Source organism: Ovis aries, chromosome 18 (assembly GCF_016772045.2).
Source record: "Ovis aries strain OAR_USU_Benz2616 breed Rambouillet chromosome 18, ARS-UI_Ramb_v3.0, whole genome shotgun sequence".
Taxonomy (NCBI): domain Eukaryota; kingdom Metazoa; phylum Chordata; class Mammalia; order Artiodactyla; family Bovidae; genus Ovis; species Ovis aries.
In genome coordinates, this window is record NC_056071.1 from 67,587,494 (window position 1) to 67,851,483 (window position 263,990).

Sequence of the window (263,990 nt, forward strand, 5' to 3'; positions counted from 1 at the left end):
GACATGCGGACCTTGCCCAACCTGTGGGGATCCAGAGCTGCCCGCAGCCCTCTGCCCGTCCTGTCCCGGGGCTGGGCCCCTCCTCTCCCAGCACAGCCTGCACTCTGGGCTCCTTTCAGGGTGTGGGTTGTGCACGTGGTGCTTTCTGTGTGCGTGCGGCGGTGCCTGTGTGCTGTCCACACGGGCACCCACACGCGTGTCTCTGTGACTGTGCCCATGTCTGTGTGCGCTCAGGTGTGTGTCCATGTGCGTCTGTCCGCGTGTCCGTGCGTGTCCATGTGTGTCAGTGTGTGTGTCCGTGTGTGTCCATGTGTGTCAGTGTGCGTGTCCGTGTGTGCTCCCATGTGTCTGTGCATCCAGCTGGTCATCTGTGGGGTGCAACTGACAGAGAAGGGCTGGCCTGGGAGGCTGGGACCACAGCAGGGAACCACGTGGGGCAAGGGAGGGTCCAGGGTCCAGGGTGACAGGGTGTGGCCTGGGTGAGAGGGTGTGGCCTGGGTGAGAGGGTGTGGCCTGAGTGAGAGGGTGTGGCCTGAGTGTGAGGGTGTGGCCTGAGAGGGTGTGGCCTGGGTGAGAGGGTGTGGCCTGGGTGAGAGGGTGTGGCCTGAGTGTGAGGGTGTGGCCTGAGTGAGAGGGTGTGGCCTGAGAGGGTGTGGCCTGGGTGAGAGGGTGTGGCCTGGGTGTGAGGGTGTGGCCTGAGTGAGAGGGTGTGGCCTGGGTGTGAGGGTGTGGCCTGGGTGTGAGGGTGTGGCCTGAGTGAGAGGGTGTGGCCTGGGTGAGAGGGTGTGGCCTGAGTGAGAGGGTGTGGCCTGAGTGAGAGGGTGTGGCCTGGGTGAGAGGGTGTGGCCTGGGTGTGAGGGTGTGGCCTGAGTGAGAGGGTGTGGCCTGAGTGAGAGGGTGTGGCCTGGGTGAGAGGGTGTGGCCTGGGTGAGAGGGTGTGGCCTGGGTGTGAGGGTGTGGCCTGAGTGAGAGGGTGTGGCCTGGGTGAGAGGGTGTGGCCTGGGTGAGAGGGTGTGGCCTGAGTGAGAGGGTGTGGCCTGAGTGAGAGGGTGTGGCCTGGGTGAGAGGGTGTGGCCTGGGTGAGAAGGTGAGAGGGTGTGGCCTGAGTGAGAGGGTGTGGCCTGGGTGAGAAGGTGAGAGGGTGTGGCCTGAGTGAGAGGGTGTGGCCTGGGTGAGAGGGTGTGGCCTGAGTGAGAGGGTGTGGCTTGGGTGAGAGGGTGTGGCCTGGGTGAGAGGGTGTGGCCTGGGTGAGAGGGTGTGGCCTGGGTGAGAGGGTGTGGCCTGGGCGAGAGGGTGTGGCCTGGGTGAGAGGGTGTGGCCTGGGTGAGAGGGTGTGGCCTGGGTGAGAAGGTGTGAGGGTATGTTCTGGGTGAGAGGATGGGCCTCTTGTGAGTGTGTGGCATGCTGCCTGTGGCTGGCAGTAGATGGGTGTGGAGCCTTGGCACCAGTGGATATGGTGGCCTGAGGGTGCTTGGGACCCAGACCGATTCAGAGTGGAGTGAGGCTGAGCAGCAAGATGGGGCACTGGACGCGGAGCCCAGCCCAGCAGGACCGCATGGGTAGGGGGTAGTTCGGGGGGGGCAGAGAAGCAGACCCCACACTAGCCCACGTGCGCAGCTGGCCTGTTTGTGCCCCGGAGGTGACAGTGGAGGGACCCGCATGCTGGCGCCTGTGTGCGGGTCTGACTTGACCTGTTTCTCTATCTGGAGGGCCTCTGTGTGAGCAGCTGGACTTGGGAGCTTGGGGGCTTATCTGTGTCCAGAGGGGCTGGCAGGAGCCTCGGGTGGAGGCCCCCCACCTGGGGGTCTGAGACCCCCAGAAAAGGCTGAGGCCTCTGTGGTCCCTCCCCTAGGACCGCCCTCTGGCTCTTAGAAGTTGCTGAGTGGGCAGAATTCATAGTGGGGTAGAGGGAGGGCCTCGACATGGAGAGTGATGCTGGACAGAGCCCTGCCTCAGCCCTGTCTGCCTGCCGAGCCTTCCCTTTCTCTGTGCTGGGACATCCCCCCCGACCCTGACCCACAGCCCATGAGCCCCAAGAACAGGCATGCCCAGGGCTCTGAGCAGGCACCAGAGTGTTTATTGACGGTGGACAGAAAGTCCCACTGGCCCCTCCCCTGCCCCGGGAGAGGGGCGCGTGGGAGGGCGGGCATTATTTACCGCTGTTAATGAACACCGATTTCTCCAGGGTCCTAGTCTTGGGCAGTGCCTCATGGATCACTTGGCAGGTGAACTCATCGTCCATCTTCCAGCTGGCCTTGGGGACCGCCAGGCGGCTGTAGGCGAAGAAGGCGAGGCTGTTGTTGTCGGCCCTGTCGGGCTGCGTGGTGGTGTGCTGGCCTTCCCGCATCAGTTCCTTGTTACGCAGCCACCGCACAGAGATGTCCTTGGGGAAGAATTTCTGGATCAGGCAGGTGAGGGTGAGCTCCTCCTGATTCTCCAGCTCCTTTCTGTCTGGCCAGAACACGTAGACCTTGGGGGCCACACGCTTGCCTGCGGACAGGTGTGTGGTTAGCCAGGCTTCTCTCAGGAGGCCCACCTACCTCCCCTGAGCCTGCCACTCACCAACATCCTTGGAGATGGATCTCTGGATATCCTTGGGCAGGTCGCCGTGGCTCACTTTGCAGTAGTAGGTCTCGCCTTCAACCCAGTCAATGACGTTCACCGGCAGGGTGGACGTGACGGTGATCGTCCCGTTGAACTGATGCTTGATGTCGAGGGGGTCTGCGTGCACAGGTTTCCCGTTTGCCCTCGACCAGGTCAGGCTCAAGTTATTCGTGCTGGCCAGGTCCACAACCAGGCAGGTGATCTTGGGCGACTTGTTGACGTACAGCTCGAGGGGGGTGGGTGGGATCAGGTAGGTGCTCACGCCGCGGGGCTCGGACTCGGCTGTGTGCAAGAGGGGCCCGTGTGAGGTTGACCACCCTCCTCCCTGAGCCCCTGGTGTCTGAGTGCTGGCGAAGGTGAGGGCCGTACCTGTGCACCTGCGGGCGTGGTTGTCGAAGTTGAAGCCGTAATAGTTGACCCGGCAGGTGTAGGTTTTCTCGGACACCCACTGGCCCTGTGTGATGTTGACTTCGCTGTAGGTGGTGGTCAGATTGCCCTCCTGTATCTCGGGGCCGGGCTGTGCATACAGTTCTTTGGACTCGTGCCCGTCCACCAGCCAGGTGACCTTGATCTTGCCTGGGGTGTAGCCGGAGATCCGGCACAGGAGCTGGATGGTGGTGTGGGTGTCGCCGCTGGGGTCACAGGAGGAGTAGAAGAGCCTCACCGAGGGGTCGCTGAAGTTCTTGGCGCACTCTGGGGGCAGAGGAGGCAGGCGTGGGGCTGGTCTCCCGGAGACCCCCAGCCTCTCCTCCCTGCTCCTCCAGCCTGGCTGGCCCGCCCCCCACTCCCAGCTGCCCCAGCCCTGGCTCACCAGTGCTGACGGTCTTCATGGCAGTGGTGTTAGTCTCAGCGTGGAAAACACTGCAGGTGAACTGCTTGGGCTGCTCGCCCGAGACGGTCAGCTGGCTGGTGGTGACGTAGAGACTGGAGTTCGCCATTTGGATGCTAGGGAAGGTCAGGGTGCTCCCGTCCAGGGGCGCTGTGTCCCAGGTCACAGCCACTGACCCTGGGAAGTAGTCCTTGACCAGGCAGCCCAGGGCCACAGAGGTTTCTTTTATGCAACAGGTCCTCAAGGGGTAGATGGATGGATGCTGGCTGGAGACTGTGGGGACAGGACCAGGTCAGCGCTGGCCTCAGGACTGTCACCCATACGTGCCAGTCTGACTGCTCACCCGGGGTGGGCTGTGGAGCTGAGGTGGGGTGGTCTGGCTCAGGGAACACTGGGACTCTGCTCCAGCCTTGAGGGACAGATGGCTTCTTCTGGGTCCTTTTCTCACCTCCTGACCCCTCCAGGGACCCCCCCAGCGAGCAGCTCTGCTCCACCTCCTGACCCCTCCAGGGACCTTTCCAGTGAGCAGTTGTGCTCCACCTCCTGACCCCTCCAGTGAGCAGCTCTGCTCCACCTCCTGACCCCACCAGGGACCTTTCCAGTGAACAGTTGTGCTCCACCTCCTGACCCCACCAGGGACCCCACTGCCTTTGGCCTGAGTGCCTGGACACAGGACACTTGAGTGGAGGTGCCAACCCACCTCCTGGAGGTGGGTGCTCAGAGCCCATGACCCCTGTCAGTGCCTGGGGACCGGAGAGACCTCCAGGAGATACCAGGCTGTTCCTCTGCCCCTACTCAGACCCCTGTTGGAGATTAGGGACCCTGAGAACCCCTGCAACCACGAGTTTGTCCCCTCTGCCCACCCTTAGCCTTGGCCTGGGTCAGAGATGCCCAGGAATCACCAGGCTGCTTCCCCACCCCCAACCCTAACTCAAATCCCCCTGGGGATCCAAAGGCCCCTCACTTCCCAGAAATCACCCCAGTCCTTGTGGGCATCCTGTGGGTGGATACACCTGCTGCCCTCTGGGCCCTGCTCCCTGAAGCCAGTGGATTAGCCCTTCAGGTCCCTGAGCTGTTCCATCACGGCTGCCCCCTCACCCCATTCTTCCCCTGAACAGCCCAGGCCCCCTGGTTCTCTGCCTGTGGACCCCCAGGGAATTCCAACTACAGTCCCGTTGAGAGAGGATGAAGATCCCTCAAGGCCCTTCTCAGCCCCCTCTGAAGCGCCCCCCACAGGCTCAGCCCAGTTCATTCAGCTCAGCCTATTCAGCCCTGTTCATCCCAGTTCAGCCCAATTCAACCCTGTTCATCCCAGTTCAGCCCAGCTCAACCCATTTCAGCCCAGCTAAGCCCCATTGATTCCTGTTCACCCCAGTTTAGCTCAGCTCAGCTCAGTTCAGCCCAACTCAGCCCAGTTTAGCCCAGCTCAGCTCAACTCAGTCCAGTTCAGCCCTGTTCAGGCCATTTCAGCCCAGCTCGACACTGTTCAGCCCAGCTCAGCTCAGCTCAACTCAACTCAACCAAGCCCAGCTCAGCCATGTTCACCCCAGCTCATCCCTGTTCAGTCTGTTCAGCTTGGCTCAGTCTAGTTCAGCCGTCCTCAGCCTTATTCAGCCCTGTTCAGCCCTGTTCATCCCAGCTCAGCTCTATTCAGCTCAGCTCAACCCTGTTCAACCCAGCTCAGCCCAGTTTAACTCAGCTCAGCCCAGCCCCTTTCAGCCCAGCTTAGCCTGGTTCAGCCCCGTTCAGCTTAGTTCAGTCCTGTTCAAGCCAGTTCAAACAAGTTCAACCCAGTTCAGTTCAGCTCAACCCTTTTCCACCCATCTCAGCCCAGTTCAGCCCCACTCAGACTGGTTCAGCCCTATTCAAGCCAGTTCAATCCAGTTCAGCCCAGCTCACCCTTTTCGGCCCAGCTCAGCCCGGTTCAGCCCTGCTCAGCCTAGTTCAGCCCCGCTCAGCCTAGTTCAGCCCCGCTCAGCCTAGTTCAGCTCTGTTCAAGGCAGTTCAAGCCAGTTCAATCCAGTTCAGCCCAGCTCAGCCCTGTTCAGCCCAGCTCGGCCTGGTTCAGCCTAGTTCAGCCCTGTTCAAGCCAGTTCAACCAAGCTCAACCCAGTTCAGCCCAGTTCAGCCAACCTCAACCCAGTTCAGCCCAGGTAAGCCCAGATCAACCCTATTCAACTCAGCTTAGCCTAGTTCAGCCCAACTCAACCCTTTTCAGCCCAGCTCAGCCCAGTTCATCCCAGCTAAACCCAGGTCAACCCAGTTCAGCCCAAGTAAGCCCAGATCAACCCTATTCAACTCAGCTTAGCCTAGTTCAGCCCAACTCAACCCTTTTCAGCCCAGCTCAGCCCAGTTCATCCCAGCTAAACCCAGGTCAGCCCAGTTCATCCCAGCTAAACCCAGGTCAGCCCAGTTCAGCCCTGTTCAGCCCAGCACAGTGCAGCTCACCCTAGCTTAGCCCAGTTTGATACAGCTCAACCCAGCCAATCTGCACTCAGCCCCACCCCTCCAGGGTAGGCAAACTCACTAGAGGAAATTCTAGCCCAGCCCAGCCCACCAGCCCAGATAGGTCTGGGCTGCCCATCTTACCCACCTAGCCTTTCTAGTTCGGCTGTACTCAGCTGAGCCCAGTTTCTTCTGACTCAGCCCAACTCAGTCCAGCTGAGTCCAGTCAAGTCCAGGTCCACCTAGTTCAGCTTAGCCTGGTTCAGCCCCGTTCAGCTTAGTTCAGCCCTGTTCAAGCCAGTTCAAACAAGCGCAACCCAGTTCAGTTCAGCTCAACCCTTTTCCACCCATCTCAGCCCAGTTCAGCCCCGCTCAACCTGGTTCAGCCCTATTCAAGCCAGTTCAATCCAGTTCAGCCCAGCTCAGCCCTGTTCAGCCCACCAGCCCAGATAGGTCTGGGCTGCCCATCTTACCCACGTAGCCTTTCTAGTTCGGCTGTACTCAGCTGAGCCCAGTTTCTTCTGACTCAGCCTAACTCAGTCCAGCTGAGTCCAGTCAAGTCCAGGTCCACCGAGTTCAGCTTAGCACAGCCCAGTTCAGCCAACCCAGGACAGCTGACTCTGAGCTCTGCTCAGCTGGGCCAGCCTGGCCTAGGACAGCCAAGATAGGCTACCCTGGCTCCTTTAGGACGGCATCTCTCCAAGCCACCTGGCTCAGTCCACCCAGCTTAACCCTGGATCACCTTGACTCCAAGCAGCCCAGCTCCCTTCAGCTCAGTGCACAGTCCCACGTGGCTGAGGACAGCCCATATGGCCAGTGAGGCCCAGCTGAGGCTGGGATGGTTCGTCTCCCTCCTTGTAGCTCCATCCACTAAGCCGCACTTGGCCCAGAGGAGCCCTGCCTGGCCTACCTGGGTCAGGGTGGCTCAGGCCGGACGATGTGGGAGCAGCACTCCTGCTGTGCTGCCTGGCATGTGGACTGACCCCGGCAGCTTTCGATCCTGGGCTGGCCGCCACTGTCCTGGCTGGCTGTGGACAGATTCACGCTCAGCCCACTTTCCACGCCCTGTGTGTGGTCCCTGCCCTGGCCCTGACCTGTCTGAGAATCTCGACCCCTTTGTCTCCTCCAGGTCGGCTTCGAGCATTTTCTCCCTTTCCTGTGTCCCCATGCGGGGAGTGGACAGTGGAGAGACAAGCAGTGACCTGGAGGCTGCATTCCCATGGCAGGCAGTTCAGGTATCTTCCCCCAGCAGGGTCTGGGTGTCTCCAAGAACTGGGGCGCCCGAGGTGCTGGGTCCTCCGTCATGTCTCCATGGCTGATGTGGCCCGTCTGGCCAGTGGTGGACATCTGCAGGATCCCGGGATAGGCTCCTGGGTGAGGTGAATCGTTAAGACTCATTGCTGATATTTTTACATCCAGATGGTAGGGCCTGGGCGGGGATTGGGGGAGCTCTGCCTCACTGCTCTCAGCTAAAAATGGGTTGGGAACCCCCGGAGGCCTCAGCAGCCCTGGAACTTCCCTTCTCTCTCTGTTCTTGGGAAGTCGACTGAGTGATGGCGGGTCCCAGGCCAGGCTCCTCTTTGTGGCCTCACCCCCTGGCCTCTGCTGCTGGCTCGTGGCCTCTCTCCTCAATGCCACCAGCTGCCTTGGTGAGCCCTTGGCATGCACTGTGGTCGTGTGATAGCCAGGAAGGGACAGGGCAGCGGGCACTACCACCGCTGTCCCCGAGGCCACCCTGAGAGCGAGAGGTCGAGGCCTGGTGGCCCCAGAGCCTGCGGTGGATCCTGGGGCTACCCGAGGGCACACTGCCAGGAGGAGCAGGCTGGAGTCTGGCCCACTGGGGTGGCCCTGGCTGAGTGTTGCGGGGCCGTGAGTCCAGCTGGGTGTAGGTAGGGGAGCGACAGCCCGCCTGGCCTGGGGAAGGCTGGACACGAGCTTCCCTGGAGCCTGGGGTGGACCGTGCCCCCTGGGCTGCCATTGTCCGCCCAGGGTGTGAGGACAGCGGTGACCTTTGACCTGTGGGGCAGCTGGTCCCCCGCAGATGCTCACCAATGTGGCTCAGCTGGTGATGGCTGAGTGTCAGCCTTGCCTCCCTGCCATGGACCTGGGCTACAGGACCCTGTCCCCTGGACCCAGGACGTCCTGGGCTGGAGGTCTGCATGCCAGAGGCCTTGTCAGGCCTGGTCCCCTTGGAGGGCAGAAGACCCCAGAGGGGCAGCTGGATGCCTGGGGGTGGACCCAGTGCACAGAGCTGGGGCCCCGAGGACCCCAGAACAGATTGTTCTGGCCTGTGCCACCCCTCCCCCCTTGGCCCCAGGGACAGATGGTGCATGGGAGGTGGACAGGAGGACACTGAGTTCCCTGGAAGGACCCAGGGTTCTCAGAGAAACCACAGGGAGGCCAGAGCGCCACTGGGGAGCCTCCCGCCAGGTGGTGTCAGGCCCTGCAGCCTTCACTGTGTGAGTGGGGCTGGGGCTTGGCCTGTCTGCCTGGGCCTACCCCGGCATCCCTTTGCTCATTCTCTCCTGCTGTGGACACTCAGGGCAGAGGCCTTGGTGCCCAGCCAATATATATGTTTATCTGGCTGTGCTGGGGCTTAGCTGTGGCACGTGAGATCTTTAGTTGTGGCACGTGGAAGCTAGTTCTCTGGCCAGGGATCGAACCCAGGCCCCCTGAATTGGGAGCATGGAGTCTTAACCGGGGGGCCAGCAGCAAAGTTCCCCCTTGCTAGTTTTCAACTTGTGATAAGCTTCTCCTGGTTAATCCCTTGGCTGTTAATGCTGCTTATTGAATCCTTTTCGTTGAACAGAAATTATCGATTTCCACATGACCGCTTCGTCGGCCATTTACCCTGCAGCTTGCACTTTTGGGGCTGCTGTGTGAGCTTCCTGGGCCTGCCGCAACAAAGGCCACATAGCTGGCGGCTTAAAGCCAGAGAAATGGGAGTTCTGGGAGTCTGAACTCTCCAGAAGGCTCCAGGGGAGGAGCCCTCCTGCCTCTCTCAGTGCCTGGTGGCATCCAGTCTTGGCCTCCATCCTCACACGGCCATCTGCCCTTTGTGTCAGCTCCTCCTGCTTTAAGCCGTTGGACTTGATGTGCTTCTGAAATCTAGTGTGAACTAACCTCAAGGTCCTTAAGCAAATGGCATTTGCAGAGACCTCATATCCAGACAAGGTCCCATTGTGGAGTGCTGGGGGCATGCACACGGCACCAGGGAGATGCTGCCTCTACTCTTTGCCAGCCTCGGCCAGTCCTTTCCTTCCAGCTTTCAAGCTGGCCTTTCTGATGTAAGTGTTGGATTCCAGCAGGCTCCCCCCCCACCCACTCACCTCGCAACTGCTGTGGAGTAGAAATGCAGGTTGAATTTCTCCATGGAAGAAGCCAGTTTCCGCGGTCACCTCAGAAGCTTTCCTGCTGCCCGACAGCGCCACACTCACTGTAGTCCAAGCTCCTAGGCACGGCCAGGCTGTTTCCGAGTGTTCTCCTAGTCCTTGGGTCTGCTCATTTGTGTGTGAGACCATCATTTTCAGTGACGGTTAGGGATATGTGCTAACACTGAGGCGGACAGTCTCCCCCAAACCCTCCATTCTTTGCTTTATGTTTCAAAATGGTCTAAGCTGTAAATGGATCCCACCAACCCACCAACCAACCAGCTCAGCTGGGATTTTGATTTGGCATACACTGTATCTCTTAGTCTGGGAGACAAATGATGCTTTAATAAGCCGTCCCTTTCTTGACTGGTGTATTTCTCCAGCCACTCAGATTTCTTTCATGCCCTTGAGTGGAATCTGACTTTTCCCTTAAAAGACCTGGGACTTTCTTTTCTGGTTCTTCCTTGAGCTGCTGTGGCTTGTGCTGCCTTTTCGATCGCAGTTTCTAGTAGGCTTTGCTGACGTGGAAGAGCATGACCACTCTTGGTAAACTGGTCTTGCATAGGAATTGTGCTGGTTTTCCTGTTAGTTCTAACAGTTTGCTGATTGTGTTGGCTTTTCCTTGGAAATGAGCATATCATCTGCAAATAATACCTATTTCACATCTTTCCTTTCAATCGAAACAGCCGTTTCTTTTTTCTTGTCATGTACCATTGGCCAGGACCTCCAATAATCTATTAAATGATGATCTTTCAAGCTGTTTCGACCACAGTCCTTGTTTCACATTTTAATGTAATTCACATGCATACATTATTTATGAAAGAATGGTGAAAGTGTTAGTCGCTCAGTTGTGTCCAACTCTTTGCAACCCTGTTGGCTGTAGCCTGCCAGGTTCCTCTGTCCATGGAATTCTCCAGGCAATAATACTGGAGTGGGTTGCCATTTCCTTCTCCGGGGGGATCTTCCCCCCGACCAGGGATTGAACCAAGGTCCCCTGCACTGCAGCTAGTTCCTTTACTGTTTGAGTCACCAGGGAAGCCCAACATTATTTATATATAACATATGTTATGTATATTTATTTATGTAACTGAAACAAAAGTTTCACGAAAATATTTAGTCTTGTATACAATGCATAGATTTTTCTCATTTTCTTTATTTATTACAAAAGGTTTTTTATTTAAAAACCTTTATTGTGAAACCATATAAAGGTTTTTCACTCTTTCTTTATTAAAAAAGGTAGCTCTCTGATTTGATTTCACTGTCCACAAATAGTCAGGTCACATGTGTGAAAAGCACTGCACAATAGTATGGCAGGAGGGACGGGCATACTTGCTTCATCTCTGTTGCCCTAATGGTCCAGGGGCGAGCGACGAGAATGAAGACAGGATACGAAATCTGGTGCAATGGGTCAGGGGACCTGCAGCCTCTGTTGGACTGGCATGCAGAGTACACTCTGAGTCCAGCTTTTATTCCTAATTGCAGACCTCAAGACTTTCTCAAACCCTATCTTTCTCAAGACACCTGCTGTGTTAATCATGTCCTCCTGAATGTCCTGGGCGACACTGATGTAGTCCAGGTCTCCTTGTTTACACCCCAGGCCGTTCTCCTCCGGTCTAGTCTCGGGAACAATCAGCAAGTTCACAGGCAGCGTTCACACCTGGCACCGACCCAGTGTTCCAAGGTCCATGTTTTCATGATGCCAGTCATACTCCCTCCGGGTCTGGCCTTGGGGTTTGAAAGTTAATCATTCCACAGTTTCTTAATATCTGCTGTTTTTCCAGATCCTATTTCTGTGGGATTTCTCAAGGCTGTGAAAGTACATTATTAGGGATTCCCACTACACATCTCCAGTCTTATGGGAACGCCTCTACAGCCTGTCTGTCAGATGTATTCCTTCTTTCTTACGGTCTTCTGGGTCGATAAGTACTTCTTGGCCTTCCATTCTAGTTCCCTTGTTGACTTTTTAGATGAGTCTCTTTGCATTATGGTTTTCGTGACTATATACTGTGCATTCCAAACTCACCACAGTGAACTTAGATTAAATATTTGCTACCTCACATAAGTCATTAGATCTGTGAAAACTTTGGTTTCATTTATGGACTCATCCTCTGCGCTATCGTCATGTATACTGCGTCCATACATATTAAAACCCCCATAACACACTGTTGGTGATTTTTAAACAATCAATTATCTTTTCAAGAAACGAAGAGAAGAAAGATAATTTTTTGCACTTGCATCTGTGCCATCTCTGAAGCTCCTCTTTCCATCCTGTAGGTCTGAGTTTTCAGTTGGTGCCATTTCCTTTCAGCACAAAGTTTCTCTGTTAGCCTTTCCTTTACTGCAGGCCTCTTGGAAATGCGCTTCCTCAGGCCCTGTGTGTCTTTAAATGTCTATCATATGCTCATCTCATTTCGCAATGGTATTTTCCCTGGATGCAGAATTCTGGCTGAAACTCCCCATTCTACTGTTTTCTGGTCACCGCTTCTCCCTGTGAGAAGCCAGACGTGACTTGCTTCCTGTACATTCGTGTCATTTCCCTGGCTGCTCTCAAGGCACCCTCTTCATCTCTGGTTTTCATCAGCCTGAGCAATATGCCTCCACATGGCACATCATATCGTACTTACTGTTAGGAACTGGCTGAGCTTCTTAAATCTGTGAATTGATACTTTGGCCACATTGGGAACCTTTTCCCGCCCCGTTCTATCGCTTGTCCCTTTCTAGGGCTCCATCCAGTTTTACGTGTTTTCAAGTGTTTCACAGTGTCCTGCAGGACACTGAGTCTCTTTTCTTTATTTTCCCCAATATTTTTCTTTGTGTTCTTTGAATTGGATTAAAAACATTTTATTGATGTATAAAGTACAGATTCAATGTGTATCTATATATTATCTAAAATGTATTTTACGTATGTAACACATTAGAATATCTATAATAAATACAGAATACCTCTATACCGAAATGCAGTTTTCTGACCTTTCTTTTAGCGTCTTCAATCTGCTGTGAAGCTCATCAAGTGACTTAAAAAATTCAGAATTGTACTTCTAGTTCTAGAATTTTGATTTGGTTCTTGTAAATAGTCTGAACATTTTCTGTAGAGATTATCTGCTCCATTGACAACCTTGTGTCTTGACTGTGGGTCGCATTTCCTTGTTTCTTTGCACAAGCAGTGACTTTTGAGTGTGTGCTTGGTGCTGCAGATTGAACGTAACAGAGGCGATGGACTGTGCGCTCTTCCTCAGACAAGGACTGATTTTCTGTTGGGAGGCAGTTAGCTCCAGTCTGTCTGCTCTGGCACCGTTCCTGTGTTTGGCGGCAGCTCAGGTCGCCTCAGTCCTTTTTGAGCTCCTGCTGGTGCCTCCCCCAGGCCCTTTGGAGTTTCCCCACACATGCGCAGGGAAGGGGCCAGCTGAGATCTGGGCAGAGTGCGCTGCAGGGCTGGGGCTCCCTTTCTGTGGCTCCCTCCTTTTCTGGACTCCTCTCCTCAAGCCCCAGCTGCCCTTGCATGCAGCCTTGCGTCCTGTGATGCGACGCTGTGCCGACTGCGGTTCCTGCTCGTATCCTAGCCACACCTGGTGCCTGGCCACAGGTACCCCCTCAGACTAACCTTTCAGAGGGTCTCCAGTGTCTTTTGGGCATTCCCCAGTGCCTTCAGATCCTTTTTCAGATAGTTCTTTTTCCTCCCACGGCTTATAGTTATTAGTTGCAAGGGGTTAGTCTGGGCCAGGCTGCCCCACCTGTGCTGGAATCAGAACAACTTTCTCTGATGTGGGTTCTCACTTTCATTTCCCTGGTAACTGGCATGTTTCCTTTCAAACGTTTGAGGGCTGTTTGGACATCTTTTGTGAAACCTCTGTTTAATTCTCTTGACCACTTCTCTGCCAGAGTGTTTGATTTTCTGATTGGTTTGCAGGAGCTCTCTCTCTATTCTGGATCTCTTTCTGTTGTGCATGTTAGTAGGAGAAACTGTGAAAGACTTGGCAGTGGGCCAAAGGGCTGCTTCTTGTGTTTTCTGTGGAAAGCAAGGTGCTGTCTTGCATACCCTTCAAGGCTGTCTGATCCTAGAGGGCTCTATGATTTTCGCGGTCTCTGAGCTACTTTATAACTCCATAAGCCATGGATAATCGATGGCAATGCAAATTCTGTTTTGGAAGGAGAGTTGTTTCTTCCCTGCCTCCCATCTGTAGACTCCTTTCTTAACGCATTTTTATCTCTTTAATTCTGGCTGTGCTGGGCCTCTGCCGTTGCGGTGAGCGGGTGCTGCTTTCTGGAGGTGGCGCGCAGGCTTCTCACTGTGGCGGCTTCTGCTGTGCAGCGCGGGCACTAAGGTGCGTGGGCTTCAGCAGCTGCGGCCCCTGGGCTCCAGAGCGCAGGGTCCGCAGTTGCGGCTCCCAGGCTTAGTTGGCTGGGGCATGTGGGATCTTCCTGGATCAGGGAGGGAACTCGCGTCTCCTGCAGGGGCAGGCAGATTCTTTACTGCTGAGCTGTGAGGAAAGCCCCTCCAGAAGGCATTCATTTATTCGGCTGTGTTGCTCTTAGTCTTGGCGTGGGGCCTTTCATCGTGGCCTGCGGGCTCAGCAGTTGTGGTGCACGGGCAAAGTTCCCCATGGCGTGTGTGATCTTAGTTCCCCAACCAAGGAGCTCACCTGTGTCCCCTGCATTGCACCACCAAGGAAAAGTGAAAGTGAAAGTGAAGTCACTCAGTCGTGTCCGACTCTTTGCGACCCCATGGACTGTACCCTACCAAGCTCCTCTGTCCATGGGATTCTCTAGGCAATAGTACTGGAGTGGGGTGCCACTGCCTTCTCCGGAGGATCTTCCCTCTCCCACATTGTAGACAGGCGCTTTACCATCTGAGCCACCAGGGAAGCCGCTATCAACTCATTTCTGCACCCCTGATTCAGCTGTATGCACGCGGCACTGTGAACTCTGCTTTGCACTGGGTGTGGCCCACTAGAGAGTGAGTTGCCCTGTGAGGAGTGCCCTTTGTGTGTCCGCTCGTCCTCAGACCGTGTTTCGAAACCTGCTCTTCAGCAGGTCACTGCGATGTCCTCCCAAGTGGCCTCACGCAGCCCGAGTCCAGGAAGTCCTGTGGCCTGGAGGGCGGGAGACCAGGCGTTGACCAGCAGACCCAAGGCAGCCGCGCCGTTGCCCCAGGGCTCTGCTCCAGGGCGTGCCCTGGGAAACTTGCCCTGACCCCGCAGAAGGGGCTGTTTCCTTGGCTCTAGGGCCTCCTGCCCCAGCTTCCCCTTCATAGCACTGGCCGTGGCAGCCCTCACGTCGGTGCTTGTGGGACAGCTCACTCGACACCTGGCTTTGCCCTACTCTGTCTTTCCTGAGGTCAGAGGCCACGCCTGTGTCATCCATCAGGGACACTCGGGGGCTGGCTTGATGGCAGAGTTGCTGTCTGGGGAGGAGCTGTGCAGCAGATAAACAGACGCACCTTCACAGGCCTTCCAGGGCTTCTTTCTCTCTGAAAGCCTCCCGGCTGGATGGATGCCCTCAGGCAGCCTGTCCCGAGGGCAGGAATCTGACCGGGAGGGCCTCCCAGGGTCTCTGTAAGAGGCAGTGTGGACAATGGTGACAACGTGAGCTTTGGGCTCAGAAGACGTAGATGAAGCCCTGGCACCTCCCTCCTGCCAGAGGCAGGGGGTCCCCACGGACAGGGGCCGCAGGTGCTCACTTTCTTCAGTGGTAAGGTAGTGGCAGTGCCCCGGCCTCGTGGGGTGCCGTGGGCACAAACGAGATCAGGCCCTTGTGAGGGTCAGTCTCACACGCCCACTCAGTGAGGCGATTCATTCTGACGCTAGTCCGGGTGTTGCTGTGAAGGGGTTTTGTACACGTGGTTAACGTCTACAACCAAAGGGCTCTGAGTAAGGGAGCTGACCCTCTGCGACATGGGCAAGCCTCATGTGACCAGTGAAGGACCTGAAAACAGAGCCGAGGCTTCCTCGGGGAGGAAGGGCTTCTTCCTCAGGACAGCAGCAGCCGCTCCTGGCTGAGCCTCCAGCCCACTGGCCTGCCCCGCGCGTGTGAGCCCTGCCTGTCAGCCCCGTGCTAGCAGAGAGCCAGGCCTTCGGAAGAGAGCCCGTCGTCCCTGTGCGTCGACACGCGTGCGTCGCCGATGCCCAGGCCGCGCTTTGCTGTGCTCCCAGCTCCGCCTCTCGTTGCGCGTGCGTCTGCGTGTGGCTGTGTCCTACGGATTTGTGCGGCGCACGAGTCATCTTTGTCCTGTTGGCTCTGTTTCTCTTGACAACCCTGACAGTCTCTGAAAACTCTGGAGCAGTCAGGACTCTGCACACGTCAGACGTGTTTATACTCGTTGAGCGTACGTTGCTCAGTGGCGTCTGAGGGCCACTGTGTCGCCAGCTCTCACCAGGAGGCCACCATACCGGCCCCAGGTGAGCAGGCTGCGGTGTCAGAGGCCATATTCCTCTTTTGCAGCCGTGTCTCCTGCACGCTGTCTGGGCTTCTCTGTCCTGGGATCCAGGCTGAAGGAGCAGGTGTTTCTGGAACTTGCCATTGTCAGGGTGGAGGGACGGAGCAGGTGTGGGCTGTGACGGATGCTGCCGTGCACGCTCCTGCAGCCGAGGCAAGGCCGGTGGGAGGGGAGCATCACTGCACCGAGGGACAGAGCTGTAGGGGGTGCGTGGTGAGCCGTGGGGACAGTCACCAGCGTGCCCCCAGGATGAGGACACACTCAAGGAGCCTGAAGCCAGCTGCCTGCGAGCTGGTGTGTCAGCCCTGTCCCGTGACTGTGCCCTGCCGGGTCTGTCTGTGCCCCTGATGCTGTTGGCTCCTCACCGGCTTGATCCCCCCTCGGCCTCTCCTCTGGCTTGGTCCTCTGAAGCCTACGTTTGAAGGGAGCCTGGAGGTAGTGATGGTGGGACTAACCCCCAGCCTGAAGTTACGCTAATGCTGTGACCGACACCTCTACTTACTGGCCCCTAGCCACAGCCCGCAGCTGGGCCATTCGGTGGGTCTGGGCAGGCCTTGGCCCCAGTGACCCCAGCCTGCAGAGCAGTCTAGCGAGCCCACAGGGGCAGTGGGCAGATGGGCGCCCGTTCTGGCTCCCTCGCTTGTTCAGGGGTCCAGACACATCTGGGGATGCCTGTAAGAGCCTCCTGGGGGCGGCTCACCTGCTCTCCCCACCCCTCCCCACCAGGCTGACTGACCCTGCGGCTTTGGGCTGCCTGGTGCCCTGGCAACTGCGGTGCCAGGAGCCTGTGGGCCAGGACAGCCCCCGCCAGGATGCCACAGGAACCTCACTCCCGGGCCTGGCCAGTCCCCGGGCCCCCCCATGCAGGCTGAGCTCACGGTGGGGCTTTGGTAGCAAGTGCATGGGGTCTCACGTGCCCACACCCAGGTTGTGGTGGGTCCCTCCCCCATCTCAGTAGCCCAAGTGTTGCTCTGCCAACCCAGCTGGGTCCTGGGGTGGGGGCATCTGGCCAGGAGTTTCCTGTCTTAGTGGGTCTGGCTGCTCTGACCGGGCACCACAGGCATGTGGATGGCAGACATGCTCTCACTGTTCTTGGGGCAGGAAGTTCAAGGTCTCGGTGCTGGCAGACTCGGTGTCTTGTGGGGGCTGCTTCCTGGTTCATAGGTGGCAGCTCCCTGCTGTGCCCTGAGGCAGGAGGGCTGAGAGCCCTGGGGGTCCCAACAGGGACGGCAATCCATTCCCAAAGGGCTCCACCATCAGGACCACATCCTCTCTCAAAGCCCCACCTCTGAGTGGCATCGCATTTGGGCTGAGGACTTCAACACAGGATCTCGGGGGAAACATTCAGTCCATTGCCCCTCTTCTTTCGCTCTCCCACTCACACTGACCACTCTACAGCCTGGGCTCCCCAGGGACACCACACCACAGACACCACACCACTGAGGCTACATCAGGTTTCAGAGTTCAGATGATTCCCATGGGACAAGGCAGGAGGCTGGGGCACGGGGCCTCACGGTGGAGGGGTGTGTGTGTGTGTGTGTAGATGCATATGGAGGTGTGTGTACGTGAGGTGACATTCTGAGAGGTGCGTGTGTGTGTAGACACAGACGGGGGTGTGTGTAGACGCAGGTGGGGGTGTGTGTGGATGCAGGTGGGGGTGTGTGTACACAGCTGACACACTGGCGGGGGTGCGTGTGTGTGTGTGTGTGCATGTGGTAACACGCTGATGTTGTGTGTATGTCTCTGTGTGCAGACGCAGGTGGGGGTGTGTGTGCGCCAGGCGGCACAGTGGCAGGTGTGACCCGGGGCTCTTACTCTGGAGTCTCTTGGGGTGAGGAGGCAGCTGGAGGCTGACCTCAGGCTCATGTGGGCACAGCTGGAGCGGCTCAAGGGCAGGCACCCCCACTGGGCTTTGAGGGGCATGGGGAATGTGCAGAGGTGGGGGTGAGAAATGGCGTGTTTCCTGCCACATCAGTAAACGAGAATGCCACAGTCACCTGTGGCTGCATCCCTCCAGTGTGAGCCACTGGGGGAGGGCACTCAGGAGCGAGAAGAACACTTGCCTCCTAGAAGCCCGCAGGCTGCAGCCACTCCCGGTGGTGAGTCTTAGGGACCGCAGGGTGTGAAATCACAGGATGCTGGCCCCAGGATAGCTGAGGTGCGTAGGAAAGGAACCATGTCAGCAAACCCAGACTCTTGTATCTTCAGGCATACAGAAAATTGCTAAGTCCCTTAACTTGGGCTTCCGATTTTATTTAATTAACAATAACCTTTTGACATTCAGATCGCCTGCCCTTTGTTGCAACCTTCTACATGCTGACCCCTCCCCTCCTCTCCTCATAGCCGTTCTCTCAGGATGCTTGAGGTGCTGCGCCCGGGCTTGAAGTCCTAAAAATTCCCACCCAATTAAACATAACTCTTAACTTTTAGGTTGTGAATGTTTTTAAATCGACAGAGGGAAACTGTGAGGAGGGGTGCCCTGTGGTGTGGCTTTTGAGAAGGCAGCATGGGAGTCCTGGAAGGTGGTGTGGGGGGTCAGTTCTCCAGGGGATCAGGGGTAGCCTTGCCAGGGGTTGTGTTCAGCCAGGAGGCCAGAGAGCCAGTGCCCGAGTTGGCTACCCTAGCCTTCCTGATGGCTGGACCAGCTAGTGGCTGATTGTTGGTCTGGGAGATGGATGTGAGGGGCAAGGCCCAGGGCTGGGCAGGCTGGACAGCTGATTGGATGGTCAGTGTCTTGGTTAGATGGTTAGTGTGTGGGGAAAGCAGAGTGTGGGGGACCCCCAAGAGCCTGCTGGCAGAGAGGCCTCATGTACATGTGGCCTGGCCAGGTCCCCCAGGGCCAGATGGTTTCCTGGACCATGGTGTCCACCCCGTGGCCATCCTGCTGGCCCCCTCCCAGCACCCGGTCTTACGTCTGGTCCTCAGAGTGATGTGTGAAGTCCTCTGTCTGTCCCTCTACGCACAGGAGCCTGGATCGGCACCTCCGAGGGCCTTGGGGCGATGCGGTCATGCTGACGTGATGGCAGCTCCCTGTCTGGAGCCGGTCTTGCTGGGCCCAGGCCTGGGCTGTCCAGCAGCAGGACCTCCCTCCCTCTCGATAGGCTTGGGCAAACACTAGCATGCCCCCATGATGACTCAGCTCCCTGAAAATGCCCTCCGGAGAGAGCCCAGCACGGCCAGCACCCTCCCAGGCCCTGGCCCCCTTCTTGGAGCTGTCCCTGAGCAGGATCCTCCTCCGCCCTTGGGGAGGGTCCAGTCTCCTCGGTCCCCGGTGTCTGTGAGGATGGAGTCCTGACTGCATCCTGCATCCAGGCCGGTTGGTGGACACAGAGGCCTCATCGCATGCAGGCGGCCACCCTTCCTGGTCCCTCTCTGGAGCCCTGGGCCTCTTCCGCTTTTCCTGTGGCACAGCCATCACCTCCGTGCAGCCCAGGCTGAGCACAGTGTCCCCAGCGCCCTCTGAGGTCCTGCTCACTGACCAGAGTGTCCTGAGCACTGACCCAGGCCCCTCTGGCACCCCTCCCCAAGCTGCCCCTCCTGGCCGGCTTTCACTGATCCCCTTCTGCTCTGGGTTTCCGGCACCAGCCCGCCTGTTTGGGGCAGAACTGTGACCCCAAATTCAAATCTTGCAGCCCTGACCCCCAGACCTCAAGCGTCATTGCTTTTGGAGGTGGCGTCTCTGAAGAGGTGATGAGGGTGAGCTGGGGTCCCAGGGTGGGCCCTCGTCCAGTCTGACTGGAGACCCTCTAAGAGGAGGTGAGGACAGAGACAGGCACAGAGGGGTGCGCCCGTGAGGACACGGCATCTACATCCCATGGAGACAGGCCTCAGCAGGAGCCGGCCCTGCGCTCCTGGATCCGGGGTCCCAGGCTCCAGGGTGTGAGTGGTGACGCCTGTGGTCCAAGCCCCCTGCGGTGTTTGTTACAGCCTCCTGTGCTGACCACCCAACACGGGACACTTGTCTGTGGCTCCCCTGGTGCCAGGCTGGCCTCTGCCTGGGAGGCGGAGTGGAGCCCTAGGGGCGGGTCGTGGGTGGGGGTCAGGCACCCATGAGTCAGGTAGGGATGGGACCAGGGACCCTGGGTGCAGGTGGTGGGGGCAGGAAGCCCGGGGCCAGTGGGGGTGGGGCAGCCAGGCTGTGGACTCCTCAAAGGGAGAAGGCGTGTCAACATACGGAGACTGGCCGGTGAGCTAGGCGAAGTAAAGATGCTTTATTGTCGTTAAAGAGATAAAGAGACAGCAAAGAGCAGGCTACCACATTACGCAGAAGCAGCTTCCCAAGCCCCAGGGCTGTGGTCCTTCCAGTCCTGGGGCAGCGCCTCCCATCCAGAGAAGCCCGTGCACATTTCTGCAACGACAGGAGAGTCTGTCCCGAGAGGCGGGGTGGGCCCGGGGCCCGGGGCTGGGCCTCTGTGGGTCTCTGGTCTCACCTCTCACCCCCGCTCTCGGTGCAGGCCGAGCTCCTGGGGGAGTGTCAGGCTGTTGGCCACCGGATGGACTGGCTGCCCTGCCGTCCTGTGTCCTGGGAGCCCCTCCAGCTCTGTCCACTGGGAACCGGTCACCAGGCCCGTCTCCAGGCGGCCCGTTGGCGGGACGTCACCCCTTCCCCCACCGGGGCTCCTGCGGCCTCTGTGGGTCCAGGCCCTGCTCCCAGCAGCGTCCTTGGTGGAGGTGACCTGAGTGACCGGTAGTGGTCCTCCCAGGAGCTTGGTCAGCAGGGCAGCTGTCGGACAGCTCTTCCCAAGGATCTGACACAGGGGCCTCCCCCAGGGACCTGTGGTCTGGATCCCACCCTGGGCAGGATGGGTACCCTGTGCATACGGTATGGGAACTCAGCTACCTCCCGTAGGGACCTGCGGTCTGGATCCAGGCCTGGGCAAGATGGGCGCCCTGTGCAGACAGCCCTGGACCCATGCACTCTTCGTAGGGCAACTGGTGGCAATGGTGTCTTGCAGACTGCGCAGAGGCCCTCTTCGTCCATCAGCTCAGGTTGGGGCATCACCTGCTGTTCACTTGGGTCTTTGAGGGGGGCTGGGGCAGACAGTGGCGGCTACAGTGCCGGAGTTCTGAGGTGCAGGGAAGGATGGCCGAGAGCTCGGGGGTTAGCGAGCTCACAAGGCAATGGGGCAGCCCTGGCACAGGCTGAGAGTCACGAGTGGAAAGGGGTGGTCCAGCCGGGTCTGGGGTGGTCCGGACGTGGCCCACAGGAGCTCTAGGCGCCCTGTCCAATCATGTTTCTGTAGTTGGGAGTGATTGACTGCTTCAGCTCCACCACAGATGAGAGGATCCACTTCACCTGCCGGGGAGAGTGGGGTGAGTGCAGCCTGGACATCACCGGCTAGCTCCCAGGGACAGAGAGGGACAGGGAGGGACAGGGAGTGGACAGGGAGGGACAGGGAGGAACAGGGAGGTACAGAGAGGGACAGGGAGGGGCAGGGAGGGACAGGGAGGGACAGAGAGTGGACAGTAAGTGGACACTGAGTGGACAGGGAGGGACGGGGAGGGACAGGGAGGGACAGGGAGGGAAAGTGAGTGAACAAGGAGGGACAGGGAGGGACAGGGAGTGAACAGGGAGGGGCAGTGAGGGACAGAGGGGGACAATGAGGGGCAGGGAGGGACAGGGAGGGACAGTGAGTGGCAGTCAATGGATGGTGAGGGACTCAGTGGGGACCCTGGGGACAGAGAGGGGGCCCGAGGGCCCAGCAGGGTGGACCCCCACCTTGAAGAGGGTCACGGTGGCGCTGTAGCAGACGCTGAGCAGGAAGAGCGTGATGAAGATGGAGATAGTCGTCCAGAGCCCGTCCAGCTCCCCGTCCTGGGCGTCCACACAGCTCTCCTCCTCCAGCAGCAGATCTGCACAGGGAGGGGGGTCAGTGCTGTGTCTGCCCATGGGGGGCTGGGCGGGGCCATTGGGGCTTCGGGCAGGGCTCCCTCTGCGGCGGGGGGGATGGCGGTGTGATCCCCCATGGGCCGGGCAGGGGTCACCTGAGGTCAGTCTCTGGGCCCCAGCCCCAGCCCCAGCCCTGGCCACTGTCTGGGCCTGGCCTGTGGGGTCCTGCTCCCATCCTGAGCTGTGCCCTGAGCTGGGGCCCTGACCCCACCTCCCCGCAGGACAGAGGCTCAGTTCCTGGCCTCCTCTGCCCTGTGGGCCAGGCCTGGAGCCGGGAGGCTCAGCAGAGCGCACGTGCCTGGGCCCTGTCCCCGGGAGGGAGGGCAGACAGTGCTGGGCTGTGTCCCTGTGTCCCTGTGCCTGAGGGGTGAGGGTGCCAGGACGAGGGGCTGAGAGGGGATCTCAGCCTGCGAGGGAGGGGCACGGGTGCCCCAGGGGAGGCGAGGAAGGATGTCTGACCTGGTCAGTGTGGTCAGTGTGGGAAAGGGCCGCTGAGCAGCCCAAGGGCGCTGGAGGATGGGGACCAGCTGATGTCCACAGGGAGGGCTTATGAGACCCAGCTCTGGGTCTGGGCCCGTGGGATCACCCCATGGGTCCCGGAGCGTGAGACCTGAGTGTGTGCAGGCATGTGGGTGTGTGACGGGGGTGAAGCGTGCTCGTGTGCGGGTGGACGCCTGAGTGCGTGTGGAGGACGCTGGGTGTGGGCTGTCTCGTGTGCGTGCGGGGCTGGGGCTTGGTGTCTGGGGCTCTGGGCTCAGTGTCCCCAGGGAGCAGCTAGGTCCCTGCCCTGGATGTTCAGGGCTCCCAGCCTGGGCCCTTTTCAGGCACAGGGACGACCTCCCCATGGGCACACAGGCCTGGCCCCGGGCAGAGAGAGCCAGGCAGAGCTACTGGCCGACGAGGACGACGCCTGACCTCGGGAGCCTGAGGGTGAAGCAGGGCCACTCCCCGGGCCAGTCTGGCTCCAGGCAGGCCCAGAGTGGACACACGGACTCTGGGCACCCAGGAACAGGGGCCTGGGGACAAGGCCGCGGCCCTGCCCCTCAGCGTGGGCTGGAGCAGAGGTGGGAAGCGTTGGGCCTCAATCCCTGAGGTGTCGGGGGCTTCCCCCGTTCCTGCCCAGAGTCTGGCCCAGAATGTGGTGGCTGGAGGGGGCCGTGGAGCTGCGCCTCTGGCCAAGCCCCTCCGAGGCCTCGGGCAGCCCCCAGGTGGCCTGCTGGACCCACTCACTGTGTGTCTGGCCCGGAGAGGGGTCAGCGCCCCCACAGATGCTGAACCAAGCGGCCCAGAGTGGGCTCAGCCCACCCCCCGCAGGCCTGGCGGTCACCAGGGCTCTGCCTCGGAAAGAACCAGCACAGCGTTGCAGGGTCCCAGGGCGGCCTGGGTGCTTTATTCATGGCGGCCCAGGAGGCATGCACACAGGGAGGGGCTAGGGCGTCCTGGCTGGACCTGGAGCCCGGGGAGGGCGGGCTGGGTGAGGGCTTGCTGGTGCGGGGGCGTGTGGCTCATTTACCCGGAGGCTTAGAGATCGACTTCTGTGTGTAGTGGTTGTGCAGAGCCTCGTGCATCACCACACACGCGTAGGTGTCTCCTCTTTGCCAGCTGCTCTTGTCCACCCTGAGCCTGCTGTACAGGAAGTAGGAGCCATCGGCGTCCAGCTGGGATGTGGTCGTGCCGTACTTGTCCTCCGACTCAGGCTGCCGCGCTCTCTGCCACTCCACGGCGATGTAGTCTGGGTAGAAGCCGGTGACCAGGCAGGTGACGCTGAGCGTGCTTTTGCTGAGCTCTTCCTGGGGTGGGGCCAGGACGTACACCTGCGGCTCCCGGGCCTGCCCTGTGGGGACAGACAAGCCTGTTAGCACAGGAATCACTCTGATTGGCTCACGGGACCCTCCTGGGCCCGCCCACCTGGCCCACCTTTGGTCCTGGAGATGGTCCTCACGATGGGGGCCGGGAGGCCTTTGCTGTGGACCTTGCACTTGAACTCCTTTCCTCCAGTCCAGTGGTCGTGCTGGATGGGCAGGGCGCTGACCACGCGGAAGGTGCTGTTGAACTGCTCCTCTCTCGGCTTTGTCCTGGCCGTGCGCACCTCCACGTTGTCCACGAACCAGGAGAACTGCACCTCGGGGTCATCCTGGCCCACGTCCACCACCACACACGTGACCTCAGGCGTTCCTGTGATCATGAGGCTGTCCTTGGGTTTCGGGGGGAAGATGAAGACAGACGGTCGGCTCACGCCTGGCGGTGGAGACATGGCGGATTAGCGTCGGGGTCTCACTCATCTAAGGCAGCCGTCCCCCTCCACCCCCACACCCTGAGTCCTCCTGGTGCTGTCCCCATCTGCTGGATGGAGAAAAGGTTTCCCGACTTACAAGGCGGTTTAGAACACTTGGAGTAGTCACTGGAGATCCCTGCAGAGAGAGCAGACTGGGGGTTACCAGGGGCAGGAAGCCATGGGCTGGGCTTAGGGCAGGGATGGGTTTTGGCAGGTCTGAGCCCAGGGCCCGTCTCTGTGGGTCCAGGCGTGTGGACGTCGACCAGCCTGCGGCCACCCTGGACCTGGTGGAAACTCCAGACGACCCCTCCCCAAGCCTGCGAGACCATCAGGAGAGAGACAGGGCCTCCCCTGACACGCTGGGCCTGGTTCACAGCACCCCTGGGGGTGGGGTCCCTGCAGGCAGAGGGGCTGACCCTGGTCTCCTGGAGTGGACACCCTCCCCAGGGGTCGTCTTCTCACCAACACGCTTGTCCACCTTGGTGCTGCTGGCCGGGTGGGCTACATTGCAGATGAAGGTCTGGGCTCCTGAGGTGCTGGCCGGCACGGTCACCACGCTGCTGAGAGAGTAGAGCCCGGAGGACTGCAGGATGGCCGGGAAGGTGTGCACGCCGCTGGTCAGGGCACCAGAGTTCCAGGTCACGGTCACCGGCTCGGGCATATAGCTGGAGACCAGGCAGCCCAGGGTCACGATGGAGCTGGACGTGTCCCCGCAGCAAGAAGTCAGAGGGTAGACTTTCGGGGGTGTGGTGGAGGCTGTGAGAGAGGAGGCTGGTAAATGCAGGGTCCAGCAGGACCTCAGGTGCCCAGGCCTGGGGCACCTCTGAGCCCAGCCACCATCTGCTTCCAGGGTCTGACGACTGCCCGGCATGGTGGCCACCTGGCTCTATGCGCTGCAGCTGGGATGTCTGGAGACAGCTTGGGTTGGTGAGTGTGGCCTCCTGGGTTAGAGCCCAGGGCCCTTTCCCTCCTCTGGGCGCCTGGCCCTTCCCGAGGTCCCTGCTCCCTCAGCCTGGAGGAGCCTGTCCCCCTCATCCTGCTCTGCCCCCAGCCCCCGTCCGGCCTGGCCTCAGCCCTGCAGGCCGGTGACTTTGGGGCCAGCTCTGCACAGCGCTCTGGGCTCACGTCCCAGCCCTGATCCTGGACCCTGTCTCTGAGTTCTCTTCCTTGATTGTCCCCTCCCAACCCTGGTCCCACCAGGCTCCCAAAGGTGTGTCTCTGGCCCCGTCCTTCACCTGGTTCCCCTGATTGGCCCTCAGCCCCTGCTCCAGACTCCTGGCTGCCCGGCTCCTCCTCACCAGACCCTCCAGGCCCTGATCTTCCTGGGTGCACCCCGCGCTCAGCACTGTGGGGGCCTTGCTTGGGCCCTGCCTGCACCTCCAGCACCGAGTGGCTCTACGGGCCCCAGCCCGTCTAACCGGGCTGTCCCTAGAGCCTGGTCAGCTCTGTGGGCCTGCAGCCTCATCTGAGACCTCGAGGAAGAGCCTGGTCAGCTCCCCGGGCCCCTGCCCGTCTGAGACCTCGAGGAAGAGCCTCATGTAGTCCCAGCCTTGTCCCCTGTCTTGGCAGCTGCCCCTTGCCTTGGCCGACCCCCATCCACCCTGAGTCCCCAGAGATGGCTGCAACACAATGGGAACCCTGGGCCTGTGAATGGAGGCCACCTGCTCTCATCGGGAAGCCCTCCCACTTCAGGCCAGAGCATCCTTCATTTTCCTCTGCACTTGGCCTTGCTATCCCCGACCCTGCAGCAAAAGGGCTCCCTTTAACTCAGACCCTCTGCCTCCGACTTCAACACTAGCCGGCCAGCTGCTCGTTCCCAGAGCCTGGTTCACCTGCGCAATCGCCACCTTCTCCCCTCAGACACCCCAGAGAGTCCCCTGCCCTCCCTGCCCCTTTCACCCCTAGAAGCCCTACCTGCTCCCTGAGCGCCAGGCGTCCCCCGTCCTCCCAGGCCCCTGCTCACGCCTACAGCTGTACCCGACCCCCCAAAGCTCTGTGGGGCTCCCCCGTCCTCCCCGGCCCCTGCTCACCCCTACAGCTGTACCCGACCCCCCAAAGCTCTGGGGGGCTCCCCTGTCCTCCCAGGCCCCTGCCCGCCTTCACAAGCCATGCCTGCTCACCCAGAGCTCTGGGGTCACCCCTTGCCCTTTCAGCCCCCTGCTCACCTCAGAAGCGCTACGTGCTCTGCTAAAGCTCTGGGGTGCCCCTGTCCTTTCCAGCCTGCTCACCTCAGAACCTGTACCTGCTCTGCTAAAGCTCTTAGGTGCCCCCTGCCTCAGCCTCCGGCTCACCCTCACAAGCTGTACCTGCTCCCCCAAAACCCAGGGGCTCCCCAGTCCTATTAGCCCTCTGCTCACCCTCACAAGCTGTGCCTGCTCCCCTAAACACCAGGGACACCCCCTGTTCTCCCAGCCCCAGCCCACCCTCACAAGCTGTACCAGCTTCCCCAAACACCAGAGGTCCCCTGCCCTCCTGACCCCAGCTCACCCTCATAACCTGTACCTGCTCCCCCAAAGCCCCAGCGCTCTCCCTGCCCTCCCAGCCCCTGCTCACTCCCCAAAGCTGCACCCACCCCCCCAAATCCTCAGGGCTTCCCCTGTTCTCCCAGCCCCAGCCCACCCTCACAAGCTGTACCTGCTCCCTCAAATCCCCAGGGGCACACCGAGTCCTCCAAGGCTTGCTTACCCATAAGCTGTACCTGCTCCCCCAAACACCAGGGACACCCCTTGTCCTCCCAGCCCCTGAACACCCATAAGCTGTACCTGTTCCCCCAAACACCAGGGAGATGCCCTGCCCTCCCAGCCCCTGCTCACCAACAAGCTGCACCTGTTTGCCCAGATCTCCAGGGGCCCCCCTGCCCTCCCAGCCCCTGCTCACTTGCAGCCTCACTGCCCCCTGTCCCTGGGCTGCCCCCCTCAGCATCTCCTGCCCCTCTGGCCCCTCCAGGAACCCTTACCCTTGCCCAGCTCCACTCCTCACCCCTTTATTTCCTGGGCTCAGCTCTCGTCCCTGGACTTGCCAGGTGCCCACGAGGCCTCCAGGCAGCCCTCCCCTGGAGGAGCTCTGTCCACCGGGCCCCTCCTGGCGGAGGTCCTGCCCCTTGCTCTCCGCTCTTCTCTGTCCCTCCACCCACACCCCCCTCTGGCCCCTTGCTGCCTCCAGTTTTCGGGTCACCTGCCTCTCTCCAGCTCCCGCTGCTGGTCCTCAGGCCCTGGGCTCTGGTCAGCCCCCTGCGTCCTGGGGGGCGGTGGGCTCAGCCTTTTGCTGCCCGCTGTGGACACGGAGTCTGGCCGGCCCTGCAGCCTTGCCCCTTGTTGCTGCCACTGCTTTCGGCCCCAGCCCAGTTGGGACCCACAGTCCCTGCACGTGGCCCTGCCCTGGGACACATGCCAGCTCCACTGGCCTGTCCAGGAGCCGTCACTGCCCTGGGATCCTCTCCCTTCCCTGCTCCTCAGATCAGAGCCTCCTTCCATCCTGGCTAGTCCTCATGCCCACCCAGCCCTGGCCTCCAGAGCCCCTGGTCATGCGCAGCCCTCCCGTCCCGTCTCCAGCCTGTGCTGTTCCTCGACAGCCCACAGCCCCTGCGTGCTCGTCCTGCACCGTGACTAGGGGCAGCTGCCTCCCCCAGGCCCACTCGGCTGCTCCAGCCCCTCCGGGGGTCCCGAGGCCGATCTCCCTCCAGGGCTCTCATTCCTGTCCCTGTGTGCTCACCCTCAGGGTCCGCACTCACCCATGGTGGGGGCAGTGGAGGGGGCTCCCCTGCAGCCCGGGGCTCCGGGCCCCTTCCCTGCTCTGGCCCCAGACACATGTGCTCCTGGGATCTGTGCGCTGTGTCTGCAGCCCTGCTCCCTGGGACTCGGGCACCAGTCCCCCGACGTGTGAACGCCCTGCCCACAAGTCTCCAAACACTAAGAAGCGGATTGAAACCTGGTGGCAAGACTTGCTTCCTGAGGTTCCCTTTTCTTCTGGGCGTTTCTGCCTCAGAGGGCCTGGGGGAGTCCAGATGCGGCGAGTTGCGTCTTGTGGGTGAGTGGGGTGGTTTGAGCAGTGCTCTGGGACCCAGGGGAGGAGTGGGAACCCCAGCCGTCACGGCTTTCCACCTTCCGCTGGGATTATGCCTGGTTGAACCACCACAGCCCAGGGTCTGGGCCCCTCGCTTGTGCCCTCTGGGCCTCCCAGCCCTGGTGGGCTCCTCTGCAGCCCTGTGGGGGGTGTCGTGCCCAGAGTGTGGCCCAGCCTCGGGCCGGGTCTGGGCCCCCAGCCCGCGTGGGCTTCCCTCTAGACCACTGTCCTCGTCTGGGTCCTGACTCTGCCCACCTCCTCCCCCTGCCCTCTTCTATGGCTCTGATATCTGGCAGAGGCCGGAACAGCATCTATGGTCAGAGGGCAGCTGTTCTCCTGGCCATAGCTGTTGCCTGTTGGCAGAGTCATGGTGGTCACCGGGGCCCAAAGTGATGGTCGAACTGAGAGACACGGTGCAGCCCCTCCACTACTGGCTGTGGGCACAGTGGCCTCCCTGCGTGTGGACGACAGGGTCCCTCTGTTCCTAGTGCCGTGAAATGCTGCAGGGCACCCTAGACCCCATGTGCACGCTGGCTGTCCCATCGATAGAGCAGTAGGGATTGGGAGACACCATAGGCCCTACCCTGGAAGTGCTGTGGGTGGAGGTCTTTTCCTTAGAGAGACAGCAGGGAGCGGTCCTGAAGCAGGAGCTTAGTTCCCTGCCCTGGAATTGGACCTGCACAGCCTGGATGAAATCCCGGAGTCCCAGCAGCTAGAGCACCAGGGGCTGCGGACCAGAAGGAAGGGTCTCCTGGCTCTCGCCTCATTAGAAAGCACGAATGTTCCGAGCAGGCAAACACTGTAAATACAGGTGTGGAGTTTATGATTAGAGACAGAGCACAGCGTGTGGAAAGCACGCAGAGAAGAGGCTTATTTATTCAAGGCAGAGCAGGAAGAGACCAGCCTGGAAAGAAAGGGTGTGGGCGTCCTCCCTAACGCGGAGGAGTGCGGGCGTCCTCCCTAACGGGGAGGAGTGCGGGCGTCCTCCCTAACGCGGAGGAGTGCGGGCGTCCTCCCTAACGCGGAGGAGTGCGGGCGTCCTCCCTAACGCGGAGGAGTGTGGGTGTCCTCCCTAACGGGGAGGAGTGCAGTGAAGAGGTTGCTAACTTGTGTGTGTGTTGACCCATGTCTGTGTTGACTGATGACAATGTTGGTTCATGTCTGTGTTGACTCCTGTGTGTGTTGACTCACGTGTGTGTTGACTCATGTCTACGGGGCAGTTCTTCTGGGTTTTGTTCTCCTCTGGCTGATTATCTCACCTCTTTCCTCACACTTGACCTGTCCTTGGGCCCTGCCCTTATGCGTGTGGATCTTTTTACCAAGAAAGATTGCAGTGCATGGGTAGCAGGAGGCTTGATAGCATTTATTATGCGGTGGTGCCTCCCCCCCGCCTCGTGACCCTCAAGGCACCTTCCTGCACAAGTGCAGCTGGGGAGGCTCCCCGTCCCATCGATGGGGCCCTCTTGTCTCTGTCCCAGCCGAGCTCAGCTCCTGCCACTAGCTTTGTCCTTGGAGTGTCAGCAAGTCACCTACTGTGCTTGGCAAACTCCACCTGCTCAGCCTTGGGGCTGTTTTCTCTACTACCTCAAATCCCTCTGAGAGACAAGAACCCCAAGAAATGTTTATTTGGAAGATGAAGGGTGAAGGTCCGTCTTCTGTAGCTTCTTCAGGTTGGCATGCGTTCACAGACACCTAGCTGGGGGTCACAGAGTTTCTGCCTTGTTTTATTAAGGGGCCAAGGGTGACTTCTGCTGTTATTTTGAAAGAATCTGTTCCGATGAGTTGCTGGAATCTCTGCATCACTGTCATCTTGCCTGGAAGACTGTAGTGCTCGAAGAGAACAGACTGAGCATGTGGATTAAATGAGGACGGGATCAGAAGTCAGTAAAAAAATATACTGTGACCAGGGGCTCTGGTAGGAGTAAGAACTTAGCCAGGGGCCTGGCAGGAGTAAGTCAGTCATGTTTGGTAAGAGTTTTGATTGTGATGCCGCAGAGTCAGAGCCTGGATCAATCCTGTTCAAAGGAATGGAGCCATTTGCCAGACACGTTTCTAATGTCCTTGTTTATTAGCCCACTGTGATGCATGTGGGTTTAGCAGGTCCAGTTAGAAGTAGTTGGACAATCTGGAGGTTAGTCGACAAAACCAGTCTCGTTTCTTCTCAAGAGAGTAAGCCTGAGACCCAGTCTGGACCTGGTATTTCAAAGAGACTTGTAGCCAGGTGGCCAGTTGTCTGGTTTTATCTAAGCAGGTTTTAACCTTTAATTTGGTATCAACACATAAATAATAGGCACTGTTTGTTTCTTCTTTATGCTAATATATGGACTAAAGCAATTTCACTGTCTCAAATGAAATAGGTGCTAGATGAGACTTTGAAAATGTGAGGCTCAGCCACCAGCTGCCAGCTGGTGTTGTCTTGAGAACGGCTGGTGGCCTCAAGGCTGATGCAGCTCATAAAACTGAAGCTCTCAGCAGTGCAAGGAGCTGTGTCAAATCACACCCATAGTGTCCTGTAATATTACCTTGGATGTCTGAACCACAGTGCTCCCCTCTCGACTTCTAATTGTGATTTTTTCCTGAATAGCCCAAACAGATGTCACCATTAATGATTTTAGTGTTTTTCTAGGTATGAGAAGTTGAAAGAATCTGGGCTTATAGACATCCTTACCTGAGAAGACCCGACTATCTGAAGGCCTGGTCTGTCAGTCTTCCCGGAGCACAGAGATCCTCTTTGCTGATCTCCACCCTGAACTCCTTTCAGAGGGTATTGAAGGTCAGCAGCTATAGTGGTTCATGAATCAATCCTGTAGAGATAGCTGGCAAGTGCCAGTTTCCAGCTGGCAGGGTCCCTTCATGGTCATGAATTTGACCAAGTTTTGGGGGGCATTTCATGACCATTTCATCCCACTGTGCTAGGAATGCTCATTCCTGGTTCTGGAAAAGATTTCATTGACAGGCCACTCAATGTATTGTTACTGGACTAGACCTTATTATATATAGGTAGTAAATATATAGTAACTATATCTGAACCGTGAAATTCCAGATGTTCAAGCTGGTTTTAGAAAAGGCAGAGGAACCAGAGATCAAATTGCCAAAATCCGCTGGATCATTGGAAAAGCAGGAGAGTTCCAGAAAAACATCTATTTCTGCTTTATTGACTATGCCAAAGCCTTTGACTGTGTGGATCACAATAAACTGTGGAAAATTCTGAAAGAGATGGGAATACCAGACCACCTGACCTGCCTCTTGAGAAACCTATATGCAGGTCAGGAAGCAACAGTTAGAACTGGACATGGAACAACAGACTGGTTCCAAATAGGAAAAGGAGTACGTCAAGGCTGTATATTGTCACTCTGCTTATGTAACTTCTATGCAGAGTACATCATGAGAAATGCTGGACTGGAAGAAACACAAGCTGGAATCAAGATTGCTGGGAGAAATATCAATAACCTCAGATGTGCAGATGACACCACCCTTATGGCAGAAAGTGAAGAGGAACTAAAGAGCCTCTTGATGAAAGTGAAAGTGGAGAGTGAAAAAGTTGGCTTAAAGCTCAACATTCAGAAAACTAAGACCATGGCATCTGGTCCCATCACTTCATGCGGAATAGATGGGGAAACAGTAGAAACAGTGTCAGACTTTATTTTTGGGGGCTCCAGAATCACTGCAGATCATGATTGCAGTCATGAAATTAAAAGACACTTACTCCTTGGAAGGAAAGTTATGACCAACCTAGACAGCATATTAAAAAGCAGAGACATTACTTTGCCAACAAAGGTCCGTCTAGTCAAGGCTATGGTTTTTCCAGTGGTCATGTAGGGATGTGAGAGTTGGACTGTGTAGAAAGCTGAGCACCGAAGAATTGGTGCTTTTGAACTGTGGTGTTGGAGAAGACTCTTGAGAGTCCCTTGGACTGCAAGGAGATCCAACCAGTCCATTCTGAAGGAGATCAGTCCTGGGTGTTCATTGGAAGGACTGATGCTGAAGCTGAAACTCCAATACTTTGGCCACCTCATGTGAAGAGTTGACTCATTGGAAAAGACCTTGATGCTGGAAGGGATTGAGGGCAGGAGGAGAAGGGGACGACAGAGGATGAGATGGCTGGATGGCATCACTGATTCGATGGACATAAGTTTGAGTAAACTCCGGGAGTTGGTGATGGACAGGGAGGCCTGGCGTGCTGCGATTCATGGGGTTGCAAAGAGTCGGACACGATGGAGCAGCTGAACTGGCTGAACGGGAAGTCTCTGGACCGCCTGTCTTACTAGCCTCCTATGGCTTGGGTCTCAAGGTGACAGTCTAGAAGGATGTGTGAGAACTGCAAAATTGCAACTGGCTGCTGGACGGCTGTTGACAGGGGAATGCTGGATCCCACTAAGAAGATACTCCGCATCCAAGGGCAAAGGAAAAGCCCCAAAAAGTCAGTAGGAGGGGCAGAATTGTGTTTAGAATCAAACCCCATACCTGCCAGAGACGCTCAGAGGGCTCATACGAAACCTTGTGCACACCAGGACCCAGAGACCCCATGAGAGAGTGAGCCAGACCTGCCACTGAGTGTTCGAGTGTCTCCTGCAGAGGCACGGACCAGCAGTGGCTGCCGCGGGGACGGTGCTGTGCAGCGGATCTGGCAGGCACTGCATGTGGCCTGAACCCTCTTGGAGGAGGTCACCATTGGCCTCACCATAAAGCTGCCGAGCAGCCGATCCACAAACTGGGGAAGGGTTATATGAAATGAGTCCTTGCACTGCGGCAGAAGTTCTGGGCCCACAGCAGACTCGCCAGCCTTGGGATCAGCAAAGGGACTGAGAACCCCCAGGGAATTTGGCTATGAAAGCCAGTGGAATTTGATTACAGAACTTCCACAGGACTGGGGAAACAAACTCTTGTAGGGCACAGACAAAACTTTGTGCTCACCAGGACCCAGGAGAAAGGAGTGGTGGCCCAACAAGAGACGGAGCCAGACTTTCCTCTGAGTGTCCAGGAGACTCTGGCAGAGGCATGGGCTACAGTGGCCTGCCACAGCGTCAAGGGCGCTGAGTACCAAGGTCCTGGGGGCCGCGGGGGTTGCTGGCAAAAGTCCTTTTGAAGGAGGTCGCCATTACAACCATTACCCCCACCATAGTCTGGCCTCATACCAAAATACAGGGAGAGAACCCAGCCCCAGCCATCAACAGAAAATCGGATTAAAGGTTTGCTGAACGTGGCCCTGCCCATCAGAACAAGACCCAGATTCCCCCACATCCAGTCCCTCCCACCAGGAAGCTTCCACAAGCCTCTTAGCCGCATACATCAGAGGGAAGACAGAATAAAAACCACAGTCACAGAAAATGAGCCAAGCTGATCACATGGATCACTGCCTTGTCTAACTCAATGAAACTATGAGCCATGCTGTGTAGGGCCGCCCAAGATGGATGGGTCATGGTGGAGAGTTCTGACAGAATGTGGTCCACTGGAGAAGGGAATGGCAGACCACTTCAGCATTCCTGCCTTGAGAACCCCATGAGCAATACGAAAAGGCAAAAAGATAGGACACTGGAAGAACGAACTCCCCAGGTTGGAAGGCACTCAACATGCTACAGGAGAAGAGCGGAGAAACAGCTCCAGAAAGAGTGAAGAGGCCGAGCCAGAGCGAAAGCCACACCCAGCTGTGGGTGTGACTGGTGACGGATGTAAAGTCTGATGCTGTGAAGAACAATACTGCGTAGGAATCTGAAATATTAGGTCCATAAATCAGGGTAAATTAGAAGTGGTCAAATAGGAGATGGAAGGAATGAACATCAGCATTTTAGAAACTAGTGAACCAGAATGGACCAGAAAGGGTGAACGTAGTCCGCTACATCACAATTACTACTGTGTGGAAGAGCCCCTTAGAAGAAATGGAGTAGCCCTCATAGTCCAGAAAAGTCTGAAACGCAGTGCTTGGGTGCACGCTGAAAAATGACGGAAGGATCTCTCTTCGTTTCCAAGGGAAACCATTCAGTATCACAGAATCCGAGTCTATGCCCCACCGCTAATGCTGGAGAAGCCGATGTTGTAGGTACTATGAAGACCTACAGGATGCTGGAGAACTAACACCAAAAAAAAGACGCCCTTTTCATCACAGGAGACTGGAGTGCAAAACAGGAAGTCAAGAGACACCTGGAGCAACAGGAAAGTCTGGCCTTGAAGTACCAAATGAAGCAGGGCAAAGGCTAGCAGAGTTTTGCCAAGAGAACGCACTGGGCATAGCAAGCACCCTCTTCCAAACACAGAAGCCACAACTATCCACATGGACATCATCAGATGGTCAATACTGAAATTAGATTAATTATAGTCTTCAGAGGTGAAGACGGAGAAGCTGCATACAGTCAGCTAAAACAAGACTGGGAACTGACTGTGGCTCCGATCATGACCTCTTTATTGCAAAATTCAGGCTTAAACTGAAGAAAGTAGGGAAAACCACCAGACTGTTCAGGTGTGATCTAAAGCAACTTCCTCACAATTGTACAGTGGAAGTGACAGATAGATTCAAGGGCTTAGATCTGATAGACAGAGTGGCTGAAGGACTACGGATGGAGGCTCATGACACTGTACAGGAGGCAAGGATCAAGACCATCCCCAAGAAAAAGTAAAGCAAAAAGGCAAAATGGTTGTCTGAGGAGGCCTTACAAATAGCTGAGAAAAGAAGAGAAGCAAAAGGCAAAGGAGAAAAGGAAAGATATACCCAACTGAATGACAAGTTCCAAAGAATAGCAAGGAGAGATCAGAAAGCCTGCCTCAGTGATCAATGCAAAGAAATAGAGGAAAACAATAGAATGGGAAAGACTAGAGATCTTCTCAAGAAACTTAGAGATACCAAGGGAACATTTCATGCAAAGATGGGCTCGATAAAGGACAGAAATGGTATGGACCTAACAGAAGCAGAAGATATTAAGGAGAGGTGGCAAGAATGCACAGAAGAACTCTACAAAAAGATCTTCATGACCCACATAACCATTATGTTGTGATCACTCACCTAGAGCCAGACATCCTGGAGTGGAAGTCTAGTGGGCCTTAGGAAGCATCACTATGAACAAAGCTAGTGGAGGTGATGGAATTCCAGTTGAGCTATTTCAAATCCTGAAAGATGATGTTGTGAAAGTGCTGCACTCAATATGCCAGCAAATTTGGAAAACTCAGCAGTGGCCACAGGACTGGAAAAGGTCAGTTTTCATTCCAATCCCAAAGAAAGGCAATGCCAAAGAATGCTCAAACTACCGCACAGTTGAACTCATCTCACACGCTAGTAAAGTAATGCTCAGAATTCTCCAAGCCAGGCTTCAACAATACATGAACCGAGAACTTCCAGATGTTCAAGCTGGATTTAGAAAAGGCAGAGAAACCAGAGATCAAATTGCCAACATCCATTGGATCATTGAAAAAGCAAGAGAGTTCCAGAAAACCATCTACTTCTGCTTTATTGACTATGCCAAAGCCTTTGACTCTGTGGATCACAATAAACCGTGGAAAATTCTGAAAGAGATGGGAATACCAGACCACCTGACCTGCCTCTCAGGAAACCCACATCCTGGCCAAGAAGCAACAGTTAGGACTGAACAGGGAACAGCAAACTGCTTCAAAATGGGGAAAAGAGAACACCAAGGCAGTATATTGTCACCCTGCTAACTTAACTTCCACGCAGAGTACATCAGGTAAAACGGCAGGCTGAATGAAGCTCAAGCTGGAATCAAGATTGCCAGGAGAAACATCAGGGGCTTAACCTCAAATATGTAAACACCACCTCTCTAATGGCAGAATGTGAGGAGGAACTAAAGAGCCTCTCGATGAGGATCATAGCGCAGTGAAAAACCTGGCTTAAAAGTCAGCATTAAAAGAAAACAAGATCATGGCATCTGGCCCCATCACTTCATGACAGATATAGGTGTGAAATCAGAAACAGGGAGAGACTTTATTTTCTTGGGCTCCAAAATCACTGTGAATGGTGACCGCAGCCGTGAAAATAAAAGAGGCTTGCTCCTTGGAAGGAAAGCTGTGACAAACCTATACAGCATATTAAAAAACAGAGACACCACCTTGCCAACAAAGATCCATCTAATAAAAGCTGTGGTTTTTCCAGTAGTCATATATGGATGTGAGTGTTGGACCCTGCAGAAGGCTGAGTGAGCCGTGGTGCTGAAGAAGACTCTTGAGAGTCCCTTGGAAGCAAGGAGATCAAACCAGTCAATCCTAAAGGAAACCAACCTTAAATATTCATTGGAAGGATTTATGCTGAAGCTCCAATACTTTGGACAGATGATGTGAAGAGCTAACTCATTGGAAAAGACAGTGATGCTGAGAAAGATTGAGGGCAGGAGGAGATGGGGCCGCAGAGGATGAGATGATTGAACGGCATGCTCGGCTCAGCGGACTTGAGTTGAGAAGCTCCTGGAGACGGTGAAGGACAGGGAAGCCTGGCGTGCTGTGGTCCACGGGGTTAGAGAGTCAGACACGACTGAGCAGCTGAACAGTGAGCGTGTTTGTTATAGCTTTTCTGCCAAGGAGCAAGCGTCTTCTAATTTCACGCCTGTAGTCACTGGCCAAAGTGATCTCAGAGCCCAAGAGAAACGAAGCAAAATCTGCCTTGGTCTCCATTTCTCCCCCACCTGTTTGCCGTGAAGTGATGGGACCGGATACCATGACCTCTGTGTTTTGAATGTTGAATTTGAAGCCAGCTTTTTCACTCTCCTCTGTCACCCTCATCAAGAGGCTCTTTAGTTCCTCTTCATTTTCTGCCATCAGGGTGGTGTCATCTGCATATCTGAGGTAGCTGATATATCTCCTGGCAATCTTTATTCCAGCTTGTGCTTCCTCCGGCCCAGCAATGTGCACGATATACTCTGCATAGAAGTTAAATAAGCAGGGTGAGAACACACAGCTTTGATGTTCTCCTTTCCCAATTTCGAATCAGGCTGTTGTTTCCTGTCTAGGTCTACCTGTTGTCTCTTGACCTGCGTACAGGTTTCTCAGGAGGCAGGTAAGGAGGTCTGGTATTTCCATCTCCTTAAGAATTTTCCAAAGATTGCTGTGATCCACAGAGTCAAAGGCTTTAGCATAGTCAGCGAAGCAGAAGTATATGTTTTTCTGGAATTCCCTTGCTTTTCCTATGGTCCAGCGGATGTTGGCAATTTAATCTCTGGTTCCTCTGCCTTTTCTGAATCCAGACTGCACATCTGGGAGTTCTCTGTTCACTACTATTGAAGCCTGGCTTGAAGGAGTTGTGGTATACCCTAACCAGCTGTGAAATGAGTGCAGCTGTATGATCGAACATTCTTTGGCGTTGCTTTTCTTTGGAACTGGAATGAAAACTGACCTTTTCCAGGCCTGTGACCGCTGTTGAGTTTTCTAAATTTGCTGGCATATTGAGTGCAGCACTAATGGTGCCATCTTTTAGGATTTGAATTAGCTCAGCTGGAACTCCACTAGCTTTGTTCATAGCGACGCTTCCTAAGGCCTGCTTGACTTCATTCTCAGGCTGTCTGGCTCTAGGTGAGTGATCACACCATCATGGTTATCCGGGTCATTAAGACTTTTTTTCCCAGTAGTCATGTACTGATATGAAAGTTGGGCCATAGAGAAGGTTGAGCACTGAAGAATGGATGCTTTTGAATTGTGTTGCTGGAGAAGACTCTTAAGAGTCCCGTGCCCAGCAAGGAGATCAAATCAATCAATCCTAAAGGAAGTCAACCCTGAATATTCATTGGAATGACTGATGTTGAAGTTCCAATACTCTGGTCACCTGATGAGAAGAGCGGACTCAGTGCTGGGAAAGACTGAGGGCAGGAGGAGAAGGGGGCAGCAGAGGGTGAGACGGTTGGGTGGCCTTACTTACTCAGTGGACGTGAGTCTGAGCAAACTCCCAGACAGTGAAGGACAGGGAAGCCTGGCGTGCTGCAGCTTGCGGTGTCACCAAGAGCTGGGCATGGCTTGGCTCCTGAACAACAGCAAAGCCCTTCTTGTGCAGCTCTTCTGTGTATTCCTGCCGCCTCTTCTTAACCTCTCGTGCTTCTGTTAGGCCCACACAACTTCTGTCTCTTATTGAGCCCTTCTTTGCGTGAGATATTCCCTTGATCTCTCCAGTTTTCTTGGAGAGGTCTCTAGCCTGCCGCATCCTATTGTTTCCCCCTATTTCTTTGCACTGTTCACTTGAGAAGCCTTTCCTATCTCCCCTCGGGAACTCTGCATTCAGTTGGGTGTATCTTTCCCTTTCTCCTCTGCCCCTTACTTCTCTTCTTTTCTCAGTTGTGTGTGAGGCCTCTTCAGGCCACCGCTTGGCCTTCTTGCCTTTCTTCTTCTTTGGGGTGGTCTTGGTCACCACCTCCTGTACCGTGTTATGAGCTCCCATCCATAGCTCTTCATGTTCTCAGTCTACCGGATCTAACCCCTTGAATGTGTTTGTCACCTCCACTGTTTAATCATAAGGCTTTTGATTTAGGTCATACCTGAATGGTCCTGTGGTTTTCTTTACTTTTTTCAATTTAAGCCTGAATTTTGAAATAAAGAGTTCATGATCTGAGCCACAGTCATCTCCAGGTCTTGTTTTTTTTTTTTTGACTTTATAGAGCTTTTCTGTCTTCAGCGGCAAAGAGTATAATCAGTTAGGTTTTGGTATGACCGCCTGGTGATGTTCATGTTTGGAGTCATCTCTTGTGTTCTTGGAAGAGGGTGTTTGCTTGACCAGCGTGTTGTTCTCTTGGCAAAATTCTGTTAGCCTTTTCCCTGCTTCTCTTTGTGCTCCAAGGTCAAACTTAACGGTCACTCCAGGTATCTCTTGACTTTCTACTTTTGCACTCCAGTCCCCTATGATGAAAAGGACATCTGTTCTGGGTGTCAGTTCTAGAAGGCCCTGTAGGTCTTCAGCCATTCGACATCAGCCTTTCCAGCACTGATGGTCGAGGCATAGACTTGGGTTACTGTGGTGCTGAATTGTTTGCCCTAGAAATGAACTGAAATCATTCTGCTTTTTTTTTTTTTTTTTTTAGATTGCACCCAAGTACTGCATTTCAGACTCTTTCATTGAGTATGAGGGCTACTCCATTTAGTATAAGGTATTCTTGCCCACAGTAGTAGATATAATAGTCATCTGATTTAAATTTGCCCATTCCCATCCATTTTAGTTCACTGATTCCTAATAAGTTGATGTTCACTCTTGCTGTCTCCTTGCTGACCACTTGATTCTTGAACCTAACATTCCAGGTTCCTATGCAATAGTGTTCTTTACAGCATTGGTAAAAAGAGGGTAAACAGGCCATCTTTGTCTCTTGTAAAGATGTTAAGGAAATAGTCATGGCAACAATCGACAAAGAGGGGCCAAACCGTGTTTGAGTAAAGAATTAAGGGATCTCTGCTCCTTCTGGGGACATGTGAAATTCTACACAGGTGCGGAAAGTTTCCTCGTGGGTCAAAAGCCAGGGAATAACGCCAGGCCGTAATGAGTCTTGCTCCTCCCGGAACTTCACTTTGAGATCCAGCTTGGCTGAGGGCCGGTGAACACCCAGGGGAGGGTCCTGAGACAAATTAGCCTGCGGGCAGCTGTGGGCAAAGCAAGATGACTGGCTTGAAGGCAGACAAAGATCTGGAACACTGCCGCCCCTTGTAGCTCAATTCTTAAAGAATCTGCCTACAATACAGGAGACCTGGGTTTGATTCCTGGGTTGGCAGGATCCTCTGGAGAAGGAAATGGCAACCCATTCTTGCCTGCAATCTTGCCTGGGAAATCCCATGGACAGAGGAGCCTGGCAGGCTACAGTCCATGGGACCCCAAGCGTTGGCCATGACTTAACGACTAAACCGCCAAGCTTCCTGGACGTGGGGCTCTCTCTCGAGTTTGCCCTGGTGTCTTTCCACGTGTACTTTTCTTTTTTAATATACTTTTCAGTTTTACCTTTTGCCACCTCGTCTGAATTCTTTCTTGACAAAGCAGGCAAGGACCAGGGCTGTCCAGTGGAAGGTCCTTTCCGACCCCTGAAAGGTTTGGAAAAACACTAGCATGGTCCCCAGCTGACAAGGCACCTCTCCACTATGACCCAGCTCCCTGAAAATGCCCTCCGGAGAGAGCCCAGCACGGCCAGCACCCTCCCAGGCCCTGGCCCCCTTCTTGGAGCTGTCCCTGAGTAGGATCCTCCTCCGCCCTTGGGGAGGGTCCAGTCTCCTCGGTCCCCGGTGTCTGTGAGGATGGAGTCCTGACTGCATCCTCCATCCAGGCCGGCTGGTGGACACAGAGGCCTCATCGCATGCAGGCGGCCACCCTTCCTGGTCCCTCTCTGGAGCCCTGGGCCCCTTCCGCTTTTCCTGTGGCACAGCCATCACCTCCGTGCAGCCCAGGCTGAGCACAGTGTCCCCAGCGCCCTCTGAGGCCCTGCTCACTGGCCAGTGTGTCCTGAGCACTGAACCAGGCCCCTCTGGCATCCCTCCCCCAGCTGCCCCTCCTGGCCGGCTTTCACTGGTCCCCTTCTGCTCTGGGTTTCCGGCACCAGCCCGCCTGTTTGGGGCAGAACTGTGACCCCAAATTCAAATCTTGCAGCCCTGACCCCCAGACCTCAAGCGTCACTGCTTTTGGAGGTGGCGTCTCTGAAGAGGTGATGAGGGTGAGCTGGGGTCCCAGGGTGGGCCCTCGTCCAGTCTGACTGGAGACCCTCTAAGAGGAGGTGAGGACAGAGACAGGCACAGAGGGGTGCGCCCGTGAGGACACGGCATCTACACCCCATGGAGACAGGCCTCAGCAGGAGCCGGCCCTGCGCTCCTGGATCCGGGGTCCCAGGCTCCAGGGTGTGAGTGGTGACGCCTGTGGTCCAAGCCTCCTGCGGTGTTTGTTACAGCCTCCTGTGCTGACCACCCAACACGGGACACTTGTCTGTGGCTCCCCTGGTGCCAGGCTGGCCTCTGCCTGGGAGGCGGAGTGGAGCCCTAGGGGCGGGTCGTGGGTGGGGGTCAGGCACCCATGAGTCAGGTAGAGATGGGACCAGGGACCCTGGGTGCAGGTGGTGGGGGCAGGAAGCCCGGGGCCAGTGGGGATGGGGCAGCCAGACTGTGGACTCCTCAAAGGGAGAAGGCGTGTCAACATACGGAGACTGGCCGGTGAGCTAGGCGAAGTAAAGATGCTTTATTGTCGTTAAAGAGATACAGAGACAGCAAAGAACAGGCTACCACATTAGCAGAAGCAGCTTCCCAAGTCCCAGGGCTGTGGTCCTTCCAGTCCTGGGGCAGCGCCTCCCATCCAGAGAAGCCCGTGCACATTTCTGCAACGATGGGAGAGTCTGTCCCTAGAGGCGGGGTGGGCCCGGGGCCCGGGGCTGGGCCTCTGTGGGTCTCTGGTCTCACCTCTCACCCCCGCTCTCGGTGCAGGCCGAGCTCCTGGGGGAGTGTCAGGCTGTTGGCCACCGGATGGACTGGCTGCCCTGCCGTCCTGTGTCCTGGGAGCCCCTCCAGCTCTGTCCACTGGGAACCGGTCACCAGGCCCGTCTCCAGGCGGCCCGTCTGGCGGGACGTCACCCCTTCCCCCACCGGGGCTCCTGCGGCCTCTGTGGGCCCAGGCCCTGCTCCCGGCAGCGTCCTCGGTGGAGGTGACCTGAGTGACCGGTAGTGGTCCTCCCAGGAGCTTGCCTGCTGGGAGGCTGGGCCCCTGCAGGACAGCTGTTCCCAGGGATCTGACGCAGGGGCCTCCCCCGGGGACCTGTGGTCTGAATCCAGGCCTGGGCAAGATGCGCGGGCTGGGCCCTGTGCATACGGTGTGGGGACTCAGCTTCCTCCCCCAGGACCTGCGGTCTGGATCCAGGCCTGGGCAAGATGTGGGCGCCCTGTGCAGACAGCCCTGGACCCAGCCTCCTACTCCTCCAGGCAGAGCTGAACTCTGACCTGTGTGTTCCTGGTGAGGGACTCGCAGCCCACTGGTATCTTGCTGGCTTCCCAGAGGGCCTCGGCGTCCATCAGCTCGGGTGGGGTCTATGCCTGCTGTCCACTCGGGTCTCCGGGGATGGGGGCAGGTTTTGGTGACCATGAGGCCTGCGGGTAGAGATGCGGGCAAGGCTGGCCAAGAGGTCAGAGGTCGCTGGGTCAGAGCGTGAAGGAGCAGGCCTGGTGCAGGTTGATGCTCGAAATAATGGACGCTGTCCAGATGGTTCTGTGGCCACCCTGGACTCTGCTCACAGGAGCTCTAGGCGCCCTGCCCGATCATATTTCTGTAGTCGGGGACGATGGTCCTCTTCAGCTCCACCACTGATGAGAAGATCCACTTCACCTGGCGGGGGGGACGGGGTGGGGGACGGGGTGAGCAGAGACACCTCGATGCGGGCCTCCCCCAGGGCAGTGAGGAGCAGTGAGGTGCAGAGAGGAGCAGTGAGGGGCAGAGAGGGACAGAGAGGGGACGGGGAGGGGCAGAGAGGGACAGAGAGGGGCAGAGAGGGGCGGAGAGGGACAGTGAGGTGATAGGGAGGTGACTCTGAGGGGACACTGAGGGACAGTCTGGTCAGTTAAGGGACAGTTTAAGGACAGTGAGGGCAGTGATGGGTTGCTGAGATCGATAGGGAGAAAATGAAGGGGCAGAATAGGTGATTAAAGAGTTATCTGACTAGGGGATTATAAGTTGAAAAATACAGGAAACTCCTGTAAATTAACAATTACTCGAGAAAGCAGGTTGGTCTAACCACGAGACTAAGCGGTCTTGTTAGCAACGAAGCTGTGCGACAGCAGCTGGAGATGTGCTCCCGAACAGGCGGCGCCAGCCCGAGCCCACCCCTGCCCCGCGAGCTCAGTGAGCTGAGGACCCCCGAGCTAAAACAGGCTCTGCACACAAAAAGCAAGCATTTACAGGAAGGTGATCCGGAGTCTATGACAGTCCTGACCTGACCATCGAGAGGGAGAAGTAAACTCCTCTAGCCTCACTGGGGGAGGGACTGATGACCAAAACGCGACATTTACTCAAGAGAGACCAAGAGGGCGTTTTCCCTTGCCCGCTTCTCCTGCGATGGAAAACGGTGTCCGCGCAGGTCTCAGGGAGCAGCAGTGCCCCATCACTGCTCGTGAGCGCCGCAAGCCTCATTTCTCACCCAGCACTCCACCCTTGCTGAATTCTCCCCACTGACATGAAGGGAGGCGTGCGGCACAGAGACTCTTCAGACGCCCTCTGAAATGACCCCAATCTGTCTCAAGCTTACGGTGAAGGGAAAATGAACGGACAGAGAGGGACAGAGAGGGACAGAGAGGGACAGAGAGGGACAGGGAGGGACAGTGAGGGGCAGGGAGGGACTCTGCGGGGACCCTGGGGACAGAGAGGGGGCCCGAGGGCCCAGCAGGGTGGGCCCCCACCTTGAAGAGGGTCACGGTGGCACTGTAGCAGACGCTGAGCAGGAAGAGCGTGATGAAGATGGAGATAGTCGTCCAGAGCCCGTCCAGCTCCCCGTCCTGGGCGTCCGCACAGCTCTCCTCCTCCAGCAGCAGATCTGCACAGGGAGGGGGGTCAGTGCTGTGTCTGCCCACGGGGGGCTGGGCGGGGCCATCGGGGCTTCGGGGCAGGGCTCCCTCTGCGGCGGGGGGGATGGCGGTGTGATCCCCCATGGGCCGGGCAGGGGTCACCTGAGGTCAGTCTCTGGGCCCCAGCCCCAGCCCCAGCCCTGGCCACTGTCTGGGCCTGGCCTGTGGGGTCCTGCTCCCATCCTGAGCTGTGCCCTGAGCTGGGGCCCTGACCCCACCTCCCCGCAGGACAGAGGCTCAATTCCTGGCCTCCTCTGCCCTGGGGGCCAGGCCTGGAGCCGGGAGGCTCAGCAGAGCACACGTGCCTGGGCTCTGTCCCCGAGAGGGAGGGCAGACAGTGCCGGGCTGTGTCCCTGTGCCCGAGGGGTGAGGGTGCCAGGACGAGGGGCTGAGGGGGGGTCTCAGCCTGCGAGGGAGGGGCGTGGGTGCCCCAGGGGAGGCGAGGAAGGATGTCTGACCTGGTCAGTGTGGTCAGTGTGGGAAAGGGCCGCTGAGCAGCCCAAGGGCGCTGGAGGATGGGGACCAGCTGGTGTCCACAGGGAGGGCTCATGAGACCCAGCTCTGGGTCTGGGCCCGTGGGATCACTCCATGGGTCCCGGAGCGTGAGACCTGAGTGTGTGCAGGCATGTGGGTGTGTGACGGGGGTGAAGCATGCTTGTGTGCGGGTGGACGCCTGAGTGGGTGTGGAGGACGCTGGGTGTGGGCTGTCTCGTGTGCGTGCGGGGCTGGGGCTTGGTGTCTGGGGCTCTGGGCTCAGTGTCCCCAGGGAGCAGCTAGGTCCCTGCCCTGGACGTTCAGGGCTCCCAGCCTGGGCCCTTTTCAGGCACAGGGACGACCTCCCCATGGGCACACAGGCTTGGCCCCGGGCAGAGAGAGCCAGGCAGAGCTACTGGCCGACGAGGATGATGCCTGACCTCGGGAGCCTGAGGGTGAAGCAGGGCCTCCCCCTGGGCCAGTCTGGCTCCAGGCAGGCCCAGAGTGGACACACGGACTCTGGGCACCCAGGAACAGGGGCCTGGGGACAAGGCCGCGGCCCTGCCCCTCAGCGTGGGCTGGAGCAGAGGCGGGAAGCGTTGGGCCTCAATCCCTGAGGTGTCGGGGGCTTCCCCCGTTCCTGCCCAGAGTCTGGCCCAGAATGTGGTGGCTGGAGGGGGCCGTGGAGCTGCGCCTCTGGCCAAGCCCCTCCGAGGCCTCGGGCAGCCCCCAGGTGCCCTGCCGGACCCACTCACTGTGTGTCTGGCCCGGAGAGGGGTCAGCGCCCCCACAGATGCTGAACCAAGCGGCCCAGAGTGGGCTCAGCCCACCCCCCGCAGGCCTGGCGGTCACCAGGGCTCTGCCTCGGAAAGAACCAGCACAGCGTTGCAGGGTCCCAGGGCGGCCTGGGTGCTTTATTCATGGCGGCCCAGGAGGCATGCACACAGGGAGGGGCTAGGGCGTCCTGGCTGGACCTGGAGCCCGGGGAGGGCGGGCTGGGTGAGGGCTTGCTGGTGCGGGGGCGTGTGGCTCATTTACCCGGAGGCTTAGAGATCGACTTCTGTGTGTAGTGGTTGTGCAGAGCCTCGTGCATCACCACACACGCGTAGGTGTCTCCTTCTTGCCAGCTGTTCTTGTCCACCCTGAGCCTGCTGTACAGGAAGTAGGAGCCGTCGGCGTCCAGCTGGGATGTGGTCGTGCCGTACTTGTCCTCCGACTCAGGCTGCCCATTTTTCTGCCACTCCACGGCGATGTAGTCTGGGTAGAAGCCGGTGACCAGGCAGGTGACGCTGAGCGTGCTTTTGCTGAGCTCTTCCTGGGGTGGGGCCAGGACGTACACCTGCGGCTCCCGGGCCTGCCCTGTGGGGACAGACAAGCCTGTTAGCACAGGAATCACTCTGATTGGCTCACGGGACCCTCCTGGGCCCGCCCACCTGGCCCACCTTTGGTCCTGGAGATGGTCCTCACGATGGGGGCCGGGAGGCCTTCGTTGTGGACCTTGCACTTGAACTCCTTTCCTCCAGTCCAGTCTTGGTGCTGGATGGGCAGGGCGCTGACCACGCGGAAGGTGCTGTTGAACTGCTCCTCTCTCGGCTTTGTCCTGGCCGTGCGCACCTCCACGTTGTCCACGAACCAGGAGAACTGCACCTCGGGGTCATCCTGGCCCACGTCCACCACCACACACGTGACCTCGGGCGTTCCAGAGATTGTAAGGGTGTCCTTGGGTTTCGGTGGGAAGATGAAGACAGACGGTCCTCCGGGGAGCTCAGGGGCTTTGGGGAAGACATAACAGGTGTCAGCCCCTGGGCAGATTTCCTCTTGGCCCCACAGCCTCGCCTGTGGCCCTCCCAGACCCTGACCACGTCCAGGGTTGATGGTGAGACTGGGTGACTTACGTGGGCATCGGCAATGTTTGCATGGGTCCGGGCATCCGGGCTCTGCAGAGAGAGCAGACTGGGGGTTACCAGGGGCAGGAAGCCATGGGCTGGGCTTAGGGCAGAGGGGCTGACCCTGGTCTCCTGGAGTGGACACCCTCCCCAGGGGTCGTCTTCTCACCAACACGCTTGTCCACCTTGGTGCTGCTGGCCGGGTGGGCTACGTTGCAGATGAAGGTCTGGGCTCCTGAGGTGCTGGCCGGCACGGTCACCACGCTGCTGAGAGAGTAGAGCCCGGAGGACTGCAGGATGGCCGGGAAGGTGTGCACGCCGCTGGTCAGGGCACCAGAGTTCCAGGTCACGGTCACCGGCTCGGGCATATAGCTGGAGACCAGGCAGCCCAGGGTCACGATGGAGCTGGACGTGTCCCCGCAGCAAGAAGTCAGAGGGTAGACTTTCGGGGGTGTGGTGGAGGCTGTGAGAGAGGAGGCTGGTAAATGCAGGGTCCAGCAGGACCTCAGGTGCCCAGGCCTGGGGCACCTCTGAGCCCAGCCACCATCTGCTTCCAGGGTCTGACGACTGCCCGGCATGGTGGCCACCTGGCTCATTGCGCTGCAGCTGGGATGTCTGGACACAGCTTGGGTTGGTGAGTGTGGCCTCCTGGATTAGAGCCCTAGGGCCCCTTCCCTCCTGTTGGAGCCTGGCCTGACCCATGGCCCCTGCTCCCCCAGCCTGGTGAGCTCCCTGGGCCTGCAGCCTGTCTGACTGCTGAGAGGGCGCCCTGTATTTCCTTGCCCCCTCGCACCGCCCTGTCAAGTACACCGTGCCAGGTCCGGCCCTACCTTGGCTCCTGAGCCACACAGGCTGCTGGGACAGGCGGACCCTCGGCCCAGGAAGTGCAGCCCACCCGGTGCCCTCAGGTCGCCCCTTCCCTGCAGCCCCAGAGCCCTTCCTCTCGGGTCTTTGCTCCCCCTTGCTTTGTTCTTCACGCAGACCCTCCACCAAACCGCACCCCCGTCAGCTTGAGGGGCGGCCCACACCCCTGCCTCAGCCCTCCGCCTCACCAGCTGTGGCCGGGGCTCTCCCAGCGCTGTGTCCTTGCTCCCTGACGCCCGCTCCTCGCCCTCGTCCACCACCCACACCCCGTCTCAGCCCTTTGGACTCAGCTCTGGACGGCTGCGCTCTTGCGCCCATCTTCTCTGCAGGGCCTGCACTGCCCAGTGTTCCTGAATCTGGCCCCATAGCACAAACGGCCGCTTGCACCCTAGGACCCTTTCCTACTGGTGTGCTGAGCACACACACGGTCAGCTGAGGTCCTCGGCAGGGGCGTGACATCGCAGCGCCTGCTCAGCTGCACCATCTTTGTCTGCCCCCCTAATACCCTGGGAGAGCTCCCTGAACTCCCAGCCCCCTGCTTATCCCCAGAAGCTGTACCTGCTCCCTCAAATCTCCAAGGGCACTTCCTGTGCTCCCAGCCCCTGCTCACCCACAAGCTGCACCTGTTCCCACAAAGCAACAGGAGCACCTGCTGTCCTCCTAGCCCCTGCTAACCAACACAAGCTGTACCCGTTCACCCAAAGCAACAATGCACCTCCTGTCCTCCCAGCCTCCTGCTTACCCTCAAGCTATAACTGCTCCAAATCTCCAGAGGCACCCCATGTCCTCCCAGCCCCCTGGTTACCCTCACAGGCTGTACCTGCTCTCCCAAAGCACCAGGGCATCCCCCTGCTTTCCCAGCCCCTGCTCACCCTCACAGGCTGTACCTGCTCCCCCAAAGCACCAGGCACACGCCTTGCTTTCCCAGCCCCCTGCTCACCCTCATAATCTGTGCCTGTTTCCCCAAAGCACAAGGGGCTCACCCTGTCCTCCCAGCCCCTGCTCACTCTCATAACCTATACCTGCTGCCTGAAAGCTCTTGAGATACCCCCTGCTTTCTCAGCCCCCTGCTCACCCTCATAACCTGTACCAGCTCCCCCAAAGCAGTAGGGGCGCCCCCTGGCCTCCCAACCTCCTAATCACACTGAAAGGCTGTACATACTCCTGCAAAGAACCAGGGGCCCCCACTGTCCTCCCAGCTCCTTCTCACTGTCACAAGCTGTACCTGCTCCCCTCAAGCACCAGGGGTATCCTCTCACCCTCCCAGGCCCTGCTCACCCTCACAGGCTGTACCTGCTCCCCCAAAGCACCAGGGCATCCCCCTGCCCTCCCAGCCCCTGCTCACCCTCTCAAGCTGTACCTGCTCCCCTAAAGCACCAGGGACATCCCCTGTCCTCCCAGCCCCTTGCTCACCCTCTCAAGCTGTACCTGCTCCCCCAAAGCACCAGGGACACCCGTGTCCTCCCAGCCCCTGCTCACCCTCAGAGGCTGTACCTGCCCCCGCAAAGCACCAGGCCATCTCCCCACCCTCCCAGCCTCTGCTCACCCTCACAGCCGGTACCTGCTCCCCTAAAGCACCAGGGGCACCCCCTGCCCACACAGCCCCTGCTCATCCTCACAAGCTGTACCTGCTCCCCCAAAGCACCAGGGCCCCCCATTGTCCTCCCAGGCCCTGCTCACCCTCACAGGCTGTACCTGCTCCCACGAAGCACCAGGGGCTCCCCCTGCCCTCCCAGCCACTGTTCACCCTCACAGGCTGTACTTGCTCCCCCAAAGCACCAGGGGCTCCCCCTGTCCTCCCAGCCCCTTGCTCACCCTCTCAAGCTGTACCTGCTCCCCCAAAGCACCAGGGGCTCCCCCTGTCCTCCCAGCTCCTTGCTCACCCTCACAGGCTGTACCTGCTCCCCCAGAGCACCAGGGACACCCCCTGTCCTCCCAGGCCCTGCTCATCCTCACAGGCTGTACCTGCTCTCCCAAAGCACCAGGGGCTCCCCCTGTCCTCCCAGCCCCTTGCTCACCCTCTCAGGCTGTACCTGCTCCCCGAAAGCACCAGGGGCTCCCCTGTCCTCCGAGTCCCTGCTCACCGTCACAGGCTGTACCAGCTCCCCCAAAGCACCAGGGGCCCCCACTGTCCTCCCAGCCCCTTGCTCACCCTCCCAAGCTGTACCTGCTCCCCCAAAGCACCAGGGGCTCCCCCTGTCCTCCCAGCCCCTTGCTCACCCTCACAGGCTGTACCTGCTCCCCCAAAGCACCAGGGGCTCCCCTGTCCTCCCAGCTCCTTGCTCATCCTCACAGGCTGTGCCTGCTCCCCCAAAGCACCAGGGACATCCCCTGTCCTCCGAGTCCCTGCTCACCGTCACAGGCTGTACCTGCTCCCCCAAAGCACCAGGGGCCCCCACTGTCCTCCCAGCCCCTTGCTCACCCTCTCAGGCTGTACCTGCTCCCCCAAAGCACCAGGGGCTCCCCCTGTCCTCCCAGCCCCTTGCTCACCCTTTCAAGCTATATCTGCTCCCCCAAAGCACCAGCAGCTCCCCCTGTCCTCCCAGCCCCTTGCTCACCCTCACAGGCTGTACCTGCTCCCCCAAAGCACCAGGGGCCCCGACTGTCCTCCCAGCTCCTTCTCACCATCACAGGCTGTACCTGCTACCCCAAAGCACCAGGGGCACCCCCTGTCCTCCCAGGCCCTGCTCACCCTCACAGGCTGTACCTGCTCCCCCAAAGCACCAGAGGCCCCCACTGTCCTCCCAGCCCCTTGCTCATCCTCATAGGCTGTACCTGCTACCCCAAAGCACCAGGGGCCCCCACTGTCCTCCCAGCCCCTGCTCACCCTTACAGGCTGTACCTGCTCCCACGAAGCACCAGGCCATATCCCCACCCTCCTAGCCCCTGCTCACCCTCACAGGCTGTACCTGCGCCCCCAAAGCACCAGGGCCCCCCCTGCCCTCCGAGCCCCTGCTCACCCTCACAGGCTGTACCTGCTCCCCCAGAGCACCAGGGACACCCCCTGTCCTCCCAGTCCCTTGCTCACCCTCCCAAGCTGTACCTGCTCCCCCAAAGCACCAGGGGCTCCCCCTGTCCTCCCAGCCCCTTGCTCACCCTCACAGGCTGTACCTGCTCCCCCAAAGCACCAGGGGCTCCCCTGTCCTCCCAGCCCCTTGCTCACCCTTTCAAGCTATATCTGCTCCCCCAAAGCACCAGCGGCTCCCCCTGTCCTCCCAGCCCCTTGCTCACCCTTTCAAGCTGTATCTGCTCCCTCAAAGCACCAGGGGCTCCCCTGTCCTCCCAGCCCCTTGCTCACCCTCACAGGCTGTACCTGCTCCCCCAAAGCACCAGGGGCCCTGACTGTCCTCCCAGCTCCTTCTCACCGTCACAGGCTGTACCTGCTACCCCAAAGCACCAGGGGCACCCCCTGTCCTCCCAGGCCCTGCTCACCCTCCCAAGCTGTACCTGCTCCCCCAAAGCACCAGGGGCTCCCCCTGTCCTCCCAGCCCCTTGCTCACCCTCACAGGCTGTACCTGCTCCCCCAAAGCACCAGGGGCTCCCCTGTCCTCCCAGCTCCTTGCTCATCCTCACAGGCTGTGCCTGCTCCCCCAAAGCACCAGGGACATCCCCTGTCCTCCGAGTCCCTGCTCACCGTCACAGGCTGTAGCTGCTCCCCCAAAGCACCAGGGGCTCCCCTGTCCTCCCAGCCCCTTGCTCACCCTCACAGGCTGTACCTGCTCCCCCAAAGCATCAGGGGCTCCCCTGTCCTCCCAGCTCCTTCTCACCCTCCCAAGCTGTACCTGCTCCCCCAAAGCACCAGGGGCTCCCCCTTTCCTCCTAGCCCCTTGCTCACCCTTTCAAGCTGTACCTGCTCCCCCAAAGCACCAGGGGCACCCCCTGTCCTCCCAGCCCCTTGCTCACCCTTTCAAGCTATATCTGCTCCCCCAAAGCACCAGGGGCTCCCCCTGTCCTCCCAGCCCCTTGCTCACCCTTTCAAGCTATATCTGCTCCCCCAAAGCACCAGCGGCTCCCCCTGTCCTCCCAGCCCCTTGCTCACCCTCACAGGCTGTACCTGCTCCCCCAAAGCACCAGGGGCACCCCCTGTCCTCCCAGGCCCTGCTCACCCTCACAGGCTGTACCTGCTACCCCAAAGCACCAGGGGCCCCCACTGTCCTCCCAGCCCCTGCTCACCGTTACAGGCTGTACCTGCTCCCACGAAGCACCAGGCCATATCCCCACCCTCCTAGCCCCTGCTCACCCTCACAGGCTGTACCTGCTCCCCCAAAGCACCAGGGCCCCCCTGCCCTCCGAGCTCCTGCTCACCCTCACAGGCTGTACCTGCTCCCCCAGAGCACCAGGGACACCCCCTGTCCTCCCAGTCCCTTGCTCACCCTCCCAAGCTGTACCTGCTCCCCCAAAGCACCAGGGGCACCCCCTGTCCTCCCAGCCCCTTGCTAACCCTCTCAGGCTGTACCTGCTCCCCCAAAGCACCAGGGGCCCCCACTGTCCTCCCAGCCCCTTGCTCACCCTCACAGGCTGTACCTGCTCCCCCAAAGCACCAGGGGCTACCCCTGTCCTCCCAGCCCCTTGCTCACCCTCACAGGCTGTACCTGCTCCCCCAAAGCACCAGGGGCTCCCCTGTCCTCCCAGCCCCTTCTCACCCTCCCAAGCTGTACCTGCTCCCCCAAAGCACCAGGGGCTCCCCTGTCCTCCCAGCCCCTTGCTCACCCTCACAGCCTGAACCTGCTCCCCTGAAGCACCAGGGGCTACCCCTGTCCTCCCAGCCCCTTGCTCACCCTCACAGGCTGTACCTGCTCCCCCAAAGCACCAGGGGCTACCCCTGTCCTCCCAGCCCCTGCTCACCCTTACAGGCTATACCTGCTCCCACGAAGCACCAGGCCATCTCCCCACCCTCCCAGCCCCTGCTCACCCTCACAGGCTGAACCTGCTCCCCTAAAGCACCAGGGCATCCCTCTGCCCTCCCAGCCCCTGCTCACCCCGACAAGCTGTACCCGCTCCAGCAAAGCACCAGGGGCTCCCCCTCCCCTCCCAGCTGCCTGCTCACCTACAGAAGCTCTACCTGTTCCCCCAAACACCAGGGCCCCCCTGCCCTCCCAGCCCCTGCTCCCTGCAGCCTCGCTGCCCCCTGTCCCTGGGCTGCCCCCTCAGCCTCTCCTGCCCCTCTGGCCCCTCTGGGAGCCCTCACCCCTGCCCAGCTCCACTCCTCACCCCTTTATTTCCTGGGTCCAGCTCTCATCTCTGGACTTGCCAGGTGCCCACGCGGCCTCCAGGCAGCCCTCCCCTGGAGGAGCTCTGTCCGCCCGGGCCCCTCCTGGCGGAGGTCCTGCCCTTACTCTCCGCTCTTCTCTATCCCTCCACCCACACTCTCCTCTGGCCCCTTGCTGCCTCCAGTTTTCGGGTCACCTGCCTCTCTCCAGCTCCCGCTGCTGGTCCTCAGGCCCTGGGCTCTGGTCAGCCCCCTGCGTCCTGGGGGGCGGTGGGCTCAGCCCTGTGTTGCCGGCTGTGGACATGGAACCCAGCTGGCCCTGCAGTCCTGCCCCCAGCTCTGCCGCTGTGCTCAGCCCCAGCCCAGTCGGGACCCACAGTCCCCGCACATGGCCCTATCCTGGGACCCAGGTCGGCTCCACCAGCCTGTCCAGGAGCCGTCACTGCCCTGGGGTCCTCTCCCTTCCCTGCTCCTCAGATCAGACCCTCCTTCCATCCTGGCTGGTCCTCATGCCCACCCAGCCCTGGCCTCCTGAGCCCCTGGTCATGCACAGCCCTCCCCTCCCGTCTCCAGCCCGTCCTGCTCCTCAACAGCCCACAGCCCCCGCGAGCTCCCCAGCCCCAGGCAGCAGCGCTCTTAGTCCGGTGCCCCCTGCCTGGGTTCCGTCCCCGCCCTGGTCCCGCACGGTGACTAGGGGCAGCTGCCTCCCCCAGGCCCACTCGGCTGCTCCAGCCCCTCCGGGGGTCCCGAGGCCGATCTCCCTCCAGGGCTCTCATTCCTGTCCCTGTGTGCTCACCCTCAGGGTCCCCACTCACCCATGGTGGGGGCCGTGCAGGGGGCTCCCCGGCAGCCCGGGGCTCCGGGCCCCTTCCCTGCTCTGGCCCCAGACACGTGTGCTCCTGGGATCTGTGCGCTGCGTCTGCAGCCCTGCTCCCTGGGACTCGGGCACCAGTCCCGGGAGGCGTGAGAGCCCGTCCCCCAGTGCCGCGAAGACTAAGAACAGGAATGAAACCTGGTGACGAGACTTGCTTCCTGAAGTTCCCTTTTCTTCTGAGTGTTTTCTGTCTCAGAGGGCCTGGGGGAGTCCAGACGCGGCTGAGGTACGTCTTGTGTGTTGGTGGGGTGGCTTAAACAGCGCCCTTGCACCCAGGGGAGGAGCGGGAATCCCGGCCGTCACGGTGTTGCTCTCGCTCATGCACTGTGCCTGGCCAACCCACCACATCCCAGGGATAAAGGAGGAGTCTGGTGTTAACATATCCGCACGACTGCACAGACGGTAGGTAGCCAGCAAGGAGCTACAGCACAGCATAGTGAAGCCCTAGGGACAGGGGGAGAGAGAGGAATACAAGGGGCCTAGAATGGCAAGTAAGAAAAATGTCACTGTTTGCAGATGACATAATTTAACACATGCAAAATGCTGAAGAAGGCACCAGAAAGCTCCTAGAGCTCCGTAATGAATTGGATAGAATTTATGGGTACAAAATTAATACATAGAAATCTGTTGCATTCTATATGGCAGCAATGAAATACCATAAAGAGAATTTAAGGAAAAAATCACATTTACCATCCTATCAAAAAGAATAATACCTAGGAATAAACCTTCCCTAGTCAAGGCTGTGGTTTTTCCTGTGATCATGTATGGATGTGAGAGTTGGACTGTGAAGAAGGCTGAGCGCCGAAGAATTGATGCGTTTGAGCTGTGGTGTTGGAGAAGACTCTTGAGAGTCCCTTGGACTGCAAGGAGATTCAACCAGTCCATTCTGAAGGAGATCAGCCCTGGGATTTCTTTGGAAGGAATGATGCTAAAGCTGAAACTCTAGTACTTTGGCCACCTCATGTGAAGAGTTGACTCATTGGAAAAGACTCTGATGCTGGGAGGGATTGAGGGCAGGAGGAGAAGGGGACGACAGAGGACGAGATGGCTGGATGGCATCATGGGCTTGATGGACGTGAGTCTGAGTGAACTCCAGGAGATGGTGATGGACAGGGAGGCCTGGCGTGCTGTGGTTCGTGGGGTCGCCAAGAGTCGGACACGACTGAGCGACTGGACTGAACTGAGCTGAACTGAGGAGAAAATCCCTCTGCTCTGAAAGCTATGGCGCTGATGAAGAAATTGAGGCAACAAGCGGATGGAAAGACGCTCTTGAATCAGAAGAATCGATGGTCGCCAGTGACGTTTCTACCCAAAGCAGCCTACAGGTCCACTGTGACACCTATCAGATGGCCAATGGCAATTTTCACAGACCCAAAACAAACTTTAAAAAATTTGCTGGGTGACATAAAGACCCCAGATAGTCAAAGCAATCTCAAGAAACAAAGATGGAGCTGGAGGCATCGGGCTCCCTGGCTTCAGAGTAAACCACGAAGCTACAGTCATCAAAACATCACGGTGCTTGCACAAAAACGAAGTTATAGATCGGTGATCAAAGAAACAGGGTGGACAGCCCAGAAATGATCCCACCCACCTACGGTCAGTTCATCTGTGGCACAGGGGGCAAGAGTATAACACGGAGAAAAGACAGTCAGTCTCTTGAATAAGTCCTGGAAAAACTGGATTGTTACTTTCTAATGAATGAACTTATAAATTCTCTAGATCCATGGGCAAAAATAAACTCAAAATGGATTAAAGACAAAAGTGTGAGATGGGGGGCTATCAAAGGGAAAGAGGGAAACATGGGCGAAACACTCTCTGACATGAATCAAGGTGGCATCTTTTTGTAACCATCTCCTAGGGTAATAGAAATAAAAAGAAAAATAAACAAATGGGACCTAATTAAGCTAAAAGGCTTTTGTACAGCATGGAAAACCATCAACAAAACAATACTACCTGCAGAATGAGAGAAGATATTTGCAAATCACGTGACCACTAAAGGATAAACTTCCAAAATGTGCAAGCAGCTCATACAGCTCAATAAAAAATAAAAATAAAATAAAGCTAAACCACCCACGAGGAGAGAGAAAACTGGCCGAGGTGGAGTGTTCCGGATCTCTTGCCCCACATTTTGCAAATAGTGACCGTGTAACAGCTGAGACCGTTTACAGCACTGCACGTGCCTGTCGTGAGGTGCTGGCTAGGCCAAGGCTTGTGCGTGAGGTCCACACGTGAGCTCCCCCGGAATGCGGCAGCACTCCACTGCTTCTGCTTTTCTGACTACACTAAAGCCTTTGAATGGGCGCTTCACAACAGACTGGAACATTCTTAAAGAGAGGGGAATACCAGACCACATTAACTGCCTCCTGAGAAACCTGTATGCAGGTCAAGAAGCAACAGTTAGAACCAGATAAGCAACAACAGACTAGTTCAAATTTGGAAAAGGAGAACATCAAGGCTGTACATTGTCACCCTGTTTATTTAACGTCTATGCCGAGCACATCATGGGAAACGCCTGGGTGGAGAAGCACAAGCTGGAATCAAGAGTGCAGGAGAAACAGCAATAACCTCAGACATGCAGGTGACACCACCCTCATGGCAGAAAGTGAGGAGGAGCTAAAGAGGAAGTGAAAGAGGAGAGTGAAAAAGCTGGCTTACAACTCAACATTCAAAACATGAAGATCATGGCGTTCATGGCAAAATAGATGAGGAAACAATGGAAACAGTGACAGGCTATTTTCTTGGGCTCCAAAATCACTGCAGATGGTGACTGCAGCCATGAAATTAAAAGATACCTGTTCCTTGAAGAAAAGCTATGACCAACGTAGACAGCACACTAGAAAGCAGAGATATTACTTTGCTGGCAAAGGTCCATCTAGTCAAAGCTATGGTTTTTCCAGCCGTCATGTATGGATGTGAGAATTGGACCATAAAGAAAGCTGAGTGAAGAATCAATGCTTTTGAACTGTGGTGTTGGAAAAGACTCTTGAGAATCCCTTGGACTACCAGGAGATCCAACCACTCCAATCTAAAAGAGATCAGTCCTGGGTGTTCATTGGAAGAACTGATGTTGAAGCTGAAGCTCCAGTACTTTGGCCACCTCATGCCAAGTGTTGACTCATTGGGAAAGACTCTGATGCTGGGAGGGATTGGGGGCAGGAGGAGAAGGGGACGGCAGAGGATGAGATGGCTGGATGGCATCACTGACTCGATGGACGTGAGTGTGAGCAAGCTCTGGGAGTTGGTGATGGACAGGGAGGCCTGGTGTGCTGCAGCCCATGGGGTCGCAAAGAGTCAGACACGACTGAGCAGCTGGACTGTCTGACAGGGGTCGCTTTCTCGGTCCCGGTCTCCCCACTGCGCCTCTCCCCTCTACGTGCTGCACAGGTACTAGGGTCTGGGGGACGCTTCACACCTGGTACTGGGGCTCTCTCATGCTGGTCTGACGGTGTTTGACCCACATGCCTTTCTGATCGTCCCTGAAGGTCTCACCCCACGTTGGGGAGAGGACTTCTGGGCTTTACTGGGGCCATCGTGTTGTTAGGAGACCCTGGATAACCCCTTATTTGGCCCCAACTGAGGCTAATCAGAAGAGGGAGCCAGACCCATGCCTGCCATTCCCCTGTGGCCTGTGTACAGGGACCCCTGGGATGGCCCTCCACGTGCCAGCTGCTGCCTGGGGTGAATTGCCACCATGTTAAATGAGCGATGCTGGTTTGGGGTAAACGGGACAGGTCAAGTCCATAAAGATACTCAGGGCTTCTCATCTAAGGCATCACCTCACGGAGATGGCTCTCAGCGGGTCCAGGTTCTCCTGGATCCTACTCCTTGCAGGGTCTTTGACCTCTATCTCTCTTCCTCTCCCCTTTGGCCCACATCTACTCATTCTCGTAGAAAGACCTGCCTCCTCCAGATCAGTCATCCATGTCCCGATGATGGTGGTGCAGGGTCCCACCCACTCCCTGCCGCAGATTCCAACCAGGCGGCAGCAGGACTCACCAGGCAGAGTTCATGGCCCGAGGTAGGCAGAGCCCAGGAGTCCAGTGCCAGCCTGAAGGAGCCACAGAAGGACCATTACCCTCATCCCCCTAATTAGATGCCTTGGGGTCCAGGTATCTTAGGGGGCATTTGAGGTAGGAGACAGATGGCCCCACCAGTGGAATCAGTGTGACCTCTCTCTCCTGACTCTTTCTAGTAAAGTTCCCTTAAAATAAAATCCCATGAATGAACTCTGGGCTAGGTGCTTGTGGTCCCTTGGAAGTGAGTGGTGCCCCCACCAGAGGATGTGGACAAAGGACAGAGGGAAGGGGGCAGAGGAGTGAACCTGGCCCCGAGGACCCAAGTGTCCAGCCAGGACACTTGAGTTCAAGCAAGTGGACAAAGCAGGACAGTTTGTCCTGCTTCAAATACTTTGATGCCCACAGAAACCCAAGCTCAGATTCCACCACATCTGCTCTGCTGGCCTCCAGCTCAGACTCACTGCCCCTCCCTACACGAAGGTCAAACAACAAGGTCAAACAACAGTCTCACTCCCAATGGGCATACCCTAAGGGGTCAGTCACTTGGTGCTGAGGCCACAGAAATACAGCTACACAGAATCAAGGTGGGCCTAGTCGCCACCCAACCCATCCACCCGCTGAGCTCAGGCAAAAGCAGCCAGTCTTTAGGCCCTGTCCCACCAGCCAGCCTAGATGGCCTGGAGAGCAAGTGAGGGCATCTGGAGCCCCACGGAAACAGGGCAGAGAGATGGACACACGTGCCCAAGGGCAGGGCTCCTTCAGATACAAAGAGCACTCTGCACCCAATGAGCAGAAACACATGTGACCAGGGGGGCTTCACAGGAAGGAGAATGGGGTGGCCACCAGCAGGAGGAAAATGATCAATAATTAGAAAAGGAACCTAAGGAGGAAACTGGGGGCAGGAGCCTTCTGGGCCTCCTGAGGGTGGTTGAGCGTGTAGACCATACATCAGGGCAGGGTGGCCTCGTGCCCAGTACACAGTGCCCAGACCGTGTTGACAGGAGAGTCCACTTTCAGTGAAGACCCTGCTCACAGCCGCCGTCCATGCTGGGAGAGCACATCCCATGGATGCTGACACAACTCTGCAGCCTGCAGGGATCGAGGGTAAAACACCCAGGGTTGGGCAACTCTGAGGTTGTCCAGAGACACCAAGGGTCTGGTTCACATGGAACACGAGACCAGGAGAGAGCCTCATACCAGGCCAAGGCCACAGCCTGGTCTGCTCCACCCTCACAGGTCAACACTCACTGGAGATCTCTTCCTGGCCAGTGGAAGGGGGGATGCCCAGAGATCTGTGCAGGAGGTGGAGGGGCCAACTTGCCCAGGTTAAATCCCAGGGGGCCTCATGAACATTCCTCTTCGTAAGACGCTGGAGCCAAGGCCAGACCATTAACAGTCTCAGAACAATGACCTATGTAGGCAGCCACCAGCCCAGAACATCCAGCACCACCACCGGAGCCAGACTGGGACGCAGTCCTTTCCTTCCACCGCAGACCTGCACGTTGTCAGACCTCTGTCTCTGTCGACAGCCCAGGAAACCCTGCCACCACTCTGTGCTCCCTCCCACGGCCCAGTCTCCTTAAGACCCCATGGCTTCCTGGATTTTGTCATCACTTCCCACTGAGGACCAACCAGAGAAAGCTGGACAGGACATGGCCCGACCTTCACTCTGCGATCCATACCTTGTCAGCCATCCAGCTTTCCCAGCCTTGCAGACCCCATCACATCCCTAATTTCTCTATAGGAAATCACATCACATTTCCTATAGAGAAGCTTTCTATAGACAGAAAACACGTTAACCTGCTAATACACACATTGTATATTAAGAATGTTATAGGCCTTCAGTTCAGTTCAGTCACTCACTTGTGTCCGACTCTTTGTGATTTCATGGACTGCAGCAAGCCAGGCTTCCCTGTCCATCACCAACTCCCAGAGTTTGTTCAGATTCATGTCCTTTGAGTTGGTGATGCCATCCAGCCGTCTCATCCTCTGTTGTCTCCTTCTCCTGCCTTGAATCAGGGTCTTTACTCCTCCCACCTTTCCAAGCATCAGGGTCTTTTCCAAGGAGTCAGTTCTTCACATCAGGTGGCTAAAGTATTGGAGCTTCAGCATAAGCATCATTCTTTCCAATGAATATTCAGGACTGGTTTCCTTTAGGACTGATTGGTTTGATCTTGCAGTCCAAGGGACTCTCCAGAGTTTTCTCCAACACCACAGTTCAGAAGCATCAATTCTTCAATGCTCAGCTTTCTTTATGGTCCAACTCTCACATCCATACATGACCACTGGAAAACCACAGTTTTTGCTGTGTGGACCTCTGTTGGCAAAGCCATGGCTCTGCTTTCTAATGTGCTGTCTGGGTTTCATGCGGCTTTTCTTCCAAGGACCAACCATCTTCTAATTTCATGGCTGCAGTCACCATCTGCAGTGATCCTGGAGCCCAAGAAAATAAAGCCTGACACTGTTTCCATTGTTTCCTCATCTGTTTGCCATGGAGTGATGGGACTGGATGCCATGATCTTTGTTTTATGAATGTTGAGTTTTAAGCCAGCTTTTTCACTCTCCTCTCTCACTTTCATCAAGAGGCTCTTTCTTTCCTCTTTGCTTTCTGCCATAAGGGTGGTGTCATCTGCATATCTGAGGTTATTGATATTTCTCCCGGCAATCTTGATTCCAGCTCATGCTTCATCCATCCAGGCATTTCGCATGATGTGCTCTGCACAGAAGTTAAATAAGTAGGGTGACAACATGTGCTCTTATTATTCTCCTTTCCCAATACGGAGACAGTCCTTTGTTTCATGTCCAGTTCTAACTGTTGCTTCTTGACCTGCACACAGATTTCTTAGGAGGCAGGTAAAGTGGACTGGTATTCTGATCTTTAAGAATTTTCCACAGTTTGTTGTGATTTATACAGTCAAGGGCTTTGGCATAGTCAATAAAGCAGAAATAAAAGTTTTTCTGGAACTCACTTGCTTTTTTGATGATCCAACAGATGTTGGCAATTTGATCTCTGGTTCTTTTGCCTTTTCTAAATTCAGCTTGAACATCTGGAAGTTCTCGGTTCACATACAGTTGAAGCTTGGATTGGAGAATTTTGAGAATTATTTGCTACTGTGTGAGATGAGTGCAATTGTGTGGTAGTTTGAACATTATTTGGCATTGCTTTTCTTTGGGATTGGAATGAAAACTAACCTTTTCCAGTCCTGTGTCCACTGCTGAGTTTTCCAAATTTGCAGGCATATTGAGGGCAGCACTTTGACAGCATCAACCTTAAGACTTAAATTAGCTCAGCTGGGATTCCGTCACCTCCACCAGCTTTGTACGTGGTGATGCTTCCTAAGGTCCACTTGACTTCAGACTCCAGGATTTCTGGCTCTAGGTGAGCGATCATACCATTGTGGTTATCTGGATCATGAAGGTCTTTTTTGTATAGTTCTGTGTATTCTTGCTACCTCTTCTTAATCTCTTCTGCTTCTGTTAGGTCCATGCCATTTCTGTCTTTCCTTGGGCCCATCTTTGCATGAAATTTTCCCTTGATGTCTCTAAGTTTCTTGAGGAGATTTCTAGTCTTTCCCAATCTATTGTTTTCCTCTATTTCTTTGCATTGATCACTGAGGAAGGCTTTCTTAATCTCTCCTTGGAACTCTGCATTCAGCTGGGTATATCTTTTCTTTTCTCCTCTGCCTTTTGCTTCTCTTCTTTTCTCAGCTATTTGTAAGGCTTCCTCAGACAGCCATTTTGTGTTTTTGCATTTCTTTTTCTTGGGGATGGTCTTGATCATTGTCTCCTATACAATGTCATGAACCTTCATCCATAGTTCTTAAGGCATTCTATCAGATCGAATCCCTTGAATCTATTTGTCACTTCCACTGTATAATCGTAAGGGATTTGCTTTAGGTCATACCTGAACAGTCTAGTGGTTTTCCCTACTTTCTTCAACTTAAGTCTGAATTTTGCAATTAGCACAATCTGAGCCAGAGTCAGCTTCCCGTCTTGTTTTTGTTGACTGTATAGAGCTTCTCCATCTTCAGCTGGAAAGAATATAATCAGTCTGATTTTGGTATTGACCATCTGGTGAGGTCCATGTGTAGAGTTGTCAGTTTTGTTTTTGGAAGAGGGTGCTTGCTCTGACTGGTGCATTCTCTTGGCAAAACTGTTAGCCTTTGCCCTGCTTCTTTCTGTGTTCCAAGGTCAAACTTGCCTGTTACTCCGGGTATCTCTTGACTTCCCACTTTTGCTTCCAATCCCCTATGATGAAAAGACATCGTTTTTTGGTGTTAATTCTAGAAGGTCTTGTAGGCCATCATAGAACCGTTCAACTTCAGCTTCTTTGGCATTAGTGATTGGGGCATAGACTTGGATTACTGTGATACTGAATGGCTTGCCTTGGAAAAGAACAGAGATCATTCTGTCATTTTTGAGATTGCACCCAAGTACTGCATTTCAGACTTTTTTCTTGACTATGATGGCTACTCCATTTCTTCTAAGGGATTCTTGCCCACAGTAGTAGATATAAGGGTCATCTGAGTTAAATTTGCCCATTCTAGTCCATTTTAGGTCATTGATTCCTGAAATGTCGATGTTCACTCTTGCCATCTCCTGTTTGACCGCTTCTAGTTTACCTTGATTCATGGACTTAACATTCCAGGTTCCTGTGCAATATTGCTTTCTACAGCATCGGAATTTACGTCCTTCACCAGTCGCATCCACGACTGGGCCTTGTTTTCACTTTGGTTCCCTCTTTTCATTGTTTCTGGAGTTATTTTCTCCATTCTTCTTCAGGAGGATATTGGGCACCTGCTGACCTGGGGAGTTCATCTTTCAGTGTCCTATCTTTTTGCCTTTTCATACTGTTCACGGGGCTCTCAAGGCAAGAATACTGAAGTGGTTTGCTCTTCCCCTCTCCAGTGGACCATGTTTAGTCAGAACTCTCCACCATGACCCATCCATCTTGGTTGGCCCTGCATGGCATGGCTCATAGTTTCATTGAATCAGACCAGGCTGTTATCCATTGTGGTCAGTTTGGTTAGTGTTTTGTGATTGTGGTTTTCATTCTGTCTGCCCTCTGATAAATAAGGATAAGAGGCTTATGGAAGCTTTCTGTTGGAACATACTGACTGTGAGGGAAATTGGGTCTTGTTCTGATGGGCAGAGCCATGCTCAGTAAATCTTTAATCCAATTTTCTATTGATGAGCTGAGTTCCCTCCCTGTTGTTTGGCTTGAGGCCAAACTATTGACCCATGCCTCCACCTGAGACTTGTGGACACTCACAGGCACATCTAGCTCAGTCTCTTACTGGCTCCAAAGTAGAATTCCCTGGAGGTTCTCAGTGCCTGTGCTGGACCTCCAGGTTGGGGATCTGTGTGGGTCCTAGAACTTTCTTAACAGTGTGAGAATTTCTTTGGTGTATCGACTGGTAAATCAATCTTATTACCTGCCACATCAAGGGACACCTGGGGCTCCTTGATGGAGATGTCTTTTGGGCTTAAACCACAGCACCCCTCAGCCATCCAGCATGGCCATCTCAGCAGAGGGATCCCCCTCCTCCTGGGGTCAAAGAGAGTTCCATGTCCAGTGACCTGTCTGTTTTCAGACTGTGCATGTCCTAGGCAAGAACGCACAGAAGACCTGTACAAAAAAGATCTTCACGACCCAGATAATCACGATGGTGTGATTACTCACCTAGAGCCAGACACCCTGGAATGAGAAGTCAAGTGGGCCTTAGGAAGCATCACGATGAACAAAGCTAGTGGAGGTGATGGAATTCCAGTTGAGCTATTTCAACCCCTAAAAGATGATGCTGTGAAAGTGCTGCACTCAAGATGCCAGCAAATTTGGAAAACTCAGCAGTGGCCACAACACTGGAAAAGGTCAGTTTTCACCCCAATCCCAAAGAAAGGCAATGCCAAAGAATGCTCAAACTACTGCACAATTGCACTCATCTCACACACTAGTAAAGTAATGCTCAAAATTCTCCAATCCAAGCTTCAGTACTACAGTGAACCGTGAACTTCCAGATGTTCAAGCTGGTTTTAGAAAAGGCAGAGGAACCAGAGATCAAATTGCTAACATCTGCTGGATCATGGAAAAAGCAAGAGAGTTCCAGAAAAATATCTATTTCTGCTTTATTGACTATGCCAAAGCCTTTGACTGTGTGGATAACAACAAACTGTGGAAAATTCTAAAAGAGATGAGAATACCAGACTACCTGACCTGCCTTCTGAGAAACCTATATGCAGGTCAGGAAGAAAGAGTTAGAACTGGACATGGAACAACAGACTGGTTCCAAATAGGAAAAGGAGTACATCAAGGCTGTATATTGTCACCCTGCTTATTTACCTTATATGCAGAGTACATCATGAGAAATGCTGGACTGGAAGGAATACAAGCTGGAATCAAGATTGCCAGGAGAAGTATCAATAACCTCAGATATGCAGATGACACCATCCTTATGGCAGAAAGTGAAGAAGAACTAAAGAGCCTCTTGATGAAAGTGAAAGAGGAGAGTGAAAAAGTTGGCTTAAAGCTCAACATTTACAAAACTAAGTTCATGGCATCCGGTCCCATCACTTCATGGCAAATAGATGGGGAAACAGTGGAAACTGTGGCTGACTTTATTTTTTTGGGCTCCAAAATCTCTGCAGATGGTGACTGCAGCCATGAAATTAAAAGATGCTTGCTACTTGGAAGGAAAGTTATGAGCAACTTAGACAGCATATTAAAAAGCAGAGACATTACTTTGTCAACAAAGGTCTGTCTAGTCAAGGCTATGGTTTTTCCTGTGGTCATGTATGGATGTGAGAGTTGGACTGAAGAAGGCTGAGCGCCAAAGAATTGGTGCTTTTGAATTGTGGTGTTGGAGAAGACTCTTGAGAGTCCCTTGGACTGCAAGGAGACCCAACCAGTCCATCCTAAAGGAGATCAGTCCTGGGTGTTCATTGGAAGGACTGATGTTGAAGCTGAAACTCCAATACTTTGGCCACCTGATGCGAAGAGTCGACTCATCTGAAAAGACCCTGATGCTGGGAAAGATTGAGGGCAGAAGGAGAAGGGGACGACAGAGGATGAGATGGTTGGATGGCATCACCGACTCACTGGAGATGAGTTTGACTGAACTCTGGGAGTTGGTGATGGACAGGGAGGCCTGGCGTGCTGTGGTCCATGGGGTTGCGAAGCGTCGGATGACTGAGCAACTGAGCTGAGCTGAACTGATGGCCCAGGTCGCCTCTTCTGGTGCTCATGAGCCCAGTGGCTGGTTGACTTGCACTGGAAGCATTGCTTCCTGTTGCTTTTACCTCTGAATGGGTGGCTGAGACTTCTTCTGTCCTTTGGGTCTTCCTGGGTCGCAGGGCATGGCTGTGGCCAGGCTATCAATTCAGCTTGAGCTCTAGCCTGCCTCTACTCACGACAGTTTTTTCCTCCTCCTCAGTCTGATCTCAATTATTAAATACCCTAAAGGTCGCCTCTAGCTGCTGGGGCATAGGAGTTTGTAGGTTTAAGAGCCATCTTTTTTCTTTCTCTTGGGTCACTTCCTTGACCTTTTCCCAGTTGACTGGCCTTCTAATGCACTTTCTTGTCCCTTTGATTGGCATGGACCAGTGGTTCCTGCTCTTTTTCCTCCCTCCCCCACCCCCAGGAATTATATCTCAAGTGGGCTCCAAATTTGGGATTGTACTCTCACCACTGTTATAAATTTTGGGATCGTCCCTGGTGAGCTGGTCAGTGCGCCATTGGGCTGCTGTCCAAATCCTTTGCTCCTCCTCTTGGGTAGATAAGTAGATAGTACTATTTGGACATCCTTTCTGTTCAATCAGACTTGAAATACTTCAGTGAACCTACTAGAGTCTTCAGACATTTGGCCCAGAGTTTGTCTGTATAGGGCTAAATGGTGAGGGAGAAGAGCTTGTGTCCTCTGTACCTTTGCCATCTGCCACATCCCCAGAGGGCACATTCTCCCCGAGGCTGCGTGATAGGAAGTCCCAGTATGTGTTAGCCTAGTGAGTCCTCCTTTTTCATCCTGGGGAAAGGGCAGGTACAGAGGGTCATGGGGAGGTGGGCTTTGGGATTGTGTTACAGGGAAGAACTGACTCTAGGCTGGATCTGTTTCTTTGACTTTTGCTTCCTGTTGCTTCTGTTCACTAAAATGATACTGTCCACACATAATGGTCTGCATTAGGGAACCCCGGGTTTCCCAGATGGTGCTAGTGGTAAGGAATACCTCTGCCAGTGCAGGAGGTGTAAGAGACTTGGGTTTCATCCCTAGGTCAGGAAGATCCTCTGGAGGAGGACATTGCAATCCACTCCAGTATTCTTGCCTGGAGAATCCCATGGACAAAGGAGGCTAGAGTCCATAGGGTCATGTCAAGGGAGCGTGTAACTTCCTTGGTTTCGTCTCATCACAACAAAAATCTGAAGCGATGGATGTTAAAGCCCTCGGCGTGTCGCAGCTCTCAGACAGACCACGCTGTAGCTCTAAGCTCTCTGACAGATCCGTGTTACTGCTCAGTTTTATTCAGAAAATAAAGGGACAATACATCCTTGAGGCGCGAGGGCTGCTGCTGCTAAGTCGCTTCAGTCGTGTCCTACTCTGTGTGACCCCATAGACGGCAGCCGACCAGGCTCCCTCATCCCTGGGATTCTCCAGGCAAGAACACTGGAGTGGGTTGCCATTTCCTTCTCCAATGTAAGAAAGTGAAAAGGGAAAGTGAAGTCACTCAGTCGTGTCAGACTCTGTGTGACCCCATGGACTGCAGCCTACCAAGCTCCTCTGTCCATGGGATTTGCATGCTGACCCAAAAGATGCAAGTAGGAGAGAGAGAGGGAGGGAGAGGGAGAGAGAGCACGCACGAGCACAGGGGCGAGGCCCCGGCTTTTCCTCCCGCTGGGCCTGCTCTTTGTAAACTGGGCTAGCCGTTTGCTCCACCTGAGGTCCTCACTCCAGTCCTTGGACCTTCCTTTGTTCTGTTTTCATGGGTTTTTTAGCCGCTGCCATTTTGGACCCCTTTTCCCTGTTCTAACTACCTGAACAGTCACAAAGAATTAGTCATGACTGAAGTGACTTAAAACAGCATGGGGAACCCCACCCCACTGCCTGAGTGTTAAACCAAAGTGCCTGTGGTCAGGGGGATGTCCTGACCTGTCCACCTGTGAGTGGTATAGGAAGGAAGGAAATAACGGACCCCCTCCCTGAGGCTGGCCATTCTAGGAGATATTTGTGATCTTTTTACTGTGCAAATAGATGGGGAAACAATGGAAGCAGTGACAGACTTTATTTTCTTGGGCTCCAAAATCACTGCAGATGGTGACTGCAGCCATGAAATTAAAAGACACCTTCTCCTTGGAAAAAAAGCTATGACAAACCTAGACAGTGTATTAAAAAAGCAGAGATATTATTTTGCTAATAGAAGTCCATGTAGTCAAAACTGCTTTTCCAGTAGTCATGTATGGATGTGAGAGTTGGACCATAAAGAAAGCTGAGCACCGAAGAATCGATGTTTTTGAGCTGTGGTGTTGGAGGACTCTTGAGAGTCCCCGGGACTGCAAGGAGATCAAACCAGTCAATCCTAAAGGAAATCAGTCCTGAATATTCATTGGAAAAATTGATGCTGAAGCTGAAGCTCCAATACTTTGAAAGGTTGTTTCTGAACTGCAAAAGACGCTGGGATTCTTGGCCTCCAGAGGAGAAGAATTCAACCCAGGGCCAGAGACGAGACTTGATTACTCAGAGCTTTTGTGTAATAAAGTTTTATTAATGTATAAAAGAGATAGAGACAGCTTCTGACATAGACACCAGAAGGGGGCAGAAAGAGTGCCCCTCCCCCGCTAGTCTTTAGCTGGGTGTTATTTAGCTGCTCCGTTCTGTTCAGTTCAGTTCAGTTCAGTCGCTCAGTCGTGCCCGACTCTTTGCGACCCCATGAATCGCAGCACGCCAGGCCTCCCTGTCCATCACCAACTCCCGGAGTCCACTCAGACTCACGTCCATCGAGTCCGTGATGCAGCAGTCTGCTAATTAAAGAAAGGAAATGTCTCAAACCTCAGAGAGTGGCAGCAGGCCCCTCACCCACAACATGCATTCTGAGATGACCTTGACACCAGGGGAGCCAGCCCAGGCCATAAAACGACCGACGTGAATCTTGAAGATTTCCACACAAACAATTAGTCTCATTGATGTAGATTAGGAGAACAACGTGTGAATATGACGTGCTGGTTTGTCAAGTCAGTTCTGAGCCTTTAGGTGGAGCAGCCTTGGAGACAGAGTCTGGGGTAAATACACCGCACGTTCAAAATAGCTGAAGCAAACGTTTCCATAAGAAAATGCCCTGGTCAGCTCAAGGCTTGAGCAAAGTCAAGTTCAGGTGGAACCAGGCGTCATTAAGGCAACACAGAATTTTAAAAGAAACCTCTATTTAACTTTGTATAGAGAAAGGGAAAAAACATCACACTGGTTTCTTTCTTCCTGCCACTTAAGACAGAGATAAAAATGTCTGACACTTGCAGCCTATTCCCTCCGTTTGGAGACTCCTGGCCTTCCTGCCTGTTACCCTCTCATCTTTGGCCACCTGATGTGAAGAACTGACTCATTGGGAAAGACCCTGATGCTGTGAAAGAGTGAGGGAAGGAGGAGAAGGGGACAATAGAGGATGAGATGGTTGGATGGCATCACTGACTCAATGGACATGAATTTGAGAAAGCTCCAGGAGTTGGTGATGGACAGGGAGGCCTGACATGCTGCAGTCCTTGGGGTCGCAAAGAGCTGGACACGACTGAGGGACTGAACTGACATGTCCTCTGCTTCCTCACCTCCACACCCTTGTTCTGTGAAAGAACCGGGCATCAACACCCCTATGAGACGATTATTTTGAGACATTGGCCTGACATCTTCTCAGTATGCCAGCTTTCCGAACAAAGTCATTCTTGGATTTACTGGCTTGTGCAGTGAGAATATCGAGCTTGGACTTGGTAACGGTTGCTCAGTGAAGGGTGCAGAATTAGGGGTGTAGAGTAGGTGAGACTTGGTCTCCCTTTTTCCCTTTGGAGGGTCCTGTGAGGTTAAATGATGACCATCTAGGATGCTGGGAGGGTTCTCTGACTTCCGAGGCCTCTGATTAAGGGAGCTGCATAGAGCAGGATTCTGGTGAAGAGACCAGATGGCCTGATCCTAGGGAACCTCAGTCCATTTTCCCAACTGTGGCAACATAGATCCAGTAGCAAGACAGTATTATAACTTCAAGACCCACTTTTGGGCCGTTTCTCTCCATCCCCCAACTGACATAAAGGCCAGGTGGTGTTACATATAGCCTGCATGCTTCATTTTGTTGGGCAGTTAGTATAAGAAACAGGAGTCCAAAATGGCTGCGGTTCATGGGGTCGCAGAGTCAGACACGACTGAGCGACTGAACTGAACGGAACTGAAAAGACGAGGAACGGAAAAGCCCGAGAAAAGGGAACAAAGGAAGGCCCAGGACTAGAGTCAGGACCTCCGGAGAGCAAACAGCCCAGTTTGCATAGGGCAGGCCCGGGGGAGGAAAAGACCTATAAAGAGAGGAGCCAAAGGACAGGGCTCTCTCTTCTCTTCGTGTCTTTGGGTTGGCATGCCCTCATCCCTCGTGGATGTATTTTCCTGCTATCTCTAACTGAAACTGAACTGTGGCACGGAGCTGTCTGAGAGCCGTCACGCGGTCTGCCCGAGAGCTGTGACGCGCTGAAGGGTTTACTGTCTGTCGGTTCAAGTTTTTGTTGAGATGAGATGGAACCAAGGAGATGACACGCACCTGACGGTTTCTTACACCATCTAAATCAAGAAGTTTCCAGTCCTCTTTTAAAAACTATGTACTTATTTATTTATTTTTGAGTGCACTGGGTCTTCATTGCTGAGCAAATCTTTTCTAATTGTGGTCTCCAGGCTTCTCACAGTATTGGCTTATGGGCACCTCCAAGAAGTGTTTCTTATAGTGTAGAAGAGGTTCCTCCCATGTTGAATAACTTGTAAGCGAGAACAGACAGGTGCTCTTAGGAACTGAATACGGCCAGGCTGGAACTGTGTTCAGTTAGAAGGCCTGTGGAGAGCCCTCCCTTTGACCACCCTGGCCTTCCTGAGGGCTGGGCCTGAAGGAGGAAACAGAGCAGGCTCCATCTTGAAAGCAGGACTTCATCTTGAGCTGGACTGTGGACTTGGAGCTCTATCCCCAGTATCAATGGAAACGGCATACCAGCTGGAATACTAGGCCCCCAGAAGGAGGAGCCCCAGGGCTCGTACCTAGACTCTCCATGGCCTAAAAGGACACCCTAATTATCTGTGTAACTGAATAGAATCATACATTCTATTATGCTTATTGGGGTATGACCACAGGCCTATTGATAATTGTCCACTGCTAACTACTTAGGCTAAAGGCATAGGAATCACGGGTTAACTTTGATGGTAGCTTTCTTTTCCCTTTGTTCAGACGAGCTTCAGGGAATTTGGGGAGGCGGGTTTGTGTCCTTCTGAGTGAGTTTGCTTCCCAGAATGCATGGCTACAACAGGCCAGTTAGAGGTCGTTTGTTGGTCTGGGAGATGGACGTGAGGGGCAGGGCCCAGGGCTGGGCAGGCTGGATGGCCGATTGGATGGTCAGCACCTTGCTTAGATGACTAGTGTGTGGGAGAAGCAGAGTGTGGGGGAGACCCAAGAGCCAGCAGACAGAGGGAACCCCAGGCTCACACTGCCTGGCTGGGTCCCCCAGGGCCAGATGGTTTCCTGGACCATGGTGTCCACCCCGTGGCCATCCTGCTGGCCCCTCCCAGCACCCGGTCTTACGTCTGGTCCTCAGAGTGATGGGTGAAGTCCTCTGTCTGTCCCTCTACGCACAGGAGCCTGGATCGGCACCTCCGAGGGCCTTGGGGCGATGCGGTCATGCTGACGTGATGGCAGCTCCCTGTCTGGAGCCGGTCTTGCTGGGCCCAGGCCTGGGCTGTCCAGTGGCAGGACCTCCCTGTTAGGACCAAACTGGAGCCAGGACAGGCTCTAAGGGGCAGGCGAGGCCTGAGGCTTAGTCTCTAGGAAAGCTGAGGCACCGGGAACTCCCGCAGGCAGTGTAGCTCGACCAATCAGAAAAAAATCCCCGTAGACCCCGCCCGCGCCAGACCTGAGCCAATCCGGATAGGGATTCGAGGTTAAAAGTCCTGTGCACGCGTGCGGTTTAACCAATCAGCTAGGCGGTTACAAGAACAAAGAACCGTCTGTATAAAGGTAGATGTGATTCAGAGCTTGGGGCTCTTGTCAAGACTCCACTATGCTGGATGAGACTTGAGCCCTAGCTAGCAATAAACCCCTTCATGCTTTTGCATTGCTGTGGACGTCTTATTCTCTCAGTTTTGGGGACTCGGACTCTGGGCACAACATTTGGGGTCTCGTCTGGGATCCCTTTAACTGGGAAGAATAATTTCTCACTAGGAGGAGAGATATCTGAGCACCGGTATTAGTTCTGGTTAAGACCAGTGTAAGGCCGAGGCCCGGCATCGTGCTGGGGAGGCGGCTGGCTCTGTTCTCTGGTTAAGACCAGCATAAGGCCGAGGCCCAGCATCATGCTGGGGAGGCGGCTGGCTCTGTGGACGCCTTGTTGGTAAGATTACCTCGAGGGAAAGGAAGTTTCAGGGGGGCCCAGGAAGACCTAGTGCTGTGTTCTCGGCCGACGTGCATTTGTTATCTGTCTGTCGTGTCTGTGTGAGTGCCGGCACTGTCTCTGCTCTTTGTGTGTTCATTTTGTCTCCTGTGTTCTTCTCTGTAATCATGGGGCAAGCGACTTCTGCTCCTTTGTCCCTTATGACTGACCATTTCTCTGATTTCAGATCTAGGGCGCAAAATCTATCGTTATTGGTGAAAAAGCCGAGACTGACATCCTGACCACTCGGGGCACTCAGGGGCCAGCTTGCCTGCCAATGGACCAGACCCAGTGGCCGCAACCAGGACCCTTTTGTCCCTGGTCTCCTCCTGACCTGGACAACTGGCCAGAGTGCCCCGATTGGTAAGGAACAAGAGACTTTATTGACCTCTCTCCCCTTCCCTCTCTATCTCCTCTCCTTAACCCTTCCTATCCTTCCCTGTTTTTCTAGTCCCTCCCCCGGTCCTGGGTGCAGGAATCTGGTCGAAGGGCCCTCAGCCTGAGCTGAGGATTGGAGACTGATCACCTCCTCTTGGCATAGAACTCGAATTCTGGTCTGATTTCTGGTAGGGCCGAGTTCCGGTCCTCCCTTCTCTGGAGGCCCCGGGAAAAGTCCCATAACGCCTGGGCATCAGTAGGTGGCAGGAGACGTCTGTAAGGCCACCCCCTTTGCCCCCCTCTCCTGCCTCCTCCCCCTTCTTCTTTCCACCTGGCTTCCTTTCCTCCCTTGAAATCTTTGATGTTAGTGCTTAGATCTGAAGTTCTGTGTCTCTACAGGAGGTTTCCTGAGAGACTCTATTTTTGTATTTAAGAGCTTCTGTGGTGGAGCCGAGGTTAAAGCATCTGCCTGCAATATGGGAGACCTGGGCTCGATCCCTGAGTCGAGAAGGTCCCCCGGAGAAGGAGATTCTGCTTTGTCTGGCCACCATGTGGTTTAGACTGCCGCCAGTTTGTTAGAACTTGACTTTCTTTGCCTGTGCCTTGAGACCAGGGCTCTCAGGAACACTTACCTAGACCATCTCTAACTCCTGACACTGAGGAAAAAGAGAAAAATAAAAGACTTAAAGCCAGATCTTGCACTGTGTCTGTCTAAATATGTCTTGGTAATATTTTTGTGGTTAATATGTACATGAGCTCTATTTATTTGGCTTAAAAAAAGGAGGTAAGCACTTACAAATCAAGTAATTCTAAATTAAACAATAAATTCCAGGTTCATGTGAACTGGGAAATATTCAGTGTTAAATACCTGATATTAATGTTTGTTTGTTGACCTATCTAATACAGACATGTCTTAAAATAATTAACGTTCAGTAGAATATTTTCATTGTACCTAGGATTAATATAAGTTAAATATTATATCTGTTACAAGTTTGTCAACGAGGAAATTACCTCAAGTGAAGAAACTTCTAAAAATGTAAATGAGATATGAGCTTTTATATCTCTAGCTAACTTTGGGGTGCTTCAGAGGGCCCCTGGAACATCCCAAGGAGAGATATTAAACTGTGTTTATTTGGTTGGTTAAATTACATGGAAAAGATTATCAAATGAGTAATAAATCCACTCATGTTATAATGTATGGTAAATTAACTAATACAGATATCCTAGAAATTATACGGAGTTTTTAACATTCTGATATGTCCTGGTATTTTAATGAAAAACCTGATGACGTCACAAAAGTTAGCAAGAGGACTGAATGAACCAGTAAATATGCTTATAACTTTTATGGTTTCTATCTGAAAAATTATGGGTTTAAATCTTATGTTTTCAGGAAGTAGGGAAAATCTTCCTCTCAAACTAATTATGACAATACTTTGGTAAAATTAAACATTATAAACAAAACAATTATATTTTCTGACTCCTCTAAAAATTGGAAGTTCTTAGGTTTCCAGTAAGTTCATCAAATGAGTTAGGAAGGTTATCTCATGGATACAAAAATCTCAAGAAATTTTTGAGACCTTAAAAAGGGAAAAATTCACCTAGATTTGTTAGGCAGAATCTATGATAAGCCTTTGGTGTGAGTTTCCCAGCCCTGTTTTATTTTTAAAAGTTCAGTCTGAGACTCTATAAATGTTTCAGCAAAATAAAAAGCCTATAATCGATTATGGTTATAAAAATCATCAGACCAAAATCAGTGAGAACAGACCTATTTTGCAAATAAACTAGCCTTAATTTGGTTATATTTAATAAAAATAAGGGTAACTATAAGGAGAAAAAGATATTTCAAAACGTTAAATCCCAGTTTGTTAATGGAGGTCTGCATCTAGTAAGACTCATCTCTTAGATAGTTCTTTGCTGTTGTGTGATGTTGATGTAAAATTTAATTGAATTCTTGAAGAACACCCTAAGTTTGTTTCTGAAGCTTATCTCAGTAATCTATCTTTGGATGAAGATCAGATGCCTCATGACCTGCAACCAGGACTGGGAAAAGACATAATTTAAGGGACTGTCTCCAACCTGGATGGAAGGACTTTTTTACCAGGAGAAACTACACGACACCAGGATGAGAAGACGACGACGTCAGAGGGAGACAGTTTCCCCGAGATTCGGGACTGATTCGTATGATCATTTATGTTTCCTTGACTGCTTAGACCTTTGCATATAAGTCAGATGCTTTTCTATCATAGGCCTGATCCTATACTACTTTTAAAAACCAATCCAGTTGTTGGGTTTGTGGCCAATTACCTCTGTCTAGTTCTGGGTTCCCTCGGTAAATTTCTCTACTACCAGACTCTAACTGGTTGGCCCTGAGAAAATTTACCTAAAAATTATAGTCATATTCAGGTCACTATGGTATTACTAGATGAGATCCCCTCACCGGGCCAATTAATAATGCCTGCTCTGACTCTGGCTATAAATTTGAGCTTTTTGCTACTACCCAAGCTCAATCAGAACAAGAAAAGTTTCCACAAAGAAGAAAAAAATCTCCCATAATTATGGGATGGATTTATATAGATAATACCAGGCTACAACAATTTAGGTTTAAAGTCTCCTCTGTTAAAAAAGATACATAAATAAGTAAATCATACTAAAGATAATCAGTCTAGTAACACTAAAAAACTGGACTATGTACCTTATAGATGGTGCCAATATATAATTTCCCTGGAAGATAAAGATTCTACAGGGCAGACTAAGTCAGATGACCTGAAGATATACTGGGCTACATCTAATGGAAGTTCTGAACATAAGTCTTACTTGTGACTTTACTAATACTGCTGGCTATGTTATTTGTATTTCCCCTGTCTTACAAAATTGCTGTTTCTTACACTGTCAAATGTGTGCATGAGGCCTCTAATAAAATAATATATAGTCCCATAAGAGATTGATGATGGTAACAGTGTAACTCTACATATGGCAAGAAGCAACAAGAGGGAATATTTTCCTGGACCAAAAAGCTAATAAGACAGGTGGTCCAGAGAATTTTAGATACTGTTTTATGGCCTAATCCAGTAACAGCACATTGAGTGGCCTGTCAACAGAATCTTTGCCAAACCTGAGAATGGACATTCTCAGCACCATGGGATAAAATGGTCATGAAGTGCCCCCTCATAATCATGGTCAAGTTTATGAGCAAAAGGGGCTCTGCCAACTGAAGACTGACACTCGCCATCTGCATCAACAAAGATTAAATCACGGCCGCTGCAACTGCTGACTTTCACGCCCCTGAAAGGAGTTCAGGGTGAAAATCAGGAATGAGGCCCTCTGTGCTCTGGGAAAACTGGCAGAACAGGCCTTCAGATAGTTAGATCTTTTCAGGAGAAGATTTTATGAGTCCCAATTCTTGCATCTTCTCATATCTAGAGAAACACTGACGTCATTAACTTTGAAATCTGCTTTGGCTATTAAAAAATAGTTTACAATTAAAAGTCAAAATAGAGTAGCTATGGTTTAGATATCCTGGGAAATAACTAGGTGATGCTATGGGTGTACTTCCAGATTAGAGCTTGTATTGCTCCAAGCTGGGGCAGTCCTGTGCCCCATTGTGACAGGAAGTTATCATAGTCATTGTTGCCTAGTTCCCTAAAATTAAAACTGAGCGGGACTCTGTGGGGCTCTGGATTACAGATCTGCTCTGCGTTCTCCATTTCTTATCTGTAGGATATAGACTTTGTTCAGCCTCCTTGGCCTTCCCTGAATTCCAAAGCATGGATTCAAACAAGTGCTAATCAGGGAAGGGAGGGGATACAAAACAGAAACAATCAAAGGTTGGTACAGCCTCCAGACAGAGTCCTGGTTCCTACTCAGAGAAACATGCATAGCAATATCTGAGCCCCCACCCAGGTGGAAGATGGTAACTTCAGACTGAACACAAGATTCTTGGAGCACTGCTCTGTTACCTCACCACCAACCAATCAGAAGGGGTCACAAAGCCTGCAACCCTCACCCCAAATGCTGCCTTCTGTTTCCGGGGACCAGAGATGACCATCCTGTTAGGTCTCCTGTTTGGCCCTTGTCTACTTCATCTCTGAGAGGGGCCAACTAAATTGCTGCCACTACAAGGGTAGAAGCTGGTTTCAGATGTGGAAAACCCCAACTTAGATCAGGTAGAGAGACTTCTGCTCTGCTAGGCAGGCCTGCGCCCATGCGCAGCAGGAAGAAGTTACAGAAGAAAGAGACCTCCGCCCCAATTCCCAGAAAGTATCTTGAGTATGAGGTCTCTCAGGGGCCTATGTGCTGTGTTAGGGGAAGAACGTTGTTTTTATGTGAATCACTCAGGGGTAATCAGGGAGTCCTGGCCAAGATAAGAGAAGGGCTAAATCAAAAGAGAAAAAAAAAAAAAAAAAAGGAAAAATGTCTCAAAATTGATTTGAGTCCTGGTTCCAACAGTCCCTGTGGTAACAACACTAATTTCCACCCTGGTGGGCCCTCTAATAGTGCTACTATTAATACTTACTTTTGGTCCATGCATAATAAATAAGCTTGTTGCCTTTGTAAAAGACTGCGTCAATACCGTCCAACTGATGGTACTGAGGCAACAGTATCAGGCCCTGCCCCAAAATAAAGAGGAAGATTCCTCTATGTAGCTGAAGACGGGGGGAATGTCAGGACCAAACTGGAGCCAGGACAGGCTCTAAGGGGCAGGCAAGGCCTGAGGCTTAGTCTCTAGGAAAGCTGAGGCACTGGGAACTCCCGCAGGCAGTGTAGCTCGACCAATCAGAAAAAATCCCCATAGACCCCGCCCGCGCCAGACCTGAGCCAATCCGGATAGGGATGCGAGGTTAAAAGGCCCGCACACGCGTGCGGTTTAACCAATCAGCTATGCGGTTACAAGAACAAAGAACCGTCTGTATTAAAGTAGATGTGATTCAGAGCTCGGGGCTCTCGTCAAGACTCCACTATGCTGGATGAGACTTGAGCCCTAGCCAGCAATAAACCCCTTCATGCTTTTGCATTGCTGTGGACGTCTTATTCTCTCAGTTTTGGGGACTCGGACTCTGGGCACAACACTCCCTTCCCCCCGAAAGTCTTGGGCAAACACTAGCATGCCCCCATGATGACTCAGCTCCCTGAAAATGCCCTCCGGAGAGAGCCCAGCACGGCCAGCACCCTCCCAGGCCCTGGCCCCCTTCTTGGAGCTGTCCCTGAGCAGGATCCTCCTCCGCCCTTGGGGAGGGTCCAGTCTCCTCGGTCCCCGGTGTCTGTGAGGATGGAGTCCTGACTGCATCCTGCATCCAGGCCGGCTGGTGGACACAGAGGCCTCATCGCATGCAGGCGGCCACCCTTCCTGGTCCCTCTCTGGAGCCCTGGGCCCCTTCCGCTTTTCCTGTGGCACAGCCATCACCTCCGTGCAGCCCAGGCTGAGCACAGTGTCCCCAGCGCCCTCTGAGGCCCTGCTCACTGGCCAGTGTGTCCTGAGCACTGAACCAGGCCCCTCTGGCACCCCTCCCCCAGCTGCCCCTCCTGGCCGGCTTTCACTGATCCCCTTCTGCTCTGGGTTTCCGGCACCAGCCAGCCTGTTTGGGGCAGAACTGTGACCCCAAATTCAAATCTTGCAGCCCTGACCCCCAGACCTCAAGCGTCACTGCTTTTGGAGGTGGCGTCTCTGAAGAGGTGATGAGGGTGAGCTGGGGTCCCAGGGTGGGCCCTCGTCCAGTCTGACTGGAGACCCTCTAAGAGGAGGTGAGGACAGAGACAGGCACAGAGGGGTGTGCCCGTGAGGACACGGCATCTACACCCCATGGAGACAGGCCTCAGCAGGAGCTGGCCCTGCACTCCTGGATCCGGGGTCCCAGGCTCCAAGGTGTGAGTGGTGACGCCTGTGGTCCAAGCCCCCTGCGGTGTTTGTTACAGCCTCTTGTGCTGACCACCCAACACGGGACACTTGTCTGTGGCTCCCCTGGTGCCAGGCTGGCCTCTGCCTGGGAGGCGGAGTGGAGCCCTAGGGGCAGGTAGTGGGTGGGGGTCAGGCACCCATGAGTCAGGTAGGGATGGGACCAGGGACCCTGGGTGCAGGTGGTGGGGGCAGGAAGCCCGGGGCCAGTGGGGATGGGGCAGCCAGGCTGTGGACTCCTCAAAGGGAGAAGGCGTGTCAACATACGGAGACTGGCTGGTGAGCTAGGCGAAGTAAAGATGCTTTATTGTCGTTAAAGAGATACAGAGACAGCAAAGAACAGGCTACCACATTACGCAGAAGCAGCTTCCCAAGCCCCAGGGCTGTGGTCCTTCCAGTCCTGGGGCAGCGCCTCCCATCCAGAGAAGCCCGTGCACATTTCTGCAACGATGGGAGAGTCTGTCCCGAGAGGCGGGGTGGGCCCGGGGCCCGGGGCTGGGCCTCTGTGGGTCTCTGGTCTCACCTCTCACCCCCGCTCTCGGTGCAGGCCGAGCTCCTGGGGGAGTGTCAGGCTGTTGGCCACCGGATGGACTGGCTGCCCTGCCGTCCTGTGTCCTGGGAGCCCCTCCAGCTCTGTCCACTGGGAACCGGTCACCAGGCCCGTCTCCAGGCGGCCCGTCTGGCGGGACGTCACCCCTTCCCCCACCGGGGCTCCTGCGGCCTCTGTGGGCCCAGGCCCTGCTCCCGGCAGCGTCCTCGGTGGAGGTGACCTGAGTGACCGGTAGTGGTCCTCCCAGGAGCTTGCCTGCTGGGAGGCTGGGCCCCTGCAGGACAGCTGTTCCCAGGGATCTGACGCAGGGGCCTCCCCCGGGGACCTGTGGTCTGAATCCAGGCCTGGGCAAGATGCGGGAGCTGGGCCCTGTGCATACGGTGTGGGGACTCAGCTTCGTCCCCCAGGGACCTGCGGTCTGGATCCAGGCCTGGGCAAGATGCGGGCGCCCTGTGTAGACAGCCCTGGACCCAGCCTCCTACTCCTCCAGGCAGAGCTGAACTCCGACCTGTGTGTTCCTGGTGGGGGACTCGTAGCCCACTGGTGTCTTGCAGGCTTCCCAGAGGCCCTCGGCGTCCACCAGCTCGGTGGGGTCACCACCTGTTTTCCACTCGGGTCTCAGGGGGGCGGGGCAGGTTGCCATGGCTGCAATGTCAGAGTGGAGATGTGGGTGAGTCTGGGTGAGAGGTCAGAGGTTGGCTGGGTCAGAGCGCAAAGGAGCAGGCCTGGCTGAAACTGAGCAGCACCGGGCGCTGGACGTGGCCCCTCCACCCACCGGAGCTCTAGGCGCCCTGCCCAATCGTGTTCCTGTAGTCGGGGACCATCGTCCTCTTCAGCTCCACTGCTGAGGAGAAGATCCATTTCACCTGTGGGGGGACAGGGTGAGCAAGGACTGGATCCCACGTGGGCCTCCCCCAGGGGTATGAGTAGACAGTGAGTGGGCAGTGAGGGGCAGGGAGGGACTCTGCGGGGACCCTGGGGACAGAGAGGGGGCCCGAGGGCCCAGCAGGGTGGGCCCCCACCTTGAAGAGGGTCACGGTGGCGCTGTAGCAGACGCTGAGCAGGAAGAGCGTGATGAAGATGGAGATAGTCGTCCAGAGCCCGTCCAGCTCCCCGTCCAGGTCGTCCGCACAGCTCTCCTCCTCCAGCAGCAGATCTGCACAGGGAGGGGGGTCAGTGCTGTGTCTGCCCACGGGGGGCTGGGCAGGGCCATCGGGGCTTCGGGGCAGGACTCCCTCTGCGGCGGGGGGGATGGCGGTGTGATCCCCCATGGGCCGGGCAGGGGTCACCTGAGGTCAGTCTCTGGGCCCCAGCCCCAGCCCTCCAGCCCTGGCCACTGTCTGGGCCTGGCCTGTGGGGTCCTGCTCCCATCCTGAGCTGTGCCCTGAGCTGGGGCCCTGACCCCACCTCCCCGCAGGACAGAGGCTCAGTTCCTGGCCTCCTCTGCCCTGGGGGCCAGGCCTGGAGCCGGGAGGCTCAGCAGAGCACACGTGCCTGGGCTCTGTCCCCGAGAGGGAGGGCAGACAGTGCCAGGCTGTGTCCCTGTGCCCGAGGGGTGAGGGTGCCAGGACGCGGGGCTGAGGGGGGGTCTCAGCCTGCGAGGGAGGGGCGTGGGTGCCCCAGGGGAGGCGAGGAAGGATGTCTGACCTGGTCAGTGTGGTCAGTGTGGGAAAGGGCCGCTGAGCAGCCCAAGGGTGCTGGAGGATGGGGACCAGCTGATGTCCACAGGGAGGGCTCATGAGACCCAGCTCTGGGTCTGGGCCCGTGGGATCACCCCATGGGTCCCGGAGCGTGAGACCTGAGTGTGTGCAGGCATGTGGGTGTGTGACGGGGGTGAAGCATGCTTGTGTGCAGGTGGACGCCTGAGTGCGTGTGGAGGACGCTGGGTGTGGGCTGTCTCGTGTGCGTGCGGGGCTGGGGCTTGGTGTCTGGGGCTCTGGGCTCAGTGTCCCCAGGGAGCAGCTAGGTCCCTGCCCTGGACGTTCAGGGCTCCCAGCCTGGGCCCTTTTCAGGCACAGGGACGACCTCCCCATGGGCACACAGGCTTGGCCCCGGGCAGAGAGAGCCAGGCAGAGCTACTGGCCGACGAGGACGACGCCTGACCTCGGGAGCCTGAGGGTGAAGCAGGGCCACTCCCCGGGCCAGTCTGGCTCCAGGCAGGCCCAGAGTGGACACACGGACTCTGGGCACCCAGGAACAGGGGCCTGGGGACAAGGCCGCGGCCCTGCCCCTCAGCGTGGGCTGGAGCAGAGGCGGGAAGCGTTGGGCCTCAATCCCTGAGGTGTCGCGGGCTTCCCCCGTTCCTGCCCAGAGTCTGGCCCAGAATGTGGTGGCTGGAGGGGGCCGTGGAGCTGCGCCTCTGGCCAAGCCCCTCCGAGGCCTCGGGCAGCCCCCAGGTGCCCTGCCGGACCCACTCACTGTGTGTCTGGCCCGGAGAGGGGTCAGCGCCCCCACAGATGCTGAACCAAGCGGCCCAGAGTGGGCTCAGCCCACCCCCCGCAGGCCTGGCGGTCACCAGGGCTCTGCCTCGGAAAGAACCAGCACAGCGTTGCAGGGTCCCAGGGCGGCCTGGGTGCTTTATTCATGGCGGCCCAGGAGGCATGCACACAGGGAGGGGCTAGGGCGTCCTGGCTGGACCTGGAGCCCGGGGTTGGAGGGGAGGGGCGGGTGGATGAGGGAACATTCACTAGATCAGCGGCGTGTGGCTCATTTACCCGGAGACTTAGAGATGGACTTCTCTTTGTAGTGATTCCGTAGAGCTTCATGCATCACCGCACACGTGTAGGTGTCTCCTTCCTGCCAGCTGCTCTTATTCACCCTGAGCCTGCTGTACAGGAAGTAGGAGCCGTCGGCGTCCAGCTGGGGCGGGGTTGTGTGGTACTTGTCCTCCGACTCAGGCTGCCCATCTCTCTGCCACTCCACGTCTACCTCTTCTGGGTAGAAACCGATGATGAGGCAGGTGACGCTGAGCGTGCTTTTGCTGAGCTCTTCCCGGGGTGGGGCCAGGACGTACACCTGCGGCTCCCGAGCCTGCCCTGTGGGGACAGGCAAGCCTGTTAGCACAGCAGTCACTCTGACTGGCCCACGGGACCCTCCTGGGCCCGCCCACCTGGCCCACCTTTGGTCCTGGAGATGGTCCTCACGATGGGGGCCGGGAGGGCTTTGTTGTGGACCTTGCACTTGATCTCCTTGCCCCGCAGCCAGTCTTGGTGCTGGATGGGCAGGGCGCTGACCACGCGGAAGGTGCTGTTGAACTGCTCCTCTCTCGGCGTTGTCCTGGCCGTGCGCACCTCCACGTTGTCCACGAACCAGGAGAACTGCACCTCGGGGTCATCCTGGCCCACGTCCACCACCACACACGTGACCTCGGGCGTTCCAGAGATTGTAAGGGTGTCCTTGGGTTTCGGTGGGAAGATGAAGACAGACAGTCCTCCCAGAGGTTCTGTGGCTGGTGAGAAAGCACGGTGGGGGTTCTGCACTTGGGAAACCTCCTTGGGTGTGCGTTCTCCACCCGGCTGCCCGTGAGCGCTGTCTGCCACTGTCAGACAGCGGGTGACGCCAGCTGACTTACCTGGGCATTTGGGACACTGGCAGGGTTTCTGTTCACCTTTGGGCTCTGCAGAGAGAGCAGACTGGGATTACCAGGGCAGGAAGCCAAGGGCTGGGCTTAGGGGAGGGACACGTTTTAGTAGCCGAGCCCAGGGCCTGCCTCTGTGGGGCCAGGAGCCGAGGTGTCATCCAGCCTGCAGCAGCCTGGATGTTGTGGAAACTCCAGACGACCCCTCCCCAAGCCTGCGAGACCTTCAGGAGAGAGACAGACAGGGCCTCCCCTGACATGCTGGGCCTGGTTCCCAGCACCCCTGGGGTGAGGCCCCTGCAGGCGGGAGTGTGGGGCTCACATACCCTGGGTCGTGGGTCTTACAGTACGGATAGGTGACCCTGGCGTTGTCTGCAGGACCCGAGGCCTTGCAGTGACAGGCTTGTCCACCTTGGTGCTGCTGGCCGGGTGGGCTACGTTGCAGGTGAAGGTCTGGGCTCCTGAGGTGCTGGCCGGCACGGTCACCACGCTGCTGAGAGAGTAGAGCCCGGAGGACTGCAGGATGGCCGGGAAGGTGCGCACGCCGCTGGTCAGGGCACCCGAGTTCCAGGTCACGGTCACTGGCTCGGGCATATAGCTGGAGACCAGGCAGCCCAGGGTCACGGTGGAGCTGGACGTGTCCCCGCAGCTGGATGCCAGAGGGTAGACTTTCGGGGGTGTGGTGGAGGCTGTGAGAGAGGAGGCTGGGTGAATGCAGGGTCCAGCAGGACCTCAGGTGCCCAGGCCTGGGGCACCTCTGAGCCCAGCCACCATCTGCTTCCAGGGTCTGACGACTGCCCGGCATAGTGGCCACCCAGCTCTGTGCGCTGCAGCTGGGATGTCTGGACACAGCTTGGGTCGGTGAGTGTGGCCTCCTGGATTAGAGCCCAGGGCTGCTTCCCTCCTCTGGGTGCCTGGCCCTTCCCGTGGCCCCTGCTCCCTCAGCCTGGAGGAGCCTGTCCCCCTCATCCTGCTCTGCCCCCAGCCCCCGTCTGGCCTGGCCTCAGCCCTGCAGGCCGGGGACTTTGGGGCCAGCTCTGCACAGGCGCTCTGGGCTCACGTCCCAGCCCTGATCCTGGACCCTGTCTCTGAGTTCTCTTCCTTGATTGTCCCCTCCCAACCCTGGTCCCACCAGGCTCCCAAAGATGTGTCTCTGGCCCCGTCCCTCACCTGGTTCCCCTGATTGGCCCTCGGCCCCTGCTCCAGACTCCTGGCTGCCCGGCTCCTCCTCACCAGACCCTCCAGGCCCTGATCTTCCTGGGTGCACCCCGCACTCAGCACTGTGGGGGCCTTGCTTGGGCCCTGCCTGCACCTCCAGCACCAGGTGGCTCCACGGGCCCCAGCCCGTCTAACCGGGCTGTCCCTAGAGCCTGGTCAGCTCCGTGGGCCTGCAGCCTCATCTGAGACCTCGAGGAAGAGCCTGGTCAGCTCCCCGGGCCCCTGCCCGTCTGAGACCTCGAGGAAGAGCCTCATGTAGTCCCAGCCTTGTCCCCTGTCTTGGCAGCTGCCCCTTGCCTTGGCCGACCCCCATCCACCCTGAGTCCCCAGAGATGGCTGCAACACAATGGGAACCCTGGGCCTGTGAATGGAGGCCACCTGCTCTCCCACTTGTGGAGAGCCCTCCCACTTCAGGCCAGAGCATCCTTCATTTTCCTCTGCACTTGGCCTTGCTATCCCCGACCCTCCAGCAAAAGGGCTCCCTTTAGCTCAGACCCTCTGCCTCCGACTTCAACACTAGCCGGCCAGCTGCTCGTTCCCAGAGCCCGGTTCACCTGTGCAATCGCCACCTTCTCCCCTCAGACACCCCAGAGAGTCCCCTGCCCTCCCTGCCCCTTTCACCCCTAGAAGCCCTACCTGCTCCCTGAGCGCCAGGCGTCCCCCGTCCTCCCAGGCCCCTGCTCACGCCTACAGCTGTACCCGACCCCCCAAAGCTCTGGAGGGCTCCCCCGTCCCCCCCGGCCCCTGCTCACCCCTACAGCTGTACCCGACCCCCCAAAGCTCTGTGGGGCTCCCCCGTCCTCCCCGGCCCCTGCTCACCCCTACAGCTGTACCCGATCCCCCAAAGCTCTCGGGGGCTCCCCCGTCCTCCCAGGCCCCTGCCCACCTTCACAAGCCATGCCTGCTCACCCAAAGCTCTGGGGTCGCCCCTGTCCTTTCAGGCCCCTGCTCACCTCAGAAGCGCTACGTGCTCTGCTAAAGCTCTTAGGTGCCCCCTGCCCTCCCAGCCTCCGGCTCACCCTCATAACCTGTACCTGCTCCCCCAAAACCCAGGGGCTCCCCCAGTCCTATTAGCCCTCTGCTCACCCTCACAAGCTGTGCCTGCTCCCCTAAACACCAGGGACACCCCCTGTTCTCCCAGCCCCAGCCTACCCTCACAAGCTGTACCTGTTCCCCCAAACACCAGGGACACCCCCTGTCCTACTAGCCCCCTGCTCATCCTCATAACCTGTACCTGCTCCCCTAAAGCACCAGGGGCCCCCTGCCTCCTAACCCCTGCTCACACACAAGCTGTACCTGGCCCCCCCCACCAAAGCACCAGGGCTCCCCCTGCCCTCCCAGCCCCTGCTCACCCTCACAAGCTGTACCTGCTCCCCAAACACCAGAGGTCCCCTGCCCTCCTGACCCCTGCTCGCCCACAAGCTGTACCTGCTCCCCCAAAGCCCCAGCGCTCTCCCTGCCCTCCCAGCCCCTGCTCACTCCCAAAAGCTGTACCCACCCCCCCAAATCCTCAGGGCTTCCCCTGTCCTCCCAGGCCCTGCTCACCTTCTCAAGCTGTACCTGCTCCCCCAAAGCACCAGGGGCCCCCTGCCCTCCTAACCCCTGCTCACCCACAAGCTGTACCTGGCTCCCCCCACCAAAGCACCAGGGCTCCCCCTGTCCTCCCAGGCCCTGCTCACCCTCACAAGCTGTACCTGCTCCCCAAACACCAGAGGTCCCCTGCCCTCCTGACCCCTGCTCGCCCACAAGCTGTACCTGCTCCCCCAAAGCCCCAGCGCTCTCCCTGCCCTCCCAGCCCCTGCTCACTCCCAAAAGCTGTACCCACCCCCCCAAATCCTCAGGGCTTCCCCTGTCCTCCCAGGCCCTGCTCACCTTCTCAAGCTGTACCTGCTCCCCCAAAGCACCAGGGGCCCCTGCCCTCCTAACCCCTGCTCACCCACAAGCTGTACCTGGCCCCCCACCAAAGCACCAGGGCTCCCCCTGTCCTCCCAGGCCCTGCTCACCCTCACAAGCTGTACCTGCTCCCCCAAACACCAGAGGTCCCCTGCCCTCCTGACCCCTGCTCGCCCACAAGCTGTACCTGCTCCCCCAAAGCCCCAGCGCTCTCCCTGCCCTCCCAGCCCCTGCTCACTCCCAAAAGCTGTACCCACCCCCCCAAATCCTCAGGGCTTCCGCTGTCCTCCCAGGCCCTGCTCACCTTCTCAAGCTGTACCTGCTCCCCCAAAGCACCAGGGGCCCCCTGCCCTCCTAACCCCTGCTCACCCACAAGCTGTACCTGGCCCCCCACCAAAGCACCAGGGCTCCCCTGTCCTCCCAGGCCCTGCTCACCCTCACAAGCTGTACCTGCTCCCCAAACACCAGAGGTCCCCTGCCCTCCTGACCCCTGCTCGCCCACAAGCTGTACCTGCTCCCCCAAAGCCCCAGCGCTCTCCCTGCCCTCCCAGCCCCTGCTCACTCCCAAAAGCTGTACCCACCCCCCCAAATCCTCAGGGCTTCCGCTGTCCTCCCAGGCCCTGCTCACCTTCTCAAGCTGTACCTGCTCCCCCAAAGCACCAGGGGCCCCCTGCCCTCCTAACCCCTGCTCACCCACAAGCTGTACCTGGCCCCCCCACCAAAGCACCAGGGCTCCCCCTGTCCTCCCAGGCCCTGCTCACCCTCACAAGCTGTACCTGCTCCCCAAACACCAGAGGTCCCCTGCCCTCCTGACCCCTGCTCGCCCACAAGCTGTACCTGCTCCCCCAAAGCCCCAGCGCTCTCCCTGCCCTCCCAGCCCCTGCTCACTCCCAAAAGCTGTACCCAACCCCCCCAAATCCTCAGGGCTTCCCCTGTCCTCCCAGGCCCTGCTCACCCTCTCAAGCTGTACCTGCTCCCCCAAAGCACCAGGGGCCCCCTGCCCTCCTAACCCCTGCTCACCCACAAGCTGTACCTGGCCCCCCACCAAAGCACCAGGGCTCCCCCTGTCCTCCCAGGCCCTGCTCACCCTCACAAGCTGTACCTGCTCCCCAAACACCAGAGGTCCCCTGCCCTCCTAACCCCTGCTCACCCACAAGCTGTACCTGGCTCCCCCCACCAAAGCACCAGGGCTCCCCCTGTCCTCCCAGGCCCTGCTCACCCTCACAAGCTGTACCTGCTCCCCAAACACCAGAGGTCCCCTGCCCTCCTGACCCCTGCTCGCCCACAAGCTGTACCTGCTCCCCCAAAGCCCCAGCGCTCTCCCTGCCCTCCCAGCCCCTGCTCACTCCCAAAAGCTGTACCCACCCCCCAAATCCTCAGGGCTTCCCCTGTCCTCCCAGGCCCTGCTCACCTTCTCAAGCTGTACCTGCTCCCCCAAAGCACCAGGGGCCCCTGCCCTCCTAACCCCTGCTCACCCACAAGCTGTACCTGGCTCCCCCCACCAAAGCACCAGGGCTCCCCCTGTCCTCCCAGGCCCTGCTCACCCTCACAAGCTGTACCTGCTCCCCAAACACCAGAGGTCCCCTGCCCTCCTGACCCCTGCTCGCCCACAAGCTGTACCTGCTCCCCCAAAGCCCCAGCGCTCTCCCTGCCCTCCCAGCCCCTGCTCACTCCCAAAAGCTGTACCCACCCCCCCAAATCCTCAGGGCTTCCCCTGTCCTCCCAGGCCCTGCTCACCTTCTCAAGCTGTACCTGCTCCCCCAAAGCACCAGGGGCCCCCTGCCCTCCTAACCCCTGCTCACCCACAAGCTGTACCTGGCCCCCCACCAAAGCACCAGGGCTCCCCCTGTCCTCCCAGGCCCTGCTCACCCTCACAAGCTGTACCTGCTCCCCAAACACCAGAGGTCCCCTGCCCTCCTAACCCCAGCTCACCCTCATAACCTGTACCTGCTCCCCCAAAGCCCCAGCGCTCTCCCTGCTCTCCCAGCCCCTGCTCACTGGTGGCCTTGCTGCCCCCTGTCCCTGGGCTGCCCCCTCAGCCTCTCCTGCCCCTCTGGCCCCTCTGGGAGCCCTCACCCCTGCCCAGCTCCACTCGTCACCCCTTTATTTCCTGGGTCCAGCTCTCATCTCTGGACTTGCCAGGTGCCCACGCGGCCTCCAGGCAGCCCTCCCCTGGAGGAGCTCTGTCCGCCCGGGCCCCTCCTGGCGGAGGTCCTGCCCTTACTCTCCGCTCTTCTTTATCCCTCCACCCACACTCTCCTCTGGCCCCTTGCTGCCTCCAGTTTTCGGGTCACCTGCCTCTCTCCAGCTCCCGCTGCTGGTCCTCAGGCCCTGGGCTCTGGTCAGCCCCCTGCATCCTGGGGGGCGGTGGGCTCAGCCTTTTGCTGCCCGCTGTGGACAGGGAGTCTGGCCGGCCCTGCAGCCCTGCCCCTTGTTGCTGCCACTGCTTTCGGCCCCAGCCCAGTTGGGACCCACAGTCCCCGCACATGGCCCTATCCTGGGACCCAGGTCGGCTCCACCAGCCTGTCCAGGAGCCATCACTGCCCTGGGGTCCTCTCCCTTCCCTGCTCCTCAGATCAGACCCTCCTTCCATCCTGGCTGGTCCTCATGCCCACCCAGCCCTGGCCTCCAGAGCCCCTGGTCATGCGCAGCCCTCACCTCCGTCTCCAGTCCGTCCTGCTCCTCGACGGCCCACAGCCCCCCTGAGCTCCTCAGCCCCGGGCAGCAGCGCTCTTAGTCCGGTGCCCCCTGCCCGGGTTCCGTCCCTGCGCTCATCCCGCATGGTGACTAGGGGCAGCTGCCTCCCCCAGGCCCACTCGGCTGCTCCAGCCCCTCCGGGGGTCCCGAGGCCGATCTCCCTCCAGGGCTCTCATTCCTGTCCCTGTGTGCTCACCCTCAGGGTCCCCACTCACTCATGGTGGGGGCCGTGCAGGGGGCTCCCCTGCAGCCCGGGGCTCCGGGCCCCTTCCCTGCTCTGGCCCCAGACACGTGTGCTCCTGGGATCTGTGCGCTGTGTCTGCAGCCCTGCTCCCTAGCACCTGTGACGTGGCCCCCAGAGGTGTGAACGCCCTGCCCCCAGTCCTGCAAACGTGCGAAGGGGATTGAAACCTGGTGGCAAGACTTGCTCCCTGAGGTTCCCTTTTCTTCTGGGTGTTTCTGCCTCAGAGGGCCTGGGGGAGTCCAGATGCAGCTGAGGTGCCTGGTGTGGGTATCTGTGTGGAGGTGGGTGAGAGAGGCCCTGGGACCCAGGGGAGCGGTGGGAACCCCAGGGTCACGGGCCTTCACCGTCTGCAGGGCCTATTGCTGCTCTGTAGCCTGGGGCCCGGGCCCCGCACCTGAGCCCTCTGGGCCTCCCAGCCCACTGGGCTCCTGGGCCGCCCTGGACAGTGTGGCTGTGCCGTCTGATGGCTTCAGCGTTAGGCCCGGGGTCCGGAATTCCAGGAGCCCTCATAGCCCCCACCCCAGACGTGCCGTGTGCGGGGGGCAGGGTGCCACCCCTCCATGCTTGGTGGGCAGCCTGCCTGCTGTGCTGCTTCAGGCCCGCCCCCACCTGGCCAGCACTGTGGGGAGGGGCTGCGGAAGGTGGGTCTGATCCGTGTTAGTGTCCTGGCCTCCGGTCACTGGGCCTGCAAGCTGTAGTCACAGGCGTCTGCATTGCTCACGAACCACATATATCATAACCTGCTCAGCTCACCACAAGTGATGAGTCTGGAAAAAGGCCTGACAATGTCTGGGCTTAGAGGGTCAGGCCCGTGGGGTCCACCCACCTGTCGCCCAGGTTTCTGGGGAGAAAAACTGCCACGTGGCCCAGGGCACGGAGGGTGCTGGTTTCCTCCTCCTGGTCCCCTGCTGCTGTGCGTTTGGTGAGGAGGGTCAGTCCCTCTTGGGAATCCCTGCAGGACATTTCTGTGCCCACGCAGCTGGGGCAAGCTGCTGTGGCTGGTGGCGGCTGACAATGGGATGCGGGTGCTCGAGGCCTGGACTTTATCAAATGCACAGTGTGCGCAGCAGGTCTTGAGGCCGCATTCTTTCTAGACAAACCCTTTTACTGGAGAGGGCTGGTGAGGCCGGCCGTTCGCTGAGTGCTGCGACACCGTGAGCCTCGTGGCGAAGTCCGGGTCTTCACCATGAGAGAAGAAGCCGCCTCACGGTGAGAGCAGAGAGAGGCTTTGAGGTGTTCCTGGCGGCTGAGTCCTGGTTGGGATGTCACAGCAGAGGAGTCAGCCTTTCAGGTGTCCCTCAGCCCAGCTGTGAGTCCCCACCGTGTCTGGGACCTGGCTCATCCTTGACTCAACCTGCTGTAAAGGCACCTGCGTGACCCGACCCCTCTGAACCCTCTTTTCTGTACCTCCTTCCTGTCTGCCCTGTGGCTGCCGGGTACCGGGCCTCACACCCGCCTCCCCAGATCCCGACGGCTGCTGCTCCCAGGACAGAGCGCGGTGCCTGTCCCTCCCTCAGGTTCTGTTTCTGGAAGGACTTTTCATTCTTGTGCACATTGAGGTTTAACCCAGGAAACAGAAGCCCCTTGAGGCCCTTCAGCGAGGACTGCGGCCTCTCAGGAAATCAAAGGCTGACGGAATCGTAATAAGAGGAGGTGGGGCGCCGGCAGGTGAGCTGGCCCCACGGAGGCTGAGGATCATCTGTGCAGAAGCTGCTTGGCCCTGGGGCTGGGAGCACCCACTCAGAGTCTCCAAGGGAAGCCTGGCTTTCTTCGTGTGTGGTGTGGATGCCCTCCAGGGCTGCCTGCATCCTCAGCTGTGTGACCAATCACGCGAGGTCCTCCTCGAGTGTCCGGGCTGCAGTCAAGCAGGACCCTGCCTGCCCACGAGGCTGCTCGGCAGCTGCCCCCTCACCCCATCTCCCTTCGTGTCTGCTGGCAACTGCCTCCCCTGCCCAGGCTGCTCCGCCAGCTTCATCTCTGTCCCTGTTTGCATCAGGCCTCAGGATACGCTGGGGCTGTTCGTCACTGCGACCCTGAGCTGCTGTGATGAGATCTGTGTCTCCTGAAGCACTGGGGACGTTTTAAGGGGAAAAGCAGAGGCTGCTTCTTCCGAGCTGCTGCGGCCAGGGCTTGGGCTTCACGGGAGTGGTGGTTCGGTGGCTCGCCTCTGTGTATTTGGGCGACTTGCTAACTGCGTGGGAGCGAGATCACGTGCGTGTGAGAGCCTGTAGCATTCTCGGTGGACAATGTGTGCACTGGCAGGTTGGGGCTTCTCGGGTGGCACTAGAGCTAAACAACCCGCCTGCTGGTGCAGGAGGCGTGAGAGACACAGGCTCGAGGCCTGGATCAGGAAGATCCCCTGGAGGAGGGCACGGAAGCCATGCCAGTATTCTTGCCTGGAGAATCCCACGGACAGATGAAATTGGAGGGCTACAGTCCACAGTGTTGCAAAGAGTTTGACACAACTGAAGAGTTTTAGCATGCAATCACGTATGTTAAATCATGTATGTTAAACTATTTTCTGTGCGTGGAAAGCTTCTCTCTAGGAAAAAGAGGCCCTCAGGGGTCCTGATGGGGGATGCAGGGCTGGGGAAGCTGGACGGCTGACAAGATATGGACCCCAGTGTGAAGGCTGGGCCGCGTCCTGTCCATCTCTCTCTGCTTGGTCCTCAGTGGGAAGCGAGGACAAAGCCCAGGAAGCCGTGCGGTGTTGATGGAGCCTGGGCCGTGGGGGGATGTCACTGCGGGGTAGGGCTTCCGGGGCTGTTGCTAGAGACGGCGGTCCTGCAGGCCTGGCCCACAGGGAGGGGGCTGCGTCCTGGGCTGCTTCCTGTGGGGGTGCTGGGTGTCCCCGGCTGGCGGCCGCATCCCCGGACAGAGTGCATGCTTGCGTCAGGCCGGGACTCCGGTCAGTTCCTGTCTCTGCACATCCTGGTCCAGAGTGCAGTGAGTGAGAATGTTCGTGAGGCCCCTGTGGAAGGCCCCCAGCGGTTCCTCCAGCCGCACTCCCCGCCCCTTGAGCACAGACTCTCCCATGCATCTGGCCCTCCGCCTCTGGGAGTGACCCCTGTAGACCACTGTATGACTTGTTGGAGTCCGGGGTGCTCAGCGGGATCCATACACGTAAAGTGACCGCCGGGCGACCTGCCCATCTGTGGCCCCCATGGTACCCCGGCCGGCCCTGGGTCCTCATCACATGGAAGCTGAAACTGTGCCCTGCAGCTGATGAGACCCTGCCCTGCAGCGGGTGGGGGTGGGGGAGCCGCTCGATGAAGAATGGAGACCCATCGGAAGGCTGTCTGCTGATCAGGCAAGCACAGCAGGCCCTCTGCATTCTCTCATACAACTGTGGATTAAACACATATTCGAAATCCAGAAAGTTCCAAGAAGGAGGCCTGAACTGGCCGTGTGCTGGCACCTTAGCAGCTGAGGCACTGCACTAGGCATCACAAGTGGCCTGGGGGGGACGTGCGGGGCCGCACGGGGGTGCCACCCCATGCCGTGCGAGGGGACTGAGCGTCCGTGGACTTTGGTATGTGAGCGCAGCCAGAAGCCAAACTCCCAGGCACCCCACGAAGGCAGCCCTCCTCTTTAACAGATATTTATCTGAACCACCGCAGCTGTCTGCTGTGACCCTGGTGTGACCCTGGACGTGACCCTCCAGATGTGACCTCTAGGTGTACGAAAATGTGTTTCCCTCTCTGAGTGACCCCCGTGTGTCCCTGGATGTGACTCCCCCCCCCCAGGTGTGACCTCCAGGTGTACAGAACATGTATTTTCCCTTCTGAACCCCCATCTCCCTGGCAACTATACCAGTGACGTGGTCCCTCTTGACTCGATTTCCAGGCCGCCCTCTCCACCCTTGGACACCAGAGCAGCCTCAGCCTCGGCCTGTCCCGGCCTTATGGACGGCCTGCAGGTCCCCTCACATGCCACCCTTAGGGTCACCTGGGAGCAACACGTGGAATCCTGTCCATCTGACTCCACAAAACAGAAGGCTCTAAAAGCCCTCAAGGGGCTCAGGGAGGGGTGGCCGCCCCCTTCAGCGTCGGCCCCTGAGGCTGGAGTGGGCCGTCTTCCTGAGCTGACGCCTGCCGTGGTCTGCTCAGGAGATCCCACCAGGCCGCCCGTGGTTCCCTCTGGGGTCAGCTCCTGGCCAGACCCCAGCATCTCCCCGGGGCAGGGGCAGCCGGTTCTGGACTCCTCCCTGCCTCCCCCACCTGCCCACTGCCCTCCTCAGGCGGTCTCTGACCCCCTCCTCCTGGACTACGGGTGGGTCAGCTTGTTGGAGGCACCAGCTGTAGGGAACTGTGGGGGAGGCTGAAGCCGCCTCCTTCCACAGACTGCTAGTGGCCTTCAGGTCTGGGGAGGGGCTTGCTCTTGTTGGGTGGGAATAGCCCCACCTACATGGGGTTCCCTGGTTGGGCCCTGTGACTCGGCAGGACAGATCGACTGGGAGAGCAGCCAGCAGGTCAGGAACATGCTCGCGCGCGTGCATGCACACGCACTGGCACAGATGTGCGCACGTGAGCACACACATGAGACACGCACACACACGGCACTCAGGTTGAATCCCACAGCGTGGTGGCACTGGGCTTCCACAGACCTCGACTAAGGGCCTGGGCTCTAGGCAAGTGACAAGACAGAGCGGGGGGACTGCGATCTCCTGGAGCAGGGCACTCAGGAAGGCAGGTGGGGGGCGGGGCGCGGGGGACACGCAAGTCAGGCTGGCCCTGCACACCGTCCAGCGGTCTCTGGTTGCCAAAGCCCTGCTGTGCTCTGAGGAGTCGCCCTGCCCTTCCTGGTGGGAGATGGTCAGTGGGGAGTTCTCCTATGCTTGCTTCTCTAATTGCTTGCAGCTCAGAAATGACCTTTGCCTCGCAGTGGCATGAGCACGAGCACCAGGCAAGCCTGATGATCACGACGGTCACGAGCGCAGAGTTGCAAGCCTCCTGGGGCCCAGGCCGGCAGCGTCCACCCCTGTGACACCTCCATATTGCCACTCACCCATGGATCAGAGGACCGTGCGCAACTGATCTGTCCCCTGCATCACCTCCCCTCTGCTGCCGAAACGGGGAGTTCAGGGCTGCTTAGGACATGAGCCACCTCCTCCACCCGCATGGCCCTGCAATGAGCCTCTCTCTGTTCCAAACACCGACCCTTTAGTTTGCTTGGCCTCTCAGTGCATCGGGCATTGTGTGTGGACGCCTGGACTGCAGACCCCAGGGAGCCTGTGAGGAGGGTTCTGCTCTGAGGGCTGCCTGCTTTAGCTTCCTGAGAGAGGGTGTCTGGGGTAAGTTTTGGAGATCTTGCATGTCCAGAGTGACTTAGTTCTGCTCCTTTGTGTGGATGTCAGCGCCTCCTGTGCTTACTGTGCTGTGCGTGTGTTCTTTGCTGCTGAGCCACTGGGAAGCCGGATGCTCAAGGGTGGTCTTTCCAAACAAACAGCGCTGAAGCAGCGCCACCCACCCGCACAGAATGTGGCCCTGACCCCGCCACAGAGTCAACTCGCTGACCCGCGTGCAAATCACAAAGCCACCTGTCGTTTTATACGCTAGAGATCCCACAGCGAACAGCAGAATACCAGGGGACTGTGGTTTGGCAGCGAGTTTTAGACCCAATACCAAATACCCACTTAGTGAAAAACAGAAATTCATTAGCTGAACTTGATTGAATTGAAATGTGTCTGGGGAGAATGGCATTGAAACATGTATATGATCATGTGTGAAACGAATCGCCAGTCCAGGTTTGATGCATGAGACAGGGTGGGGGCACTGGGACGACTCAAAGGGATGGGATGGGGAGGGAGGTGGGAGGGGATTCAGGATGGGGAACACGTGTACACCCGTGGGGGATTCATGTCAATGTATGACAAAACCAAAACAATATTGTAAAGTAATTAGCCTCCAATTAAAATAAATACATTTATATTAAAAAAAGAAACATGTCTGCCTGTGAAAGACATGGTCAGGAGAATGAAAAGATGGGCCACGAAGGGGTAGACATGCAAAACTCATGGTTTACAAAGGGCTTAATTCCCAAACGGGCAGAGCATGGTTAAAGCCCAACAGCAGAGACACAAACACCCCGACTTACAAATGAGCAGAAGATCTGTGCAGACCTCTCCCCAAAGAAGACTTACAGTCACTCCTGAGTGACAGGATGCTCCACCTCAGCTGCCATCAGAGATGCGGGTTAGGCCACAATGGCTAAACACAGGGCTGAACGCAGTGAGTAGACGCAGATTCAGCCGCCGCTGCACAACTTCCGACGGTGAGAGTCTGGGAACAAAGAACGGGAACCTGACGTTTCCAAGTGCTGGTGAGGGTGCAGAGCAACAGGAGCTCTCACCCACTCTCGGATGCAAAGCAAAGCAGCCAGCTTGGAAGATAGTCTGGCAATTTCTTAACAATCTAAATATGACCTCACCATACTGCTCAGCAGCTGCACTCCTAGATATTTATCCAAATGAGCTGAAACTCATGTCCTCCTTAGAACCTGCACACAGATACTTAGAGGTGCTAAGTGTTTATGGATACCTTATTCATATTTTCCCAGACTTGAAAGCAACCAGGATATTCCTCAGTTCAGCTCAGTTTAGTTCAGTCGCTCAGTCGTGTCCGACTCTTTGTGACCCCATGAATGGCAGCCACAGCCTTGACTACACAGACCTTTGTTGGCAAAGTAATGTCTCTGCTTTTCAATATGCTGTCTAGGTTGGTCATAACTTTCCTTCCAAGGAGTAAGCGTCTTTTAATTTCATGGCTGCAGTCGCCATCTGCAGTGATTTTAGAGCCCCAAAACATAAAGTCTGACACTGTTTCCCCATCTATTTCCCATGAAGTGATGGGACCGGATGCCATGGTCTCAGTTTTCTGAATGTTGAGCTTTAAGCCAGCTTTTTCACTCTCCTCTTTCACTCTCCTCAAGAGGCTCTTTAGCCCCTCTTCCCTGTCCTCCGTAGGTGAGTGGGCTGATTACTTGCAGTGCATCAGGACACTGCAGTAGGGCTGTGCAATGGAAGAGACAAGCTGCTTTTGGCGAATCGACCCTTCGCCATTGCGCACACTACTGGTAGCTTCCCTTCTGTCTAGTAGTTACTCTGTTCCTCTTTTTCCTATCTTTTTATCTTAGTCTCGCTGGTTTTGTTGGCCTCATGGAGCAGCATATAGAATTAGTTTCCTTGCAAGGAAGTGAATCCGCACCCCTATACTGGAAACGCAGGGTCTCAGCCGCTTGCCCCCCGGGGAGCCCCCATGTCGCACAGATTCCTGTCGTGACACCCTTTGATTCCTTTGTTTCAATGGGTGTAGCTCCAGTTACGCAGAATGAGTTGAATTCCAGGATCCTCCATATGACTCAGTGCCTGCAGTTAATAACTGCACTGTGTGCCTCAACGTTTGTCAGAGAGACAATCTCATGTTAAGTCTACTTCAAACACACATGCCTCCTAAACAGTGAGCCCAAGGGCGGACTTTCAGAGGTGATGGGTGAGTCCATACCTTGATTGCACTGATGGTTTCACAGGTGTGTGCACGTGTCCAAAGTCATGTGTGCATCAAACACAGGCAGGCATTTTATAGGTCAGTTATATACAGACGACACTGTCACAAAAGAAGTCAATGAAAAATAAATAAGCTGTCAAGCCACAAAAACACATGGAGGAATCTTACATGCCTATTGCTAGAGAAGGCTACATGCTCTGTGATTCAAACTCAAAGACACATCTATAGGGACAGACTACGGATCAGCAGTTGCCAGGGTCTTGCAAGGGAGGGGTGAGAAATGCGTGGGTGAAGTAGGGGTCGTGAGGGCAGTAAGGTTATATTGTGTGATGCTGAAGTGGTGGCCACATGAGCAGCAGGTTAGACAGCATATCTGACCCAGGCCGCTCCATGGACAGCAGCCTGCAGACTTCTGGGTGCAAATGGCATCGTGCATTTGTCAAAACTCAAAGAATTCTACCCGTAAGGTAACAATTGTAGCACCGTAACATTGACTATGGATTTAGTTAAGTGACATATTGATTTTGGTTTAATCGCTGTAAGAAACTGTTGTTGCTGTTCAGTAGCTCAGTCGTGTCTGACTCTTTGTGACCCCGTGGATGCAGCAAACCAGGCCTCCCTGTCCGTCACCAGCTCCCGGAGTTTGCACAAACCATGTCCATTGATTCATCTCATCCTCTCATCCCTTTCTCCTCCTGCTCTCAATCTTTCCCAGCATCAGCGTATTTTCCATTAAGTCAACTCTTTGCATCAGGTGGCCAAAGTATTGGAGCTTCAGCATCAGTCCTTTTAATGAATATTTGGATTGATTTCCTTTAGGATTGACTGGTTTGATCTTGCAGTCCAAGGAATGCTCAAGAATCTTCTCCAGCACCACAGTTTGAAAGCATTTATTTAGTTATAACAAATGAAGAACACTGATTCAAGATATTAATAATAGCTGAAACTGTGCGTACCTGCAGGTGGAATTGGAGTATACCTCTTGTTCAATGTATCTGTTTACCTAAAACTATTAAAAAAAAAAACAACAAAGTCTGTTTGTTTAAAAATAGCATTATGTTGTGCAGAAAAACAAAAGCAGAACCATGGACAGCAGCTGGAGCAGTTGGCTGGACCGAGGGAGCGCCGTGGACAGCAGCTTCGATGGCCTTGGGCCCAAACATGGAACAGCCTCTGCCTGATGAGCAGAAGGAAGCATCGTGGGCGGCAAAGCCGCTTCAGGTGAGCAGTTTGCAGACTGCAAGAGCATTCTGGGCTACCATCCCATGACCTCATGTTTTAGGGCATAAATCATGTTCATTGTTGTAGCCTGATGGCCCAAGGTCTTGGAGTCATGTGTGCACAGACCACGAGTGCCCCACAAAGAATGGATCGATCCCAAGAACGTAGGTGGACTGATAAGATGGTCTCTTATTTTGATATTAAATTTGCATATATATATTAAATATACATGTGAAATGAAAGTGAAAGTCGCTCTGTTGTGTCCGACTCTTTAAGACCCCATGGACCATACAGTCCATGGAATTCTCCAGGCCAGAATACTGGAGTGGGTAGCTGTTCCCTTCTCCAGGGGATCTTCCCAACCTAGGGATCAAACCCAGGTCTCCTGCATTGCAGGAGGATTCTTTACCAGCTGAGCCACCAGGGAAGCCCAAGAATACATGTATTTAAATTAAACTCTAGCTAGCTTACAGTACTGTATTAGTGTAGGTATAAACAGAGCAGCTCACTGTTCTTACAGACCATACTCCGTTGACAGTTACTGCAAAATGCCGGCCCTGTGTTCTGTGCTGTGCGATAGACCCTTGTAGCTTGCTTGCTTTGCACATGGTGGTTTGTGCCTCCTCGCCCCATGCTCCTAGCGTGCCTCCCCTCTACTTCTCTCCTCGCTGCTTTCTGTATCTGTGAGTCTGTTTCTGTTTTGTTATATTCATTCATCTGCTCTAACTTTTAGACTACACATGTGAACTGATAACATACAGTATTTCTTTTTCTCCATGACTTATTTCACTTAGCATGACCCGTGCGTGTTGCTCCCTGTGGCAAAATCACCCTCTTCTTTTACGACTGAGTGATGTTCCGTTGTGTGCACCTCAGCTTCCTTACCCATCCCTCTGCTGATAGACACTTAGGTTGCTTCCACACCTTGCCTGCTGTGAACAGTGCTGCTATGAACACTGGGCTCCATGTGTCTTTTCACGTTATTCTTTTCATTTTCTTGGATTGCTTGTGGCAAGAGTGATCTTTTACTTGCAGCGTGTGAACTTCTGAGTTGTGGCATTGGGGATCTTGTTCCCTGACCTAGGGTCTAACCTGGGCCCTCTGCATCTGGGGGGGGGGGCGCTCCCCACACCGGGGACGTCCCTGGCAATCTAGTTATGATGCATCTTGGTGTGAAATCTCTTTGGGCCCATCTTGCTTGGGACTCTCTGTGCTTCCTGTATCTCACTGGAGAAGACCCTGATGCTGGGAAAGATTGAGGGCAGGAGGAGAAGTGGATGACAGAGAATGGGATAGCATCACTGGCTCGATGGACATGAGCTTGAGCAAGCTCCAGGAGATGGTGAAGGACAGGGGAGCCTGGCGTGCTGCCGTCCATGAAAGAGCCGGACGCGACTGAGCAAGAGAGAAGCATTACACTGACCAATCTCTGTTTGTTAAAAATGTCCTTGGGCTCTGAGGATTAAGCCCCACTTGGTCAGGGTGTACAACTGTTTTGATATGCTAAAGAATTTTGTTTGTTTGTATTTAGTTGCGGATTTTTGCATCGATGTTCATAAAGGATATTTGTCTATAGGTTTCTCGTATGCGCTTGTCTGGATTTAGTATCAGGGTTATGCTGCCTCATAGAATGACTGAGGAAGGCTCCCTCCGCTTCAATACTTTGGAAAAGTTTGAGGGTTGGTATTAGTTCCTCTTTGAATGTTTGGTGGAGTTCACCAGGGAGCCATCATGTCTATTGGGATCTCACGGGATTCCACTGACTCAGGTTCTTACTGCTCATGGGGCTACTCTGTTTCTCCATAACGTAGTTCTGATAGGTTTTGTGTTTCTAGGAATTTCCCCATTTCATCTAGGTTATCCCATTTGTTGGTGTATTTAAGAGACAGATCTGATAGACAGAGTGCTTGATGAACTATGGACGGAGGTTTGTGACATTGTATAGGAGACAGGGATCAAGACCAACCCCAAGAAAAAGAAATGTAGAAAAGCAAAATGGCTGTCTGGGGAGGCCTTACAAATAGCTGTGAAAAGAAGAGAGGTGAAAAGCAAAGGAGAAAAGGAAAGATATACCCATTTGAATGTAGAGTTCCAAAGAATAGCAAGGAAAGATAAGAAAGCCTTCCTCAGTGATCAATGCAAAGAAATAGAGGAAAACAATAGGATGGGAAAGACTAGAGCTCTCTTCAAGAAAATTAGAGATACCAAGGGAACATTTCATGCAAAGATGGGCTCAATAAAGGACAGAAATGGTATGGACCTAATAGAAGCAGAAGATATTAAGAAGAGGTGGCAAGAATGCACAGAAGAACTCTACAAAAAAGATCTTCATGACCGAGATAATCACGATGGTGTGATCACTCATCTAGAGCCAGACACCCTGGAATGTGAAGTCAAGTGGGCCTTAGGAAGCATCACTACGAACAAAGCTAGTGGGGGTGATGGAATTCCAGTTGAGCTGTTTCAAATCCTGAAAGATGATGCTGTGAAAGTGCTGCACTCAATACACCAGCAAATTGGGAAAACTCAGCAGTGGCCACGGGACTGGAAAAGGTCAGTTTTCATTCCAATTCCAAAGAAAGGCAATGCCAAAGAATGCTCAAACTACCACACAGTTGCACTCATCTCACATGCTAGTAAAGTAATGCTCAAAATTCTCCAAGCCAGGCTTCAGCAATACGTGAACTGCGAACTTCCAGATGTGCAAGCTGGATTTAGAAAAGGCAGAGAAACCAGATAAAATTGCCAACATCCGCTAGATCATCGAAAAAGCAAGAGAGTTCCAGAAAACATCTATTTCTGCTTTATTGACTATGCCAAAGCCTTTGACTGTGTGGATAACAACAAACTGTGGAAAATTCTGAAAGAGATGGGAATACCAGACCACCTGACCTGCCTCTTGAGAAACCTATATGCAGGTCAGGAAGCAACAGTTAAAACTGGACGTGGGACAACAGACTGGTTCCAAATAGGAAAAAGAGTACATCAAGGCTGTATATTGTCACCCTGCTTATTTAACTTCTATGCAGAGTACATCATGAGAAACGCTGGGCTGGAAGAAGCACAAGCTGGAATCAAGATTGCCGGGAGAAATATCAATAACCTCAGATATGCAGATGACACCGCCCTTATGGCAGAAAGTGAAGAAGAAGTAGAGTCTCTTGATGAAAATGAAAGAAGAAAGTAAAAAATTGGCTTAAAACTCAACATTCAGAAAACTAAGACCATGGCATCCAGTCCCATCACTTCATGGCAAATAGATGGGGAAACAGTGGAAACAGTGGCTGACTGCGTTTTTGGGAGCTTCAAAATCACTGCAGATGGTGATTGTAGCCATGAAATTAAAAGACACTTGGTCCTTGGAAGGAAAGTTATGAGCAACTTAGACAGCATATTAAAAAGCAGAGACATTACTTTGTCAACAAAGGTCTGTCTAGTCAAGGCTATGGTTTTTCCAGTAGTCATGGATGGATGTGAGAGTTGGACTATAAAGAAAGCTGAGCACCAAAGAATTGATGCTTTTGAACTGTGGTGTTGGAGAAGACTCTTGAGAGTCCCTTGGACTGCAAGGAGACCCCACCAGTCCATCCTAAAGGAGATCAGTCCTGAATATTCATCGGAAAGGCTGATGCTGAAGCTGAAGCTCTCATACTTTGGCCACCTGATGCGGAGAACTGACTCATTTTAAAAGACCCTGATTCTGGGAAAGATTAAAGGTGGGAGGAGAAGGGCACAGCAGAGGATGAGATGGTTGGGTGGCATCACCGACTCAATGGACGTGAGCTTTAGTAAGCTCTGGGAGTTGGTGATGGACAGGGAAGCCTGGTGAGCTGCAGTCTACGGGGTCACAAAGAGTTGGACACGACTGAGTGACTGACCTGAACCGGCATGTGTTCCTCTTATCCTGAACGCACTTCCCTCTCCCTACCCACCTTGCCCTCTGGGCTGTCCCAGAGCCTGGCTTTGTGTGCCCTGATTTATGCATTGGGCTTGCACTGGTCATTCACATGGCGATGCGCACGCTCCAGTGCTGCCCTCTCAGACCATCTCACCCTCACCTTCTCCTGCTGAGTCCAAACGGCTGTTCTTCGCATCTGTGTTTCCTTTGCTGCTCTTCAGGCAGGGTCGTCAGTACTATCTTTCTAAATTCCATATAAATGAGTTAATATACAGTATTTGTCTTTCTCTTCCTGACTTATTTCACTCTGTATAACTCCAGGTTCATCCACCTCATTAGAACTGACTCAGCTGTGTTCCTTTTTATAGCTGAGTAATATTCCGTTGTGTATATGTACCACAACTTCTTATCCGTTCATCTGCTGATGGACATCTAAGCTGTTTCCATGTCCTGGCTATTGTAAACAGTGCTGTAATGAACATTGGGGTACGTGTGTCTCTTTCAATTCTGGTTTCCTTGAGGTGTATGCCAAGCAGTGGGATTGCTGGGTCATATGGAAGTTCTATTTCCAGTTTTTAAGGAATCTCCACACTGTTCTCCAGCTTTAGCCTTGTTATTGATGTCTAACTTCACCCATTTGAGATCAAAGAAGATATTTTGTATGAAATCTATTTAAAAAAATCGATTGAGCTTTAATTTGTAGCCTAACATATGGTCTATCTTGGAAAAGGTCCCTCACGTGCTAGAGAAGAATGTGTGTGCTCTCGTTGGGTGGAGTGTTTTGAGGATCTGTTAAATCAAGTTAGTTGAGTTGATAAAATCCTGTTTCTTTACTTATCTCCTGGCAATATTGTCCATTATCCCTGTCCATCCCTGTCCGCCACCAACTCCCAGAGCTTACTAGAGCGCATGTCCACGTCCAGTGGGGAGTGTCGGAGTCTCTAGCTGTAGGCGCGGCCGTCCTCCTTCCAGTTCTGTCAGGTTCCCTTTTGGTGTTTTGCTTCTGTCACAAAGCGAGTCGGAGTTTATATTGTTCCGTATTCTTCCTGCGTTGAGTCTTGTATTATCATACAATGTTCTTCGTCTTTTGTAAACTTTCCAAATTTAAAGTTTATTTTATCTGATATAAGTTCAGCTACCTCTGCTCTCTTTTGCATAGAGTATCTTTTCCCATCTTTACACTTTTAATATATTTGTGTCTTTTACTCTAAAGTAGTCTCTTATTAAAAAAAATAGCACATAATTGGAATGTGTCTTTTATCTTTTCTGCAATTTGGCGTCTTTTGTTGGAGAGTTTAATCGTTTACATGTAAAGAAATTGCCGATAAGGAGAGACTTACTTGTGTCAATTTGCTATTTGTTTTCTGTGTGCCTTACAGCTTTTCCTTTGGCTTCATTTCTTTCATCACCATGCTCTTTTGTGTTTAGATTTTTTGTAGTAGAGCATTCAAGTCTCTTTCTCATTTACTTTTGCTAATGTCCTAGAGTTATTTTCTTTGTGGCTATCAAGGAGACTGCAGTTAGCATTTTAAGTAAGAACACTAACGATTTATATCAGCTGGGATTTCTTTGGAAGGAATGATGCTGAAGCTGAAGCTCCAGTACTTTGGCCACCTCATGCGAACAGTTGACTCATTGGAAAAGACTCTGATGCTGGGAGGGATTGGGGGCAGGAGGAGAAGGGGACGACAGAGGATGAGATGGCTGGATGGCATCTCTGACTCGATGGACGTGAGTCTGAGTGAACTCTGGGAGTTGGTGATGGACAGGGAGGCCTGGCGTGCTGCGATTCAGGGGGTCACAAAGAGTTGGACACGACTGAGTGACTGAACTGGACTGAACCTAAATCAAATCCTTTATGGTTATACAATGGAAGTAACAAACAGATTCAAGGGATTAGATCAGATAGACAGGAAGCCTAAAGAACTATGAACGGAGGTTCATAACATTGTACAAGAGGCAGTGATCAAAACCATCCCCAAGAAAAAGAAATGCAAAAAGGCAAAATGGTTGTTGAGGAAGTCTTACATATAGCTTAAAAAAGAAGAGAAGTGAAAGGCAAGGAGAAAAGGAAATATATACTCTTCTGAATGCAATCAAGTTCAGCTGCTCAGTCATGTCTGACTCTTTGCAACCCCGTGGACTGCAACACCCCAAGCATCCCTGTCCATCACCAACTCCCAGAGTTTGTTCAGACTCATGCCCATCGAACTGGTGATGCCATCCAACCATCTCATCTTCTGTCATCCCCTTCTCCTGCTGCCTTCAATCTTTCCCAGCATCAGGGTCTTTTCCAGTGAGTCAGTTCTTCACATCAGGTGGCTAAAGTATTGGAGCTTCAGCTTCAGCTTCAGCCCTTCCAGTGAATATTCAGGACTGATTTCCTTTAGGATGGACTGGTTGGATTTCCCTGCAGTCCAAGGGACTCTCAAGAGTCTTCTCCAACACGACAGTTCAAAAGCATAAATTCTTTCATGCTCAGCTTTCCTTATTGTCCAACTCTCACATCCATCTATGACTACTGGAAAAACCATAGCTTTGACTCTATGGACTTTTGTTGGTAAAATAATATCTCTGCTTTTTATTATGTTGTCTAGGTTGGTCATAGATTTTCTTCCGAGTAGCAAGCGTCTTTTAATTTCATGGCTGCAATCACCATCTGCAGTGATTTTGGAGCCCAAGAAAATATAATCTGCCACGGTTTCAGTATATCCCTGTCTATTTGCCATGAATGATGCTACGGTCTTCATTTTCTGAATGTTGAGGTTTAAGCCAGCTTTTTCACTCTCCTTTTCACTTTCTTCAAGAGGCTGTTTAGTTCCTTTTCTCTTTCTGCCATAAGGGTGGTGTCATCTGCATATTTGAGGTTATTGATATTTCTCCTGGCAATCTTCATTCCAGCTTGTGCTTCATCCAATCTGGCATTTTGAGTACATTTTATGTACTCTGCATAAAAATTAAATATTCAAGGTGATAATATACAGCTTTGATGTAATCTTTTCCCAGTTTGGAACCAGTCTGTTGTTCCATGTCTGATTATAACTGTTGCTTCTTGACCTGTATACAGACTTCTCAGAAGGCAGGTGGTCTGGTATTTCCATCTCTTGAAGAATTTCCCAGTTTGTTGTGATCCACACAAAGGCTTTAGCATAGTCAGTGAGCAGAAGTAGATGTTTCTCTGGAATTCCCTTGCTTTTTCCGTGATCCAAAGGATGTTAGCAACTTGATCTCTGGTGCCTCTGCCTTTTCTAAATCCAGCTTAAATATCTGGAATTTCTTGGTCCACATACTGTTGAAGCCTAGCATGGAGAATTTTGAACATTACTTAGCTAGCGTGTGAGATGATTGAAATTGTGCGGTAGTTTGACTATTCTTTGGCATTGCCTTTCTTTGGGATTGGAATGAAAACTGACATTTTCCAGTCCTGTGGCCACTGCTGAGTTTTCCAAATTTGCTGGCATATTGAGCACAGCACTTTTACAGCATCATATTTTAGGATTTGAACTAGTTAAGCTGGGATTCTATCACCTCCAATAGCTTTGTTTGTGTGATCCTTCCTAAGGCCCACTTGACTTCACACTCTAGGATGTCTGGTTTAGGAGAGTGATACCACCATTGTGGTTATCTGGGTCATGAAGATCTTTTTTGTACAGTTCTTCTGTGTATTCTTGCCACCTCTTCTTAATATCTTCTGCTTCTGTTAGGTCTATACCATTTCTGTCCTTTATTGAGCCCATCTTTGCATGAAATGCTCCCTTGGTATCTCTAATTTTCTTGAAGAGATCTCTAGTCTTTCCCATTTTATTGTTTTCTTTGCATTGATCTCTTAGGAAAGCTTTCTTATCTCTCCTTGCTGTTCTTTGCATATTCTTTGTTTTCTTTGCATTGATCATTAGGAATATTTTCTTATTCCACATTGCTATTCTTTGGAACTCGGCTTTCAGATGGATATATCTTTCCTCTTTCCCTTTGCCTTTCACTTCTCTTGTTTTCCCAGCTGTTTGTAAGGCCTCCTCAGACAACCGTTTTGCCTTTTTGCGTTTCTTCTTGGGGATGGTTTTGATCACTACCTCCTATACAATGTTATGAACCTCCGTCCATAGCTCTTCACACACTCTATCAGATCTAATCCTTTGAATGTATTTGTCACTCCACTGTATAATCATAAGGGATTTGATTTAGGTCATATCTGAATGGTCTAGTGGTTTTCCCTACTTTCTTTCATTTAAGCCCAAATTTGGCAATAAGGAGTTCGTGATCTGAGCCACAGTCAGCTCCCAATCTTGTTTCTGCTGACTGTGTAGAGTTTCTCCATCTTTGGCTGCAAAGATTATAATCAATCTGATTTTGGTGTTGACCATCCGGCAGTGTCCATGTGTAGAGTCGCTTTGACCAGTGTGTTCTCTTGGCAAAACTCTGTCAGCCTTTTCCCTGCTTCCTTTTACTCCAAGGCCAAATGTGCCGTCACTCCAGGCACCTCTTGACTATCCACTCTTGCATTCCAGTTTCCTGTGATGAAAAGGACGTCTGTTTTGGTGTTAGTTCCAGCAGGTCTTGTGTGTGTTCATGGAACCATTCAACTTCAGCTTCTTCAGCATTAGTCGTTGGGGCATAGACTTGGATTACCGTGATATTGAATGGTTTGCCTTGGAAACAAACAGAGATCATTCTGTCGTTTTTGAGCTCGCACCCAAGTACTGCATTTCAGACTCTTTGTTGACTATGAGGGCTACTTCATTTCTTCTAGGTGATTCTTGCCCACAGTAGTAAATGTAATGATCATCTGAATTAAATCAACCCATTCTGGTCTATTTTAGTTCACTAATTCCTAAAATGTTGATGTTCAGTCTTGCCATCTCCTGTTTGACCACTTCCAATTTACCTTGATTCATGGACCTAACATTCCAGTTTCCTATGTGATATTGTTTTTTTACAGCATCAGGCTTTACTTCCATCACAGTCACATCCACTACTGGGTGTTGTTTTTGCTTTGGCTCAATCTCTTCATTCTTTCTGGAGTTGTTTACCTACTTTTCTCCAGTAGCATATTGGGCACCTACTGTCCTGGAGAGTTCATCTTTCATTATCATATCTTTTTGCCTTTTCATACTGGTCGTGGGGTTCTCAAGGCAAGAATGCCTAAGTGGCTTGCCATTCCCTTCTCCAGTGGACTGCATTCTGTCAGAGCTCTCCACCATGACCCCTGACCCCTCCGTCCTGGGTGGCTCCACATGGCATGACTCATAGTTTCATTGAGTCAGACAAGGCTGTGATCCAAGGGATCAGTCTGTTTAGTTTTCTGTATCTGTGGTTTCCATTCTGCCTGTCCTTTGGTGGATAAGGCTGAGAGGCTTGTGAAAGCTTCCTTATGGGAAGGACTGGTTGTGGGGATCTGGGTCTTGCTCTGATGGGTGGGGCCATGCTCAGTAATTTGCTCTTCTTCCAACTGAGAAAGGACTATGTCAAGGCTATATATTGTCACTCTACTTATTTAACCTACATGCAGAGTACATCATGTGAAATGCAGGGCTGGATGAAGGACAAGGTGGAATCAAGATTGCCGGGAGAAACATCAATAATCTCAGATATGTAGATGACACCACCCTTATGGCAGAAAGAGAAAAGGAACTAAAGAGCCTTTTGATGAAAGTGAAAGTGGAGAGTGAAAAAGCTGGCTTAAAGCTCAACATCCAAAAAACTAAGTTCCTGGCATCCAGTCACATCACTTCATGGCAAATAGATGGGGAAACAGTGGAAACAGTGACAGACTTAATTTTCTTGGGTTCCAAAATCACTGCAGATGGTGACTGCAGCCACAAAATTAAAAGACACTTGCTCCTTGGAAGAAAAGCTATGACCAACCTCCACAGCATATTAAAAAGCAGACATGACTTTGCCCACAAAAGTCCTGCTAGTCAAAGCCATGGTTTCTCCAGTAGTCATGTATGGAGATGAGTTGGACTATAAGGAAAGCTGAGCATTGAAGAATTGATGCTTTTGAACTGTGGTGTTGGAGAAGCCTCTTGAGAGTCCCTTGGACTGCAAGGAGATTCAACCAGTCCATCCTAAAGGAAATCAGTCCTGAATATTCATTGGAAGGACTGATGCTAAAGTTGAAGCTCCATTACTTTGGCTACCTGATGTGAAGAACTGACTCATCAGAAAAGACCCTGATTCTGGGAAAGATTGAAGGCCATAGGAGAAGGGCATGGCAGAGGATGAGATGCTTGGATGGCATCACCAACTCAATGGACATGAGTCTGAGCAAGCTCTGGGGATTGGTGATGGACAGGAAAGTCTGGAGTGCTGCAGTCCCTGGGGTCGCAAAGAGTCAGACATGCCTGAGTTGTCAACCTGACTGAATGGTGCTCAGTAAATCTTTAATCCAATTTTCCGTTGGTGGGTGAGGCTGTTTTCCCTTCCTGTAGTGTGGCGTGAGCCCCAGCTATGGTAGCGGCAATGGTGATAATGGCTACCTCCTTCAAAAGGTTTTTTTGTCAGCACACCCTGTGGCTCCCTGGATTGTTGTATTCGGTGTCCTTGACCTTGTGAGAGGCCACTGTCGACCCACACCTCCGCTGGAGACTCCTGGACACTTATAGACAAGTCTGACTCAGGTTCTTGTGGGGTCACTGCTTCTTTCTGCTGGGTCCTGGTGCTCACAAGCCTCTGTTTCTGCCCTCCAAGAGTCTGTTTCTCCAGTCCTGCGGATGTTCTATAATCAAATCCATTGGCCTTCAAATTCTCTTGGGGTTCTCAGTTCCTTTGCCAGACCCTCAGTTTGGGAAATCCGTTGTTGTTCCTGGAACTTTTACAATAGTTCAAGAACGTCTTTGGTATAATTGTTCTCTTGTTTGTGGGTTGTCTGCTCATTGGCTTTATGGTGGCTGTGCCTCCCAGGTCTGCTGCAACCAGAGCTCCTGTCCCAGTGGCAGGCTACTGCTGATCCATGCCTTCTCAGGAGACACTCAAAAACTCAAAGGAACTCTGAAACACTGAATGCAGAGTTCCAAAGAATAGCAAGGAGAGATAAGAAATCCTTCTTAAGTGAACAATGCAAATAAATAGAGGAAAACAATAGAATGGGAAAGACTAGAAATCTATTCAAGAAAACCAGAAATACCAAGGGAACATTTCATGCAAAGATGGTTACAATAAAGAACAGAAATAGTATGGACCTAACAGAAGCAGAAGATATTAAGGAGAAGTGACAAGAATACACAGAAGAACTGTACAAAAGAGGTCCTTATGACCTGGATAATCACAATGGTGTGATCACTCTCCTACAGCCAGACATCCTGGAGTGTGAAGGCAAGTGGGCCTTAGGAAGCATCACTAGGAACAAAACTAGTGGAGGTGATGGCAGTCCAGCTGAGCTATTTCAAATCCCAAAAGATGATACTGTGAAAGTGCTGCACTCAATATGCCAGCAAATTTGGAAAACTCAAGAGTGGCCACAAGATTGGAAAAGTTTGATTTTCATTCCAATCATAAAGAAGGGAAATGTTAAAGAATGTTCAAACTACTTCACAACTGCACTCATTTCACATCCTAGCAAGGTAATGCTCAAATACTTTCTAGCTAGTCTTCAACAGTATATGAACTGAGAATGTACAAGTTGGATTTATTTTATTTTTTAAATATAAATTTATTTATTTTAATTGGAGGCTAATTACTTTACCATATTGTATTGGTTTTGCCATACATCAACATGAATCCACCACGGGTGTACACGTGTTCCCCATCCTGAACCCCCCTCCCACCTCCCTCCCCATACCACCCCTCTGGGTCATCCCAGTGCACCAGCCCCAAGCATCCTGTATCCTGCATCGAACCTGGACTGGCGATTCATTTCATACATGATATTATACACGTTTTAATGCCATTCTCCCAAATCATCCCATCCCTTCCCTCTCCCACAGAGTCCAAAAGACTGTTCTACATCTGTGTCTCTTTTGCTGTCTCGCATACAGGGTTATCGTTACCATCTTTCTAAATTCCATATATATGCATTAGTATACTATCTTGTTGTTTCTCTTTCTAGCTTACTTCACTATGTATAATCGGCTCCAGTTTCATCCACCTCATTAGAACTGATTCAAATGTATTCTTTTTAATGGCTGAGTAACACTCCATTGTGTATAGGTACTACAGCTTTCTTATCCATTCGTCTGCCGATGGACATCTAGGTTGCTTCCATGTCCTGGCTATTATAAACAGTGCTGTGATGAACATTGGGGTACACGTGTCTCTTTCAATTCTGGTTTCCTCACTGTGCATGCCCAGCAGTGGGATTGATGGGTCATATTGCAGTTCTATTTCCAGTTTTTAAAGAAATCTCCACACTGTTCTCCATAGTGGCTGTACTAGTTTGCATTCCCACCAACTGTGTATGAGGGTTCCCTTTTCTCCACACTCTCTCTAGCATTTATTGCTTGTAGACTTTTGGATCGCAGCCATTCTGACTGGTGTGAAATGGTACCTCATTGAGGTTTTGATTTGAATTTCTTTGATAATGAGTGATGTTGAGCATCTTTTCATATGTTTGTTAGCCATCCATATGTCTTCTTTGGAGAAATGTCTGTTTAGTTCTTTGGCCCATTTTTTGATTGGGTCGTATATTTTTCTGGAATTGAGCTGCAGAAGTTGCTTGTGTATTTTTGAGATTAATTCTTTGTCAGTTGCTTCATTTACTATTATTTTCTCCCATTCAGAAGGCTGTCTTTTCACTTTGCTTATAGTTTCCTTCGTTATACAGAAGCTTTTAATTTTAATTAGGTCCCATTTGTTTATTTTTGCTTTTATTTCCAATATTCTGGGAGGTGGGTCATGGATGATCTTGCTGTGGTTTATGTCAGAGAGTGTTTTGCCTATGTCCTCCTCTAGGAGTTTTATAGTTTCTGGTCTTATGTTTAGATCTTTAATCCATTTTGAGTTTATTTGTGTGTGCGGTGTTAGAAAGTGATCTAGTTTTGTTCTTTTACAAGTGGTCGACCTGTTTTTCCAGCACTAATTGTTAAAGAGATTGTCTTTTCTCCATTGTATATTCTTGCCTCCTTTGTCAAATATAAGATATCCATAGGTGCGTGGATTTATCTCTGGGCTTTCTATTTTGTTCCATTGATCTATATTTCTGTCTTTGTGCCAGTACCATACTGTCCTGATGACTGTGGCTTTGTAGTAGAGCCTGAAGTCAGGCAGGTTGATTCCTCCAGTTCCATTCTTCTTTCTCAAGATTGCTTTGGCTATTCGAGGTTTTTTGTATTTCCATACAAATTGTGAAATTATTTGTTCTAGGTCTGTGAAAAATACCGTTGGTAGTTTGATAGGGTTGCATTGAATCTATAGATTACTTTGGGTAGTATACTCATTTTCACTATATTGATTCTTTTGATCCATGAACACAGTATATTTCTCCATCTATTAGTGTCCTCTTTGATTTCTTTCACAAGTGTTTTATAGTTTTATATATATAGGTCTTTTGTTTCTTTAGGTAGATATATTCCTAAGTATTTTATTCTTTTCGTTGCAATGGTGAATGGAATTGTTTGCTTAATTTCTTTTTCTACTTTCTAATTATTAGTGTATAGGAAGGCAAGGGATTTCTGTGTGTTGATTTTATATCCTGCAACTTTACTATATTCATTGACCAGCTCTAGTAATTTTCTGGTGGAGTCTTTAGGGTTTTCTATGTAGAGGATCATGTCATCTGCAAACAGTGAAAGTTTTACTTCTTCATGTCTCATCTGAATTCCTTTTATTTCTTTTTCTGCTCTGATTGCTGTGGCCAAAACTTCCAGAACTGTGCTGAATAATAGTGGTGAATGTGGGCACCCTTGTCTTGTTCCTGACTTTAGGGGAAATTCTTTCAATTTTTCACTATTGAGGATAATGTTTGCTGTGGGTTTGTCATATATAGCTTTTATTATGTTGAGGTATGTTCCTTCTATTCCTGCTTTCTGGAGAGTTTTAATCATAAATGGATGTTGAATTTTGTCAAAGGCTTTCTCTGAATCTATTGAGATAATCATATGGTTTTTATTTTTCAATTTATTAATGTGGTGTATTACATTGATTGATTTGCAGATATTGAAGAATCCTTGCATCCCTGGGATAAAGCCCACTTGGTCATGGTGTATGATCTTTTTAATGTATTATTGGATTCTGATTGCTAGAATTTTGCTTCTATGTTCATCAGTGATATTGGCCTGTAGTTTTCTTTTTTTGTGGCATCTTTGCCAGGTTTTGGTATTAGGGTGATGGTGGCCTCATAGAATGAGTTTGGAACTTTACCTTCCTCTGCAATTTTCTGAAAGAGTTTGAGTAGGATAGGTGTTAGCTCTTCTCTAAATTTTCGGTAGAATTCAGCTGTGAAGCCATCTGGACCTTGGTGTTTGTTTGCTGGAAGAGTTCTGATTACAGTTTCCATTTCCGTGCTTGTGATGGGTCTGTTAAGATTTTCTATTTCTTCCTGGTTCAGTTGTGGAAAGTTGTACTTTTCTAAGAATTTGTCCATTTCTTCCACGTTGTCCATTGTATGGGCATATAATTGCTGATAGTAGTCTCTTATGATCCTTTGTATTTCTGTGTTGTCTGTTGTGATCTCTCCGTTTTCTTTTTTAATTTTATTGATTTGGTTTTTCTCCCTTTGTTTCTTGATGAGTCTGGCTAATGGTTTGTCAATTTTATTTATCCTTTCAAAGAACCAGCTTTTGGCTTTGTTGATTTTTGCTATGGTCTCTTTTGTTTCTTTTGCATTTATTTCTGCCCTAATTTTTAAGATTCCTTTCCTTCTACTAACTCTGGGGTTCTCCATTTCTTCCTTTTCTAGTTGCTTTAGGTGTAGAGTTAGGTTATTTATTTGACTTTTTTCTTGTTTCTTGAGGTACGCCTGTATTGCTATGAACCTTCCCCTTAGCACTGCTTTTATGGTGTCCCACAGGTTTTGGGTTGTTGTGTTTTCATTTTCTTTATGCATAATTTGATTTCTTTTTTGATTTCTTCTGTGATTTATTATTCAGCAGCGTGTTGTTCAGCTTCCATATATCAGAATTTTAAATAGTTTTTCTCTTGTAATTGAGATTTAATCTTACTGCATTGTAGCCAGAAAAGATGCTTGGGATGATTTCAATGTTTTTTGAATTTACCAAGGCTAGATTTATGGCCCAGGATGTGATCTATCCTGGAGAAGGTTCTGTGTGCACTTGAGAAAAAGGGGAAATTCATTGTTTTGGGGTGAAATGTCCTATAGCAATTAGGTCTAACTGGTCTATTGTATCATTTAAAGCTTGTGTTTCCTTGTTAATTTTCTGTTTAGTTGATCTATCCATAGGTGTGAGTGGGGGTATTAAAGTCTCCCAGTATTACTGTGTTACTGTTAATTTCCCCGTTCATACTTGTTATCATTTGCCTTACATATTTCGGTGCACCTATATATTTATAATTGTTGGGTGCATATATATTTATAATTGTTATATCTTCTTCTTGGATTGATCCTTTGATCATTATGTCATGTCTTTCTTTGTCTCTTTTCACAGCCTTTGTTTTAAAGTCTATTTTATTGGATATGAGTATTGCTACTCCTGCTTTCTTTTGGTCTCCTTTTGTGTGAAATATCTGTTTCTAGCCCTTCACTTTCAGTCTGTATGTGTCCCTTGTTTCAAGGTGGGTCTCTTGTAGACAGCATATATAGGGGTCTTGTTTTTGTATCCATTCAGCCAGTCTTTGTCTTTTGGTTGGGGTATTCAACCCATTTACGTTTAAGGTAATTATTGATAAGCATGATCCCGTTGCCATTTACTTTATTGTTTTGGGTTTGGCTTTATACAGCCTTTTTGTTTCCTGTCTAGAGAAGATCCTTTAGCATTTGTTGGAGAGCTGTTTTGGTGGTGCTGAATTCTCTCAGCTTTTGCTTGTCTGTAAAGCTTTGATTTCTCCTTCATATTTGAATGAGATCCTTGCTGGGTACAGTAATCTGGGCTGTAGGTTATTTTCTTTCATCACTTTAAGTATGTCTTGCCATTCACTCCTGGTCTGAAGACTTTCTATTGAAAGATCAGCTGTTACCCTTATGGGAATCCCCTTGTGTGTTATTTGTTGTCTTTCTCTTGCTGCTTTTAATATTTGTTCTTTGTGTTTGATCTTTGTTAATTTGATTAATATGTGTCTTGGGGTGTTTCGCCTTGGGTTTATCCTGTTTGGGACTCTCTGGGTTTCTTGGACTTGGGTGATTATTTCCTTCCCCATTTTAGGGAAGCTTGCAACTATTATCTCCTCAAGTATTCTCTGACGGTCTTTCTTTTTGTCTTCTTCTTCTGGGACTCCATATATATTTGGAATATATATTTGTATATTCAAAGCTATGGTTTTTCCATAATATTCATGTACAGATGTGAGACCATAAAGAAGGCTAAGCATTGAAGAATCGATGCTTTTGAACAATGGTGCTGGAGAAGACTCTTAATAGTCCCTTGGACAGCAAGGAGATCAAATCAGTCAATCCTCAAGGAAATCAGTCCTGAATATTCATTGGAAGGACTGATGCTGAAGCTGAATCTCCAATACTTTGGCCACCTAATGTGCAGAGCTGACTCATTGGAAAAGTCCTTGATGCTGGGAAAGATTGAGGGCAGGAGGAGAAGGGGGTGACAGAGGATGAGATGGTTGGATGGCATCAGCGACTCAATGGACAGGAGTTTGAGCAGTCTTTGGGAGATAGTGCAACACAGGGAAGAGTGGTGTGCTGCAGCCCATGGGGTCTGAAGGAATCGGATACACCGAGGGACTGAACAACAATGGTAAACAACAGCAATGAACAACCACCTCGATAACATGCAAACTCTTCTTCCCCTCAGTTGATTGTCCATGTCACAAAATCACATCTTTGCACATTGTATATTTCAACACACAATGTAAGAATTCTTTTAAATGTATTAGTCTCTCTTTTCCCTGCTTTATTGAGATCTAATTGATATATGATATTGTATTAGTTTAGGAGCCATGACTCTTTTAAATTATATGATAAAGAGCACGTGGAATTATAAGTCAAAGTCTCAGTAATATTAGTTTCTAGACTAATTAAAATTTACTAGTCCTAAATCATGTATTAAATAGAAAACAGTATGTGGAGTTACATTCTTCCCTGTAGCCTAAACAGTAAAGAATCTGCCTGCAGTGCAGGAGACCGGGGTTTGATCCCTGAGTCAGGAAGATCCTCTGGAGAGGGAAATGTAATCCACTCCAGTATTCCTGCCTGGAGAATCCCATGGGCAGAGGAGCCTGGTGGGCTACAGTCTGTGGGATTGTGAAGAGTCAGACATGGCTGAACACTAACACTGCTACTACTATGTGGAGTTACAAACTCCGGTTATAAAAATACAAATTTTTGTACTCGCCCATGTATTTACCTTTTCCAGGATGTTTACTTCTTCCTACAGCTTCTAGTACTGTGTAGTGTTCTTTCACTGCACTCTGCAGGACTCCCTTGGACACTTTTGCAGACAGGTTAAATGGTGATCAACTCACTCAGTTTTTATCAGAGAATGTCTTAACTTATTACTCACTATTGAGGGACAGTTTTGCTAGATACAGAATTCTTGGCTGCCTGGCTTTTTCTTTGAGCACTTCACATATATTAGCTGACTGCCTTTTGGCCTCCAATGTTTTTGATGAGAAATATGTTTACAACCTTATGAGAAGCCCTTATATGTGATAAGTTTCTTTCTGTCTTACTGCCTTCAAGATTCTCTGTTTACCTTTGATTTTTGAAATTTGATTATAATGTGTCTTGGTATGAGTCTCTGAGGTCATTTAACTTGGAGCTTATTGAGCTGCCTGGATATTTATATTCATGTCTTCCATCAAGTTTCAGAAGTTTTCAGTCCTTTTGTTCAAATACTCTCTCTGTCTTCTTCTGGGACTACCATGGTGTGTGGTGGTCCACTCGGCGTCTCCGCCTGGCGTCTCCTGTCTCTTAGCCTCTGTTTGCTTTTCTTCAATCTTGTTCTTTCTGTTCCTCATACAGAAATTGGTAATTCCATTATCCTATCATCTAGCTCAACGATTCTTTTTTCTCAAAGAATCATTGCTCAAATCTGTCTTGAATCTTTCATTTCAGTTATTCTCCATATTTCTTCTTCAGAGTTTCTTTTTGTTTTTTTTTTTTTAATTTTTTCTAGCTCCTTGTTGACATTTTCATTTTGTTTAGACATCATTTTCTTGACTTTCTTCACGTATTCATTTAGGTCTTTGAGAATCTTTAAGATGGCCATTTTAAAGACTTTATCTAATAGACTTGCCATCAAATCTTTTTCGGAAACATTTTCTGCTGATTAATTTTTTCCTTTGAGCTGCCATACTTTCCCGTTTATTGTATGCTTTGTGATTTTTTGGTTGAAAGGTTGGCAATTGAAAATAATGATGTGGTGACTCTGGAAATCAGATCCCTTTATTACCACTCCAGGGTTTGAAATTTGTTTGTTAGTGTTTTGGTTTATTGTTTTGGGTTTTTTTTCTTTTTTATTATTGTAGGCTGCCTCTGTGCCAATGACTATCCTGAAGTGTGAGTTACCATCTTCTCAGGTGTTTTCTGAGCCTGTGCCATTCCTGGACATGCATGTCCACTTTGTAATTTTCCCTAAATACATTGTTGCCTTTGAATGTCTTAGTCTTTGATGGTTCCCGAAAGGGAAACAGGAAGAATAAAGGTAAGGGTTGGGGAAAAGAGGGCTCCAGCCCCTCACGCCACCTCAGCCGGGGGTGAGGGACTTACAGAACTGGGGGAAGGTAAAACAACAGAGGCCACCGTCCTCTTTATAAGCACCTCTACGCTTCCCCAGTGGCTCAGCAGTAAAGAACCCGCCTGCAGGGCAGGAGACACAGGCTTGATCCCTGGGTTGGAAGACCCCCTGGAGGAGGAAATGGCAACCCGCTCCAGTATTCTTGCCTGGGAAATTCCATGCACAGAGATGCCTGATGGGCTACAGCCCATGGGGTTGCAAAGAGTTGGCCAGGACTGAGTACACACACACACTGCGATCAGAAGTAGCAACTGCAGCATAGATCTCTGATATTTGGAAGACTGCATCCTTTTTGCCCAGTTCCTGGCCCCTGTAAGCTATGTGCAAGTTATTCCAGGAACCCATGTCCAGCTGCCCGCCATGTGGCTGCAGCTGGGGACTGGTTAGCTTCTGCACCTGACCAAAATTCATCAGTGTGCCACCAAGTCTTCATCTGGAAGTTGAAGCCTTCAGTAGACTCCAGAGTTCCAAATGGTTACGTTAGACAGATTTCCTTTCCAACTGCCTGCCCTGATGAAGTGTGGCACCTTCAGACCCTCTGCCCGTTTCAGAGGCAAGAGCCCTCCTCAGACCTTGTCATCAACTGCCTTCAGGGCCTTTGGTTGGTGAGCTCCATGACTCTACAGTGGGCGTGCAGATCTTTTATCTCCTAGCTTCTCCCGCAGTTGTGCAGAGTCTAGCTCTTCACACTCTCTACTCCGTGTTGCTCACAGTGGTCCAGGACTCCTAAAAGAGCCCTATCTGGCCCAACTATACATTGCATGTCTTTCCTGGAGTGAAACAAGGGTTCGCTCAAAACATGCAACATTTGAAGTCAATGGTAAGCTTTCTTCCAAACTGACTTTCCTAATTTGACTTCCCAGAAGCAATGCTTGAAAGATTCTCTGGATCTACATCCTAAAACTCGGTGTGGCCAGACTTCTTAGTTTTTACCAATGTCAATTTACTAAGTAATTTATTTTGCTCTTGACTTAACCCTTGAGTCATATACGGGTATTTTTTTTACCCCCTTGTCTGAGATGTCTTCCTCATTTGCAGTGCTATCAGAAGACTTGGCACCATGGCCTTGGTATTCAGCAGTTTATCTGTGCCCAGCAGATGTTGAGCTTTACAGGCCAGCTCTGTGTTTGGTGAGAGTGGGATGGCTAGGCTGTGTCGGCGGACCTTGCTCTCAGGTCTTGAGCCCACCTAGTCCAGCCACATCCTGGCCACCTCACTATAGAGACTGCACTTGGGAGCCCACTACACTCCCCTGGCCTCTGACCAGACCCATCAGGAGCAGGGACAGGGTGGGGCTCTGCCTTGTTACCCTCCCTCTCAGGCTGCTGCCTCACCCTGCAGCCTCCCCTCCATCCCTGCCCCTGCTCCCCGTGACCTCCAGGCAGCTCTTTGTGTTGACTCTGTTGTGAACTAAGGGCCCCAGCCCAGCTCCTCCACCTCTGACTTCATCTTGAGCCCCAAAGTCCTGGCTCCCACAACCTCCCACCCAGCATCCCTTCCTGGACCTCTGATAGGCAGCTCACAGCCACATTGCTGAAAGGAGAATTTTTGACCCTCAGTTCAGTTCAGTTCAGTCATTCAGTCATGTCCGACTATTTGTGACCCCATGAATCGCAGCACTCCAGGCCTCCCTGTCCATCACCAACTCCCAGAGTTTACCCAAACTCATGTCCATCGAGTTGGTGATGCCATCCAGCCATCTCATCTTCTGTCGTCCCTTTCTCCTCCTGCCCCCGATCTCTCCCAGCATCAGGATCTTTTCCAATGAGTCAGCTCTTTGCATGAGGTGGCCAAAGTACTGGAGCTTCAGCTTCAGCATCAACCCCTCCAAAGAAATCCCAGGGCTGACCTTCAGAATGGACTGGTTGGATCTCCTTGCAGTCCAAGGGACTCTCAAGAGTCTTCTCCAACACCACAGTTCAAAAGCATCAATTCTTCAGCGCTCAGCTTTCTTCGCAGTCCAACTCTCACATCCATACATGACTGCTGGGAAAACCATAGCCTTGACTAGATGAAAATTTGTTGGCAAAGTAATGTCTCTGCTTTTCAACATGCTATCTAGGTTGGTCATAACTTTTCTTCCAAGGAGTAAGTGTCTTTTAATTTCATGGCTGCAGTCACCATCTACAGTGATTTTGGAGCCCCCAAAAATAGTCTGACACTGTTTCCACTGTTTCCCCATTTATTTCCTGGCACTCAGCAAATGGCACTGCATTCATGCTGTGAGGCAGGAGGCCCAATGGGAGCAGTCCTCTCTCTGCAGACCCGTGGCTCAACCTCTAGGCTCACTCCTGATCTGAGGGCTTCTTTTCCCTCCGCATCCCCCACCTCCTCCTACATTTCTGTCAGGACCTCTGCACAGATCCTGAGGACTCCTGAACTTCCCCTGTCCCTCTTGCACAGCCTGCTTTCCAGTGATAGTTTGGAAAACCCCACCCCACCCAGATGCCTCCAGGGGCTTCCCGTCACCCCAGAACAAAGTCTAACGCTTGAAAGTTTCCCCATGTGGCCTGGCTGCTCTGGCCCCTCCTCCGCAGGCTCCTATCTCTTCAGCTGGCCCCGCTGGCCTTCCCACCGCCCCTTGTACTTGAAAGATGTGTCTTCCTCAGTCCTTTTCTCCTTCTGCTCCTTGTGCCCGGATGTGCCACCCAGACCTGCACACAGCCTGCCTCTGCTAAGACCGTGCCAGGCACTGGGGTGCCCGTCCTTGCCTGGCCCCATGCCCTTCGTAGGTGCTGGCTGATTCCTAACTGTGTCATTTGTAGCCTGTCAGGCAGTGGCACCACATGTGGTCACACCGCGTGTGTTTCCATCTCAACACCTGTGTGGCACGCAGTAGGTCTACATGAATAGCTGCCATTCGCATGGGTGGTTCATTGTTGAAAGCCAGTTTTCTTTGGTTATTTGTGAATTTTGACAGTTTCCTGTGTTTTACTGGTTATTTGCTGTTTACAACCCGCTGGAAATGGCCTCCCACTCTACCTTCCATTGAAAACTTTTACTTGAAGTTTCTCCCGTTCGTTTTATTTCAATGTTTATTTAGTTGGACTGTGTGATGGCTAATTTTGTGGATTAACTTGACTAGTTCACAGGACCCACATATTTGATCAAACACTAATTGAAAGGATGAAGGTGTTTGAAAAATGTGCTTAACATTTAAATCAGTAGATGTTGAATAAAACAGATTGTTCCACATGGGTGGGCCTCATCTAATCAGTTGGTTCCCCAAGGAAGAAGGGATTATAGCTTTGGACTCAAGCTGTAGCACCACCTCTTCCCTCGGTCTCTGGGCAGCTAGTTGCTTAAAATCTCTCTCCCCTGTATGTTCATAGCGATGCCCATGTGTGCGCTCACCTGTTTGTCTCAGACATTTATTCTCTGAAGAACCCTGACTGATACAGACTTTTTTAGGTCGCACACTTCAGCCACTCTGTCTCTCATAGCATTTAACTTTGCTTACTGTGAGTTTCTCTTTATAGATTAAATTTTTCTCTCTCTGTCAGCAGATTTATCAATGTTATTTTTAAAGTTCCTGGCCGTGGTGTCATTCTGAGAAAACGCCTGTTTACCCCAGCAGAACGTAAATAGTCTCCCATCGTTTCCTTTGGTCTGAGTTTTGATTTGCATTGATGCTGCTGGTCCTGACCTTGCTTTTGTCCTGATGGTGAGAGCAGGGGTCCCGATTCTTTGCTCTTCCATCTCCAGGCTCTCTTTTGAGGTCTTGTCCCACCACAAGTCATCCAGAATAAACTCAGCAACATGGGCCTGGCCGTGGGCCAGGAACGGACGTGGGCCCTGGCTGGAGTGTGCAGGTGGGCTCACACCCAGGTCTGGGGAGGCCTCGGTCCACAAGCCTTGGGGAGCAGGACTGGCTGAGACTGTTCCCCTCAAACACCAAGGGATGGGCGGGCAGTTGAACCCTGTGCAGGTGGCTGAGAAGTGGCTCCCACACCCTGGCACCAGGCTTGTCAGGCCTTGATTTAGGTGAGGGAGGGCGGATGGCTGCTGTTTGCTGCCTCGGCTGGGAACAGACGTTCGTGGCCCTGGAGGAGGGTGTGCAGGCAGGCGGGCTGCAGAGTGAGAGGGTAATGGCCCCATTGCTCACGGCAGAGTGGAGCCTGGGGCCGTGGTAGTGCCGGAAAGGGAAATGCTGGCCAAGCGGAGGCCTGGGGCACCTGCCTCGTTCAGATAGGCCTCCGGGCAGATGAAAGGGGAAGTCTGCTGGCAAGCGGCTGGTGCGCTTTCCTGTGGTTAGGGGAGCTTGGTGCTAGGAGGGATGTGGGGAGCTTGTGGGTGAAAGCTCACTTCACGCTGTGCTTTGAGGCATTCTGTGAAAGTGTTTGTTGGACAAAAAAGAGCTCAAGTCCAGACCTCTTGGCTCAGACTGGCGCCCGCAGGCTCAGGGGTCACATCTGTGGGCCTTGGGGCCCCACAGCCCTCCCGGCCTCCCAGGGCCTGCAGGTGGGGTTCCAGGGCTTGAGCCCCTGGGAGGGTGGGGCCAGGAGCGTAGGCCTGGGGACCGTGGGGGGTGGCATGAGGCTGCACAGGGGCTCCTGGGGAGCGGCCACTTGGGGCCCACGAGCGAGCCTTCCTTGGAGGCTCTGAGACCCTCAGCCCTCTGGCCAGACGTTGCTTCCTCCCTTCACACAGGCCTCAGTGGCTGCAGGTGCTAGAACTGCCAGTCCCACTGTCCAGGCTGGGGCAGGCAGCCCCTAGGGCCCCCAGAGGGGGGGACACAAGCGGAAAGTCGGCACCAGGCGTGGACGGCTGTGAGCAGCGTGCGTGGCCAGCGTGGGCTCCAGATGCGAAATTGTAGATTTCATTCTCTCGCATTATTATGTTTTATTTTGCTGCCTCGGGTCTTCGCTGAAGCCCGTGGACTTTCTGTTTGTGCTGTGGGATCAGTTGCTGCCTGGCGTATTGGTTCCCCAACTAGGGGTTGAGCCCATGTTCCCTTTGAAGCAAGGCCGATTCTTAACTGCAGGGCCACCAGGGAAGCCCTATCCCATTTCTGATGTAACAGGAACCCACGGTGGGGTTTGAGCAGGGGTTGCCCGATGAATGTAGGGTTGGAAAGACCCTGCTGGCTGTGGGCTGGGGAGCAGCTTCAGCCCAGCTTTGGAGACAACTTCGAGGTGTCCTTTGGGGCCCACTTGGCAGGTGGTCACTCACTGAGATGGGAAGAGTGGGCGAGGGGGCGGTCTGAGGAGGGCCGTCACTATGGGGACACTCTGGTCAGGCAGGGACATGGTGGCCCTTGGTCTCCGTCTCTCCATGCGTACCTGCTGGCATCTGCCACACATGGTCTCTGCTCACACGGAGTATCAGGAGACCCTGTGCTCTTGGGGTTCGCTTTCTGGGATAGAAAGATGACCTACTGGTGTGATGAGTGTGTGACCCGTAGAATGTGCAGGAAGGGGGGGAGCAAAGACCTCAGCATGGAAGGGAGCAGGCAGGGGCAGCAGGACAGGAGGCCGGGCAGGGAGGGGGTACCACAAGGAGCCCAGGACCTGCAGATGAGCTTCTGATAATTGCGAGGCACTTTCTGGCTGTGGACCAGCTGAGGCCTCATCTGAGATCTTGAGACAGGGCTGCTCACTGCCGGAAGGAGAGGGCTGCAGAGGGCACAGGGCAGTGGGTGGGTGGCTGACCGGAGGAATCCCCCGAGGACCCACAGGCATGGCGACTGCCCCCATCAGGGCAGCAGGTCTGCCACGGCGGCAAGTGTGGCTTCCTGGTGGAGGTTACAGGCAGAGGGCAAGGTCTGTGGCTCCCCTGGAATGGGCTGCCACGAGGAAGGGAATCAGTTCCCAGGGTTTGCACCTGAGCCCTGGGAGGACAGGGGCCTTGGCCGGGAGGACACACAGCCTTGCCTGGAGCAATTAATGGCCTTGGGTGGGAAGGGCTGATCTGGAGAGACAGTTGGTGTCTTTATTTTTGTGGCTGCAGCAAATCACTGCAAACATTTGCTCCCTACACGGTGAGGGGACTAGTCTGAAACAGCCTCGCTGGGCCTTGGTGAGCATGGTAATGGCTGCCTGCCCTCCAGAGACCCCAGGGAGGCTCTGCATCAGCCCTTTCGCCCTCAGAGGTGCAACCCAGCTCACGGCCCCTCCTGCACCCTCAGAGTCGGCAGACTTGTGTCCTGCGTCCGCCTCTCAGGCCTCCTGCTCAGCCAGCCCCCGCCTCCTCCTGTGAGGGCCTGGGGATGGCTCCAGGCCAAGGTCCCAGGCCCCTGTCCTGTCTCAGAGGCCAAGCTCGGCCCTGACTTGGAGGCTGCAGGATCAGGACTGGTGTCCTTAGGGCGGGTCGGCCTGCTCTCTAGAACTGTGGTGCTGGGAGTATTGGGAGTGAGATGTGTTGCTGACCTCCAGGCCTGACACACGGAGTAAGGTCCGTGACTAGGATGAGAGACGAGCAGGAGCTGCGGACAGGTGCTGCTGGCCATATGCCAGGTGTGGGGGCCGGATGGGGGCCAAGGGGGAAGACCAGTACCAGGGGGAGCCAAGCAGTGAGCAGGGGAACTGACCTGTGAGCAGGGAGAATCAGAACCAAGCAGTGAGCAGGGGAACCAGCCCGTGAGCAGGGGAATGAATGGTGTAGAGTCTGGAGCCGGCAAGAGGAGCGACACCGTGTCCAGCACTGGGGCTGGCCAGAGACAGGACGCCCTCCTCCTGGTTTGAGAGGGGAGGCCAGACAGGACCCGCCCGAGGCCAGCACCGAGGAAGGGTGTTTGCCACACTGGCCTCCCTGCCTGGGCCCAGGGTCACACCTGCCTGCCGTGGGAACTCTGGACAGTGGCAGGAGGGCCAGGAGTGACCAGGAGCTGGCCAGTGCCAGCGTCTTCTCCAAGTCCTTTCAGGCAGCGCTTTCCTCCACACTCTGCCCTCCGTGAGGGGCGTGAGGGGTGCCTCCTCCCCGTGTGATGGGGACTCTGTGTGCCCAGCCTCTCCCACTCCCACCACTTAGGGCCATCTCCTGTGTGTGGGCGTGCACACACACACCTGAGTGGTGTGTGGGCACATGTGCTTTCGTGTCTCTGAGTGTGAACCCATGTGTGTGCAGACCTTAGCATGTGTGCCCACAGGCATGTGCCTCGCATTTGTCTGTGTCTGCACACCTGTAGGCGTGCTTGTGTGCAGGGTGCGGCCCCACCTGTAGGTGCACACGTGTGAGGGCTGCGTGTGTGCGCACCCGTGTGCGCAGGTGTGGACACACGCAGCTGGAGTGCCCAGTCCCTTCAGTGCAGCAGGCTCGGCATCCTCCTCCCGAGGCAGCCTCCTGCTGTGTGCCCGACCCTGCCCGCCTCTCCTGTGTGCGTGGACCTGCCCAGGTGTTTGCCCTTGGCCTCCTGGGTGCTCGCCCCTGGAAGGTCTGAGGGCTGGGCCACAGAAATGGGAGGCAGGAGGGAGGACCAGGCTCTTTATGTGGCAGATGGTGGGCGGGGAGGTGGAGGGGCTGCAGCCGAGACCACTGGCTCTGGGGCTGCAGGGCCAGCCGGGGGCCTCCGCTCTGCCCCATGATGCCCTCCTCTTGGGCTGGGGGCTGGGCTTTGTGGTGGACTGAGTGTGGGGCCGCAAGGCCTCTGTGCACAGGGTGGGGTCCAGCGTGGGCTCCTCTGCCCTCCGGGAGCAGCAGGCAGCGTGGAGGCCAGGTCCTTCCATGTGGAGCCAGCGTCTGCTCTCCGGAGCTACTTCACCTGCAGCAAGAGCCTGCGGGTCAGGAAGGGGCTGGGGCCCCCAGGCCCAGGGCCCCTGGCCAGCCGAGCTGGGGGCCCCACCTCCCCATGGCCCTGGGAAGTGGGTCCTAGCACCTGTCCTACTCCAGGGCTGAGGGAGCGGCTCCCTCAGAAACCCTGGCCCACCCTAGGGGCCCTGGCCCTGGATGTAGGGCCCCGCCTGCCTGGGCCACCTGCCTTGATGAAGGTGACGAAGCCGCTGTAGACCACAGTGGCGAGGAAGAGGGCCAGGAAGGTGAGCCAGAGGGGGCTGGCGTCCTCTGCATCTGCGCTGTCGTCGCTGCTCTCGTCCTGGCTCCAGGGCGGCCAGGTGGCCAGGCCTGCGGGGGAGCGGGCGCTGCTGAGGCCTCGCCCACACCCACCCCAGCACACGGCAGGCTGCTGACCACGAGGGGTCTGCCCGAGGGGCACGGCCACAGGCCCCCACACGGCACCACTGGCACTGGGGCCCCATGTGAACAACCTTCTCCCTGCAGGGCACGGACGGGGCACAGAGGGGCCACAGGGCCTGACTAGGCACAGAGCTGGATGGGGCACACAGCACGGTGGGGTAGACGGCCTGAAGCCGGCCTTCCTGCCAGCATGAGTGCGGGCGGCGGGTAGGCGGCCCCAATGCCGACGTGGATCCTCAGGTCCCACCCTGCAGGCTGCAGCGACAGCCGCTCGCAGAAGCAGCTGCTGTGTGAGGGTGAAAGGTGAGGCCGGGCTGGTGTTCCAGCAGGAGGAACGGTGTCATGAGGGCTCTGAGTCGGGAGAGTGGACGGGAGCCTTGCGTCCTGCAGTGGGGAGCTGTCGAGGGGCCGCACAGGAGGCCAGGACAGGCCGAGGCTGGGAGCTAGAGGCTTTAAGCCAGGGCCGAGTCTGTGCATCAGAAGTCAGTCTTGCTGGACCTAGGGCCGGGGCAGGATGGGCCGGCCAGCTCAGAACCCTCGTGTGGAGCCGTGCTTCAGTCCGGTGGGAGGGCCCGGGGCAGGGAGGAAGTGCTAAGTCCCGGGACCCATCACCCGGCCCGCACTTCCTAGTCCCTCTTTCCCTGAGCACTCATTCCCTGGAGGTCCTCCTTGAGCCTGACCAGAGCTGCGGGGGGTGGGGTCTGCAGGGCTGCCGTCCAGGAGCCACTGGCCACGGCACAGAAGTGGGCGTGGAAGCTTGCTCGCCCTCTGTGGAATCTAGTGGTGGGAGAGCGGTGCGTCTTGGTCTCTGTCTGCCTCAGTTTTCCGCTAATGAGGTCATATTGTGTTCTACAAAGTTATGGATCCATGATTCATTGGAAAATTTTTCAAAGGCAGCAGCCCTTTGCCATGGAGAACCTGAAGGAACCTGTTCTAGACACACGGGATGCAGGGGTGAGTGGTCTGGGGGTCGGTGAGGTGGCTAAATGCGATGACAGGACCCCCTGGATGCTCCATGGCCCAGCTATGGAGGTCAGGGAGGTCTTCTCAGACACATGGGATGAGAAGGCGGGAAAGAGTTCGGGTTGGAGAAGCCACATTGAGAAGAGCTGCAGGAGAGCAAGGTCACGCCCCTTCACCCGTCTCTGCTGGGGCAGGACGTGCCAGCGGGCAACCCTTTGGGAAGAGCCCATGAAACCGCGGGGCAGGTTGCTTTTCTCAAGGCAACAGGAGCCACTCACAGAGCTTAAGCCGAGAGCACAATGGCAATCGTTTTCAGCTCCGAGGTCGGGGTCACCCATGGCCTAGCTCTATTTGGTGTTTCCATTCTGACTGCAGGTGAAGGTTTTCTGCTTCCTTGCACGCCGAGGGTGTCTTGACTGCGCGCCGGACATGGTGCACAGACATAAAGTGAGCGTGAAGTCGATGGCGCGTGTATACTCCCGAGGAGTGAGCGCACACTCTCCCCTGTTGGGCAGGGAGGTTGAGGAGCTGTGTTTTCACCAGGAGTTGAGTTGGGCTGGGTGGTGGGTTCCTTGGCTACTGGCTCCCGGCATGGGAGTGGGGTGAGGCTCCTCCTCCTGGTGGGAATGGCTCTGAGCCTGGGCCTCTCCGGCTGTGGCCCCACCTGCTCTCAGGGGCTGCTTGCAGCAGAATCCCTGGGTGAAGGGTCAGTGGGCCCAGGGGATTTTTCAGGGGCTTGCCTGTACCCACATCCTGGGCCAGCCTGTGTGGAAACTAAACCCTGGCTGGTTCCTTCACGTCCCTCTCGTCTCACGGATGTCCAGGCCTCTGTCCACCTGTGTTGAGGATGAGGATAACTGCCAGCAGCCTCTTCTGACCTAGGAATTTGGGCCAGTTGGACACTGAGTCCTCGGCTCATTTGAGACTTTAAATAAACATGATTTTTATGGTTTATTTGGCATTGACCTTTTGCTACCACATGAGTGGCTGACCTGCAAGCTTCTACATCCTAAGTGGGAGCAGAGCTGTGATGGGTGTTGGAAGGCCGCCTTGGCAGCTGAGAGGAGAGTGGGCTGAAGGGGACAGCCCTGGGCAGGAGGACTGGGGTGGGGTCTTTGGACAGAAGGTGCCGATTCGAGGGGCACAGGACTTGGGCGGGTAGCTTGGCTTCTGTGATGACAGAAGGCAGAGGGCCCCGGCCTCAGTTTGGGGGGCCGGGGTGATGCAGGCTTTCGGGAGACGGGGCCAGTGGTTGAGGAGCCTGGGGCCCCAGAGCAGGAGCAGGAAGCAGAGGCCAGGGGCCCCAGGGGGAGCCTTCCAGCTGCTACTTTGTGAAAATGACCACCGCAGCTGCAGGCCTGGGCCAAGCTGCTAGTGGCCTCCTTTGAGAAGAGGGCAGTGGTGGTGGGCTGGGCCTGGAACCGAGACAGAGGGGTAGCCTTCAGATGCAGGTGGACGGGGCGGGATGGGAAGGGCATGGGAGTCCTTCAAGGAAAGCAGCAGGCCCCTCAGGCAGCATTGCTAGAGCTGGAGGGTAGCTGGCCCAGCGAGGAGCTGCCGTCCCGGCTGTGGAGACCCGGCTGCCTTACAGGGAGTGGCTCTGGCCATCCTCCTCTGGTCTGGAGGAGGGCCCACCAAGGAAGGCCCGGCGGCTGGTCAGCTCTGGGGCCGGGGCTGGTGCCGGCTGTGGCCCCCTGGAGTGGGGCTTTCCCTCCACCCCTCCAGGGGCCCTGGGGTCTGGCCAGGCCTCCCACAGCCTCTGCCACTCGCCCTGGTATAGGGCATGGCTCTGGCTGCTGGGCATAGCTTTGGTCCCCGCAGGAAAGTGGGAGGTTTGGGTCAAGCCTCTGGGGGAGGCCGGTGCAGAGTGTCCTGTGACTCGAGGCTGTGCAGTGCCCGGGCTCTGTCAGGCGGCCGGTCCGGGGTGGGGGTGGGTTGGGTCTACAGGAGGAGGCCCTACGGGGTGTGTGGGGTGGGGGAGTGGGTGGGGGGCCTGCTGTGGGGTGCGTGGTGGGGGTGGGTATGGGCATGCTCTGGTGGCCCCCCGGGCACCCTGCGTGGCCTTCAGGGTGCAGCCTGCCAAGCCCATCTCTCTCGAGGTGTCAGGGCCTGGCTGTGGTCTGCATGTCTGCCCCACTCGGCGTGGGGCCCACAGCAGCTCAGGCCTGCAGGCTAGGTCCCGGACCCTGGGTAAGCCTAGCCTTTCTCTCCCAGTGCCCACTGCCTCTGGGCCCCATCAGACACCTTCCCTGCCAGCCCCTGCACTGGGCGGCCTGGACGCCTGCCGGCCCGTGAGTTCTGCCGCCTCCCTGACTGGTGTGTCCACCGCAGTCTTGCGGGGCTGGGCTGCATGCTGCGGTGTTGGGGGAGGACACCTCAGAGGGGAGGGAGAGCTCTGGGCCCCCAGACCCCCTCCTCTGTGGCACCTGGCCCTGTGTTCCTCCAGGAGGCCTACGGTCAGGGGCTGCTGTGGGTGTGTGCGAACCAGACCCCTCTGGGAGCCCAAGTCCAGCCCCCAGGCCTGGGCATACCTGGCCTCTCGGGTGCTGACTGGGCTCCTCGAAGGCTGGGGGGCTTGGGAGCTGGGGAGACTTGGACGCCCCCAGAGGGCAGCTGTTGAGGATGGCCGCTCTCACCCCCAGCCCAGGGCAGGCCCCTGCTTTGTGCCCTGTGGCGGGCACATCTTGGTGGGAAATGGCTGCTTGGGTTGTGGGGGGTGGGCAACATCTCTCGCCCTTCCTGGACCGGCATGCAGCGTGTGGACATGTGTCCGGGGCCAGCAGGGCAGCTGTTAGGCTTCCAGAGCCCTGGGGCCCCCGACACGGAGCGGCCGAGTCCTTGCTGCCCGGCACCTCTGGGGCTGCCCCTCCACTTCCTGCCCTGTGTTCTGGCCGCTCAGATGGAGCCCTGGGCCCATGTGACTCACCACCAGTGTCCAGGCTGCAGCTGCCATTGAGGAGCGTCCGGGAGGCCTCGTGGCTGACCACACAGGTGTAGGTGGACCCCACATGGTCCAGGGGGCTGGAGACATGTAGGACACTCCAGGTGTGGAATGAGGCATGCCCAGACTGGGCTGTGGTGTGCGCTGTGGCAAACTGGGAAGGCTCCACTTCTTGCTGGCCCTCCAGCCATGTGAGGAGGATGTCCACGGGTGAGAAGCCGGACACCTCGCACAGGAGCCAGGCAGGGGAGAAGGGGCCAGGCGTGGTCAGAGTGCGGAGGGTCAGATTGCCGGGCACTGAGGCAGCTGTGGGGAGAAGCCATGGTATGCTCGTGAGCTGGAGCTCCAGGGGGTGGGTCCCCGGGGGAAGGAGGTGGTCCGGGTGCTGCGGGGCCCGCGGCTGCCCTCACCATGCTCTCTCTGTGCCGTCAGGGACACTGGTGACCGCAGGCCAGGGCCGCTCAGTGTGCAGGTGACGTTGGAGCCCGAGGCCCACAGGGACCTGGGCAGGGCCAGGCGGCTGCTGTGGCTCCAGGAGCCGTTCATGTGCGAGGTGGGTCTCTCCTCCACGGCCCCGCCATGGGGCTGCCCGTTCACCTCCCAGGAGAAGTGGGCATCCAGCAGGGCCTCCCCTGTGGCCAGGCAGGTGAACTCTGCCTTGTCCAAAAGCCAGAGGCCCTGCGGGGGCGGGGGCAGCAGGCGGACGCTGGGGGCCTGGGTGTGGTTCTGACACTCTGTGGGGAGGCGAGGAGAGGTGTTGTCTTGGCTGGGGGGCAGGGGGGTTGAGGGCTGGCCAGTGGCACCCACCCAGCCCCAGGCCCGCCCTCTCCCGATAGACCCCTGGACTCTGTTGCTTCCAGCAGTGCAGAGGGCAGGGGTCCGCCCACCACTGGCCTGGGGTCTCTCTCGCAAGCAGGCTGTTTCCGGTGCCCCTGAAAGCACTCTGCCCTTCTCCCCCTCTGTCCCAAGGGACTGACCTCTGCAGGGGTCCTTTGGACACGCTAGTGTCGGGGCTTCTGTCTGGCTGTGGCTGGTGGCCGGCACTGTGAAGAGCGGGGGGAGTCAGGGTCTCCTCCAGGTGCCACAGACAGCCGGGGCTGAGGCCTCCCAACATCCTCAGCCCTAGGGGTGGCCGTCGCCTGGGGGTCGCCTCTGTCAGCGTCTGCGGCTCTGCTCTGGTCATGGTGGGACCCTGGCTGCCTGCTTGCTGGTTGCGAGTCTCTACGCTAAGTGCCTGGGGGCCGCCCTCGTGACCATCGGCAGCACAGCTTATGGCGAGAAGGACTCGTGAGCCACTGGCCATGGGTCTCTGACAGCCAGGGGTCAGCAACTTTTTCTATAAAGGCCCAGAGAGCAGATGTTTGAAGCTGTGCTGCCACCACACAGGGCTTCTGTCTGTCCCTCCTCCCGGTTCATCCCTCTAAGCTGGACAGGCCAGCCCCGGCTGTAGAGCTGGACAGGCAGCCCCGGCTGCAGAGCTGGACAGGCAGCCCCGGCTGCAGAGCTGGACAGGCAGCCCCGGCTGCAGGGATCTGGCTTCACGATGCATCTGGCCTCCAGGCTGTGCTCAAGCTGCACTGTGTCTGGGTCAGGAGCCACGCCCTGAGGGGAGGGCTGGGCTCATGTGGTCAGCAGGCCCTGGGCCCCAGAGCAGGAGGGCTCAGCCTGTGCTCATGGAGCTCGGCCGCCTTCCTCAAGGCTGCTGGGCGGGTGGCGTGGCTGCAGCAGTCTGGTCAGGGCTGAAGGCTGATGCTCGGGGAGGGCTGGGCTGTGCACAGTACCCCCGACCCCGAGGTGACCCTCTGATCTGCAGGGCCCACCTCTCTCCTGACTTGCCCCGCCCTGTGTGCCTGACCAGGTCAGCCCACACCCAGGGGTCGTGCACATCGGTGGCAGATTCTGCCCTAGACTGTGGGCATCATGGCCCACAGGCTGGGTTGGGGGCCGCCCAGGGAGACATCACAGCCATGGTAGCCTCTTGGAGGGTCGCCAGCAGCCCAGGGGCTGGTGAGGGAACGGCCCAGCTCCCTCCAGCGGCTCCTGCTCTGGGCCAGGGGTGCACCAGGGTGAGGGGTGACTCTGGGCCCCAGCTGGGCACCCGGCACTCAGAGAAGCTGGTGCCAGGTGCAGGTGGGGGCAGGGCAGCCTGGTAGGCGGCACTGCTTCTGTGAGGGTCTCAGCTTCACACTCAGTTCCACACATGGGCTGGACCAGGGGAGTCCAGAGCTGGCCTGTGGGCCTCCCTCTCACCATGCTCCTCCCAGTGTGATCTGGGCACCTCACCCATCCATGAGGGGCTGAGGGCCACACAGAGGCCTGAGGTGGCATCTGCCAGTGCCTAGCCCAGGCCTGGCCCACAGTCGGTGCCCCTGAGCTCACTGCCCCACCTTCCTGGCTCAAGGCGTGACTTAAGGACTCGACGGAGAAGTCATGGAGGGCTGCCTGAAGATGGCAGTGGAGGGGCGGGCAGACAGGTATGCATGGATGTGCGTGGGCTGTGCACGGATGGGGCTGCTCACCTGGGCTGCTCTGAGTGGTGACGGCTTTACTGGAGCCCTCTGACCTGGATTTCAGAGACGGTGCTAGCGTGGTCGGGGTCAGAGTTGATGCAGAAACTAGGGGAGCAGGGGGCAGGTGAAGTCAGAGTGCACTGTGCCCTGGGGGGGGTGCTGCAAGCAGGAGGGGTGGGCTGGGCTCCCCTGGCCCCGCCCAGCCTCGGCCATGGGCGGAGCCTAGCTCACCTCTGGGGACCACCCTTGTGGTCCCGACGGTCTTTCCTCCCTTGGGGTGCTGGACTTCACACAGGTAGCCATCCGTCCCTTGAAAGGCGCTTGAGGAGTGCAGGGCCACCTGAGAGGAGGCCGACCACAAGCCGTCCCTCAGCACTTCGGGGAAGGTCCAGAACCTCTCGCTGCTGACCGTGCTGTTGTTGAGCTTCCAGGAGAAGCTGACAGAATTGGGCATGAAGTCCCGGGCCAGGCAGCCCAGGGCCACCGTGTTCTCATCAGACGGGGAGCTCACACAGGACACCAGGGGGAAGACTTTCGGGTGAGATTCACTTTCTGGGGACCCGAGAGAGGACACAAGAGAAGCGGGGGTGAGAGGCGTCTTGCTGGTCGGGGGTGTGGGCAGCTCCACCTTCTCTCTGGGACAGGGGAGCGGAGGGCACACTCGGCCCTGCCAGCCCACCCTCACCACCTGTGGCTCAGCCACTTGGGACCTGGCCCGGGGTCTGGGGTCATCAAGAAGACTGATACACTCAGGCCCCCAGTCCTCAGCACAACCAGATCACTGAGGTCAGCCCAGTGTTGGCCAGGACAGTCCAGCATGGCCAGCTCAGTCCAGCTAGACCCACCATGCTCAGCAGAGGTTAAGCAAGCCCAAAGCACCTCATCAGCTTGCCCAAGTCAAGCCCAGGCAGTGCCTTTCTGCCGGACCTGTCTCAGCCCACCATGGACAATCCAATTCAGCCAAGCACAGCCCAGCTCAAACCACCTCAGCCCAGTTCAGCTCAGCCCTGATCAACCCAACTCAGCTTAGCTTAACCTAGTTCAGACCAGCTCAGCTCAGCTCAACCCAGCTCAGCCCAGCCTGGCTCAACCTGGCTCAGCCCAGTTCAACTCGGCCCCGATCAACCCAACTCAGCTCAGCTTAACCCAGCTCAGCCTAGCTCAGCTCAGCTCAGTCCAGCTCACCCGGCTGGCCCAGCCCAGCTCAGCCCAGCTCAAGCCTGATGTGGGCAGCCCAGGGCTGCCCTCACAGACCTGAAAGCCCAGTGGTTCTGACGCAAAAGGGTAGGATCCCGGACCCGTGGCTTCGGCTAAAGCCCCTGGTCTGCGGACGATGACCAGCTGGACTCGCCCCTCCCAGCCTCTTCCCGCTTCTCCTCCTGGGAGCCTTCTTGCCCCTTCCCCTGGGTGCCCGGTGCCTCCGTCTCCACATCAGGCCCAGTCGGCCCTTCTCCCAGCCGTCAGTCACCGCCACCCTCCACTCTGGGTGAAAAGCTTGCTGGCGACTTTAGCTTCCCTAGAGCATCTCACAGGCTGAGGCATGCTTGCTTCCCTCAGACAGAGGCCCTGTCTCTGCTGAGCAGGCAGCGCGGCTTCTCTGGGAGGGGAGAGCCTGGGCACACGTCCCTGGGGCCTGGCTGTCTGGGTACGTGCTGTGGGCCTGAGTTCCTGCCCTGAGTCTAAAAGAGTCCTGGTGACTAACTGCTCTCTGGCAAATGTCCTCATTAAAAACCACGGGAAATGCCTCTTATCTGAGCCTGCTCCCAATTCTGTCTTTATTACAAAGTTCTGCTGAGAAAGAGGATACTCTCTAGCACACAGCGACCATCTGAACCCCAAACTTCACTGAACACCTAAGTGTGGACGCGGGAAGCGGTCCCTGTGGATGTGAAGCACCTGAGTCATTGGACAGCAGGGAAACAGTCTCCTAGAAACAGTCTTTAGGGAAAGTCAACCTGAGCAGGCTGGGCAGTGGTCACTTGAGGAACTCAGACAAATAGACCTCATGTGTCACAGAGTAGGGGTTGAAGACTGATTCCCCTTGATGTAAAAACAAACCCGTCTCATACAGAAGGTCCCTGACTCATGGCTCAGTGTTTACTCTGACTTTATGATGCTGTGAAAGCAATGCACGCTCAGGAGAAACCGCACTTCGAATTTCGGACTTCGATCTTTCCCACCTGGCGATATGCAGTCTGTCCTCTGCTGTGGAAGCTGGGCAGTGCGGTGGCTGCAGCCAAGACCTCCAGTGCTCAGGAGGGTGAGAAACTCACACTCACAGCCACCCTGGACCCTGACAACCGCTCTGTTTTTTTTTTTTTCTTTGCATTCAGTATTCAGTAAATTACACCAGACGATCTGCACTTTCCACTAATAACATAGGCTTGAGAACTTCCAGATATACAAGCTGGATTTAGAAAAGGCAGAGGAACCAGAGATCAAATTGCCAACATCCACTGGATCATAGAAAAAAAAAAAGCAAAAGAAGTCCAGAAAAACATCGACTTCTGCTTCACTGACTATGTAAAAACCATTGTGTGAATCACAACAAACTGTGGAAAACTCTTAAAGAGATGGGAATGGCAGCCCACCTCACCTGCCCCCTGAGAAACCTGGATGCGGGTCAACAAGCAGCTGTTAGAACTGGCCATGGAGCAGTGAACTGGTGCAAAGCCAGGACAGGAGTGTGTCTAGGCTGTATATTGTCACCCTGCGCATTTAACTTATGTGCCGAGTGCATCATATGAAATTCGCAGCTGGATGAGTCACAAACTGGAATCTAGATTGCCAGGAGAAATATTGACAACTCAGATATGCAGATGATACCACTCTAAAGGCAGAATGCAAAGAGGAACTAAAGAGACTCTTGATGAAGGTGAAAGAAGAGAGTGAAAAAGCTGGCTTAAAACTCATCAGTCAAAAATCTAAGACCATGGCATCCGGTCCCATCACTTCAGGGTAAATAGATGGGGAAAAAATGGAAACAGTGTCAGACTTTATTTTCTTGTTCTCCAAAATCACTGCTGACTGTGACTGCAGCCATGAAATTAAAAGGCGCTTGCTCCTTGGAAGGAAAGCTATGACCAACCTAGACAGCATATTAAAAAGCAGAAACATTACTTTGATGACAAATTCTGTCTAGTCAAAGCTACGGTTTTTCCAGTGGTCATGCATGGTTGTGACAGACCATAAAGAAGGCTGAGTGCTGAGAAATCAATGCTTTGGAACTGTGGTGTTGGAGAAGACTCTTGAGAGTCCCTTGGACTGCAAGGAGACCCAACCAGTCAATACCTAAAGGAAATCAGTCCTGAATATTCATTGGAAGGACTGATGCTGAAGCTCCAATATTTTGGCTGCCTGATGTGAAGAGCTGACTCATTTGAAAGAATCGGATGCTGAGAAAGTTTGAGGTCAGGAGGCAAAGGGGATGACAGAGGATGAGATGGCTGGATGGCATCACCGGCTCAATGGACATGAGTTTGAACGTGCTCTGGGAGTTGGTGATGGACAGGAAAACCTGGTGTGCTATAGTCCATGGGGTCATAAAAATCTGGACATGACTGAGCAATGGAGCAATGACAAGGCTTGAGTTAGATGATTTTACCCAAGTGTCAGTTAATGTAAGTGTTCTGAGCCTTTTAAGGCAGGCAAAGATAAGCCCTGGTGGTTGGCCTGTGAAGCACATTAAATGGAATTTCAAACTACTTTCAATTTATGTTGGGCTTATCAAGAAGTAACCAGATGTTAAGTTGAGGGGGTTTGTGCAGACGTCCCGGGCAGCAAGTCTGCCTGCACCAGCTCCTGCCTCTCACAGCTCGGCGCCTGGTCCCTGGCATGTCCCGTGGGCTCTCTGACCTGGGCGGATTCCTCCGAATGCCTTCGCTGCGCTAACTTGTGACCTGCCCACTGGCCTGGCGGTAGAAGCCAGGCCTGCGCATCCCCAGGTGCGGGCAGTCCCAGGAGACCCCCCAGCCTCGGCGAGCCTGGGGACTCAGAGCAGAGACTGTCCCTCCAGACGGTCCCGGGCCCTGCTGACTCCCACCCCACTGGGCACCCTCTCAGTCCCCCGGCTAGTAGTGTGACCAGAGTAACTCACGGCGAATGCCCGCGCTTCACCCCAAGGCTGTCCTGGGATGGGTGCCCGAAAGGCAGCCCTGAACATCCTGCAGCGAAGGCGCCGCACTGAGAAAGCTGCTTCATCGCCAGGAGGGGGCCGGCCAGCTGCGACTGTGAGCACACCCACAGTGCGCGTGGCGTGGGCACGGCCTCAGCTCAACCACCTTGAAGGAGCGGCTCATCAGAGAGTGCAGCAATGCACCGAGACAGTGCACCCGAGACAGGTGGCTTTCTTAAACATCGACTTTGAAAATGAAGATAAGTGAGCAGTTGATAGGCTCTGAGTGAAATACATTCAAACAGGCGCTGCGAACTGCGAGGAGCAGGAGCGCGCTCCCCGTGGAGCCCCAGGAGCCAGCCCCGCTGACGCCTGGTCCATGGGTCCTGCATCTCACTGGGAGACAGCCAGCTCCTGTGGTTCACACCTGCCTGTGCGTCTTGGTGGTCACGGCCCTCAGACAATCCTACGGGTCCTGGCCTGAGCCCCTCGGCCTGCGTGAGAGCCGCCCCCGCCCCCCCGCTGGAGGCGCCCTGCGTGCCGTGGAGCCCCTCACCCAATGTTCCCCTGTCTGATGGGTTGGGCCACAAAATGCCAGGAGCCAGCATGAGGAATCCCACCCGTGACAAGGTCATGTGGCAGAGGCCTTGATGGGCAAGGTGAATCAGGCCTCAGGGTTTCCCCCTGGTATTTCCTGAGCATGTACCCCGCAAAATAAGAATCTGCCTGCCTTATTGTACTTTTCTACTTTTCTGACGCTCTCTGGAAAAAGTTAATTCAGGGCTTCAGTCTCCTGCAAAAGAATGTCTCGGCTTAAAACCCCCTCTGATAACTCTCTAGCTTGCCTAACAGGTTCCCCCGGACCTCTTATAGCTTGCTTGCGAATTGCTTACAGCCCCCAACTGTGAGAGGCACAAAGCTTAAAGTATCTTAAAGACACAGAGCCTTTTTTAAAGAGCTAAAGATCATATTGGTGACGGATTTCACTGTTGACTCAATGATTGCTGCCAGGCCTCTATAATCTTTATCTTTTAGGCACCTGGGAGGATGTTAATCAATGTAATCAGGATATGGAAAAAGGTATATAGTAGTTTTGATGTTAGCAACACTAGACTTTAGAGTCGATTACTCTTCTTTTGTTGTGAATCACTGTTCTCCTTTCACTTGTTATAAACTGCTGTACCTTTGCTATGTAAGAATGTAACTCTATTTAGTGCTTTCTGAGAGTGGCACCAAACTCTGGGAAGATCAACACAAATAAGTCTTCTAGTTGACAAACCTTTATCAGAAAAAAGGCTGTAAAATGTTAATTGGCCCTTTTGACCGGAAGATGATGTAAATCACCTAAGGCTTGTGTATACAACTAGGTATGCAGAGAGAAAAGCCTGGTTTTGATAAGAGTCTGGGCTGCTAACGCTGCATAACTTTGTGTTACCCATTGATCTCTATGTACAATCAAAAAGGTATAAAAGGCCTTCCTAGACAATAGAGGCCGGGCCAGTCGCTGGACTGGTTTCCCCCGTGTCTCCTCTTTACTCTAATTTCAGGCTGAATTCCCATCTGGGGCGTGGAGGCTCGCCATCTCTACTCACTGGCCCCGGCTTCTAAGATCCGCGCGAGGGGGAGCCCAAGGCGGGGCACCCCCCGCTATTCAGGAGGACGCCGGAGGCCTAACGTAGACGGTGTGAGCTCCTTGTCTGGAACTTTATTGGCCTTCCCTGTAAGCCAAGTTATTCAGCCTTCTTTCTCCACTAAATTTTCCTACTACACTATTTCTTCCTAATCTAATCGTATATTTATACATAAATAAGTTTTTTCCTCACCTACTCTGTCCCCGCTTCGAATTACCTTGGATCCACCAGGGCTGGACCCCGGCAGCGAAGGCCACCATTTAACCAGAAACGCCTTCCAGGAGCCTACTGCTGGGAGGCGGCCTTCTCTGGGGACCAGGTCCACTCCCACTCCCTTGGACAGTCACTGCCAGGTGCCTGGCAGCCCCGCGAGAGGCGTCCTGGGAAGCCCCAGGCCCCCTGAAGCTGCCTCCCTGGAGAGCCAGGTCACCCTCACCTGGCTCCCTCCTCTGGCCCCCGGGGCCTCGTCTCTAGTCCCACTGCCCACCCTACCCTGGATGCTGCTGCCACAGCTAGCCTGGACCTCCCCAGGGCCTGAGCGTGCCGCCGCCCCTGTCAGCCTCTACCTGGACCCCCGCAGCTTATCTCCGAGGGCTAATTCCTTGGTCCCCTGCCCTGCTGCCAGCTGCCCCCTCTTTCCAGGCCTTTCCTCCATGCCTCTCCAGTCCTGCGCCCTCCCTGTAGCTTCATCTGAGACTTCCTTTCACCCTCCAGTTACCGTCTTCTGGCCGGCAGGCGAAGCCTCACGCTCCCGCAGGGTGCAGCGTGGCTGCACACACACTGGCCCTCCTCCTGAGTCCCTCCTGCACACACCACGTGCACCTGAGGTTGGACAAGCCCTCCCATGGTTGGAATTCCAGGAATGGTGGCAGAGAGGGACAGGGTGTCCTTGGGGCTCGTGGCAGGGTCCCCATGGATGCACACAGCGGCCCCAGCTCAGGCCACCTTGGGAAACCAGTCCTGGGATCCTCTGCAGCTCGGCCATCTTCCTCCATCTGGATCAGCCCCAAGACATGGCCCCTGCGTAGCACCACGGGCCTGGGAGGAGACACACGTCCCTTTCCCGCCAGTAATGGGTTCAGCACTCAGGATATGTGGCACATAGGAGTGTGGCTTGGGGGGAAAAAATCCATCACGAGGAAGCAGTTTCATAAGATAAAGTATCCTTGTTTATTTTAAGGCCACAAATGCGACATTGCAAAGCAGGGCCAGGTGGGGCCTATAACTGCGGGCTCCATGCTTGGCCATGGCACTCAGCCGCTCTGAGAAAAGCCAGTTTCTTACAGCTTGAAGCTGGAGAGGATGCGGGGAAGATTTCAGTACAAGCGAACAAGCCACATCGGCCAGGGGCCCGGCCCCAAGGCAGCCCCCCTTGTTCCGTCTCTGGTGCCCCGTGTCCTTGGCCGGCCGTCACTTCACCTGCGGGTGGCAGAGACAGCGTGAGTGGGTACGGGGGCACTGGGGGCCTGTGGCCTCACCCCCTCCCAGGGGCCAGGTGGCCTACCTTGAACAGGGTGACCGTGGTGCTGTAGAAGAGGCTCAGGAGGAAGAGCACAATGAAGGTGGAGGCCATGGTGTTGAGGTTCTCGAAGCCTTCCTCCTCGGCGCTCACCTCCCCCTCTGCGGGAGACAGGGCACAGGGTCAGCATGGCTGAGCTGCCCGCAGAGCCCGCCCTGCCCCCCCTCGGCCGCGCTGACTCGCCAGAAGGGCTGTGGGACTGCAGAAGCAAGCGAGCAGGTGAGCGGGCGTGTGCCTGCCTCCCCGGCACCCCCGGGGCAGCTGGGAGCTCCGGGCCTTGTCAGGCAGCATCTTGGCCAGGCATGGTAGGCCCCTGGCCACCTGATTCTACAGCCAGCAGGGGCAGAGCGTGGCTGAGGCTGAGCCAAGCAGTGACCCCGAGTGCCTGGCCCAAGGAGCGCCGGGGTGGTAGAGAGCGAGACAGCGCACACACGCACACACCAGGGTGGGGTCTCACTGAGCTGGAGGCAGGGGGTGGCTCCAGGGTCCTGACTCCTCTGGAGGACATGGGGCCACGGGGGGCTGACAGTGGTGGTGGGGCATCCTGTCTCTGGTGGTTTGGGGTGGGCTCCCCAGCCAGTGAGGACAAGCCCTGGGGGCAGATGGCCGCCTGTGCCAAGGGGCCCATCCCTCTGGCCTCCATCTCTCTTTGTCTTGGAGCCATGGCATGTATGAGAGAGACCATGTGGGGCCCTGGCTGGGGCCTGGACTGCAGGACTCACAGCTGTGGGATCAGGAGGTCAGATAGACATCTGAGGCCCAGGAAGAGTGATGCTGGGACAAAGGCTTAGGACAGTCACCTAGGTCTGCAGCCACTACGCTGACGGGCCCTTGGTCCCTAGAGAGCCAGGGGTGTAGGGGAGGTCGGGAGTCAGCCTGAAGGGGCACTGGTGTGGTCGGCAGAGGAGACCCCCTCGCCCATCGGCTCAGTGCCCACCACTCCAGGTTCACGTGCGGCCCTGCAGCTGCCTGCTCCAAGGGGGGCCTCCCAGGCATGGCTCGCTCTGTCAGGACGTGCCTGAGTCTGTCTCTTCACAGGGAAAGAGGAGAACTGGGGCCCTGCCACCTTCACAAGGGCCTGGACTGGGAGAAGCATCCCTCCTGGACATGGGCCCTGAGTTTCCTGAGGAGCTGCCTCTGGCCAGGCCCAGAGTGGCCCTCTGTGCACCCTGCTCTGGGGCTGGGGCTGGGGGCTGTGGAGGAGTCCAGGCTGGGCCGGCTCCCAGGGGTGCCTCCAAGCTGAGACAGAGGGGCAAGCAGAGTGTGGGTGTGGTGCGGAGGGACCCTGCCAGACAGGGCAGTGAGTGGCCACGGGTGTGCAAGGGCTGGGGTCCGAGTGTGCAAGCCTGGGTGTGCACAGTGTGTGCGTGTGTGTGCGTGAGCATGTGCACCTCTGTGCATATATGTCTACATGTCCGTGGCTTGTCCTCACACACACGTGTGAGCACCCACGTGCATGTGCCTGTGAGTGGCTGTGACTGTGTGTGCTCGGTGTGAGTGTGCGAGTGCATGTGTGTCTGTGTGTCCACATGTTCATGCGTCCATGTCTGTGTGTGTGCCTGCTCACCCAGGTCCATCACATACATGTCTGTGTCACGCGTGCCCATGTCTGTCCATGTGCGTGCACATGTGTCTCTCTGCACGTATGTGTGTGACTGTGTGCATGTGTGTGTGTTGCACACCCGTGTGCCCCCAGTGTGGGCATGGAAGTGACTAGAGGCGCAGCGAGCATGGGCTCGGCCTGCTGTGAGCATCCTGCAAGGAGCACCGGGGCTCTTGGGCGTGGGTTGGAAGCGAGTGGGGAGGCGGGGGTGCGGATGATGGAGGGTGGCCTGCAAGGTGCGGGCAGACAGCCGCAGACCTAGCAGGGAGCGCTTTGCTCACTCACAGCCAGCATCTTTTGAATGGATCTTTTTATTTCTAATTTTTATAAAAGGCGACATCTCACGCATCAGCATGGTTAGAGTCATGCATGCACACAGCGACGGTCACCTGGGGGCTCTGACCAGGCATCAGTAGCAGGTGCTGGCCGTGTCAGACATGACCAGGGACACGTTGTACAGGGTGGGTTTACCGGTGGACTTGTCCACGGTCCGCTCGGTGACCATGTGGGGCAGGGCCTCGTGGCCCACGACGCAGGTGTAGGTCTCCCCTTTGCTCCAGTCCTCCTCGGTCACTGTCAGGATGCTGTGCACGAAGTACGCGCTGGGGTCCTGGGGCTCGGGCGCCGGGCTGCTTGTCACGTACTTGCTCTTGGCCACAGGCTCCCCCTTCTGCAGCCACTGCACGAACACGTCCGCGGGCGCGAAGCCCTTCACCAGGCAGGTGACGGAGGCTGACTCCCGCAGGCTCAGCTGTTCCCGCGTTGGAGGCAGCACGTACACGGACGGCGGTTTCATGGCGACGTCTGAGGTGGGGGAGTGGGGCACAGTGGTGAGATTGGGGAGCGTGGGTCCTCTCCTGGCCCTGCCTGCTGTCCTCAGAGCCCGGAAGCTGTGGGAGAGTCTGGGGTGGAGGGCGGGGTGGGGCGGGGTGGCGCCTACCTTTGGGCTTGGAGATAGCGCTCTTTTCTGGGAAGGGCAGGTCCAAGTGGGCCACTGTGCAGGTGTACTCCTCTCCGGACTCCCAGTCCTCCGAGCAGACTGAGGCCTCGCCCCTGGCGCTGAAGGTGTCGTTGAGGTGTCTCTCAAAATAAGTGTGGGTCTCCAGGGCCTTGCCATTCTGATGGGACCAGCTGATGTTCAGGCCATCATAGGAAGCCAGGTTTGTGACCAGACAGGAAAGCTTGGCTGACTTCGTGAGGAAGATGTCGGCAAAGGATGGGGGGATGGTGAAGACCCCGATGGGAGACGGTGGTGCTGGAGGTGGGAGAGAGTTGTTTGGAGTGAAATCAGGTGAAGGGAGAGGTATGCCCAAAGAGCAGGGCCTATTTGGCCAAGTCCCTTGTGAGCCTGGGGCCCTGTTGGAGGGGCGCCGGCCCCCAGCCACCCTGCACAGCCCCTCCTGCCCTCGGCCGCTCTGGGAAGCCGAGGCTCAGGGAGCAGCTGGCGCGTCTGGGGTGGTGTCTGCAGACCTGAGGGTGAGCACCCCCCAACCAGGGCCGCACTCACTAGCATCACACGAAGAGGACGCGTTCTTCTGGAAGGTTTCCTTGTTGTGCTCCACCTGGCAGGTGTATGCGCTCTGGCTGAGCCATTCTCGCTCCGTGATGGTCAGCACGCTGTAGGCCCTGTATGTTGTGGGTGAGGACTGCACAGTCTCCACCTGGCCTTCAGAAATATCAGACACTATCCGCTTTCCATCACGAAACCAGGACAAGGAGATCTGTTTGGGGCTGAAGTCAGTGGCCTGGCAGATGAGGCTGGACTTGCTATTGCCGTTACCAGAGAGGCTGTTGCAAGGCGGGACAAAGACACTCACGACGGGGGACAACACTTCCACCTCTGCAGAGAAGGACAAGGGGTCAGTGGGGCCTGGACCCTCCCCCCCGCACCCAACCACAGGACAGGCCCGACTCACTTGGAGCGACCACCATCACGGTCCCGACGGTCTTTCCTCCCTTGGGGTGCTGGACTTCACACACCAGGTAGCCATCCGTCCCTTGAAAGGTGCTTGAGGAGTGCAGGGCCACCTGAGAGGAGGCCGACCACAAGCCGTCCCTCAGCACTTCGGGGAAGGTCCAGAACCTCTCGCTGCTGACCGTGCTGTTGTTGAACTTCCAGGAGAAGCTGACAGAATTGGGCACGAAGTCCCGGGCCAGGCAGCCCAGGGCCACCGTGTTCTCATCAGACGGGGAGCTCACACAGGACACCAGGGGGAAGACTTTCGGGTGAGATTCACTTTCTGGGGACCCGAGAGAGGACACAAGAGAAGCGGGGGTGAGAGGCGTCTTGCTGGTCGGGGGTGTGGGCAGCTCCACCTTCTCTCTGGGACAGGGGAGCGGAGGGCACACTCGGCCCTGCCAGCCCACCCTCACCACCTGTGGCTCAGCCACTTGGGACCTGGCCCGGGGTCTGGGGTCATCAAGAAGACTGATACACTCAGGCCCCCAGTCCTCAGCACAACCAGATCACTGAGGTCAGCCCACTGTTGACCAGGACAGTCCAGTGGGGTCAGCTCAGTCCATCTAGACCCACCAGCCTCAGTGGAGGTTAAATGGACCCAAAGCATCTCAACAATTTGCCCAAGTCAAGCCAGCTCAGTGGGTTCACTTCTGCTGGCCCAGTCTCAGCCCACCGTGGTTAACCCAGCATACCCCTGTTAAGCCGAGGCTAGCCCAGCCCAGCTCAGCCCAGCTCAGCTCAGCCCAGCCCAGCTCAGCCCAGCTCAGCCCAGCCCAGCTCAGCCCAGCCCAGCTCAGCTCAGTTCAGCCCAGCTCACCCACTCCGTCCAGCTCAGGCCGGCTCAACCCAGCTCAGGCCAGCTTAACCCAGCCCAGCCCAGCTCACCCACTCTGCCCAGCTCAGCCCAGCTCAGCCCAGCTCAGCTCAGCTCAGTTCAGCCCAGCTCACCCACTCTGCCCAGCTCAGGCCAGCTCAACCTAGCTCAACCCAGCCCAGCCTAGCTCACCCACTCTGCCCAGCTCAGCCCAGCAAAGCTCAGCTCAGCTCAGCCCAGGTCAAACCAACTCAGCCCAGTTCAGCCCAGCTCAGCTCAGCTCAGCTCAGCTCAGCCCAGCCCATCCCAGCCCAGCCCAGCCCAGCTCAGTCCAGCCCAGCCCAGCCCAGCCCAGCCCAGCCCAGCCCAGCCCAGTCCAGCCCAGCCCAGCCCAGCCCAGCCCAGCCCAGCCCAGCTCAGCCCAGGTCACCCATTCTGCCCAGCCTAGCCCAGCTCAGCCCAGCTCAGCTCAGCTCATCCACTCTGCCCAGCTCAGCCCAGCTCAACCCAGCTCAACCCAGCTCAGCCCAGCTCAGCCGAGCCCAGCCCAGCCCAGCTCACCCACTCTGCCCAGCTCAACCCAGCCCAGTTCAGCTTAGCTCAGTCCAGCTCACCCATTCCACCGTGCTTAGGCCAGCTCAACCCAGCTCAGGCCAGCCCAGCCCAGCTCACCCACTCTGCCCAGCTCAGCCCAGTTCAGCCCAGCAAAGCTCAGCCCAGCTCAGCCCAGCTCAATCAAGCCCAGCCCAGCTCATCCCAGCTCACCCCAGCTCACCCACTCCACCCTGCTCAACCCAGCCCAGTTCAGCTTAGCTCAGCCCAGCTCAGCCCAGCTCACCCACTCCACCCTGCTCAGCCCAGCTCAACCCAGCTCAGGACAGCTCAACCCAGCCCAGGCCAGCTCAACCCAGCCCAGCCCAGCTTACCCACTCTGCCCAGCTCAGCCCAGCAAAGCTCAGCCTAGCTCAGCCCAACAAAGCTCAGCCCAGCTCAGCCCAGCAAAGCTCAGCCCAGCTCAGCCCAGCTCAACCAAGCCCAGCTCAGCTCAGCCCAGGTCAACTCAACTCAGCCCAGCTCAGCTCAGCTCAACACAGCCCAGCTCACCCACTCCGCCCAGCCCAGCCCAGCTCAGCCCAGCTCACCGACTCTGCCCAGCTCAGTCCAGCCCAGTTCAGCTTAGCTCAGCTCAGCTCACCCACTCCGCCCAGCTCAACCCAGCCCAGTTCAGCTCAGCTCAGCCCAGCTCACTCACTCCACCCAGCCCAGCCCAGCTCAGCCTAGCCCAGCTCAGCTCAGCTCAGCCCAGCTCAGCCCAGCTTACCCACTCTGCCCAGCTCAACCCAGCCCAGTTCAGCTTAGCTCAGCCCAGCTCAGCCCAGCTCAGCCCAGCTCACCCACTCCACCCTGTTCAGGCCAGCTCAGGCCAGCCCAGCCCAGCTCAGCCCAGCTCAGCCTAGCAAAGCTCAGCCAAGCTCAGCCCAGCTCAACCAAGCCCAGCTCAGCTCAGCCCAGGTCAACTCAACTCAGCCCAGCTCAGCTCAGCTCAACACAGCCCAGCTCACCCACTCCGCCCAGCCCAGCCCAGCTCAGCCCAGCTCACCCACTCTGCTCAGCTCAGCCCAGCTCAGCTCAGTTTAACCCAACTCAGCCCAGTTCAACCCAGCCCCTCCTCAGCCCAGCTCACCCACTCTGCCCAGCTCAGTCCAGCTCAACCCAGCTCAGCCAGCTCACCCACTCCTCCCAGCTCAACCCAGCCCAGTTCAGCTTAGCTCAGTTCAGCTCACCCACTCTGCCCAGCTCAACCCAGCCCAGTTCAGCTCAGCTCAGCCCAGCTCACCCACTCCACCCAGCCCAGCCCAGCTCAGCCTAGCCCAGCTCAGCTCAGCTCAGCCCAGCTCAGCCCAGCTCACCCATACCGCCCAGCTCAACCCAGCCCAGTTCAGCTTAGCTCAGCCCAGCTCAGCCCAGCTCAGCCCAGCTCACCCACTCCACCCTGCTCAGCCCAGCTCAACCAAGCCCAGCCCAGCTCAGCCCAGCTCACCCACTCCACCCTGTTCAGGCCAGCTCAGGCCAGCCCAGCCCAGCTCAGCCCAGCAAAGCTCAGCCCAGCTCAGCCTAGCAAAGCTCAGCCAAGCTCAGCCCAGCTCAGCCTAGCAAAGCTCAGCCAAGCTCAGCCCAGCTCAACCAAGCCCAGCTCAGCTCAGCCCAGGTCAACTCAACTCAGCCCAGCTCAGCTCAGCTCAACACAGCCCAGCTCACCCACTCCGCCCAGCCCAGCCCAGCTCAGCCCAGCTCACCCACTCTGCTCAGCTCAGCCCAGCTCAGCTCAGTTTAACCCAACTCAGCCCAGTTCAACCCAGCCCCTCCTCAGCCCAGCTCAGCCACTCCATTCAGCTCAGCCCAGCTCACCCACTCTGCCCAGCTCAGTCCAGCTCAACCCAGCTCAGCCAGCTCACCCACTCCTCCCAGCTCAACCCAGCCCAGTTCAGCTTAGCTCAGTTCAGCTCACCCACTCTGCCCAGCTCAACCCAGCCCAGTTCAGCTCAGCTCAGCCCAGCTCACCCACTCCACCCAGCCCAGCCCAGCTCAGCCTAGCCCAGCTCAGCTCAGCTCAGCCCAGCTCAGCCCAGCTCACCCACTCTGCCCATCTCAGCCCAGCTGAGCCCAGCTCAACTCAGCCTAACCCAGCTCAGCCCAGCTCACCTACTCCGCCCAGCTCTGCTCAACCCAGCTCAGCCCAGCTCAGCTCACCTACTCTGTCCAGCTCAGGGTAGCACAGCTCATCCCAGCTCACCTGCTCAGCTCAGCCCAGCTCAGCTCAGCCGAGCCCAGCTTAGTCCAGCTCAGTGCAGCCCAGCTCAGTGCAGCCCAGCTCAGCCCAGCTCACCCACTCCGCCCAGCTCCACTCAACCCAGCTCAGCCCAGCTCAGCTCACTTACTCCGTCCAGCTCAGCTTAGCACAGCTCATCCCAGCTCACCTGCTCAGCTCAGCCCAGCTCAGCTCAGCCCAGCCCAGCTTAGCCCAGCTCAGTGCAGCCCAGCGCAGCCCAGCTCAGCTCAGCCCAGCTCAGCCCAGCTCAGCCCAGCCCAGCGCAGCCCAGCGCAGCCCAGCTCAGCTCAGCCCAGCTCAGCTCAGCTCAGCCCAGCTCAGCCCAGCTCACCTACTCCGCCCAGCTCTGCTCAACCCAGCTCAGCCCAGCTCAGCTCACCTACTCTGTCCAGCTCAGGGTAGCACAGCTCATCCCAGCTCACCTGCTCAGCTCAGCCCAGCTCAGCTCAGCCGAGCCCAGCTTAGTCCAGCTCAGTGCAGCCCAGCTCAGTGCAGCCCAGCTCAGCCCAGCTCACCCACTCCGCCCAGCTCCACTCAACCCAGCTCAGCCCAGCTCAGCTCACTTACTCCGTCCAGCTCAGCTTAGCACAGCTCATCCCAGCTCACCTGCTCAGCTCAGCCCAGCTCAGCTCAGCCCAGCCCAGCTTAGCCCAGCTCAGTGCAGCCCAGCGCAGCCCAGCTCAGCTCAGCCCAGCTCAGCCCAGCTCAGCCCAGCTCAGCCCAGCCCAGCGCAGCCCAGCGCAGCCCAGCGCAGCTCAGCCCAGCTCAGCCCAGCTCAGCTCAGCTCAGCTCAACTCGGCTCAGCCCAGCTCAACCCGATTCAACCTGGCTCAGACTGGCTCAGCCCAGCTCAGCTCACCCACTCGGTCCAGCTCAGCTCAGCACAGCTCATCCCAGCTCACCTGCTCAGCTCAGCACAGCTCAGCCCAGCGCAGCCCAGCTCAGCTCAGCTCAGCTCAGCACAGCTCAGCCTAGCTCACCTGCTGTCGGTGGCCCAGGGCTGCCCTCACAGACATGAAAGCCCAGTAGTTCTGATGAGAAAGGGTCAGATTCTGGGCCTCGGCCTTGGCTAAAGCCCCTGGTCTGCGGACGCTGCCCAGCTGGGCTCACCCCTCCCAGCCTCTTCCCGCTTCTCCTCCTGGGAGCCCTCTCACCCCTTCCCTTGGGCGGCCAATGCCTCCGTTCCCACACCAGGCCCAGCTGGTCCTTCTCCCAGCCGTCAGTCACCGCCACCCTCCACTCTGGGTGAAAAGCTTGCTGGCGACTTTAGCTTCCCTAGAGCATCTCACAGGCTGAGGCACGCTTGCCTCCCTCAGACAGAGGCCCTGTCTCTGCTGAGCAGGCAGCGCGGCTTCTCTGGGAGGGGAGAGCCTAGGCACACGACCCTGGGGCCTGGCTGTCTGGGTACGTGCTGTGGGCCTGAGTTCCTGCCCTGAGTCTAAAAGAGTCCTGGTGACTAACTGCTCTCTGGCAAATGTCCTCATTAAAAACCACGGGAAATGCCTCTTATCTGAACCTGCTCCCAATTCTGTCTTTATTACAAAGTTCTGCTGAGAAAGAGGATACTCTCTACACACAGCGACCGTCTGAACCCCAAAGGTGCGTTGAACACCTAAGTGCGGACGCGGGAAGCGGTCCCTGTGGGTGTGAAGCACCCCAGCGTCGCAGGCAGTAGGTATAGATTCCTTTCAAGTAGAAACAAAAACACTTCATGCAGACGTCCCGGGGCAGCAAGTCTGCCTGCACCAGCTCCTGCCTCTCACAGCTCGGCGCCTGGTCCCTGGCATGTCCCGTGGGCTCTCTGACCTGGGCGGATTCCTCCGAATCCCTTCCCTGCACTAACTCATGACCTGACCCGCGCATCCCCAGGTGCGGGCAGTCCCAGGAGACCCCCCAGCCTCGGCGAGCCTGGGGACTCAGAGCAGAGACTGTCCCTCCAGACGGTCCCGGGCCCTGCTGACTCCCACCCCACTGGGCACCCTCTCAGACCCCCGGCTAGTAGTGTGACCAGAGTAACTCACGGCGAATGCCCACGCTTCACCCCAAGGCTGTCCTGGGATGGGTGCCCGAAAGGCAGCCCTGAACATCCTGCAGCGAAGGCGCCGCACTGAGAAAGCTGCTTCATCGCCAGGAGGGAGCCGGCCAGCTGCGACTGTGAGCACACCCACAGTGCGCGCGGCGTGGGCACGGCCTCAGCTCAACCACCTTGAAGGAGCGGCTCATCAGAGAGTGCAGCAATGCACCGAGACAGTGCACCCGAGACAGGTGGGTTTCTTAAACATCGACTTTGAAAATGAAGATAAGTGAGCAGTTGATAAGCTAAAGCTGAAGTTAACTCAAATAGTTAGAAGAGGAACCTTCCAGTTTCGGTCAGCATCTGCGCCTTATTTTAGAAATGCAAATTAGCCAGGTGCTGTTGTGCTCAGTGGAACACTTTCGGTTCTGTGGGGCTGGGCAAAACCAGCCGCAAACCACCTTTTGGAAACCAGAAGCGATAAATTTACCAACTGTTTTTTCTTGCTTCCAAAAACAGACTCTCAGCTTCCTGCCACCTGCTGCAGGTGGTCAGTCTGGCCCGTGGCCATCTTGACTAACTCGGCACCACCAATTACATTAAAAAAATAAGCTGAATTTATTATTCTCAAAACAGCCCTGAATTGGGGCCAAGGGCCGATGGAACCTAGTTAGTACTTTTCAGCCAAACTCTTACTCAACTCTCCAAAGCCATGATTCGCAGTTGTTAATTAAATGATAAAAATTTAAAATACTTTAAACATCTCTCTTTTTAAAGTTTCAATTTTCCAGACTATCAGGAGTCGCTTTGAAGATGCCCTGTCTTGGTATTCGCAAGCACACCTCCTCTGGCGAACAGCTTTTCTTTCTCTTACAGTGGCCTCACAAAGCCCAGCGCCCGTCACCTCCCCAGCCTCCCCTCTCTTGCCGCGGTCGGGACACTGCGTGTCCGTCCTCACCTAGACAATTCTCTTCCTGCCCAATAAAGAATTTTAAACACAGTCTAGTGCAGAGCACACCTCACCCGAGGAGGGCCTTCTCTGCCCCCGCTGCGGGCGGCGCTCCTGAGGCCCTAAGTTATCCAGACACGCTCCTCCGCAGATGCTAGGACCACAGCAAGTTGCCCTGCTGCCAAGGGAGGCCTGGGACTCCCCCACTGGTGGCCCTTCCTGCCCAAGCCCCCTCTGAATGCCAGCAAGATTCTGGTTTTTTAAAGCTATCAGAAGATAGAGACTCTGAAATGCATAGGGCAGCTGGTCCCTCCTGGCCAGTCTGCCCAGTCCCCCCGGGGAGGAGGGGACAAGGACACATCAGAGGACCAGTGATGCTCAGAAAAATCCCACGAATAGGAGAGAAAGCAAAGGCTCTGTATGGCCGCTCTTACCTGAGGAGACGGTGACCAGGAGTCCTCGGCCCCAGACATCTACACCGTAGTAATCACAGTGGCGATTATCTCCAGCCTCGCCCAACAAAAACCTCGGGAGCCTGGCAAGGCTCGAGGCACCTGGGCCCCCACCCCATCTCCAGGCACCACAGGGAAGCCGCTGGTCAAAGTCGCTTGCCTGTGGCCCTCTGCCGGCCCCGCCCCCACCTGACTGTGCCAGAGACACTATGTCCCATTTTGGCCCCCAGAGGCCAGACCAGTGCCTGCCTGGACCAGCTGACCGTGACCCACAGACACCTAAGTCCAGCCTTGAGCAGCCACCTGCCCCAGACAGCGACGGAAGCCCCCGGTCCTGCTCAAGTCAGACAGCCAGACCCGCCAAAGGAGCCGCCTCATACCCACATTGCAGTGTCCTTGGGGCGGGGACCCTCTCCCCAGCTCCCTTTCTTGACCTCCAGAATGCCCCTGGATCTCTGACACCCCAGGCCTCCCCAGGTGCAGTGAAGTGGGGTGGGGAGGGCTCAGCTGAGCAGACAGCGTCGGGGTCCCTGGCCCCAGTGCTTGAGCCAGTCGTTACACTGTGACAGTGATGCTGGGACCCCAAGCACGAGCTCGTGGCCGGCTGAGGCCTCCGGACTACCTCACATGTGGCCTCACGAGGCCAGCACAGCTGGGACCTTGGGAGTCCAGAGCCCAAGGGTGGCTGAGGCCCTCAGAGAAAGCCCTGGCTACAGAGCCCAGGAGGAGAGGGTGCCTGGAGCCTCTGCTCCTTGCTGCTGTAAGCCTGGGCCCCTGGGCCTTCCCCGTCTCAGACCCCTGGCCGTCCCAGGCCCTCTAGACCCGACACCCTCGATTTCCCCCAAAGTGCACCAAAACTCAGAGAGAGTGAGGAGAGAAGGCTGGTGAGGGCTCACCTGAGGAGACGGTGACCAGGAGTCCTGGGCCCCAGTAGTCGATATAGTCACAGTGCCATGGGCCCCGTTAGGGGCTGTGCAAAAACCCAAGGCTTGGCGGCCTCTGCTCCCATGCAAAGCCAGGCCCCCAGGTCCACAGAGCCCACTCTGCCTGGCCACATTCCACAGGCAGAGGCACCACCTCAACAGGGCAGAGAGGCAAACGGCCTCAGAGGCAGATCCCCCAGGGGCCACAGAGGGTCTGCCACAGACCGAGGGGCCTCTGGAGACTTCTTTCCCAGCCCAGGACCGAGCGGGCAGAGGGCCGTCTCACCTGAGGAGACTGTGACCGGGGCGCGCTGGCCCCAGGAGTCAAAAGCAATGATGAAGGACGCCGTCCCGGCTGTCCCCAAGACATGAACCCTTGGGAGGTCAGGCCCAGGGGCCTCCCCTGCCCTCACCACACAGACCCTGACCCCGTCGGGCTCTGCCCACGTTTCCTCCCACCCAGCCAGCTCCTGTCCTCCTCTCAGGCCTCAGCTGCCTCACCTCCAGGGGCTCTGGCAGATCCAAGGGCAGGACCCCACTAGACCAGGACCCTGCCTTGCTCCGGGCATGGTGGGGCTGCACAGACCCAGGGAACTGCCCGAGGCCCAGGCAGCACTGCAAGGGAGACACTGCCCAAGGACACGGTGACCGGGGTGCGCTGGCCCCAGAGACCCGAGTCCCAGCAGCGTAGCTTCTATTCTGCTGCTTCTTTTCTACAAAAACACACACTGCCTCCTTGCTGGCCCTGACTCCCATCCCCAGTCCACCCAAGTCCCATTGTCCCCTGATTTGGTCACTGGACACGAGATTCTCCTGAGGAGACGGTGACCAGGGCACCCTGGTCCCAGAGATGGAAGTCAGCATAGTCACAGTGGGCTGGCCCTGTGCTGGGGGGCATGGAAACCCACTCAGGGTCCCCAGGAAGCCCCCAGGAAGCCCCCGGGAGCTGTAAGTCTGTCTTCCTGAAGACGCTTGCCCCCCACCCTCGAAGCACCTGCCTGCCTCAGGCCCCTGGTCTGGGATTGGAGCATCTGCTGACTCCTGACCTGCTTTGTTCCCGTGAGGTCACATGCTCCCTGCTCCTCCTGAGGCTCGCTGCCCCAACCCCTGATTCCCTAGGCTCCGTACAACCCGGGCCTTGGGGACCTGGCCCCTCGCCTGGGCTGGGCCCTGTTCCGTGCCCACCTGGGAGGCTCCTCCACCTTCAGCCCAGGTGGCTCTTCTCCAGAGCCTTCAGGCTCCTGGCTGACCTGACCCCACGTGCCCTGACAGGGAACCCTCAGAGTGAGATCCCCCATTTCCCTGGGGCCGCTCTGCTCAGGGGCTTTTGTAAAGCTGTCAGTTTTTGTGGCCCCACCCAGTTCCTGGCTTGGCCAAAACCCTGAGGGCTGGCCACGGGCGAGCTGGGGCCGGGGGGTCGGCCACCGAGCCCCTTGGAGAGCCCTGCCCACTGATCCCCAGGGCCATTCCTGGGCTGGACACACAGAGTCTGTCACTGTTAATGATCCTCACGGTGCCGAAGGTGGCCTGCGCTGGGTCCCTTCTCTTCTGGAAATGAGGGGAGATTCGAGCTGTCTTGCATCAACCCACACTGGAGCTGTGTTCTCAGCTGGAGAAAGGCCCATGGGGGCAGTCGGTGGGGGGGTGGGCCGGGGCTGTTGCTGGCCCTCTGGGTTGCTGGCACCGGGGGTCTGTCAGGGGCTCTTTCTGGCCGTGGCTGTGAAGCTGGCAGAAGCCCCTTATTAACTTCACCTCTCACTGGCCTCCATGGGAGCAGCGTCAAGGGGCTGAGGTTGCACTGCATGCTGGACCACGGGGTGCCCCCAGGGCTGGGGCCTGCCCTCTCCGCCGGCTGCTGTCCTCGGGGAGGAGTTTCAGCTCTAAATGCCCCTGGCAGGCAGGCAGGTGCGAGGGGAGGGGCATGATGGTTTCAAGGAGAGGATTGCTGCTCTTCCAGACCTGCATGCACCCTAGGGGCTGGAGGGGAGGGGGTCTGCCCTCAACAGCATCAGAGCTGGGGCATGGGTGTCAGGAGCCATGGGTGGGCCCTCGGGGGGCCAGGTGTGAGCGTGGTGGGCATGCTCGCCCTTGGACCACTGTTGGGGGTGGGAGAGAAGGGCACAGATATGGCTTGGACTAGGGGGAATGACCGTGCCCTGGAGGCTTGCTGAGGGAGGGGGTGAGTGGACAGCATGTTGGGAAGTCTCTCTGTGTCTAAGTCCAGCTGAGGCCATGGCTAGAGGCTGGGCCTTGTGCCCAGAGGAGAATGGCTGGCAGTTTTTGCAGTTGGATTTAAGGTGGCCTGTGATAGCTTGAAGTGTTTGGGGAGTGGTGCCGCTGGTCCCCTTTGTGGTCTCTGAAGGGGAAGGTTTAACTTTGGAACCAAAGACAGTCTCAGTCACCTGAGCTTTGTGTAGAATTTTACTTGAAGTGAAAGGGACAGAAAAGCTTCTGACAGACATCAGAAGAGAGTAGGAGAATACCGGCCTGGTTAAGTCTTATTTCTCAACTGGCTGCTGAGAACAGGTAAGAAGCAAGCCTCAAGGTTGTAAGAGTTCCACCAGACCCTTCCCCAAGGCATATGTCCTGAGCTAACTTCAGTACAAGATTAGCCAGGGAGTTCTGGGCAACATCTCTGGGTGAGATATATACTGTTGCTGTGTAATCAGGGACACAAGTCTTGAGAAATAGGTTCCCAGGCAAGACTCAATAAGCATTAACACAGAGCCTCAGAGAAGCATTTCTATGAGTAAGACATTGTGCTGCGTGATCATCAGCTCCTGAAGAAAGGCCAGTTCTCAGGCAAGATGCCCTGCTGCACAGGCTTAAGGAAAGCGTGAGCGAGAAAGTGCACCCACTCCTTAAAGGGACTTGGACTGCCAGCTAAGCTTCAATTCATCCGCCTGGGTGCCCATCGCTCAGTCAGTAAAGAATCTGCCTGCAAGCAGAAGATCCAGGTTTGATTCTTGGGTCGGGAAGATCCCCTGGAGAAAGGAATGGCAACCCACTCCAGTATTTTTGCCTAGAGAATCCCGTGGACAGAGGAGCCTGGTAGGCTAGAGTCCATGGGGTCACAAAGAGTCAGACGGGGCTTAGCGACTAAACCACCACCACCACCTGCGTGCCCAGCAAAGAGGCTGAAGGATGGGGGGCCTTGTTGAGAGACCTGGTTTTGGCTCTGGGGCCTCGTGTCTCCCTTTCAGGAAATGGGGGATGTGGCTGCCCCAGGCCCTCCAGGAAACAACTGCTGTGGCCCTCCTGCGTCTCTGGTTCCTGCTTGGGGGAGGGGAGGTGCCCATGGTGCCCTGCCAGCCCCTCTCACTGGGCTTGCATCTCCAGCCCCGGGCAGCCAGGGCCCTGCTGGCACAGGATCAGCTAGGTCACAGCATCGTGGGCCCTGTGTGGGCGGCAGCCCTGCCCTTGTCTGGCCCCAACAAGTGACAGGATATGGCTTTGACTTTTTGAGCCCTTCAAAGTCTGACCTGCCTCCCCCCTCCACCTCATAACTGCCTCTTCCCAGCAATGGTGTGCAGAGCTTGGGTAAGTGCAGGGGTGGCAGGTCCAGAGCTTGCAGACCATGCAGCTGGCCATGTTCATGCCCAGGCTGGGCTCCTTCTACGGCATCCCATGGCTGAGTTCCGGGACCCCGTCCTGCCCCCACCCTCCTCAAACCAGAGAAAGGACATGATGCTACCGGCAGCAAGTTGCCAGATGACGCGTCTGGATCTCCGTGGTGGAGCAGCTGGACCCGGGCCCACTGGCCATGCTGAGTCAGCCTCCTGTCTTCTGCCCACACCGCTCTGGAGGGTGGGTGACCTACCCCACTCTGGAGCATGAGGCTGCGAAGGTGTCTCTTGACTGGGCTGCCCTAAGCAGGGTGTGGAGTCCAGTTGAGACTGAGGCAGGAGGAAAGGTTGCCCTGGTCACACAGCTGCTTCATTAGAGTCAGGGCACATCCATGCCATTGCTTCTGAAAAGAGCCAGTGAGCTACAAGGGCTCTTGGGCCCTTCCCGTGGGACTGCATGGGAAGGACACCTCCAGCTGCAGGTGGCGGAGGCCGACCTTCACTGGGACGACCAAGGCTGGTGGCCTCCTCACCAGTGAGGGGCGGGGTGGGAGCTTGCTCAGGGCTGAGGGTGCGGGGGCAGGCTGAGTCTCTGAGGACGTCTTGGCCACTCCCTCAGGACTATGGGGCAGCTGCCATGGCTGGAAGCGTGCAGGCCCTCTCTCCTGCCCTGTGGCAGGTGGGAAGAGCGGCAGCAAGTCGCCCCTATGCAGCCGGGCTGTTCATGCAGGAAGGGGAGCCCCGCTGCTTCCACCCCTCCGTGTTCAGAGCGATGCTTCACCCACAGGACCCGGGACCCGGGAATGCTCTCCTCTGGGTGATTCCGGGGAGGCAGAGTTGCTTCTGAGTGCCTTCTCTTAGCCTCTTCTTTCTGCCTGGAGACTGGCTGCCGTGGGAGCTGCCGGGGAAAGGATGTGAGCAATGTGGATGGGTTTTCAGTGACAGGGCAGGAGCCCCCTGGGCTCAGACCCCAGGGGAGAATCCCCCGAGAGTGGGACATGCTCATCCCTTCAGTACAGTGACTACACATTTGGCAGGGTCTCAGCGACCATGATGCCCCCTTCACGAACCCTCCTTTGCCCTAAGGTTACATGCATCAGGCCAAGGCCAATGCTTGGGCAACAGTCCCCAGGGGGACCCAAAGCCCTAGGTGGGGCCCAGGCTGTGGACACTCACCCTCCCCTATAGGTCAGGGAGGGGCACCAAGCAGGTGGCCTGGTCACTGCTGTGTGCACTCGCTTGCCTGGATGTGCTCACACTCATTAGTTTGCAGGAATTTGCATGAATTTCTCTGCATGCATTAGCTTGCCTTGCCTAGTCTTATGCGTGTTTGAGGTAGTTTGCCAGCTTTTCCCATGAGGGTGGTCATGACTTGGATTTTGAGGTTCTTTCCTGCTGTGAACTTCATCATTCCCACAGACTCTTGCCACCATAAATTTCCAGCCAATGGTAAAGGGAGGGGCCAGGAGAAGAGTCCAGCACCCTTGGAATTCTTGGAAGGCTCCCAGTGACCATGGGGTCCTGACTGACCACCCACACCATGCTGGGAAAAGTGGCTGTCCTGTGGATGAGGTCTCAGGACGGACAGAACCAGAAAACATGGCACACTTGGCTCACACAACAGGAAGGTCCCCCTTGAAGGCATGGTGATGAATTGGCTTTCACATCCAAAGGCGCCCCCGCACTGTCCTCCACCATAACTGACCCACCACAATCAGCCTACATATGGCCAGCTGCCTTTATGCTGGTGGTGCTGCTTCTGCTTGGAGCCATACCAGCTCCCTGTGGCAGGAGGTGTGTGGCAGGAACTGCGGGATGAAACTTGGGGTTTAGAGGACTCAGGAAGAGAAAGTGGTGTTGGCTGCACAGAGACAGCCTGAAGGGGCAGGAGTGTGGTATGGCTGCAATCAGGGGAGTACATGGAGGGAGTCTGGGCCTGCCTTAGAAGCAAAGCACCATTGGTGAGAGGCATGTGAATGATTGGGCAAGACATGCCTCAGCAACCTTGTTCCCCTTGTGCTGCACAGGACATCAGCTTGGCGGGCTCCGGGGTGTGCCCGACAGGACACCACCTTGGCAGGCTCTGGGGTGTGCCCCACAGGACACCACCTTGGCGGGCTCTGGGGTGTGCCCCACAGGACACCACCTTGGTGGGCTCCAGGGTGTGCCCCACAGGACACCACCTTGGTGGGCTCTAGGGTGTGCCTGACAGGACACCACCTTGGCGGGCTCCGGAGTGTGCCCCACAGGACACCACCTTGGTGGGCTCCAGGGTGTGCCCCACAGGACACCATCTTGGTGGGCTCTAGGGTGTGGACATCAGCTTGGAGGGCTCTAGTATATGCCCCACAGGACACCACCTTGGGGGGTTCTAGGGTGTGCCTGATTGGACACCACCATGGTGGGCTCCAGCGTGTGCCTGATCAGACACCACCGTGGTGGGCTCCAGGGTTCGCCTGACAGGACACCACCTTGGTAAGCTCTGGGATGCGATCAATAGGATAGCACCTTGGCAGTTTTTGGGGTGCACTCAACAGGACCACAGTGGCATGTTCAGGAGTGTACATCTCAGCTGCTGCTGCCTCGGCAGGCTCCAGGAGCAGACACAGTGGGTTGCCTGCTCATGGAGGTGGGCAACCATAGCTGAGCCCCAGGGTCTGTTTGACTTAGGAAGCAGGGCGGAGATCTCCTCCCGCAGCTGTGAATTTATCACCATGGCCGTCTTTGTGAACTCAGCAGCTGTAGGTCATCCGGATGGGCAGCAGGTTCTCCAGAAGCTGGAAAGGTCTGTTCTTGGTAGCTGTGGGCTGTGTAGATGTGTGCGTGCCAATACTGGGCTGGGTCTGGCTCTGAGCTGCCTCCACGGTAGGTCCAGGCACACAACCACTGTGTTCCTGGAGCCTGCCTTCAGTGGATCTGAGCTGGTGGCCTTGTGAAAATGATGACTGGGGGACACCAGGGCAGGCTGCCAGCATCCCCAGCAGTGAGGCGGGGCCAGGGGCAGTGCCAGCAGCAGTGTGCTTTGTGAGCTGTCACATCGGGTGACAGGCAATGCAGCACGACTCACTGCCGGACAGGCAGCTCCAGAAGAGGGATGCTCAGTGGGTTCTCTCCAGCGGCGGTGCTCCAGCCACACCTACCTCCCACCACAGACCATAACTGCAGCTCAGAAACAGACCTGAGGGCCTCTACTCCAACAGCGAGGGCACAGACTTTCCCCCAACAGGGCTGTGACACCCACAGAGCAGAGTGGAAACCGTGCCCAATGCCCAGTGTACACCTCCTGCCAAGGGGATGCCTGATGGCCTGCACACGCTGTGGAGAGGGACAGCAGGCATTCGCACGAGAAACAGCCTTGGCACCAAAGTATGTTAGACCTACGCAGGCTGCTCCTTATAAAGTAGCCAACAGAGACCACAGTAGACAACTGTTTTTCCTAAATTCACAGACTGGGAGAAATATGAGTAACATGAGAATCAGAGAAACCACTCCCACCTAAAAAACCAAGGGAATTCCCCAGAAGGAGCAGATAATGAGACAGACCTCTTGAGCCTAAGGACACCAAGTTCAAAAAGGAAGTAATGAAAATACTGAAGGAATTATGAAAGGCTATCAACAGAAAGGCAGATTACTGTTAAAAGGAATTAAAAACTCAAGGAGGAGCAAGAAAAATTAGAAAATTCCTTTGCTGAGACGAATGCTGAGCTCAAGGCAATGAATAGCAGGATGAATCTAGTAGAAGAAAGAATAAGTGACCTGGAAGATGGACTAGTGAAAGGCATCCAATATAAAGAGCACACAGAAAGCCAACCCCCCCTCCCCCCCAAAAACAGAAAAACCCTATGAAAGCAGTAAGAGGAAAGGCCACCCCAAACACAGCAACCTAAGCAAGATGAAAAGGCAGAGAAATATTCAGCAGGCAAAGGAGTATGATAAAAGCCCACCAAAACAAACAAAAGAGGAGGAGATAGGGAGTCTAGCTGAGAAAGAATTCAGAGTAATGATAGTAAAAATGATACAAAATCTTGAAAACAAAATGGAGTTACAGATAAATAGTCTGGAGACAAGGATTGAGAAGATGCAAGAAAAGTTTAACAAGGACCTAGGAGAAATAAAAAAAGAGTCAATCAATAATGAATATTTATGCAACAACTGAGATCAAAAGCACTCTGGAGGGAACCAACAGTAGAATAACCGAGGCAGAATACAGGGTAAGTGAGGTGGAAGATAGACTGGTGGGAATACGTGAAGCAGAGAGGGAAAAAGAAAAAAGCATCAAAAGAAGTGAGGACAACCTCAGAGACCTCTGGGACAATGTTAAACACCCCAACATTTGAATCATAGGAGTCCCAGAAGAAGACAACAAAAAGAAAGGGCATGAGAAAATACTTGAGGAGATAATAGTTGAAAACTTCCGTAAAATGGGGAAGGAAATAGGCACCAAAGTTCAAGAAACCCAGAGAGTCCGAAACAGGATAAATCCAAGGCGAAACACCCCAAGACACATATTAATCAAATTAATGAAGGTCAAACACAAAGAACAAATATTAAAAGCAGCAAGGTAAAAACAACAAATATGGGGATGACAAGGGAATCCCATAAGGATAACAGCTGATCTTTCAATAGAAACTCTTCAAGCCAGAAGAGAATGGCAGGACATACTTAAAGTGATGAGAGAAAATAACTTACAACCCAGCAAGGATCTCATTTAAATATGGAAAAATCAAAAGCTTTACAGACAAGCAAAAGCTGAGAGAATTCAGCACCACCAAAACAGCTCTCCAACAAATGCTAAAGGATCTTCTCTAGACAGCAAACACAGAAAAGGGTTATAAATTTGAACCCAAAACAACAAAGTAAATGGCAATGGGATCATACTTATCAATAATTACTTTGAATGTAAATGGGTTGAATTCCCCAACCAAAAGACAAAGACTGTCTGAATGGATACAAAAACAAGACCCCTATATATGCTGTCTACAAGAGACCCACTTCAAAACAAGGGACACATACAGGCTGAAAGTGAAGGGCTGGAAAAAGATATTTCACACAAAAGGAGACCAAAAGAAAGCAGGAGTAGCAGTACTCATATCCAATAAAATAGACTTTGAAATAAAGGCTGTGAAAAGAGACAAAGAAAGACACTACATAATGATCAAAGGATTAATCCAAGAAGATATAACAATTATAAATATATATGCATCCAACATAGGAGCACCACAATATGTAAGACAAATGCTAACAAGTATGAAAGGGAAATTAACAATAACACAATAATAGTGGGAGACTTTAATACCCCACTCACACCTATGGACAGATCAACTAAACAGAAAATTAACAAGGAAACGCAAACTTTAAATGATACACTAGACCAGTTAGACCTAATTGATATCTACAGGACATTTCACCCCAAAACAATGAATTTCACCTTTTCTCAAGTGCACACGGAACCTTCTCCAGGATAGATCACATCCTGGGCCATAAATCTAGCCTTGGTAAATTCAAAAAACTTGAAATAATCTCAAGCATCTTTTCTGATCGCAATGCAGTAAGATTAGATGTCAACTACAGGAAAAAAACTATTAAAAATACAAACACATGGAGGCTGAACAACACACTCCTGAATAACCAACAAATCACAGAAGAAATGAAAAAAGAAGTAAAAATGTGCATAAAAAGAATGAAAATGAAAACACAACAACCCAAAACCTATGGGATTCAGTAAAAGCAGTGCTAAAGGGAATGTTCATAGCAATACAAGCCTGCCTCAAGAAACAGGAGAGAAATCAAATAAATAACATAACTTTATAGCTAAAGCAACTAGAAAAAGAAGAAATGAAGCACCCCAGGGTTAGTAGAAGGAAAGAAATCATAAAAACTAGGGCAGAAATAAGTGAAAAAGAAACAAAGGAGAACATAGCCAAAATCAGCAAAGCCAAAAGCTGGATCTTTGAGAAGATAAATAAAATAGACAAACCGTTAGCCAGACTCATTAAAAAAAAAGGGGGAGAAGAATCAAACCAACAAAATTAGAAATGAAAATGGAGAAATCACAACAGACAACACAGAAATACAAAGGATCATAAGAGACTACTATCAGCAATTCTATGCCAATAAAATGGACAACATGGAAGAAATGGACGAATTCTTAGAAAAGTATAACTTTCCAAAACTGAACCAGGAAGGAATAGAAAATCTTAGCAGATCCATCACAAGCACAAAAATTGAAACTGTAATCACAAATCTTCCAGCAAACAAAAGCCCAGGACCAGATGGCCTCACAGCTGAATTCTACTGAAAATTTAGAGAAGAGCTAATACCTATCCTACTCAAACTCTTCCCGAAAATTGAAGAGGAAGGTAAAGTTCCAAACTCATTCTATGAGGCCACCATCACCCTAATACCAAAACCTGACAAAGACGCCACAAAATTACAGGCCAATGTCACGGATGAACACAGATGCAAAAATCCTCAACAAATCCTAGCAAGCAGAATCCAACAACACATTAAAAAGTTCATACACCATGACCAAGTGGGCTTTATCTCAGGGATGCAAGGATTCCTCAATATTCACAAATCCATCAATGTGATACATCACGTTAACAAATTCAAGGATAAAAACCATATGATTATCTCAATAGATGCAGAGAAAGCCCTTGAGAAAATTCAACATTCATATATGATAAAAAACCCTCCAAAAAGCAGGCATAGTAGGAACATCCCTCAACATAATAAAAGCCATATATGATAAACTCACAGCAGTCATTATCCTCAATGGTGAATTTTGAAAGCATTTCCTCTAAAGTCAGGAACAAGACAAGAATGCCCACTCTCACCACTTCAATTCAACATAGTTTTGGAAATTTTAACCACAGCTATCAGAGAAGAAACAGAAATGAAAGGAATCCAGATTGGACAAGAAGAAGTAAAACTTTCACTGTTTGCAGATGGCATGAGCCTCTACATAGAAAACCCCAAAGACTCCACCTGAAAATTACCAGAGCTAGTCAATGAATGTAGTAAAGTTGCAGGATATAAATGTAACACACAGAAATCCCTTATGTTCTTATACACTAGCAATAAGAAAACAGAAAGAGAAATTAGGGAAACAATTCCATTCACCATTGCAATGAAAAGAATAAAATACTCAGGAATCAGTTAAGTTCACTTCAGTCGCTCAGTTGTGTCCAACTCTTTGTGACCCCATGAATTGCAGCACGCCAGGCCTCCCTGTCCATCACCAACTGATGGAGTCTACCCAGCTTGAACATCTGGAAGTTCTCGGTTCATGTATTGTTGAAGCCTGGCTTGGAGAATTCTGAGCATTACCTTACTAGCGTGTGAGATGAGTTCAACTGTGCGGTAGTTTGAGCGTTCTTTGGCATTGCCTTTCTTTGGGATTGGAATGAAAACTGACCTTTTCCAGTCCTGTGGCCACTGCTGAGTTTTCCAAATTTGCTGGCATATTGAGTGTAGCACTTTCACAGCACCATCTTTCAGGATTTGAAATAGCTCAACTGGAATTCCATCACCTCCACTACCTTTGTTCATAGTGATGCTTTCTAAGGCCCACTTGACTTCACATTCCAGGATGTCTGGCTCTAGGTGAGTGATCACACCACCGTGATTATCTTGGTTGTGAAGATCTTTTTGTACAGTTCTTCTGTGTATCCCTGCCACCTCTTCTTAATATCTTCTGCTTCTGTTAGGTCCACCCCATTTCTGTCCTTTTTGTTTCTTTAGGTAGATATATACTCAAATTTGGAAAACTCAGCAGTGGCCACAGGACTGGAAAAGATCAGTTTTCATTCCAATCCCCAAGAAAGGCAATGCCAAAGAATGCTCAAACTACCACACAATTGCAATCATCTCACACACTAGTGGAGAAGGCAGTGGCAGGCCACTCCAGTACTCTTGCCTGGAAAATCCCATGGACGGGGGAACCTGCTAGGCTGTAGTCCACTGGGTCGAGAAGAGTCAGACACGACTGAGTGACCCCACTTTCACTTTTCACTTTCATGCATTGGAGAAGGAAAGGGCAACCCACTCCAGTGTTCTTGCCTGGAGAATCCCAGGGACGGGGGAACCTGGTGGGCTGCCGTCTATGGGGTCTCACAGAGTCGGACACGACTGAAGCAACTTAGCAGCAGCAGCAGCACACACTAGTAATGCTCAACATTCTCCAAGCCATGCTTCAGCAATACATGAACCGTGAACTTTCAGATGTTCAAGCTGGTTTTAGATAAGGCAGAGGAACAAGAGATCAAATTGCCAACACCCACTGGATCACGGAAAAAGCAAGAGAGTTCCAGAAAAACAACTATTTCTGCTTTATTGACTATGCCAAAGCCTTTGACTCTGTGGATCACAATAAACTGTGGAAAATTCTGAAAGAGATGGGAATACCAGACCATCTGACCTGCCTCTTGAGAAACCTGTATGCAGGTCAGGAAGCAACAGTTAGAACTGGACATGGAAAAACAGACTTGTTCCAAATAGGAAAAGGAGTACATCAAGGCTGTATATTGTCACCCTGCTTATTTAACTTCTATGCAGAGTACATCATGAGAAACACTGGGCTGGAAGAAGCACCAGCTGGAATCACGATTGCTGGGAGAAATAGCAATAACCTCAGATATGAAGATGACACCACCCTTATGGCAGAAAGTGAAGAGGAACTAAAAAGCATCTTGATGAAAGTGAAAGTGGAGAGTAAAAAAGTTGGCTTAAAGCTCAACATTCAGAAACCGAAGATCATGGCATCTGGTCCCATCACTTCATGGGAAATAGACAGGGAAACAGTGGAAACAGTGTCAGACTTTATTTTTTGGGCTCCAAAATCCCTGCAGATGGTGATTGCAGCCATGAAATTAAAAGGCAAATACTCCTTGGAAGAAAAGGTATGACCAACAAAGATAGCATACTGAAAAGTAGAGACATTACTTTGCCAACAAAGGTCCGTCGAGTCAAGGCTATGGTTTTTCCAGTGGTTATGTATGGATGTGAGAGTTGGACTGTGAAGAAAGCTGAGTACTGAAGAATTGCTGCTTTTGAACTGTGGTGTGTTAGAAGACTCTTGAGAGTCCCCTGGACTGCAAGGAGATCCAACCAGTCCATCCTAAAGGAGATCAGTCTTGGGTGTTCTTTGGAAGGAATGATGCTGAAGCTGAAACTCCAGTACTTTGGCCTCCTCATGTGAAGAGTTGACTCATTTGAAAAGACTCTGATGCTGGGAGGGATTGGGGGCAGGAGGAGAAGGGGATGGCTGATGATGAGATGGCTGGATGGCATCGCCGACCCGATGGACGTGAGTCTGAGTGAACTCCAGGAGTTGGTGATGGACAGGGAGGCCTGGCGTGCTGCGATTCATGGGGTCTCAAAGAGTTGGACACGACAGAGCAACTGAACTGAACTGAAAGAAACAAAAGACCTATATATAGAAACTATAAAACTCTGAATAAAGAGATCAAAGATGACACAGATAGATGGGGAGATATGCCATGTTCATGGATTGGAAGAATCAATATAGTGAAAATGAGTAAACTACCAAAAGCAATCTATAGATTCAGTGCAATCCCTATCAAACTACCAATGGTATTTTTCAAAGAACTAGAAGAAATAATCTCACAATTTGTATGGAAATACAAAAAACCGCAAAGAGCCAAAGCAATCTTGAGAAACAAGAGTGGAACTGGAGGAATCAACCTGCCTGACTTCAGGCTCTACTACAAAACAACAGTCAGCAAGACAGTATGGTACAGGCACAAAGATAGAAACATAGATCAATGGAACAAAATAGAAAGCCCAGAGATAAATCCATGCACCTATGGACACCTTATCTTTGATAAAGGAGGCAAGAATATACAATAGAGAAAAGACAATCTCTTTAACAAGTGATGCCGGGAAAACTGGTCAACCATTTGTAAAAGAATGAAACTAGATCACTTTCTAACACCACACACAAAAATAGACTCAAAATGGATTAAAGATCTAAATGAAGACCAGAATCTATAAAACTCTTATAGGAAAACATAGGCAAAACACTCTCTGATATAAATCACAGTAGAATCCTCTATGACCCACCTCCCAGAGTAATGGAAATAAAAGCAAGAATAAACAAATGGGACCTAATTAAAATTAAAACTTTTGCAGAATGAAGGAAACTATAAGCAAGGTAAAAAGACAGCCTTCAGAATGGGAGAAAATAATAGCAAATGAAGCAACCAACAAAGAATTAATCTCAAAAATGTACAAGCAACTCCTGCAGCTCAATTCCAGAAAAATAAGTGACCCAATCAAAAAACGGGCCAAAGAACAATACAGACATTTCTCCAAAGAAGACATATGGATGGCTAACAAACACATGAAAAGATGCTCAACATCACTCATTATCAGAGAAATGCAAATCAAAACCACAATGAGGTACCATTTCATGCCAGTCAGAATGGCTGCGATCCAAAAGTCTACAAGCAGTAAATGCTAGAGAGGGTGTGGAGAAAAGGGAAACCTCTTACACTGTTGGTGGGAATGCAAACTAGTAGAGCCACTATGGGGAAGAGTGTGGGGATTCCTTAAAAACTGGAAATAGAACTGCCATATGACTCAGCAATCCCACTGCTGGGCATACACACCGAGGAAACCAGAACTGAAAGAGACACGTGTACCCCAATGTTCATCGCAGCACTGTTTACAATAGCCAGGACATGGAAGCAACCTAGATGTCCATCAGCAGATGAATGGATAAGAAAGCTGTGGTACATATTCTACTCAGCTATTAAAAAGAATGCATTTGAATCTGTTCTAATGAGGTGGATGAAACTGGAGCCTATTATACAGAGTGAAATAAGTCAGAAAGAAAAACACCAATACAGTATATTAACTCATATATATGGAATTTAGAAAGATGGTAACGATGACCCTATATGCGAGACAGGAAGAGACACAGATGTAAATAACAGACTTTTGGACTCTGTGGGAGAAAGTGAGGGTGGGATGATTTGGGAGAATAGCATTGAAACATGTATATTATCATATGTGAAACAGATCACCAGTCCAGGTTTGATGCATGAGTTAGGGTGCTCAGGGCTGGTGCATTGAGATGATCCAGAGGGAGGGGATGGGGAGGGAGGTGGAGGGAGGGTCAGGATGGGGAACACATGTACAACCTTGGCTGATTCATGTGAATGTATGGCAAAAACCACCACAATACTGTAAAGCAATTAGCCTCCAATTAAAATAAATTAAAAAGAAAAGAGTAAGGGACCTGTGGGATAATATAAAGTGTGCAAATCTATGCATAATAGAGAATCCACAAGGAGAAGAAAGAGAAAAAGGGATTGAAAAGTATTTGAAGAAAGTATGGCTGAAAATTTCTCAAACCTAAAGAAGGAAGCAGCTATCCAGATACAGGAGCACAGAGGGTTCCAAACAAGATGAACTTGAACAGACCTACACCAAGACATATTATAATAAAAGGGGCAATATTTAAAGATTCAGGGAGGATTCTAAGGCAGCAAGAGGAAAACAAAGGACCTCTGCAATGCCATCAGCCCATGTCTCTACAGAAACTCTGTAGGCCAGAAGGCAAGATATATTCACAGTCCTGAAATGAAAAAACCTGCAGCCTAGGGTACTTTACCCAGCAAGATTATCATTCAGAAAGGAGAGGTAAAGAATCTCTCATACAAGCAAAGACTGAAAGAACACAGCGATACTAAACCTATCCTTAAGGAAATATTAAAGGTCTTCTCTAAATAGAAAATAAGAAAGAAGCTATAAGAATGTGAAAATCACAACTGAAAGTAAATCACTTAAATAAACCAGTATACATATTTAAAAAAATAAAAAAAGATTATGAAAAGTAATAATAACCACAATGATCAAAAAGGATAAAAATGAAGATGTAAAAAAGGACATGAAAGTCATCAAATATGGAAAAGGAGAGTAAGAAAATATAAATACTTTTTGGGATGTGATTGAGGCTAAATAACTATCAGTCTAAAGCGAGTAGGTATAGGAAGGGTTAATATACTCAATATAGGAAGGGCTTCCGGGTGGCTCAGAAGTTAAAGCATCTGCCTACAATGCAGGAGACCTGGGTTTGATCCCTGGGTCGGGAAGATCCCCTGGAGAAAGAAATGGCAACCCATTCCAGTACTCTCACCTGGAAAACTCCATGAGTGGAGGAGCCTGGAAGGCTGCAGTCCATGGAGTCACAAAGAGCTAAACATGACTGAGTGACTGCACTTCACTCACTAACTAATACTTAAAAATGGGGCAACCACAAATAAAAAAATACAATAGATTAACAAAACCCCAAAAGATAATGCAACAATAGCATAAAATAAAAGGAAAATTTCAAACCACAGTTCAGTTCAGTTCAGTCGCTCAGTCATGTCCGACTCTGTGACCCCATGAATCGCAGCACGCCAGGCCTCCCTGTCCATCAGCAACTCCTGGAGTTCACCGAAACCCACATCCATCGAGTCGGTGATGCCATCCAGCCATCTCATCCTCTGTTGTCCCCTTCTCCTCCTGCCCCCAATCCCTCCCAGCATCAGAGTCTTTTCCAAGGAGTCAACTCTTCGCATGAGGTGGCCAAAGTCCTGGAGTTTCAGCTTTAGCATCATCCCTTCCAAAGAATAGCCAGGACTGATCTCCTTTAGAGTGGACTGGTTGGGTCTCCTTGCAGTCCATGGGACTCTCAAGAGTCTTTTCCAACACCACAGTTCAAAAGCATCACTTCTTCAGTACTCAGCTTTCTTTATGGTCCAACTCTCACATCCATACGTGACTACTGGAAAAACCATAGCCTTGACTAGATGGACCTCCACAAGAGGAAAAGAAAAAAAAAAGGACCAAAGGAAATATATAAAACCAATTAGAAAATGAGGTTTAAAATGGCCATAAATACATATATTTCATAATTATCTTAAATATCAGTGGTCTAAATGCTCCTACCAGATGTATTAGAATGCATACTGGATAAAAAAGAAGAGCTGGCGACGTGCTGCCTATAAGAGACTGGCCTTAGGACAAAGGGCATACACAGATTCAAACCGAGGGAGTGGAAAAGATGTTCCACCCAAATGTGAATGACCGGAAAGCAGGAATCACAGTATTCATATCAGACAAAATAGACTTTAGAACTTAGACCTAAAGAAAGACAAAGAAGGACACTATATTCTGATGAAAGAATCACCATAAGAGGATTTTACACTCATCAACATATGCACACCCAATTCAGGAGCACCCCAATACATGGAACAGATACTAACAGACATAAGGGAGAAATTGATGGGAACACAACAATAGGAGACTTTAACACTTCACTGACACCAGTGGACAGATCTTCCAGAGAACCAGTAAGACGACAGAGATTCTAAATGGTACAAAATAGAACAGTAAGACTTGACTGATACGTTCATGATATCGCATCCAAAAAACCAGAATATACATTCTTTTCAAATACACAAGGAACATTCTCTAGAACACAAACTAGGGCAGAAAACAAGCCTCAGAATATTTAAGAGTGTAGACATTATCTCGAGTACTTTTTCTGATCACACAGCATGAGCCTATTAACCAACCACAGAAAAGGAAATGAGAAAACACCAACTACATGGAGACTGAATAACATACTACTATCAAACCAATGAGTCAACGAGGAAACCAAAGAGGAAATTGAAACTATCTTGAGACAAAAGACAATGAAAACACATACAAAGTCTATGGGATACAGCAAAAGCAGTTTCTAGAGGGAAGTTCAGAGTGATATAGGCCTTCATAGAAAAACAAGAAAAATCTCAAATAACACCTACCAGCAGCAGAAGACATTAAGCAGAAGTGGTTAAAATACACAGAACTATATTAAAATGCCTTAGTGACCTGGACAACCAAGATGGTGTGGTCACTCACCTAGAGCCAGATATCCTGGCGTGTGAAATCAAATGGGCCTTCAGAAGAATTACGAGGAACAAATCTAGTAGAGGGGACAGAATTCCAGCCCAGCTATTTGAGATATTAAAAATTGATGCTGTTAAGGTACTGTACTCAATATGTCAGCCAATTTGGAAAACTCAGCAGTGATCACAGGACTGGAAATCGTGTTTCCACTCCAATCCCTAAGGAGGGCAATGCCAAAGAATGCTCCAGCCACTGTACAGGTGCTCTCGTTTCACCTGATAGCAAGGTAATGCTCCAAGTCCTTCAAGCTAGACTTCAGTTCAGTGCAGTTCAGCTGCTCAGTGGTGTCTGACTCTTGGCGACCCCATGAATCGCAGCACTCCAGGCCTCCCTGTCCATCAGCAACTCCCGGAGTTCAATCAGACTCATGTCCATCGAGTCTGTGATGCCATCCAGCCATCTCATCCTCTGTCGTCCCCTTCTCCTCCTGCCCCCAATCCCTCCCAGCATCACAGTCTTTTCCAATGAGTTAGCTCTTCACATGAGGTGGCCAAAGTACTGGAGCTTCAGCTTTAGCATCATTCCGTCCAAAGAACACCCAGGGCTGATCTCCTTCAGAATGGACTGGTTGGATCTCCTTGCAGTCCAAGGGACTCTCAAGAGTCTTCTCCAACACCACAGTTCAAAAGCATCAATTCTTCGGCACTCAGCTTTCTTCACAGTCCAACTCTCACATCCATACATGACCACAGGGAAAACCATAGCCTTGACTAGACGGACCTTAGTCGGCAAAGTAATGTCTCTGGTTTTGAATATGCTATCTAGGTTGGTCATAACTTTCCTTCCAAGGAGTAAGCGTCTTTTCACTTCATGGCTGCAGTCACCATCTGCAGTGATTTTGGAGCCCCCCAAAATAAAGTCTGACACTGTTTCCACTGTTTCTCCATCTATTTCCCATGAAGTGATGGGACAGGATGCCATGATCTTCATTTTCTGAATGTTGAGCTTTAAGCCAACTTTTTCACTCCTCTTTTACTTTCATCAAGAGGCTTTTTAGTTCCTCTTCACTTTCTGCCATAAGGGTGGTGTCATCTGCATATCTGAGGTTATTGATATTTCTCCTGGCAATCTTGATTCCAGCTTGTGTTTCTTCCAGCCCAGCATTTCTCATGATGGACTCTGCATATAAGGTAAATAAGCAGGGTGACAATATGCAGCCTTGACGTACTCCTTTTCCTATTTGGAACCAGTCTGTTCCATGTCCAGTTCTAACTGTTGCTTCCTGGCCTGCATACAGATTTCTCAAGAGGCAGGTCAGGTGGTCTGGTATTCCCATCTCTTTCAGAATTTTCCACAGTTTATTGTGATCTTCAGAGTCAAAGGCTTTGGCATAGTCAATAAAGCAGAAATAGATGTTTTTCTGGAACTCTCTTGCTTTTTCCATGATTCAGCAGATGTTGGCAATTTGATCTCTGGTTCCCCTGACTTTTCTAAAACCAGCTTGAACATCAGGAAGTTCACAGTTCATGTATTGCTGAAGCCTGGCTTGGAGAATTTTGAGCATTAATTTACTAGCATGTGAGATGAGTACAATTGTGTGGTAGTTTGAGCATTCTTTGGCATTGCCTTTCTTTGGGATTGGAATGAAAACTGACCTTTTCCAGTCCTGTGGCCACTGCTGAGTTTTCCAAATTCGCTGGCATATTGAGTGCAGCACTTTCACAGCATCATCTTTCAGGATTTGAAATAGCTCAACTGGAATTCCATCACCTCCACTAGCTTTGTTTGTAGTGATGCTTTCTAAGGCCCACTTGACTTCACATTCCAAGATGTCTGGCCCTAGATGAGTGATCACACCATTGTGATTATCTGGGTTGAAGATCATTTTTGTACAGTTCTTCCGTGTATTTTTGCCACCTCTTCTTAATATCTTCTGCTTCTGTTAGGTCCATACCATTTCTGTCCTTTATCGAGCCCATCTTTGCATGAACTGTTCCCTTGGTATCTCTAATTTTCTTGAAGAGATCTCTAGTCGTTCCCATTCTGTTGTTTTCCTCTATTTCTTTGCACTGATCGCTGAAGAAGGCTTTCTTATCTCTTCTTGCTATTCTTTGGAACTCTGCATTCAGATGCTTATATCTTTCCATTTCTCCTTGGCTTTTCGCTTCTCTTCTTTTCACAGCTATTTGTAAGGCTTCCCCAGACAGCCATTTTGCTTTCTTGAATTTCTTTTCCATGGGGATGGTCTTGATCCCTGTCTCCTGTACAATGTCACAAACCTCCGTGCATAGTTCATCAGGCACTCTATCTATCAGATCTAGTCCCTTAAATCTATTTCTCACTTCCAGTGTATAATCATAAAGGATTTGATTACACAAACCACTTCAGTATTCTTGCCTTGAGAACCCCATGAACAGTATGAAAAGGCAAAATGATAAGATACTGAAAGAGGTACTCCCTAGGTCAGTAGGTGCCCAATATGCTACTGGAGGTCAGTGGAGAAATAACTCCAGAAAGAATGAAGGGATGGAGCCAAAGCAAAAACAATACCCAGCTTGGATGTGACTGGTGATAGAAGTAAGGTCTGATGCTGTCAAGAGCAATATTGCATAGGAACCTGGAATGTCAGGTCCATGAATCAAGGCAAATTGGAAGTGGTCAAACAGGAGATGGCAAGAGTGAACGTCGACATTCTAGGGATCAGCAAACTAAAATGGACTGGAATGGGTGAATTTAACTCAGATGACCATTATATCCACTACTGTGGGCAGGAATCCCTCAGAAGAAATGGAGTAGCCATCATGGTCAGCAGAAGAGTCCGAAATGCAGTACTTGGATGCAATCTCAAAAATGACAGAATGATCTCTGTTCATTTCCAAGGCAAACCATTCAGTATCACAGTAATCCAAGTCTATGCCCCAACCAGTAACGCTGAAGAAACTGAAGTTGAACGGTTCTGTGAAGACCTACAAGACCTTTTAGAGCTAACACCCCCAAAAGATGTCCTTTTCATTATAGGGGACTGGAATGCAAAAGTAGGAAGTCAAGAAACGCCTGGAGTAACATGCAAATTTGGCCTTGGAATGTGGAATGAAGCAGGGCAAAGACTAATAGAGTTTTGCCAAGATAATGCACTGGTCATAGCAAACACCCTCTTCCAACAACACAAGAGAAGACTCTACACATGGACATCACCAGATGGTCAACACCGAAATCAGATTGATTGTATTCTCTGCAGCCAAAGATGGAGAAGCTCTAAACAGTCAACAAAAACAAGACCAGGAGCTGATTGTGGCTCAGATAATGAACTCCTTATTACCAAATTCAGACTAAAATGGAAGAAAACAGGGAAAACCGCTAGACCATTCAGCTAGACTTCAACAGAATGTGAACCAAGAACTTCCAGATGTAAAAGCTGGATTTAGAAAAGGCAGAGTAACCGCAGATTAAATTGCCAACATTTGATTGGTTATGGAGGAAGCAAGAGAATTCCAGAAAAACATCTACTTCTGCTTTATTGATGATGCTAAAACTTTTGACTGTGTGGATCACAACAAACATGGAAAATTCACCTTACCTATCTTCTGAGAAATGTGTATGCATGTAAGGTAGCCACAATTAGAACATGACTTGGAAAAACAGACTGATTCCAAACTGGGAAAGGAGTACAACAGGGCTGTATATTGTCACCCTGCTTATTTAAATTCTATGCAGAGTACGTCCTGTGAAATGCTGAACTGGATGAATCAAGCTGGAATCAAGATTTCTGGGGAAATATTAACCTCAGATATGAAGACGATACCACTTTAATGGCAAAACTCGGGGCAGAACTAGTCTCTTCATGATGGTGAAAAAGGAGAATGAAAAAGCTGCTTGAAACTCAGCATTCAAAAAACCAACATCATGGCATTTGGTAGGATCAATTCATGGCAAATAGAAGGGAAAAAGTGGAATCAGTGACAGATTTTATTTTCCTGGGCTCCAAAATCACTGCAGATGGTGACTGCAGCCATGAAATTAAAAGACACTTGTTCCTTGGAAGGAAAGCTATGACAAACCTAGCATATTAGAAAGAAGACACCACTTTGCCAAAAGTTCCATGTAGTCAAAGCTATGACTTTTTGAGTAGTCATGTACAGAAGTGAGAGTTGGACCACAAAAAAGGCTGGGTTTTGAAGAACTGATGCTTTTGAACTGCGGTGTTGGAGAAGACTCTTGAGAGTCCCTTGGACTGCAAGGAGATCAAACCAGTCTTCCTAAAGGAAATCAACCCAGATTATTCATTGAAAGGACTGATGCTTAAGCTCCCAGGGTTACTACTTTGTAACCCTGATGCCAAGAGTTGGTGTATACAAAAAGACTCAGGTGCTGGGAAAGATAGAAGGCAAAAAGACAGGGGCATAAGAGGATGAGATGGTTAGAGAGCATCACTGACTCAATGGACATGAATTTGAGTTAGGTCTGGGAGATAGTGAAGGGCAGGGGAGCTTGTGGGGCTACAGTCCATGGGGTCACAAAGAGTCAGACACAACTTAGCAACTGAACAATATTATACATATTGAATATGAAATATGTGTATATGCATGCACATTGCATATATATGTTCAATAGGAACAATATAGACTATTGAAGATAATATTATATTTTCTTATAACTCTCTCTCTCTACATATATATATACATAAACATAAAATTCATTCAATCGTGAAGGACCTCAAGGAGACACTCTCCCAAGTTGATGCCTGTGGAAAATATATTTCAGCACTAGTTGCTTCTTTGGAGGGCATAAAATTCTTGGATCCCATTTTTCTCTCCAACAGGGCTTTATGGGCAGCGACAGATCCCTCGCCTCTTGTGTTTGGTCTGATTGCGTGTAGGTGCTGCTTTGCTTATTTTGAAGTCATGTTCAGTTTCTTCAGTCGCTCAGTCGTGTCTGACTCTTTGTGACCCCATGGATCGCAGCACGCCAGGCCTCCCTGTTCATCACCGTCTCCTGGAGCTTGCTCAAACTCATGTCCATTGAGTCGGTGATGCCATTCAACCATCTCATCCTCTGTTGTCCCTTCTCCTCCTGCCTTCAATCTTTCCCAGCTTCAGGGTCTTTTCCAATGAGTCAGCTCTTCGCATTAGGTGGCCAAAGTATTGGAGCTTCAGCTTCAGCATCAGTCCTTTCAATGAATACTCAAGACTGATCTCCTTTAGGATGGGCTGGTTGGATCTCCTTGCAGTCCAAGGGACTCTCTCAAGAGTCTTCTCCAGCACTTAGAGGGTAACAGGCAGGAAGGCCAGGGGTCTCCAAATGGAGGAAATAGCCTGCAAGTGTCAGACATTTTTATCTCTCTTAATCGGCAGGAGGAAACAAAGTAGCGATATTCTTTCCTTCTCTATACAAATTTAAAAGGAGGTTTCTCTTAAAATTCTGTGTTGTCATAATGATACCTGGTTTCACCTCAAGTTAACCAATGCCTTTTTCTTATGGAAATGTTTACCTTAGGCCATGCTAACGTACTATGCCTTTACCCCAAACTGTCTTCAAGTCTGTCCGCCTCTTGGCTCAGAACCTACTTGATAAACCAGTATGTTATACTCCGATATTGTTCCTCTAATCTATGTAAATAACACTATTTGTATGGTGCTCTGCCCTTCTTCAAGATTCAAGTTAATCCTTTTATGGCCCAAGATGAACCATTTGGAGCCAAGATTATCCCAGAATACATCCTATGGGGGAGGGGCCTGGTGCCATTCTAAGTTTTGAGACATTCCTTTCTTTCAGACTGCTGGTGACTATATAACACCCAGCTGAAGACTAGCAGGGGAGAGGAGCACTCTTTCTGCCCCCTTCTGATGCCTATGTCAGAAGCTTTCTCTATCTCCTTTATACTTTAATAAAACTTTGTTACACAAAAGCTCTGAGCAATCAAGCCTCGTCTCTGGCCCTGGATTGAATTCTTCTCCTCCGGGGGCCAAGAATCCCGGCGTCGTAATTCAACAACAACCTTTCAACACCACAGCTCAAAAGCATCAATTCTTCACCACTGGGACCAAGGATGTGTCTGAATTCTGCTCTGCTGTCCTTAGTTGGTGGGCAAAGGGGCTGCTCATCCCAGACACTGCCTCTGCGTCCCAGGATGGGCGGAGAGTGAGCTGCACTCTGGAAGCCCTGCCCTTGGACCTCAGTGCATTTCACGGCGAATACCAGGGTCATGTGGATGCCTCTAGGGGCAGAGGGGTCTGGGCTGCACTGGGAAGGACGAGAGGAGGATGGGTGTTTGGTGGGTGTGAGGAAGATCGGCCCCAGAGACGAAGGACGGGAGCTGTGGGTGGAGGGGTCTGGCGTGGGCCATGCTGGGCGGAAGGGAGCTCAGGGCTCGGGTGTGGTTTCAGGTTGACCTAGTTGGGTGAGGAGACCCCAGGGCCAGGGCAGAGGGGGGGAGTAGCAGTGTAGGGGGTTCAGGGAGGGAAAAGTGAGGGGGTGGGGTGGGGAGGGTACAGGTGCAGGGTTGGGGGCAGGGGGACTGTAGGGACGGAACTGGAGAGGGGAGTGAGCAGGCAAAGTGTGATCCGGAGCTGGGGCCGTGGGTGTGGCAATGTCCGGTGCTTGGCCTGGGCCAAGGTGGATGGAGAGGAGGCCGGGGCCTGTGACCGGCCAGGACCTGAGGGTGCGCACCCTGGTGACTGACAGCGAGGGGAACAGCGGCTCTCAGGATCCAAGGAGGGCGTTCCCAGTGGTCCTTGTCGAGCTCCAGGTGGATGGCAGTGTGACCAGGGAGGGAGCTGTGAGGGCTCTCCGGGGTCCCCGGCATCGCGGGCCAGCAGCCCGGGGCCTCCTGGGTGCGCCCTGCCTGGACTGCTGCACCGCTTTCTGCGTCTTAGTGAGACTCTGGGTGACCCTGGGGATTGGAGTTTTGCGCGTGGATCTTAGGGACCTGGAGCAGGTGTCGGGGGCCTCTGTGTGACCCTCAGGCCTTCCCCACTGCACAGGGTCAGGAGCATTGAGAGCTTTGGGGCCAAGGAGCCCCTGCCTGCTGGAGCCCTTCCTGGCTGAGCGCAGGGTGTCAGAGCCCTGAACCGCCAGCCCCTGAGCTGTTTCCCTGCCCTCCCTGGGCTGGTGCAGGCAGAGCCCTGGGCCCTTGTGCACCCCTGTGTCCTGTTACCGAGTCCTAGATGCTCCTTCCCTCCAACTGTAGCTGAAAGTGCTGCCTCCTCCAGGAAGTCACTCTGACTGAGTCCAGACCAGCCTGAGCAGGGAGACCCGGCCTCCCTGTCATGCTCGGCGTCTTCGCTCACGGACTGCAGTGAGGCCTGCACCTGACTGCAGCCCCCGCCCAGGCCCCGTGCAGGGACCTGGGATGGTGAGCGAGGGGAGAAGTGGAGGGCACCCTGCCTCTGGGCAGGGCAGTCTGGCTCTCTGCTAGAATTCTCTGCGGACCTCCAGGCCTGTGTGGGGGGTGGGGCAGGGCAGGAAGCCAGGCAGGAAGGGGCTTTGCAGTCAGACTCAGCGAGCAGCTGTCACTGGAGCTTGCCTGGGGCTTAAGGGCTTTCCTGTCTGGGGGCGGAGGCAGGGGGAGGCGTTGCCACACAGAGAAGAGGCTGCCGGGGTGCCCGGCTGTGTCAAGCCACCTCCCTGGAGAGACCATGCTGGTGCTGAGGTCTGGCATGTGGCCCGCACCCAGGAAAGGAGCTTGGTGAGTGCCGCCCTGAACCTCTGCCCTGAGCGGGGTCCAGACCCTCTTGCAGACAGGCTCAGGGTGATGGTGGGTAGGCTCAGGCTGTGGACACACCTGAACGTAGAGCCCACAGGGGCCTCAGGCTCCTGGGGGTCCTGCTGTGGGCCGGGCCCTAGGGCTGCCTGGGGTGGCTGAGACCCCAGAGCTGGGGTAAAGGTGGAAACACCAGGAGGGGCCACGCTGTGGGGCTCCTGAGGAGGACCTGCATGAGAGACTGTCCCCCAGCATGAGATGGCCCTGGGGCTCCCCCGTGGCTGGGAGGAGGGCCTGAGGGCCTCTTTCAGGGTGGTCTTCCCGGGGCCCCCTCCTGAAATGGGGCCTGAGTGCTGCCTCGATCCTGCCCCCCATGGGGTCCTCCAGGTCCGCTCCCTGTGAGTCAGCATTGTGGTCAGCCCTGGGCAGCAGGCAGGGCATGGGGGGCTGTGGTCCTGGCAGACACTTGTGGACAGTGTGGCTCTGAGCCTCCTGGGTGTCTATGCGGGGTCCGCAGGGGCTGGACACGACCCTGGGCAGCTCAGGACACTGGAGGCAGCTCTGGCCGGTGACTGTGGAGACATGGAGGAGGGTGGGGACACAGTCTCCCACTTGCCCAGCTCCAGGACCTGGAGATGAGGCACCGCTGGGCTCTGCTGTCTCACCCCAGGTCTGAGGCAGTGTGGGCCGGGCTGCACTCTGCTCTCTGACCTCTGGCCCGGGGTCGGGTACCTGGGGGCCGGTTTGGTTATATCTCCTCTCACAGTGTCGCTCCCCTCAGCTCCGTGGTGACCCAGGGCTGCCTGGAATCCCCATTGGCCTCCAGGCCCGGGGCCTCTGTGACAAGGTTGGGCTGCCGGGCAGGACAGGACCCAGGAGTGTGGGCCTTTGAGTCTGATCCTGGCCCGCTGCTCACCCATGACAGGTGCTATGAGTGGCTGAGGCCATGGTGTCCCAGCAGAGGCCCAGCTGGCCTCAGGCCTGCACAAACTCCTCCAGGGTCAGGGGCGGGAAGTTGCTGGGGGCTTCCTGTCTGGGTCTCTGCAGCCCAGCGCCTGGCCCAGGACCCTTCCTCAGGCTGTTGCTTTCCTGAGTCAGCAGGGTGAGAGCCTGCAGGGTGCAGTCCAATGGTCAGGAGGGCAGGCGGTGCCCCAAACACAGCCTTCAGCTTCCCTGTTTGTGGACCCTCAGGGGCCGGGGTTTTTGTTCCAGAGAGTGTCACTGTGGCATAACCATAATCGCTATAATAACTACCACCATAACACAGCCAGCGTCAGAAACCCCAGCTGCTGGCCTTCAGCGCCCCCTTGGTCCCGTCTGATGGGCATGGATCCTTCGGGAGCTGTCAGCTGGTCCAGGTCTGGACAGGCCCCGTGGTGGGGAAAATTCTGAGAACTGAGTCTTGACCCAGGTCTGGACGGGCCCCATGGCAGGGAGGGTTCTGAGGATCCGGTCCCCAGCCGGCCTCTGGCCTGCACAAGCTCCTTCGGGGTCAGGGGGCGGGAACCTTCTGGGGGCCTCCTGTCTGGGTCTCCGCAGCCCAGTGCCTGGCCCAGGACCCTTCCTCAGGCTGTTGCTTTCCTGAGTCAGCAGGGTGAGAGCCTGCAGGGTGCAGTCCGATGGTCAGGAGGGCAGGCGGTGCCCTGGACCTGGAGGACAGGCTTCCTGGTCTGGGACCTCGGGGCAGGGGTTTCTGATACTGAGAGTGTCACTGTGGTAGCGACACTACAGTAACTACAGCCATACCTATCATATCACCACCGTGACGCAGCCGGCATCAGAAACCCCAGCCGCTGGCCTTCAGTGCCCCCTTGGTCCCGTCTGATGGGCATGGATCCCTCGGGAGCTGTCATGGACGGGGCCCACGGGGTCGGTCCCCAGCCTGTCACAGGCCTGCAGAAGCTCCTCCAGGGTCAGGGGCGGGAAGCTGCTGGGGGTCTCATTGTCTGGGTCTCAGCAGCCCAGCGCCTGGCCCAGGACCCTTCCTCAGGCTGTTGCTGCCCTGAGTCAGCAGGGGTGGGGCTTGCAGGGTGCAGTCCAATGGTCAGGAGGGCAGGCGGTGCCCCAAACACAGCCTACAGCATTCCTGTTCGTGGACCCTCAGGGGCGGGGGTTTTTGTCCCAGAGAGTGTCACTGTGGCATAACCATAAGCATAACCATAACCACTATAATAACTACCACCATGATGCAGCCGGCATCAGAAACCCCAGCTGCTGGCCTTCAGCACCCCCTTGGTCTTGTCTGGTGGGAGTGGAGTCTTCGGGAGCTGTCAGCTGGTCCAGGTCTGGACAGGCCCCATGGTGGGGAGAATTCTGAGAACCGAGTCTTGACCCAGGTCTGGACAGGCCCCGTGGTGGGGAGAATTCTGAGAACCGAGTCTTGACCCAGGTCTGGACAGGCCCCGTGGTGGGGAGAATTCTGAGAGTCGAGTCTTGACTCAGGTCTGGACGGCCCAATAGCAGGGTGGCCTGTGATGTCTCCTTGCCCAGCCCACCCTGTGGCCATGGAGGACCCTCCTCCAGGTGCAGGGCTGAGTGTGCCCTGGACCAAGTGGCTCTCTGAGCCCAGGTCTGATGTCCTGCTGAGCCTGCACCCTGATCCTCTTCAGGCCAGTGGTGGCACGCCGGGGAAACTCAGAAGCTGCGCAGAGGCCAGAGCAGGGTGGCCGTGGACAGCGTCCTGCGCAGGAACCTGGCAGGTAGGGACGCCAGTCCATCTTGAGCTCCCCAGGCTGACCTGGAGGGCGGGTGGCCACACCGCAGGGCTGGGGGGGAGACTTAGGTGTAGCGGCTCCCACGGGCACTCCCCGCAGAGGCTGGCCACTGGCTCGGCTTCTGCTGCAGTGCCTGCCCTGGCCAAAATCTCTGGACACTGCACAAGCGCCTGCACGCCCTTTCTACATGTGAGAGGCCCCGCGAGCCCCTGCAGGCCAGGGCCGGATCCGGACTCCCCTACCTTGGATCTGGCAGCATGCTGGGAGATGCTGCCTCTGCATGAATCCCTCACAGCCTGCTCCCTGGCGAGCTCCTATGCAGTTGAGTACAGCCCCAGCTCCAGCATCCACTGCTGTCAGCTTCCCTGAGCTCCCAGCAGGGTTGGAGGTGTCTAGGGTCTTGCCCCTGGGAAACCTGACCTGACGGTTTGCCCAGTGTGGGCTCTGTTCTTCCTGACCCCGTCTGGGGGCGCACTGAGTGCCCAGCGGTCAGGGCCAGCTTGGGCTAGGACATGTGGCTGCGGGGTCAGTGCAGTCGTCTCAGAGTCTGGACATGGGCCCATGGGCCGCATCCGCCCAGAGAGGCCCAGGAGGCTGAAGTTCTGGTCTCTGAAGCTCAGGTCGTGAGGCCTGGCCGTGTGGGGCTGGGCGGCCATACGGTTAGCAGGTGTTTGCTGCCCCATGTCTCACTGTGGTAGTCGCTATAGTAACACCGCAGTAGAGCCCTTGGCAAAAGGGCAAAAAGCCTTGTTTGTGCTGTAGGCCATCCGCGTGGGGACCCTGGATGTGGGGCATTCAGAGGGCTGAGCGGTTGTAGGGGCTGGGCCGCCTGGCTGGCTGTGGGTGGATTGGTGCCGGGCTCAGCACTTGTGGAAGGCATGGCGCCACAGGCGTCCTGCTGGAGCATGTGGGAGGTGTCTCCCACCAGGTGGACGATGACCACACCGGCTCTGTCCTGAGGCTCTGAGCTGGGCTCGGCCAAGTGATAGCCTCCTGGGTTGACAGATTGAACCCAAACTGCCTGCAACCTGTGTGTCGGTCACCTTGAGGCTGGGTATGCTCTCGGGCCAGCAGGTGCCTCCCACCAGGAAACCCAGGAGCAGAGCAGGGTCATTCCTGCTGCTGCCTGTCCTGGGAGTCTGGACCCAGTTGTGCTGGCCCAGCCCTGAGGGCGGCACTGAGCTGCTCCATCCTCGTGGCTCCAGCGGGACTGGGAGCAGGTGCAGGGAGCTGCGTCCCCTAACCCTGCACCTGTCCCCGCCCTGACGCTGGGGGCCCAGACGCCCAGGACGAGGCATTCGCTGAGGGCCAGGGCTCTCCTCCCCAGGTGGTTCATGCCCTCTGCGCCCTCACGGCTCCAGGCCTTGGAGCATGGTTGAGAACCACCCTCTTGAGGCCCTCAGTGGCCCCTGGGCACCCACTCCACGCTGATTTTGGGTGGTGGGTTGAGATCAGGCCTGGAAGCTCTGGCTTGTCCAGCAGAGTCCCTGCTAGAATGTAGACAGTCCTCTGGATCTGGTCTCCCCCTAGCACCCCGGGGCATCGAGAGGGGCCCCCTCCGCCTGCAGGGGGTGCACATGGCTGGGGCTGGAGGGCTGGCCCTTTGCCAGGACCCCTGCCCTGCTGGCAAGTCTTGGTCCTGGGGAGTCTCGGTCCTGGGGAAGGGTCAGGGGCTCCCTGGGATGGCTGCCTCATCAAGACCTCAGCCACCTTTGCTCAATGCTCTTGGTAGGTGGCCTGGAACCCCGGGCCCTTCCTTGTCCCCTGGCCATGGGCCAAGCCCAGGGCCCATGCCCATACATCCCTTCTGGCTCACTGTCCTGAGTTGGTGGGGGAGGCACCCTGGTTGGGAGCCCAGTGCCCCTGGGGACGCACTGCCCAGCTCCATACCTGCGTGTAGGTTGGGCTTTATGTCAGGGCCTGAGCCACTGTGGCTATAGCAGTAGCTATCATCATGGTATTCTCACGGCGACATGCGCACCTGCTGGGACCCAGCGTGAGGAACTCCGTCCGTGGCAAAGGTCATGAGGAAGGAGGCTCCGCATTAAGCAAAGGCGAGATAGAGCCTCAGGAGACCCCCTGTTCCCGAGCATCTACCCCCAAAACCAGGGTCTGCCTACTTTACTGTTTTATGCTCTCACCTATACCCACATTACCTCTTTCTGAGAAGGAGTTAACTTACAGCTCCAAGTCAATAAAAATTCCTGGGCATGACAAGAGTGTTTCAACTTATGAACTCCTCTGAACGTTATCTAGCCTGCCTGTACAGGTTCGTCTGGCCACATGTGATTGTTTAGACTTACTAAAGGCAGATTCTTTTGGGAAGTTAGAAATTATTAGTATAGTGGGTTGGGTAGGAATTATATTGATGAAGGGTTTTTCATTTGTTGTGCCAATAATGGCTGCTAATTCCCTGCCCTGGGTGTGACAAGGGTGTCTCAGGTCAGACCTCTCTGCTGACAGACTAGCTTGTGTGACAACCTGTCAACCATAAACAGCACAGAGAGTTTGGAGTATTTTGAGAGTCTTAATTAGCATAGGGCTTTTCTCATTGTTGAGTCAATGATTGCTGCGAGGCCTCCGTATCCTTAGGCACCTGGGAATATATTAATGTATTTGGAATATAGAAAAGGAAATATAGTAGTTTTTGATGTTAGCAATACTAGACTTTTTGAGTTAATGAATTTTCTCTTTTGTTATAGATCACTGTACTTTGTTATAAATCACTGTGTCCTTGCTATGCAAAAATGTAACTTTATCACTATCTTAAGATTAAATAGATCTTAAGGGGAACATTGGTGAAGGGTTTTCATTTGTTGGGCTGATGTTTGCTGCTAAATATCCATATTTCCTGCCCTTATAATGAATATAACTAGCATATAGGAGAAATAAGTAGTAACCTTTAAGCATATAGGAGAAATAAGTATTAACCTTTAAGACTAATCATGTTAACCTTAGGTTGAATAAATTCCTGTCTTAGTTGTAACCCACTACACCCTCACCCTATAGGAATGCAACTTTATCTGCTACCTTCAGATGGTGGTGCCTGGTTTAATAAAAAACACCCTTGGAAAAATAAGTTTTTTGGTTATCAGAAAGAAAGGCTCTTAAAATGTCAGCAGGTCTCATGGCCAGAAGATGATGTAAAACCCCTAAGACCTTTTTGTATACATTTATGTGAAGCACCTGATTTTGATAAAGGTCAGGATTGCTGACTCCCGCGCGACTCTGTATTCATCCCTATGTATAACAAAAGGTATATAAGCAAACCTAAAAAATAAAATAATCGGATCAGTTTCTGGAAAGACTGGTTCCCCTGTGTCGTTTCTTTCTTGCTCCCCGTTTTTCTGGCTGAATTCCAATCTGGAATGTGGGTACTCACCAAGCCTGCTAATTTTGCCTGGGCTTCTAAGATCGGACCGGGGAGGCCTCAGTGCCTCCTCTCCTTCGGGAGAACGGAAAGACGCCTGTGGCCTACATAGGTGGTGATTGGTATTCCACGTAAACCAAATTATTCAGCCTCTTTTTCTCCACTAATTTTCCTACTACAGTATCCGTTTCTAATCTCTCTCTATATCTGTAATTAGGTAAGTTTTTTCCTAGGACGCTGATTCCGTCCCCACCTTTGAATTACCCTGGATCCATCGGGGCTGGACCCCGGCACACACCCTCAAAATCTTCCCTACCCGGCTTTGTGTGTGGCTGCCCTCGTGGGCTCCAGCTGTCTCTGAGGTGGGGATGCTGTGTTTCCAGTGGGTTTTTGCTTTGAACCCCAGGGTGAGCAAGGTGCAGGTGAGTCTGACCCAAATCTCCATGGGTGAAGAGGCAGCCCCACTCTGGGCCTGGGGCCCACTGAGATCTGCCCATGAGTCCCACGGGCAATCTGCGTGGCTCGAGGGTTGGCACCCCCTCTCTGGGCTTGGGGCTCGCTGAGATCTGTCCATGGGTCCCATGGGCAGTCTGCCTGGCTCAGGGGTTCTGGTTGTGTCCTTGCTGCCCTCTGGGCCCCTCTCAGGGTTTCCCTGTCCCAGGCCTGACCAGTGAGGGCGAGCACCCCTGGCCCTCGGCTCACATCCGCTGGAAGTTGCTGATGGTGCTGGGCTCACGCCTGGCTCATGTGCCAGCCACCTGGAGCCCGGGGACGGCCGCCCAGATGTGAGACCGGCTCCCGTCTATGGCTGTGGGGGGCCCTATTCCTCCCAGCATTGGGTGCAGATGGCCCGTGATGTGGGTGTTTCCATGGTTGGTTGGGAAGTCTCTGGTGACCAACCTGCCCTACCCTGTTCCCTGGCTGTAGTGCATGTCCTTCTGAGGACCCTCACAGAGCCTGCTGGGGGCACCTGCTGCCCAAGGAGGCTGGACAGCCAAGTGAGTCAGGGCCTGGCCTGCCGCCTTGCAGCCCCAGCTGGACTTGGCCTGAGGGCCAGCCTGTGAGGGGCTGTTGGCCCTTGGCTCCGCATCCACTGTCCAGGTTAGCTGCTCACACAGTTACTGTCCAGGGGCCTTTCCCACGGAAGTGGTGGAAACAGCTTTTCTCAGTCACTGTAACAGCAGGGGAGACCTGACTGCACCCCCGCACAGAGGTGACAGCTGTGTCATGGGAGAAGCTGGAGTGGGGTGCCCGGGACTCTGGTTTAAGAGGGACCAGGAAGTGTGGCCACGTGTGTGTGATGTGGCCGCTGTGTCCACTGGCCACAAGGGAGCGGGGACTGGGTCGAGACTCTGTCCTCACTGAGGACTCCGTGTCTCTGGAGTCTGGCAGCTGAGGGGCCTGGGGGGCTGCGGGCTGCTGAGGCTGGCCCTCTAGCACTTCAGCCAAAACTGTCACCAGTGTGGCAGAAACCAGCACTCGAGAAGCCAGGCCCGGCACTCAGAGGGCTGGAGAGCTCAGGTTTGTTATGCTGGTGAGCCCAGAGCAGTTAACACTCCAAGCTCTGAGCTCTGAACAAAGGGGTGACAGGGTTTTTATAGACAGGCTGCTGTGGGCAACACCAGCTGCTGATACGCTGGATTAAACTACGGGGTTTTCCGTGCGTGGGAGCAGCAGTCAAGATGGGGAGGGGAAGCCTGACCTGGACAGACATAATTAAGCAGGTTTGCAGCGGCTGAGCAGTTGCAAAGAGCAGGACAAGGCTGCGTAAGATAAGCTCCAGTTCCTGGTATTGCAAATCCCCACTGTCTGAGACTACGTGACCTGTGTGATCCAGACTTTGCAAGGAGCAAGCTGAGTTACAGAGGCAGAAGGAGCAGGAGGCGATGTAAAATTCTAACTTTTCCTCTTCACCAGGACAGCCGACATTCCTCTGGGTGTGCAGAGCAGTGGAAGTTCAGTGGAGGCCTCTGACACCAGGATCTCTGGCACTGTTGCGGGGGCCACGCCTACCTACATCCTTGGGGGTGGGGACGCCCTGTTAGGAGCCAGGCCCTCCCAGCACCTGTGCTTATGGAGTGGCCACCAGGATGGGGAGGAGCGAGGCCTCTGCCCTCCTGCGGGGCAGCCTGGGAGCTCCGCGCTGGAAAGCAGCCAGGCATCCATGGGCAGGGACACAGTGAGCCAGGGTGTCAGAGGACAAGACGCAGCCCCATACACAAAAGCCCGGGGAATGAGAGCAGACGGGCAGGCCTGGGAGGTGGTTGCTGGGGGTGCGTTAGGCATGCTGTGAGACTGCCAGGGAGCCGGGGCCTCATGTCTGGGATAGAGGGCGGTGGGAGAGCCAGGTGATATAGTTTTGCAACAAAGGGAAGGTAGTTTGAATGTCCAAAGGGTATTGCTAACTAAAGAAAGCCGGATAACCCAAGCTCAGGAGCTAGTGCTTTGCTGTGAGTGGGAAGGTGCGAGAGTCTGGGCTCCCTGAAAGCATTCATTTCACAAGCACCTCCGCTGTCTGGGCCAGTGTCCCGCGTTTTCACATCCTGAGTTTCCTCAGGGCTCACTGAGGGGAGTGGCTGCAGCCCCGGGCTGCTGGACGGCAGGTATGGTTCACGTCCTTGGGGGGCCTCAGGGCTCAGAAATTCACCTTTGGAGGGCTGGCATCTCGGATGACTGTGGCATCCTTGTTTACTGATATGGCAGGAAGTACTCGATTTCTCAAAGGAAAGAAGAAAAAGGGAGATTTTATTCAAGCCAAACTGAGGATTCTAGCCCCAGAAGGGCAGTGGATTCTCAGAAGTCACTCTGCCTACCAGGAGTCGAAGGCACAGTCATGCACATTTTTGAGACAAAGGATCATCTCTTGGAAAGACGTGAGGGTATTTCACAGAAAGGTCACCAAGGGTGCCCAGCCAGGTAAGTCATTTAAAGTGGGCAGAGGTTTGCTGAGACCCCTCCAGTGCTGGGAAAGAGTGCTGATCTTTAGGAAGTTGGGCGGCCGGTGTCGAAAGAGAGGAAAACGTGCCCCTTCCCTTGGGGCAGGCCCTCCGACATCTGAGGAGCACCGGCTGAGCTGTGCCACAGAAGCACAGGTGCCAGGAAGGCCCAGCACGGGGCAGGGGCACCCTACATGGAGGGCCTGTCCTGCCTGAAATAGAAAAGCCGTCTCACCACCTTTCAGGGTGACTGCAGGTGTGGAGGGGGCAGGGGCGCCCCCTTGGCGTCCACCTGGGCTTGCGGTGCCTTAGTAGAGTGAGTCTTTGCTTCCCATGGGGGAGATCCCTGGGTGAGCTGTACAGAGTTCTGAGGTTCTGGTTCGAGTCTGTGCAGTGAACTGGACAGAGTTTGGCTTCCTAGCATTTCATCTGGACCTCCCTGGTGGCTCACTGGTAAAGAAGTCTCCTGCCCGTGCAGGAGATGCTGGTTTGATCCTGGGTCAGGAAGCTCCCCTGGAGAAGGAAATGGCAACAGACGCCATTATTCTTGCCTGGGAAATCCCATGGCCAGAGGAACCTGGCGGGCTATACAGTCATGGGGTTGTGAAGAGTTGGACACGACTTAGCGTCTAAACCACAACAAGCAAGCATAAGAGTTTCACTCATGACGTCTGGCTGTTTGCTGCCACGTCATCCAGCCTGAGCTTCTCCTTTTGGCCCACACACGGCCACGGGGCGTCAGGGCAGGATCCCTACACTCGGGCATGACCAGTTTTGCAGATGTCTGAAAGCTTGCCCAAATCCACCAAGGCCCGGACTCGCCTGTGCAGACGGTTACAGACTCGGTAACCTCAGTGCTTTCTTGAGGATTAGCCTTCTAATTCGATTCCTACTTCTTCCTCAGTTCTGTGGCTGGAAAAGGAGCGTCCTGGGTGACGGCTTGGACTTTGTTGCCATGCTGTGCTAACCCTTGTGCTCTGGACCTGCTCGACCTCCCAGCCTGCACTGTGTCCAGGGCAGAGGAGCAGAGCCTTTAGGGGGAGCAGGTGGTGCGGGGCAGGGAGAGCCCCTGGAGTGGGGCAGGGACAGAGAGCACTGCCCGCTGGGGTGGTGGCCTGCAGCTTGAGGGTGTGTCGTGCTCTGCTCGGGGCCCAGGGCCACTGGAGTGAATCCCACGGCTGGGCTTTGGCTCCACAGACTCGGCCATGCTGGGGGTGGGCGCACACTTTCTGGAGCTGCGGGTGGGGCAGGTGTGTCAGCTGCCGCAGGTGGAGGGGGGCGCTCAGGCTGCAGGAACAGAGTGGCAGGAGCTGGTGAAGATCCTGGAGGACTGAGTGCTTGGTGTGGCCTGGGCAGTGCGCCCGGTGCCCGCATGTCACTTCCTGGGTCCTCACCATGAACCCCCAGGGGACCTGTGGCGACTGTGATGATTAATTACTCCACAGGCTGTGCACAAGCTGCAAGGGGCCCAGGCACCGTCGCCTGCCAGCTGCTGGTGGAGCCAGATCTCCACACAAGAACAGAGGCTGTGATGAGAAGATGAGGGTGGGTGGACAGGGTTGGTTCTGGGGTGGGGAAGGGCTCTGGCTTCTGGGGAGGATGGCGCAGAGGCACGGAGTCCAGGGCAGGTCCGCAGTGAGCTCAGGCTGAGTGGACAACGCGCACTCTGCTGGGTCTGGACAGAGGACTCGCCAAGCCCTGCATTCTGAGGCTGATATCTCACCTCTGTGGACAACAGGAGCACCTGGCCACTGCCCTAGGCTTCCCGTGGGCACCCGCACACGGCTCCAGGCAGAGGACATGTCTCCCCTCGTCCCCTCCAGGTCACCCCTGGAGCCCCAGGTGGCCAGCAGGGACCGTGGAGCCGAGCGCCCCCTGTGTGTGCTCTTGTGGGGCTGCAGCTGTGCTGGGCAGCTGTGGCTGCTTGCTGAGGCCCTCACCAGTGTCCACGCCTACCCACTTAGCCTGGGTTGGTGTTGTGGCCAGTCCTGGGGGCTCCATGCATGGGGGCTTTCCTTCTGAGGCTGCTAGCAACCCCCGGCCCACAGGGTCTGCAGTGCTGTCCCCTGTGGGGGGCCAGCGGGCGTCCATGAGCAAGGACAGCTGAGAGCAGGAGGCGGTGCTGAGGCGGGAAGGCGCGGCTCTGGGGGGTGGTGGGAGGCCTCAGGTCAGTCAGTTCACTCGCTCAGTCGTGTCCGACTCTGCCACCCCATGGACGGCTGCTCACCAGGCCTCCCTGTCCATCACCGTCCCCTGGAGCTTGCTCAAACTCATGTCCATCGAGTTGGTGATGCCTTCCAACCATCTCATCCTCTGTCATCCTTGTCTCCTCTCGCCTTCAATCTTTCCCAGCATCAGGGTCTTCTCCAAGGAGTCAGTTCTTCACATCAGGTGGTCAAAATATTGTAGCTTCAGCTTCGGCCTCACTCCTTCCAATGAATATTCAGGACTGATTTCTTTTAGCATGGACTGGTAGGATATCCTTGCAGTCCAAGAAACTCTCCAGAGTCTTCTCCACCAGGGAGGCACTGAGGCCGGCTGGTCAGGAAGGTGCGGCTCTGGGGGGTGGGAGGCCTAGGGGGCACCTCCTCCCGGGTGGGCCCAACCTTCAGCCTACGAGCCCCTCCCAGCCGGTCCAGGGTTCCAGGGCTCACTCACCAGTCACTGTCCCCAAAGCGCAGGCTGTAGGAGAGCCAGCCCAGCCCCTGGGCGCCTTTGCCTTGGTGCAGCTCCTTCCTGGGAATCACCACCTCCGTGGAGATGTAGCGCCATGAGGGACGGTCCCGAGAGCACTGGGCAGGGGCCAGCACTGCCCAGAGCCCGAGCAGCCAGAGGGCTGCCCTCAGGGTGACCCGGCCCTCCGCCAGCATGGGGGCGCTGCTCAGGGATGTCTGCCAGTGAGGACAGAGAAGGCGAGGCCCCGCAGGGAAGCCAGGTCTGAGCCGCGTGCTGAGGCCGCTGCCATCCGAGGAGACACTGGCAGAGAACAGAGGGTGCCTGGGTGGCCGTGCCCAGCCCTGCGCGGGTCATCTGCAGAGACTGAGTCACAGTCACAGGGCGAGGCCCTGGGCTAGCCTGGCCATCAGTTCAGCGGGGCTGGCGAGGGGCGGGGGGAGGGCCGAGTCCACGAGGGTGGCATGGGAGGGGCAGGGGAGGGGAGCAGAGGCCTGTCTCCACTCCACACGTCCAGCCCTTCTTCCTGCGGTCTGCATGGCCAACGTTCACCTGCAACACGGCTCACGGCCCCCTGCTCTGCCCGTGGGGGCTGCCAGGCCCCCTCCTGCACAGGCCTCTTTCCTCCCTGCGAGCTCCACTTCCTTCTACTTTGGCGACTGGAAGCAGACTTGCTCATGTCACTTAACATCCCGGGAGTTGAAAATGTTTTAAAAGTTCATGATTGCGTGTGTCTCATTCTGGTTAGCAGGTAGGTCACCTGCAAACCGCGTGTTCCTCTTGGTTTTCGCTTGGAAGCTTCGTTTAGGCCCCCTGAGGAGCAAGCTCCCCACTCTTCTCTGGGACGCTCTCTGTCATTCTTGCTGACCCTGGCTGGTGAGACCAGAAACCAGGCCTGACTACAAGCCCCCGGGTTCCCTTCTTGTCCTTCTGTGTGGCTCTCTCGGCAGGAGATGGTTCTCGCCTGTGCCTCTGTGGGCCCAGGGGGCCTGCTGGTACCCAAGGGGAGCGAGGAAGTTTTCAGGCATTTTTACACAACTTTGTAGCCATCCACAGAGGACAGAGATTCACTCACAGGGCAGAATCAAAAGCAAGATTCCGCTTCCATCCGTAACATGAGAATCTGCATCACAGAGGGTGCCCTCTGCAGCATTTTGCTCGTTGTCCGTTTTGCTTTCTGCCTTCTTGTCTCGGGAGAGCACACGTCTGACTCACGCCGATCTGGCTCCTTCCGTTTCACGTCTGTGTTCTGTTGCCTTGTCTGCAAGCCGCTCGCTACAGGGAGGAGGCCCACGGTGTACGGAGTGGCTGGCTCCTGAGCCCTGCCCCCTTGCCCGAGTGCCAGCTCTCAGGAGACCCGTGGCCAAGCCCGCGGGGCATGGCTGCAGGGGATGAGCCCCTGAGCCGTCCATGCAGAGTCCGGCTGGAAGCAGGAAGCGTCTGCAGCAGCCTGTGGCCTTTAGCACTTTAGAAGTCGGCCCCTCACCTCCCAGTCTCTGCACCGTAAGAGACACAGGAGTCAAACCCCAGGCCTGAGGGTTCAGGAGGACTCTCGTCGGCCCTCTGCTCGTCTGCTGGCTCTGCCAGTGAGGCCGCTGCTTGTTCCCGACTCCTGGCCCTCGGCGGATCGGCCTGCTGTGAGGCGAGCTGATGGGAGGAGCCTGGGCTCCGGGAAGTCTCTGGGCCCTGCTGCTCGGCAGCCCTGCCCCTTCCTCTTGGCTCTGTATTCAGTGCCTGCTGTCATCCTGGGGGAGTTACAGACTCCTTCAGGTCCTCTTCACCGTTTGCAGAAACGGTCAGAGGGAGTACTTCCTGCGGGCGGGAAAGGTGTTTCCTGCTACCTGCTGGACCCTGTAGAGGACGGAGCACTGCATCTGCCTTCAGGCCTGTGCAGCAGCGGCTGTTGCCGGGGAGGCGCGTGCCAGGGACCATGTCCCGGGAAGGTGCGTCTCTGATTTCCGGGCCTGGGGGTTTTGGCTGCAGGAACACAGGGTGTATGTTGTTCTGGCTCTGGCAGGCAGTGTGCCCCTGGAAGTTATGTGGTGATATCTGGGGCAACGTTGCTTTGGCAGCCCTGCGGTATTCTGAGTCCCTGAGACGTGCCATTGTGATCAGCTGGCAATGGGAAAGAGGCTGCCGATGCCATGGGGCCTGGCTCCTACTGTCCACAGTGTCTCCATCTTCCCATCTGGATGGTCCTCCGTGCGGAGCATGAGCCCCAGAGACAACACGAGACAGGAGTCTCAGGAGGTTCACTCGGCTCAGATGTGACGTACCCGGCCACTATTTCCACCCTTCTGTGTACACCCTGTCTTCTTCAGAGTGAGGGAGGACACCTGCTGACCAATTCTCTCCTCCAGGGACAAGGGCAGCTCTCGTTTTAGTGGGAAAAGGATCGGTATCCATTCTGGCTGTATTTAGCCGCCCAGTTGGCTGCATGGGTCTCCTGAGGCCATGTCAGCCTCCTGAGTGTGGGCTGGGGAGGAAACAGGCATAAATTTAGAAGGAGGCAAACGTCACATGCCCACAGGTGGCGGGAGAGCCAGCAAAGCCAGGGAGCCCTGGGATTTGTGAAGGGGCCCACAGCAGGGCAGCTGCTAAGCCAGGCCTGCAGTTGCCATACACAGGGTCCCCGTCCCCCTGGCAGTGTGGGCCCCGCAGGAAGAGTGGGGACCTCAGGGCGTGGTGTGGAGAGCATGTGGAGCGCACACTTGTGGCCACTGGGGGCATCACCAGCTCCTTTGTTCCCTGCACACGTGGTTTACAGAAGCTGTCATTATGCAGAAGCTGGGGTTGCTGGGGTGAGGTCGGGTGGGGGAATAGTCCTGCAGATCCTTTCGTTGGCCGGAGGGAATGCTGTACAAGGGAGCTGGTCCCCTCCCCGCGGGGGGTGATCGAGAGGGTGCTGCTGACCTACAAGACCAAAGTGCTGGCCCGGAGGGCTTGCCCCCGGTCACCTGCCCCCTGAGCAGAGACGCTGTGTGTGAGGCGTCGGCAGGGAGCAGAGGCAGTGTGGCCTGTCTGGTCCACGGGGCCGCAAAGAGGTGGATACAACTGCGCAGCTTTCACTTTCTCATCGTTTACTCTGTTCACTTATCTTTGTGTGATTTCTGCTGAATGAGACTCACATAATTATTGGAAGGTGGCGCTAGTGATAAAGATCCCGCCTACCAATACAGCAGATGTAAGAGACACAGGATCCATCCCTGGGTCAGGGAGATGCCCTGGAGGAGCGCATGGCAACCCGCTCCAGTACTCTTGCCTGGAAAACTTCATGGACAGAGGCGCCTAATGGGCTACAGTCCATGGGTGGTATAGAGTCGGACATAACTGGTGGCTGGCATGCATGCCTTAGGACAGAAGTGATTTCAAATCACTAAGTTCCAGGAGCTAAAGGTAGTGTTTGTTCCCTGAGACAGTCAGGAGGCATGGCTGAACACCAAGACGGTGCTCACGATGGCTTCTTTATTCTTCAGGAATATTCTGCATATTCCGTAGATGTATTGTGCTCTCTAGTTGAAAGACTTGTTCTCATATATATTTCTTGTGGCTCATACCTTGACAAGAGAGCTGAGGATGTCAAGTAGGAATTGCTTATAGAGTAGAAGCCTTCCTTTAGTATGTGTCCTCTGTCTGACGCAAAACCACCCAAATGACAGAAGCTACTGCACCTACGAGAGCCTGTGAGTTATGAGGGGAGGAATGCCCCTCGCTGTGCTCAGAGCGCTGACTCCACACTCGGCGTTATTCACAGATTTCTCCATGGAAATTCAGTGGGACCCCCGCCCCAGGTTGATGTCGAAGCTGAGTCTGAGGACACCACAGACATAGATGCAGGAACACAGACGACACAACCTTTCCATCTTCCTGCGTCTCTGCGTGGTGTCAGCAGACTCAGCTTCTATCTCAGGCTGATGTGGAGGTCCCGCTGAGTCTCCATGGAGAGGACTATGGCTGATGCTGTGAGACAGGTGTCAGTTCAGTTATCACCACCGAGGGGGCTTCTTCCCTGGCTCTGGGTTTATACACCTCTGTGGTCTGAGTCCAGCGTGCACTTACGCTGCTGACCGCTGGCTAGCTCGTTCACTGGGCCTGCTGTGCTGAGCCCCACAGCTGAGTCACACAGAGCCTCTCCTGTGGACTTAGCGAGCTTACACCAAATGTCCCGAGAACGGGCCTAAGTGACAAGAGGAAGCAACCCTAAGAGACTGTGCCTCTCGTGCAGTGAGGATATGGTCCCCTATCCCAGCACACCATTCTGCCTCAGGGACTGAGGGGGTACTCCAGAGTCAGGAATGCAGAGAAGTTCCCAGATAACCTGCTACAAGGAGAGGAAGCCTCCTGCCCGGAGACCAGCTGTCAATCACCATCTGCACCGGCTCCCGCAACACGCAACTGTGTGCCCGCAGCACCAGCCGGTGGCCATGGAGCCCCCGGAGGGTGGCTGGTGTCTGGGCTCACACTGCCTTCGCCTCACTGTGTCTCTTGCCCAGCAACACACGGCCGTGTCCTCAGTGGTCACAGAGCTCAGCTGCAGGGAGAACTGGTTCTTGGGTGTCTCTGCAGATGGAGGCGTGGCTCTTGATGGAGGGGTGTAGTAAGTGTCACCATCATCGGTGATGCATGCCGTCTGCTCTAGCCCCGTCCCTGGGGCCTGGCGAATCCAGTTCCCACTATAAGCACGTGATGGAGTAAGCAGAGACAGCGCACGTGAGGAGAGGGTCAGTGAGGGCTTCACCAGCTCTGGGCCCGACTGCTGCAGTGCCAGGGTTCAGCCCCAGTGGATCCAGGGAATTTGAAGGTGGGGATGGCGTCGGCGTCCTTGGAAAAATACATATTTAATTACAGATATATAGAGAGATTAGAAACGGATAGTGTAGTAGGAAGATTAGCGGAGAAAAGAGGCTGAATCACTTGGATTACGTGGAATAGCATCCATGCTCCAGATGGGAATTCAGCCAGAAAACAGGGAGCAAGAAAAGAAACGACAGGGGGGAATCAGTCTTTCTGGAAACTGATCCTATTTCTTTATTTTTGGGTTTGCTTATATACCTTTTGTTACGCATGGGGATCAATACAGAGTCGTGGGGGTCAGCGGTCCTGACCTTTATCAAAATCAGGTGCTTCACATAAAAAGGTCTTAGGGATTTTATGATCCTTTCTTTCTGATAACCGAAAACTTATTTTTTCCAAGGGTGTTTTTTCTTAAACCAGGCACCACCCTCCAAATAAAGTTACATTCCTATAGGGTGAGGGTGTAGTGAGTTACAATCAAGAAAGGAATTTATTTAACCTAAGATTAACATGATTAATCTTAAAGGTAAATACTTATTTCTCCTATATGCTTAAAGGTTAATACTTATTTCTCCTATATGTTAGTTATATTCATTATAAGGGCAGGGAATATGGAGATTTAGCAGCAAACATCAGCCCAACAAATAAAAATCCTTTCACCAATGTTCCCCTTAAGATCTATTTAGCCTTAAGATATGATACAGTTACATTCTTACATAGCAAGGACACAGTAATTTATAACAAAGTACAGTGATCTATTACAAAAGAGAAAATTCATTCACTCAAAAAGCCTAGTATTGCTAACCTTAAAAACTACTATATTTCCTTTGTTATATTCCAGATACATTGATTAATATATTCCCAGGTGCCTAAGGATATGGAGGCCTGGCGACAATCATTGACTCAACAAGAAGAAAAAGTCCTATGCTAATTAAGACTCTCAAAATACTCCAAAACTCTCTGTGCTGTTTATGGTTGAGAGGTAGTAAACAATCATGTGGCAGGAGTATGGATAATCCTGTCACACAAGCTAGTCTGTCAGCAGAGAGGTTTGACCTGAGACATCCTTGTCCCACCCAGAGCAGGGAATTAGCAGCAATTATTGACACAACAAATGAAAAACCCTTCACCAATATAATTCTTAACCAACCCACTATACTAATAGTTTCTAACTCCCCCAAAGAATTTGCCTTTAGTAAGTCTAAAACATCTCGTGCCTCTCAGGTTGGGAGGCTGTAAACAATCACATGTGGCCGGAGGAACCTATACAGGCGGGCTAGATAACCTTCAGAGGAGTCCTAAGCTGAAACACTCTTGTCACGCCCAGGAATTTTTATTGCCTTGGAGCTGCAGGTTTACTCCTCCGAGAGAAACGGTTATGGGGAGAGCATAAAACAGACTCTGGTTTGGGGGTAGATGCTCAGGAACAGGGGGTTTCCTGAGGCTTGATCATGCCTTTGCGTATGCCCAGCCTCCTTCCTCATGACCTTTGCCATGGGCGGAGTTCCTCATGCTGGCCCCCTGCCCTGCAGTGCATCTGGGACTGGACACCTGGGAAGGAGGGTCAGTCCCTGTCAGTGACCCGCAGTCACAGCCATCCCCACAGACCCAGGTCTGCACTGAGCCCCTCCCCCTGGGGAGCTGTCCCCAGGCAGAAGAGAAGACCCACAGCCCCATCTTCTGCACCACAACCCTGCCTTCCTGACACCTCAGCCCTGTGGGAGGAGGGATGTGAGCTCCCTCAACCCAGGGGTGGACTGTACCCTGGAGCAGGAGGAGGAATTTCCATGTGGACTAGCCCTGTCCTTGTAAGTGGGGGGATGGAGTGTGGCCACCATCCCTGTGGTCTCTCTGGGTCCCTGTGAAGTCTCTTCCCTTCAGCTCACTCAGTGTTAGAATTTGGTTCAGGGAGCACTTGGTTTATGAGCTCCACTGACATCACTTCATCTAGGGAGAGGACTGAAGACACATTACAGGAAGGCCCTGTCTTTTCATACAGATATTATTTTATCATGTGAATATTTCAGTTCAGTTCTGTCACTCAGTCGTGTCGGACTCTTTGCAACCCCATGGACCACAGCACGCCAGGCCTCCCTGGCGTCACCAACGTCACATCAGCAACTCCTGGGGTGTACCCAAACTCAAGCGCATGGAGTCACTGATGCCATCCAACCATCTCATCCTCGGTCGTCGCTTTCTCCTCTCACCTTCAATCTTTCCCAGCCTCAGGGTCTCTTGAAATGAGTCAGCTCTTAGCATCAGGTGGCCAAAGTATTGGAGTTTCAGCTTCAACTTCAGTCCTTCCAATGAATATTCAGGATTGATTTCCTTTAGGATGGACTAGGTGGATCCCCTTGCAGTTCAAGAGACTCTCAAGAGTCTTCTCCAACACCACAGTTCAAAAGTATCATTTCTTTGGGGCTCGGATTTCTCTGCAGTCCAACGCTCACATCCATACATGGCTACTGGAAACACCATAGCCTTGACTAGATGGACCTTTGTTGGCAAGTAATGTCTCTGCTTTTTAATATGCTGTCTAGATTGGTCATAACTTTTCATTTTACAATTTTTATTTTTACTTTATTTTACTTTACAATACTGTATTGGTTTTGCCATACATTGACATGAATCTGCTACGGGTGTACATGAGTTCCCAATCCTGAACCCCCGTCCCACCTCCCACCCCATATCATCTCTCTGGATCATCCCCGTGCACCAGCCCCAAGCATCCTGTATCCTGTATCAAACATAGACTGGTGATTCGTTTTTCACATGATAGTATACATGTTTCAATGCCATTCTCCCAAATCATCCCACCCTCTCCGTCTCCCTCAGAGTCCAAAAGTCCATTCTATACATATGTGTCTCTTTTGCTGTCTCGCATACAGGGTTACCATTACCATCTTTCTAAATTCCATATATATGTGTTAGTATACTGTATTGGTGTTTTTCTTTCTGGCTTACTTCACTCTGTATAATCGACTCCAGTTTCATCCACCTCATTAGAACTGATTCAAACGTATCCTTTCTAATGTCTGAGTAATACTCCGTTGTGTATACGTACCACAGCTTTCTTCTCCATTCATCTGCTGATGGACATCTAGGTTGTTTCCATGTCCTGGCTATTATAAGCAATGCTGCAATGAACATTGGGGTACACGTGTCTCTTTTAGTTCTGGTTTCCTCGGTATGTATGCCCAGCAGTGGGATTGCTGGGTCATGCTGCTGCTGCTGCTGCTGCTGCTGCTGCTGCTGCGTCGCTTCAGTCGTGTCCCACTCTGTGCGACCCTGCCGGGGGCCAGCGTGAGGAATTCCGCCCAGGGCAAAGGTCATGGGGAAGGAGGCTTGGCATACGCAAAGGCGTGATCAAGCCTCAGGAAACCCCCTGTTCCCGAGCATCTACCCCCAAACCAGAGTCTGTTTTATGCTCTCACCTACACCTCTGACTTTGCGGGGGGCTCTCCCCCATAACCGTTTCTCTCGGAGAAGGAGTAAACCTGCAGCTCCAAGGCAATAAAAATTCCTGGGCGTGACAGGAGTGTTTCAGCTTACGGACTCCTCTGAAGGTTATCTAGCCCGCCTGTATAGGTTCGTCCGGCCACATGTGATTGTTTACAGCCTCCCAACCTGAGAGGCATGAGATGTTTTAGACTTACTAAAGGCAAATTCTTTTGGGGAGTTAGAAATTATTAGTATAATGGGTTGGTTAGGAATTATATTGGTGAAGGATTTTTCATTTGTTGTGTCAATAATTGCTGCTAATTCCCTGCTCTGGGTGGGACAAGGATGTCTCAGGTCAAACCTCTCTGCTGACAGACTAGCTTGTGTGACAGGATTATCCATACTGCTGCCACTAGGCACATGATTGTTTACTACCTCTCAACCATAAACAGCACAGAGAGTTTTGGAGTATTTTGAGAGTCTTAATTAGCATAGGACTTTTTCTTCTTGTTGAGTCAATGATTGCTGCCAGGCCTCTATATCCTTAGGCACCTGGGAATATATTCATCAATGTATCTGGAATATAGCAAAGGAAATATAGTAGTTTTTAAGGTTAGCAATACTAGACTTTTTGAGTTAATGGATTTTCTCTTTTGTAATAGATCACTGTACTTTGTTATAAATCACTGTGTCCTTGCTATGTAAGAATGTAACTGTATCATATCTTAAGGCTAAATAGATCTTAAGGGGAGCATTGGTGAAAGGATTTTCATTTGTTGGGCTGATGTTTGCTGCTAAATCTCCATGTTCCCTGCCCTTATAATGAATATAACTAACATATAGGAGAAATAAGTATTAACCTTTAAGCATATAGGAGAAATAAGTATTAACCTTTAAGACTAATCATGTTAACCTTGGGTTAAATAAATTCCTTTCTTGATTGTAACTCACTACACCCTCACCCTATAGGAATGTAACTTTATTTGGAGGGTGGTGCCTGGTTTAAGAAAAAACACCCTTGGAAGAAATAAGTTTTTGGTTATCAGAAAGAAAGGATCATAAAATGTCAGCAGGTCTCACTCATGGCCAGAAGATGATGTAATATTCCTAAGACCTTTTTTTATACATTTATGTGAAGCACCTGATTTTGACAAAGGTCAGGACTGCTGACTCCCACTTGACTCTGTATTCATCCGTATGTGTAACGAAAGGTATATAAGCAAACCCCAAAATAAAGAAATCGGATCAGTTTCCGGAAAGACTGATTCCCCCATGTCGCTTCTTTCTTGCTCCCGTTTTTCTGGCTGAATTCCCATCTGGAGCATGGATGCTATTCCACGTAATCCAAGTGATTCAGCCTCCTTTTCTCCACTAATCTTCCTACTACACTATCCAGTTCTAATCTCTCTATATCTGTGATTAAATATGTATTTTTCCAAAGACGCCGACTCCTTCCCCACCTTCGAATCACCCTGGATCCACCGGGGCTGGACCCCGGCATGACCCCATAGATGGCAGCCCACCAGGCAGCCCCGTCCCTGGGATTCTCCAGGCAAGAACAGTGGAGTGGGTTGCCATTTCCTTCTCCAATGCATGGAAGTGAAAAGTGAAAGTGATGTTGCTCAGTCGAGTCCGACTCTTAGTGACCCCGTGGACTGCAGCCTACCAGGCTCCTCCATCCATGGGATTTTCCAGGCAAGAGTACTGGAGTGGGGTGCCATTGCCTTCTCCATGCTGGGTCATAAGGCAGTTCTATTTCCAATTTTCTAAGGAATCTCCACACTGTTCTCCATAGTGGCTGTACTAGTTTGCATTCCCACCAACAGTGTAAGAGGGTTCCCTTTTCTCCACACCCTCTCCAGCATTTATCGCTTGTAGACTTTTGGATCACAGCCATTCTGACTGGTGTGAAATGGTACCTCATTGTGGTCTTGATTTGCATTTCGCTGATAATGAGTGATGGTGAGCATCTTTTCATGTGTTTGTTAGCTATCCGTATGTCTTCTTTGGAGAAATGTCTATTTAGTTCTTTGGCCCATTTTTTGATTGGGTCATTTATTTTTCTGGAGTTGAGCTGCATAAGTTGCTTATATATTTTTGAGATTAGTTGTTTGTCAGTTGCTTTATTTGCTATCATTTTCTCCCACTCAGAAGGCTGTCTATTCACCTTGCTTATAGTTTCCTTTGTTGTGCAGAAGCTTTTAATTTTAATTAGATCCCATTTGTTTACTTTTGCTTTTATTTCCAGTATTCTGGGAGGTGGATCATAGAGGATCCTGCTGTGATTTATGTCAGAGAGTGTTTTGCCTATGTTCTCCTCTAGGAGTTTTATAGTTTCTGGTCTTACATTTAGATCTTTAATCCATTTTGAGTTTATTTTTGTGTATGGTATTAGAAAGTGATCTAGTTTCATTCTTTTACAAGTAGTTAACCAGTTTTCCCAGCACCACTTGTTAAAGAGATTGTCTTTACTCCATTTTATATTCTTTCCTCCTTTATCGAATATAAGGTGTCCATAGTTGTGTGGATTTATCTCTGGGTTTTCTGTTTTGTTCCATTGATCTATATTTCTGTCTTTGTGCCAGTACCATACTGTCCTGATGACTGTGGCTTTGTAGTAGAGCCTGAAGTCAGGCAGGTAGATTCCTCCAGTTCCATTCTTCTTTCTCAAGATTGCTTTGACTATTCAAGGTTTTTCGTATTTCCATACAATTTGTGAAATCATTTGTTCTAGCTCTGAAGAATACGGCTGGTAGCTTGATAGGGACTGCATTGAATCTGTAGATTGCTTTGGGTAGCATACTCATTTTCACTATATTGATTCTTCTGATCCACGAACATGGTATGTTTCTCCATCTATTAGTGTCCTCTATGATTTTTTTCATCAAGTTTTATAGTTTTCTATATATAGGTCTTTTGTTTCTTTAGGTAGATATATTCCTAAGTATTTTATTCTTTTCATTGCAATGGTGAATGGAATTGTTCCTTAATTTCTTTTCTACTTTCACATTATTAGTGTATAGGAAGGCAAGGGATTTCTGTGTGTTGATTTTATATCCTGCAACTTTACTATATTCATTGATTAGCTCTAGTAATTTTCTGGTGGAGTCTTTAGGGTTTTCTATGTAGAGGATCATGTCATCTGCAAACAGTGAGAGTTTTACTTCTTCTTTTCCAATCTGGATTCCTTTCATTTCTTTTTCTGCTCTGATTGCTGTGGCCAAAACTTCCAGAACTATGTTGAATAGTAGCGGTGGAAGTGGGCACCCTCGTCTTGTTCCTGACTTTAGGGGAAATGCTTTCAATTTTTCACCATTGAGGATAATGTTTGCTGTGGGTTTGTCATATATAGCTTTTATTATGTTGAGGTATGTTCCTTCTCTTCCTGCCTTCTGGAGAGTTTTAATCATAAATGGATGTTGAATTTTGTCAAAGGCCTTCTCTGCATCTGTTGAGATAATCATATGGCTTATATTATTCAATTTGTTACTGTGGTGAATTACATTGACTGATTTGCGGATATTGAAGAATCCTTGCATCCCTGGGATAAAGCCCACTTGGTCATGGTGTATGATCTTTTTAATGTGTTGTTGGATTCTGATTGCTAGGATTTTGTTAAGGATTTTTGCATCTATGTTCATCAGTGATATTGGCCTGTAGTTTTCTTTTTTTGTGGCATCTATGTCAGGTTTTGGTATTTTGGTGATGGTGGCCTCATAGAATGAGTTTGGAAGTTTACCTTCCTCTGCAATTTTCTGGAAGAGTTTGAGTAGGATACGTGTTAGCTCTTCTCTAAATTTTCGGTAGAATTCAGCTGTGAGGCCGTCTGGACCTGGGCCTTTGTTTGCTGGAAGAGTTCTGATTACAGTTTCCATTTCCGTGCTTGTGATGGGTCTGTTAAGATTTTCTATTTCTTCCTGGTTCAGTTGTGGAAAGTTGTACTTTTCTAAGAATTTGTCCATTTCTTCCACATTGTCCATTTTATTGGCATAGAATTGCTGATAGTAGTCTCTTATGATCCTTTGTATTTCTGTGTTGTCTGTTGTGATCTCTCCATTTTCATTTCTAATTTTATTGATTTGATTTTTCTCTGTTTGTTTCTTGATGAGTCTGGCTAATGGTTTGTCAATTTTATTTATCCTTTCAAAGAACCAGCTTTTGGCTTTGTTGATTTTTGCTATGGTCTCTTTTGTTTCTTTTGCATTTATTTCTGCCCTAATTTTTAAGATTTCTTTCCTTCTACTAACTCTGGGGTGAAGGGTTAATAGAGTAGCAGAGATGTGCCTGCAAACGGGTCTCTCTGCTCAGGCTGAGCGTCCTTGCATACGAGGCGTTCTGCCAAAGAGTCTGGATACAGCCTTGAGTTTAATGGTCCCTTGCAAACGAGGGAGCATTCACTTCTTGGGATAAGAGGGAGATGAGGGCTTTGTGCAGACTCTGCAGTAGACAGAGATTTCATTCCCCTTTGCTGTACGATAACATGTATGCACCTGCACTGTACTGAAAAGGCTTATTCTTACAGTCTGGAATTCTGCCTAAGGAGGGCTTTATAATAATAAACGGCAATTAGTTTGCCCAGTTCTGTTCCTCTGGCCAGAGTGGTGTCCTGTCTGTCTCTTGTGTGTCTTGTATGTTCTGTGTCATTTCACTCGTAGTAACCAACATGGGGTTCTCCATTTCTTCCTTTTCTAGTTGCTTTAGGTGTAGAGTTAGGTTATTTATTTGACTTTTTTCTTGTTTCTTGAGGTACGCCTGTATTGCTATGAACTTTCCTCTTAGCACTGCTTTTATAGTGTCGCACAGGTTTTGGGTTGTTGTGTTTTCATTTTCATTCGTTTCTATGCATATTTTGATTTCTTTTTGATTTCTTCTGTGATTTGTTGGTTATTCAGAAGCGTGTTGTTCAGCCTCCATATGTTGGAATGTTTGATAGTTTTTCTCCTGTAATTGAGATCTAATCTTAATGCATTATGGTCAGAAAAGATGCTTGGATTGATTTCTTTTTTTTTTTTGAATATATCAAGGTTAGATTTATGGCCCAGGATGTGATCTATCCTGGCGAAGTTTCTGTGAGCACTTGAGAAAAGGTGAAATTCATTGTTTGGGGTGAAATGTCCTATAGATATCAATTAGGTCTAACTGGTCTACTGTATCATTTAAAGTTTGCATTTCCTTGTTAATTTTCGGTTTAGTTGATCTGTCCACAGATGTGAGTTGGGTATTAAAGTCTCCCACTATTGTTGTGTTATTGTTAATTTCCCTTTCTTACTTGTTAGCATTTGTCTTACATATTGCGGTGCTCCTATGTTGGGTGCATATATATTTGTAATTGTTATATCTTCTTCTTGGATTGATCCTTTGATCATTATGTAGTGGCCTACAGTATTGCTACTCCTGCTTTCTTTTGGTCTCTATTTGCGTGGAATATCTTTTCCAGCCCTTCACTTTCAGTCTGTATGTGTCCCTTGTTTTGACGTGGGTCTCTTTTAGGCAGCATATATAGGGATCTTGTTTTTGTATCCATTCAGCTAGTCTTTGCCTTTTGGTTGGGGCATTCAACCCCTTTACATTTAAGGTAATTATTGATAAATATGATCCCATTTCCATTTACTTTATTGTTTTGGGTTCGGGTTTATACACCCTTTTGTGTTTCCTGTCTAGAGAAGATCCTTTAGCATTTGTTGGAGAGCTGGTTTGGTGGTGCTGAATTCTCTCAGCTTTTGCTTGTCTGTAAAGCTTTTGATTTCTCCTTCATATTTGAGTGAGATCCTTGCTGGGTACAGTAATCTGGCTGTAGGTTATTTTCTTTCATCACTTTAAGTATGTCTTGCCATTCCCTCCTGGCCTGAAGAGTTTCTATTGAAAGATCAGCTGTTATCCTTATGGGAATCCCCTTGTGTGTTATTTGTTGTTTTTCCCTTGCTGCTTTTGATATTTGTTCTTTGTGTTTGATCTTAGTTAATTTGATTAATATGTGTCTTGTGGTGTTTCGCCCTGGTTTATCCTGTTTGGAACTCTCTGGGTTTCTTAGCCTTGGGTGATTATTTCCTTCCCCATTCTAGGGAAGTTTTCAACTATGATCCCCTCGAGCATTTTCTGATTGTCTTTCTTGTCGTCTTCTTCTGGGACTCCTGTGATTTGAATGTCGGGGCGTTTCACATTGCCCTGGAGGTCTCTGAGATCGTCCTCATTGCTAGTAGTGGATGCAGGCGTCTGCGCTGCTTCTCCGCTGGGGGAGTTACCGTTGGGCTCGTAATCTGTGGGTTTTAATTATTTATTTATTTTTCTTCCCTGTTATGTTGCCCTCTGTGCTTCCAAGGCTCATCACAGACTCGGCAGCAGGAGAGTTTCCTGGTGTTTGGAAACTTCTCTCTTCTTAAGACTCCCTTCCTGGGTGGAGCTTCCTCCCTACCTCCTTTGTCTGTTTTTTTTTTTTTTTTGTCTTTTATATTTTTTCCTACCTGTTTTTGAAGACAATCATCTGCTTTTCTGGGTGCCTGATGTCCTCTGCCATCATTCAGAAGTTGTTTTCTGGAATTTACTCAGCGTTGAAATGTTCTTTTGATGAATTTGTGAGGGAGAAAGCGGGCTCCCTGTCCTATTCCTCCACCGTCTTAGGACCGCCCCCTAGTCATAACTTTTCTTCCAAGGGGGAAGCGTCTTTTTATTTCATGGATGCAGTCACCATCTGCAGTGGGTTTGGAGCCCCCAGAATAAAGTCTCACTGCTTCTACTGTTTCCCCATCTATTTGCCATGAAGTGATGGGACCAGATGCCATGACCTTAGTTTTCTGATTGTTGAGTTTTATGCCAACTTTGTTGCTCTCCTCTTTCACTTTCTTCAAGAGGCTTTTTAGTTCTTCTTCACTTTCTGCCATAAGGGTTGTGTCATCTGCATATCTGTGGTTATCAATATTTCTTTCGGCAATCTTGATTCCAGCTTGTGCTTCATCCAGCCCAGCGTTTCTCATGATGTCCTCTGTATAAGTTAAATAACCAGGGTGACAACATATAGCCTTGACGTACTCCTTTCCCTATTTGGAAGCAGTATGTTCCATGCCCAGTTCTAACTGTTGCTTTCTGACCTTCATACAGATTTCTCAAACGACAGGTCAGGTGGTCTGGTATTGCCATCTCTTTCAGAATTTTCCACAGTTTATTGTGATCCACACAATTAAAGGCTTTGGCATAGCCAATAAAGAAGAAATAGATGTTATTTTTCTGGAACTCTCTTGCTATTTTGATGATCCAGCAGATGTTGGCAATTTGATCTCTGGTTCTTCTGCCCTTTCTAAAACCAAGTTAAAGATCTGAAAATTCTCAGTTCATGTATTGTTCCAGCCTACTTGGAGAATTTTGAGCATTACTTTGCTAGCGTTTGAGATGAATGCATTCTTTGGCATTCTTTGACATACTTTGCCATTCTTGGGGACTGGAATGAAAACTGAGTTTTCCAGTCCTGTGGCCCCTGCTGAACTTTCCAAATTTGCTGTCATCTTGAGTGCAAACTTTCACAGCACCATCTTTTAGGATTTGAAATAGCTCAGCTGGAATTCCATCACCTCCAGTAGCTTTGTTCCTAGTGATGCTTCCTAAGGCCCACTTGACTTCACATTCCAGAATGTCTGGCTCTAGATGAGTGATCACACCATCGTGATTATCTGGGTCGTGAAGACCTTTTTTGTACAGTTCTTTGTATTCTTGCCACCTCTTCTTAATATCTTTTGCTTCTTAATATCATTGCTGTCCTTTCTTGAGCCCATTTTTGCATGAAATGTTTCCTTTGTATCACTAATTTTCTTGAACAGATGTCTAGTCTTTCCCATTCTACTGTTTTCCTCTAATTCTTTGCATTGATCGCTGAGGGAAGCTTTCTTCTCTCTCCTTGCTATTCTTTGAAACTCTGCCTTCAAATGGGAATATCTTTCCTTTTGTCCTTTGCTTTGGCATCTCGTCTTTTCACAGCTATTTGTAAGGCCTCCTCAGACAGCCATTTTTCTTTTTTGCATTTATTTTTCTTGGGGATGGTGTTGCGTCCTGTCCCCTGTACAATGTCACAAATCTCAGTCCATAGTTTATCAGGCACTTTGTCTGTCAGATCTAATCCCTTAAATCTATTTCTCACTTCCATGTATATTCATAAGGGATTTGATTAAGTCATGCCTGAATGGCATCTGGTCCCATCACTTCAAGGGAAATAAATGGGGAAACAGTGGAAGCAGTGTCAGACTTTATTTTTGGGGGCTCCAAAATCGCTGCAGATGGTGACTGCAGCCATGAAACTAAAAGACGCTTACTCCTTGGAAGAAAAGTTATGACCAACCTAGATAGCATATTCAAACGCAGAGATATTACTTTGCTGACTAAGGTCTGTCTAGTCAAGGCTATGGTTTTTCCTGTGGTCATGTATGGATGTAAGATTTGGACTGTGAAGAAGGCTGAGTGCCGAAGAATTGATGTTTTTGAACTGTGGTGTTGGAGAAGACTCTTGAGAGTCCCTTGGACTGCAAGGAGATCCAACCAGTCCATTCTGAAGGAGACCAGCCCTGGGATGTCTTTGGAAGGAATGATGCTGAAGCTGAAACTCCAGTACTTGGCCACCTCATGTGAAGAGTTGACTCATTGGAAAATACTCTGACGCTGGGAGCGGTTGGGGGCAGGAGGAGAAGGGCACGACAGAGGATGAGATGGCTGGATGGCATCACTGACTCGATGGACCTGAATCTGAGTGAACTCCGGGAGTTGGTGATGGACAGGGAGGCCTGGCATGCTGAGATTCATGGGGTGACAAAGAGTCGGACACGACCGAGCAACTGAACTGAACTCAATGGTCTAGTGGTTTTCCCTAGGTTCTTCAATTTAAGTCTGAATTTGTCAAGAAGGAGTTCATGATCTGAGCCATAGTCTGCTCCTGGTCTTGTTTTGTTGACTGTATAGAGCTTCTCCATCTTTGGCTGCAAAAAATGCAATCAATGTGAATTCGGTGTTGGCCATCTGGTGACGTCCATGTGTAGAGTCTTCTGTGTTGTTGCGAGAGGGTGTTTGCCATGACCAGTGCGTTCTCTTGACAAAACTCTATTAGCCTTTGCCCTGCTTCATCCTGTATCCAAGGCCATATTTGCCTGTTACTCCAGGCATTTCTTGACTTCCTACTTTTGCATTCTAGTCCCCTATAATGAAAAGGACATCTTTTTTGGATGTTAGTTCTAGAAAGTCCTGTAGGTCTTCATAGAACCGTTCAACTTTAGCATCTTCAGCATTACTGGTCAGGGCATACTCTTGGATTACCATGATATTGACTGGTTTGCCTTGGAAACGAACAGAGATCATTCTGTCGTTTTGGACAGCGCATCCAAGTACTGCATTTCAGACTCTTTCGTTGACTATGATGTCCATTCCATGTCTTCTAAGGGAATCTTGCCCGTAGTAGTAGATACAATGGTCATCTGAGTTAAATTCACCCATTCTAGTCCATCTTAGGTCGCTGATTCTTAGAATATTGGTGTTCCCTTTTGTCATCTCCTGTTTGACCACTTAGGAAACATGAAATAACAGGAGGATGAGATACTGTTACACACCTTTAGAGAAGCTAAAGTACAAAATACTAAAGCGATCAAATGCTGGGGATGAAGTAATATAAATGTCGCTCATCCACTAGCTGGAAGGAGTGGAAATGGCAGCCAACTGGTAATGTATTTGATGATTTCATAGAGAGAAAACAGAGAACCACCACGTGACTGAGGAGTGGGCTGGAAAAGTATTTACCAATTATTTGGATATTTATGTTTTTACAAACATCTTCATATACATGCCCGTATCACTTTGCAATTCTGAACTTTTGCTACTTGCTGAATTTATAGACTAAATGTGTATGGTTATTTACCATGTTGTTAGGATACAATTGTTTGTGTTGATTCCTTTTATCTTCATTTCTATTTCATCTCTCATTTATCTGTCTACCAATTGCATAACTAACCACCTACAATAACCCCTTAGGATACAGCCTCACTGGTGTCCAGACATTTTCAAGTGTCCTCTGGGGAAAAAGTGACTCCAGTGATCTATGACATCAATTGCCAACTTCAAACACCACTCACTATTCAGATGAAAGACACAGAATCTAATAGAGCTGGGGAGAGTTTCAGCCTGAGAGGATTTGGAAATCCATCTGATGGGGTGTTAAGCAGAAGAATTAATGCTGAGAAAGCTGACAGCAGGGACAGAAGGCAGTGACCTAAGATGCCCCCTGAGGAAACATTTCTGGGCTGCCTGTCCGAAGAGAGATGGGGAAAGACAGACCAGCCTGACCCCATGAAATCACGTCCCAGGTTCAGAAACAAGAAAGCTCTCTGGAGTGACAGTGGAAGGAGCCTGCAGGGGAGGGAATATTCCAGTGGAGAGACCCCAGCTTCTGAGATAAAGCCCCATCATGACCTTTTCTCTCCTGCCTTGAAAAGTGTCCTCTTGTTTCCTGGTGAACCTGGGTGCCCCCTGGTGCTTGGAGTAGCCCCTGAAGGCAGGGTTATGTGTGTTGGGTCTGACTTCTCCCTGGACCTCCTGGGACAGCATCACAGGGTTGTGTCCTAGGTCCTCATGGAGCTAGATGGACGTGTCTCTGTGGATGGAGAGTGGTTTCTGGAGAGACATGCTCTATGCTGCGCTGTTCCTGGGACCAAAGCACCCCGTCACTGCAGCTCTGACTCTTCAGACTGATTGGATCCAGCCCCAGCAGGCAGCACTCTGTGTGATGCAGAATCCACAGACAGACCAGGTGGGGAGAGGGCCTCCAATAGTCCTGCTCTGACTCCCGCACCAGCACCTGGGACAGGACACCTGGGCAGGAGAAACCATGAGACGCCCTCTTCACAGAGGTCACTACATCACTCCACCTTCCTCAGACCCGCGGGATGCTCACAGCTCAGAGATGCCAGCAGGAGGGGGAAGGACCAGACAGATTTCATCTTCCTTTGGATTAAAGCTGACTTTCAGAGAATGAGGTTGATGAAGATAGGAACGCTGACTCCCAATGTGACAAGGATGCCTTGACCCATTTCCCTCTGGCCTCCTGATATTTGTTTCTCAACGAGGTCTTGGCCTGTGGGTTTCTCTGTCCATCCTTTCCTAGTTTTATCAAGACACCTAAGTCAGATTACTGAGCACGCTTAACCTTGACCTCTGATCCCTGTCAATGTTGGAGTCATTTCACTAACCCTGCTGTCTCCCAGGTGCTTCTGATTACCCTGATGTCTATGGATCAAGAATCCTTGGGAGACAGTCTAGCCAGGACCCCTGAACTTGTAGCCTCCTCATGGTCATTTTCCGGCCAGTCAATCTCCTTCTTGTCCATTGCTGGGAGCCATCATGGGCAATCCCGCCCGTGGCATAGGTCATGAGGAAAGGGGTCTGACAAAATGCAAAGTTGGGATCAGGCCTCACGGGTCCCTTGTATTTTCTCGAGCATCTACCCCCCAAACCAGAGTCTGCCTGCTTTCTGTGTTATGCTTTCCACCTACTCTTCTTCATTAACAGGGGCTGTCCCCAGCCCCTTTTCTGGGAAAAGCTAATTCAGAGCTTTTAGGTCATAAGTCTCCTGGCGTAATAAGAAACCCCTCTGATGGCTTTCCAGCCTGCCTGACAGGTTTGTCTGGACTCTTACAGCTGGGCGTGTGATTGTTTGGGGCCTCCCCGACCCGAGAGGCATAGGAAGTTTAAACATCCTAGGAATGTAGGGGCTTCCGAGGAGTCAAAATCATTGGAATAGGACTGATTAAGGGTTCCATTGTTGAGCCAATACTTGCTGCCAAGTTTTCATCTCTTTTGTTTGTTGATATAGTTGGTATGTAGAAAAAACAGGCAGTAGCCCTGGCATTAGCAACATTAGACCTTTGAGTTAAGTACTCTCTTTGTTATAACCCACTGCACCTTTGTTCTACAGGGATGTAACTTTATTTAGTGCTTTGAGGGTGATGGAGATTAAAGAAAAACACTTCAGGGAAAATGAGATTAACATTCATTAAGGAAGAGAGCCATAAAGTGTCAACAGGCCTCTTGGCCAGAAGATAATGTAAATCACCTGAAACCTTTTGTATACGGAAAGATATGCAAAAAGAAAGCCTGGTCTCAGTAAGGGTCAGGACTGCTGCCCCTGCATAACTCTGCATATTCCATTATTTTTTATGTACCACTTGGGGTACATAAGCTGCTTTTGAAAATAAAGTTGTGGGTCTGACACCAATGCTTGGCTCCCCCGTGTCATTCTTTTCTCCCTTTTCAGGCTGAATTTCCATCTGGAGCATGGAGGCTCGCCAAGCCTACTAATTTTGCCTGGGCTTCTAAGATCTGAACGAGGGGGCACTTTGTGTCTCCACTCCTTCGGGAGACCGGGAAGATGCCTGCAGCCTACGTAGGTGGTGTAAACTCCTTCTCTCGGAGTTTTATTGGTTCTCTGCGTAAACCAAGTTATTCAGCATCTTTTCTCCACTAGTTTTCCTAGTACACTGTTCTTTCCTAATATCTCTTTATATCTCTAATAAATAAGTCTCTCCTTGCCGACTCCATTCCCACTTTGAATTCCCTGGATCCACCAGGGCTGGACCCCAACAGTCCATAAATCTCCATTTCACCATGTGTATTTGGAACTGAACCAAGTTTCCAAGGCTACCTCAAATAAGAAAAACTGAGATCCGAATCCCATTTCAAAAAATAATATTTATATTTGAGACATCAATGTCAAGGTCACATGCCCAGAAGTACCAATCTTGCCTGAATGAAACATTGTGAAAAAGAAAATTTCTATTTAAAGTTAGCTTGCAGCAATGGGTGCTTAGAGACACTAGCCTGTGCTTGAGGACCATGCACGGGGTCATTTTAAAGAGGCAAATTGTCAACTAGGGAGCACTAAAATGTGGAACTATGTCAGTAAAGTGAACGTGAAGGAGACTGATTTACATGATTGGATGAAACATGAGGGAATGGACTTGACTGCCCTCAAGTAGAAATATGCGTGTGTTGGATGATTTAAAGAGTCCACATTGCAAATGTCCATAATGACTGTGAAATGATGGTGTATGTCTCATGATGCTAATAATAGCTAAAAAGTAGGTGATCTTGCAAATGTGGAATCTGGATACCGAGGATGTTTGAATACGCAGTATTGGGTCTCTCTGCACCAGCACCTACAACACTGGACACTGCAGAATCCTACCTGTGTGTGCAGTTTCACTGAAAGAAGGAGAGGGAGTCTCTTCCTTCCACATGTACAAAAACAACAAAAACTGCAGCAACTGAAAATCTCCTGTGTCTTCTCAGAACATTCATACATTTCAAGATTCAGACTCACCAGGCAAATGGGGATGGGCCTCAGGTGTATGCTGAGATCCTTTGAGGAGAAGAAAAGTAAACCCAGAAATTATCCATAATTCCTGAGTATTATGTGCACGTAAAAAATTAATCTTACTTCAACAGAAAATTAAAACTGCAAAAACATATGCATATTCCCACAGTGTGCCGAGTGTGACATAAAGGCCAGCAGTGAGACGTTAGGACACAGAGGTCGGTCTCTGGTGGGCTCCTGGGCAGGGAGAGGGAAGCACAGGCTCTCCCAGGAATCCCCTCCAGCCCCGGGGCACCTGCTCCTGGGCTCAGCCCTGTGCTCGTGTGTCCCACAAGCCCCTGGTGGTCGTGGGGCCCCCCGGAGGGTGGCTAGTGTCTGGGCTCACACGGACACCCCTCACTGTGTCTCTTGCACAGTAATACACAGCTGTGTCCACAGAGGTCACAGAGCTCGGCTGCAGGGAGAACTGGATCTTGGACGTGTCCCTGGAGATGGAGGTGTGGCTCTTGATGGAGGGGCGGTCGTGAGTGTCACCATTATAATATATGCTTCCCATCCACTCTAGCCCCTTCCCTGGGGCCTGGTGGATCCAGCTCCCTCCATAACCACGTGATGGAGTAACCAGAGGCAGCAGATGTGAGGGAGACGGTCTGTGAGGGCTTCAGCAGGTCAGGGCCCGACTCCTGCACCTTCACCTGGGACAGGACACCCGGGGACAGGAAGACTCAAACCCAGTCAGTCACCTACTGGCACAATAATCCCCACAGATGCGTGTCTGATGCCCGAGGCCTCCCCCATGGGGAACTGCCACCAGGCAGAGGAGAAGACCCCAAAGCCTCAGCTTCTACACAGCAGCTCTGCCTTCACTGAGGCCTCCATCCTGTGTGAGCAGAGAGGGCTGAGCTCCCACAGCCCGGGGGTGGGTTTTACCCTGGAGCTTGAAGAGACATGTGCACTGAGGAGCTCTTTCCCTGTGAGTCCAGAGAGGCTGTGGTCACACTCACCCTGGTCACCCCAGGATCCCCATGGGCGCCTTCTGAATGTTCATGGTTGGTGAGCAAGGGAGGGAAAGCAGTGTGTCTACCAGAGGCTCGGATCCAGATCCCAGGGCAGGTCCCCCTTTCTGAGCCCAGGGTCCCCGTCCTGATGGCCCCTCCCCTGCCCCATGCCCATGTCAGCTCAGCCCCTCGCCCTCTCAGTCCTTGGGTCTTTCCTCAGGGCTGAGCCCAGCACAGCTCCTGCTTCCTGTCCCTGTGCCAGTGACGGTCACTGTGATGGGAGAGAGGACACGTGGTTGTGGGCTCCATGTTGACCCCACTGACAAATCCACCTGAGGACCTCTGTATCTCCCCTTATGAATGATCCAGACATAAGCTCAGAATGGGTGTGGACTTCAGAGAGGTTGAGGCGAGATGGCGTCACCCTGATTGCCCTCACCGGGAATGTGTGTGTGTTGAGTGACTCAGTAAACCGGCCATACTGTCAATGTCTATACAAGGACACAAGGTAACAGTGTTAATGCTAAGACACTAATGAAAGCGAGCGTGTAGGTGACTATAGTACAGAATCTGTGAATGACGAGAATCATCGCATGTGCAGCACTGGGACCTCTGACGCCAGAGCCTTTCACACTGCTCGCTCCAGATTCTAAGCGTGCAGTTTCACAGGCAGAAGGAGGTCGGGTCTCTTCCTTCCTCATGTACAAAAACGAAACAAAGATTAAAATGTTTGAATATCTTATGTTGCCTTTCAGGATAGTTAACAGTTTTGAAATTAACGAGAGTCAAGTGTTTTACTGAGTTCCTTTGAAAAAGAAAATGAAGGAGTAAAACTTTTAGCTGCTGAGTATTGTGTGTGTGTGTGTGAGTGTTTGGCTAAAGCTACCCTTGCTTCAAGGATAAATTAAATATATATATACACACAGTTGTCTCAGAGTGACATAAACCATAACACTGAAACACCAGGACACAGAAGATGGTCTATGGTGCAGCTCCTGGGCAGGAGTAGGAAAGAGAATCTCTAGGAGAATCCGCCCCACCCCAGGCCTCCCAAGCTCAGCGCTGCTTCTGCACCTGCTCCTGGGCGCTGCTCTGTACTGAGTCCTGAGCGCCCCCTGGTGGGCACGGGCCTCTATGCAGGGAGGTTTTTGTCTGGGCTCACACTGACTTCCCCTCGCTGTGTCTCTTGCACAGTAGTACACGGCCGTGTCCTCAGTTGTCACGCTGCTCAGTGACAGGGAGACTTGGCTCTTGGAGGTGTCCCTGGTGATGCTGAGCCGGGATTTCAGGGCCGGGTTATAGTATGTACTTCCACCACTATATATGTTACCAACCCACTCCAGTGCCTTTCCTGGAGCCTGGCGGACCCAGCCTACACCATAGCTGGTTAATGAGAATCCAGAGACCGTGCAGGTGAGGGAGAGGGTCTGTGAGGGCTTCACCAGGCTGGGTCCCGACTCCTGCAGCTGCACCTGGGACAGGACCCCTGTGGACAGAGAGAAGCACGGTGACCCATGGGCTCAGAGGCAGCTTCCCCACGTGCCCATGTCTGATCCAGAGACACTCACCTCTGGGGGCTGAGAGCACAAAGAGGAGGGTCCACAGTGGGTTCATCTTGGAGCAGATGAGAGTCACCACTCCTGGAGATCTCTTCAAGCCTGAGGAGGAACCTGAATTTAAGTGAGCTGGTGCTTTGTTTCTATGCTGTGACCTGAGTGGATATTTGCATACGGGAGGGACCTCTGTATAAAATGCAGAAAGCAGTGAATAGCGGTCTTGTCTATGGGGCTCCCCCTGTGAGGGGGTGCTGACTGTGCCCTCAGAGAACTCAGGCCCCTCTTGGGGTCCCCCTCCCCAGACCAGGCAGACTGTCATTTGAGGAATGAAATGATGACAAGGGCTGGCAGGGAAAAAGATGCTGTCAGGGAACAATGGCAGATTTTGGGAAGAGACTTTAATCCCATGGAGCTGCTTACCTTTACTCTTCAAATGCCCACCACCCATCAGGGACCACGTAGATGTCAGACACAAAGTCGTATTTGTTTTCTTTTCTGATTAGCTAATGTTTACTCACTCCATATTCTAAAATTTGAGGAAAATATACATGTAATAATCACTGAATTTTTTAAAGTCTTTTTAAATTTTGTTATTTATTCTTCTTTTTTACTTTACAATATCGTATTGGTTTTTAAAAATGTTTTATTTTTAGTTTATTTGGGTTTACAATACTGTATTGGTTTTGCCATACTTTGACATGAATCAGCCACGGGTGTACATGAGTTCCCAATCCTGAACCCCTCTCCCACCTCCCACCCCATATCGTCTCTCTGGATCATCCTCGTGCACCAGCGCCAAGCATCCTGTATCCTGTATCAAGCATAGACTGGCGATTCGTTTCTTACCTGATAGTATACATTTTTCAATGTCTTTCTCCCGAATCATCCCACCCTCTCCATCTCCCTCAGAGCCCAAAAGTCCGTTCTAAACATCTGTGTCTCTTTTGCTGTCTCACATACAGGGTTATCATTACCATCTTCCTAAATTCCATATATATGTGTTAGTACACTGTATTGGTGTTTTTCTTTTTGGCTTATTTCACTCTGTATAATCAGCTCCAGTTTCATCCACCTCATTAGAACTGATTCAAATGTATTCTTTCTAATGGCTGAGTAATACTGCACTGTGTATATGTACCACAGCTTTCTTATCCATTCATGTGCTGATGGACATCTAGGTTGCTTCCACGTCCTGGCTATTATAAAGAGTGCTGCGATGACATTGGGGTACGCATGTCTCTTTCAGTTCTGGTTTCCTCGGTATGTATGCCCAGCAGTGGGATGCAGGGTCATAAGGCAGTTCTATTTGCAATTTTTAAGGAATCTCCACACTGTTCTCCATAGTGGCTGTACTAGTTTCCATTCCCACCAACAGTGTAAGAGGGTTCCCTTTTCTCCACACCCTCTCCAGCACTTATTGCTTGTAGACTTTTGGATCGCAGCCATTCTGACTGGTGTGAAACGCTACCTCATTGTGGTCTTGATTTGCATTTCTCTGATAATGAGTGATGGTGAGCATCTTTTCATGTGTTTGTTAGCCATCCATATGTCTTCTTTGTAGAAACGTCTATTTAGTTCTTTGGCCCTTTGTTTGATTGGGTCGTTTATTTTTCTGGAATTGAGCTGCATAAGTTGCTTGTATATTTTTGAGATTAGTTGTTTGTCAGTTGCTTTATTTGTTATTATTTTCTCCCATTCAGAAGGCTGTCTTTTCACCTTGCTTATAGTTTCCTTTGTTGTGCAGAAGCTTTTAATGTTCCTTAGATGCCATTTGTTCATTTTAGCTTTTATTTCCAGTTTTCTGAGAGGTGGATCATAGATTTATGTCGGAGAGTGCAATTTATGTCGGAGAGTGTTTTGCCTATGTTCTCCTGTAGGAGTTTTATAGTTTCTGGTCTTATGTTTAGATCTTTAATCCATTTTGAGTTTATTTTTGTGTATGGTATTAGAAAGTGTTCTAGTTTCATTCTTTTACAAGTGGTTGACCAGTTTTCCCAGCACCACCTGTTAAAGAGATTGTCTTTAATCCATTGTATATTCTTGCCTCCTTTGTCGAAGATAAGGTGTCCATAGTTGTGTGGGTTTATCTCTGGGCTTTCTACTTTGTTCCATTGATCTGTATTTCTGTCTTTGAGCCAGAACCATACTGTCTTGATGACTGTGGCTTTGTAGTAGAGCCTGAAGTCAGGCAGGTTGATTCCTCCAGTTCCATTCTTCTTTCCCAAGATTGCTTTGGCTATTAGAGGTTTTTTGTATTTCCATACAAATCTTGAAATTATTTGTTCTAGCTCTGTGAAAAATACCGCTGGTAGCTTGATAGGGATAGCATTGAATCCGTAGATTGCTTTGGGTAGTATATTCATTTTCACTATACAGATTCTTCTGATCCATGAACATGGTATATTTCTCCATCTCTTAGTGTCCTCTTTGATTTCTTTCATCAGTGTTTTATAGTTTTCTATATGGAGGTCTTTAGTTTCTTTAGGTAGATATATTCCTAAGTATTTTATTCTTTTCGTGGCAATGGTGAATGGAATTGTTCCCTTAATTTCTTTTTCTACTTTCACATTATTAGTGTATAGGAATGCAAGGGATTTCTGTGTGTTGATTTTATATCCTGCAACTTTACTATATTCATTGATTAGCTCTAGTAATTTTCTGGTGGAGTCTTTAGGGTTTTCTATGTAGAGGATCATGTCATCTGCAAACAGTGAGAGTTTTACTTCTTCTTTTCCAATCTGGATTCCTTTCATTTCTTTTTCTGCTCTGATTGCTGTGGCCAAAACTTCCAGAACTATGTTGAATAGTAGCGGTGGAAGTGGGCACCCTCGTCTTGTTCCTGACTTTAGGGGAAATGCTTTCAATTTTTCACCATTGAGGATAATGTTTGCTGTGGGTTTGTCATATATAGCTTTTATTATGTTGAGGTATGTTCCTTCTCTTCCTGCCTTCTGGAGAGTTTTAATCATAAATGGATGTTGAATTTTGTCAAAGGCCTTCTCTGCATCTGTTGAGATAATCATATGGCTTTTATTTTTCAATTTGTTAATGTGGTGAATTACATTGACTGATTTGTGGATACTGAAGAATCCTTGCATCCCTGGGATAAAGCCCACTTGGTCATGGTGTATGATCTTTTTAATGTGTTGTTGGATTCTGATTGCTAGGATTTTGTTAAGGATTTTTGCATCTATGTTCATCAGTGATATTGGCCTGTAGTTTTCTTTTTTTGTGGCATCTTTGTCAGGTTTTGGTATTAGGGTGATGGTGGCCTCATAGAATGGGTTTGAAAGTTTACCTTCCTCTGCAATTTTCTGGAAGAGTTTGAGTAGGATACGTGTTAGCTCTTCTCTAAATTTTTGGTAGCATTCAGCTGTGAAGCCGTCTGGACCTGGGCCTTTGTTTGCTGGAAGAGTTTTGATTACACTTTCAACTTCTGTGCTTGTGATGGGTCTGTTAAGTATTTCTATTTCTTCCTGGTTCAGTTGTGGAAAGTTGTACTTTTCTAAGAATTTGTCCTTTTCTTCCACGTTGTCCATTTTATTGGCATAGAATTGCTGATAGTAGTCTCTTATGATCCTTTGTATTTCTGTGTTATCTGTTGTGATCTCTCCATTTTCATTTCTAATTTTATTGATCTGATTTTTCTCTCTTTGTTTCTTGATGAGTCTGGCTAATGGTTTGTCAATTTTATTTATCCTTTCAAAGAACCAGCTTTTGGCTTTGTTGATTTTTGCTATGGTCTCTTTTGTTTCTTTTGCATTTATTTCTGCCCTAATTTTTAAGATTTCTTTCCTTCTACTAACTCTGGGGTTCTCCATTTCTTCCTTTTCTAGCTGCTTTAGGTGTAGAGTTAGGTTATTTATTTGACTTTTTTCTTGTTTCTTGAGGTATGCCTGTATTGCTATGAACTTTCCTCTTAGCACTGCTTACATAGTGTCCCACAGGTTTTGGGTTGTTGTGTTTTCATTTTCCTTCATTTCTATGCATATTTTGATTTCTTCTGTGATTTGTTGGTTATTCAGAAGCGTGTTGTTCAGCCCCCATATGTTGGAATGTTTGATAGTTTTTCTCCTGTAATTGAGATCTAATCTTAATGCATTATGGTCTGAAAAGATGCTTGGAATGATTTCGATTCTTTTGAATTTATCAAGGTTAGATTTATGGCCCAGGATGTGATCTATCCTGGAAAAGGTTCTGTGAGCACTTGAGAAAAGGTGAAATTCATTGTTTTGGGGCGAAATGTCCTATAGATATCAATTAGGCCTAACTGGTCTATTGTATCATTTAAAGTTTGTGTTTCCTTGTTAATTTTCTGTTTAGTTGATCTGTCCATGTGTGTGAGTGGGGTATTAAGGTCTCCCACTATTGTTGTGTTATTGTTAATTTCCCCTTTCATACTTGTTAGCATTGGTCTCACATATTGTGGTGCTCCTATGTTGGGTGCATATATATTTATAATTGTTATATCTTCTTCTTGGATTGATCCTTTGATCATTATGTAGTGGCCTTCTTTGTCTCATCTCACAGCTTTTGTCTTAAAGTCTATTTTAATAGGATATGAGTATTGCTACTCCTGCTTTCTTTTGGTCTCTATTTGCGTGGAATATCTTTTCCAGCCCTTCACTTTCAGTCTGTGTGTCCCTTGTTTTGAGGTGGGTCTCTTGTAGGCAGCATATATAGGGATCTTGTTTTTGTATCCATTCAGCCAGTCTTTGCCTTTTGGTTGGGGCACTCAACCCACTTACATTTGAGGTAATTATTGATAAGTATGATCCCGTTGCCATTTACTTTATTGTTTTGGGTTAGAGTTTATACACCCTTTCTGTGTTTCCTGTCCAGAGAAGATCCGTTAGCATTCGTTGGAGAGCTGGTTTGGTGGTGCTGAATTCTCTCAGCTTTTGCTTGTCTGTAAAGCTCTTGATCTCTCCTTCATATTTGAATGAGATCCTTGCTGGGTACAGTCATCTGGGCTGTAGGTTAATTTTTTTCATCACTTGAATATGCCTTGCCATTCCCTCCTGGCCTGAAGCGTCTCTATGGAAAGATCGGCTGTTACCCTTATGGGGTCCCCTTGTGCGCTATTAGTGGTTTTCCCTTGCTGCTCTTAATGTTGGTTCTTTGTGTTTGCTCTTTGTTAATTTGAATAATATGTGTCTTGGGGTGTTTCGCCTTGGGTTTATCCTGTTTGGGACTCTCTGGGTTTCCTGGATTTGGGTGATTATTTCCTTCCCCATTTTAGGGAAGTTTTCAACTATTATCTCCTCAAGTATTTTCTCATGGCCTTTCTTTCTGTCTTCTTCTGGAACTCCTATGATTCGAAAGTTGCAGGGTTTCATATTGTCCTGGAGGTCTCTGAGATTGTCCTCATTTCTTTTAATTCATTTTTCGTTTTTCCTCTCTGATTCATTTATTTCTACCATTCTATCTTCTATTTCACTAATCCTATCTTCTGCCTCCATTATTCTACTGTTTGTTGCCCCCAGAGTGTTTCTGATCTCATTTTTTGCATTATTCATTATATATTGATTCTCTTTTAAATTTCTTCTAGGACCTTGTTAAACCTTTCTTGCATCTTCTCAATCCTTGTCTCCAGGCTATTTATCTGTTATTCCGTTTTTTTTTTAAGTTTAATGTATTTTAATAGCAAACTTACAGGAATAGCACAGAAGACTGACAACATTTAAAACATGTGCTTGCATGTAGGACAACTCAGTTAGAAAAGTATAGTGAATGGATGGAATCTACCGCATGATAAAAATGCTACAAACACCATTTAGTTGCAGTCAATAAGAAATTTACTTGTTTTAAAAAAATCCAAATGCTGGCATTGTCCAGAAAAATTTAGCAGGTTTATTTATAATTTTTTAAAGTTAAACTGCTGAAACTTGTTCACTGAAACATTTTGACTTTCACTAATGCTTCATGTCCCCGCATTTATATTAAAAATTCACACACAAATGAAAATGGAAAAACTGCCAATACCTGATTTCTGTCCCCTATTTTCCACTTGCAATCATATACTTAGGTACCTTTTGACCCCATGGGAAAAAAACATCTAGCGTTCAGAACTACCAATAACAGGAAGAAGAGATTTTTTTTTTTTAAAGAATGAAATGTTTCCCATCATAGTGGATTCTTAAGCACGTTCTCCACGTATGCAGCGTGCTAGCTGGATGTCTTTTGGCATAATTGTTACACGTTTGGCATGGATAGCACACAGGCTGGTGTCTTCAAAAAGGCCAACCAGATAGGCCTCACTTGCCTCCTGCAAAGCACCAATAGCTGCACTCTGGAAGCGCAGATCTGTTTTGAAGTCCTGAGCAATTTCCCGCACCAGACGCTGGAAGGGAAGTTTGCGAATCAGAAGTTCAGTGGACTTCTGATAAAGTCTAATTTCACGGAGTGCCACAGTACCAGGCCTGTAATGATGAGGTTTCTTCACCCCTCCAGTAGAGGGCGCACTCTTGCGAGCGGCTTTTGTAGCGAGTTGCTTCCTCGGTGCTTTACCACCGGTCGATTTGCGGGCAGTCTGCTTTGTACGAGCCATGGTATAGAGACCTCCTTACTTACCCCCGTTCTCCTTCGGCTGGAGCTCGGCGAGCTAGAGGCGGCGCTGGCGTTGGAGAGCGACGGCAGCGCGGCGGCGGCTGCGAACACTGTTATTCCGTTTTGATTTCAAGGTTTTGGATCATTTTCACTATCATTACTTGGAATTCTTTCTCAGCTAGATTCCCTATCTCCTCCTCTTTTGTTTGGTTTGGTGGGCATTTCTCCTGTTCCTTTTCCTCCTGGGTATTCCTCTGTCTCTTCGTCTTGGTTATATTGCTGCGTTTGGGGTGGCCTTTCTGGATTCTGGGAATTTGTGGAGTTCTCTTTATTATGGAGTTTCCTCACTGAGGGTGGGGTTGTATCTGTGGTTTTTCAAGGTTTTTTGGTTAGGGAAGCTTGTGTCATAGTTCTGGTGGGTGGAGCTGGATTCTTCTCTCTGGAGTGCAATGAAGTGTCCAGTAATGAGTTATGAGACATCAATGGTTTTGGAGTAACTTAGAGCTGCCTGTAATTGAAGCTCAGGGGTGTGTTCCTGTGTTGCTGGAGAATTTGCGTGGTATGTCTTGCTCTGGAACTTGTTGGCCCTTGGGTGGTGCTTGGTTTCAGTGTAGGTATGAAGGTGTTTGATGAGCTCCTATCGATTAATGTTCCCTGGAGTCAGGAGTTCTCTGATGTTCTCAGGATTTGGACTTAAGCCTCCTGCTTCTGGCTTTCAGTTTTATTTTTACAGTAGCCTCAAGACTTCTCCATCTATACAGCACTGATGATAAAACATCTAGGTTAAAGATGAAAAGTTTCTCCACATTGAGGGACACCCAGAGAGGTTTACTGAGTTACATGGAGAAGAGAAGAGGGAGGAGATAGTTAGAGGTGACTGGAATGAGATGAGGTGGGATCAAAAGAGGAGAGAGCAAGCTAGCCAGTAATCACGTCCGTATGGGTGCTCCACAGTCTGGACCGCTCAGAGATGTTCACGGAGTTATACAGGGAAGAGGAGAGGGAGGAAGTAGACAGAGGTGGCCAGGAGGGTAAAAGAGGGAAATGAAAAGGAGAGAGAGAGATCCGGCCAGTAACCAGTTCCTTAAGTGTTCTCTACCATCTGGAACACACAGAGATTCACAGAGTTGGGTAGAGAAGAGAAGGGGGAGGGAGGAGACAGAGGCCTCCTGGTGGAGAAAAAGGAGAGTCCAAAGGAGGAGAGATGGTCAAGCCAGTAATCTCACTCTCAGGTAAAATTGGGTACTGAAGATTGGGTTTTTAAATGTACAAAATTGACAACAAATACCAAAAAGCAAAGATGAAAAATCTAGAGTAGAGGTTGGTTTTTCAAAAATACAATATTAAAGAAAAGAAGAAGAAGAAGAAGACAAAAAAAGAAAGTCATGAGAATTATTAAAACACAACACCAACCACAAAAAAATATATAAACAGTGTTTGCCTTAGAAGTAAGGTCTTTTTTCTGAAAAGTAATAGTAGGTTATAAAAATTAAAATTAAAGGAGAAACAGAGGACCTAAAAATTTAAAAAGTTAAAAAAAAGAAGAAAAAGAAAAGAAAAAACAATCAAACAACATCAATGAAAAAGAAAAAAGAGAATGGTCGTAAAAATGGTAAAGATCTATCTGGGAGTTTCTCTGGTGTTGTGGGCAGTGTGGGGTCCCGTCCAAGGCGGTTCCCTCTGTTTAGCTTCTTCTGTTTGCTGGTCTCTTCAGTGTCTGATTTCTGCCCTGACACAAGGGGGTGGTGGTGGACACTTTTTTGTTGTTGTTGTAGGGCTCACTTGTTGAGTCGGGCTGTGGGGAGGGAGGGATGCTGCACACAAATAAGACTGGCATGTGATCGCAGTATCTCAGCCCCGCTGGGCCTGCCCCTGCACACGGCGCACACCGCTCAGGCTCTGCGTTGCTCTGCCGGGAACCGTCTGAGGCTGGCCCAAGGCTGCATGCACCTCCCTGGTCTAAGCCGCTCAGGCTCGGCTCTCAGGTAGCCCTCAGAGGCGCAGATTTGGTTGGGCCTGCGTTTTGTGCTCTTCCCAGGATCGAGTAGCTCAGGTGTTTGGTGAGCACGGTCCCTGCGACTTATCACCTTTCCCGGCCCTGCTGCTCAGTTTTCTGGGTGTACCGCTGGTGTCCCTTCTCAGGCAGATGGTGACTGTCCAGAACCCCAAGAAGTCTTAGTTAGCAGAAAAGCCTGCTTGCAGTTTGGTAGATGATGTCTCTCTAGGGTTGTGATTGTCCCCTTCCAGCCTTACGGCTCTGGCTGCCTGTCACCAGAGGGGGATGGTCTGCAGCCGGCTGTTTCTGTTCCGTCCTTTGTTCTGTGCGCGGTCCTGGTGGTGTCTTATCTTAGAGCTTTTCGTGTGGTAGCTATCCCACAGTCTGGTTTGCTAGCCCAAGTTAGTTCGCTCTGGTTATGCTCGCGGCATTCCGGCCCGATTCTTAGAAAGCACTTCAGCCCGAGCTTCCCTGCCCAGCCCCCGCTTGCTAGTGGTGGATGCAGGCGTCTGCGCGGCTTCTCCGCTGGGGGAGTTACCATTGGGCTCATAATCTGTTGGTTTTAATTATTTATTGATTTTTCTTCCCAGTTATGTGACCCTCTGTGCTTCCATGGCTCGTCACAGACTCGGCAGCGGGCTCCCTGTCCTATTCCTCCGCCATCTTAGGACCGCCCTGCGGTCATAACTTTTCTTCCAAGGGGGAAGCGTCTTTTTATTTCATGGATGCAGTCACCATCTGCAGTGGGTTTGGAGCCCCCAGAATAAAGTCTCTCACTGCTTCCCCTGTTTCCCCATCTATTTGCCATGAAGTGATGGGTCCAGATGCCATGACCTTAGTTTTCTGATTATTGAGTTTTATGCCAACTTTTCACTCTCCTCTTTCACTGTCATCAAGAGGCTTTTTAGTTCTTCTTCACTTTCTGCCGTAAGGGTTGTGTCATCTGCATATCTGTGGTTATCAATATTTCTTTCGGCAATCTTGATTCCAGCTTGTGCTTCATCCAGCCCAGCGTTTCTCATGATGTCCTCTGTATAAGTTAAATAAGCAGGGTGACAATATACAGCCTTGACGGCCTCCTTTCCCTATTTGGAACCAGTATGTTCCATGTCCAGTTCTAACTGTTGCTTTCTGACCTTCATACAGATTTCTCAAGAGACAGGACAGGTGGTCTGGTATTCCCATCTCTTTCAGAATTTTCCACAGTTTATTGTGACCCACACAGTTAAAGGCTTTGGCATAGTCAATAAAGCAGAAATAGATTTTTTTCTGGATCTCTCTTGCTTTTTTGATGATCCAGCAGATGTTGGCAATTTGATCTCTGGTCCTCTGCCTTTTCTAAAACCAACTTGAAGATCTGGAAAATCTCGGTTCACGTATTATTCAAGCCTACTTGGAGAATTTTGAGCATTACTTTGCCAACATTTGAGATGAATGCAATTGTGTGGTAGTTTGAGCGTTCTTTGACATTCTTTGCCTTTCTTGGGGACTGGAATGAAAACTGAGTTTTCCAGTCCTGTGGCCCCTGCTGAATTTTCCAAATTTGCTGTCTTCTTGAGTGCAAACTTTCACAGCACCATCTTTTAGGATTTGAAATAGCTCAGCTGGAATTCCATCACCTCCACTAGCTTTGTTCCTAGTGATGCTTCCTAAGGCCCGCTTGACTTCCCTTTCCAGGATGTCTGGCTCTAGATGAGTGATTATACCATCGTGATTATCTGGGTCGTGAAGACCTTTTTTGTACAGTTCTTTGTATTCTTGCCACCTCTTCTTAATATCTTTTGCTTCTTAATATCATTTCTGTCCTTCTTGAGCCCATCTTTGCGTGGAATGTTCCCTTGGTATCGCTAGTTTTCTTGAACAGATCTCTAGTCTTTCCCATTCTACTGTTTTCCTCTAATTCTTTGCATTGATCGCTGAGGAAAGCTTTCTTCTCTCTCCTTGCTATTCCTTGAAACTCTGCATTCAAATGGGAATATCTTTCCTTTTGTCCTTTGCTTTGGCATCTCTTCTTTTCACAGCTATTTGTAAGGCCTCAGACAACCATTTGCTTTCTTGCATTTATTTTTTCTTGGGGATGGTGTTGCTCCCTGTCCCCTTACAATGTCACAAATCTCAGTCCATAGTTCATCAGGCACTCTGCCAGTCGGATCTAGTCCCTTAAATCTATTTCTCACTTCCACTGTATAATTGTAAGGGATTTAAGTCATGCCTGAATGGTATCCGGTCCCATCACTTCATGGGAAATAGATGGGGAAACAGTGGAAACAGTGCCAGACTTTATAAATCTCCATAAATCTCCATTTTACCATCTGTATTTGGAACTGAACCAAGTTTCCAAGGCTACCTCTAGTAACAAAAATTGAGATCTGAATCCCACTTTGAAAAATAGTATTTATATTTGAGACATCAATGTCAAGGTGACATGCCCAGAAGTACCAATCTTGCCTGAATGAAACTTTGTGAGAAAGATATTTCCTATTTAAAGTTAGCTTGCAGCAATGGGTGCTTAGAGACACTAGCCTGTGCTTGAGGACCACACACGGGGTCGTTTTAAAGGGGAAATTGTCAACTAGGGAGCACTAAAATGTGAAACTATGTCAGTAAAGTGAACGTGAAGGAGACTGATTTACATGATTGGATGAAACATGAGGGAATGGACTTGACTGCCCTCAAGTAGAAATATGCGTGTGTTGGATGATTTAAAGACAGTCCACATTGCAAATGTCCATAATGACTGTGAAATGATGGTGTATGTCTCATGATGCTAATAATAGCTAAAAAGAAGTTGAACTAGCAAATGAGGAATCTGGATACCGAGGATGTTTGAATACGCAGTATTGGGTCTCTCTGCACCAGCACCTACAACACTGGACACTGCAGAATCCTACCTGTGTGTGCAGTTTCACTGAAAGAAGGAGAGGGAGTCTCTTCCTTCCACATGTACAAAAACAACAGAAATTATAGCAACTGAAAATCTCCTGTGTCTTCTCAGAACATTCATACATTTCAAGATTCAGACTCACCAGGAAAATGGGGATGGGCCTCAGGTGTATGCTGAGATCCATTGAGGAGAAGAAACATGAACCCAGAAATTATCCTTAAATCTTGAGTATTAAATGTGCATGTAAATATCCATCCTACTTCAACAGATTATCAAAACTGCAAAACACATGTAGGTTCCCTCAGCATGTCGAGTGCGACATAAAGGCCAGCAGTGAGACGTTAGGACACAGAGGAGGGTCTCTGGTGGGCTCCTGGGCAGTAAGAGGGAAGCACAGGCTCTTCCAGGAATCCCCTCCAGCCCCGGGGCACCTGCTCCTGGGCTCAGCCCTGTGCTCGTGTGTCCAAAGCCCCCTGGTTGTTGCCGGGCCCCCAGGGGTGTGGCTTGTGTCTGAGCTCACACTGACACCCCTCACTGTCTCTTGCACAGTAATACACAGCTGTGTCCACAGAGGTCACAGAGCTCAGCTGCAGAGAGAACTGGTTCTTGGACGAGTCCCTGGAGATGGAGGTGTGGCTCTTGATGGAGGGGCTGTCGTGAGTGTCACCATTATAATATATGCTTCCCATCCACTCTAGCCCCTTCCCTGGGGCCTGGTGGATCCAGCTCCCTCCATAACCACGTGATGGAGTAACCAGAGGCAGCAGATGTGAGGGAGACGGTCTGTGAGGGCTTCAGCAGGTCAGGGCCCGACTCCTGCACCTTCACCTGGGACAGGACACCCGGGGACAGGAAGACTCAAACCCAGTCAGTCACCTGCTGGCACAATAATCCCCACAGATGCGTGTCTGATGCCCGAGGCCTCCCCCATGGGGAACTGCCACCAGGCAGAGGAGAAGACCCCACAGCCCCAGCTTCTACACAGCAGCTCTGCCTTCACTGAGGCCTCCATCCTGTGTGAGCAGAGAGGGCTGAGCTCCCACAGCCCGGGGGTGGGTTTTACCCTGGAGCTTGAAGAGGCATGTGCACTGAGGAGCTCTTTCCCTGTGAGTCCAGAGAGGCTGTGGTCACACTCACCCTGGTCACCCCAGGATCCCCATGGGCGCCTTCTGAATTTTCATGGTTGGCGAGCAAGGGAGGGAAAGCAGTGTGTCTACCAGAGGCTCGGAACCAGATCCCAGGGCAGGTCCCCCTTTCTGAGCCCAGGGTCCCCGTCCTGATGGCCCCTCCCCTGCCCCATGCCCATGTCAGCTCAGCCCCTTGCCCTCTCAGTCCTTGGGTCTTTCCTCAGGGCTGAGCCCAGCACTGCTCCTGCTTCCTGTCCCTGTGCCAGTGACGGTCACTGTGATGGGAGAGAGGACACGTGGTTGTGGGCTCCACGTTGACCCCATGGACAAATCCACCTGAGGACCTCTGTATTTCCCCTTATGAATGATCCAGACATAAGCTCAGAATGAGTGTGGACTTCAGAGAGGTTGAGGCGAGATGGCGTCACCCTGATTGCCCTCACCGGGAATGTGTGTGTTGAGTGACTCAGTGAACCGGCCATACTGTCAATGTCTATACAAGGACACAAAGTAACAGTGTTAATGTTAAGACACTAATGAAAGCGAGCGTGTAGGTGACTATAGTACAGAATCTGTGAATGACGAGAATCATCGCATGTGCAGCACTGGGACCTCTGACGCCAGAGCCTTTCACACTGCTCGCTCCAGATTCTAAGCGTGCAGTTTCACAGGCAGAAGGAGGTTGGGTCTCTTCCTTCCTCATGTACAAAAACGAAACAAAGATTAAAATGTTTGAATATCTTATGTTGCCTTTCAGGATAGTTAACAGTTTTGAAATTAACGAGAGTCAAGTGTTTTACTGAGTTCCTTTGAAAAAGAAAATGAAGGAGTAAAACTTTTAGCTGCTGAGTGTTGTGTGTGTATGTGTGTGTGAGTGTTTGGCTAAAGCTACCCTTGCTTCAAGGATAAATTAAATATATATATACACACAGTTGTCTGAGAGTGACATAAACCATAACACTGAAACACCAGGACACAGAAGAGGGTCTATGGTGCAGCTCCTGGGCAGGAGTAGGAAAGAGAATCTCTAGGAGAATCCGCCCCACCCCAGGCCTCCCAAGCTCAGCGCTGCTTCTGCACCTGCTCCTGGGCGCTGCTCTGTACTGAGTCCTGAGCGCCCCCTGGTGGGCACGGGCCCCTATGCAGGGAGGTTTTTGTCTGGGCTCACACTGACTTCCCCTCGCTGTGTCTCTTGCACAGTAGTACACGGCCGTGTCCTCAGTTGTCACGCTGCTCAGTGACAGGGAGACTTGACTCTTGGAGGTGTCCCTGGTGATGCTGAGCCGGGACTTAAGGGCTGGGTTATAGCCTGTGTCTCCATCATTATCTATACCACCAACCCACTCCGGCGCCTTTCCTGGAGCCTGGCGGACCCAGCCTACACCATAGCTGGTTAATGAGAATCCAGAGACCGTGCAGGTGAGGGAGAGGGTCTGTGAGGGCTTCACCAGGCTGGGTCCCGACTCCTGCAGCCGCACCTGGGACAGGACCCCTGTGGACAGAGAGAAGCACGGTGACCCATGGGCTCAGAGGCAGCTTCCCCACGTGCCCATGTCTGATCCAGAGACACTCACCTCTGGGGGCTGAGAGCACAAAGAGGAGGGTCCACAGTGGGTTCATCTTGGAGCAGATGAGAGTCACCACTCCTGGAGATCTCTTCAAGCCTGAGGAGGAACCTGAATTTAAGTGAGCTGGTGCTTTGTTTCTATGCTGTGACCTGAGTGGATATTTGCATACGGGAGGGACCTCTGTATAAAATGCAGAAAGCAGTGACTAGCAGTCTTGTCTATGGGGCTCCCCCTGTGAGGGGGTGCTGACTGTGCCCTCAGAGAACTCAGGCCCCTCTTGGGGTCCCCCTCCCCAGACCAGGCAGACTGTCATTTGAGGAATGAAATGATGACAAGGGCTGGCAGGGAAAAAGATGCTGTCAGGGAACAATGGCAGATTTTGGGAAGAGACTTTAATCCCATGGAGCTGCTTACCTTTACTCTTCAAATGCCCACCACGCATTCAGGGACCACGTAGATGTCAGACACAAACTCTTATTTGTTTTCTTTTCTGCTTAGCTTATGTTTACTTACTCCATATTCAAAAGTTAGGGAAAAAATATACATGTAATAATCACTGAATTCAAATGGACTTGGATACAATAAATGTTCATCAGAATTCCCCAAGCCTTTGCACTTCCTTTAGCTTGTGTGACTATTTATTCACCTGAAACAGCTTAAATGTCCTCAAGCACTCTAGAGAGGGTTAGTTCTAATTAAACACAGGGTTATAATTAACACAGCATTAACAATGCTTATTATTTAATTATTAATAATAACAATGAAACACAGCATTACTTTTGTGGACAAAGCAGACATTTCTGCTGAGATGTCTTCCCAGCATGGTGACTTTCCCAGTGGCCTGTCCTGCATTGCCCTGTGCACGGCTGAGTGTCTGCAGGAACTCGTGAAGCTCAGCATCCCCTCCCTGAGGGTGGACACTGCGGGCCCAAGGCTGCTGAGGACTGAGGACAGGCAGCTCCTGGGAGCTCCTTGGTGCTCCGACATGCTGCAGCTGTCCTGGCACTGTGCGCAGGCTCCCTCGTCCTCCAGGGGCTTATTTCTTCCTCTCTGCTTCCCTGCCAGTGAGATGGGAGCTCAGGGGGCACAGTCCCCAGCACAGTGGTGAGAGGACATGCATGGTTCTTGGGGGTAAATGTTCACAGTGAACAGCGTGCAGAGTGTGAGGGCGGCACGGTCAGAGGAAAGGCCCTCCTCAGGAAACAGAAAGTGAAAGAGTCCTGTCCGACCCTTTGCGACCCCATGGACTGTAGCCCACCAAGCTCCTCTGTCCATGGGATTCTCCAGGCGAGAGTACTGGAGTGGGTTGCCATTTCCTTATCAGCAAGCAGGTTCCCCTGAAAACCCCCCTGAGAGCAGCTTTCTCAGGTCCTGGGTCTCCGTGCCCTGGACTGAGCCTGAGGTCCTCTGAGTGAGCAGAGCGGAGGAGCAGAGCACAGCTCCCCCCTCTCCCTGTGGCCCTGAGGCTGTGGCCTCACACCTGCATTTCCGTCTGTGAGGATGTAGATTGGGGATGAGGACCATCACAGTGTGTGTGCACTTTACAGCGGGTTTCCTGGGGAGGTGAGTGCTGTCATCAGTGGTGTCATCTCTCCCGGAGCCTGAAAAGACCAGTGTGTGTCCCCATCTCTGACTGACATCCTGTCCATGTGACCCTGGTCCGCTCCGTCCTGAGATATCAACACTGCAGCTTCAGGAAAGGTCAGCTCTCCCTCAGCCCAGGGATCTCACCTGTGTATCAACTGATGTGGAACGTGCTGTCTATGAAAAGCCCTTTCCTCCATTCTGTTTCATGGAAAGAGTCCTCTTATAGATGGAGATATAATTACAAATTTATAGAAGGAAATGTATGGAAGGAAAATTAGAGGAGGAAATAGAATTTACCGCTTGCTTCTACATTTTCAATAATAGTTCAGTTCAGTTCAGTCGCTTAGTCGTGTCCGACTCTTTGCGACCCCATGAATCCCAGCACACCAGGCCTCCCTGTCCATCACCATCTCCCGGAGTTCACTCAGACTCACGTCCATCGAGTCCGTGATGCCATCCAGCCATCTCATCCTCGTCATCCCCTTCTCCTCCTGCCCCCAAATCCTCTGAGCATCAGAGTCTTTTCCAATGAGTCAAATCTTCACATGAGGTGGCCAAAGTACCGGAGTTTCAGCTTTAGCATCATTCCTTCCAAAGAAATCCCAGGACTGATCTCCTTCAGAATGGACTGGTTGGGTCTCCTTGCAGTCCAAGGGACTCTCAAGAGTCTTCTCCAAGGCCACAGTTCAAAAGCATCCATTCTTCGGTGCTCAGCCTTCTTCACAGTCCAACTCTCACATCCATACATGACCACAGGGAAAACCATAGCCTTGACTAGACGGACCTTAGTCAGCAAAGTAATGTCTCTGCTTTTGAATATGCTATCTAGGTTGGTCATAACTTTTCTTCCAAGGAGTAAGCGTCTTTTAATTTCATGGCTGCAATCACCATCTGCAGTGATTTTGAAGCCCCCCAAAATAAAGCCTGACACTGTTTCCACTGTTTCCCATCTATTTCCCATGAAGTGATGGGACCAGATGCCATGATCTTCGTTCTCTGAATGTTGAGCTTTAAGCCAACTTTTTCGCTTTCCTCTTTCACTTTCATCAAGAGGCTTTTTAGTTCCTCTTCACTCTCTGCCATAAGGGTGGTGTCATCTGCATATCTGAGGTTACTGATATTTCTCCTGGCAATCTTGATTCCAGCTTGTGCTTCTTCCAGTCCAGCGTTTCTCATGATGTACTCTGCATATAAGCTAAATAAGCAGGGTGACAATATACAGCCTTGATGTACTCCTTTTCCTATTTGAACCAGTCTGTTGTTCCATGTCCAGTTCTAACTGTTGCTTCCTGACCTGCATACAGATTTCTCAAGAGGCAGGTTAGGTGGTCTGGTATCTCCATCTCTTTCAGAATTTTCCACAGTTTCTTGTGATCCACACAGTCAAAGGCTTTGGCATAGTCAATAAAGCAGAAATAGATGTTTTTCTGGAACTCTCTTGCTTTTTCCATGGTCCAGTAGATGTTGGCAATGTGATCTCTGGTTCCTCTGCCTTTTCTGAAACCAGCTTGAACATCAGGGAGTTCATGGTTCACGTATTGCTGAAGTCTGGCTTGGAGAATTTTGAGCATTACTTTACTAGCATGTGAGATCAGTGCAATTGTGCAGTAGTTTGAGCATTCTTTTGCATTTCCTTCTTTGGAATTGGAATGAAAACTGACCTTTTCCAGTCCTGTGGCCACTGCTGAGTTTTCCAAACTTGCTGGCATATTGAGTGCAGCACTTTCACAGCATCATCTTTCAGGATTTGAAACAGCTCCACTGGAATTCCATCACCTCCACTAGCTTGGTTCGTAGTGATGCTTTCTAAGGCCCACTTGACTTCACTTTCCAAGATGTCTGGCTCTAGATTAGTGATCACATCATCATGATATCTGGGTCGTGAAGAACTTTTTTGTACAGTTCTTCTGCGTATTCTTGCCACCTCTTCTTAATATCTTCTGCTTCTGTTAGGTCCATACCATTCCTGTCCTTTATTGAGCCAATCATTGCATGAAATGTTCCTTTGGTATCTCTAATTTTCTTGAAGAGATCTCTAGTCTTTCCCATTCTGTTGTTTTCCTGTATTTCTTTGCATTGATCGCTGAAGAAGGCTTTCTTATCTCTTCTTGCTATTCTTCGGAACTCTGCATTCAGATGCTTATATCTTTCCTTTTCTCCTTTGCTTTTCACCTCTCTTCTTTTCACAGCTATGTGTAAGGCCTCCCCAGACAGCCATTTTGCTTTTTTGCATTTCTTTTCCATGGGGATGGTCTTGATCCCTGTCTCCTGTACAATGTCACGAACCTCATTCCATAGTTCATCAGGCACTCTGTCTATCAGATCTAGGCCCTTAAATCTATTTCTCACTCCCACTGTATAATCATGAGGGGTTTGATTTAGGTCATAGCTGAATGGTCTAGCGGTTTATCCTATTTTCTTCAATTTGAGTCTGAATTTGGTAATAAGGAGTTCATGATCTGAGCCACCAGCTCTTGGTAGAGTAAATTAAATAAGGAAAGACCTCCCTGTGTGTAGATAATAAGACACTCGGCTAAAGCGGGATGAGTAAGAATCAGAGCACACATCTGCACCCTCTGGTCTGGACCTGAAAAGTGAGCAGGCGCTGTGGGGCCGGGAAGGGGAGGAGTGCCATCCAACACCTGGAACCAGGTGAGCCTGATATTTACCAGGTGCAATCAGTGACAGCCTTCAAGCACATGCCCAGCATCTGGCCTGGGTTTGCCTTGATGACCTGGAGGTCTGGAGGAGACCATACCGATTCCCGTTCGTGTGGAAGGAAATATAACTGGTCTTCAGGTTTCAGGGCCTCACGGGGCCGGGAAAGGCCCCTCTGTGCACAGGCGTGCTGTGTCAGAACAAGCGTCTGTGGGCTCAGTGAGTCACAGGAAGACGGGACCTCACTCCTCAGTTATTTAAATGTGAGACATTTTAAAATGATCTTATTTCATTGAATAGAATTCAGTTTGGGAAGTTGTTTGTAATCAAAATTAAATATGTCAAAATACTCTTACACATTTTTGCACAAGAGCTCAGACAAAGAATCAATACGAAATAGATAAAGGTGCTCAGACATGTCTGCCTCGCTCAGGCCCTGTGGACTGCAGCACGCCAAGCTCCTCTGTCCTCCAGGATCTCTGGAGTTTGCTCAAATTCCTGTCCTTTGAGTCAGTGGTGCCATCCAACCATCTCATCGTCTGTCACCCCCTTTGCCTCCAATCTTTCCCAGCATCAGGGTCATTTCCAATGAATCAGCTCTTCGTATCAGGCGGCCAAAGTATTGGAGCTTCAGCAGATGGAGGGCCCTATTTGCATGACCTGCTAGTATATAAGAAGTTATGTCATCGAAAGAGATCAGAAAGGACAGAGTTCAGGAGAACAAGCCAGTGTCTTGGATTTTGTGGTGTTGAAGGTATTTAGAAAATACAGTTTTCTTCCAGAGCAATAACACTCACAGGTCATTTTTCTCATGCACACAGCCCTGTGAGGCAGGTGGCCTTGTAACCCTCGTATTGGAGAGATACACTGCACCTGGGACTGCAGAGGGCTTTTGGAGCATCCAAGGATAAACACTGGGTGACTCTAGACCCAGTGTCCACATCTGTGCCCTGGGCCTGGCTGCCCCCTGAACTACTTCAGGACAGAGATGCTGTGGGAGGTTGGAGAGCCCCTTCTGTTACCTGAGAATGAGAACTTTGTTCTCTTCCTGTTGTAAATAAAATACTTGGAGACAGCAGGGCCCTTTACAAGCAATTTCAAAAGTCTAACATTTCATTATCTTTCTTTCACCCCTTAAATGCCAAGTCATCCATCTTTGCATTTCTAACAGCTTTAATGTGGTACTTGATACAATAACCCACGTGCACTCTGATAAATACTGATGTAGGCATGACCATCATCAAGAGAGAACAAATCAATTCCTTTCATTATTTTCAGGAGCTTCTGGTTTTCCTCTTTCCTGTCCCTTCTCTTCTTCATCCCTGTCCCCATGTAATCTTGATCTTTTCTCCAGGATTACTTGAGGATTACTTCAGATTACTCTTCATTTTCTAGAATTTACAAAATAGAATCATGTGGTCTGCATTTTTCCTGGAACATCCTGTTTCACTGAGCATGACTACTTGTGAATGCCAGCTTCCTCTGTGTATACCAGAATCATGGGCGTCAGTGACAGGTGAGGTTTCCAAGGATGATCATGGCAGTGCTGCTGCATTCATTAAGCCGATCTTTGAAATGGGAGTTGTTTCCAGTTTCTGGGCGTTACAAGAAGAGGCTATCCTCTTGGAGATATAGAGAGTGAGGAGCTGAAAATTGTTTCTCTTTTTTTTTTTCTTTTTAACCAAAAACCCTGAAAATAGGCAATTTACACATGATCAGAATCTCATCAAGTTTTGTTTCTGTTCACTCAGTTATGGGCGACTCTCTGAGACCCCATGGCTGGCAGCACGCCAGGCTTCTCTGTCTTCACCATCTCCCAGAGCTTGCTCAGACACATGTCCATTCAGTTGCTGATGCCAGCCAAGCTTCTCATCCTCTATCATCCCCTTCTCCTCCTGCCCTCAAGCTTTCCCAGCATCAGAGATTTTTTCTAATGAGTCAGCTCTTTGCATCAGGTGGCCAAAGCGCTGGAGCTTCAGATTCAGCATTAGTACTTCCAATGAATATTCAGGATTGATTTCCTTTGAGATTGATTTGTTTAATCTCCTTGCAGTCCTCGGGACTCTACGAGTCTCCCCAACACCATGGTTCAAAAGCACACGAGTCTCCCCAACACCATGGTTCAAAAGCACCAATTCCTCAGTGCTCAGCCTTCTTTATGATCCAACTCCCACATCCATACATGGCTACTGGCAAACCATAGCTTTGACTATATGGACGCATGTTGGCAAAGTAATGTCTCTGCTTTTTAATATGCTGTCTAGGTTGGTCATAGGTCTTCTTCCAAGGAGCAAGCATCTTTTCATTTCACGGCCGGAATCACCATCTGCAGTGATTTTGGAGCCTGAGAGGCGGTTGCTGGGAGTGCATTAGGCGTGCTGTGAGACTGCCAGGGAGCCGGGACCTCATGTCTGGGTGAGAGGGCGGTGGGGGAGCCAGTGATATAGAAGCTTTGCAACAAAGGGAAGGTAGCTGGAACGTGCAAAGGGTATTGCTAACTAAAGAAAGCCGGATAACCCAAGCTCAGGAGCTAGTGCTTTGCTGTGAGTGGGAAGGTGCGAGAGTCTGGGCTCCCTGAAAGCATTCATTTCACAAGCACCTCCGCTGTCTGGGCCAGTGTCCCGCGTTTTCACATCCTGAGTTTCCTCAGGGCTCACTGAGGGGAGTGGCTGCAGCCCCGGGGCTGCTGGACGGTAGGTATGGTTCACGTCCTTGGGGGCCCTCAGGGCTCAGAAATTCACCTTTGGAGGGCTGGCATCTGGGATGACTGTGGCATCCTTGTTTACTGATATGGCAGGAAGTACTCGATTTCTCAAAGGAAAGAAGAAGAAGGGAGATTTTATTCAAGCCAAACAGGATTCTAGCCCCAGAAGGGCAGTGGATTCTCAGAAGTCACTCTACTTACCGGGAGTCGAAGGCACAGTCATGCACATTTTTGAGACAAAGGATCATCCATCGGAAGGATGTGAGGGTATTTCACAGAAAGGTCACCAAGGGTGCCCAGCCATGCAAGTCATTTAAAGTGGGCAGAGGTTTTGCTGAGAATCCTCCAGAGCTGGGAAAGCGTGCTGATCTTTAGGAAGTTGGGCGGCCGGTGTCGGAAGAGAGGAAAACGTGCCCCTTCCCTTGGGGCAGGCCCTCCGATGACTGAGGAGCACCGGCTGAGCTGTGCCACACTTCCCTGTGCTGGACTGCCCTGGTGGCTCACTGGTAAAGAAGTCTCCTGCCCGTGCAGGAGATGCTGGTTTGATCCTGGGTCAGGAAGCTCCCCTGGAGAAGGAAATGGCAACAGATGCCATTATTCTTGCCTGGGAAATCCCATGGCCAGAGGAACCTGGCGGGCTATACAGTCATGGGGTTGTGAAGAGTTGGACACGACTTAGCGTCTAAGCCACAACAAGCAAGCATAAGAGTTTCACTCATGACGTCTGGCTGTTTGCTGCCACGTCATCCAGCCTGAGCTTCTCCTTTTGGCCCACACACGGCCACGGGGCGTCAGGGCAGGATCCCTACACTCGGGCATGACCAGTTTTGCAGATGTCTGAAAGCTTGCCCAAATCCACCAGGGCCCGGACTCGCCTGTGCAGACGGTTACAGACTCGGTAACCTCAGCGTTTTCTTGAGGATTGGCCTCCTAATTCGATTCCTACTTCTTCCTCAGTCAGTTCTGTGGCTAGAAAAGGAACGTCCTGGGTGACGGCATGGACTTTGTTGGCATGCTGTGCTAACCCTTGTGCTCTGGACCTGCTCGACCTCCCAGCCTGCACTGTGTCCAGGGCAGAGGAGCAGAGCCTTTAGGGGGAGCGGGTGGTGCGGGGCAGGGAGAGCCCCTGGAGTGGGGCAGGGACAGAGAGCACTGCTGCAAACACGGCTGGACGGCCGGGCTGCCTGCGAGCACTGCCCGCTTGGACAGTGGCCTCCAGGTTGAGGGTGTGTCGTGCTCTGCCCGAGGGCCAGGGCCACTGGAGTGAATCCCACGGCTGGGCTTTGGCTCCACAGACACGGCCACGCTGGGGGCGGGCGCACACTTTCCGGAGCTGCGGGCGGGGCAGGTGTGTCAGCTGCCACAGGTTCGGGGTGGGGGGGGGCACTCAGGCTGCAGGAACAGAGTGGCAGGAGCTGGTGAAGATCCTGGAGGACTGAGTGCTTGGTGTGGCCCGGGCAGCCCGCCCAGTGCCCACATGTCACTCGCTGGGTCCTCACCATGAAGCCCAGGGAGCCCGTGGCGACTGTGATGATTAATTACTCCACAGGCTGCACTCGGGCCTCAAGGGGCTCAGGCACCGTTGCCTGCCAGCTGCTGGTGGAGCCAGATCTCCACACAAGAACAGAGGCTCTGATGAGAAGACGGCGCTGGGGGTGGGTGGGTAGGGTTGGTTCTGGGGTGGGTGTTGGGAGCCAGCGTGAGGAATTCCTCCCGTGACAAGGTCATGCGGCAGAGCTCTGATGGCAAGGCTAATCAGACCTCAGGTTTTCCCCCTGGAATTTCCTGAGCATCCACCCTCCAAAAATAAGCATCGGCCTGCTTTTCCACTCTTCTGACATTCTCTGGAAAAAGTCAATTCAGGGCTTTAGTCTTCTGCATTTGAAAGAGTGTTTCAATCCAAAAACCCCTCTGATGGCTTTCTAGCCTGCCTGCAGGACTGGTACAGCTGCGCGTGTGATTGTTTGAGGCCTCCTGACCACAGGAGGCACAGGAAGCTTAAAACATCCTAGGAATGTAGGGGCTTCCGAGGAGTCAAAATCACTAGAATAGGACTGATTAAAGGTTTCATTTGTTGAGCCAATACTTGCTGCCAAATTGTCATATCCTTTATTTTTAGATATAGTTGGTATATAGAAAAACAAGTAGTAGACCTGGTATTAGCAACATTAGATCTTTGAGTTAAGTACCTTCTTTGTTATAACCCACTGCGCCTTTGTTCTATAGAGATGTAACTTTAGCGCTTTAAGCAGATGCAGATTAAAGCAAAACACTTAGGGGAAATGAAATTAACATTCATTAAGGAGGAGAGCCAAAAAGTGTTAACAAGCCTCTTGGCCAGAGGACAATGTAAATCACCTGAGACCTTTTGTATACAAAAAGATATACAGAAAGACTCTGGGCTGCGAACGCTACATAATTTTGTATTACCCATCGATCTCTATGTATAATCAAAAGTATAAAAGGCCTTGAAGGACAATAGGAGGAGAGCCAGTCGCTGGACTGGTTTCCCCCGTGTCTCCTCTTTACTCTGATTTCAGGCTGAATTCCCATCTGGGACGTGGAGGCTCACTATGTCTACTTACTTGTCCCGGCCTTTAAGATCCATAAGAGAGAGCCCAAGGCGGGGCACTCTCCGTCCGATATTCAAACGGGCGCCAGCGGCCTAACGTAGACGGTGCAAGCTCCTTGTCTGGAGCTTGATTGGTTTTCTACGTAACCCAAGTTAATCAGCCTCTTCTCTCCACTTAATCTTCCTACTACACTATTGTTTCTTAATCTAATCTTATATCAATAAACAAATAAAAAGTTTTTCTCACGCCAATGCCGTCCCCGATTCAAATTCCCTGGATCCACCGGGGCTGGACCCCAAAGGTGGGGAAGGGCTCTGGCTTCTTGGGAGGATGGCACAGAGGCACGGAGTCCAGGGCAGATCCGCAGTGAGCTCAGGCTGAGTGGACAACGCGCACTCTGCTGGGTCGGGACAGAGGACTCGCCAAGCCCTGCATTCTGAGGCTGATATCTCGCCTCTGTGGACAACAGGAGCACCTGGCCACTGCCCTAGGCTTCCCGTGGGCACCCGCACACGGCTCCAGGCAGAGGACATGTCTCCCCTCGTCCCCTCCAGGTCACCCCTGGAGCCCCAGGTGGCCAGCATGGCCCCTGGAGCCGAGCGCCCCCAACGTGTGCTCTCGTGGGGCTGCAGCTGTGCTGGGCAGCTGTGGCTGCTTGCTGAGGCCCTTACCAGTGTCCACGCCTACCTGCTTAGCCTGGACTGGTGTTGTGGCCAGTCCTGGGGGCTCCATGCATGGGGGCTTTCCTTCTGAGGCTGCTAGCAACCCCCGGCCCACAGGGACTGCAGTGCTGTCCCCTGCAGGGGGGCCAGCGGGCGTCCATGAGCAAGGACAGCTGAGAGCAGGAGGCGGCGCTGAGGCGGGAAGGCGCGGCTCTGGGGGGTGGTGGGAGGCCTCAGGTCAGTCAGTTCACTCGCTCAGTCGTGTCCGACTCTGCCACCCCATGGACGGCTGCTCACCAGGCCTCCCTGTCCATCACCATCCCCTGGAGCTTGCTCAAACTCATGTCCATCGAGTCGGTGATGCCATCCAACCATCTCATCCTCTGTCATCCTTGTCTCCTCTCGCCTTCATTTTTCCCAGCATCAGGGTCTTTTCCAAGGAGTTAGTTCTTCACATCAGGTGGTCAAAGTATTGGGGCTTCAGCTTCAGCATCAGCCCTTCCAGTGAAAATTCAGGACTGATTTCTTTTAGGATGGACTGGTTGGATATCCTTGCAGTCCAAGAGACTCTCCAGAGTCTTCTCCACCAGGGAGGCACTGAGGCCTGGCTGGTCAGGAAGGCGCGGCTCTGGGGGGGAGGGGGGTTGGGAGGCCTAGGGGGCACCTCCTCCCGGGTGGGCCCAACCTTCACCTACGAGCCCCCCCTAGCCGGTCCAGGGTTCCAGGGGCTCACTCACCATCACCGTCATCCGTCACCCTCTTTGATACGTGCTGCTTGGTCAGGTTTCTTTGGTTCTTCCCCAGAGACAGGGGAAGGTATCTTCTATTTTGGACTCTATTTCTGCTTTCCGTTTCAGAATCAACTAATAGCAAATACGTGTCTTTCCCCTGGGCTGCTTCAGGTCAGGAAACATGACAAGACTGCCTCTGCGTCCTCTCCCTCCTTCCAAAGCCCTGGGTGGACCCGAAGCCGCTGACTGTGCTCAGTGGGACTTTGCAATGCCTCACCCACCGCAGCCCGCCTTCTCCAGCTTCTCCTCCCACATGGGGGAAGAACCACTGGAAGGAGAAGAACCTTGTCTTCCACGGGCTTGGTGGAAGAGTGGCCTTTCACCTTAGGGAGCTGTCTCTGGCCCTCTCGCTTCCTCAGGTACGGGAGGGAGCAGGTGGGCCAAAGGAGGCTTTGTCAACGTTCTGAGCAGGTGCCCCAGTGTTGAAAGCACCTAAACCAGGCTCTCTGCCAGCCCCGACCAGGAGAAGGGGGAACAGTCCTGCCCCTGGACAGGGTGGGGGGCACCTCTTCCGCCTGCACCAGGCTCTGCAGGCAGGGGTCAGTGGGAGCGGGGAGGACCCTGGGGCGGTCGGGAGGGTCTTCTCACATGAGTGCTGGCAGTGCGTCTCCCCAGCAGACCCAGTGGCCCCTGGGCTCCTGCTTCCGGAGCCATTGTGAGGCCCGGGAGAGGGTTTCCAGAACCTGCCACCTCTGAGTATTAGAACCCAGTTTGAGTTTGAGGAGTTTAAAGCCTTTACCCAAGAATGGTGGGGAAAGAGGAGAGCCCACCTAGATTCTAGCGCTGAGTCTGCAGAGCCTGGGGGCCATGGGCACCAGGCTGGGCACCCGGGGCACGTCCTCCCAGGGCCAGACACACCCAGCACTTGAGCACACTCACTCTTGCACACACACGCATGACGTTCACCTCAGAAAAAGCCAGAGGTCACCCAAAGGTGAGAAATGACTGTCTGGGTCTCTGCTCTGTCCTGAGGTGGGGCGTGGGAGGTGCCCACCCTGCCCAGCTGCCAGAGGACAGTGGGGCTGCCACACGTGGCAGACCACCCCATTAACCCACAGCCCGCGTGAGCAGGCCTCGACTGGGAGTAGTCCTTCAAACGAGAAGGTACCTAGGAGATGAGGAAAACCTCAGTGCTCAAGAGCACTGATTTGGAGAAACCCCCGGTAAAGTGGCCCCTACAGGGGTTGTTAACCCCGGGGCCAGCACCTCTGGGTCAAGACCCAGCCGCTGACTCAGGTCTCTCCTGACCAGTCTCAGGCTCAGTTTGGGCTCTTAGGAATACAAAATGCTAGAGGACACCTATGTATGGTTTTCAAGCTTTATTTCAGAGTGCTGGTCAGCGGCCTATCGAAGAGACCCGGTGTGAGAATGCTGACCCTCCTGATACCTGCCCCCACCCCTGACTGCCGCAGACTTCAGCTTTGCTGTCTATCACTGATTCCTTCTCAGAACTTCCTCCTCCCTCCCCTGCAGTTGTGCAGGGGTCAGGAGGCTGGTTTACACAGGATTCACTGTCTGTTCCTTAATTTTACTGGTACGGATAGTTTTTACATTTGTGGCCACACCAAATAGGACTGCAGCTGTAAGGGCATACAGGCGACCGAACACCAGCCTCACATAGACTAAAATTGTTTCATCATGCTGTACCGATCGAAATACTTTTGGAGGGGGTCCACTGTCTTCACTCCCCCCGTCACCCGTGGTTTCGCAAAGCGGAGGTGCCCAGCCCAAGTGGCAATGGCAGTTGCCTTCACTGTTGCAAACGCCTCTGGAGCTGCATTTCTGAGGGAGACACGTGTAGTTTATTCTACTAAGAGAACCGTTGCAGTAGTTGTCAAAACAGTACGTTCCAGGAGCACAGAGGGTACCATCTCTCACATGGCCATAATCAACTGTTCCTTGCCCACGGTGTTGGTCCAGCCCAAAACACAAGCCCAGTGTCGTATGTTCTTGATGAAATCCAACGTGTTCCTGCAGCGGAGGGAGAAAACTGACATTGGCACACTGCAGCCTTCCGCAAAGCATATCCTCCCGTGTACAAGCTATAAAGCCAGCAGACCAAGTTATTCTTTTACAGAATCCATATCAGAAGCCTTTTCTGTTTACATTATAGCAATGAGACGGACCACTCAAAGCCCCTCTGCCGAAGATTTCTTTGCAATGCACAGTGCGGTCTGTGCAACTTCCGTTAAAGCAGTACCCCTCTTCACCACAAGGGGTCCCCTGCTGCATAAACACATCTCTAGGGCAGGTCTTGCTTATCCCGCGGCAGTACTCAGGAAGGTCGCACATACTCCGGATGGGTCTGCAGAGCGTCCCGGGCTTGGAGAACGTGCAGTTTGTGCAGCATGTCTCTGTGTCACAAGTGCTTGCAGCAGTGAAGGAACAGAGGTGGTCGCAGCACGGGTTGCCATAGCACTCCTTGAAGGAGCCGCAGTCGCATTGCTCCCCAGTTTCCACTTCTCTGTTTCCACAGCGATCGCGTGTCAGCGATCTGTTGTAATATGCCATGTCAGTCTGAAACATACAAGTGTTTAATCCATTCCTAAGGTCATTTTGTAAATTCTCGTAAGAGCAGTTGCTGAAAGCGTCTGTCAGCGACTGGTAGCCATTCATAATGCAGGTGGTCCTTCTCTGGCAAACACAGTCTTCACTGTCGTAATACAGTCCAATGCTTCTGCCCAGTAGAAAGCACGCATAGAGAGCCGTTGTTAGGGTATTTTTCCCCGATGTAGCAATTGGTAACAAATTACCTTCATGGCAGAAAGTATGTAAGTTTGGAACATAGGCACCATCAGGGGGTTCAACTGTACTAAAGATTACGGCTGTATGTGGTCTAAAAACAGAATATATGGTTCTTGAATAGAACTGGAAATATGCACTCCCTGGTCTGAGGGACGCAGTGCTGACTGGGTCTCTAACATCATAAACGTGTATGACGCTAATATAAAACCTTGTCTGAAGACCACGATAAACAGCATCAATGATACTGCTCATCTCCAGCATGGACTGAACAGTTTTTGACACGTTGTTTGTAGTTCGGTAAAATGCATTAGTAGACTGCAATGCTCCTTTCATATGTGCTTCATGGAAGGTGTACAGCTTACTAGACATCCTGGGGGCTTCAGTGGTGTTTGCTGGAGGGAGCAGAGGGCCCCTTTCCTCCTCATAGCCCGGTCTGCGCATCAGTCCCATTGCGCTGGCGTCTGCCACCATCTGAGAAACAGTGTGCTCGAACTCTGGAGAATGCTTGAGGGGGCTGACTTCGTAGGTAAGGTCATCCAACTTCATGTAGCCCTGGAGACCCCCATAGCACATGCTTATGGTGACCGTGGAGAAAGGGACCTCCTCCAGGTAGCCAAAGTAGTAACAGTCTTCAGGGACGAAGGGGTGGTCGGCCCGCAGGACCCCTTGGTCATCCTGAGTCACCATCAGGTGTCCGGGCCAAAAGAGCCTCTTGCGGCGCATGTGGATGACGTGCCTCTGCCCCCCGAAGTGCAGGCTGTAGGAGAGCCAGCCCAGCCCCTGGGCGCCCTTGCCTTGGTGCAGCTCCTTCCTGGGAATCACCACCTCCGTGGAGATGTAGCGCCATGAGGGACGGTCCCGAGAGCACTGGGCAGGGGCCAGCACTGCCCAGAGCCCGAGCAGCCAGAGGGCTGCCCTCAGGGTGACCCGGCCCTCTGCCAGCATGGGGGCGCTGTTCAGGGATGTCTGCCAGTGAGGACAGAGAAGGCGAGGCCCCGCAGGGAAGCCAGGTCTGAGCCGCGTGCTGAGGCCGCTGCCATCTGAGGAGACACTGGCAGAGAACAGAGGGTGCCTGGGTGGCCGTGCCCAGCCCTGCGCGGGTCATCTGCAGAGACTGAGTCACAGTCACAGGGCGAGGCCCTGGGCTAGCCTGGCCATCAGTTCAGCGGGGCTGGCGAGGGGCGGGGGGAGGGCCGAGTCCACGAGGGTGGCATGGGAGGGGCAGGGGAGGGGAGCAGAGGCCTGTCTCCACTCCACACGTCCAGCCCTTCTTCCTGCGGTCTGCATGGCCAACGTTCACCTGCAACACGGCTCACGGCCCCCTGCTCTGCCCGTGGGGGCTGCCAGGCCCCCTCCTGCACAGGCCTCTTTCCTCCCTGCGAGCTCCACTTCCTTCTACTTTGGCGACTGGAAGCAGACTTGCTCATGTCACTTAACATCCCGGGAGTTGAAAATGTTTTAAAAGTTCATGATTGCGTGTGTCTCATTCTGGTTAGCAGGTAGGTCACCTGCAAACCGCGTGTTCCTCTTGGTTTTCGCTTGGAAGCTTCGTTTAGGCCCCCTGAGGAGCAAGCTCCCCACTCTTCTCTGGGACGCTCTCTGTCATTCTTGCTGACCCTGGCTGGTGAGACCAGAAACCAGGCCTGACTACAAGCCCCCGGGTTCCCTTCTTGTCCTTCTGTGTGGCTCTCTCGGCAGGAGATGGTTCTCGCCTGTGCCTCTGTGGGCCCAGGGGGCCTGCTGGTACCCAAGGGGAGCGAGGAAGTTTTCAGGCATTTTTACACAACTTTGTAGCCATCCACAGAGGACAGAGACTCACTCACAGGGCAGAATTAAAAGCAAGATTCTGCTTCCATCCATAACATGAGAATCTGCACCAACAGAGGGTGCCCTCTGCAGCATTTTGCTCGTTGTCCGCTTTGCTTTCTGCCTTCTTGTCTCGGGAGAGCACACGTCTGACTCAGGCCGATCTGGCTCCTTCCGTTTCACGTCTGTGTTCTGTTGCCTTGTCTGCAAGCCGCTCGCTACAGGGAAGAGGCCCACGGTGTATGGAGTGGCTGGCTCCTGAGCCCTGCCCCCTTGCCCGAGTGCCAGCTCTCAGGAGACTGGTGGCCAAGCCCGCGGGGCATGGCTGCAGGGGATGAGCCCCTGAGCCGTCCATGCAGAGTCCGGCTGGAAGCAGGAAGCGTCTGCAGCAGCCTGTGGCCTTTAGCACTTTAGAAGTCGGCCCCTCACCTCCCAGTCTCTGCACCGTAAGAGACACAGGAGTCAAACCCCAGGCCTGAGGGTTCAGGAGGACTCTCGTCGGCCCTCTGCTCGTCTGCTGGCTCTGCCAGTGAGGCTGCTACTCGTTCCCGACTCCTGGCCCTCGGCAGATCGGCCTGCTGTGAGGCGAGCTGATGGGAGGAGCCTGGGCTCTGGGAAGTCTCTGGGCCCTGCTGCTCGGCAGCCCTGCCCCTTCCTCTTGGCTCTGTATTCAGTGCCTGCTGTCATCCTGGGGGAGTTACAGACTCCTTCAGGTCCTCTTCACCGTTTGCAGAAACGGTCAGAGGGAGTACTTCCTGCGGGCGGGAAAGGTGTTTCCTGCTACCTGCTGGACCCTGTAGAGGACGGAGCACTGCATCTGCCTTCAGGCCTGTGCAGCAGCGGCTGTTGCCAGGGAGGCGCGTGCCAGGGACCATGTCCCGGGAAGGTGCGTCTCTGATTTCCGGGCCTGGGGGTTTTGGCTGCAGGAACACAGGGTGTATGTTGTTCCGGCTCTGGCAGGCAGTGTGCCCCTGGAAGTTATGTGGTGATATCTGGGGCAACGTTACTTTGGCAGCCCTGCGGTATTCTGAGTCCCTGAGACGTGCCATTGTGATCAGCTGGCAATGGGAAAGAGGCTGCCGATGCCGTGGAGCCTGGCTCCTACTGTCCACAGTGTCTCCATCTTCCCATCTGGATGGTCCTCCGTGCGGAGCATGAGCCCCAGAGACAACACGAGACAGGAGTCTCAGGAGGTTCACTCGGCTCAGATGTGACGTACCCGGCCACTATTTCCACCCTTCTGTGTACACCCTGTCTTCTTCAGAGTGAGGGAGGACACCTGCTGACCAATTCTCTCCTCCAGGGACAAGGGCAGCTCTCGTTTTAGTGGGAAAAGGATCGGTATCCATTCTGGCTGTATTTAGCCGCCCAGTTGGCTGCATGGGTCTCCTGAGGCCATGTCAGCCTCCTGAGTGTGGGCTGGGGAGGAAACAGGCATAAATTTAGAAGGAGGCAAACGTCACATGCCCACAGGTGGCGGGAGAGCCAGCAAAGCCAGGGAGCCCTGGGATTTGTGAAGGGGCCCACAGCAGGGCAGCTGCTAAGCCAGGCCTGCAGTTGCCATACACAGGGTCCCCGTCCCCCTGGCAGTGTGGGCCCCGCAGGAAGAGTGGGGACCTCAGGGCGTGGTGTGGAGAGCATGTGGAGCGCACACTTGTGGCCACTGGGGGCATCACCAGCTCCTTTGTTCCCTGCACACGTGGTTTACAGAAGCTGTCATTATGCAGAAGCTGGGGTTGCTGGGGTGAGGTCGGGTGGGGGGAATAGTCCTGCAGATCCTTTCGTTGGCCGGAGGGAATGCTGTACAAGGGAGCTGGTCCCCTCCCCCGCGGGGGTGATCGAGAGGGTGCTGCTGACCTACAAGACCAAAGTGCTGGCCCGGAGGGCTTGCCCCCGGTCACCTGCCCCCTGAGCAGAGACGCTGTGTGTGAGGCGTCGGCAGGGAGCAGAGGCAGTGTGGCCTGTCTGGTCCACGGGGCCGCAAAGAGGTGGATACAACTGCGCAGCTTTCACTTTCTCATCGTTTACTCTGTTCACTTATCTTTGTGTGATTTCTGCTGAATGAGACTCACATAATTATTGGAAGGTGGCGCTAGTGATAAAGATCCCGCCTACCAATACAGCAGATGTAAGAGACACAGGATCCATCCCTGGGTCAGGGAGATGCCCTGGAGGAGCGCATGGCAACCCGCTCCAGTACTCTTGCCTGGAAAACTTCATGGACAGAGGCGCCTAATGGGCTACAGTCCATGGGTGGTATAGAGTCGGACATAACTGGTGGCTGGCATGCATGCCTTAGGACAGAAGTGATTTCAAATCACTAAGTTCCAGGAGCTAAAGGTAGTGTTTGTTCCCTGAGACAGTCAGGAGGCATGGCTGAACACCAAGACGGTGCTCACAATGGCTTCTTTATTCATCAGGAATATTCTGCATATTCCGTAGATGTATTGTGCTCTCTAGTTGAAAGACTTGTTCTCATATATATTTCTTGTGGCTCATACCTTGACAAGAGAGCTGAGGATGTCAAGTAGGAATTGCTTATAGAGTAGAAGCCTTCCTTTAGTATGTGTCCTCTATCTGACGCAAAACCACCCAAATGACAGAAGCTACTGCACCTACGAGAGCCTGTGAGTTATGAGGGGAGGAATGCCCCTCGCGGTGCTCAGAGCGCTGACTCCACACTCGGCGTTATTCACAGATTTCTCCATGGAAATTCAGTGGGACCCCCGCCCCAGGTTGATGTCGAAGCTGAGTCTGAGGACACCACAGACATAGATGCAGGAACACAGACGACACAACCTTTCCATCTTCCTGCGTCTCTGCGTGGTGTCAGCAGACTCAGCTTCTATCAGGCTGGCGTGGAGGTCCCGCTGCGTCTCCATGGAGAGGACTATGGCTGATGCTGTGAGACAGGTGTCAGTTCAGTTATCACCACCGAGGGGGCTTCTTCCCTGGCTCTGGGTTTATACACCTCTGTGGTCTGAGTCCAGCGTGCACTTACGCTGCTGACCGCTGGCTAGCTCGTTCACTGGGCCTGCTGTGCTGAGCCCCACAGCTGAGTCACACAGAGCCTCTCCTGTGGACTTAGCGAGCTTACACCAAATGTCCCGAGAACGGGCCTAAGTGACAAGAGGAAGCAACCCTAAGAGACTGTGCCTCTCGTGCAGTGAGGATATGGTCCCCTATCCCAGCACACCATTCTGCCTCAGGGACTGAGGGGGTACTCCAGAGTCAGGAATGCAGAGAAGTTCCCAGATAACCTGCTACAAGGAGAGGAAGCCTCCTGCCCGGAGACCAGCTGTCAATCACCATCTGCACCGGCTCCCGCAACACGCAACTGTGTGCCCGCAGCACCAGCCGGTGGCCATGGAGCCCCCGGAGGGTGGCTGGTGTCTGGGCTCACACTGCCTTCGCCTCACTGTGTCTCTTGCCCAGCAACACACGGCCGTGTCCTCAGTGGTCACAGAGCTCAGCTGCAGGGAGAACTGGTTCTTGGGTGTCTCTGCAGATGGAGGCGTGGCTCTTGATGGAGGGGGTGTAGTAAGTGTCACCATCATCGGTGATGCATGCCGTCTGCTCTAGCCCCGTCCCTGGGGCCTGGCGAATCCAGTTCCCACTATAAGCACGTGATGGAGTAAGCAGAGACAGCGCACGTGAGGAGAGGGTCAGTGAGGGCTTCACCAGCTCTGGGCCCGACTGCTGCAGTGCCAGGGTTCAGCCCCAGTGGATCCAGGGAATTTGAAGGTGGGGATGGCGTCGGCGTCCTTGGAAAAATACATATTTAATTACAGATATATAGAGAGATTAGAAACGGATAGTGTAGTAGGAAGATTAGCGGAGAAAAAGAGGCTGAATCACTTGGATTACGTGGAATAGCATCCATGCTCCAGATGGGAATTCAGCCAGAAAAACAGGGAGCAAGAAAGAAACGACAGGGGGGAATCAGTCTTTCTGGAAACTGATCCTATTTCTTTATTTTTGGGTTTGCTTATATACCTTTTGTTACGCATGGGGATCAATACAGAGTCGTGGGGGTCAGCGGTCCTGACCTTTATCAAAATCAGGTGCTTCACATAAAAAGGTCTTAGGGATTTTATGATCCTTTCTTTCTGATAACCGAAAACTTATTTTTTCCAAGGGTGTTTTTTCTTAAACCAGGCACCACCCTCCAAATAAAGTTACATTCCTATAGGGTGAGGGTGTAGTGAGTTACAATCAAGAAAGGAATTTATTTAACCTAAGATTAACATGATTAATCTTAAAGGTAAATACTTATTTCTCCTATATGCTTAAAGGTTAATACTTATTTCTCCTATATGTTAGTTATATTCATTATAAGGGCAGGGAATATGGAGATTTAGCAGCAAACATCAGCCCAACAAATAAAAATCCTTTCACCAATGTTCCCCTTAAGATCTATTTAGTCTTATGATAGTGATAAAGTTACATTTTCACATAGCAAGGACACAGTAATTTATAACAAAGTACAGTGATCTATTACAAAAGAGAAAATTCATTCACTCAAAAAGCCTAGTATTGCTAACCTTAAAAACTACTATATTTCCTTTGCTATATTCCAAATACATTGATTAATATATTCCCAGGTGCCTAAGGACATGGAGGCCTGGCGACAATCATTGACTCAACAAGAAGAAAAAGTCCTATGCTAATTAAGACTCTCAAAATACTCCAAAACTCTCTGTGCTGTTTACGGTTGAGAGGTAGTAAACAATCATGTGCCTAGTGGCAGCAGTATGGATAATCCTGTCACACAAGCTAGTCTGTCAGCAGAGAGGTTTGACCTGAGACATCCTTGTCCCACCCAGAGCAGGGAATTAGCAGCAATTATTGACACAACAAATGAAAAACCCTTCACCAATATAATTCTTAACCAACCCACTATACTAATAGTTTCTAACTCCCCCAAAGAATTTGCCTTTAGTAAGTCTAAAACATCTCGTGCCTCTCAGGTTGGGAGGCTGTAAACAATCACATGTGGCCGGACGAACCTATACAGGCGGGCTAGATAACCTTCAGAGGAGTCCTAAGCTGAAACACTCTTGTCACGCCCAGGAATTTTTATTGCCTTGGAGCTGCAGGTTTACTCCTCCGAGAGAAACGGTTATGGGGGAGAGCATAAAACAGACTCTGGTTTGGGGGTAGATGCTCAGGAACAGGGGGTTTCCTGAGGCTTGATCATGCCTTTGCGTATGCCCAGCCTCCTTCCTCATGACCTTTGCCATGGGCGGAGTTCCTCATGCTGGCCCCCTGCCCTGCAGTGCATCTGGGACTGGACACCTGGGAAGGAGGGTCAGTCCCTGTCAGTGACCCGCAGTCACAGCCATCCCCACAGACCCAGGTCTGCACTGAGCCCCTCCCCCTGGGGAGCTGTCCCCAGGCAGAAGAGAAGACCCACAGCCCCATCTTCTGCACCACAACCCTGCCTTCCCTGACACCTCAGCCCTGTGGGAGGAGGGATGTGAGCTCCCTCAACCCAGGGGTGGACTGTACCCTGGAGCAGGAGGAGGAATTTCCATGTGGACTAGCCCTGTCCTTGTAAGTGGGGGATGGAGTGTGGCCACCATCCCTGTGGTCTCTCTGGGTCCCTGCGAAGTCTCTTCCCTTCAGCTCACTCAGTGTTAGAATTTGGTTCAGGGAGCACTTGGTTTATGAGCTCCACTGACATCACTTCATCTAGGGAGAGGACTGAAGACACATTACAGGAAGGCCCTGTCTTTTCATACAGATATTATTTTATCATGTGAATATTTCAGTTCAGTTCTGTCACTCAGTCGTGTCGGACTCTTTGCAACCCCATGGACCACAGCACGCCAGGCCTCCCTGGCGTCACCAACGTCACATCAGCAACTCCTGGGGTGTACCCAAACTCAAGCGCATGGAGTCACTGATGCCATCCAACCATCTCATCCTCGGTCGTCGCTTTCTCCTCTCACCTTCAATCTTTCCCAGCCTCAGGGTCTCTTGAAATGAGTCAGCTCTTAGCATCAGGTGGCCAAAGTATTGGAGTTTCAGCTTCAACTTCAGTCCTTCCAATGAATATTCAGGATTGATTTCCTTTAGGATGGACTAGGTGGATCCCCTTGCAGTTCAAGAGACTCTCAAGAGTCTTCTCCAACACCACAGTTCAAAAGTATCATTTCTTTGGGGCTCGGATTTCTCTGCAGTCCAACGCTCACATCCATACATGGCTACTGGAAACACCATAGCCTTGACTAGATGGACCTTTGTTGGCAAGTAATGTCTCTGCTTTTTAATATGCTGTCTAGATTGGTCATAACTTTTCATTTTACAATTTTTATTTTTACTTTATTTTACTTTACAATACTGTATTGGTTTTGCCATACATTGACATGAATCTGCTACGGGTGTACATGAGTTCCCAATCCTGAACCCCCGTCCCACCTCCCACCCCATATCATCTCTCTGGATCATCCCCGTGCACCAGCCCCAAGCATCCTGTATCCTGTATCAAACATAGACTGGTGATTCGTTTTTCACATGATAGTATACATGTTTCAATGCCATTCTCCCAAATCATCCCACCCTCTCCGTCTCCCTCAGAGTCCAAAAGTCCATTCTATACATATGTGTCTCTTTTGCTGTCTCGCATACAGGGTTACCATTACCATCTTTCTAAATTCCATATATATGTGTTAGTATACTGTATTGGTGTTTTTCTTTCTGGCTTACTTCACTCTGTATAATCGACTCCAGTTTCATCCACCTCATTAGAACTGATTCAAACGTATCCTTTCTAATGTCTGAGTAATACTCCGTTGTGTATACGTACCACAGCTTTCTTCTCCATTCATCTGCTGATGGACATCTAGGTTGTTTCCATGTCCTGGCTATTATAAACAATGCTTCAATGAACATTGGGGTACACGTGTCTCTTTTAGTTCTGGCTTCCTCGGTATGTATGCCCAGCAGTGGGATTGCTGGGTCATGCTGCTGCTGCTGCTGCTGCTGCTGCTGCTGCTGCGTCACTTCAGTCGTGTCCCACTCTGTGCGACCCTGCCGGGGGCCAGTGTGAGGAACTCCGCCCATGGCAAAGGTCATGGGGAAGGAGGCTTGGCATACGCAAAGGCGTGATCAAGCCTCAGGAAACCCCCTGTTCCCGAGCATCTACCCCCAAACCAGAGTCTGTTTTATGCTCTCACCTACACCTCTGACTTTTCGGGGGGCTCTCCCCCATAACCGTTTCTCTCGGAGAAGGAGTAAACCTGCAGCTCCAAGGCAATAAAAATTCCTGGGCGTGACAGGAGTGTTTCAGCTTACGGACTCCTCTGAAGGTTATCTAGCCCGCCTGTATAGGTTCCTCCGGCCACATGTGATTGTTTACAGCCTACCAACCTGAGAGGCATGAGATGTTTTAGACTTACTAAAGGCAAATTCTTTTGGGGAGTTAGAAATTATTAGTATAATGGGTTGGTTAGGAATTATATTGGTGAAGGATTTTTCATTTGTTGTGTCAATAATTGCTGCTAATTCCCTGCTCTGGGTGGGACAAGGATGTCTCAGGTCAAACCTCTCTGCTGACAGACTAGCTTGTGTGACAGGATTATCCATACTGCTGCCACTAGGCACATGATTGTTTACTACCTCTCAACCATAAACAGCACAGAGAGTTTTGGAGTATTTTGAGAGTCTTAATTAGCATAGGACTTTTTCTTCTTGTTGAGTCAATGATTGTCGCCAGGCCTCTATATCCTTAGGCACCTGGGAATATATTAATCAATGTATTTGGAATATAGCAAAGGAAATATAGTAGTTTTTAAGGTTAGCAATACTAGACTTTTTGAGTGAATGGATTTTCTCTTTTGTAATAGATCACTGTACTTTGTTATAAATCACTGTGTCCTTGCTATGTAAGAATGTAACTGTATCATATCTTAAGGCTAAATAGATCTTAAGGGGAGCATTGGTGAAAGGATTTTCATTTGTTGGGCTGATGTTTGCTGCTAAATCTCCATGTTCCCTGCCCTTATAATGAATATAACTAACATATAGGAGAAATAAGTATTAACCTTTAAGCATATAGGAGAAATAAGTATTAACCTTTAAGACTAATCATGTTAACCTTGGGTTAAATAAATTCCTTTCTTGATTGTAACTCACTACACCCTCACCCTATAGGAATGTAACTTTATTTGGAGGGTGGTGCCTGGTTTAAGAAAAAACACCCTTGGAAGAAATAAGTTTTTTGGTTATCAGAAAGAAAGGATCATAAAATGTCAGCAGGTCTCACTCATGGCCAGAAGATGATGTAATATTCCTAAGACCTTTTTTTTATACATTTATGTGAAGCACCTGATTTTGACAAAGGTCAGGACTGCTGACTCCCACTTGACTCTGTATTCATCCGTATGTGTAACGAAAGGTATATAAGCAAACCCCAAAATAAAGAAATCGGATCAGTTTCCGGAAAGACTGATTCCCCCATGTCGCTTCTTTCTTGCTCCCGTTTTTCTGGCTGAATTCCCATCTGGAGCATGGATGCTATTCCACGTAATCCAAGTGATTCAGCCTCCTTTTCTCCACTAATCTTCCTACTACACTATCCAGTTCTAATCTCTCTATATCTGTGATTAAATATGTATTTTTCCAAAGACGCCGACTCCGTCCCCACCTTCGAATCACCCTGGATCCACCGGGGCTGGACCCCGGCATGACCCCATAGATGGCAGCCCACCAGGCAGCCCCGTCCCTGGGATTCTCCAGGCAAGAACAGTGGAGTGGGTTGCCATTTCCTTCTCCAATGCATGGAAGTGAAAAGTGAAAGTGATGTTGCTCAGTCGAGTCCAACTCTTAGTGACCCCGTGGACTGCAGCCTACCAGGCTCCTCCATCCATGGGATTTTCCAGGCAAGAGTACTGGAGTGGGGTGCCATTGCCTTCTCCATGCTGGGTCATAAGGCAGTTCTATTTCTAATTTTCTAAGGAATCTCCACACTGTTCTCCATAGTGGCTGTACTAGTTTGCATTCCCACCAACAGTGTAAGAGGGTTCCCTTTTCTCCACGCCCTCTCCAGCATTTATCGCTTGTAGACTTTTGGATCACAGCCATTCTGACTGGTGTGAAATGGTACCTCATTGTGGTCTTGATTTGCATTTCTCTGATAATGAGTGATGGTGAGCATCTTTTCATGTGTTTGTTAGCTATCCGTATGTCTTCTTTGGAGAAATGTCTATTTAGTTCTTTGGCCCATTTTTTGATTGGGTCATTTATTTTTCTGGAGTTGAGCTGCATAAGTTGCTTATATATTTTTGAGATTAGTTGTTTGTCAGTTGCTTTATTTGCTATCATTTTCTCCCACTCAGAAGGCTGTCTATTCACCTTGCTTATAGTTTCCTTTGTTGTGCAGAAGCTTTTAATTTTAATTAGATCCCATTTGTTTACTTTTGCTTTTATTTCCAGTATTCTGGGAGGTGGATCATAGAGGATCCTGCTGTGATTTATGTCAGAGAGTGTTTTGCCTATGTTCTCCTCTAGGAGTTTTATAGTTTCTGGTCTTACATTTAGATCTTTAATCCATTTTGAGTTTATTTTTGTGTATGGTGTTAGAAAGTGATCTAGTTTCATTCTTTTACAAGTAGTTAACCAGTTTTCCCAGCACCACTTGTTAAAGAGATTGTCTTTACTCCATTTTATATTCTTTCCTCCTTTATCGAATATAAGGTGTCCATAGTTGTGTGGATTTATCTCTGGGTTTTCTGTTTTGTTCCATTGATCTATATTTCTGTCTTTGTGCCAGTACCATACTGTCCTGATGACTGTGGCTTTGTAGTAGAGCCTGAAGTCAGGCAGGTAGATTCCTCCAGTTCCATTCTTCTTTCTCAAGATTGCTTTGACTATTCAAGGTTTTTCGTATTTCCATACAATTTGTGAAATCATTTGTTCTAGCTCTGAAGAATACGGCTGGTAGCTTGATAGGGACTGCATTGAATCTGTAGATTGCTTTGGGTAGCATACTCATTTTCACTATATTGATTCTTCTGATCCACGAACATGGTATGTTTCTCCATCTATTAGTGTCCTCTATGATTTTTTTCATCAAGTTTTATAGTTTTCTATATATAGGTCTTTTGTTTCTTTAGGTAGATATATTCCTAAGTATTTTATTCTTTTCATTGCAATGGTGAATGGAATTGTTCCCTTAATTTCTTTTTCTACTTTCACATTATTAGTGTATAGGAAGGCAAGGGATTTCTGTGTGTTGATTTTATATCCTGCAACTTTACTATATTCATTGATTAGCTCTAGTAATTTTCTGGTGGAGTCTTTAGGGTTTTCTATGTAGAGGATCATGTCATCTGCAAACAGTGAGAGTTTTACTTCTTCTTTTCCAATCTGGATTCCTTTCATTTCTTTTTCTGCTCTGATTGCTGTGGCCAAAACTTCCAGAACTATGTTGAATAGTAGCGGTGGAAGTGGGCACCCTCGTCTTGTTCCTGACTTTAGGGAAATGCTTTCAATTTTTCACCATTGAGGATAATGTTTGCTGTGGGTTTGTCATATATAGCTTTTATTATGTTGAGGTATGTTCCTTCTCTTCCTGCCTTCTGGAGAGTTTTAATCATAAATGGATGTTGAATTTTGTCAAAGGCCTTCTCTGCATCTGTTGAGATAATCATATGGCTTATATTATTCAATTTGTTACTGTGGTGAATTACATTGACTGATTTGCGGATATTGAAGAATCCTTGCATCCCTGGGATAAAGCCCACTTGGTCATGGTGTATGATCTTTTTAATGTGTTGTTGGATTCTGATTGCTAGGATTTTGTTAAGGATTTTGCATCTATGTTCATCAGTGATATTGGCCTGTAGTTTTCTTTTTTTGTGGCATCTTTGTCAGGTTTTGGTATTTTGGTGATGGTGGCCTCATAGAATGAGTTTGGAAGTTTACCTTCCTCTGCAATTTTCTGGAAGAGTTTGAGTAGGATACGTGTTAGCTCTTCTCTAAATTTTTGGTAGAATTCAGCTGTGAGGCCGTCTGGACCTGGGCCTTTGTTTGCTGGAAGAGTTCTGATTACAGTTTCCATTTCCGTGCTTGTGATGGGTCTGTTAAGATTTTCTATTTCTTCCTGGTTCAGTTGTGGAAAGTTGTACTTTTCTAAGAATTTGTCCATTTCTTCCACATTGTCCATTTATTGGCATAGAATTGCTGATAGTAGTCTCTTATGATCCTTTGTATTTCTGTGTTGTCTGTTGTGATCTCTCCATTTTCATTTCTAATTTTATTGATTTGATTTTTCTCTGTTTGTTTCTTGATGAGTCTGGCTAATGGTTTGTCAATTTTATTTATCCTTTCAAAGAACCAGCTTTTGGCTTTGTTGATTTTTGCTATGGTCTCTTTTGTTTCTTTTGCATTTATTTCTGCCCTAATTTTTAAGATTTCTTTCCTTCTACTAACTCTGGGGTGAAGGGTTAATAGGGTAGCAGAGATGTGCCTGCAAACGGGTCTCTCTGCTCAGGCTGAGCGTCCTTGCATACGAGGCGTTCTGCCAAAGAGTCTGGATACAGCCTTGAGTTTAATGGTCCCTTGCAAACGAGGGAGCATTCACTTCTTGGGATAAGAGGGAGATGAGGGCTTTGTGCAGACTCTGCAGTAGACAGAGATTTCATTCCCCTTTGCTGTACGATAACATGTATGCACCTGCACTGTACTGAAAAGGCTTATTCTTACAGTCTGGAATTCTGCCTAAGGAGGGCTTTATAATAATAAACGGCAATTAGTTTGCCCAGTTCTGTTCCTCTGGCCAGAGTGGTGTCCTGTCTGTCTCTTGTGTGTCTTGTATGTTCTGTGTCATTTCACTCGTAGTAACCAACATGGGGTTCTCCATTTCTTCCTTTTCTAGTTGCTTTAGGTGTAGAGTTAGGTTATTTATTTGACTTTTTTCTTGTTTCTTGAGGTACGCCTGTATTGCTATGAACTTTCCTCTTAGCACTGCTTTTATAGTGTCGCACAGGTTTTGGGTTGTTGTGTTTTCATTTTCATTCGTTTCTATGCATATTTTGATTTCTTTTTTGATTTCTTCTGTGATTTGTTGGTTATTCAGAAGCGTGTTGTTCAGCCTCCATATGTTGGAATGTTTGATAGTTTTTCTCCTGTAATTGAGATCTAATCTTAATGCATTATGGTCAGAAAAGATGCTTGGATTGATTTCTTTTTTTTTTTTTTTTTGAATATATCAAGGTTAGATTTATGGCCCAGGATGTGATCTATCCTGGCGAAGTTTCTGTGAGCACTTGAGAAAAAGGTGAAATTCATTGTTTGGGGTGAAATGTCCTATAGATATCAATTAGGTCTAACTGGTCTACTGTATCATTTAAAGTTTGCATTTCCTTGTTAATTTTCGGTTTAGTTGATCTGTCCACAGATGTGAGTTGGGTATTAAAGTCTCCCACTATTGTTGTGTTATTGTTAATTTCCCCTTTCTTACTTGTTAGCATTTGTCTTACATATTGCGGTGCTCCTATGTTGGGTGCATATATATTTGTAATTGTTATATCTTCTTCTTGGATTGATCCTTTGATCATTATGTAGTGGCCTACAGTATTGCTACTCCTGCTTTCTTTTGGTCTCTATTTGCGTGGAATATCTTTTTCCAGCCCTTCACTTTCAGTCTGTATGTGTCCCTTGTTTTGACGTGGGTCTCTTTTAGGCAGCATATATAGGGATCTTGTTTTGTATCCATTCAGCTAGTCTTTGCCTTTTGGTTGGGGCATTCAACCCCTTTACATTTAAGGTAATTATTGATAAATATGATCCCATTTCCATTTACTTTATTGTTTTGGGTTCGGGTTTATACACCCTTTTGTGTTTCCTGTCTAGAGAAGATCCTTTAGCATTTGTTGGAGAGCTGGTTTGGTGGTGCTGAATTCTCTCAGCTTTTGCTTGTCTGTAAAGCTTTTGATTTCTCCTTCATATTTGAGTGAGATCCTTGCTGGGTACAGTAATCTGGCTGTAGGTTATTTTCTTTCATCACTTTAAGTATGTCTTGCCATTCCCTCCTGGCCTGAAGAGTTTCTATTGAAAGATCAGCTGTTATCCTTATGGGAATCCCCTTGTGTGTTATTTGTTGTTTTTCCCTTGCTGCTTTTGATATTTGTTCTTTGTGTTTGATCTTAGTTAATTTGATTAATATGTGTCTTGTGGTGTTTCGCCCTGGTTTATCCTGTTTGGAACTCTCTGGGTTTCTTAGCCTTGGGTGATTATTTCCTTCCCCATTCTAGGGAAGTTTTCAACTATGATCCCCTCGAGCATTTTCTGATTGTCTTTCTTGTCGTCTTCTTCTGGGACTCCTGTGATTTGAATGTCGGGCGTTTCACATTGCCCTGGAGGTCTCTGAGATCGTCCTCATTGCTAGTAGTGGATGCAGGCGTCTGCGCTGCTTCTCCGCTGGGGGAGTTACCGTTGGGCTCGTAATCTGTGGGTTTTAATTATTTATTTATTTTTCTTCCCTGTTATGTTGCCCTCTGTGCTTCCAAGGCTCATCACAGACTCGGCAGCAGGAGAGTTTCCTGGTGTTTGGAAACTTCTCTCTTCTTAAGACTCCCTTCCTGGGTGGAGCTTCCTCCCTACCTCCTTTGTCTGTTTTTTTTTTTTTGTCTTTTATATTTTTCCTACCTGTTTTTGAAGACAATCATCTGCTTTTCTGGGTGCCTGATGTCCTCTGCCATCATTCAGAAGTTGTTTTCTGGAATTTACTCAGCGTTGAAATGTTCTTTTGATGAATTTGTGAGGGAGAAAGCGGGCTCCCTGTCCTATTCCTCCACCGTCTTAGGACCGCCCCCTAGTCATAACTTTTCTTCCAAGGGGGAAGCGTCTTTTATTTCATGGATGCAGTCACCATCTGCAGTGGGTTTGGAGCCCCCAGAATAAAGTCTCACTGCTTCTACTGTTTCCCCATCTATTTGCCATGAAGTGATGGGACCAGATGCCATGACCTTAGTTTTCTGATTGTTGAGTTTTATGCCAACTTTGTTGCTCTCCTCTTTCACTTTCTTCAAGAGGCTTTTAGTTCTTCTTCACTTTCTGCCATAAGGGTTGTGTCATCTGCATATCTGTGGTTATCAATATTTCTTTCGGCAATCTTGATTCCAGCTTGTGCTTCATCCAGCCCAGCGTTTCTCATGATGTCCTCTGTATAAGTTAAATAACCAGGGTGACAACATATAGCCTTGACGTACTCCTTTCCCTATTTGGAAGCAGTATGTTCCATGCCCAGTTCTAACTGTTGCTTTCTGACCTTCATACAGATTTCTCAAACGACAGGTCAGGTGGTCTGGTATTGCCATCTCTTTCAGAATTTTCCACAGTTTATTGTGATCCACACAATTAAAGGCTTTGGCATAGCCAATAAAGAAGAAATAGATGTTATTTTTCTGGAACTCTCTTGCTATTTTGATGATCCAGCAGATGTTGGCAATTTGATCTCTGGTTCTTCTGCCCTTTCTAAAACCAAGTTAAAGATCTGAAAATTCTCAGTTCATGTATTGTTCCAGCCTACTTGGAGAATTTTGAGCATTACTTTGCTAGCGTTTGAGATGAATGCATTCTTTGGCATTCTTTGACATACTTTGCCATTCTTGGGGACTGGAATGAAACTGAGTTTTCCAGTCCTGTGGCCCCTGCTGAACTTTCCAAATTTGCTGTCATCTTGAGTGCAAACTTTCACAGCACCATCTTTTAGGATTTGAAATAGCTCAGCTGGAATTCCATCACCTCCAGTAGCTTTGTTCCTAGTGATGCTTCCTAAGGCCCACTTGACTTCACATTCCAGAATGTCTGGCTCTAGATGAGTGATCACACCATCGTGATTATCTGGGTCGTGAAGACCTTTTTTGTACAGTTCTTTGTATTCTTGCCACCTCTTCTTAATATCTTTTGCTTCTTAATATCATTGCTGTCCTTTCTTGAGCCCATTTTTGCATGAAATGTTTCCTTTGTATCACTAATTTTCTTGAACAGATGTCTAGTCTTTCCCATTCTACTGTTTTCCTCTAATTCTTTGCATTGATCGCTGAGGGAAGCTTTCTTCTCTCTCCTTGCTATTCTTTGAAACTCTGCCTTCAAATGGGAATATCTTTCCTTTTGTCCTTTGCTTTGGCATCTCGTCTTTTCACAGCTATTTGTAAGGCCTCCTCAGACAGCCATTTTTCTTTTTTGCATTTATTTTTCTTGGGGATGGTGTTGCGTCCTGTCCCCTGTACAATGTCACAAATCTCAGTCCATAGTTCATCAGGCACTTTGTCTGTCAGATCTAGTCCCTTAAATCTATTTCTCACTTCCATGTATATTCATAAGGGATTTGATTAAGTCATGCCTGAATGGCATCTGGTCCCGTCACTTCAAGGGAAATAAATGGGGAAACAGTGGAAGCAGTGTCAGACTTTATTTTTGGGGGCTCCAAAATCGCTGCAGATGGTGACTGCAGCCATGAAACTAAAAGACGCTTACTCCTTGGAAGAAAAGTTATGACCAACCTAGATAGCATATTCAAACGCAGAGATATTACTTTGCTGACTAAGGTCTGTCTAGTCAAGGCTATGGTTTTTCCTGTGGTCATGTATGGATGTAAGATTTGGACTGTGAAGAAGGCTGAGTGCCGAAGAATTGATGTTTTTGAACTGTGGTGTTGGAGAAGACTCTTGAGAGTCCCTTGGACTGCAAGGAGATCCAACCAGTCCATTCTGAAGGAGACTAGCCCTGGGATGTCTTTGGAAGGAATGATGCTGAAGCTGAAACTCCAGTACTTGGCCACCTCATGTGAAGAGTTGACTCATTGGAAAATACTCTGATGCTGGGAGCGGTTGGGGGCAGGAGGAGAAGGGCACGACAGAGGATGAGATGGCTGGATGGCATCACTGACTCGATGGACCTGAATCTGAGTGAACTCCGGGAGTTGGTGATGGACAGGGAGGCCTGGCATGCTGAGATTCATGGGGTGACAAAGAGTCGGACACGACCGAGCAACTGAACTGAACTCAATGGTCTAGTGGTTTTCCCTAGGTTCTTCAATTTAAGTCTGAATTTGGCAAGAAGGAGTTCATGATCTGAGCCATAGTCTGCTCCTGGTCTTGTTTTGTTGACTGTATAGAGCTTCTCCATCTTTGGCTGCAAAAAATGCAATCAATGTGAATTCGGTGTTGGCCATCTGGTGACGTCCATGTGTAGAGTCTTCTGTGTTGTTGCGAGAGGGTGTTTGCCATGACCAGTGCGTTCTCTTGACAAAACTCTATTAGCCTTTGCCCTGCTTCATCCTGTATCCAAGGCCATATTTGCCTGTTACTCCAGGCATTTCTTGACTTCCTACTTTTGCATTCTAGTCCCCTATAATGAAAAGGACATCTTTTTTGGATGTTAGTTCTAGAAAGTCCTGTAGGTCTTCATAGAACCGTTCAACTTTAGCATCTTCAGCATTACTGGTCAGGGCATACTCTTGGATTACCATGATATTGACTGGTTTGCCTTGGAAACGAACAGAGATCATTCTGTCGTTTTGGACAGCGCATCCAAGTACTGCATTTCAGACTCTTTTGTTGACTATGATGTCCATTCCATGTCTTCTAAGGGAATCTTGCCCGTAGTAGTAGATACAATGGTCATCTGAGTTAAATTCACCCATTCTAGTCCATCTTAGGTCGCTGATTCTTAGAATATTGGTGTTCCCTTTTGTCATCTCCTGTTTGACCACTTAGGAAACATGAAATAACAGGAGGATGAGATACTGTTACACACCTTTAGAGAAGCTAAAGTACAAAATACTAAAGCGATCAAATGCTGGGGATGAAGTAATATAAATGTCGCTCATCCACTAGCTGGAAGGAGTGGAAATGGCAGCCAACTGGTAATGTATTTGATGATTTCATAGAGAGAAAACAGAGAACCACCACGTGACTGAGGAGTGGGCTGGAAAAGTATTTACCAATTATTTGGATATTTATGTTTTTACAAACATCTTCATATACATGCCCGTATCACTTTGCAATTCTGAACTTTTGCTACTTGCTGAATTTATAGACTAAATGTGTATGGTTATTTACCATGTTGTTAGGATACAATTGTTTGTGTTGATTCCTTTTATCTTCATTTCTATTTCATCTCTCATTTATCTGTCTACCAATTGCATAACTAACCACCTACAATAACCCCTTAGGATACAGCCTCATTGGTGTCCAGACATTTTCAAGTGTCCTCTGGGGAAAAAGTGACTCCAGTGATCTATGACATCAATTGCCAACTTCAAACACCACTCACTATTCAGATGAAAGACACAGAATCTAATAGAGCTGGGGAGAGTTTCAGCCTGAGAGGATTTGGAAATCCATCTGACGGGGTGTTAAGCAGAAGAATTATTGCTGAAAAAGCTGACAGCAGGGACAGAAGGCAGTGACCTAAGATGCCCCCTGAGGAAACATTTCTGGGCGGCCTGTCCGAAGACAGATGGGGAAAGACAGACCAGCCTGACCCCATGAAATCACGTCCCAGGTTCAGAAACAAGAAAGCTCTCTGGAGTGACAGTGGAAGGAGCCTGCAGGGGAGGGAATATTCCAGTGGAGAGACCCCAGCTTCTGAGATAAAGCCCCATCATGACCTTTTCTCTCCTGCCTTGAAAAGTGTCCTCTTGTTTCCTGGTGAACCTGGGTGCCCCCTGGTGCTTGGAGTAGCCCCTGAAGGCAGGCTTATGTGTGTTGGGTCTGACTTCTCCCTGGACCTCCTGGGACAGCATCACAGGGTTGTGTCCTAGGTCCTCATGGAGGTAGACGGACATGTCTCTGTGGATGGAGAGTGGTTTCTGGAGAGACATGCTCTATGCTGCGCTGTTCCTGGGACCAAAGCACCCCGTCACTGCAGCTCTGACTCTTCAGACTGATTGGATCCAGCCCCAGCAGGCAGCACTCTGTGTGATGCAGAATCCACAGACAGACCAGGTGGGGAGAGGGCCTCCAATAGTCCTGCTCCGACTCCCGCACCAGCACCTGGGACAGGACACCTGGGCAGGAGAAACCATGAGACGCCCTCTTCACAGAGGTCACTACATCACTCCACCTTCCTCAGACCCGCGGGATGCTCACAGCTCAGAGATGCCAGCAGGAGGGGGAAGGACCAGACAGATTTCATCTTCCTTTGGATTAAAACTGACTTTCAGAGAATGAGGTTGATGAAGATAGGAACGCTGACTCCCAATGTGACAAGGATGCCTTGACCCATTTCCCTCTGGCCTCCTGATATTTGTTTCTCAACGAGGTCTTGGCCTGTGGGTTTCTCTGTCCATCCTTTCCTAGTTTTATCAAGACACCTAAGTCAGATTACTGAGCACGCTTAACCTTGACCTCTGATCCCTGTCAATGTTGGAGTCATTTCACTAACCCTGCTGTCTCCCAGGTGCTTCTGATTACCCTGATGTCTATGGATCAAGAATCCTTGGGAGACAGTCTAGCCAGGACCCCTGAACTTGTAGCCTCCTCATGGTCATTTTCCGGCCAGTCAATCTCCTTCTTGTCCATTGCTGGGAGCCATCATGGGCAATCCCGCCCGTGGCATAGGTCATGAGGAAAGGGGTCTGACAAAATGCAAAGTTGGGATCAGGCCTCACGGGTCCCTTGTATTTTCTCGAGCATCTACCCCCCAAACCAGAGTCTGCCTGCTTTCTGTGTTATGCTTTCCACCTACTCTTCTTCATTAACAGGGGGCTGTCCCCCAGCCCCTTTTTCTGGGAAAAGCTAATTCAGAGCTTTTAGGTCATAAGTCTCCTGGCGTAATAAGAAACCCCTCTGATGGCTTTCCAGCCTGCCTGACAGGTTTGTCTGGACTCTTACAGCTGGGCGTGTGATTGTTTGGGGCCTCCCCGACCCGAGAGGCACAGGAAGTTTAAACATCCTAGGAATGTAGGGGCTTCCGAGGAGTCAAAATCATTGGAATAGGACTGATTAAGGGTTCCATTGTTGAGCCAATACTTGCTGCCAAGTTTTCATCTCTTTTGTTTGTTGATATAGTTGGTATGTAGAAAAAACAGGCAGTAGCCCTGGCATTAGCAACATTAGACCTTTGAGTTAAGTACTCTCTTTGTTATAACCCACTGCACCTTTGTTCTACAGGGATGTAACTTTATTTAGTGCTTTGAGGGTGATGGAGATTAAAGAAAAACACTTCAGGGAAAATGAGATTAACATTCATTAAGGAAGAGAGCCATAAAGTGTCAACAGGCCTCTTGGCCAGAAGATAATGTAAATCACCTGAAACCTTTTGTATACGGAAAGATATGCAAAAAGAAAGCCTGGTCTCAGTAAGGGTCAGGACTGCTGCCCCTGCATAACTCTGCATATTCCATTATTTTTTATGTACCGCTTGGGGTACATAAGCTGCTTTTGAAAATAAAGTTGTGGGTCTGACACCAATGCTTGGCTCCCCCGTGTCATTCTTTTCTCCCTTTTCAGGCTGAATTTCCATCTGGAGCATGGAGGCTCGCCAAGCCTACTAATTTTGCCTGGGCTTCTAAGATCTGAACGAGGGGGCACTTTGTGTCTCCACTCCTTCGGGAGACCGGGAAGATGCCTGCAGCCTACGTAGGTGGTGTAAACTCCTTCTCTCGGAGTTTTATTGGTTCTCTGCGTAAACCAAGTTATTCAGCATCTTTTCTCCACTAGTTTTCCTAGTACACTGTTCTTTCCTAATATCTCTTTATATCTCTAATAAATAAGTCTCTCCTTGCCGACTCCATTCCCACTTTGAATTCCCTGGATCCACCAGGGCTGGACCCCAACAGTCCATAAATCTCCATTTCACCATGTGTATTTGGAACTGAACCAAGTTTCCAAGGCTACCTCAAATAAGAAAAACTGAGATCCGAATCCCATTTCAAAAAATAATATTTATATTTGAGACATCAATGTCAAGGTCACATGCCCAGAAGTACCAATCTTGCCTGAATGAAACATTGTGAAAAAGAAAATTTCTATTTAAAGTTAGCTTGCAGCAATGGGTGCTTAGAGACACTAGCCTGTGCTTGAGGACCACGCACAGGGTCATTTTAAAGAGGCAAATTGTCAACTAGGGAGCACTAAAATGTGGAACTATGTCAGTAAAGTGAACGTGAAGGAGACTGATTTACATGATTGGATGAAACATGAGGGAATGGACTTGACTGCCCTCAAGTAGAAATATGTGTGTGTTGGATGATTTAAAGAGTCCACATTGCAAATGTCCATAATGACTGTGAAATGATGGTGTATGTCTCATGATGCTAATAATAGCTAAAAAGTAGGTGAACTTGCAAATGAGGAATCTGAATACTGAGGATGTTTGAATACGCAGTATTGGGTCTCTCTGCACCAGCACCTACAACACTGGACACTGCAGAATCCTACCTGTGTGTGCAGTTTCACTGAAAGAAGGAGAGGGAGTCTCTTCCTTCCACATGTACAAAAACAACAAAAACTGCAGCAACTGAAAATCTCCTGTGTCTTCTCAGAACATTCATACATTTCAAGATTCAGACTCACCAGGAAAATGGGGATGGGCCTCAGGTGTATGCTGAGATCCTTTGAGGAGAAGAAAAGTAAACCCAGAAATTATCCATAATTCCTGAGTATTACGTGCACGTAAAAAATTAATCTTACTTCAACAGAAAATTAAAACTGCAAAAACATATGCATATTCCCACAGTGTGCCGAGTGTGACATAAAGGCCAGCAGTGAGACATTAGGACACAGATGAGGGTCTCTGGTGGGCTCCTGGGCAGGGAGAGGGAAGCACAGGCTCTCCCAGGAATCCCCTCCAGCCCCAGGCACCTGCTCCTGGGCTCAGCCCTGTGCTCGTGTGTCCCACAAGCCGCTGGTGGTCGTGGGGCCCCCCGGAGGGTGGCTAGTGTCTGAGCTCACACTGACACCCCTCACTGTCTCTTGCACAGTAATACACAGCTGTGTCCACAGAGGTCACAGAGCTCAGCTGCAGGCAGAACTGGTTCTTGGACATGTCCCTGGAGATGGAGGTGTGGCTCTTGATGGAGGGGCTGTCGTGAGTGTCACCATTATAATATATGCTTCCCATCCACTCTAGCCCCTTCCCTGGGGCCTGGTGGATCCAGCTCCCTCCATAACCACGTGATAGAGTAACCAGAGGCAGCAGATGTGAGGGAGACGGTCTGTGAGGGCTTCAGCAGGTCAGGGCCCGACTCCTGCACCTTCACCTGGGACAGGACACCCGGGGACAGGAAGACTCAAACCCAGTCAGTCACCTGCTGGCACAATAATCCCCACAGATGCGTGTCTGATGCCCGAGGCCTCCCCCTTGGGGAACTGCCACCAGGCAGAGGAGAAGACCCCACAGCCTCACCGTCTACACAGCAGCTCTGCCTTCACTGAGGCCTCCATCCTGTGTGAGCAGAGAGGGCTGAGCTCCCACAGCCCAGGGGTGGGTTTTACTCTGGAGCTTGAAGAGGCATGTGCACTGAGGAGCTCTTTCCCTGTGAGTCCAGAGAGGCTGTGGTCACACTCACCCTGGTCACCCCGGGATCCCCATGGGCGCCTTCTGAATTTTCATGGTTGGTGAGCAAGGGAGGGAAAGCAGTGTGTCTATCAGAGGCTTGGAACCAGATCCCAGGGCAGGTCCCCCTTTCTGAGCCCAGGGTCCCCGTCCTGATGGCCCCTCCCCTGCCCCATGCCCATGTCAGCTCAGCCCCTCGCCCTCTCAGTCCTTGGGTCTTTCCTCAGGGCTGAGCCCAGCCCAGCTCCTGCTTCCTGTCCCTGTGCCAGTGACGGTCACTGTGATGGTAGAGAGGACACGTGGTTGTGGGCTCCACATTGACCCCACGGACAAATCCACCTGAAGACCTCTGTATTTCCCCTTATGAATGATCCAGACATAAGCTCAGAATGGGTGTTGACTTCAGAGAGGTTGAGGCGAGATGGCGTCACCCTGATTGCCTTCACCCGGAATGTGTGTGTTGAGTGACTCAGTGAACCGGCCATACTGTCAATGTCTATACAAGGACACAAAGTAACAGTGTTTATGCTAAGACACTAATAAAAGCGAGCGTGTAGGTGACTATAGTACAGAATCTGTGAATGACGAGAATCATCGCATGTGCAGCACTGGGACCTCTGACGCCAGAGCCTTTCACACTGCTCGCTCCAGATTCTAAGCGTGCAGTTTCACAGGCAGAAGGAGGTCGGGTCTCTTCCTTCCTCATGTACAAAAACGAAACAAAGATTAAAATGTTTGAATATCTTATGTTGCCTTTCAGGATAGTTAACAGTTTTGAAATTAATGAGAGTCAAGTGTTTTACTGAGTTCCTTTGAAAAAGAAAATGAAGGAGTAAAACTTTTAGCTGCTGAGTATTGTGTGTGTGTGTGTGAGTGTTTGGCTAAAGCTAACCTTGCTTCAAGGATAAATTAAATATATATATACACACAGTTGTCTGAGAGCGACATAAACCATAACACTGAAACACCAGGACACAGAAGAGGGTCTATGGTGCAGTTCCTGGGCAAGAGGAGGAAAGAGAATCTCTAGGAGAATCCCCCCAGGCCTCCCAAGCTCAGCGCTGCTTCTGCACCTGCTCCTGGGCGCTGCTCTGTACTGAGTCCTGAGCGCCCCCTGGTGGGCACGGGCCTCTATGCAGGGAGGTTTTTGTCTGGGCTCACACTGACTTCCCCTCGCTGTGTCTCTTGCACAGTAGTACACGGCCGTGTCCTCAGTTGTCACGCTGCTCAGTGACAGGGAGACTTGGCTCTTGGAGGTGTCCCTGGTGATGCTGAGCCGGGATTTCAGGGTCGGGTTATAGCCTGTGCTTCCACCACTGCTTATACCACCAAGCCACTCCAGCGCCTTTCCTGGAGCCTGGCGGACCCAGCCTACACCATAGCTGGTTAATGAGAATCCAGAGACCGTGCAGGTGAGGGAGAGGGTCTGTGAGGGCTTCACCAGGCTGGGTCCCGACTCCTGCAGCCGCACCTGGGACAGGACCCCTGTGGACAGAGAGAAGCACGGTGACCCATGGGCTCAGAGGCAGCTTCCCCACGTGCCCATGTCTGATCCAGAGACACTCACCTCTGGGGGCTGAGAGCACAAAGAGGAGGGTCCACAGTGGGTTCATCTTGGAGCAGATGAGAGTCACCACTCCTGGAGATCTCTTCAGGCCTGAGGAGGAACCTGAATTTAAGTGAGCTGGTGCTTTGTTTCTACGCTGTGACCTGAGTGGATATTTGCATACGGGAGGGACCTCTGTATAAAATGCAGAAAGCAGTGACTAGCAGTCTTGTCTATGGGGCTCCCCCTGTGAGGGGGTGCTGACTGTGCCCTCAGAGAACTCAGGCCCCTCTTGGGGTCCCCCTCCCCAGACCAGGCAGACTGTCATTTGAGGAATGAAATGATGACAAGGGCTGGCAGGGAAAAAGATGCTGTCAGGGAACAATGGCAGATTTTGGGAAGAGACTTTAATCCCATGGAGCTGCTTACCTTTACTCTTCAAATGCCCACCACCCATCAGGGACCACGTAGATGTCAGACACAAAGTCGTATTTGTTTTCTTTTCTGATTAGCTAATGTTTACTCACTCCATATTCTAAAATTTGAGGAAAATATACATGTAATAATCACTGAATTTTTTTAAGTCTTTTTAAATTTTGTTATTTATTATTATTCTTTTTTACTTTACAATATTGTATTAGTTTTTAAAAGAATGTTTTATTTTTAGTTTATTTGGGTTTACAATACTGTATTGGTTTTGCCATACTTTGACATGAATCAGCCACGGGTGGACATGAGTTCCCAATCCTGAACCCCTCTCCCACCTCCCACCCCATGTCGTCTCTCTGGATCATCCTCGTGCACCAGCGCCAAGCATCCTGTATCCTGTATCAAGCATAGACTGGCGATTCGTTTCTTACCTGATAGTATACATGTTTCAATGTCTTTCTCCCGAATCATCCCACCCTCTCCATCTCCCTCAGAGCCCAAAAGTCCGTTCTAAACATCTGTGTCTCTTTTGCTGTCTCACATACAGGGTTATCATTACCATCTTCCTAAATTCCGTATATATGTGTTAGTACACTGTATTGGTGTTTTTCTTTTTGGCTTATTTCACTCTGTAGAATCAGCTCCAGTTTCATCCACCTCATTAGAACTGATTCAAATGTATTCTTTCTAATGGCTGAGTAATACTGCACTGTGTATATGTACCACAGCTTTCTTATCCATTCATGTGCTGATGGACATCTAGGTTGCTTCCACGTCCTGGCTATTATAAAGAGTGCTGCGATGACATTGGGGTACGCATGTCTCTTTCAGTTCTGGTTTCCTCGGTATGTATGCCCAGCAGTGGGATGCAGGGTCATAAGGCAGTTCTATTTGCAATTTTTTAAGGAATCTCCACACTGTTCTCCATAGTGGCTGTACTAGTTTGCATTCCCACCAACAGTGTAAGAGGGTTCCCTTTTCTCCACACCCTCTCCAGCATTTATTGCTTGTAGACTTTTGGATCGCAGCCATTCTGACTGGTGTGAAATGGTACCTCATTGTGGTCTTGATTTGCATTTCGCTGATAATGAGTGATGGTGAGCATCTTTTCATGTGTTTGTTAGCCATCCATATGTCTTCTTTGGAGAAATGTCTGTTTAGTTCTTTGGCCCATTTTTGATTGGGTCATTTATTTTTCTGGAGTTGAGCTGCATAAGTTGCTTGTACATTTTTGAGATTAGTTGTTTGTCAGTTGCTTCATTTGCTATTATTTTCTCCCATTCAGAAGGCTGTCTTTTCACCTTGCTTATAGTTTCCTTTGTTGTGCAGAAGAATTTTTAATTTTAAATAGATCCCGTTTGTTTATTTTAGCTTTTATTTCCATTACTGTGGGAGGTGGGTCATAGGGGATCCTGCTGTGATTTATGTCAGAGAGTGTTTTGCCTATGTTCTCCTTTAGGAGTTTTATAGTTTCTGGTCTTACATTTAGATCTTTAATCCATTTAGAGTTTATTTTTGTGTATGGTATTAGAAAGTGATCTCGTTTCATTCTTTTACTGGGTTGACCAGTTTTCCCAGCACCATTTGTTAAAGAGATTGTCTTTTCTCCATTGTATATTTTTGCCTCCTTTGTCAAAGGTAAGGTGTCCATAGGTGTGTGGGTTTATCTCTGGGCTTTCTATTTTGTTCCAGTGATCTATATTTCTGTCTTTGTGCCAGAACCATACTGTCTTGATGACTATGGCTTTGTAGTAGAGCATGAAGTCAGGCAGGCTGATTCCTCCAGTTCCATTCTTCTTTCTCAAGATTGCTTTGGCTATTCGAGGTTTTTTGTATTTCCATACAATTTGTGGAATTATTTGTTCTAGCTCTGTGAAAAATACTGCTGGTAGCTTGAGAGGGAGTGCATTGAATGTGTAGATTGCTGTGGGTAGTATACTCGTTTTCACTATATTGAGTCTTCCAATCCATGATCTTGGTATATTTCTCCATCTATTAGTGTCCTCTTTGATTTCTTTCATCAGCGTTTTGTAATTTTCTATATATAGGTCTTTAGTTTCTTTGAAAGTGAAAGTGAAGTCGCTTAGTCATGTCTGACTCTCTGCGACCCAGTGGACTGTAGCCCACCAGGCTCCTCTGTCCATGGGATTCTCCAAGCAAGAATACTGGAATGGGCTGCCATTTCCTTCTCCAGGGGATCTTCCGTACCCAGGGATCAAACCCAGGTCTCCTGCATGGCAGGTGGACGCTTTAACCTCTGAGCCACCAGGGAAGTTTTTAGGTAGATATCT

The 263,990-nt window shown here is 52.1% G+C and overlaps 3 protein-coding genes, 1 long non-coding RNA gene and 9 gene segments (V, D, J or C); 2 read left to right on the top strand and 11 right to left on the bottom strand.

Annotated features, from left to right (window-relative positions):
• Positions 1–2,055: 2,055 nt before the first annotated feature.
• LOC101107738 (immunoglobulin heavy constant epsilon-like) lies at positions 2,056–133,155 on the bottom strand. The segment is given in 5 exon segments: positions 2,056–2,490; positions 2,563–2,886; positions 2,974–3,297; positions 3,416–3,706; positions 132,864–133,155. Coding segments are annotated over 4 exon segments (1,116 nt in total).
• On the bottom strand, positions 19,875–22,963 carry LOC121817142 (immunoglobulin heavy constant gamma 1-like). The segment is given in 2 exon segments: positions 19,875–20,978; positions 21,402–22,963. Coding segments are annotated over 2 exon segments (255 nt in total).
• Positions 22,933–24,733, bottom strand: LOC101108817 (Ig gamma chain C region-like). The segment is given in 4 exon segments: positions 22,933–23,406; positions 23,490–23,810; positions 23,945–23,983; positions 24,310–24,733. Coding segments are annotated over 4 exon segments (1,098 nt in total).
• LOC101108781 (immunoglobulin heavy constant gamma 4-like) lies at positions 41,008–52,664 on the bottom strand. The segment is given in 7 exon segments: positions 41,008–42,160; positions 43,228–43,361; positions 44,905–45,225; positions 45,309–45,638; positions 45,762–45,803; positions 45,922–46,215; positions 52,641–52,664. Coding segments are annotated over 7 exon segments (1,209 nt in total).
• On the bottom strand, positions 76,908–86,888 carry LOC101108522 (immunoglobulin heavy constant gamma 1-like). The segment is given in 7 exon segments: positions 76,908–78,038; positions 78,195–78,328; positions 79,887–80,207; positions 80,291–80,620; positions 80,744–80,788; positions 81,076–81,438; positions 86,773–86,888. Coding segments are annotated over 7 exon segments (1,281 nt in total).
• On the bottom strand, positions 121,632–133,155 carry LOC132658099 (immunoglobulin heavy constant delta-like). The segment is given in 8 exon segments: positions 121,632–121,922; positions 122,139–122,281; positions 126,243–126,563; positions 126,668–126,991; positions 127,235–127,300; positions 128,777–128,872; positions 128,999–129,319; positions 132,884–133,155. Coding segments are annotated over 8 exon segments (1,326 nt in total).
• A 2,503-nt stretch (positions 133,156–135,658) lies between these two features.
• LOC101113211 (Ig mu chain C region membrane-bound form) lies at positions 135,659–147,601 on the bottom strand (the record flags this gene model as incomplete). Its single annotated transcript, XM_027957288.2, has 7 exons — positions 135,659–135,931; positions 136,017–136,132; positions 138,106–138,438; positions 138,575–138,889; positions 139,142–139,474; positions 139,551–139,874; positions 147,550–147,601. Coding segments are annotated over 7 exons (1,482 nt in total), but the record flags the coding sequence as incomplete, so codon positions are not given.
• A 25,058-nt stretch (positions 147,602–172,659) lies between these two features.
• LOC132658100 (uncharacterized) lies at positions 172,660–178,765 on the top strand. Its single transcript, XR_009597162.1, has 2 exons — positions 172,660–172,731; positions 175,356–178,765. It is a non-coding gene; the product is annotated as an uncharacterized LOC132658100 (long non-coding RNA).
• A 6,211-nt stretch (positions 178,766–184,976) lies between these two features.
• LOC132658102 (uncharacterized) lies at positions 184,977–204,193 on the top strand. The gene is made up of 3 exons (XM_060401535.1): positions 184,977–185,024; positions 185,903–186,382; positions 202,671–204,193. The coding sequence occupies exons 1-3, from the start codon at positions 184,977–184,979 to the stop codon at positions 202,905–202,907; spliced, it is 765 nt and encodes a 254-aa protein (XP_060257518.1). The 3' UTR covers positions 202,908–204,193.
• Positions 204,194–206,788: 2,595 nt separating this feature from the next.
• On the bottom strand, positions 206,789–208,657 carry LOC121817058 (immunoglobulin heavy variable 4-38-2-like). The segment is given in 3 exon segments: positions 206,789–207,697; positions 208,080–208,491; positions 208,574–208,657. Coding segments are annotated over 3 exon segments (501 nt in total).
• A 5,980-nt stretch (positions 208,658–214,637) lies between these two features.
• On the bottom strand, positions 214,638–215,198 carry LOC114109364 (histone H3.3A-like). The gene has a single exon (XM_027957928.3). It carries the CDS (start codon positions 215,109–215,111, stop codon positions 214,701–214,703), a length of 411 nt encoding a protein of 136 aa, XP_027813729.1. The 5' UTR covers positions 215,112–215,198; the 3' UTR covers positions 214,638–214,700.
• Positions 215,199–222,179: 6,981 nt separating this feature from the next.
• On the bottom strand, positions 222,180–222,737 carry LOC114109345 (immunoglobulin heavy variable 4-59-like). The segment is given in 3 exon segments: positions 222,180–222,238; positions 222,286–222,609; positions 222,692–222,737. Coding segments are annotated over 3 exon segments (429 nt in total).
• A 37,321-nt stretch (positions 222,738–260,058) lies between these two features.
• Positions 260,059–261,374, bottom strand: LOC114109091 (immunoglobulin heavy variable 4-59-like). The segment is given in 3 exon segments: positions 260,059–260,421; positions 260,798–261,209; positions 261,292–261,374. Coding segments are annotated over 3 exon segments (501 nt in total).
• Between the last annotated feature and the right edge of the window lie 2,616 nt (positions 261,375–263,990).

Excerpts from the sequence above, each read along its gene's own strand:
- LOC132658102 (XM_060401535.1), top strand. The coding sequence starts at position 184,977 with ATGGCCAACGTTCACCTGCAACACGGCTCACGGCCCCCTGCTCTGCCC. Across the intron at positions 185,025-185,902 it reads CACGGCCCCCTGCTCTGCCC|CACTTTAGAAGTCGGCCCCT; the intron begins GTGGGGGCTGCC and ends TGTGGCCTTTAG. Across the intron at positions 186,383-202,670 it reads AGGGACCATGTCCCGGGAAG|GATACAGCCTCACTGGTGTC; the intron begins GTGCGTCTCTGA and ends ATAACCCCTTAG.
- LOC114109364 (XM_027957928.3), bottom strand. The coding sequence starts at position 215,111 with ATGGCTCGTACAAAGCAGACTGCCCGCAAATCGACCGGTGGTAAAGCA.